General features: G+C 40.6%; 33 protein-coding genes, 3 long non-coding RNA genes, 5 other non-coding genes and 2 pseudogenes across 59 annotated transcripts; 24 read left to right on the top strand and 19 right to left on the bottom strand.

Annotated features, from left to right (window-relative positions):
• Positions 1-5742: 5742 nt before the first annotated feature.
• On the bottom strand, positions 5743-7794 carry LOC115685452 (uncharacterized). The gene is made up of 5 exons (XM_056304621.1): positions 7347-7794; positions 7034-7257; positions 6806-6942; positions 6584-6681; positions 5743-6248 (listed from the first exon to the last, which is right to left on the bottom strand). Exons 2-5 carry the CDS (start codon positions 7245-7247, stop codon positions 6035-6037), a joined length of 663 nt encoding a protein of 220 aa, XP_056160596.1. The 5' UTR covers positions 7248-7257; positions 7347-7794; the 3' UTR covers positions 5743-6034.
• Positions 7795-17330: 9536 nt separating this feature from the next.
• LOC115685413 (transcription factor MYC2-like) lies at positions 17331-19870 on the top strand. The gene has a single exon (XM_030610489.2). The coding sequence runs from the start codon at positions 17405-17407 to the stop codon at positions 19481-19483; it is 2079 nt and encodes a 692-aa protein (XP_030466349.2). The 5' UTR covers positions 17331-17404; the 3' UTR covers positions 19484-19870.
• Positions 19871-22561: 2691 nt separating this feature from the next.
• On the top strand, positions 22562-22927 carry LOC115685347 (uncharacterized). The gene has a single exon (XM_056304379.1). It carries the CDS (start codon positions 22562-22564, stop codon positions 22925-22927), a length of 366 nt encoding a protein of 121 aa, XP_056160354.1.
• Positions 22928-27433: 4506 nt separating this feature from the next.
• LOC115685398 (abscisic acid receptor PYR1-like) lies at positions 27434-28406 on the bottom strand. Its single transcript, XM_030610469.2, has one exon. It carries the CDS (start codon positions 28320-28322, stop codon positions 27684-27686), a length of 639 nt encoding a protein of 212 aa, XP_030466329.1. The 5' UTR covers positions 28323-28406; the 3' UTR covers positions 27434-27683.
• Positions 28407-30806: 2400 nt separating this feature from the next.
• LOC115685399 (uncharacterized) lies at positions 30807-32103 on the bottom strand. Its single transcript, XM_030610471.2, has 4 exons — positions 31944-32103; positions 31622-31789; positions 31168-31341; positions 30807-31069 (listed from the first exon to the last, which is right to left on the bottom strand). Exons 1-4 carry the CDS (start codon positions 32010-32012, stop codon positions 30893-30895), a joined length of 588 nt encoding a protein of 195 aa, XP_030466331.2. The 5' UTR covers positions 32013-32103; the 3' UTR covers positions 30807-30892.
• A 678-nt stretch (positions 32104-32781) lies between these two features.
• LOC115685397 (mitochondrial carnitine/acylcarnitine carrier-like protein) lies at positions 32782-36299 on the bottom strand. Of its 3 annotated transcripts, none has more exons than XM_030610466.2 (4): positions 36120-36299; positions 35647-35760; positions 33858-34249; positions 32782-33477 (listed from the first exon to the last, which is right to left on the bottom strand). In XM_030610466.2, the coding sequence occupies exons 3-4, from the start codon at positions 34247-34249 to the stop codon at positions 32973-32975; spliced, it is 897 nt and encodes a 298-aa protein (XP_030466326.1). In that variant the 5' UTR covers positions 35647-35760; positions 36120-36299; the 3' UTR covers positions 32782-32972. The 3 variants fall into 3 exon arrangements, with proteins under 3 accessions (XP_030466326.1, XP_030466325.1, XP_056160594.1); XM_030610465.2 differs by lacking the exon at positions 36120-36299 and adding an exon at positions 35868-36092; XM_056304619.1 differs by lacking the exon at positions 36120-36299 and adding an exon at positions 35881-36092.
• A 1347-nt stretch (positions 36300-37646) lies between these two features.
• On the bottom strand, positions 37647-40035 carry LOC115685435 (uncharacterized). The gene is made up of 2 exons (XM_030610513.2): positions 39028-40035; positions 37647-38511 (listed from the first exon to the last, which is right to left on the bottom strand). The coding sequence occupies exons 1-2, from the start codon at positions 39637-39639 to the stop codon at positions 37870-37872; spliced, it is 1254 nt and encodes a 417-aa protein (XP_030466373.2). The 5' UTR covers positions 39640-40035; the 3' UTR covers positions 37647-37869.
• A 2214-nt stretch (positions 40036-42249) lies between these two features.
• Positions 42250-47266, top strand: LOC115685434 (flap endonuclease GEN-like 1). Of its 2 annotated transcripts, none has more exons than XM_030610512.2 (8): positions 42250-42669; positions 43109-43285; positions 43447-43617; positions 44198-44379; positions 45023-45269; positions 45393-45528; positions 45764-46239; positions 46779-47266. In XM_030610512.2, the coding sequence occupies exons 1-8, from the start codon at positions 42469-42471 to the stop codon at positions 47037-47039; spliced, it is 1851 nt and encodes a 616-aa protein (XP_030466372.2). In that variant the 5' UTR covers positions 42250-42468; the 3' UTR covers positions 47040-47266. The 2 variants fall into 2 exon arrangements, with proteins under 2 accessions (XP_030466372.2, XP_056160613.1); XM_056304638.1 differs by having other exon boundaries at positions 45764-46243; positions 46782-46957.
• A 9319-nt stretch (positions 47267-56585) lies between these two features.
• Positions 56586-57248, bottom strand: LOC130135382 (zinc finger protein 11-like). The gene has a single exon (XM_056304378.1). The coding sequence runs from the start codon at positions 57246-57248 to the stop codon at positions 56586-56588; it is 663 nt and encodes a 220-aa protein (XP_056160353.1).
• Positions 57249-73622: 16374 nt separating this feature from the next.
• On the top strand, positions 73623-75152 carry LOC115685469 (AT-hook motif nuclear-localized protein 23-like). Its single transcript, XM_030610552.2, has one exon. It carries the CDS (start codon positions 74020-74022, stop codon positions 74866-74868), a length of 849 nt encoding a protein of 282 aa, XP_030466412.1. The 5' UTR covers positions 73623-74019; the 3' UTR covers positions 74869-75152.
• Positions 75153-90843: 15691 nt separating this feature from the next.
• Positions 90844-91661, bottom strand: LOC115685437 (auxin-responsive protein SAUR78-like). Its single transcript, XM_030610514.2, has one exon. It carries the CDS (start codon positions 91520-91522, stop codon positions 91136-91138), a length of 387 nt encoding a protein of 128 aa, XP_030466374.2. The 5' UTR covers positions 91523-91661; the 3' UTR covers positions 90844-91135.
• Positions 91662-92941: 1280 nt separating this feature from the next.
• Positions 92942-97353, bottom strand: LOC115685423 (AT-hook motif nuclear-localized protein 8). The gene is made up of 5 exons (XM_030610503.2): positions 96780-97353; positions 96563-96615; positions 95578-95709; positions 93875-94036; positions 92942-93504 (listed from the first exon to the last, which is right to left on the bottom strand). The coding sequence occupies exons 1-5, from the start codon at positions 97336-97338 to the stop codon at positions 93220-93222; spliced, it is 1191 nt and encodes a 396-aa protein (XP_030466363.1). The 5' UTR covers positions 97339-97353; the 3' UTR covers positions 92942-93219.
• Positions 97354-100622: 3269 nt separating this feature from the next.
• LOC115685357 (AP-2 complex subunit mu) lies at positions 100623-106904 on the bottom strand. Its single transcript, XM_030610426.2, has 13 exons — positions 106593-106904; positions 105643-105820; positions 105140-105230; positions 104384-104478; positions 104168-104257; positions 104044-104092; positions 103832-103970; positions 103449-103565; positions 103205-103295; positions 102981-103123; positions 102017-102131; positions 101128-101172; positions 100623-101049 (listed from the first exon to the last, which is right to left on the bottom strand). The coding sequence occupies exons 1-13, from the start codon at positions 106673-106675 to the stop codon at positions 100969-100971; spliced, it is 1317 nt and encodes a 438-aa protein (XP_030466286.1). The 5' UTR covers positions 106676-106904; the 3' UTR covers positions 100623-100968.
• Positions 106905-112540: 5636 nt separating this feature from the next.
• LOC115666547 (uncharacterized) lies at positions 112541-116033 on the top strand. Its single transcript, XM_030588257.2, has 2 exons — positions 112541-113014; positions 115566-116033. Exons 1-2 carry the CDS (start codon positions 112733-112735, stop codon positions 115791-115793), a joined length of 510 nt encoding a protein of 169 aa, XP_030444117.1. The 5' UTR covers positions 112541-112732; the 3' UTR covers positions 115794-116033.
• A 138-nt stretch (positions 116034-116171) lies between these two features.
• Positions 116172-117095, bottom strand: LOC115669446 (late embryogenesis abundant protein 6). The gene is made up of 2 exons (XM_030590651.2): positions 116755-117095; positions 116172-116633 (listed from the first exon to the last, which is right to left on the bottom strand). Exons 1-2 carry the CDS (start codon positions 116839-116841, stop codon positions 116301-116303), a joined length of 420 nt encoding a protein of 139 aa, XP_030446511.2. The 5' UTR covers positions 116842-117095; the 3' UTR covers positions 116172-116300.
• A 1123-nt stretch (positions 117096-118218) lies between these two features.
• Positions 118219-121569, top strand: LOC115685377 (ferredoxin C 2, chloroplastic). Its single transcript, XM_030610451.2, has 6 exons — positions 118219-118528; positions 118832-118895; positions 119567-119655; positions 120437-120505; positions 120986-121030; positions 121193-121569. The coding sequence occupies exons 1-6, from the start codon at positions 118265-118267 to the stop codon at positions 121235-121237; spliced, it is 576 nt and encodes a 191-aa protein (XP_030466311.2). The 5' UTR covers positions 118219-118264; the 3' UTR covers positions 121238-121569.
• A 325-nt stretch (positions 121570-121894) lies between these two features.
• LOC115685358 (eyes absent homolog) lies at positions 121895-124598 on the bottom strand. Of its 3 annotated transcripts, XM_056304500.1 has the most exons (7): positions 124408-124597; positions 124140-124176; positions 123727-124033; positions 123431-123598; positions 122763-122856; positions 122499-122687; positions 121895-122323 (listed from the first exon to the last, which is right to left on the bottom strand). In XM_056304500.1, the coding sequence occupies exons 3-7, from the start codon at positions 123970-123972 to the stop codon at positions 122058-122060; spliced, it is 963 nt and encodes a 320-aa protein (XP_056160475.1). In that variant the 5' UTR covers positions 123973-124033; positions 124140-124176; positions 124408-124597; the 3' UTR covers positions 121895-122057. The 3 variants fall into 3 exon arrangements, with proteins under 3 accessions (XP_056160475.1, XP_030466292.2, XP_030466288.2); XM_030610432.2 differs by lacking the exon at positions 124140-124176 and having other exon boundaries at positions 123727-123981; positions 124408-124598; XM_030610428.2 differs by lacking the exon at positions 124140-124176.
• Positions 124599-125224: 626 nt separating this feature from the next.
• Positions 125225-128898, top strand: LOC115685378 (MND1-interacting protein 1). The gene is made up of 2 exons (XM_030610452.2): positions 125225-127064; positions 128173-128898. Exons 1-2 carry the CDS (start codon positions 125412-125414, stop codon positions 128620-128622), a joined length of 2103 nt encoding a protein of 700 aa, XP_030466312.2. The 5' UTR covers positions 125225-125411; the 3' UTR covers positions 128623-128898.
• A 964-nt stretch (positions 128899-129862) lies between these two features.
• On the top strand, positions 129863-130614 carry LOC115685339 (putative ripening-related protein 1; annotated as a pseudogene).
• A 653-nt stretch (positions 130615-131267) lies between these two features.
• LOC115685338 (aluminum-activated malate transporter 12-like) lies at positions 131268-135630 on the top strand. Its single transcript, XM_030610392.2, has 6 exons — positions 131268-133103; positions 133190-133330; positions 133434-133706; positions 133847-133968; positions 134067-134210; positions 134848-135630. Exons 1-6 carry the CDS (start codon positions 132743-132745, stop codon positions 135466-135468), a joined length of 1662 nt encoding a protein of 553 aa, XP_030466252.1. The 5' UTR covers positions 131268-132742; the 3' UTR covers positions 135469-135630.
• Positions 135631-137182: 1552 nt separating this feature from the next.
• Positions 137183-140257, top strand: LOC115685340 (aluminum-activated malate transporter 12-like). The gene is made up of 6 exons (XM_030610393.2): positions 137183-137525; positions 137861-137998; positions 138348-138620; positions 138697-138818; positions 138900-139043; positions 139533-140257. The coding sequence occupies exons 1-6, from the start codon at positions 137261-137263 to the stop codon at positions 140097-140099; spliced, it is 1509 nt and encodes a 502-aa protein (XP_030466253.1). The 5' UTR covers positions 137183-137260; the 3' UTR covers positions 140100-140257.
• Positions 140258-142615: 2358 nt separating this feature from the next.
• On the top strand, positions 142616-145528 carry LOC115685379 (aluminum-activated malate transporter 12-like; annotated as a pseudogene).
• A 404-nt stretch (positions 145529-145932) lies between these two features.
• Positions 145933-148653, bottom strand: LOC115685467 (NAC domain-containing protein 71-like). Its single transcript, XM_030610550.2, has 4 exons — positions 147912-148653; positions 147302-147579; positions 146806-147129; positions 145933-146683 (listed from the first exon to the last, which is right to left on the bottom strand). Exons 1-4 carry the CDS (start codon positions 148066-148068, stop codon positions 146402-146404), a joined length of 1041 nt encoding a protein of 346 aa, XP_030466410.1. The 5' UTR covers positions 148069-148653; the 3' UTR covers positions 145933-146401.
• An 8217-nt stretch (positions 148654-156870) lies between these two features.
• On the top strand, positions 156871-160362 carry LOC115685466 (protein ABCI7, chloroplastic). Of its 2 annotated transcripts, none has more exons than XM_030610549.2 (3): positions 156871-157895; positions 158733-158992; positions 159829-160362. In XM_030610549.2, exons 1-3 carry the CDS (start codon positions 157002-157004, stop codon positions 160130-160132), a joined length of 1458 nt encoding a protein of 485 aa, XP_030466409.1. In that variant the 5' UTR covers positions 156871-157001; the 3' UTR covers positions 160133-160362. The 2 variants fall into 2 exon arrangements, with proteins under 2 accessions (XP_030466409.1, XP_030466408.1); XM_030610548.2 differs by having other exon boundaries at positions 158715-158992.
• A 1815-nt stretch (positions 160363-162177) lies between these two features.
• Positions 162178-162306, top strand: LOC115685480 (U6atac minor spliceosomal RNA). Its single transcript, XR_004006242.2, has one exon. It is a non-coding gene; the product is annotated as a U6atac minor spliceosomal RNA (small nuclear RNA).
• A 202-nt stretch (positions 162307-162508) lies between these two features.
• Positions 162509-164901, top strand: LOC115685464 (pentatricopeptide repeat-containing protein At5g46580, chloroplastic). Its single transcript, XM_030610547.2, has one exon. The coding sequence runs from the start codon at positions 162533-162535 to the stop codon at positions 164783-164785; it is 2253 nt and encodes a 750-aa protein (XP_030466407.2). The 5' UTR covers positions 162509-162532; the 3' UTR covers positions 164786-164901.
• A 6794-nt stretch (positions 164902-171695) lies between these two features.
• On the top strand, positions 171696-174803 carry LOC115685468 (tobamovirus multiplication protein 2B). Of its 2 annotated transcripts, XM_030610551.2 has the most exons (5): positions 171703-171972; positions 173252-173317; positions 173409-173473; positions 173790-173880; positions 174070-174727. In XM_030610551.2, exons 1-5 carry the CDS (start codon positions 171832-171834, stop codon positions 174079-174081), a joined length of 375 nt encoding a protein of 124 aa, XP_030466411.1. In that variant the 5' UTR covers positions 171703-171831; the 3' UTR covers positions 174082-174727. The 2 variants fall into 2 exon arrangements, with proteins under 2 accessions (XP_056160657.1, XP_030466411.1); XM_056304682.1 differs by lacking the exon at positions 173252-173317 and having other exon boundaries at positions 171696-171972; positions 174070-174803.
• Positions 174804-177069: 2266 nt separating this feature from the next.
• On the top strand, positions 177070-182783 carry LOC130135404 (uncharacterized). The gene is made up of 2 exons (XR_008814802.1): positions 177070-182286; positions 182318-182783. It is a non-coding gene; the product is annotated as an uncharacterized LOC130135404 (long non-coding RNA).
• On the top strand, positions 177215-177311 carry LOC115685481 (small nucleolar RNA U61). The gene has a single exon (XR_004006243.1). It is a non-coding gene; the product is annotated as a small nucleolar RNA U61 (small nucleolar RNA).
• LOC115685483 (small nucleolar RNA snoR14) lies at positions 177509-177595 on the top strand. Its single transcript, XR_004006244.1, has one exon. It is a non-coding gene; the product is annotated as a small nucleolar RNA snoR14 (small nucleolar RNA).
• On the top strand, positions 177730-177822 carry LOC115685478 (small nucleolar RNA Z101). Its single transcript, XR_004006240.1, has one exon. It is a non-coding gene; the product is annotated as a small nucleolar RNA Z101 (small nucleolar RNA).
• On the top strand, positions 178162-178256 carry LOC115685479 (small nucleolar RNA Z101). Its single transcript, XR_004006241.1, has one exon. It is a non-coding gene; the product is annotated as a small nucleolar RNA Z101 (small nucleolar RNA).
• Positions 182784-182980: 197 nt separating the features above from the next.
• Positions 182981-188745, bottom strand: LOC115685473 (type I inositol polyphosphate 5-phosphatase 2). The gene is made up of 11 exons (XM_030610557.2): positions 188394-188745; positions 188195-188300; positions 188019-188111; positions 187585-187672; positions 187396-187500; positions 186043-186874; positions 185551-185735; positions 184510-184618; positions 183921-184069; positions 183405-183623; positions 182981-183277 (listed from the first exon to the last, which is right to left on the bottom strand). The coding sequence occupies exons 1-10, from the start codon at positions 188421-188423 to the stop codon at positions 183419-183421; spliced, it is 1902 nt and encodes a 633-aa protein (XP_030466417.2). The 5' UTR covers positions 188424-188745; the 3' UTR covers positions 182981-183277; positions 183405-183418.
• A 5053-nt stretch (positions 188746-193798) lies between these two features.
• Positions 193799-199674, bottom strand: LOC115685350 (tobamovirus multiplication protein 2A). Of its 3 annotated transcripts, none has more exons than XM_030610419.2 (7): positions 199518-199674; positions 198657-198969; positions 197424-197523; positions 196954-197034; positions 196768-196872; positions 195713-195925; positions 193799-194284 (listed from the first exon to the last, which is right to left on the bottom strand). In XM_030610419.2, the coding sequence occupies exons 2-7, from the start codon at positions 198893-198895 to the stop codon at positions 194177-194179; spliced, it is 846 nt and encodes a 281-aa protein (XP_030466279.1). In that variant the 5' UTR covers positions 198896-198969; positions 199518-199674; the 3' UTR covers positions 193799-194176. The 3 variants fall into 3 exon arrangements, with proteins under 3 accessions (XP_030466279.1, XP_030466278.1, XP_056160556.1); XM_030610418.2 differs by having other exon boundaries at positions 198657-198965; positions 199514-199612; XM_056304581.1 differs by having other exon boundaries at positions 198657-198965; positions 199518-199539.
• A 3768-nt stretch (positions 199675-203442) lies between these two features.
• LOC115685349 (two-component response regulator-like APRR2) lies at positions 203443-209222 on the bottom strand. 10 transcript variants are annotated; one of them, XM_056304514.1, is made up of 13 exons: positions 208891-209222; positions 208576-208778; positions 208175-208354; positions 207371-207450; positions 207047-207110; positions 206731-206777; positions 206436-206513; positions 205792-206352; positions 205080-205220; positions 204645-204917; positions 204491-204562; positions 204335-204406; positions 203443-204056 (listed from the first exon to the last, which is right to left on the bottom strand). In XM_056304514.1, the coding sequence occupies exons 3-13, from the start codon at positions 208302-208304 to the stop codon at positions 203889-203891; spliced, it is 1686 nt and encodes a 561-aa protein (XP_056160489.1). In that variant the 5' UTR covers positions 208305-208354; positions 208576-208778; positions 208891-209222; the 3' UTR covers positions 203443-203888. The 10 variants fall into 10 exon arrangements, with proteins under 10 accessions (XP_056160489.1, XP_056160490.1, XP_056160488.1 ...); XM_056304515.1 differs by having other exon boundaries at positions 208576-208763; XM_056304513.1 differs by having other exon boundaries at positions 208175-208370; positions 208971-209222.
• Positions 209223-220344: 11122 nt separating this feature from the next.
• Positions 220345-225033, bottom strand: LOC115685454 (uncharacterized). The gene is made up of 10 exons (XM_030610537.2): positions 224730-225033; positions 224161-224288; positions 223989-224060; positions 223719-223864; positions 223519-223633; positions 223355-223435; positions 222436-222573; positions 222183-222270; positions 220968-221081; positions 220345-220433 (listed from the first exon to the last, which is right to left on the bottom strand). Exons 1-10 carry the CDS (start codon positions 224995-224997, stop codon positions 220381-220383), a joined length of 1203 nt encoding a protein of 400 aa, XP_030466397.2. The 5' UTR covers positions 224998-225033; the 3' UTR covers positions 220345-220380.
• Positions 225034-226106: 1073 nt separating this feature from the next.
• On the top strand, positions 226107-228850 carry LOC115685474 (vacuolar protein sorting-associated protein 55 homolog). The gene is made up of 5 exons (XM_030610558.2): positions 226107-226306; positions 227210-227348; positions 227453-227492; positions 228198-228282; positions 228403-228850. Exons 2-5 carry the CDS (start codon positions 227250-227252, stop codon positions 228593-228595), a joined length of 417 nt encoding a protein of 138 aa, XP_030466418.1. The 5' UTR covers positions 226107-226306; positions 227210-227249; the 3' UTR covers positions 228596-228850.
• A 1711-nt stretch (positions 228851-230561) lies between these two features.
• Positions 230562-234347, top strand: LOC115663164 (pentatricopeptide repeat-containing protein At1g32415, mitochondrial). Its single transcript, XM_056304677.1, has 3 exons — positions 230562-233543; positions 233895-234020; positions 234101-234347. The coding sequence occupies exon 1, from the start codon at positions 230890-230892 to the stop codon at positions 233053-233055; it is 2166 nt and encodes a 721-aa protein (XP_056160652.1). The 5' UTR covers positions 230562-230889; the 3' UTR covers positions 233056-233543; positions 233895-234020; positions 234101-234347.
• On the bottom strand, positions 234279-234771 carry LOC115667667 (uncharacterized). Its single transcript, XM_030589225.2, has one exon. It carries the CDS (start codon positions 234736-234738, stop codon positions 234448-234450), a length of 291 nt encoding a protein of 96 aa, XP_030445085.1. The 5' UTR covers positions 234739-234771; the 3' UTR covers positions 234279-234447.
• A 5999-nt stretch (positions 234772-240770) lies between these two features.
• On the bottom strand, positions 240771-242869 carry LOC115663166 (uncharacterized). Its single transcript, XM_056304660.1, has 7 exons — positions 242720-242869; positions 242536-242625; positions 242038-242250; positions 241766-241924; positions 241610-241666; positions 241373-241519; positions 240771-241297 (listed from the first exon to the last, which is right to left on the bottom strand). Exons 1-7 carry the CDS (start codon positions 242828-242830, stop codon positions 240914-240916), a joined length of 1161 nt encoding a protein of 386 aa, XP_056160635.1. The 5' UTR covers positions 242831-242869; the 3' UTR covers positions 240771-240913.
• Positions 242870-264707: 21838 nt separating this feature from the next.
• Positions 264708-265948, bottom strand: LOC115685381 (transcription factor MAMYB). The gene has a single exon (XM_030610454.2). It carries the CDS (start codon positions 265891-265893, stop codon positions 264898-264900), a length of 996 nt encoding a protein of 331 aa, XP_030466314.2. The 5' UTR covers positions 265894-265948; the 3' UTR covers positions 264708-264897.
• An 855-nt stretch (positions 265949-266803) lies between these two features.
• LOC130135430 (uncharacterized) lies at positions 266804-267472 on the top strand. The gene is made up of 2 exons (XR_008814827.1): positions 266804-267045; positions 267125-267472. It is a non-coding gene; the product is annotated as an uncharacterized LOC130135430 (long non-coding RNA).
• A 3477-nt stretch (positions 267473-270949) lies between these two features.
• LOC130135429 (uncharacterized) lies at positions 270950-271653 on the top strand. The gene is made up of 2 exons (XR_008814826.1): positions 270950-271044; positions 271138-271653. It is a non-coding gene; the product is annotated as an uncharacterized LOC130135429 (long non-coding RNA).
• The last annotated feature ends 6089 nt before the right edge of the window (positions 271654-277742 follow it).

Raw genomic sequence — 277742 nt, 5'->3', positions numbered from 1 at the left:
CTCATCAATATCTTCTGTCATACATCGTCTCCGTTATTGCATTGGTGTAAATTACCAATTCGAACTCCTCCGCTGGGTCCCTTAAGTGGTGAAAACAATGTGGACGATTCGCCACGAGCGATGTGCGAGGTCTCGAGTTTAATTCCTACTCAATTGAATCTCTATGTTGCGAAATGGAGCGATTCCTTTTCTCATCGGTTTTGTTGTTAGTGTTTAAGTATAATATATATATTTTTTAAAAAGGGGCTTATTTGCAAAGAGGGATAATTAGACACTAATCACTAAAAGTCTAGAGGGGGGTTTGGACCACGATTCCAACCCGGTGAAAAGTCGTGGAGAGAGACAATGTATGGACGTATTCAACCAGGGTTTTAAGTGCTCCCAAGAAAATAGCAAAGACCGACTTCAAAGAATCAATCCCACTTGCTCAATTAGCCATCCCAAAAGAAAGAAAAAAAAAAACAAAAGTTGCCATTACATTACATGGAGGCAAATCCCACATTCGTTTTTGGGAAATAAAATATAACTAAGAACACCAAAAAACAAAAAAATAATTAATGATAACAACAACAATGTCCGACTAGGATTCAATTGACAAATTCTTTGACACTTTGTCATCCAATTCGGCAGCCATCTTGGTCCCAAAACGGAAATAAAGAAAAGTAAAATCGGCAGCCATTTGTACAGGAAGGTCTTCCTTATTGACACGACAGCACGCACGCATTATTCGTGTCGATCTCGATGCTAGGCCGGGTCATTTTCTCACGCGATTCCAAACTTCCGGGTCGAGCGCTCTCGTCGCCGGGGAAATTTTCTTTCCCGACGACATAACGCCCGGCTCATCTTCGACGTCGGCATTCCGAGAAATGCAGCTCGACGGGGCGGTAACGGCCGACCAGGGGAGAAACAAGCGATCGGGGATGCTTCTTCCGGGAAATGATTTCGCGGTGTCGCTTTTGCGAATGCATGCTTAACCCACTAATAAATCATAACCCCTCCTCCCCCAACAAACACCGTCCTTTGTTATTAGTGCCTCTAATCAATCGAATCTCAATAGCCTTTTTCGCTAAATTTACACGGGGGTGGCACAGAGCTTAATCATGTGGCTCCCTGGGGACGGCACGTTCCACCCGGGAAAAAGTTAAATCATTTTCTCGGTCGGAGAATAAATTTTTAAAAAAAAATAAAAAATAGGAAATTTCAAGAAAAATAACAAAAGCTTTTTTAATTCTTAAATTTAGGGGAGAAAGTAATGTGGATGGTTGAATTTGACTGCGGAATGCGGTGGTACAATTGAGGGTCAAAGTAAGCCCTTTAGAAACCCCCACTTGCTATTTTTTTTTTCATTTATTATTTATTTATTTTTTTCCTTTTTCATTTCAATTTTTTTGTTGTTGTTGTTGTTTTTTTTGTTTTTTATAAATGCGTGTCGCGGCACGCCAAGCTTGACCAAGCGAAAAAGGAAGAGGAGGGGGGGAGCTTCGTCGCGCGCCGTGTTCCGCACTTTGCTTTGTGCTGCCGTTTTATTGACGGATGCCCCCGCGTCGCGACGTCGTTTCGGGTCCACGGCTTCAATAATTGAGAGCCCTCCGTGTTGGGCCCCGCCTTTGGGCCCCAGAGCGCAACGCTTAACTTCCTCGAACGGCCGGCCTAGTCCCCCTTGTTGTATTCAACATCAGTGACACATTTTTTTTTTATATATATATTTTTTGCGTCATTTTTTTTATTATTATTATTTATTTTTTATGATTAGGGCCAGGTGATATCCTAGGTTAGATTTCGGCCGGTGAGGGGGGAGGGGTCCGGCCGGTCAGATTGGAGCCGCCCGGGTCGGGATCGGAGATCGCGGCGATGGTTCGCCACTTGGTTTTCCCTAGGTTCTCGACATTGTATCGTCCAACCGTGTGTATCGTGTTTGTTTAAGCGATGGAGGTTATCGGGGCGGTGAGGTGGTATTCCCTATCCGAATCGTGCGCGCCAGACCACGCGCGGCTCCCCGATCCGTCAAAGCTCAAATAACCACGTCAAAAGTAGGGAATTGGAAATTATCCAGGTATAAAATTCAAGACATTCTTCACCAATCTTCGGTTGAATTAAGCACATCGTTTTAGCTCATTCGTATCGCGTGGCGCCTTTAAGCGCGGAAATCGAAGGGCTTCTATCCATATGCTTGTAATTCTCGGTTATTTATAGACCAGCACCGACTATCTACCGAACATCTCATGACTATTTAATACCACACTTAACCGAGAATGAGATCGAATAAAAGCGACAACACGACGGTATACTCGCGTTCACTCGGTAGAAACATATGCTACGTACTTAATTGTCAGCACACACATTAGCAAGAGTGATCATTGCGAAGCATCGAAAGGAAGTGTGCAATTAACCCTAATCGATCAAGGGTTATCATCTTCTTCCTTCCTTCTAGACTAGCAAGTTGCCAAGGGGCGTGCGAAGACTTCAGGAAAGCTCACGACGGTCCAGCAACTTGCGCTCGCCTTTTCGTCGCTTTCTCTCCCTCTCTTTCTCAAAAGCAAGCATTAACAATGCTTTACCAAAAAACAATTTTCAATCTTGGGAATGTGACTCCTTGACTCTTTAAATCGATAATGGGACAGATCCAAAGATATTGCTTTACACATTCATCAATCCCACTGATCTAAGTATCTGCTTATCTTTTTTTGGTTTTCTTAATTTAAGGATTTGAGCAAGAACAAGTAAAAGTGGGTAGGTATGCATTCTGTAGATGACTCCAATGTCTATTGCTTGACATTATCATACAATTATATGTTGCTGTCGTAATTGCATGTTGTTCTTGGCATCGCTCTAATTTAAAAACCTCTTGCTTAGTTTTCTTGTTTCTTTTGTAGTGGCTAGCCCTATGCATTCCACCAAAAATATCCCTTTCTCCAAAGTTAAATTTAAGGTTTGGTGGAAAGTATCTCTTAAAGATTTAGAGGATTGTTGCCCAAATGTAGTTTAATGTTTTCATTTATGTGTCTAGGGACTAAATATCTCAATTATGTAGGACTTTGGATTTGGGTCTCCAGGTATACAAGTCAAATTTTACTGAGTTTGAAAACCGCAAAGGAAGGATGTAAAACCAAAATCTTGCATGGTTCTGTAAAATAATCAAACCCTATCATCGGATGCTTTCGATATATAAATTCAACGATCGTTAGAGTTTCCAAAATTGAAGACCTTGACTCGTAGCAATAAAGTATTGTATTCCAAGATTATTATGTCAAAAATCAAAGACTAATTTGCCGAAGCAATCGGTGAGATGGCATGATCAAAATCCGTCGTCAATAGAAAATCTGATTGATAGTGTAGATTAAGGGAATGTTCTAGACGTGTTTTTCAAGGGATTTGACAGAGATTTAGATGGATATGACAACTACCAGATCCAATTGCAAAGTTCGAATTCGGACCTCTATAAATTGGAAGGAGAAAAGTCATATAGTCGGAAATGGCAAATACAGGAGAAAACGAGCGTTGTTAAGAGGTTTTTTTGTCCATCTCTTTTTAAAGGCTTGTAAAATCTATTCTAGTGTTGTTTTTAGAGAGGTAGTAAGAGCGACTGCAGATTCATGTTTAAACACATGAGAGAAGCGATTGAACTTAAAATAAAGGCATTTGTTTAGGTGATAGACAAAGTGTATAAAGGAACCTTAATTTGTAAGCACTTAGATAACGCGATTTTAGCTCTGGAGAGAGGGATCTACCATGCTGTGTGTACAAGATATGAGAATCACCGTTGCGTGGTCCAGAATTTACTTAGCCTACAGCGTGGTTGTTGTAAAAAGAAAGCCCTGATGTAACTAGTAGAATTCATCCTATTTAGGCCTCTAGAATTGGAAGAGGAAGTAAGTACACCCAAGGCGAACCTTTACAAATCTCGTTTGCAGTTGCTCTTTCCCTAACCTCGTTAATTGTTGCTCCTTATATTGCTAGTTATTTATCGGAGGTTGCTTCTACAAAATTAGTGCGTATTTTCTTGAAAAACCCCTTTAGCCCCTTTGTTTAGTTGCTTATTTGGACCTAACAAGGTAATCATGGTAAAGAGAAAGCGGGCTTTCGAAGTGCCTAGAACTCTTGTTGACGAGCACTAGCATCATTATCCTCCACTGATGCTCTTCTAATTCCCATGACTTAACCAACCTCGAGTACTTTAATCAAAGTTAGGGCTTTTTTCAAACCATCTTTAACGGATCGTATGATTATATGGGCGTTCCAAAATCTAGGCATAGATGCTCTAGCTAGGCTTTTCTCTCTGACTAACTATTCTTTAGGCATGCCACTTTATATATGTGTGTGTGTGTGTGTGTGTGTGTGTGTGTGTGTGATAATAATTAGTATGTATCTGCTTTTATGGATTAAAACGATAGTCATACCGAATTTCATATCAAAATTATACTATACACACTCTAATTAATTTTATACAATCTTTATGAAAGAGTCTATATTAGCTTGTTTGATCTATTTTTAGCAAATGGGCACGGCGGGTATGGACCAACAGTGCCACGCATTCTCATGCATTCGGTGCCTCCCTAGTCGGAATCCCGGGTGGGTTCGTTCATCCGGTGGTTGCGAACGCCATTTGACCGGGCGTGGATCCTCCATCATCGAGAAAGAAAGGGGAAGGGAAAAAAAAAAAAGAATATTTTTACCTATTTGTAGCTTCCTGTGGTGGTGGGGCTTTTTCTCTAGATGCTAATTTATGCAGCTACTATTTGTTGAGGGCAGGAACATATGCCATGGAACATAAGATAATAGCAATGCCCAAGATTCCAAAGGACCCACAAACATGGTGAAACATTCATTTGTCATGGAACAAGGAAAAGGCATGAGGAATCTAATTGATGAAGCATGTATGGAATGTGATGGGCTTTTAGGGAAAAAAGAACTGGTCTAATGCATACTAGATGGAGAGATATATTCCCATGAATGATTATTACATGCGATGACCATAAGACAATGATGCTCTCTCTCTCTTTCTCTCTCAACTTATGGAGATTTGCATTTCCTTTTGTGTCAGTTTGCTTCCCATCGCTAGGGTTGCACGGTGAACATCATATGGAGCTTTTGCTAGGTCAAGATGAGTCGGGTGAACTTAACTTACGACCAGTTCTACCTTTCGACGTGAGCTTTGAGGAAAAAAATGATTAATCATGCACGGCACGAGAGCTAGTCTCTGGTAGCTGAAAATGAATGTTTAGGTATTGTTTTCACTTGGCCACGGTTCAACCCCGGTAAGTAGTCCCCATGCAAGAACTGCTATGAATCTTGATGCCTCCATTTCTGCAGGAAGAAGATGGGAGGAAGATTGTCTTACGTCTATTTCTCTTCTTCATGGTCGGATTTCGGAACTACTTCTTTCCAACCTTGTTCGGGTTCGTTTTTATTGTTGGAAGTACAGGTTTTAGCAAAGAGATCTATATCCTTCGTCTGCAACTGTTCTTACAGAACTCGGTTGCAATCTATCTTGTAGTTGAAAGCCAACCGAAAGTTTTGTGAGGATCTAATGAGTATCATTACTCCTGTTGGTGGCACTATAGTGAGAATCTTCATTCTGCTTTAAGGCTACAACCTTTTGCTTAATGCTTTATTTCACTTTCTCACTTATTTGTGTCGTCATCACCAAGTTCCGTGGCATTTAGAAAGAATCTGTCCTTGCCTAACTCCATTCAATTTCTTCACTCAATCCTTAAAACTTAAAACAATTTGGAAAGAGAGAACTCCAGAATAAACCTAGAATCCAATTTCGACGTCTTTTATTCATACATCTGCAACAGAAGAAGATAAAAAAAAAAAAAAGGGGGCAACTTTGCTTAAAAGCATCAAGCGCAGATGGTCAGAAACAGAACCAAGGCAATACAAAAAAGGATCAGAAAGCGCGACAATTGGAGGGTGTGGCCGTGGTAGATTTGACGCTATTACAAGCCGTACATCCATAAACACAATTTTTATTTTATGATTGTGGATCAAATCCAACCAGCTCATAACATAGAATACGAAATACGGTTTGGGCTCACAGTCTCTGCCTGAGGATTTCCCTGAGCTCTTCAGAGATCAAAACCTCTGGTGTGGGCACAAAGGAGGCAGGAGACTCCCCTGGAGTGCTGCCTTCACTGTCACTCATGCAGCTTCTGCCTCTGAACATGTCTCCCTCTCCGTTCTGATTCATCATCACCATGTTGCATGGAATTCTCTCGGCATAGAACTCCCTGTTCTTTCTCTGATGCCTGCCATGACACCATCGACCAAAGTTTAAGTAGCCCTCAGACAAGGTATCCTTTAAATGCGCATCCACCGCTTAAAAAAGATCGTCTCGTAATGAACATTGATGGGTCGTGCCGTGTCGATGCAGTGGCGATCATATCACATGTATCAACAGTTCGTGAGTGGTCGATGCACTCAAGACTGGCGGTCTTCTTAGGGACTCGCTTACTCTTGGTTAGAGAGTGTTACTTGGGCTAAATCTAGAGTGATGCAACATGCACGTGCTCATGTGAAAAATGGTTCACCGTATAGAGGTGCAGCAAGTGAATCTTTTCAAACAAATTTGATGGTGTATTACCTATCAAAGACAACCCATGTGGCATGAAGGCTTGTGATTTTCTCCACAACCAGAAGCTTTGAAGGATAACCCATCACCACATCCTTTTGAGGCACCACCTGCATTACCTATAATGCCTAAGTAACATTCTCAAATCTGAACCCCTAATGATAAGTTTACAGAGACAGTTCCTTTCTGGGCAAAAAGTTTATCGAGAGAGAGTTGATCTTGGAGCTAATTTACCCCATATCTCTTGCAGAGATCAATCACTGCCTGCAACTTTAGATATTTCACATCACTTCTCCACTCATTCCTCTCTTGTAGATTCGCCAAGGTCTCCCATTCCACCGGCCACACATCAGACCAGATTTTGCCAGAAACTGCAAGCACCAAGTCCCAAGAAACATATTTGAGATCATGAAAGCAGAAGTTGTGCAAGACGTGGAATCTAAGCAGAAATTAAGGACTCACGAGGAATGTTCAACCACGGCATCACGCCTATAAGGGTGATAGTACAGCCGATGGTGATCAGATTCTCGAGCGCCCACTCCAGTGGAGCTGTCGTGAACCTCTTCATGCCATCCATCACTATGACCACATGCCTCGGGCAGTCGGCCGAGGCTGGCGACTCTCGTGGCAGAAGGGTTTCCCCCATCCTTTTTGTCTGGAACCTCACGAAACCCATTCTTACAGAACTAGAAAATTAGCCCACGAATGCTGAGTAGAAGGATAGTTCGAGCGGAGAAGGATTAAACGAGGCTGCGCACGAATTTATATAACTGACATATTCTCATCTTGAATGTAATTGTTCAAACTAAGAGGCTGAGATAGCTAGGAAATGGTTTTGTCCTGCTTTGACAAGATCAAGAGGCTTGCTCGTATGCAATGAAGGTGATGACAAATTGTCGAGGGAAGCGGCAAGCCTCGAGGTTTCGCTCTTTTGGTCTTTTTGTACATGTTCATGCTTTTAGATACCAACCATGCGTTTTCTGTGTATCCTAATCGTTGTAAACGAGTCGCGTTGCTCACAAAGCCTTCATAGATATCCTACTTCGTTGTCCTTTTGGAACCTCTTGCTTCTGTATCATCGGAGAGGCGGGCAAATCGAAGTTTTGGTATCTCCAAAGACAGCGTGGAGAGAACAAGGAAAAATCAAAAGGTAATTAGATCTTGAAAAAGTTAAATATCGTTTTTTGCTAGAAAGATGCAAAAGCATGCAAGCAGTTTAAGTCTTTGCAGGTCTGCTCATCAAGTTTGTTTGGACCATTTTATTTGGTCGAGATGTCCATGCTATTTGCAGTCAGGAAATGTATACGAGAGAAACCATCCTATGAAGCTCAAGGCCCCATTAGGAGGAGCCCTGCACCAAGTGCGTGGCTGACCAAGACCGTGGACGAGTTCTCGAGCCCCCCAAGGACTGAGAAGACGAGAGCCGAGGGCGGAGAACTGTCCAGCATTCCGCTCCCGCCACTACCGATCTAACCTCGTTATAGCACCATTAGTATGAGTCCTAGCGGCAGCTGATGTACCTAGGAGAATTGAACTAAAGTCTTTACTTCACGCCAAGCACTCATAAAGGGTCTGCAACCGATCGAACTGTTTGTCGATTCCAATAGCGACTCGACTCCATATCCGGAAAACTCGCTCACCTGAGGATCGCTCCGTCTCTGGTGTGCAGATGTTAGGAAGAGAACAAAGGGACGAATTCCCGCAGCATCGCCATGGACGGGTCTCCCAAAGTTTCCTCGAGGGATATCAGCATAACACAATGATATGGTAAACAAGAGAGGCAGAGGCAAGGTTCGTTTTCGCTCACCTAACAAAACCAGAGTCCAGTTTCGGCCCAAACAAAGAGCAGAGCCCAGCCTACTAGACCAAACCAGTCCGAACAGTCCATGCAGCTTCGATCATGACAACGTACGATCCATGATGATGATGAAGCTGTCGGACCATAACTATGCAGCTTTGCGAAAGCTTCGTTGAGAAAAATATTTGCATTATATCGTGATGCAAACTAGGTTGAACTTATGAAGGATTTCAGTATAGAAAAGATGGTCCCGCTTAAAGACCGAACCATGCGAGTAATGAAGTTCGGCTCGATTGCAAACCCGACCGGACTTTATCCGCTCCATCGAGGCATCTCTATAAGTCTCCATACTTTGTCCCTCCACAATGGGCACTGTCCTTGAAATTCATCGATGTGTCTTATGTTCAGTAACAAAATCCCGTAGATTGACCCCCTCAAGCCTATTCGGGAGCATTGCCCCGAAGATCGCCCCGGGGAAAAGATGAACTGGTCGAGGAGCGCAAAAATCGATCCGGACACCCCTAATCGATAATCACATGAATTGCGTTGATCTTCTGGTTTCTCACCTTGATTTTCTGGATTGGCTTATGAAATTTAACCTCCCAAGTAAATCTGGACCAGTCGGAATAATCAAATGCCGAGGCGTACGGACGTCGAAGGTGAAGGGTCGGTGCCAAGTGGCATGCTGTTCTGACAAGACAACCTGGAGATAGGAGAGATAGAATCACGTGGAGCTAAAATGCACGTCAAATTCAAGGTCGCCGCCATCATCCATCATCATCATCATCATCATCATCACGTGGTTGTTGATGACTCTGCGTGTCCATACACTCATCGATTATCGTTAATAAAAATAAAAATTAATATCATAAAAAACCTCAAACTTATATATTTATGATAAATTTACACAAAATTTATTTTTTTTATCATCAAAAATCTTAAATCGGTACACTTATGATAATTTTACCATCCGTTAAATTAGATTAATATTAAAAAAAAGCCACAAACTCGTATACCTACGACAAACGGATGGTAAAACCGTCAACTGTTACATCCGTCAACTATTATGTGTCATTTAACTGGGTAATTTGACAGTAAAATTTAACAGAAACTGACGGAGGGTAAATTTGTCATAGATGTACCAATTTGGGATTTTTCATGGTATTAATCCTCAAAATAAATTCCTATTTCTCTCGTTTAATTTGTACCAATTTGGATTATTGATTATGGCAATCTTCTGTTATGGATGCTCACGAGTATATTTTCGAGGGAACGAAAAGAATCGATTTTGGATTAAACCCGGTCGTTTAATCACGCGCAGCGTCATCTCGAGCGCACGGGTCACATCGAGAATTGCCACGTAATTCCTTCGCATCCACGGTTACCCTTTCGCGTGCGAACGATGTCACGCCGCCGCGCTACAGAAGACGCCGCATTGATCGCTCTCATTCACGATGCCCGCGATATTGCCGTGACAATACCCGTGAGTATCTTCAAGGCATTGGCCAGGGCAAATTTAATCCACTCGAAGAGCGTAGAAATTAAAAAAGGGAAAACATCACCAAAAACCTTAAACTATGTCATTTGTGACACATTTACCCCACAATACATTTGTCCAAGGGCATTTTTGTCTTTCTCTTTTTTCTATTTTTTTTTTCCTTTTTTTTTCTTTCTTCTCTTCCCCTATGCCGTGGCCGGCGGAGGGAAGCCGGTGTCGGGCGAGGGCCGCCCTCACCCGACGCCGGTGAGGGTCGCCCTCGCCTGGGCGGGCGAGGGTGGTGAGGGCGACTCTCGCCCGACTCAGGCGAGGGTGGCCCTCGCCATCGTCGGGCGGCCCTCGCGGGCGTCGGGCGAGGGTCGCCCTCGCCGGCTTCCATCCGCCGGCCACGGCGGAGGGGAAGAGAAGAAAGGAAAAAAAAAAGAAAAAAGAGGAAGACGAAAATGCCCTTGGATAAATGTATTGCGGGGTAAATGTGTCATAAGTGGCATAGTTTGGGATTTTTCGTGTCACAAAAAAAAGTTCTTAAGGTAAATTTGTCACAGGTGACATAATTTGATATTTTTGGTGGTGTTTTTTTATAAAAAGAAAAGATGATAACTTTTCCTTCGGGTCTCTCGATATTCTACGATCCGTAAAAACCAACGCGCTTCATCAGTCATCATCGATGTTCCGCGGACCGTACGTAAATTTCAATATTAAAGGTGCTCGTTAAGGGGAACCGTCCCAACAAAAGTCAGAGGTGCACCCAAAAGAAAAACACAACACACAAACGAATGAAAGCGGGGGTGGTGCTGGACTCATGCAGAACCCGTGGACCACATTTCCGACTCGAGTGCCTCTAAATGGGGGACGGATTCAATGCATTTCGCGTCCCGCTGACTCGATTTTTGTACCTACCGAAGCGCGCCTCGACAATCACGTGGTGCTCCGGTTGCGCCCCTGGCCCCACCCGGGGGGGCGCCGGGGCTGCCCGTCTTTCGCCCCTCCTTCGGAGAATCGAGTCCCTGCCGTCCTCCCTCACTCTGGCCACGCACGACTCGTCTTGACCCTCGTTTTGCCCCCCCCACACATACAGGATTGATATGCTTTGGAGAAATTGTCATCGGACCACGGTACAAGAAAGCGATGCCTTGCTACTTTGTTGATCTTGCCCCCCTCCAATGGTGTCGATATCGGGTTTAGATCTCGAAATCTTATTCTAATTCGTGCTCATTTAGGACCCTTCCCAATTTTGGGACTTTTGCACGTGAAAATGTTACGGGGCCGCTGATTACACCCGCTGTCGATGTCGCTGAACTCGCGGATTCGGTGGGTCATCTCATTTCATTTGAAAGAGAGAGAAAATATTGCGCTAATCATAACTCATTACTCTTGAAATGCCCTCGACAAGTGGGCCTGATATGGACAATTTTCACACGTCTCTTTGACCGGCACATTGTCTATGCATGGGGCCGGTCCACCCCGCGACATGGCCGGTTCAAAGTCGGCACCGATCGAACGACCGGTGGAAAATCAGTTTGCCCCGACCGTCGTGTCACGGGCCGATCCGCCGCGACGGGACTTGACCGGGGACGAGCCGGAGTCGAAGATGGCGGGCGATGGCACGGGAGCCGCGGAATGGAACAGCGTGGCGGCTGGCGGCGCGATTGCGCGGTTGCAACTTGCAGCCGCGGGGTGACGTCACCGCCGACGCGCCGGATTCTGGACGCTTGTCGAAGGGCATGAATCACGTGCAAGCTGCCGTCCATCAAGTGGCCAATTTTTTTTAATTAGAAAGAAAATCAAACCAAGCCAAAAAGCATGATTTCGATTTTCTATTTATTTTAATTATTTATTATTACTTTCTAAAAAATATATATTTACAAAATTAGGACCCACTTCCCACATGCGTGCACGTTTATATTTTCCGCAATCATCCCCGTCCCCACTTCTTTTTCGTCCTCACATATATATTTATTTATTTATTTATTTAGAGCGATCCTATAATACGGACAGACCCGGGAGGGCCCTCCCCAGTGGGCCGCCGCCATGCCGGAGCGCTCCGGCACGGCGGCGGTCGCCGGGATAAGATCATATGACCCGCCGGCCACGAGATGTAGGAACGAGCTCAGCTCGGGAATCTTTTATCGTCGGTCCAAGAGAGAGGAACTGGAAAAACGAGGGCAGTTCCGTATTTTCCCCACGGCGGATTCGCTCGTAGAATATTCGTCAACGCTCAAATATAAAATAAAAAAAATTCGATCAAAAAATATATATCATTATTATATAAAAGTCCAAAAAAGAGAACACATTTTGGAGTTTTTACGCAAAGTTCTTTCTCAAATTATATATAGATAGATAATCCCCCGACAAATCGTAGGAGTTAGGTGATCGATCGAGACTAGAATGGATGGATCCCTCCATTTCTGCCTCTAGAAAGGATCTGCTTAGCCAACTTAGACCAAAACAAAAAATTAATCGAGCGGGTTCGTTGCGCGACGTTGAGATTCCGCCCCGCCGTTAAAGCCGTCGGTTTTACCGTCGCCGCTCGACTAGCGGGGATCGTTCACGAAGCATCCGGGTACTTTCCGGTTCTTACGCCGGGGCCGGCGCACGCGGATTCCGGACGGAATCGATTGTCGCGGCGGGCGTACGGATGCCGAGATGCGACGTCGATGATGCGACGGGTCGCTTGTGGCGGTCTCGAGAGTCGAATTCCGAGCTGCCGATGTTGAAGTTCCGCCCGCCCTAACGCGGGGCGGGGCTTTGGTTTTTAGTGTGTTGTTCGATGTATGGAATAAAAGCGTGACATCTTGTTTTCCACATTTGAAAGGTGGGAAGAGCAAATGATGGTAGGGGGGGCGGACATTTGAACTGAAAAAACTATGCGACTCACGAGCGTACATAGTTTTCCTTTTGACTTTGCACTTGAAAAGACCCCCGCTAAAGGAAAACCACGAGCCGAGATTTAGGTCGGGGAAAACTCGACCCGAGGAAAAGAGACAGGATTGGAATAGAAGAAGCGTCCGATTCCGCCGTGCATGCTTCGCCCGGTTCGCTCGGGAGGATATAGCCCGATTGGTAGAGGTCCGCTCCCGCAACCGGGCAGTTGCCGCTGCGGGTCCGATGCCTAATCGTCCGGGCGGTAATGATAGTATCTTTGTTCTTGACCTGGTGGGGCTCGCTTTTTCTAAGCCATGGGAAAGGGGACCGAAACAATGCCGCCGAAAAGACTCTACCGAGACAAAGATGGGCCGTCGAGAACGCAGAAGAGGCAGAGCCAAGATCCGTTGACGGCGGGCTTTGTTCGCCTCATTTAGGGGCGGGAGAGCGCAGATGCATCCGGGGCACGGCGTGCGGAATTATCGTCCTTATGGCACATTCGAAAGATTGAATTTGATACATAATCGCTAATGAGATGGGATAAAAGTATACTTCCCAAAGAGGATGACAAAGCTCGTTCATGTCTACCGTCTATCCCCGCACGGTTCACATGCAAGAGAAGAAGAAGAAGAAAAATCAATGTGTTCCGGAATATCTGGGAAGCTATTTATTTACTAGAGTTCTTATAACTATCTTTAAGATCGTTACGAGGAAATTGTTGTCTCGAAGTTGTTCTTTTTTCTTATTTATTAAAGTTCGTCTTGTAAGTGATAGGATCATGGACCAACAAGGTGGTTGGCCGAGTAGTTTAAGACTTGAATTGCAAGCCGAAATTAGTCATAGGTTCGATTTCCTAGGTTATCCTCAGTCTCAGGAAACCTCGGTTAATCTGCCAAGGACGAGTCTCCGCTTAGGTGTATCGCCATATTCGGGATTCTCATCTCGAATCTGGTGGGTTGCGGTGACGGGCTTGCTCAGTAGATAGTAAGTGCTTCGATAGCGCATTAATACGAACAATTCATCCCAACCCTTTTCAAGGGAAGAAAAATTTATAGGTTTAAAACTCATGGAATTGCACTATCTCTTTTGCATCTTGTCTTTGCATAAAATTTTTTTTACACATTCATCACCGGACGAGCACCGCGTGTCGAAAATCCTTTACGTTACCAGTGGACCTAACAAAAATTTCTCGACTTTTAAAAGCTTACACGATTGATAATATGTTGTGTATTCATTACACGATGGCCCTCGACCGTCAGTTCAGGCGTGATAGAAGTGGTAATCATATAGATCTTGTCACTATGCCTCGAAACCCTGCCTTTCCATCTTCTAAGCAAAGGGAAAAGCACGATGATCATCATGATTAGGGTCCACCGAAGCAGATTCAACCCGGTCCATTTCATCTGCAATTACCACCGTTGGGAGAGGATGGATACCCGACCCTAGGTAATCAGGGATCTGCTTTGGATCATCGGTAGTGATTACCGAGAGTACCTCATAAACATCCGACTGGGATCGCCCCGCGCTATCCGATTAGGGTCCACCAAAGCAGATTCAACCCGGTCCATTTCACTTGCAATTAGCACCGTTGGGAGTGGATGGATACTCGACCCTAGGTAATCAGGGATCTGCTTTGGATCATCGGTGGTGATTACCGAGAGTACCTCACAAAGATCCGACTGGGATCGCCCCGCGCTATCCGATTGTATACACCTAGCGAGCTGACAGGTTCGCGTTCTTTATTTTAATGTACTAAGGAATGTCTCCCAATTTAATGTTTCAGAGTTCAGATGGAATAGTTTAACGATGTGGTTGGGTAAAAAAAAAGCAATAATATTCGTGAGAATTATTAATAAAGATTTGATATTTCGAAAGACTAATTATGACTTGCAAATTTTTTTATTATCGTTCACGTGGAATTGGATTGTGTTGATCTTTTGTTTTGCTTACGGTGACGGCGCCACGCAACCCTTCCTCTTGAAATTAACATAATCGTGGTTAGCAATTCCATTACGATTTCCTCTTAATAAATTCTCCACGGATAACAAGCATAACTTAATTAAGCGTTCCTCCTCTCTTAAATAATCCAACTTGGTACGCCACAAATTACATAGAGCGTGTGCTGGAAATTTTTTTGTAAAAGCTTTTTTTTTTCTAATTGATTAAACTCTTTTTATTGCCGGGTTGCGATTCGGTCGGTCATCGCTTAGCTTATCTGCATATTTTGGATGCAGTACATCCTTCGCTAAGGCTCTGCTTGTTTCGCAGAGAGATGAATGATTTGGAAAACATTACACTGATAATGGTTAATACCGTAAAAAATCCAAAATCGATACACATATGACAAATTTACTCTAAATTAGTTTTTTGACCACAAAAAATCCAAAATTTGTTTATCTGTGATAAATTTATCCTCCGTTAAATTAAATTAATACTGCGAAAAATCACAAACTGTTATACCTGTGACAAACGAATTGGTAAAACCCCAAACGGATACACCCGTCAATTGCCACGTGTCATTTAACTCAAAAAATTTAACGGAAGGTAAATTTATCACGGGTGTACAGATTTACGGTTTTTTGGTGGTCGAAAAATTAATTTGGAGTAAATTTGTCACAGGTGTGCCGATGTAGAGTTTTTCGTGATATTAACCTTACTAAAAATGATCGCCTCGAAATAATTAGCTAATCAGAAAATATTTCATTGTGGACAACACGAAATTCGGCTACTGCATAAGCTTGTGGCCGTCGTGCCGTACTCTTTTGGAAGAAAATCATCGACGGGTGCCCGAAAGTAGGAAATTAGAAAAGTCCAAGGGCACGACAGCAAACAACGTTGTCGTCCGACGTGGAAAACAGAACGGGACAAAAACCGGATAAATCGTTATGAAATATGAGGTGGTGGCACCGGTGGTTGGGGGAGTCTTTGGTCACGTGGGAAAGCGGTTTCGTCCACGTGCCCCCACAATAACAGTAACTTCAAAAGGAAAAGGACAAAAAAAAAAGGAAAGAAAAAGACAAAAAAAACGATTGTTTGCACCCACGCGCATCGAGCAAAACGTGCTCCGTTATAATTACTTATTTTATTTTCCCTAAATATAAAAAAAAAATTAGATGATAGCCCCCCCTCCCCAAGAGCCAACTTGCTTAGCGTTTAAATTAATTAATTAGTTAACTAATTATTTAATTAAACGTCGCGGGAATCGAACGAAGGTGGATGAGCGGATGACCCTGTCGGGATTTGAACGGTCCCTCTTGACGCCTACTCGTCCCCTAACCTTTTGCATTCGTCCCCACGCACTTTCTCATTTCATTATCTAATCGAGATTAATTATTAATTCGGTATATATTCTCGTGCTGTTATTGTCCTTATCCGAATTTTTTTTTTTATAGGAATCATCAAACCAGAGTTAACTGGAAAAGCGCTCAACTTGAGTCAAGCTGACTCGCGATTATTTGGACCGTGCCGCCGATTTTTTCGCATTACCGCCGGGGTATAAAAAACAACAGACGCCGTATTGATTTTTCTTTTCATTCTCGGGCCAGTGCTGATTTAGTAATTCACCGAGTTGAGGTATGGACAACCGCCTCGAAGATTGTCTCCGGTTAACATGGATTTCGTTGGGCCGAGCGTCCGTAACGATACGAGTTTGTAGTTGACCATTACTCCACGTTCAGAATTACATTATCATACTTACACATTTGCTTACATATAAATAGATTAATGCACTTCGAAATCCCGAATAACATTTTAGGCATACTGTTCAAGTTCTGAAGGCTTTTTTTTTTCTCTCATAAAAAAAATTATACACGGATGATGCGACAACGCTTATTATGTATATTGTGAAAGTATCGGATGTTTAAAATTGAAAAGACGAAGTCGGATTCCGTCTTTGCTCCGTACAAATTAACGGGGTAAAAACATGCTTAAGAGCTGCTTTAATAGCTCGAGCTGTTATGTTTCGTATACTAATGCAAGAATTAATGGTCCATGAATTTTGCTACGATTGCGAAATTTCCATTAATAGAACAAATGGTCCCATCTCTCATTAGACGAGAAACTCCCTTTATCGATATATTTACGATAATCAAGAAGAAATGTTCCCCACGAAATTATGGCCGCCACGATTCGCCGCCAGATATTTGTTGTGCCGAGTGGCCAGAGGGGGGCCGAGAGATATTTTCTTTTTTATCTTTACAAAAAAACGATACGACAAAAAGGGGAAATAAATTAAAAAAATAATTTTAAAAAAGGAGAAGAGGAGGAATACGACAAAAAAGGAAATGGATAAATAAAATAATTTTTAAAAAAAAAGAGAGGAGGAGGAGGAAAAAAATTGAGAAGAAGTTACTCCAGCCCCGCCGCTACTGTAACGAGCGAGGGCAAACACAAAACGCCGGCTTTCGTTGCTGCCCGATTTAATCGGCGACCAATCCTGCGAAACTCAACTAACCTCGTCCTCCACCTCGTGTCCACTGTCCCCTCCTCCCTCCCTCCCTCCCTCCCTCTCTCTCTTCTTTCTCTCTCCTCTCCATCTTCTTCAACCTCCATCTCCACCTCCATCTCCAGCTCAGCTCCAACTGCAACCTTACTCTCTCTCTTTATCTCTATCTCAATCTCTATTTCTGGCTGTTGCAGGGAGAGAGAGAGAGAGGGAGAGCCTGTCTATGGAATGACCGACTACCGGTTGACGGCGAGCATGAACCTGTGGACCGACGACAACGCCTCCATGATGGAGGCCTTCATGTCCTCCGACCTCTCCTCCTTCTGGCCACCCCCTCCCCCGCTCCCACCTCCCCCGTCGCTCACCCAGCAGCCCTCCTCCTCCGCCGCCTCCTCCGCCGCCGCCGCCGCCCTCCCCGCCGCCGCCCCCGCCCCGTTCAACCAGGACACCCTCCAGCACCGCCTCCAGACCCTCATCGATTCCACCTCCCGCTACCCCTGGACCTACGCCATCTTCTGGCAGTCCTCCCTCGACGGCGGCTACCCCGCCGCGTCGGCGTCGGCGTCGGCGTCGCCGCCGGCCCCCGTCCTCGGCTGGGGCGACGGGTACTACAAGGGGGAGGAGGACAAGTCCAAGGGCAAGGCCAAGATCAGCGCCTCCTCCGCCGCCGAGCAGGAGCACCGGAAGCGCGTGCTCCGGGAGCTCAACTCGCTCATCGCCGGGACCTCCGCCGCCGCCCCCGACGAGGCCGTCGACGAGGAGGTCACCGACACGGAGTGGTTCTTCCTCGTCTCCATGACGCAGTCCTTTGGCAATGACGGCAGCTTGCCCGGCCAGGCCCTGTTCAATTCGAGCCCGATTTGGGTGTCCGGCCGGGACCGCCTTTCCGACTGCGGCTGTGAGAGGGCGAAGCAGGGCCGGATTTTCGGGCTGCAGACCATGGTCTGCGTGCCCGTGATCGGCGGGGTGGTCGAATTGGGCTCCACGGAGTTGATCTACCAGAGCTCAGATCTGATGAACAAGGTCAGGAATTTGTTTAATTTCAATGGTGGGATGGAGTTAGGGTTTGGTGGAAATGGTAACGATCAGGGCGAGAGCGACCCTTCTTCCCTCTGGATCAATGATCCACCGGGCACGGTCGAGGTCAAGGACAGCGCCGCCGTCGCCGGGGCGGCTGCGGTGGCAGGTTCTTCGAATTATAATGGTAGTAATCAGGGGTCTAAATCGATTCAATTCGAGAATAATCATGTTTTGAGTAGCGTGAGCGAGAAACCGAGCGCGATCCATCGGGACAATCCCCGCCACAATTACCAGCAGAACAATCAGCCGATGCAGGGCCAGAGCTTTTTCGGCCGCGAGTTGAACTTCTCGGAGTTTGGGTACGATGGCGGCAGTGCACGGAACGGGAATTCACATCCCATGAAGCCGGAATCCGGCGAAATCTTGAGTTTTGGGGAGAGCAAGAGGGTTTCTTCCAACGGAAATGGGAATCTGTATTCTGGTCAGTCGCAGCTGACGGCCGCGGAAGAAAGTAAGAAGAGGACGTCGCCTACTTCGCGTGGAAGCAACGAAGAAGGGATGCTCTCGTTCACTTCGGGTGTGATTTTGCCGTCCTCGGGGATGGTGAAATCGAGCGGAGGCGCGGGGGATTCTGATCATTCAGATCTCGAAGCCTCCGTTGTGAAGGAAGCTGATAGTGGCAGAGTCATTGAGCCGGAGAAAAGGCCGAGAAAGCGAGGTAGGAAACCTGCCAATGGCAGAGAGGAGCCATTGAATCATGTTGAGGCCGAGAGGCAGAGGAGGGAGAAGCTCAACCAGCGGTTTTACGCGCTCCGGGCCGTGGTTCCTAACGTTTCCAAGATGGACAAAGCGTCACTTCTTGGCGACGCCATTTCGTACATCAAGGAGCTGAACTTGAAGCTCCAGACCTCGGAATCTGACAAAGAGAATCTGCAGAAGCAACTGGAAGCCTTGAAGAAGGAATTAACGAATAAAGATTCTCGGTCTGCTCCGCCCCAGAGCGATAAAGATGTCAGTATCTCGAACAATCACGGTGCCAAGTTGATAGAATTGGACGTGGACGTGAAGATAATCGGATGGGATGTGATGATACGGATTCAAAGCAGCAAGAAGAACCACCCCGCTGCGAAGCTAATGCAAGCCCTAATGGAGTTGGATCTTGACGTGCATCACGCCAGCGTCTCCGTGGTGAACGACTTGATGATCCAACAGGCGACCGTGAAGATGGGTAGTCGGTTTTACACACAGGAACAGCTAAGGGTGGCGTTGTCGTCCAAAATAGGATAAGCCCGTTAGAAGCAGAGGGAGTAATGATAGTTAAGCAGTATTAAGGAGCTTGTCGATGTTTGAATTATCGACGCAAATAATCAGGGGCCGGGATATTTTGAGGCTCCCGGCATGGCAAGTTCTGAAGCAAAAGCTGCCAATAGGTTGTTTGTTCCTCTTGTAGTTCCTAGCGTAGCCTGCTAGTGTTTCCTATTAGGTACTTTGGATTGTGGAGCACTGAGAGATATGGTAATTGTTGTTGAAGATAAAATAGCTGCTGAACGAGTTAGTAGCATTTTGTCGTCGGGTCGATTGTCTACCTCATCTTTCTATGTATATAGATGTTCGATATTCAAATCTGATAACGCAACGAGGCTTTCCCGCGGTGTGTTCTGGTTTTCCACAAAACCTTGTTCTTCTGTTGCAAATATACTGTATTCGTTTCCTTCATTTGCATCAGATTTGCTCTCTCAGCTTTGGCCGCAATGAGGGAAGAATTCCTGCCACGAGCTTTTTTATGGTAATGGCAGAGAGTGAAGCAGAACGCTCTTCTTTGCTTTGCAAGTGTCACGGTTCTGCTTAGCCTCGCCCCTCATTTTTTGTTCAGGTCTCGGTCACTCAAACATGTGTGGATTGTTTTGGGAAACAATTATGAGTCATTCGACAGTGAGAGGAGGCATGACCCAGGACACTCGTGTCTTGAAAATGAAATCTTGAATATCTTTGAATAATTCTGGACGGAGATGTTTCTTCTGTCCAGAAACATCCAGGCTTTGAGCGGTGACCCCCACACACACACATACACTCATGATGATAAAATTGAAGAAATAGAAACGTGTAAAATGCCTCCCACTCAAATGGGGCCACTCAAGAGCCAGTCGCTTCAGCTCGAGAGGGAAAAAAAAGAAAACAAAAACCCACCAAAAAGGTTCATCACTAAAAAGTCCAAAAGAAGAGTGGGTAAGTGGCAGTGCTTTCTTTATCAGTTTCTCCTTTTTGCATGATTCATGCTTGAGCTAAAATACACCTTCCACTTGCATAAAAGTGGTATCAGCTGATCCGTGCCTTTCTTTCTTTCTTTCCTTTTTCTTTTCTTTGGTTCAAAGATTATTTTGATTTTACTTTCACATGCAGTCTTATAGGCCGGGGGAGGGAGTTGAACTTATTTATGCTTGTAGGTGTCTTATCTTTCATCCTTTGACTTCTCAAGCTTGTAGGTCCTATAAAAACTTCGTCAGAAACTTGTTTGGAGGAGTGTCAGAGATATATGGTTTCAGAACATCAAAGGGAAAGAGAAGAAAATCTGGGGCCAAAAAAAAAAAAAAACTAGGACAATTGCGAAGAATCTCGAGAAAAATAGCATCCGTTGCCCGAGGGGGAGGTGAATGATCTGCAAAACTTTCCTGCAAAATCAAGTAGACTTTTTAATGGTAATTTAATATGAAAAGAAAAGGATGGAGGGGAGGGGAGGGGAGGGGAGAGCAATGGGGGATAGGTGCAATGTTCCGCGGGAATCATTTTTGCAAGAAGGTAAACGATGCTGTCACTTGATTGATCCTCAACTTTATTGGGTTACAATATATTCTTGGTAAAGTTACAGAGATTCATGCATATAAATCATGATTCTTCTAGACAAAGCTAAGCAGAACATTAGGGGCGGTAATTCTCCGATTAAACAATTCGTCGATCCGAGTTCCTGTTCTTTCTTTTGCCCTTTGTCCATCCATTTCGAATCACAGGAGAATAAAGTTTGTAACTTTGATACTGCTTTTCCGATTTCTTTCTTTCTTCTTCTGTTGCCTTATGCACTGTTATCACTAATGGCAGATCAGCCCAGTAATATGAACATGTTTGTATGACTCACGGCAACACTCAATTACTCACAGAAACTGTTTCCTTTGGAGCGTCTCCTGATGATATGCGGACTATAAGAAAGGATTGAAAAAGCTTCATAGCAAGAAGATCAGCAACTGATACGTCATAAAGGACAACAATCTTCGAAAGAACTAAAACAATCCAAGAACTACTAAACATATGCTTTGCGCAGATCATTCATCTTTGTCCTGTCATGTTTCATTCCGATTCCCTCTTGGCATGCGGGTCATGCATATGACATCTCTGACAAACGAGAAATGCTAAAAGAAAAGTAATTTTTGGTCAGAAGAAGACAGTCTACCGAATATATATTATATATGCTTAGACATTCACACATGCTCTAAGAAAGCCTTGTCTCGATGGGCCCATATGGGCACTTTATATGCAATGATTCGATCATTTTCGTTTAGATATTTCATCAAGCTTAATCAAGTTCTCGACAAACTTGCAGAAAGTGGAGTATCCAAATGTTTACTGCTAAAACTGTTCTTATGTCGTTTACTTTGTGTTACTCTTACCATCTTTAATTCCTTCATGTACAGAGAATGCATTTTCAGCCTGCCTCACCATTTCCATATGCTGAATTGTTTCCCGGATAATTTCAGTTTGATAATTACATGTCTCTCTGTTGACCAGCAATATTTAACAACTCGATCTTTCTATCTCCCTTAACCTTGTCTCGAGGGAATGCATCCAGAAAGCAAACTAAAATTCGGGTCTTCAAAAATTTCTTCACAACCAGTATTCCACTAAAACAAAAAGAAATTAGAAGTTTAAATGGTCAAACCTTCAGTAATCAGAGGATTCTATTTGTTGCATGGCCACCTCATGCAGTTCCAATCCAGAGTGGCAACTTTGACTTCCAACTCCATAATTAGACCTTGCAATTTTTTACCAAAGAACTGTTTTCAGCTGTCAAAACCTCATTTGACCTCTCTTCCCCCGTTCACGTAACAACACTTGGTCGTTACGTAAAATTTCCAGCCAAAACCGAGCTAGCTTTTGCTTCTTTTAACCATCTGCGGAATTTCCTCCATCATCACCACCATCACCGTCTCCACCACCACCATGTACTCATCTCTTCTCTGAATCCCTTTATAAACTCTCAACATCACCATGCGTTCCCAATCCTCGTTCCTCTTTCTTACACCTCCCTATCATCACTAGTCCTTGAAGGGCAATTTGCAAGCTTTTTGAAAAGGGGAAAAGGGAAATTCACTAGCCATGAGTCTCAATTGCCTTACATGCCAAGCGCAGAGAAGGGAAGATTTAGACTTGGACTATGGCTGTATTGATGAAGAAGAAGGGCCTCACAATTTGCGTTGTGTCATTGTAGATAGGAACTGGTCAGGCCCTTCGGCCGCACCATCCTATGAGCACATATCTAGAAGTGGGCCTCTTGGGCTTCACATGAAGAAGGCGAAAAAGGGCCACCGCCGGCTGTGGGGCACTGCGGCCTCCTCCTTTCGCAAGAAGCCGATGGCGGGCTCGGGGGAGGCGAGGCTGGTGCGGAGTAGCGGGATGAGGAGGGATTGGAGCTTCGAGGATTTGAGAAAGATGAGAGATGGGAAGAGCAAGAACAGGAGATAATGTCCGAAGATTTTCTCTAATGTCCATACTTGTTTTTTTCCCTAAAATTTGGTTCCGATAATCCATCTTCTTTTTATTCGTTCGTTGTACATTCGGTACTTCTCACGTACCAATTCATATCCCACTTATCTTTTATGTCATACTTCTTTCTAGCTTTGCACTTTTACACATGGAACGATATTCGAACGGCATTGCAAAAGCCCTTGGTTTGGATCGGAGTCAGCTTTCCAATTTTACACATCTTCGAAGAGACGAACGAAATCCCGGAAACAATATGTGAGAACTTAGAAGCGCCATTCAAGTTAATAGTATCATAAACCGGTTGGTGTAGCTAAAGGCACGAGTTTGCATTAGCTTTTGCACCGCTACGGTGCTACATAGCATGGTGACCATCAGTATGTCTATGAAGGCTTGTAGGACAGGCCTCAAATTGTCAACGAGTGACAATGAATGATTTTGGCAAAGCCTGGGTAGGCAAAACAGAAAATAGACTTTCTTCATCAATTGACAAAGAAAATGAGGACCCTGCATAGTATGGAAAATTGGCAATTAAATCTCCTCAACATGGGCTAGGACCATCTTATTGTTGGTGGAGACATAGATAGGATCTCCCACGCTGATGCCCAAAAAGAATCATCTTCGATTCGTCTGGCCTCCCCTCGCCCTTTTCTTGGCTAAACAAATTGGGGGATGAGTGGAATCAGCACCAACATGGTAGTCGCATCCATGTCAACTCTGGGAAATGATGCTAATCTTTAGTTTCGAATAGAAATTGTTTTTCTAATCAGGGCAATAGATTCCTCTACGCGTCTCTGAGCAATTTAGTATCCACCTTATGCTTGAATTATATCGGTTTAAGTGTGCATTTGGGAGAGCATTTGGGAAAAATATTTGCATAAATGCAATTTTCCCAAAAATAAAGGAGTTTAGACCAAAGGGTTTTCACGAAATGCAAATAGTATTTGATAAACTGTAAGTGAAAAGTGTATTCAAAAACAACTTTCGTTTAAATACGTTTCGAAAAGACACCACTTGCAAAGCACTATAGTTTAGAAAAAAAATGTCTCTGGCAACCTCGGCAGCTTGGGCAAAGCCTAAACACTTAGGCGACTCTTGTCGCCGAAGTAGCGTGATCCCAAGCAGGGCGATGTTGAGGTTGTGCAACCTTAGACAAGCCACATTTGGGAACAATGAAGAAGCAGAGGCGAGCTCAGGCGATGGGCTGCTGAGGTTGCGTGACTAGGTGAGCCTCGACCTTGGAGAGTGTCGACACGACCCTTGTCATGCAACTAGGTGAGCCTTGACAGGTGAGCTTGGGAATAGCAGTGAGGCAGATCTGGAACAGCCAAGCGTTGACCTTGGCGAGTGTCAATGTGTGATAAAGCGAGCCTCGATAGACAAGCCACGTCTGGGAACAACGACGAAGTAGATCTGGAATAGAGGCGAGCTCGAGCAGTGGATCGCTAAGGTCACGCGACCAAGCTAGCGTTGATGTGCGACCCTCGTAGCGCGACCAAGCTAGCGTTGACCTTGTCCAACCTCATGCGACAGTCGATGACCCTTGGTAAAGCTTCGAGCGACGATGGACGTTGGCGACCCTTGGCTTTGTAGAGAGACGATGAATAGTGATTTCATTTAGGAAATAAAAAGGAATACGAAAACATTAGCAAGGGCAAGATTGGAATAAAAAGATTCATTAACTCGGAGTTTCAGTAATCTGAAAATGCTAGAAAGCCAAAGCCACTCTACTTTTACTATGAGAAAAGTGCTTTTGGAAATGTATTGCATTTACCAAATGGGTTTTCAAATTACTTCATTAAACAGAATTGCATTTTGTGAAAGGGCTTCATGGATTCAAAGTGTTGCCAAACGCACCCCAAGATCCATTTCGAGCTGTTGCGATTTAGATATGTCGAGTAGCAATGAGTTTTATCGAATGTTTCTGCATCTAGCATCGTTCTTCTTCTTCTTCCGGGCAAATAATATCTCTTCAATATATAGGCTTTCCGGGTCAATGGCTCTAATATATACTCCTCCTTTATGGCACGAGACATTTATGTCCATGTGACTTGACTAATTCCATGAACGTACGCAATCCTCGAATTTACGTGCAGCGGATGAGATTTCAATCACAGGGCTACGCTCCATGTCCAAAAGCCAATCTTCCTCTCTCATTGGCTTAAGGCCTCTCTCTTCTTTCTCATGTTCATTGTTTGTAGCCTCTCTCTCTCTCTCTCTAAATTGATCTCTTTGAAATTTGAATGATTGAAAGTAGCTAGGAAAGAGAAGGGCCAACGCATTAGGATAGGGCAAAGAATCTCTCTCTCTCTCTCTCTCTCTCTCTCTTTCTCTAGGGGTGTTGAATTTGTCTGGCTTTAATGAATGAGCAAGTGGGCAACTTGCGCCTTAAAGAAGAAGACGGCCAAAAACAGGACGCCTTTTGCTTAGGGCCACGCGATTGGTGCTTTCCATTCGCGGTGGTCAACAAAAGGCTCCCTTTCGACGGCCCTGATTCTTCCCTGCGTCCATCGCCGCCGTCCAATCCCACGGACCCAAGTGCATATTCTCTCTCTAACACAGGGAGAGAGAGAGAGCCAGGGGATTGGATTATTCGTTAGTTCTAACTTGACTCCTCCCACAGCAGCAACTCTTAATTGGTATTAAAAAGAAAAAAATCTGGAACCTTCGAGTAAGTAATAAATTAAGGAATTAAAGAAAAAAGAGAAGAATCAATCGGGTCTCGATCCTCGAATACCCTCCACCCGATCCGAGGATTCGGGTCTGCCTGCCCGATTCGAGGATCCGACTTTTTTTTTTCTTGGTCGAAATAGGATCCTGCGTCACTAGCCCGCGTTCGATACTGATGCTTGCCACCCTCTCCTTTCACCATGAAGCGTGCCTAATCTCCATCTGTCCGTTCTCGTTCCATCAAATCCCATAAGAACTCGAGTTTCATAGATATTTCAACTCTAAACAGAAAAAAGAGGGCCCTCCTCCTCAAACTTCGTTTGACTTCTAAGCTTAGGCTCAATTCACCGTCTCATGCATATCGCTATCTCAAAAACGGTAATGGTGTGCAGGTCATTAATTACCCGATTCGCATTATCCACCGGGTCCTCCAGGAATCAATCGGACGCTCGAAAAGACTCGGACTCCATCGCGTAGAACTATCGAAAATAAAGATTTAAGAAAACGGAATATTGACATGGCGCTCGCGCAATCTACCAATTCCCTATCTTTTCTTGCGATCGGGTGGCACCGAACACAAAATCGCCGACCTCTCTCGACCACGCAAAGCTCGAACCCAATATATATACGTTAAATTCTCGCCGGACCTAACGTGGCGATGTTGACCCTACTTACCATGTTAGTGGCCAATAATTGTCAGCCATCTATATTAAAAAAAATCCAATTTTTATTACGACCCAATATTCTTTATGGCCCATAAAATAATTTCGTGACGAAAATGGAATGGCCCACCAAAAAAAAAATTACGAAAAAAGGAGGAGAAAAATCCACACCCATCTCAGAGCATCCAAAATCATGGCATTGACCGTACTTATTAACAAAACCAGAATGGCAAGGCATCAATCATTGTGACCAGCTGGGTGGTGCTCCATTGTTCTCCTTGGTTAGCCCTGATGTTTCCAGATAAGTTGGGAGACATCATCCCTTTCCCCCTTTCTCCCTTGGTGGTTAATGCCATGGAAAAAAGTAGGTCAACCGTGCTCGGTTTGGCTCCTTGTGATCCTGGAGGTCCCTTTGTCAAATGGGAATTGAAATTCTGCAGAAACTTTCATCAGAGCCGGCGGTGATGATGAGGTTAGTCTACCCGATCCCCTCCCCGCGGAGAGAGAGAGGTAGAGCATGAGAAATGGGAAACGGGAGGCGATAATTAGCCGAGAAAAGTGAATGATATCGAGGGTAGTCGCTAATGTCGTAAACGAGAGATGCGGGTACTCAGCAATATGCTCGAAATGGAGCCGAGAAAAGGGTTTAAGGACTAGGATCTAACTCGAAAGTTGCATGTTGTTTATGGAAAGGACAGTTCACTGGAAAGAACTATTCCGAATCCATGTTTCTCGGTCTCATGTTTCACACCTGCATTCACTCCTTCGGTATCTCTTCAGCTCATTCCCACAAACAAATTGCACAGACCCTAGTATCTACTCAGTACAACTGCAACATCCCACAGAATTACGTAGCCTTATCATAGATGGAAAAACGAACTAAAGTTACCTTCTTTTCGGGCAAATTTTAATGGAGAAAACGACAGCGCCTGCAATTTTAGTTCCCCTATTTTCCTCTTTTTCTCTTCTTTTTTTGCGTTTACCAGATTGAAATCGAGGTGGCAAAAAGGAAGAGGAAACATGGAACAGCACCAGCTATTATTGGCAAGAGAACAGGAAAGGCAAGAAGCAAGGAACAAGATCTTCAAGTGGACATACACACAACGGCAGGGCAGACATGATGCAATGATTCCACCGAGTGCAGTCACTGGTCAGAACTCAACCGCATATATTCCAGAGGCCATAACATTTCCTCAATTAGAAAATCAGCAGCAAATCAAGCATTGAATTCCCTCCGCATTTTCCCAAATTCTCATGAAAATCCCATTAACTTTTCCAAACAGTACCCCAAAAAAGAACAGTTCTTTTTCTTTCTTTCTTTCTGCAGATAATTCACAAATCAAGAACCCCTTCGGATTCGTAAAAGAGGGAATCAAAATGGAAACTTTGGAGTAGGGAGAAGACTGCTATCGGCCCTCACCCTCGCGAGCCACCAGCCCTTCAGCGACGGAGGCCAGCTTCTGCAGGTTCAGCTTCACCACGGTGTCGGCGAAGAGGCGGGTGTCCTCCTCGGTGTTCCCCTCCGGCACGTCCACGACGTACGACTCCAGGACGGCGGTCCAAATCCCGCCCTCACGCGCCACCTCGTGCAGCGTCGTCACCGACCGGTAGTTCCTCAGCCGGTGCTCCCCGCCGATGATGGTGAACCCGGTGACGAACCGGCCGTCGTCCAGCACGTCCAGCCGCTCCTCGCTGGTGGACGCCGGGAGGCCGGAGATGACGTCGACGTAGCGCGTGGCCCCCACGGCGACCTCGAACCCGGGCCCCACGGAGCAGCTCTTGATGAAGTGCTTGTACACCTGGGGCCTGTCGAAGCGGCGCACGATGGACCAGACGACGGCGCGTGGGGCCCGCACGCGCTGCGCCAGGAGGGAGGAGCACCTCCCCGGGCCGAGCTCGTAGGTGTGGTGCTCCGCGACGGAGGGGGCGAGCTCGGCGAACTCGCCGGGGGTCAGCCCCGGCGGGGCAGCCAGGTGGTGGGCGGTGACCGGCGGCGACGGGTTGTCGGGTTCTTGAGCGGACTCGGATCTTTGACTCCCCTCCATGGGAGTGAGTGATGGAAGGTGATGCAGAGAGAGAGAGACAGAGAGAGAGAGTCTTACTTGTTTTAGAAAGGAGGTGTGAGGAAATAGGAGCTGCAATTTCGGTCGATTTTATAAGGGGCATTTCTGTATTATTAAAGGGGGGGTGAATTCACTAAAAAAAAATCTCAACTTTAGGACATGTCCCAAATTTACCTCGAACTTTTTTTTTATCTCGGAAAAAACTTCAAACTTTAGGTTTAGTCCCGAATTTACTCCAAACTTATTTTTGTCTTAGAAAAAACTTCAGACTTTAAATTCAGTCTCAAATCTGCCCCGAATTTTGTTTTGTGTAAAAAAAAATCAGCAAAATTTCAATTTATTTTCAAAAATATATCCCCGTGATCCAGTCCCAACTTGACTTGGTACTTCCACGTCGATAACAAATCCACACCAGCAAAGTAATGAGACGATAGGTATAGACCGACGTCGCATTTCCATTTCAATAACGAATCCAACCTAATAAAAGTTGTTGAAATTCTCCAAAATAAAACTATTCAAGGACATGAAAGTTAGGGACGATAACAAATCCATCCCAATTTTTTTTAATTTAAAAAAAAACCTAATTTTTAGGCTCCGTCTAAATTTGCTCCAAACTTTTCTTTGTCCTAAGAAAGCCCCGTTACTTTGTTGATGTGGATTTGCTATGGACGTGGAAATGCCATGCCAAGTTGAGACTGAATCACAGGGTATATTTTTGAAAATAAATTGAATTTTGGTGATTTTTTTTGTTTAATACAAAACTCGGGGCAGATTTGGGACTGGACTTAAAGTTTGGGGTTTTTTTTTAGACAAAAAAAAGTTCGGGGAAGATTTGGGAGTTGACTTAAAGTTGGGGTTTTTTTTAGGGAATTAGGCCTATTAAAGAGGTATAGGTTCGTAAGTTTTTTGGGGGAGGGTTTATTTAATTTTTTTGGTCTTGATTGGGAAAGTTTTTGGGGACATTTTCCTAATCTTGGAGCATCTTATCATAATGTTAATCTATAAGGGGGTAATTTTGGTATCATGTAAAAGGCACTTTCGATGCTGGGTTAACATGTCGCGACTGCAAAAAAAATGTATGATGCGAGTTTGCTTTGGTATTGGCACCGAAGAAAATGTATATTCGGATGGTACGTGAAAGGGTCGGTATATACGAAGATTAGCTGTGTAAAAACATGTGCGTACCCGATATAATAAGGGAAAAGCTAATTGATAGCATGGTAGCTGGATTGAAGTCCCATCTAGGGTGGGTTGTGCCTCACAAGCTAAGCCCTAATTTTGATTGAGAGTTTTCTTGATTTTACTGGATTAATATAAATATTTGTCAAATTATTAATGCGAAAGATGGATGCTTAGAAAAATCTGACAATCAAATCATCGCAAATCAATCGGACGAAAGCACGACGCCCAGAAAGACAATGTGCCATAAGAGGGATTTAATTCTTCCACAGTTCAATTCACCACATAAAAGGATGTTAAGGGTTTCATCAGGTTCTCATCGCCCTGCTTTCAACGATTATTGGAATTTTGATTGTTCGACCGATATTGTTCGACCGAAGCGCCTAATATCCGAAGGTGCAATCCTCGACATGGCCAAAGTATATGTATAAACCATGGATGTCAAAAACATTAATAGATCATTAATGGAATTAATCCTGTGCATTCTCCCGTATATTCTGTGTCTGAATTGGATTGATATAATAATCTAAACCAGTAGTCTCTTGCAAGAAACACCTACTGCAATAAGTGTACATGCGTTTGGAGAGAGAGAGAGAGAGAGAGTGTGTGTGTGTGTAGGGTTTGTTAACAAGAAAGTCGGAAGAGTCCATATCATTCCACAGCTGCTAAACTAAGAGAACCATTTGTTTTTGTATGCTTTTTTGGTACTGAATCATGCTAAACCTCATGATTTATATTCTCTGGATAAACTAAGTATGGTGTTCCTATCCACCTTCTTTGGTTGGCCACTCCAGCAACCTCATCACAGGCATCACGCAGACACAACAAACCAATCAACACCAAACCTTTTCTTTTTCCCCATCTGAAAAAATTCAATGAAAACATCACAATAAAAGCATTTGATCATCAGCCGCCATGTCCATGACTTCTTGTCCCTATTCTATGTTTCTTTACATTATCTTCTTCGTCTCCTCTTTGGGTGTGTTCTTGATTCTGTTCCACTTCCTTTTCTTGATTAAGGCAAGAACAAAAGTAACAAGTAGGCACGTATTTTGATCTGTCATGGCATAGGTTGAGTGCGTCTTTCCCTAAGGAAAGGGCATTTGAAAATACATGAAAACAAAACAGAAGTTGAGTGTCTTTATGTGATCGATCACGTTCCATTTTCTTATTGTTCTAAGTCGAGTAGCTCATTGATCAACATAAGCTAAAATTGCAGAGCTGAGGTCATAAGTCACTGGAGGTTGAAGTAGCTTCTGATTCATAAAGTTAGCAGACTGACGCACGTTAAAATCTGCGGATCCACTTTCCTAGAGAAAAAGCTCGTTAAAATAACAGAGAATGACATGAATAAGAAACATATGATTGGTGCATCAACAGCCCAACAAGCTCAGTAGTGGCCAATTGCGAGGCTTGTCCTTTCTTCCGACGAGCTTGGATGTTCTCTTCTTGTTATCGCTAGCAATCTTGCTCTTTCCAAGCTTGAGCTTGCCAGGACCTGAGTGTTTAATCTTTTGCTGCTGTGGAACGGTATCGGATTTCCCCTCTTCCTGCAATCACATGTGAATTATTACTCACATAAAGGAGGAATAATTTTGCCTAGCAGCCCAAAATCCCTCTTTGATATTACGTGCAAGGAGATATTTACCTGGATTGCAGACAAATTTTGATGAAGTTGAGGCGGGTTCCTTGTTTTGCGGTTGGAGATGCCAAAGAATGTGGAGGATGATGGACCCGACACTAATTCTCGTTTGGATTCTTGGCTCGATGATTTTTCCCCAGAAGTGCGTGAGCTGCTGCTCGAATCCATTTCGAGGCATAGCTGAAAAATACATTTTTGTTGCACAAATATTTAGAGGCATTAAGCAAAGACTGCATTTGAGATCGTGGCATGAGCGTCTGTCCAAAAATTAGAACGAGCCCTCGATCATCACTTTTCTTGTCAGGTTCTTGGATATGTAAAGCACATTGTTAATGTAGAACTTTGTAATGAAATGATCATTTCATTTACAGTTTCAACGAATAATTTCTACCATTTCCATAACGCATTATGCATTGTCCAATAATATCCATGACTATTATAATCCTCGTATAACTAGTACCTGAAGAAGACGTTGTTCAAGGGTCGCCACCCGGTCTATCAGAGACCCTGTGGAGTTACCCTCCCTCACTGCCAAATCCAATGGCAGAATCTCCCCCGCCTCTCCTCTAACTGTACTTCTCATGCTCCCCCATTTCGCCAAATCTTGCTTGCTTTCTAAACGTTTCATCTATATATGATCCAATTCCCCAGGAGAGAGATAAATGAGAGAAAACTCTCATTTTAGAAGAGCAAAGTTTAGAGAAACAAAGTAAAAAAAACAAAGACGGGAGAATGAAAGTGAAACACAGTGTTAGGATAAGTCAGATGATGCCAGAACTTACGATAAAATCCAAATGATCCAGCCTTGAAACAAGAGGTATGCAAGAGTGAGGTGGCCTCGCAGAATCCATATCCAATAATCCGATTAAAAACTTTTTCCGCTTTGAATTCTGAGGAGCCTGATTCTAATCAGGATGTGTTGTTTATATAGGTTTTAGCTGAATTAGTTAGAGAGTCAATCGGCTGTTTGTTTATAATGTCTATCTTGACTAGTCAATCGGCTGTTTGTTTCCCCGCGTGGCACAGCATCCGATAAAGCACCTATGACTTGCTGGAGGTAGTAGTGTTGACTTTGAATGCTTCCAGAGTCAATTGATCACCATTTCCTTTCACTTTGTAACAGAATCACCTTGTATTGATTACTAGAAAACAGGGCTCAAATTCTGTCAAAATGATACTGTGAGCAGGTGGAGCTCACTTTCAAGGTGCCAAAAGGGAAGTCAGTACAGGCAATTCTCAAATTTAGCTAGTTTGTGACTTCACTGAAAAGAACCAGAAAAAAAAAAAGCCCCCATGAAAGCGGGACGTAGACGGTCGTGATAAATGGAAGCACAGCATCGCCTCTGTATTTTGCGTGTAAATTGTCGGTCGAATGTATTACTGCCTTAATAAGTTAGATGGATGTTCCTGTGTCTCTGTCCGGTCAAAATTTTTTACCTCATGGATGTGAAAGTTAGGAAGAAAAACGAGATAGATACTTCAGTTGACGTGCCAGCACAGTTAAAGGCCAGTATAATACCAACCAGAGAGCACCACATCGCCAACCTGAGTCCAAGCACCCCAAGAGATACACAAAAGACGGGCCGCGATGCCAGAAGAATCATTTGGAAAACATTAGAGTTACGAAATGAAGACCTTGCAATTGCTGCATAAAGATGCCACTACTTAGTCATCATCAATTGAGCGACAATTACAAGATTTTTGAAGAATCGAGATTCTGCAACCAAATTGCTGAAGAATATCCTGCGATGGCCCCAGTCAACGGATACAAAAGGAAATCCCACATAAGCAAACAATATGTTTGGCCCAATTCATCCCAAGCTCGATCTCGTCACTTCATAAGCCAAGAAGCACGCGGCATTTGCAGGAACACTTCTGGTCATTGCAGTTCCGAAACCCTTGTACAGTCCTTTGACACCCTCTGAGGCCAGAATCTTTCTAAAAGCATCGAAAGAACCCGAATACTTTGGATTTTTGAAGTCATCTACCTGAATCACACTCTTCACAACGTCAATTGGGTAGATCGAAGCCCAGAAGGATGCTCCTGCCAGGCCTCCAGCCACGATTAACGACCCTCGTCCCAATCCAGAAGTATCATGCCCTCCAGCCAGGTACTGCTTCATCGCCTCATAGGCGCCAAACATTGCAGCATTTCCTGGTACTTCACGGGCCAGAGTGGGAACCAAGCCCTTGAACAGACCTCGTGTACCACCTTCCGATTTCAGAACGTGCCTTGCCACATCCATTGGTCCTCCATACTTAACTGCCACGGTAGTAGTGGGGCCAGCACTTGCCAGAGCGCTTTGTGCCTGCAACCTGCTCATGCAATGTTTATAAAACTTTTACCATCCCTTCTTGTAAGCAAAAGAGACAGAAACATTGAGGCCATTTCAATCTTTTAAACAGGTGCCTCATGGCATGTCTTAACCATTGCCAGATATGATGAATCTATCATATAACGTACGATGCTCTCATGCATTCAATAATATGACATACAAAGCTGCCTCTTTTTCCATGCATACTTATTGCAGCTGAAGAAACGTCCTTCGAAACTTATTGTCGTGCTCCTTTTATATTGTAATATACATTCAGAAAATGTGTTCAGCACTGGAGCTGCAGTTTAGTCTGGAAGCTTGTTCAACGATTCAAAAAACTGGATCAAGTAGAGAGAAAAAGTGAACACCACAGACACTGACCTGCACTTAATTAATTCAGTAGGGCAAGCAAGGAAGGAAACAGCAAGTCCAGCCCCAGCCCCACAAACAACCTGCTGATTGATGGTTAAAGGGGCACCGGGTTCGGACCTCAGTAATGCCTCCATTTGCCCCCTCACGGTGAAGAGGACGGCATTGAAGGCCGCCACTGAGGCAAGTGGGGCTCCCATGCCTTTGTACAAACCGCCTGGGCCTTCGGCAGCCATTGTTTGTCTTACTGCATCCATGGCACCCGAGTACTTGAGAGGTTGGCCAGGGGCTGGAGCTGGCTGACTTTGGAGCTTGACCTTGATGGTATCAAAGGGGTGACCAACAATCAATTGTGCTGCCCCACCAACTGTTCCTGCAGTCAAATCCTTGGCCACATCCGCCATCTGCACATTAGTTCACCATCAAATTTTGGCCCAGGCATCGGTATTAAATGAAAAAGACTTGAATGAGGAGTTAAAAATACAGAGCATCCATCACGGAACACGAGTAAAAAGATATTTGTTAACATTATACAGCCACAGGACTGCATCCTTGTGAAAAGAAAATAACTCTCTCTCTGTATCTCTGCCCTCCTGGCAGACAGGATTTATTGGCAAATGCAGAAAAGCATGGGCCTTCATCAGGAAAACAACGTCATAAAATTTCCGAAAGATGTAACTGCCAACAGTAGATCAGTTTCTCTACGAAACTCATTTCATAGCATATGTTGCATCAAAAGCCATGCATTTCCAGGAACACTTAGTAAAGAATTTTCAAATAGCATGAGAAAATACTACAACAATCATGCTGATTATTCAGAAGACACCCATTATTAAAACACTCGTAGTATGATGAATGAAGACAGGGGATTGCATTTTAGGGCCTTATAAAAGATAACCCTGTTAACAAGCTCGCAGAGAATATCACCAATACACAAGATCACTGAGATAGATAAATGGTGCAATTTCGAGAATCTCTCACTTCCACCATTGTTACGGAATGGCCATTGCAAAAGCAGCAAAACATGCATTTTGCACACAACACTATGTCACATTTTGCTATCTCGTAAACAGGCTGAGAGAGTCATGACTCTAGTTTAGCAGGAGCGGCTGGAACCCCCCAATAGAGAAATTTTTTGGTCATTTAATAAGTTAAGTGACAAAATTGCAAAATAAACAGACTCTGGATTCACCCACTCCTTTATGGACCAATTCTTAAGCCCTTGAATTACAGAGAATGGAAAAATGCTGAAGAAGCTTTTTGTACAACCCATGTCTTCCTATGATGGAAAGAGACTGAAAATTTTCCAGCATTCCAGTCCCTTGATCCAAGGATGTTGTTGTCAACATATAACTTCCTGTATACTTCAGGAGCAGCAAGCTTGCTCACCAACAACTATTAAAAAGTACACCCAACAACAGTGCAAATTCAGTCTACCTGCCTACATGCTAGGATGTTAATATTTCTAATGGTCTTCTTATTCGCATACTGCACAATATAATGCACCTACAGAAATAATACAGATTGTTAACCATGGATAACCACAAGAAAGTCTGCCTTGGCCCTGCCAGCAGTCCATGGGATTATCAGCAATTTCACGAAGTTCACAAAGTCCTGTCATACCGCATTCCAAGCCAAGGACCATAAGAAAAGTTCACAGATCGATGAAACCTCATAACAAACGGTTCCTCTTGTTTTCTTTGCTTGGCATACCAAATGGCCCCGTGAACTTTCCAACTGATTGTAATCAGAACTAGACATCGAAGAGAGAAATCATTTCAATAACAGGTGAGGATTTTACCTTTGCGAATCAACTTGGACAAATAAAAGAAAGCAATCAACAGAAGCGTGGAGCTGAATCCAGGCGAAACGGACTTCTACTCAAATTGACGAATCACCAATCAGCCTGTCCAATCTGATGAACACAAACAGAAGAGCCATTTAATAATGAAACTCACCACCGCCAATGCAGAAAGGATCGCCGTTGTGAAAAGCAACAGAAAATTAACACGAGACAATTACCAATGACCAATACCATATCACCATAGTTGCATGAAACAACCTCACAAGTTAGAAAAAAAGACTGGGAATGGAACCAATCGTGCAATCGACGAGGAAAGTTCAGGTTTTGAGGGAAACCCAAGACTAACAACACGCAAAACGTGAAGTGGGCAGGCGTCAAAAAACGGGAAATTTATAAAATTTGAGGCAGAAGAATGAATCTGTGGAGATTCAGAGCCACGCAAAATAAGCAGAGACAGATGGTGTTCTCACCAATTTGGTGGGAGGGAGTAGAGTTCACACAAAGGAACAAATGGATGAGATGTGACCCGGAGAGGCTAACGCAGGTGAGGACAGTGTTGGAGCGAAAGCCAATCTCAAGTTCCTAATCTCCCTCTCCCTGTAACCACCTACTCTCCCTCCCTCCCTCTCTCTTTCTCTCTCTCTCCCTCGGCCACTAAAGTCCGAATTTTTATAGTACCAAGTAGGGTCGTGTGGCCGTCTTGAGTTTTCTGGGATATTGGTCAGCACCATAAAATTGACAGACTCACACCGTCAGGGATCCTACGGCCCATGTTTGCCTTATTTGTTTGTGCTCCTCGTGAAATTTTTCCAGATTTGGGTTCTTGTCATGGCATAATAATCTTCAAGATCATGTCGATTTTTTTTTTGGCGGATCCGTGTGTCCTTAATTTGTGCTTGACCGAGCCGAAGGATTAAGCTTGATCTCCTCCTACACAAGATTGTCTCGGAACATCACTCGGTATAAATGAGGAAACAAAAATACAATTTTGCATGCTTAGAAATTGCAAAGTTCCCTACTTTCATATCCTGTCAGCTACCGCTATATACAATGTTATCTCCTGACATTTTTGGCTTTGTGCTCTCAGATCTCATTTGCTCTTTACAGTGAAGAGGCGGCGGATTTTCATGCTTCTGGGAAATGTGTAGGTATAAAAGAAGGGTTTGTCCTCAAAAGTGGAATATGACGGTACAAGCGCTGATGCTCTTATCTGGTCCATCTCATTTGTTGGTAGAAAGAGAATGCGGAATGTGGCACTATGCGACCGTAGTTGGTAGTGCGTACACACGTTACAAATGTTTGATTTTGAATTTGCTAGGATGCGAATGGGTTTACGCTTGATCCTGCATTCGACTATCAGCATGCCTCACTGGACCGTCCGGGATATGGAAGGGTTTGGATAATGATTTTATACAGTCGCCTAAGATTTATTTATGTCATTAGATTGACGGACATAAACAAACGATTCTCTTCTTGAGCTCGGCCCATCTAACCCACTCAACTTTATAATTGAATTTTTTTTTTTTGTCCTACTCTAACTCTCGACTCACTCTCAAACTTTTGTCCTACCTCTTGCAAGAGGTAAGAGTCGAAAAATACGTCTGAAACTACAGTGGCCACTAGGGCAAACCCCAATGGTTAACTTTATAATTGAATATGAAAGACCAATTTATATTAGGCCCAGCAAGCGCAGGCTTGATTGCCAGGCCGCTTTGGCAAACCAGCCTGAGCTTGCCCCTAGAAGAGGTTCATGGGCCAACAGTAAGTCCCAACTTTGCCCGAATAGCCCTCAAGTGCTCAGCATTATCTTGAAATATCTTCATGCATTATAAAAGGAAGAGAATAATGGTGGAGATGTAATAATAGCTTTCCCTAAAATTTGTTTGTTAGCGATTTACAAGATTGTTTGTTGCAAACCAATCATCCAATCTATAAATCTGTCACATGATTTAGTGAACGAAATATGAGCGAAGAGCTTCAATTCTTGTAGAGTGGTCTTTTAAGACAAAAGATGGTCATTTCTTCTAATCATGATACCAATAAAAAGAATGCCTACAGGTTTGATTTTTACATAATTCTCTAGATTGCTACAGAAGTTATGTTCCTCTTCTAGACATACAGAATAGCAGGGACAACTTTTTTAGCATGAGCTATGCATTACATCTTTCTGCTACATCCTTACATTGCTTTCCCTTTATCTAACAAGATTTTTCTCTCTGGTCAGTTCAATATGAAATCAGATAGAAGCTCATCCATCAAAATACCCATAATCTTAGCCTCAAAGTCCATAGCTATCTCCTCTTTTTCCTCTTCAAACTTTCTCCACTTCTCTCCTCTGTCCATTTCTTTCATATAAGCATCTTTCTTGCTATTGATTCCCCATTGGCACTTTGCACCGGGCTCGTTATTCATCCAACTTTTTGCGGTGCTCACCATCACAAGCTCAGAGTCATCGCTTATAGTGTTGCATCCTAGTGTGGCTAGTTCACTTTTGAAGTAGTCCAACAATAACTTATCCACATTGGTCTTCATGCTAAGACCAGAACTTGAAGCTTTGACTTGGTTTAGCATCATCGTTGCTGTTTGTTCAGCAGGTTCATTTGAGTCTCCCTGTTCTTCTCTGAACTCATCATTCTCTTCATCATCAGATCTTTCATCCATATCCTCCATTGACGTGGAACTTTGCGAATAGGCAACACTTTTGAACTGCCAAGGTTGTCGCAGAAGGAATTGGGCATCCCCTGTCGAAATATTGCCTTGGCTTTGATCTCGAGACCAACAAAAGCCTTCATCTTCTCCAAATTCAGCATCAATTACAGAAACAGGACCGTGTTGTTCTTTCTCCTCATAGAATGAGACTCCCTGTGTCAATGCAAGAAACACATACGTTAATAACAGAAACCAGTTTACTTAGGCAAATGTCCAAGTTAAATACAATACCTGGTCAGAAAAAAGATAAGGGCAATAATTCATCCAAAAAAGCAAATAATAAGGCCAATGTTTTTATTAAGTTGTAACTTCTGTGTAAAAGGCTTATATTAAGGCAACATTGAATCTCCTATTTTTTGTTCCCGTAGTTGTACTACTGTAGAGAGAACACGAATGACCTCTATTTTGTCTCATCTGTATTTTGAGACAAAGTTAATACAAATATGCTACACATGAGACAAGAGTTTCACTGTCTTATGGAATAAACTATGCATTTTAGATTAATTAAACCAAGTACTATTCCAGTACATGCCAAGTCACATCTGTATTTTATTAAGGGGGAACATAGACCCTGAACAGTGAACGCTGAACAGCAGACAACAACCAATCGAAACATTATAATATGTAGATCTAGCACTAATATATAAGTTTTTAAATTCAGCAACTCACCTTGGGTTCAATATCGCAGAAGCTTCTTGTTGGTGGTCCTGGTAAAGCCTCCACTGTGTATTTACCAACACAAGGTTCACTGTATTCCTGAAAATTGCCATTCCAGGGCGGTGAAAACTCCAGCGTGAAATCACTTTCACACCAACTTGAGCCATTACTGTTGCACTCAGTACTACTGCTTGACCCTGTGGTTGTAATTGTTGCCGCAGAAGAGCATTGATGTGGCGGCGAGGAATGGAAATCCGACCGCCAAGATTGCTCTTCGGCCAAGTCCCGGAAGGATCTCCACCGTATGATGTCCTTGATCCTGACGGTCATTTTGGCCTGCTCACCACCACCTGCATGACCATGATCAGGACCATCGCCTTTTCTGCTTTTCTTGGGTAATCTTTGCGTTGACAGCTTTCTTGAGAGGCTTCTTAGGAAGATCATTGAGTAGGGCTTATTCATCGAACTACTGAAAGGGATGTTCTTGAATGCATTGACCATGGTCTCTAAGGCTGCGATTCTTCTTGATCTGCTTTTGACAAGTGTTGTTGCTTCAATATTTGAAGAATAAGACCATGAATCTTCTCTAAGGAAGTCCTTGAGCAACATCTTCTGCTTCTGCATTCTTGTCAGTAATGACCAGGCAGGAACTAGTGCTTGGACGCGCAATGCCAACAAAATTATCAAGAAAAAGCAAAGAATTACTGCGAGTGAGTGGTGCAGACACGAGAACAAAGACAAGGGTTCCCAGCAATGCCTCAAGAGAAATAATGGGTAGTGATCCCTTTTTTAAACAGAGTTGGTCTTGGTTTTGGTTTTGGTTTTGGTTTGGTTTTGGTGTGTGAGTGGGTGAGTGGGGAGAGAGTGAAGTGAAGGAGAAGAACTTATAAAGGGGTGGAAGGAGAGAAGGGGTGGAAGGAGAGAGGATGCTTCCAGGTGGAGATCTCCAGATGAGTACAGCAAGCAAAGTGCAATAAACGCAAGAAATGGACAAAACCGGTGCAGAAGCCAGGATGCTTCTCCCGTCTCTTCTTAAATCACCAAAAACACAAAAAAGAAGAAGAAAAAGGAAAATCAAGTATGGGACTTCAAATTTTATGGGATAACATATGAGATTTGGTGGATTTGGACTTGGGAAGCATGTCGTCCAAGTGTGGGACAGCAGATCATATTTTAAGTGTCAAATCAATCGGATTTTTCTGTGAGGTGCTAATGCAGGTAGGGCATATGGCATGGTCGCATTATGGCTGTATTCGTGAGTTATGTTGTCACATGGAGCCATTTGGAGCGTACCAAACAAGGGAAGGATCTTATGATCTTCTTCATATGACTGGCATGTATCAGTCTCCATCTCCACATTCAATAATGTGTTGGCATAGAAAGATCACAAGTCTTCATGGACCACCGGTATGGTAGCAAGATTTTCAAAAAGAGGCAGATGCATTAAGTGTCGAGAATGGCGTGCATGCATCCGAAGTGATTCGAGATCTTTGTTGGGTAGCTCTGGGAATATTGAAATTCTATATAAAGTTTCATATATCTATAGTATGGCAAGATTGAGATAGCAAGCTCGCTCTATCTTTTAATGTTCGTGGGGACTTACGTTTTCATGTACTTCGAGATCCTTGCGATTGAGAAAATAGTTTAGTGGCCCCGAAATTTTCGTCTTTTGATATTTTTCAATATTTGTTCAATTGCTAAATAATGTCATTTCAAGCATTTGTAGTATTTACTCCTGTTTCGGAAAACACTTCGGGGCCGAAATCAAATGAGAGGTGAACAATACTGGGATAAATGATACTTGAAAAGCTCTTTAGAGGTTCGAATATTCAAACTCTCCTTTCATGATAATCACTTCCGATGTACATTTGTTGTACCGTTGATTTTTAAAATTATGTAGAGCAGTTTTTGGCTTACTCGCTTTCTTTTTATTTTGCTTATAAACGATCCTAAGGTTTTTGTATGAGCTCCTTAGCATCGGCGATTGCAAGCTTGAATCGGTTGGTGTGTACTACTTATCGTCGATGATAGTACACACGACACCGTCCTAAAACTAGAGCCACCGGCCCCAACAGTGACGACTAGATATGTCGTCGCCCAGTAATTGAGAAAGTCAACATGAATCTATAGATTATCGTCCAAGTGACTAGTACACTTGATTAATTAGCTCACCTAAGTTTTGAACAGGCCAGAAAAAAACTCTAAAACGGATCCAATATATCGCGAACAAGATGATCTCAACGTCACAAATCATATGAGACTTACATCATCATCAACAATTGAGATTCAATCGGGTCACGATGGGCCTAATCCATGTAAGAATTCCACCCTCGGGACAAGTCGCCGAGGATGTCCACGTGGACACGTACTATTAGCTAATTACACGTGCAATTAACAAATGTGTGCGCGCCGAGCGAGTCAAAATGAAGGATCCGATGTTGCGTATGGATCGCAAAGTGCTGCACAATTGTCGGCTGGCTCGCGCATGTGGTTCTTTATGGTTCTTGTTGTTTATTGCATTGCAGTGCTGGCAAATGCATCATGTACTAGGGATTGATACGGCCCATGACTTTCGGTGGATGGATTATGGACGGATATATATATACATACATATATATTCTCTATTTGGTCCGCCTCACTATAAAAGGAAAATAAATTTGCCCATAAAATAACAAAATTTTTTTTTATCACGAGATGGATTTATTCATTGAAACTTGAAAAGGTTATTTAGTGAATAGTTCCACAGAATTATTCAAATGCCTTGTACTTGCGTTTGCTATGTTGTCCACGACATCTGAGCTAATATTACTCAGATGGTTGGTGTATTGTCGTTAATATTACTCATGCCAAATTAGCCGTGCATATCGAATCAATCAATGTACAAAAAGCAATCGCACATAGAAATAAAAAGACGTGATTATCTTAAACGACTGATCCGAGTGGTTAAGCGCTTGATTCGGATGCGGCGGATTCCATGTTCGAAACGCCGTGTCTCCCGATCAGGAGTGACCGAGGGGATGGCATATCATCACGTGGACGGACGGGCGAGACTCGCGTGAATTCCTAGAGATTAACCGAGTTGAAATTTTAACATATTTGAATATTTGTACTTTAAATTTATCAAACGAAAACTTCATATTCATCTAAATTATTTTCTAATATTCCGGAAAAGGAAAGGGAACGAGGAAGACGGAGCAGTTTTTGGGCCTCCCAAAGGCCCAGGCCTTATTGCTCAACCCTTTACTTCCATTTGGGCGACGATTCTCTCACCGGCGACGGCACGAAAAACGTCCGACCACCGGCCGTCTCTGCCACCCTCGCGCTCGCTCGGTCTCTCTCCGCCTCCGCTTCTCGCTTCCTTCGACCTGCTGCGATGCGAGTTCACCACCGCAGGAGGCCTCTCGTCTCGCCGCCCACCTCGTCAAGATCGAAACTTTAGCCCGACCCGGAGCGATGGGCGTGGGGGGTCACTTCTGGGACTTGCTCAAACCTTATGCCCGACACGAAGGTTTCGGTTATCTGAGGGACAAGCGCGTCGCGGTGGACCTGTCGTTCTGGATCGTCCAGCACGAGACGGCCATCAAGAAGAGGTCTTTCGCTCGCAACCCGCATCTTAGGCTCACCTTCTTCCGCACGATCAATCTCTTTTCCAAGGTGTGTGTTGTTGTTGCGGCATTTTGGGCAACTCTGTTCTTGAGGGCAAAAGTGTGTCTGCCCGCGTGTACTTTTTGTGGAAAAAAAAAAAGACCTTTTGAGTTCGACTAGAATGACGAATTTTGTCGGGTCGAGCTTCATCTGCCGTCTTTTGTTTGCTGTGGTCTGTTTGGTTGCTCGGAAGACGAGGAAATGAAATTAGAATGGAAGTTGTGGTTCATGCGGAAATTAGGGGTTCATTGTGATTTAAGTGCAACTTTTTATGGCTTATTTGCTTCGAGGATACGATTGTTTCTTGCATTTTACGGTTACGAGCACTGATCACAATTGCTGACATGTGCATTTGCTTCAGACTGAGTTCTTTTTTTCCCTAAAAAATAAGTTGAGTTCGCATTAGCTTCGTTATGGCATTAGTTTGACAAGCTTTAGATTTGTGTAGTTTGGAGCTTTTCCTGTTTTTGTGGTCGATGGCACTCCTTCTCCGCTGAAATCTCAGGCGAGGATCAGGAGGTTCTTCCAAGCTTCTGGGCTTGATTTGTCGAGTTTGCCGGTGCCTGAGGATGGTGTTTTGGTTGAGAGAAACCAGGCGTTTAGGAAATGTGTAAAAGAGTGTGTGGTGAGTTTCACTCTTGAGTACTTGACCTATTACCTCACTGAATTAGTTGCCAAACAGCATTCCTACTGAGTTTGGTGCACTACAAGCCTAAGATTACGCATGATACTGGATATTATTTGACGAGCCTTGGAATTGTTTATCTGTCTGTGTCGTGTCTATAGGAACTTCTGGAACTGCTTGGTATGCCTGTGCTAGAAGCAAAAGGTGAGGCTGAGGCACTGTGTGCTCAGTTAAACTATGAGGGCCACGTAGATGCTTGTATTACGGCTGATAGCGATGCATTTCTGTTTGGGGCAAATTGTGTGATTAAATGCATCCATCCTAATTCCAGAGTAAGTTCTGCACATTCTCTGTCATTAAGCTTACTTATCCCTTCACACAATGTTCTTACTGGAGAAATTTGTGCCTTGTCATGTTTACCCGCCTAGTTGCGGATTCTTCTATAGGTTTGTCTATGATCTCTCTTATCCATCAAAAACCCGAAACATGGTTTGTATACTCTATCTTTAGGCTGGTTTTTTTATATATTGGATTGAAGATACATTTAGCTTCGGCAGATAGTTCAAGCTTCCCATGTTGATCAGTTAATGCAGAAGCCTGGAGGGTACATCGTAATTTTCGTCAGACAATAAGAATAGCTTTACATTGAGATGCAAGTTAGATATGTGAACTTCTAGGACGTTGATGTAGAGAACATGGGTTAAAGTTTGGGGTGATGTCAGGAAACTTGAATGAGATTTGAAAGTTTATTAATGTCTCCAAACAGGGAGAAGTCAGAAAGAGAAGGCCTAATGTGCAAGAATAAATATTTTAAGTTGCTTATTACTCTTGGTTAACAGTCATTGCCATCTTTAAGGTGCTGATGTTGGCTTAGTTGTTTTGAGGCAAATATAAATGTCTTCTTGCATGCAGGAACCCTTTGAATGCTATCATATCTCAGATATTGAAGATGGTCTGGGGTTAAAGAGGAATCGTTTAATAGCCATCGCTCTACTTGTTGGCAATGATCATGATTTACAGGGGGTACAGGGAATTGGAGTCGATAAAGCTCTTCGCTTTGTCAAAACTTTTAGTGAAGAAGAGATACTAAACAGGTTTATCCTAGAGGCTTGTTCATCTTCATACTATTGTTCTTGAATGTTGTTTGGATGATAATTCACCTTGAAATAATATGTTCGTAAGATGTAGTATTATGATGACCCCGCCCCTCTGCACCCTATGGACCTATCTTCGTGATCAAACAAACCTATTGTAACAGAAACGAAAATTTGTCAAAGTGGCTGTTGTGCCTGGCATATTTTGTGTGACTTCATGTCCACGTCAATGATGTCAGACCAACCATGAATGGATTAGAAGAAATATAAAAAGACTGAGATACCCGCATAGGAAAAGGATGGAAAAGTTTACCTGAAAAAGTTGATAGATAAAATAGTGAGAAATAGAGCAGCCTCCTTATCAAGCATGAGTTTCTTCTTCCTTGATTGCATTGTCTAGGGTTGTTTGGTGGTTCTCTCTCTAATTTGAGAAATGAGGGAGCGGGGGATTTGAAGTAGATTGTTTTTCTTGGCCATATATCCACTAAATTGTTGAAAACTGGCATATTATTAAGGTGTGGAAAATGTGATTAACTGTATCTTCGTAGATTGACTTAAGATGATCTTATAATGCAATCAAAGGCAAACAGAGGTGTGGAATAGATTCAATAGATTCACTGACTGAAGGTGATTGTCCTTGCAGTTTAAAGGAAATTGGAAATGGTGAAAAGCTGCTATGTGAACGGGACGTTGGGTCTTCTGATGATCCTCTACATGGTTCAAATAGCATCTCACCAAAGCTGAGACAATCTCACTGCTCTTTCTGTGGGCATCCAGGGAGCAAAAGAGATCACTTCCAGTTCTCTTGTTCTAATTGTATCACCGGTGATGGGGCAGGTTGCCTGAAAAAGCCTGATAGATTTAAATGCGACTGCTCCTCTTGTGATATGGTAATATACATACTATATCCTCCCTGAGTTCAATAGTTTTGAGTTGTATCCTAAATGAAGTTCACTGTGCACTTCATGGAATGCTTTGCTGCTCTTCTGACAGGAAGCAAATGCATTTTGTAGGACAGGAAAAGGAAGGAACAGGAGAAGCACGAAAGTTGGCAAATGAAAGTTTGTGAAAGGATTGCGTTGGAGCCAAATTTCCCAAACAACGAGATAATCAAAATGTATTTGTCCAACAATAATGGATACTTTGATGGTAGGTTTGCCAGTGCTATCTTTTGGACTTAATTGTGTTTTGGATCAAGCTTATATTTTGGACTGAATTGTGTTTAGATAAGTAATCAGCTTTGATAACCTATTTTTCGTGGGATAGATGAGTTCAGATATTGATGTTACCTGTTTAAGGTGTTATGGCTTTTACATTTTTATTTTTAGATACAATTCGGATTGTACTTCTCTTCTATCCTCGAGTTTTTTGAGCTTTTTGACAGGGAGCGGTGGACCACGCACATCATGGGAAAGGCCACAATCTGAAATGCTGGTTGATTTCTTAGCTTTCCATCAACGCTGGGAACCATCCTACATACGCCAGAAATTGCTTCCAATGATGTCCACTATATATCTAAGAGACATGGCCACAAATACAGCAGATGAGTTGCTCTGCAATCAGTATGAGTTTGACTGTGTCCATCGCGTGAAGACGCGATATGGATATCGGTTTCTTGTGGTCAAGTGGAAGAAAGCTACTCATGCATCTGGAGGCACCGTGCATGAAATCTCTGATGACCCGGCTAGTTCTCAGCAACATGAGGTCATTGATGTTGATGAACGGGATGATATTTTGGAGGAGTCTGAGGTCCCCCAAATTCAGGTTGTTGATGGAACTTGGTTTTTGTTGACGGACGAGGACATAGAACTTGTTAGAGCTGCTTTTCCTGAAGAAGTTGATAGATTTTTTAAAGAAAAGGTAAGTTATCGATTCGTTAAGTCTGTCTATTCTTCATCTTAGCCAGAGTTAGGTATTTTGCGTTATGGAATTTTTACTGTTGAGGATAAGCGATGAGGGATTGAAAAAATGGCTCGTACGGTCTACAATTTCGAATAAAGGATTAGCGGACATATGAGAGTTTGACCACCAATTATCTGAACTGATCGATGCAGAGTAAGACATACTTAATTCATAATAGAAGCGTTTACAGGATGCCCTCTAATACAGAAGCATTACCAGATCGATGATTCCATTTATTGGTCTATGACGCAAATATGCTCATTTAGTCTCGTACAAATTTGTATTTCCGCCTGTTGCATAGGTCATTTAGATTGTTCAGTGGCTCATGACCCAGTGAGTTAGCACTTGGTTTGTTAATTTTCTTGGTCTGAGCCTCATCAATGTTTGTTTTTCTGATAATGGATTATCGACATACTGTCGCGTACTTTATATGTGTGAATGATGATTGGCCATTGAATGGTGGAGTTTCTCATTTGTCTTTTCCATGTGCCAAGCAGGAGCTAAAAGGATCGAAAAGAGGAAACAGTGTAAGCTCGACACCTGAAGGGGAAGAATCAGAACTAACAAAGTCAAAAGGCGTCCAGCTAAGTATAACCGAGTTCTATCGGTCCGCCAAGGTACCGTACCAGGCGAAACCTGCTGATGACATAGTCGACGACTCCAAGAGTTTTAGGGATGGCTCATCAAAGAAAAAGAGTAAGGGCTCGAGCTCTAACTTTTCCAAATCTGCAAGACGTCGCCTTCTGTTTGATTCATGAGTTTGTACAGTCTTGCCAGCGTTTTTGACTCGCAAGAATGCGGATCCTAGTTCGATACCATCTTGTAAATAAGTTAGAGGTTTTTCTTTTTTCCTGGTCGGAGTAAATAATTGGAGGTTTACTCGTTGCTTCTTCAAATTTTGAAGATGAATGTCTGTATATGTCATCTTCCCCTCTTTCTCGCTTTCATTTTCCTTTCAATGTTTAACTAAAGCTCCTTTGCATCAGAGCCAGTTTCTGGTCTCAGGAATTTAGCATTCATCGAAAGAGGAGAGTTTATTTCCCATCTAGTACGGCCTTTTCTGAATTTAAGGAAACTTAGGGCGCGCATGGAATCCATTCTGGAGCAAAATTTCTGCTCCAGAATGCATTCCGGAACATAAATGCGTTTGTTAAAAAATTTCCGGAATGCATTCCGGAGGAATTTTTGCATTCTGGAGCAAAAACGCGTTTGGTAAAAATACATTCTTTTTTTGGTTCCAGAATGAGTTTTTGCTTCCAGAATGTGTTTTGGGCCAAAAAAAAGAAGTTAGTTTTTGTAGCTTCTTGATTCCGGAATGCATTCTCCCTATTTTCTCACAAATTTTTTTTTTCAGAAAATGCATAAAAATTGAACAATTCTAGAAAAATTCTAGAAAAATTCATAAAAATTTCCAGAAAATAAAAAAAAGTCAGATTTCGGGAAAATATGAAATTTGGTGAATTTTTTTTAAAAAAATAAAAAAAATCAAAAATTTCAAAACTTCACAGAATAGCTTAAAACACATGTGGCCACCCACTTTGAGTGAAATTTAAATTTTTTGAGGTGTCCAAAGAAAATCAAAAATTTCAAAATTTCACAAAATGGCTTAAAATACCTGTGGCGACCTACTTTGAGTGAAATTTTAATTTTTTTAGGTGCCCAAAAAAAGAAAAATAATAATAAAATAAAAATTTTCAAAACTTCACAAAATGGCTTAAAATACCTGTGGCCACCCACTTTGAGTGAAATTTAATTTTTTTGAGGTGCCCAAAAAGTTAAAAAATAAATAAAAAATTTCAAAACTTCACAGAATGGCTTAGAATATCTGTAGCCACCCACTTTGAGTAAAATTTAAATTTTTTGAGGTGCCCAAAAAAATAAAAAAATTCAAAACTTCACAAAATGGCTTAGAATACCTGTGGCCACCCACTTTGAGTGAAATTTAAATTTTTTTAGGTGCCAAAAAAAATTAAAAAAAAATCAAAAATTTCAAAACTTTACAGAATGGCTTATAATACATGTGGCCACCCACTTTGAGTAAAATTTAAATTTTTTTAGGTGCAAAAAAAATCAACAAATCAAAATAGATTGAAACAGATTTCTCCTCGAAATCAATTTCTGAGAATTTCAAATCAATTTCCGCAAGAATTTGATTTACTGAGACAGAATTCTACTATTCGCACTCCTACCGAATGGATTTTGGTATTCTGGATCTTCTTAAGGGGTTTGACCCGGCCCAACAAGGCCCATGCTAGTAAGGGTGAGCAACCGGACTGATTTAACTTGAGAATTGGACCAAATCGGCCTTCGAACCAATTAAGGAGGTCCGATCCTAGATCGAACTAGTCTTATGCGTCTTATTAGAAAAGATTAGTCAAATGAAATTGAGAAGAATGGAACCCACACAACCTCCAGCTTGAAGTAGGCACACAAGATCACTCATCTAACATGACTTTACTAGGAATGGGCCAAAAAAATAATATATGTGTATGTGACTTTACAAAATAAACCTGGTTCTTGGGTAGAATTGAACCGGGAACTAGCTGGTTTGTTTTTGGTTTCAAGTTTTAAAATCGAGATTTACTGTCACACCCTGAAACCAATAAGAAATTGTGAAATGACATGTTCGTCTTTTCACTTGAAGGACGCAATCTCAAACAAAGATTAACAATATACTAATTGTTGGTTGTTTGTTTGTAAAACAAACAAAATAGTGCATTTTCCTTTGTCCCACATAGGAAAGTTTTGAGAAAGTGGGCCACTTTATAACTGTGAATATCTTCTTATTCTTTAGAGTGAAGACAATGGGGTGTGTGCTAGTCCACACAATACCCGCGTGCGGGTGCGCGATTTTGGCGCGATTATTAGGGTTTAATTAGCACTAATCCCTTTATATTTTTTTATCTTATTTCGTAAGGTTATCTTATTAATTTTTTATTATTTGAAAGGTTGTTTTTTGTTTATTAAGTAATTTTCGAAATTATGAAAATTCGGAATTATATATTTATTTATTTATTTATTTTATTCCGAATTTTACATGTGTCTTTCCAAGACAACTTTTGAAGATTATACTTGTTTGGTTTTCAATCTTTTCCGAAGGGTTGCATCTATTCAGTTTGCAACTTCTTCCGAAGGAATATCTTTGTTAGCTTTGCAACCTTTCGTGAAGAGTTGCCAATGTTCTTTAAGACCGATTTCTATATATGTCAATTTTTTGGCAAGAAAAAAAAGAGAGATCAATTTCTTCAAGTCTTCTTTCGAAAACTACAGCCATCATTTTCTTTTGTTTCCTAGAGAGACCCTGGAGAAATACTAGAATTGCTATCTAGTATTCTCATTTTGAGACTTTGTTGTATCCTGGAGGATTTTTGCCGGTGACCATTAGCAACAATTGTGGGGCAAATAAATCCTTAAGGAAAGTGATATCACGCCTCAAAGTCCGACTTGATTGCTCTTTGATTCGAAGCCATTCAAATTTACAACAATCTTAAGGATTTATTTCTGTTCAACAATGGAGTCGGAGACAATCAAAATCATGAACCAAGACATGGTCAAACTGGATCGGTTCGATGGGAACAACTATGCTCGCTGGAGGGACAAGATGATGTTCCTACTCACTGCCCTGAAGATATCCTATATTCTGGATCCAAAATTGGCGCCTATTGAAGATCCGAGCCTACTGTTGAGGGAGAACAACCAAGTGCGGAAGCCGTTGAAAGGGTTAACAAGGATAAGAGGAAACGTGAGGAGGACAATTGCCGTGTCGTGGACACATTCCGAATACACTCGTCCGATAGATTGTATGACTTATTCACTGAGATGAAGTCGGCCAGAGAAATTTGGAACGCACTGGAATTCAAGTACAAAGCGGAGGAGCAAGGTACCAACAAGTATTTAATCGCAAAGTATTTTGATTTCAAGTTTATTGATACTAAGCCCTTGTTGGAACAAGTCCACGAATTACAAGTGCTCGTCAACAAAATTCGTGCCCTCAAAATTGAAATTCCAGAAACCTTTCAAGTTGGAGCAATTATTGCAAAATTGCCTTCAACTTGGAAAGACTACGGAAAAAGGCTGATGCATAAGTCGGAGGACTTCACCTTGGAGCAAATACAGAAACATCTTCGTATTGAGGAAGAGTCACGTACACGTGATAATTCTGTTTTGTATAATTCCAAGGTAAATGCTGTGGAAAGAAAAAGAAAATTCGGTCAGAACTTTAAAGTAAAGAACGGGCATACATTTAAGAAGACACACAAGAAGAAGAAGGGTTGTTGTTTTGTTTGTGGCAAACAGGGACACTATGCCAAGGACTGCATTCATCGCAAGAGCATATCAAAGGACAAGAACATTCCAACGGTGAAGGCAGATGCAAATTTGGTTGAAGAAAACTATGTGGCCATGATTTCAACCAAGTTTTCAAATATGAACATTGCTGAAATCAATGGTTCGATGGCTATGATTTCTGAGATCAATTCTGCCACTGTCCAATCCGGTTGGTGGTTAGATTCTGGAGCGACAGGTTCATGTGTGCAAGGACAAATATTTGTTCAAGCAATTTGAAGAGACTGTCGACACAAATGCTCAAGAGGTCCTGATGGCGAATAATGCTCTTGCAAAGGTTGCTGGCAAAGGCACCGTGGAACTTGACCTTACTTCTGGAAAGAAGATTACTCTTCTTAATGTTTTTTATGTACCCGAAATTAGGAAGAACCTAGTTTCAATTGATTTACTTTGTAAGAGGGGTTTTCGAATTTTGTTTGAATCCGACAAGGTTATCCTGTCGAAGAATGGGATGTTTGTGGGGAAGGGCTATGCCAATGACGGCATGTATCAACTAAGTATCAATAATATTTTCCTATCTTCTGCTTATACTATTGAGTCTGCTTCTTTATGGCATAGTAGATTAGCACATATAAATTTTCGCTATTTAACAAATATGAAAAAGTTAGACTTGATTAATTTTAATGGCGAATTAGACAAATGTGAAATATGTGCTAAGTCTAAACTCATAAAGAAACCATTCCCTGGTGTTAATAGAAATTCAAATTTGTTGGATTTGGTGCATAGTGATATATGCGAATTCAATGGCATGTTAACTCGTGGTGGTAAAAGGTATTTCATTACCTTTGTGGATGATTGCAGTAGATATCTTTATGTTTATCTCATGAGGTCGAAGGATGAAGCATTCACCATGTTCAAGAAATATAAAGCTGAAGTAGAAAATCAATTGGAAAGGAAAATCAAAGTTCTACGTTCAGACAGAGGTGGAGAATATTTCTTAAATGAATTTTCTTCATTTTGTGAAGAACATGGTATTATTCATCAAGTTTCCGCACCATACACTCCACAACAAAATGGTATGGCTGAAAGGAAAAATTGATCTATCGGAGAAATGGTTAATTGTATGCTTTCGAATTTAAAGCTACCAATTAATATTTGGGGAGAAGCATTGCTTACTGCATGTTATATTCATAATAGAATACCATCTAAGAGAAATAACGTGAGCCCTTATGAATTATGGAAAGGTAGAAAACCAAACATGTCATATCTTAAAGTGTGGGGGTGTTTGGCATACTACCGAGTACCGGACCCTAAAAGAACTAAACTTGGTCCTAGAGCTATCAAAAGCGTCTTTATTGGATATGCTGAAAACAGTAAAGCTTATAGGCTTCTTGACTTAGAATCCAATGTCATTGTAGAATCAAGAGATGTTGAATTCTTTGAGAACAAATGTTCTACAGATTCTGAAATTATTGAAAATAATTCAAGACCTATAGAAACTCATGTAGATTCTCAAGAGAAAGGAACAAATGATTCTAGAGACATGACTGAATTGAGGAGAAGCTCTAGAGCAAGAAAATCTAAGGATTTAGGTCCAGATTATATTACTCACGTTTTCCTTGTTGAAGGAGATAGAGAAAATAACGTGGTAAATAAATACCCCATAGTATTAAATTTAGAAGACGATCCTAAATGTTTTAGTGATGCTATGTCTTCTAGAGATGCTTCTTTTTGGAAAGAAGCTGTAAATGATGAAATGGACTCAATTATGTCCAACAATACTTGGGTGTTAGTTGATTTACCGAAAGGATCCAAGCCTATTGGATGTAAATGGGTCTTTAGGAGGAAATACAATTCTGATGGCTCTATCCAAGCTTTTAAGGCTAGATTGGTGGCTAAGGGGTATAGACAAAAGGAAGGAATAGATTATTTTGATACGTATGCTCCTGTTGCACGTATAACTTCTATTCGAATTCTTTTTGCTATAGCTTCCATTTATGATCTTTGTGTTCATCAAATGGATGTCAAGACTGCTTTCTTGAATGGAGACTTAAATGAGGAAATTTACATGGAACAACCAGAGGGTTTCGTTCTTCCTGGAAATGAAAGGAAAGTATGTAAATTGACTAAGTCTCTTTACGGACTTAAGCAAGCTCCTAAGCAGTGGCATGAAAAATTTGATTCAGTCATATTATCTAATGGTTTCATTCACAATAGTGCTGATAAGTGTATATACTCTAAATTCACTAAAGACTATGGTGTCTTAGTGTGCTTATATGTTGATGATATGCTTATCTTTGGAACAAATATGACTGGAATTATTGAGACTAAGAAGTATCTAACTTCCATGTTTAAAATGAAAGACTTGGGTGAAGTAGATACTATCTTAGGTATTAAAGTTAAAAAACATAGTGGGGGTTATTCTTTGAGCCAATGCGATTACATTGAAAAAATGTTAAATAAATTTCAACATCTTGGTTTCAAGGACATAAGTACTCCATTTGATTCTAGTATTAAATTAAATTATAATACTGGTAGGGCTGTAGCACAACTTGAATATGCGAGTGCTATAGGGTCTTTAATGTATGCGATGCATTGTACTAGACCTGATGTTGCTTATTCTGTGTGCAAGTTGAGTAGGTACACTAGTAATCCAAATATGGAACATTGGAAAGCTATTACTAGAATTTTTGGTTATCTTAAGAGAACTAAAAATTTAGGCTTGTTCTATAATAATTATCCAGCTGTATTAGAAGGATACACCGATGCTAGTTGGATTACAAGTGTGGGTGATAAATATTCCACTTCAGGATGGGTTTTCACTCTAGGTGGAGGTGCTGTTTCTTGGGCGAGCAAGAAACAGACATGTATAACTCACTCAACTATGGAGTCAGAATTTGTTGCTTTAGCGGCAATTGGGAAAGAGGCTGAGTGGATTAGGAATTTGTTGTTGGATATCAAATTATGGCCTAGTCCTATGCCTCCTATTTCTATCCATTGTGATAGTCATGCTACTTTGGCAAGAGCTTATAGTAGTACCTATAATGGGAAGTCTAGACATATTAGCCTAAGGCATTATTTTGTGAGACAATTGATTAAAGATGGTACCATAACAATTGTCTACGTGAGGTCAAGTAATAATTTGGCTGATCCTTTGACAAAGGCATTACCAAGAGATATGGTAAAAATGACCTCACAAGAAATGGGGCTGAAACCCTTTAATTAAAATCACCAGTAATGGTAACCCAACCTTTTTCTAGAACATCACTAGTTAGAAGGTTTAATGGGTAAGAACAAGTTACTGAATGTGATTGTTTGATACTGACGCTAGCCCTAATATGAGAAGTTAGTATCGTCTGTTACGTTTTAGAGGATGAATTGAATTCTTAATGAAGTATAGTACAAACTTGTAATGTGTTAATAGTAACAGAAACACATGGTAGATACTTCACCTATATGAGCTTAGGAGTGGTGCCGCTTCTTACGAAAGTTAGGGTTGCTTTCTAGAGAGCTCATGAAACAAGATCAAGCACAAGGCCATAATAGTGCTGAGTAATATAGAACTTCTCGCTAAAATAAGAGGTTAGTATATGTGCGGTATGTCCGATTCTATTATTTAAAAGTACAAGTTTAAAGCCGAGCTACTTGTCACTTTGATAGAGTCTTGAGGTACTTGTACTAAGTAAAGGTTTAACTCGAAAGAGACCTTTATGTATGTATATTAATCTCATGGAAATTATGGCTGTATTTTTTTTTAATCTTAGTTGGTATTTTGTTTTACAAACAAAGTGGGGGATCGTTGGTTGTTTGTTTGTAAAACAAACAAAATAGTGCATTTTCCTTTGTCCCACATAGGAAAGTTTTGAGAAAGTGGGCCACTTTATAACTGTGAATATCTTCTTATTCTTTAGAGTGAAGACAATGGGGTGTGTGCTAGTCCACACAATACCCGCGTGCGGGTGCGCGATTTTGGCGCGATTTTGGCGCGATTATTAGGCGCACTTAGCACTTTGCACGCTTGCGCGGCCGCGGTTTAATTAGCACTAATCCCTTTATATTTTTTTATCTTATTTCGTAAGGTTATCTTATTAATTTTTTATTATTTGAAAGGTTGTTTTTTGTTTATTAAGTAATTTTCGAAATTATGAAAATTCGGAATTATATATTTATTTATTTATTTATTTTATTCCGAATTTTACATGTGTCTTTCCAAGACAACTTTTGAAGATTATACTTGTTTGGTTTTCAATCTTTTCCGAAGGGTTGCATCTATTCAGTTTGCAACTTCTTCCGAAGGAATATCTTTGTTAGCTTTGCAACCTTTCGTGAAGAGTTGCCAATGTTCTTTAAGACCGATTTCTATATATGTCAATTTTTTGGCAAGAAAAAAAAGAGAGATCAATTTCTTCAAGTCTTCTTTCGAAAACTACAGCCATCATTTTCTTTTGTTTCCTAGAGAGACCCTAGAGAAATACTAGAATTGCTATCTAAGATTCTCATTTTGAGACTTTGTTGTATCCCTGAGGATTTTTGCCGGTGACCATTAGCAACAATTGTGGGGCAAATAAATCCTTAAGGAAAGTGATATCACGCCTCAAAGTCCGACTTGATCGCTTTTTGATTCGAAGCCATTCAAATTTACAACACTAATAACATCGTAGTTTATGTAATTCATCAAAAAGAATATGTACATTTCTAAATAACATTAGAGTTCCTTTTTCACCCCCGTTTTGGGATAAAGCATGTGGATAATATGAGGATTGCTCTCTTCTATTTTATCTGTAAAAGATAGGAGGATGGATTTTGGAAAGCAAACCCTAAGTTTGCCATACTCATAAAATCTTCTCAAGACAGAAAGCAGGATATGCCTATGAAGTACGGACATTAGCTATGGCTTTTGAATTATCTTATGTTTCTATTTGCGTATGTTATTGAAGACGGAGAACACAACAGTTTCAAAATTATGTTTTGTTTCTATTTGGAGAAAAGTGTAAAAAAAGTCCTAAACCTTTTGCATTGGTGTTAATTTAGTCCTAAACCTTTTTTTGGTGCCAATTCAGTCCTAAACCTTTTGTATTTGTGCCAATTTAGTCCTAAACCTTTTTTTGGTGCCAATTCAGTCTTAAACATTTTGCATGGATACTAAATTCAGTCCTAAACCTTTTGCATTGGTGCCAATTCAGTCCTAAACCTTTTGCATTGATGCTAATTCAGTCCTAAACCTTTTGTATTTGTGCCAATTCAGTCCTTCCGGCTAATAGCTATTCACGTGTCGAAGAACTGAATTGGCACAAAAAAAAAAGTTTAGGACTAAATTGGCATCAATACAAAAGGTTTATGACTGAATTGGCACAAATGAAAAAGGTTTAGGACTAAATTGACACAAATGTAAAAGGTTTAGGACTGAATTGGCACCAAAAAAAGGTTTAGGACTAAATTGGCATAAATGCATAAGGTTTATGACTTTTTTGACACTTTTCCCTTTCTATTTGAGTATGTTATTGAAGACGGAGAACACTACAGTTTCAAATTTGTCTAGCTTAGCCTTATTAGAGATTCAGAAATCCAAAGTTGATTATTTCTTTATATAAGCACTCGAAGCTTTCTATGAATAACTTGCTCTCTCTTTTATTACTTGCGGTCTGCACAGATATATCCGCTACGTGCAAAATGAGATGATGGATTGAATCTGTCAAAGAGCATATGACACACTGTACTCCAAACTTTGAGACAGTATAGCATTCAACCTTTGTCGATATTTTGATTCAAACTTTGTATTTCATTGATGTACACTTATAGTTATATGACACACCTCGTCACGCTCTACTAAAACCGAATTATCATCACACTCATCACATGAAAAATGTAATAATACGTGTAAAACCATAACAGAGCAAAGCCAAACGTTGCCACATAAATCTTTGTAAAAGAGACTTTTTATCTCTCACGCTTCTCCAATCTTCTATATTCATCAAACAGCAATGAATAAGGAAGTCGAACTCCATCCGTGTGGATTCTTTCTATCGTTGAGATACCGCTGGTCCATGTCCTAGTCGAAGCTCCAAATCAAGCCCGTCCATGGCGGAGTCCTCGGAGTTGTTGCTAGTGTCATCGACCTTAGGTGACTTAGAACCTCCAGTTTCATCTTTTCTGGTGTAACTTTGGGAAGGAGATGGGAGATTGTTGGTGTTAGGTGGATAAGGTGAGATTGAGAGGAGAGTGGAAGGTGACGATGAAGCGTTGAAGATGCCATTAGCGCTAGGTAATTGGTAAAGAAAGCACAGCCCTCCATTGGCGACGAATTCGCTGGCTGGGATCACGATCGGTGGAGTGGCAGAAGACGGGCATGACTGAGACTGGTGGAGCTTGGCACGGTCCCTGCGGTGCACGTTCATGTGTCCTCCGAGCGCCTGCGCGGAACGGAACTCTCTCCTGCAGAAAGTGCAAGTGTAAGACCTCGGCGGCCAAGTCGCGCCCATCATGTTCCCAGTGTCCTCCGCAAAAGCCTTAACCTCCCACGAGTCATCCTCTTCTTGGGTTTGATTAGCGTTCCACATCCACGAGGGGTTCTTTGAGTTTGAGCAAGGGTTAGTTGCTTGATTTTGGTGTTGGGTCTCTTGAGATTGAGCCAATTTGTGAGACTGGGACGTCAAGGAGAGAAGGTCATCAAGACCTTTTGCCATAGTCGCAGGTTCTTGAATTTATGAGGAAGTGAAGTGAAGGAGAAGAGGGTTAAATACTAAATGGTGGACGGACAAAAGAACGAGATTTAGCGGAGACAAAGTGAAACCCTAACCCTTGATGTACACAAGGTTTTTGTCGGAACATTTGATTTTTAGCATGGGCTGGCAATTAAAATAACATGTCCAACTCAACTAGTCGTCTCTTACTTTGGCCTCAACGCCCTTCCAATCACTTGTTCAATGATCTCATTTGTGTCATAGCTAATTAAAAATTATTGGAAAATTACTAGATGTGAAAGGGATTTAGTGACTTAGCAAGTAGTCAATTAATATAATTAATCGTATAGGAAAGAGCTAAGTTGTTGTTCAAGAACTAAACCTCGTTTCTTCTATGTTGCATGTTAGGCTCAATCTTTGTCTCTAGTTTATTTACCCGATAATATAATTTCATGAAGTTTGTGCCCGAGCAAGAATCCGATTCCACGTCGATTTGGAGCCCCGACTCAACCAATCTAGAGTCTTGACAAACCAGGAACAAGATCTTACTTAATCTTTTCATTAACTTGTGCAGGAAGATCACATCACTTCCTTTGATATAATTTCATGATTCATCGAGTTCACCTCATGCACGCGGGGTCTTGCTCGAAATTCGATTGCAAAGGTTTTGGCTTGGCAATTTGGTTTTGTTCCTAGCAAGAAACCCAACTTTGGTAATTGCACAATCGAAAAGATATCGCTTTGTATCTTTCCTTAGACAAAGAGAGCGATGATTTCACCGCATGCGTGCTGTAAATCGCAGGTCAATTCTAATTCTAGTAATCGGGCCAATCACTGTCCTCGTTACTCACCATCCACTGGCTAAGTACATCGATCTTTACTTGCCTAGGATCCTCTGCATACTTTTTTATTACTTGATCAGCATCCTGCCCACCACAACCTTCTTACCGTATCGTTCATTCTAAAGGCAATTTCTTGGAATTTACTTTGACTAGAGAATATTACGGCAATCATTTGGCTCGTCCCACATTATTAATAATTCTGCCAGCCCAAACTCAATCCCATTCTACTTTGATAGGGACAAAAACACTGCAAGGTGATTGATGGTAATCTTCTTATGACTTGTCTTCTTGCTCCTCTATTATAACAGGGATATTTAATCATGACACTTGCTAACCTATCCTTGAAAATATTTATAAAAAAAAAACTAAACTCGACAGTATTTACAATTAGTGTGTTATATTATTCTACTTTACATAGTCATGCTCAGAAACTTGAGAACTTATGATTTCCTACATTTAATAATCACTAACAAGTGTAATTATTAGTCTATCTCACGTTACAATACTTTATCACTTGGCTCTTGCTTTTCTTGTCACATTAATTACTAGGAAAAACTACACAAGTTGCGGTTTCTTGGACGAAAGTCTCTACGGCTGTAAAAAGGCAAGAGCATCGCTCGATCATGCAAAGCAAGATATTCCAGGGTTCATTAGTTTATGGATTAGTACGCACGTGAAAAAGAGTTCAATCAAGAAAAGTTCAAGAAGCCATCTGTTGTGGAGACATAGCATTTTTCGCCTACGAAATCACCGAAAAAACCCTAAGTTCTGTTCTTCTTTTTCTTCTTTGTTTGCCCTTCATTTCACTTCCTGACAATGTTTACAGTTAACACCGTCTTTTGGGGCCCCCTACCACCTGGATTTATGACAACGTAGATGAGCTCCCAAGTCAAACTGTCCAATAGACAAAGTGAATGATACAAAGAAACAAATGTTTTATTTTTCTTCAAGTCATTGACTTGAACTATCTGGCTAGCGGGAGTCAAATTAAGACAGAAGATGTTCGATTTATTACTTAGTGACTAACGACGTATTTAGCTAAGATTAATATTGCAATGTGACATTCAACGCCAGTTTATTGATCTTATCACTGGAAGGATATTCTTGATTCGTAGGTTGGCGTCAAAAGACCAGCTTTCACGAGGGATTATATTAAAATGCTGGGCCAAGACAAAAGACCATGAAGAAAAAGTTAAAACAAGGGTAATTAATGAGGAGATTTTGAATTTTAATAGTATTTGGGAAGCTCCATCGAAACTCTCCTTGATGTTAATACTAAGAAAGAGCTAGGGATTGTGTTTATCTACATCAAGCAAGTGGCGTATACCACACAAGTAAACAAAGGATAAGAAAAACCAATCGTTCTCGACGAGTTCTTAACTTAGCAAAAATGGCACATCAAGGAACTGAAAGTTTGCGTGTTGAAAAGGTAGCTCTAAGCACTTGTCGATTAAGATGCAATAAATTAAGTTTTAGGAATGAACAAAAGATGATCTTTTCATGTACTTGTTTTGCTTACTTATGATGCATCAAATTTGTCATTCTTTCCATCTTTTAGTAAACTTGAAAAAGAATATGTACCATGTATATGGTAGCTCTTGCCGGGCGCTTGCTCCAATGGCAACCGTCGTTAATTCAACCGGCCCTATTCGATTGAAACATTGATCTATTGCAACCATCAAAACCGGCATTTAGTTAACCCTAGTTTGTTGCGACGCGATTTAAACATATAGCTTAACTCAGCTTGTTCGTTTCGGTTGTATAGAAAACCCTAAGTGTCCATTGCTTGTGACACGGTCTTCTTCAACAGTTCAGAAGGTTTCCAGCACGTGATTCCAAGGCCATCCACGCCTCTCATTCTGCTTCTCGATATTTAATTGGCTTACCACGTCTGTCCGCAAGCAAAACATTGATTAAGAAAGCTGGCGCAAGTGGTGGCCTCTGCACGTGATTTGGTGACATAATTCATGGCGGTTCCTCCGCTTTAAGCATGATTATCGTGGGACCGAAGTTGATTTCTTAAATGGAACTAAAGAGAAATCACTGTGTTGGAAATGCTGAAGGACGAAGAGTTTGATGTTTAGATTGTTTTATGTGGCTGTTTAGTCATTTTTAAGTCACCCTCTTGAACAGACAACAATCTCAATCCCTAATCCTTAAGTTCACATTTTCATATATAGGAAAGGTGAGGAGGAGTTTCGGCTGCCTTAAACTTTAGTCACGGTGTTTTTTTTTTTTAATTTTATGATCTATCATAGAGGCGATTCTACTATCATGTTTCCAAAAAATAGATTTTTCTTTTCATATCGGTAGAATTCTAAAAGAGTTAAAAAAAGTAAGTATCAAAAGAATGTTAGTGAAAGTTGGTAACTCGTACTAGTTTTGCGTTACCAACTCAAAAAAAGAAGTTGATATACTAAGAAAGAAATTAAATGCCAGTTAGAAAATGAAACGAGAGTGGTAACCCAACACCAGTTGGTAGTTTAATTTGAGAAAAGTTAGCAAATTACTTTAGTTTATATGGTAACTTCATATAAAAGTTAGTAAATTCGAAAACTTAGTGAGTTTGTACAAAAATTGATAGCTTGTAAACTATAAAGAGTTGATTATTTCTTTGAAATTTGGTAAATTACCACCAATTTATCTTGAACAAAAAGTTGCCAATCATTTTTTTTCACCAAGACCCTTTTGACATTACCGATACCTATTGAAACTTACGGGCACGAAAAGACAAATTATACTCTTTTGCACTTAACAATAGAATTCTACCTATTAGATAGCTTGAATTGTATTAGTCTCGATAGTTTCATGACTTCCATGTCTGCTTCCTGAAAAGTTTTGAGTAGACACGGAGATGACCCATAAATGACTTTTAAGGGGTCGAAGAACTAATTGCAGAAGCTGTATTATGAGGGAACTATGGCATGATAATGGAAAAGGATACATTTCCGATGGTAAAATCAGATCTCTCGCGCGTAATCTCGAAAGTTATCGGTTCCGATACATAGACTAAATGAACCATTTCTGTTTGAATTGCATCAAGTAATTGAAGCAAAGTTTTGAGTAGACACGGAGATGACCCATAAATGACTTTTAAGGGGTCGAAGAACTAATTGCAGAAGCTGTATTATGAGGGAACTATGGCATGATAATGGAAAAGGATACATTTCCGATGGTAAAATCAGATCTCTCGCGCGTAATCTCGAAAGTTATCGGTTCCGATACATAGACTAAATGAACCATTTCTGTTTGAATTGCATCAAGTAATTGAAGCAAAGTTTTGAGTAGACACGGAGATGACCCATAAGTGACTTTTAAGGGGTCGAAGAACTAATTGCAGAAGCTGTATTATGAGGGAACTATGGCATGATAATGGAAAAGGATACATTTCCAATGGTAAAATCAGATCTCTCGCGCGTAATCTCGAAAGTTATCGGTTCCGATACATAGACCAAATGAACCATTTCTGTTTGAATTGCATCAAGTAATTAAAGCAAAGTCACACCTGTGGCTTGCAGAGCTTCGAGCTTAGTAATCATCCTTCATGTCAACTGCTTCTTGCTGGAAATATTGGAATGTTTCCAGCTCTAGTTCATTTGTATATATATCATTCTATTCGATTGCTCGAGCTGTGCTGGGCTGTTGATGCATGAATTCGTCCACCACGTTTTCGAGATTGCTTCTTGAACCAATTTCCGAAGATCGATTTTACTATAGCAGATTGAAACCCAGATCTGTTTGAAGCATATTCATGTTGAAATGCAGGGATCGAAAGTGCATAAAAAAGGGATTATCATCAATAATCTAATAGAAATCTAGGAAAAGAAAACAAATGGACCCTCCATTGCAAAGATTAAAAGGGGTCCAGCAGTTTAACCCAAGATCAAAGGTCCATTAATCATGTGCATCATATCTGAACCCAAAAGCCTAGACCACACCCAGATTGATTAGGCTTATTAATTAAGTAGCGGCTAGCTAGTTCTCTCTCTTTTTTTAATATTTATATTCAAATTATTATTATTTACTTTATGATTTTTAGCTCTTTGTCCGATGCTTCTCATGTGAAGTATTCTAATTATAATTAATTTAGGGTTTTGGACCCATTTGATGATAAAACAAAGTGGATGCTATGTTGCACATGGGAAGGTGGACGGAATAAACCCTAGCAATTAAAGCCCAGGCACATGCAAACGCATTGATAATTGGGACTCGTGATCACCACGTGGTGGACTTTTTTAGCTGAGTTCTATGTAGCATATGCCAATCTTCAAGGGTGTCTTGTACAATGTTTTGTCGATGAGATTGATGCATAGGCGCTACCTCTCTTTTGTTCACATCCGGTTATGAATTACAATCTCACGTGTATCTTTTCAATCTGGAGTATATGTAATTCTTTGGTTCTAACAACGGAAATTAAGTAACGAAGGATAATTGCGAAAAACATCTTGAAGTTTACACTTATATATCAAGAACCATCCTCACTTTTGAAAACCTTCGACTTGCATCTCCTCCAAATTGAAAAAATACATTTACCTTCCAAACCTTAGACGCATAAGTTCCCCCTTCCTCTCTCTTCCTCCACCATGGTCGCCATGGGAGACGATGCCCCGACCTTGATTTGGACCAGATTTGAGGCGGCGACTGTCGCCAGCCTTGAGTCCGAGGTCGGCAACAATTGGGGACAGCATGGGGCTGGTCAGAAAGGCGGCGGTTGGCCAATTACGAGTAGGAGAGAGAGAAGTGTGTTAGAGTTTGTGGGTTTCTTTAGGGAAGGACAATTAAGAAAGGAAAATAACAATGTGTAAATAAGTGAGGTTGTGAGGATACAAGGCAATACGAAAGTGGAAAATTCATAATTTAAACCGTAGATTTCGAAAGTGAGGATGATAATTGATATGAGACTGAAAACTTCATAATGCGTTTTGTTTTTATTTAAAAAAAAAAAAAAACAGGTCAAGGTCATCACCTTCTCTGTAAGCATGTCACTAAAAACTGACAGCACTGAACACATGTAATACACACATATATATTTTGTTTCCCCCTAGATTTCTGTATTGGTGGAGTGGCAGTTTCAGAGAAGTGAATTTAATCTGCTTTCTTTGCACTGAAATAGAGGCGTATTGATTTCCGAAGAGATGATTTGAAACCCTGAGAAAGATCATCCATTTTCATTCCCACTTAAGTGCAGAACGTTTTTAGCTGATCAGTTGAAAGCTTATATGACTCCGAAAGCTGCTTACTAGTTGAACCAAAAAGCTGCATTCACTTTATTTTGATGCTCCAATGAAATTAACCTGTGAAAACATCACTTTGAGACCAAATTAAGAATGATATTTTAGATCATGTCACGCTTTCAGGGATTCTAATGAACCCCAACTGCAGCTGCACATTCCCACTAGTCCTCCTCCTTTGTACTTTCTAGGGTTTTCTACTGTGTCCCCTAATTAACACGGTCGAGATCAATTTCCATTCTCTTCTTCTGAACATAGACACAAGAATTGTGTTGCTTCTTTAATTCAATAAAGTACTAGCTTGGTATTCACAATGGCCAGTCCTTCTCGAAGTTCATGAGCAACACCCTTCATTGAATGTGGATACATGTTACACATGAAGAGACATTCATTTATTACTCTTCTCTAAGCATTTTCTACAAGGCATGCTATGCTTGTCAATTGAATATCTCATATATAACAATAAATTAAGAACTTGCTGAAAGAGAGGGGAACAAAAACTTGAGTTAATTAAGGATAAAAAGATGGAGTATTCTAAAGAGAAAACTAAGCTTTAGAATATGTAGCATGATCCAAGTAGGTCACTAGTTTTTTTTATTTCTGATATGTACAGAATGCTAATTATCCAATGATTAGACGTATGGATTAGCAATTTTTTTAGCAATTCAACTATAATAAGTCAAAGAAAAAAAACTATAATACGTCTTTTCATACTCGATATATAAAGGACAGTTATTATCTCAAAACAAAGCGAATATATTATTAATGTCTCTAAATAAAATAATAGCTAGTTTAGTAAATTAAACAGCCTTCTTGACACTCGACACTCCCCATGCGTACTTCTCTAAAAGTAAAAAGGTAGGTTAAAATAATCAAGTGTTTTGTTTAATTAAGTAATTAGTGAAGTTAATTTCATTCTCCTCATGAACTAATTAATTAATTAGTGAAGTTAGAGATCTTACAACAACGTCAAAGCAGAGGAATGCAACTACTCTCTCTCTCTCTCTCTCTCTCTCTCTCTCTCTCTCTCTCTCTCTCTCTCTCGTTGGTGGTGAGATATACTAGGTGAAGAAACAATGTCGATCTATTAATCAAAGCTTAATAAGGACAATCTCTGATTAGTTCGCTAATATCTTTTTGATTGGATTTAAGTGAAGATTCAAGGGAAATTAATACTTTAGAAGCCTCCGTTCCAAAGACGTGTTACAATCACGGGACAACGTCGACTTTGAATCCTATGGTCGAGAACATTGAAAAAGGGCAAGAACAATTTCATTTCGTCGAAGATAGACAAAGGGCATGTGGTTAGACTACCTTGGAAGCAATCCATAATTTGAAACTTCACAAGCAGTCCACATCAAGGGTCAAGGGTCCAAAACAAGAGGGTCATACATTGGATCAAAATCAAGCACTTGGTAGACGAGAGAAAGGAGACAAAAAGTAAATGTAAGAGCAGCCCATTTCATATCGAGCAAAATGATCCTTCGCATGAGTCCGGAGCTAATTAAATGGACTACATCACCATTGTAGATAGCTTCAATTTCTGGCGAATTTTATCGTTCCTAACAGCCATCCATCAGCGTATAATCGTAGATATCGGATATAGTTTTACGTACATAAAATGAAACTTAAAAATCTGGACCAAACCCAATTTACATAAACCAAATTATCGATGTGCGTTAGAAGAACATGTTTTGATAAATATTTTTCTTTTCGTCATTGTTTTGTAACTAAAACAGGTTATTATCAGTAAATTTTTCTTATTTTTCACAAAACAAGAAAACTATTCATTCTGATGAGGATCCAAAGAATTATCAACTGAAAAGGCACAATCATATGTATTCAACACGATCCATGCAAGACAGAATCATTTAAAGGGAAGGTCTCCAAGAACATAATAAATTCTCTCTCTCTCTACATGATATGTAGAGAGAGAGAGAGAGAGAGGGGTCAGCTTTTTGGGAAACCCTAATCTATGATTCGATATACCGTGTGGGAGTGTTGGAGAATGTGACTGGTTATTCAGAGAGACGCACGCACGCAACGATCAGAAAAAGCAGCTTCGCATTCAGGTCTCTCTCTTATTACACTTGTGGGGCATTGGTTTGACGTATTGACAGGGACGTTGTTTGTGGGTTGGTAATTGGGTGGATCTTTGCAAGGACAGATCTGGTCAACACCCCCATCCATCCTCCCTCCCCGAAGTCAAGGCCACACCCACATTTCATCACTCTTTTCTCTGTAAACCTTTCACCCTCTCTGACTCTGCACCTGCAGGTGTTAACTCTCATGGATTTTCTTCAGGTAATGATCTCTCTCGCTCTCTCAGTCTCAGCCTCATGACCAGAGAGAGCGAGAGAGAGAGAGAGAGAGAGAGAGAGAGAGAGTCTGAACTTGTTTTTGGTATTTGGAATGCTTTTGGAAGGACAAGGTTTTGTACTTCTTTGGCTCCACCCTCTGCAAGAGTTACCGTAGCTAAAGCAGTAATATACATGCATGTGGCATCTTTAGCGAGCATTAATATCCATGTCTGAATATGCTTTTGCTATGGAAACAATCGGAGAGAGAATTAACATGGGCTACGCTTGATTTCAAAGAGTATTTTCACCTCTCTTTTCTTGAAAAGAAAACCAAGAGTAGTTTTTAATTCTCTCCTTTGCTAAATTGTGGGTTGAATTGTTTCATTGGCCAACTTGATTTGTTACCCAAATCGATAAATTTTGTGACAACCTAATTCAGCTTTTCGTTTTCTTACAAATGAGGTCTATGATGAAAGTAGCGAAAGGCTCGAGTTGAAATCCTGGCACCATAGCCCAATATTGACGTTGGCGAAGGGTTACGGAGGGCTCTACCCCCGGCGATACAGATCTTGGGTTTTCTTACACATATTCTCTTCGTAATATTTCAAAGGGAGCATGAGAGATATATAGCGTGATTGGAGCGGCTATGATTTTCAAAAGTTCTTTAACTTTTTGTTGTACTTTGAATTATGAGTGCTTGTTCTTTCGCTAGTGGACATAGGCCTTTGGTGGAACCATATATAATTTCCGCATCAATTTTCACTTTGGCGCACCATACTTTCTTGTTAAAAGCATCTTTGACAAGCAAAGAAAAAGAAAAGTATCTTCATTGATTACATACGTCACGAGTGTGCTCGATACGCAACAGTTCAACTTTTAAAGTATAGATTACCCATAACATAAGTAAACTTAATATACCAGAGATTTTACAATCTCTTCGATGGATTGTTCATCAAGTGTCTTTAGGATAAGATGTGAATGCTTTTGAAAAAGCTTAGAAGAAAAACTTTCATTTTTTGGTCATCTAACTAAAATCATTTTTTGTAGAGAGAGAGAGAGGCCCCCGGGATTTAAGGGGAGGAGAGAGAGAGGAACAATTCCCAAAGAGAAAATGTGCCTCGTGGCCGACAGCTATACGCCTGCCTCTTCAAACCTCTGTGTTTTGACTTTGTTAGACCGCACGTGATCCCCTCTCTTGTTGCCCCCCTCTGCCTTTTGTCCTCTCCCTCCCATGTTTATAATCGTGTGTCTTTGTTTGTAATTATTAACATGCTTTTGTCACAAAAGAATTTTACCATCTTTTTTCAGTTTCGACATAATTGATTATTAGCTCGCTAATTAAGATATCATTTTAAGTGATTTGAAATAGTCCCATAATTCATTTTTCACAAATCAAAGTATGATTTTTCAAATTAACCAGAACATCATCGAAGTACAAGATCATTGTGCATTAAATCGACATTGTACGATTCGCAACATCTGTTGATGTTGATATAGTACGAGACCATCAAACTTTTGTGTCCCTCCAATAGATGGACAAAGCTCCAACATCCATATTTGTCTAGGCTATATATTTTTCCTTTTATAATATATGGACCCGATCTCGAGAGATTGAGAAAGAGAAAGAGAGATGCGTGATTTCTCTCCATACATGCATTCTTGTTGTTGTCTACAAGGTAACGGGAATTCCAAAGGAAATTATTATAGTAACAATCAAACCTCAACCTTTGGGACCATGCTATGTATCACTTGGTACCCGGTTTTTTTGCCTTTGACGAGTTCGAGAGCACACCTTAAAGTGCTTAGCTAGGCGGTGCATAGGTTTTCTATGCCAAAATACAAAAGATGTGCACTTTCTCTGCACTTTCTCTAACCGCACCAAGAATATTACAATACAGCACTCGCACACTCAATATATCTCCATATTCATTTATAGTAGTGCCAAATACCAGTATATAAATAAATAGATGTTTTGCTTGTCTCAACATGGAAAAGCTCCCTTTTCAAGTGAACTAGGAAGCTAGCTACCTAAGCTCAAATTATGGGTTTTCAAGTTAGGTGGAGCCGAAAGAGTTCAATCGGAAACAGGAGCGTTGTTTCCGTTGCACCTTTGATACGGTTCATGCTACTCCGAGATAGGATTGATTAAAGTCGAGACGATGTAAGTTCTATCGATTACATACATTGAACCGACATCGGAAAAAAGACTGAAAATTTCAATGAAGTTGCAGAAGTTTTCTAAACCAAGCAGAAATCTCAGCTTTCCATTGTTTTTGACTCAATCTGACTTGAAAAATATGGGAATGACATCGGTAGCTTATTCTATGAGAAAACGTTTCACGGACCTATGAAATTCGAGAACGCTCAACAAATATAGGCTGACTGAGAAGCGACGATCGCGCCATACTAACTAACTGTCACGAAAACGTAACATGATTCATTCAAATTCATGTCCCTTTCAAGTTCAGTACGGTTGAAATTAGGAAGAAAAGGGCAAATTAAGTTGCGAGTTTTCAAGACATCCGTTTTGGTCGCTCCACATGCGTATTATTAGTGCATTTGACGTTGTAGCAAACGTTGTTAGTGACCGAGGACCAATCACGGTGGGATTAGGTGCCATCCTTTCTCAGTCAAGTCTCAGACGAAACAAAACTAAAGTTCAGTAGGACGTGGCCCTACCCACGATAATACGAAAACCAACCTTGTCTTTCTCCAACTTGTTGATTAGACGTGCAAAACAGTAATCTAATTGCGCATTCCGTCGTCACCCAAAGCACGAGGATTAAAATATAAACTCCTTTCGGGTCCACTTTTATCGATATTGAGTACCCCACTTGATTAGATTTTTCCTTGCGAATAACTCCGTCGGATAAAGATAGCTAGGGGAAGATGTCTTTGTGGCTAAGCCCGCGATGTCGACGATGAAAGCTTATTCGATACGCGTAGATGAACGATTCGATATGGTACATATATCGATTGGTTCTAAGGTTAAAAAAAAAATTAAGAAGATGGCGACATGCAGATGCTAGATGTTGCATACTTATCTGGGTTCCACTGACGTTGTTTTGCCAAGTTTACGTGGATCCAAGAACTTGATTTGACGTTTGTGATTCGTGCTCTTCTCCAAGTCTTTATTGATGGCAGGAGAAAGAGAGAGTCGCTACGTAGTCAACACCTTCCCCCCGCTTTGGATCAGAGCAACACACGTCTTCTCATGGAGGATTAGATGTACATGCAGGATTCACTTCTTAATCAAAATCAATCAAAACTTTAGCTTGAGGTAAGCATAGTTATTTTTCTATTTAAATTTGTGATTTGACGTGGGGTTGTTTTATGTATTAATTGCTAACAATTGGCGAAGGAAGAGATTTCTATTTAAACATACTTATCCACCAATCAGATTGTCACGAAGTAATATTTGAGCTTATAATTTGGTTTGTGAAAGGATGTGCAGGGATTGTTCCAAAATTTCATATCACCAAAGTAAAGGGTGGTTGAAGCACATTATTATTGCACATACATTGGATACACCACAATCACTAGTCCATCTAAGTTGATTAAGAGCTCAAATATCGTGCACGTGATTTGTTGTTTGAATGTAACTTGCGATCCCTTTGTGGAAATTTAATTCTTCTACTTCGTCACATGCGTTGCGTAAGATGCTTTCTTTTTTAGTGTCCTCTCGTAAATGTAGAGGATTAATCTAAGCTCTAACCCTCTAACCAGAAGGGATAAAAAAGTTTGAACCCTCCAGAATATCACAGGTTGACCTCGATGTCCATGACCCAAATTTTCATCTTAATAGTTGCGCAACGGCTACGAATTTGTCGGGTCAACAAGTGGAACATGAAGAATTTTCCTTCTCTGCTTTTCACTGTGGATGCTGTGTACTTTGCTAAAAGCAAAGAAATGATGGACTTTGAAACGGTAGATTCGAGGTTGAACGACCCCAGATCGGTCAAATTTTCATCCTGGTTTTGATTGAGGTCAATCATCGCCTCGTCCAAGAAATTCACTACGTCGGACCTATTAAAAACTGTCTCTTCTAGGAACACAAAGGTCGCTACCCTATTGGCCGTTTTTCAATTATCTTCAGATCTATCTCTCTTTCTCTCTCTTTCTTGTATGAGCATTTTGTTTATTGATGATTAGGTAGGTCCATAGTCAACTCTATTTTATCACCTAAGCAAGAAAAAGATATGCATCTTTGTCTTATCCAACTTGGTGAGGCAAGGCTCCGAGTATTCATCTTAATGGCAGATGAGTACATTGAATCCATTTTTGTACAATTACGACTTTGATGGAGCTATGCAATTCTGTAACATGTCGTCATGTATGTGCTACAACACCACAAAGGATCGGCCGGGTAGCTTCCTAGACAAGTATTAAGATGTTGTAGCTACGCATGGTTGTAGATGTAAGATTTTTTTTAGATTTCTTAAAAAAGTGGGGAAAATTGTCAAAAAAGTAAAAAAAAAAACCCATTGTACAGCGGCCAATTCAGTCATAAACCTTTCAATTGAGTAATTTAATACTAAACCTTTTAACGATTTGCTAATTTAGTCATTCCGGTCATTTTTTACCGAAAATCCTTGACATGGTGATTCAATCATCATCGGCCGTTCTATGTATCACAAATGACACTGATGTGGAAAATTTTTGTAATTTTTTTTAATTTTCTGAACTTTTTTTCCTTTTCTTTTATTCTCTTTTTCATTTTCTCTTTCTTTTTTCTTTTTACCCTTTTTGCCTTGGCCGGCCATCATCAGGCTTCATCGATGGCCAGCGGAGGTCGTCGGCCTCCCCTCGCCTAGCCCTTGTCAGCCTCGAGTGAGGGACGCTTGTGCCTGGGCTAGCGAGGGCCGCCCTTGTTGGCCTTGGGCAAGGGATACCCTCGTTAGATTTGGCAAGGAGGACCCTCGCCCAGCCAAGGGCGTCAAGGCCTTCGCCGAAGGCTGGCATAGGGAATTACAAAAATTGTCCATGTCATACAACCAGCGTGGACTAGAGCGTTACGTTAGCGATTTCTCGCCAAAATTAGCCAGAAAGACTAAATTAGTAAATCGTCAAAAAGTTTATGACTAAAGTGACACAATCGAAAAGTTTATGACTGAATTGACCGCTGTATAATTAGTTTAGGATTAAATTGGCACAAATGAAAGGTTTAAATTGAAAAGTTTAGGATTGAATTAGCCGTTGTACAATAGTTTTATGACTTTTTGGATAATTTTCCCTACAAAACTGTAACTATTGTTGAGAAATTGTAATACAATCTACACACTAAGGCAAAACCAGGCCAGTTTCTTAGCATATACTATCATCAATGCCCTCTATATACTGTAAAGTAAACTATTGTCTATGTCATTTCACTAGATTAAACCAATCACAAATGTAAAAAAAAAAGAAGCAATTCTTGCATTGCTATTGATTATTATGTTTGCACAATGTGTCTTGTGGTATTGGGACATGATGTATGTACCAAAAGATTGACCTATAATGTTAATATTAGAGTTATCAACTATAGACACGTTTTAACATGATATTAAAACATCAACTCAATCATACTTCACAGTCCTGCTATTTTGTTCCACATCCCTAATAATCTTGTCTCACCGTTCTTCTGTCTGTCTAGTTCATAAAACTTAGGGTTTAGAGTCTTCCATTGCTTCAATGGACTTCATATGCGCGTCCCTCCTCTAGCCACACCGACTTAAGCTTTTGGAATAATTGGCTACACATTCAATTCTTTCCAACGTAATTGTGTCCCGACCTAACATATCTCCTAACTATTTAAATTTATGTTGCCAATACCTGACCAAAAAGGAAAAGAAAAAACTTATGTTACCAATAGAAGCTAGATGTGAGATCTTTACAGGAAAGAAAGCAAACGGAGAGATTTTGATCCACTCTCTTGGAGGGTATTGTCAAAAGGAAACAAAAACCAGCTTCCTTATAAGACCATTGACCTGATTAGTGGGTAACCATAATTAATCTAAAGTAGACCATGTATAAGTAAGTGGACATTAGAATGGGATCTTGGCATCCATTATTTAAAAATTGCCCTTTCTTCCCCACATAGAAAATGCAATGGCATCACCCTAACTAGGAACCCATTTCGCATCTCCAACTGCTGGAAGAAAATGGATGGCCATCGAAGTAAGTCATAGATTCTCGAGACCAATATAAAAAACTTCACCACTAATTATTATATAGATCGACCATTGTTTATTTCTGGGTATCATGTAGCGACTTTATCTTATCACAAAGTCGAAAATCATACAGTAATTCTATTTTTATTAAGTTACATCGATATCGTACTATGGTTCCCTTTGACAACGTGGTTAGTTCCCTTAGGAGGTCTAGGTTTTAGAAAAGCAAAAAAAATTACCGACACTAGATGGGTATCAAAATAACAAAGGTTGAACTCATTTTTTATATTTGCGAGCAACGAACTAAAGATGGGTGCAACCACCGCCCGCAGCGGCTGCGTTGGCTTGCGCTCTCATCCCCCCCACGAAGGGATCAGAGTTCGAACCCCAGCGTAGTCGTTAGGGATTCTTAAGTGTGGCGCCGTGGTGGTGGGTCCTGCGCTAGCGTCACCCCAGGTTTACCCCTCCGGCTGTCGGCCGTGCGAGGGGTTCCTGGGTCATCAAAAAAAAAAAAACTAAAGATGGGTGCAATCAAATATAAATCAAGCAAGTCCTAGATTGGAATAGATTAGTTTACATTGACGTAACTAATTAGTCATTAAAAAAAAAGTATAGCGCCTCTGTTTCATCAAGTTCGTGCACTTGTGGGAGCACTTATATCTTCTTCTTTCATTTCTTGTCATTATTTTTTTTGCATAGTTTTATAATTTAAAACCCTAACGACATTTGTACAACAACATGCATGATTACGAATCAAAAGAGGCCTTGGAGTTAAAGAAGGATTAGTTTAAAAAATTTGAAGGACCAATTGAATTTTGCACTTTTTGAGAGGGGCATTAATTGGTCAGTGAGCTCGCTTCCGAGCCACGGTGGTGGTGGTGGTGGTGCTGGCGTAATGGTGGGTGGTGGCACTGACGGCCAAAAGGTGGAGGAAGAAAGAAGAGCGCCGTCCAGGGTGGGGGAAGAGGACAAGGGAGGAGGACCCACGCGCCGCAGCACCATCTCCCCCCACTTGCCCTAATCTTTTTGCCCTTGTTTGTTTATAATTTCAAGCGAAGCACGTCTCCCTCCTCCGAGCGCTCCTAGTTTCGACTCGTTCTATTGGATCAAGCCAATCGAAATTTTTAAAAGAACGACGAAATTTTGGTGTAATTCATTTGAAATCGGGGGCGCATTCTTTACATTTTGATTGGCTCCGTTCCTTATCATATCGACCGTCGATATTCCGTTTTCTAGGATTCTGTCATAATCCAACCGATTAGTCAACTTTGCTTAAACCATGGTTAAGTTCCGCATCGGAAAAAGTCTAATCCCTCCAAAACCGCATCAATCATGTATACCCCGTCCACACACATTCATCTAGGTTTTTTATAGTTTAATTAACTATGATGTCTATATCTTTATTAGTACTACATCATATGGAAAAATTTAATAAGCTTGTGAGTCCATTAAATTAGTAATGCCTTTTGTGTTACATGCCTAGGATAAACCCAACCTCTAGGGAACCCTTTTTTCCAAGAAAGAAATGTGAGCTCATGGTGGTAAGTGCATATTTAGTTCACATCAACCGAATAACCAAAAATATAAAGTCCCATCTCATATGGCTTCAATAATTAACCTCCAAAACCTTTTTTTCTCATTCCATTTGCGTCTCATGTCTACAGATTTACTTTGAAATGAGAGTATAGACTAATATATTATAATACACATATATATGTGTGTGCGCGCAAATGAGCTGCACGAATTTTATATCTTTCATATATTAAAATTTGGTGGTGGGGGAGTATATGACTACCCTTTTTGAGTCTTTGTTTATCCCTCTCTCTCTCTCTCTCTCTCTCTCTCTCTCTCCATCTTCTTCATTTGCCGTCCTCTCTCCACCACCATCCTTGTGGTTCCCGTCTTCTTCTTGCAGCTGTTTTATACCAGCTTCTTCCTCTCCTCTTCCCTTTTGTTTTGCTTTTTAAGCTTTCTATAATCTCTGTGCCTGTGTATTCAAATCAAAGATTTCAAGTTCCCGAGCCACTCCTCATCTCTCTCTCTCTCTCTTTCCCTTTCTCCTCCTTGTTCTTTATGATTACTGTCCCCGAAAACCTCCACTTTCTTTAAGAACAAACGCACAGTGTGTGTTAGTTTTTAATTTCCCTCACTCACTTCGCATTAAAAAAGAAGCAAAGAATTCTAAATAACAATTATATTTTTTTTTGGCCACCTTGTTTTCTGTTTCATCTTCCCCTTTTTGATGCGTGCTCATGATGGCTGGTCTGGATTTAGGCACTGCTTCTCGCTTCCTTCCTAATTTCCAGCTCCAGCGTTCCAGGGATTCCGGAGACGACGGCAATAACCCTAACCACAACCAGTATTCTGGCGACCACCACGACGACGGATCCCACCACCACGGCCTCGATCTCGGGGGCGCCGGGAACCCTGGGCCTGGCGACATCGTGGCCCGCCGACCCCGGGGCCGGCCCCCGGGTTCCAAGAACAAGCCTAAGCCGCCGGTCATCATCACCAGGGAGAGCGCCAACACGCTCCGGGCGCACATCCTCGAGGTCGGCAGCGGGTGCGACGTCTTCGAGTGCGTCGCGATGTACGCGCGGCGGCGGCAGCGGGGGGTCTGCATCCTCAGCGGGAGCGGTACGGTGACCAACGTCAGCCTCCGGCAGCCGACTGCGGCCGGGGCCGTGGTGACGCTGCACGGCCGGTTCGAGATCCTGTCGCTCTCAGGGTCCTTCCTCCCGCCGCCGGCGCCCCCTGGGGCCACGAGCCTCACGGTGTTCCTGGCGGGCGGGCAAGGGCAGGTGGTCGGCGGCAGCGTGGTTGGGGAGCTGACAGCGGCCGGGCCGGTCATCGTCATCGCCGCCTCCTTCACCAATGTCGCCTACGAGAGGTTGCCGCTGGACGAGGAGGAGCAGCAGCTACATATGCAGCCGCCAGCCTCGCAGCCGCAGTCGGCGGGTGGGGCCGCCGCGGGTAACTCGTACCCGGATCCGTCGTCGGGGCTTCCCTTCTTCAATTTGCCGCTCAATAACATGGGGTCTGTTCAGTTGCCGGTGGAGAACTGGCCAGGAAATAATTCAGCACCTCGTCCTCCATTTTGAGAAGCTAAAAGAAAACGAAAGAGGATGGCGATGACGACGAAGAAGACGACGATTAATCCCCTCTCTAAGGTCAGCAATTTCATAGAATCTATTTCGCGCGGTTCGTGATGGTGATGATGGTCGTGTTTAACTCGGATTAATCCTGTGTTGATGTCTCTTTAGCTCTTTCTTCTTCCTTTCTTTTCTGGGTTAATTTTCTCTTGTACGTTCTTCGTTTTCATCTTCTCTTTGCGGTTTGGAAGTAGTGTTTCCGAATCTCTCTTCTTGGGCATTGTGGGACTCATCCTTTTTTCTTCCTTCTGTGTATGATTGACTGGGTTTGAATATGAACCAATTGAAGCTTTAGAGAACAATTAATTTCATGGTGTATATGGTCTGTGTATATGGTCTGTGCTTGAATCCTCATATTTAATTATCATCATGTAGTAGTGAATGAGCCCCCATTAAAAGAAGAGCTTATCCCACCCGGTTTTTGCTTCTGACCTCCCCTCCATCAAGCTGACATATTTTTATGATCTCTTCATGGTTCTATCTTTATGTATAGATTGTCTCTGTATATTTTAAAACACATAGATATATGTTCTCACATTTATGAATGTGCAGGTGAAAATAATATAGAATTTCTCAGCATGGTTATAACTGTTTTTTGCGCATCGTTTTTACACAAAGTACATTGAAGATTCTTCTTGTTAAGTGGGCTTCTGTGTTGAGTCGATGCCTCACCAGCACGGGTTTCAGTGTGGAGTTCTTCTACAACCTATTTGTTTTCATGATCTCTGCGAAAAACATGGGATTCACGATGATTGTCACTCTGTTTGCACATTAAATTAAGCACGATACCTAGTTTCATCAAAAATGAAGTTACGCACATTAATAATCCGCAACGCGTCCTAGACAAATAATATATTTAATCTACAGTACATAAAATTACTGCTACACTATTTAGGGTGGCTAATTTTCTCAGAGCAGCTAGCCACACTTCTAGGGTTATCTTTCACTTCGATCTCATCCGTGGCCCAAGATTAGAACTATCTAAGATGGTCAAATGATTTTGATAACCCGTCATGTGCAAAACGTTACCTAAAGAAAAATGTTCAAACGAAGCAAATATAATATTTCTGTTTTTCCAGAAGCATGTTGCCTTGTAGAAAGCGTAAGTTCTTTCTTTAAATGTAAGCTGAAGATACATAAACTAACCTATAGATGTCTATACTCCTTGGGATTTTTTTATGATGAAAAGCTTGTCGTATTTATTTAGTTACTACCTAAGTCTAGATCTGTAGAAGGCATACCAATTTTCCATGGTGACATTTTGAGCATACATTAAGGAGATAGGTTTAGAAGATCTTTGTTAGATGTCTCTCGAGGTTTTCCTGTAATGTTTCTTTTCTATAAAAGGAAACTATATTGAGCTTTTCCATGCACATGCTTCCGTCTGAAAAATAGAAGTGATGTCCAGTTCAGTTATGGTCATGCTCTTTAGTTATAATTAAGGATGTTTATTATCGTGATAGAATCGGTCGTATCTTAGAATGCCTTCTAAGAATGTAAGTATGGTATGAAACTTATTACTTCTTACTTATGCGTATAGTTATTAGCGCTCGACTGTATATCACTACAATTTGCGTACGTACCTTCATGAGAATCAGTTGAGCCGAACATTCAAATATCCTATGTTACAATACACACACATATATATGATGTATATTATTTGATACAAGTGGTTGGAGCATAGTTTGTGTATGTCCCTTCATATGGATCAATCGAGCCAAGCGTTCAAATACTTATATATATATATAAGTCAAATAAAAAAATTATCATGCAGTGATATCATATTAAACACCGATTGTTCCCTAAAGTTTAGATTACTCGATAGTTGATGCAATTTGGTATGCATTGTTGTGCTTACTATGGGTACTGAAAACTAAGTGAAGATCAGTGAGCCAACACTGTAAGCTGACCTATATAGATTATTATTAACCTAATCGTCCTGATGCAAGATAACTGTGCCATTCGATGCCCATCTCTTTACTTAGTTAATAGTTCTTTTTAGGGGTCTAAATCAATTAACCCAACAAAATGTCCTACTACATATTTCACCATTTATTGTCCTTTAAGATGTCCACTGTTCGTATCGATATAGGATCATACAAGCAGGTTCCCTGGTTTGAAATCATCGTTTCATGTTTGGGCTTTTTTTAACCACCGCTTTGTTGGCAGATAACCCTATGAAAAGCCAGCAGCTCTAGTCTTCGTTGCGTATGTATGAATGTATGATGAGGAAGCCCAACTTCAGTCCTCGTTATAAACAGTATCGTGTATGCTTCGATTCACTTCCTAAAAGTAAGAATTTTCCCTGGGCATTCTTTTGTTTTGCTGAACTTCTGCTCAGCAACGAAGAGGAACGTAAGTAAATAATCAAGGAAATTGCCCTTTTTCCAAATTTCCAACTTTAGTTATTTTTCTTTTCGTGTCGTCCAAACTGGAATAAATTTGAGATGACGAAGTATGAAAACTACAACAATTGCGCGATGTGGTCGTGGGTATATAGTTCAAGGTTCCGTTCTTACCTAACATGAGACGAAACCTTCGTTGCGGGATCTTGGTTAATTAAAGAAAATAAAACCTAGCTGTGGTCTGAAAGAGATAAGGTCTTCACTTTTGCTGAGGCAAATATAATAGCGCAAGTGTGTGGCGGAATCGTCACTAAGAAAACTTGGATTAAGATGCTAACTGCGCAGGGTCGCATGCGGGGCTACAAATATAAAACTAGTGCCCAAATGCAAACCTAATTTGGTTCTGATAATCGTCGCTTTAGGTACACATAAGCAAGAGCAGTTAAGTCATGCGCATATGTATATTATATATACAAGTTAATCACAACGAAGCTGACATTAGATTTCATATTATCTGGTAGTGATCAACCACATTTCCATGCATTTGCACAAAGAAACCATGCCGAAGAAATTGTCCATGCTTATAAAAAGTCATATGTAGTGTCATTCTCTTATTTACTTGTAAAACTTTTCTCGCCAGTGAGTCATATCGCATTTTAAATTGTAATTGGATTTGACCATCAAGTTAGAAGAACGATAATATATCTATGGGCATCATCCACATTGTTCCAGTTTGAATTGTTATGTTTCATTCGCGATGGAGCATGACGACAACAACATTAATGTGCCGTCATTTTTTTTTTTTGGTTGATGGCTATCAATTTTGTGGGTCTAGCTTGTTTAGTGAAATTATGAAAGTGAAGATGATTTCCCAATATCACTCTAGGAGTATTATCGTGAGTTTGTACAGAGATTGGGGGGACAACATGGGCCAGAGATCCATCAGAATCGTACTTTCAATGTCCCAAAAACATATAATGGATTAACATGAAGTCGGGAACCAAAAGGCGTGCAGCAATTATAGGAACTACGTACATTCAATCATACCTACTTGAGAGGAAAGACGAAAGAAAAAAATACCCATTGCTGAGAATTTGCTGCTAGAAAAACATGGGGGGTTCAGCTACTCGGTTCATTCTTGGGAGGCCATATCGGGAGAAAGTATTTCCTGATGAGTTCTTTCGACCTTTAGACGTGAAATCACTTACTTGGTCAAGCTATGTCATGTTATGAAAACTAATTATCACGTCATTTTATGAAATAGAAAAGAAGATAAAGCCAATAAGAAATTGCATTCATGCACTTATTTACCCAAAAAAACAATACATGATGGCACTAACCGGTACGTGAAGAATTTGGCTTGAGCTTGACAATCAATGTGTGAACATTGCGAAGATGCGAGGAAAGAGAGCTTCTTGTTCCTACTAGGTTTAGGTCCATTTACAGAACTTCTTGCTGTATGCATGTCATATATATATCAGCACCACCTCTAATACCTTAACGATGAGTTCGTTCTTGGATTATCAAGGCTTTTGCAATACAGAGTATATATGATAAATTTGAAACTTTTTGCCACTTCATTGATCAATTTATCAGTTCCCTATATGAAGTTCTTCAGGATAATTAAGTAGACAACGAGACATCCTTCATTTTGCAGGGAATCAAGCCAAAACACAGGGCTTGGATCGTCACTTGGGCTCAATGTTCAGCCCAATTCTAAGATAGCTAAACAGCTATTGCATTTCCACCCCAACCGGGGGGTAGAAGAGTTTCCAACTTTTATTTGAAAGTAGAGTTCGAGTAGCACAAATATTGTATCAGGTCGATCTATTTCTGTCTTCAAAAACTTTGTTTGAGCAGCTGGCAAGCCGAACCCAGTAATAGACCAAAACAAAATAAGTTTCTTCAGCTGGTCGATCTTTTCGGTTCATGTCCCAAAGAGCTGGTGGGTATCGCTCTTCGTTCTTGGTACTTTGTTCAGTTGAAATTCATACAATCTATAGCACTTTCTTTATCGCCAATTTATCTCTCTTACATGGGTGAAGTTTGTAAAGTGCAATCGATCAAGGCTCGATTTTTGTTCTTGATGCGGGAATCTGTGGCTTCAAAGTACATCTCCTTCCATCACTATTGTCGTTCGCCGCAGCTACCTTATCGCTTACTCTAGACCTGTGGCCACAGCATCACCTTGACCACCACAACGACTTCTCTCTCTCTCTCTCTCTCTCTCTCTCTCTCTCTCTCTCTCTCTCTCTCCAACATCACAATGTTTCGGCCTCTCTCTAAGGTGCGCCGCCGTAAACTCAAGGCCATAGCGACCTCTAAAAGGTTGAGATGGCCTTAGATCCCAGACCTCGCGCCTCTTATAAGGGAGAGATTGCTGATGAGAATGGGCCATTATGTAAATTTGACAGCAAGTTAGTCGCGCTAGCATCCACATAACCTAATCCCATAGCTTATTTTATGGAAGTACTTCGAAAGTTTTGGGATTAAATTGAATAGAAAAAATTTAAAACATGATATTCAACCAAAAAGAAAAGTCAAAAGATACTATCCATGTCGCATATTATACTATGGATAATCACAATGATATGATGATATTTTTTTCTGAAATTTTCTGTCAATAGTTTCACTAATGGATATTCATGTTCTTACTCAATATGAGCTTGAGGCTAGCTTTATTTAGTATCAGATTGTCACTAGTGGTTTCAAATTGAACAAAATTGAGAACAAATCCAAACTGTAAGAAAAAATGGGCTGTGATCGTTTTGCTTTAATTTTGATTGGTTGACATTTCTTCAAATAGGCAAAATCATGATGCGGCATTAGGCAGTCTCTTTAGAATGAGAGTATCTTTGTTTGCTTATTTTGTTGGGCAGGATAAATTTCTCAAGTCGTTATAATCTCTTTAGAATTAGTAGAAAGATAAATACAGTACTAGTAAAGTAGAAAGAATTATTTTATAAAACCAATATTATGACTAAAAAATTGTGCTAATTTATCAAATTGGAGGTTATGGTCGTCAATCACTGGCCAAGCAAGGAATTTGGTTACTGATCCTCTAGCTTTGGTTATTCGCTATTCAAAAATTCTTGTTTAGATAGTTCATACCATCCATGCATAGTATTTTTTGACATTTGACGTTGAGCTTTCTTGTTGGAATTCAAAATAATAAAAATCGATGCCGATAGATCAAGGTTACGGCAATTTTCAAGCCTATTATATGTCAAATTTGGAATGGAGCGAGTTTCTTGGCACTTGCATCCCTCCCGACTAATAAAATGTGAACCTAACATCTAACGGAATCGACCGTTACTTGAATATATTTACTAACTTAGAAAGCATTTACTCGGAAGGATCGACATGAATTAAAACCCAACCAAATATTTACATTGCATTACTAGCAACTAATCCAACCCTTTATAAGTCATATTAGGCTCCAACCTGATAAAATGTAAGCACATAGGTCGGCGACACTATTTTGAATTAGGTAACTAGTGATTCTCAAGCTATTAATATGGCACATATTCACTAACTTAGAAAGCATTTACTCAGAAGGATCGACATGAATTAAAACCCAGCCAAATATTGACTTTGCATGATTAGCAAGTAATCTAACCATTTTTTAGTCATAATTAGGCTGCCATATGGTGCAACGTGATGAAATGTAAGCGCATAGGGCAGCCACACTATTCTGATTCAAGTAACCACTGATTCTCTAGCTATAAATACGATTGATGCCCATCAAACTGATCATTCACAAAAGTTCAAAAAAAAAAAAAAAAAGGCTCCATTCAAGCAAAGTGATTAGAGATATACCTCTGTTCAGGCAGTGATCTACCAAAAAATTTCTTTGACAACAAATATTGGTTTGCTAATTTTTTGGTAAATTACTGATTCGATCAGAGTTCATTCCTTTTATCAACATCAACATGGCAATGGTGAAAAGATGACGTACCATGTACCTCGGAATGCAATTCAGATAAGGCTAATTGAGTATTTATTGATTTTCTTGCTAATTCCTCAAGTTCTTATTTCTTATCCAATTCTCGTTCATTGTAAGGACGTCATTTTTCCTTTTTGTTCCTTCCTTCGTTGCAGGTAGAAGTGTCCTTCATGTACGTGGCATGAGGATCAGTGAATTCACAAGATATGCCATATGTTGTTGTAATAAATAAGATTTGTGTATCAATTCTTATAGTAGAAGTTAAGGTCATTTAGGTTTTCTTTTGTGAACATTTGGTGAAGATAAAGAGAGATTGTAATCCGGGCAGGAGTAACTTTTTGTTACTGTCATTGTGAATATGTATTTCGGGATGTTTTTCTGCTTCTTCAATGTTTGTAGCCCATTGTTAATTATGTGACATTTCACTACACGACATGTGTCAGGAATGAGAAATGTGAAAGGTAAAAAATCAGAGAAGAACGCACACAAGCTTTTTAAGTGAAAAACCCTTCAAAATCAAAAAGGAAAAATTACGGTGCCACAATAGGCAATCTCTTTAGAGTGATAGTATCTTTGTCTGGTTATTTTGTTGGGTAGGATAAACTTCTCAAGTCGTAATAATCTCTTTAGAATGAGCATGAAGATAAATACAATATTAGTATAGTAGAAAGAATAAATTTACGAAATCAGTTAATTATCATTGAAAAATTGTGCTAATTTATCAAATTTGAGGTGACGGTCGTCAGTCACTAGCCGAGTAAGAAATTTGGGTGGTCCACTAATCCTCTAGCTTTGGTTATTCAATGTCAAGAAATTCTTGTTTAGGCAGTTCATACCATCCATACATAGTGGTTATTGACATTTGATGCTAAGCTTTCTTGTTGGTCTTACTAGTATTTCGGAATTCAAAATCAAAAAAATCGACGCTGACAGATCAAGGCTATGGCGCTTTTCATGCCTATTATATGTCAAATTTGGAATGGAGAGAGTTTCTTAGCACTTGCATCACTCATGGCTAATAAAATGTGAACCTAACATCTAACCAAATCCATCGTTACTTGCACATATTTACTAACTTAGAAAGCATTTATTTAGAAGGATCAACATGAATTAAAAGCTAACCAAATATTGACATCGCATGACTAGCAACTAATCCAACCCTTTGTAAGTCACGATTAGGCTAACAAATTGGCCAATGTGATAAATTAAGCACATAGGTCGGCGACAACATTTTGATTTGAGTAACTTGTGATTTTCATGCTATAAATACGGCACGTATTCACTAACTTAGAAAGCACTTACTCAAAAGGATCGACATGAATTAAAACCCAACCAAATATTCATGATTGGCAAGTAATCTAACCCTTTTTGAGTCATGATTATGCTAGCATATGGTCCAACGTGATGAAATGTAGTCGCATAGGGCAGTGACACTATTTCGATTCAAGTAACCATTGATTCTAAAGCTATAATTAGGATTGATGCCCACCAAATTCATCATTCACAAAAGCTAAAAAAAAAAAAGGCTCCATTCAAGCAAAGTAATTAGAGATGTACTTCCGTTCGGGCAGTGATCTACCAAAAAATTTCTTTGACAACAAATTTTGCTTTGCTAATTTTCTAGTAAATCACTGATCGAATCAGAGTTCATTCTTTTGTCAATATCAACATGGCAATGGTGAAGAGATGTTGTGTGATGTACCTCGGCAATATGCAAATTAGATAAGGCTAATTGACTGTTTATTGATATTCTTGTTAATTCCTCAAGTTCTTATTTCTTATCCAATTTACTTTCATTGTAATGACTGAATTTTCCTTTTTGTTCCTTCCTTCGTCGCAGGTGGAAGTGTCTTCATGTACGTGGCATGAGGATTGATGAATTCACAAGATATGCCAAGTGTTGTTGTAATGAATAAGTTTTTTGTATCAATTCTTATAGTAGAAGTTAAGGTCATTTGGGTCTTCTTTTGAGAACATTTGGTGAAGATTAAGAGAGATTGTAATCCGGGCAAGAGTTACTTTCTATTGCTGTCATTGTGATTATGTATTTCGGGATGTTTTTCTGCTTCTTCGATGTTTGTATGCCCACTGTTAATTATATGACCTTTCACTACACGACATGTGTTAGGAATGACAAACATACAAAAGAAAAAAATCAAAGAAGAAGATACACAAACTTTTTAAGTGAAAAACCCTTCAAAATCAAAAAGGGAAAAATTACGGTGCCGCATTAGGTAATCTCTTTAGAATAACAGTATCTTTGTCTATTTAATTTATAGGGTAAGATAAACTTCTCGAGTCTTAATAATCTCTTTAGAACGAGTATGAATATAAATACAATATTAGTAGAGTAGAAAGAATAAATTTATGAAATCAATTGATTATCATTGAAAAATTGTGCTAATTTATCAAATTTGAGGTGATGGTCGTCAGTCACTGGCCGAGTAAGGAATTTGGGTGGTCCACTAATCCTCTAGCTTTGGTTATTCGATGTTAAAAAATTCTTGTTTATGTAGTTCATACCATCCATACATAGTGGTTTTTCAGATTCGACGCTAAGCTTTCTTGTTGGTCTTACTTGTTTTGGAATTCAAAATAAAAAAAATCGACGCCGATAGATCAAGGCTACAGCGCTTTTCGTGCCTATTATATGTCAAATTTGGAATGGAGCGAGTTTCTTGACACTTGCATCACTCACGACTAATAAAATGTGAACCTAACATTTAACGGAATCAACCATTACTTGCATATATTTACTAACTTATAAAGCATTTACTCATAAGGATCGACATGAATTAAAACCCAACCAAATATTTAAGTTGCATTACTAGCAACTAATCCATCCCTTTATAAGTCATATTAGGCTGGCGTGTGGTCTAACCTGATAAAATGTAATACTATTTTGAATCGGGTAACTGGTGATTCTTAAGCTATAATTATGGCATGTATTCACTAACTTGGAAAGCATTTACTCAAAAGGATCGACATGAATTAAAACCCAGCCAAATATTGACATTGCATGATTGGCAAGTAATCTAACCATTTTTCAGTCATAATTAGGCTGCCATATGGTGCAACATGATGAAATGTAATCGCATAGGGTAGCCACACTATTCCGATTCAAGTAACCACTGATTCTCTAGCTATAAATACGATTGATGCCCATCAAACTGATCATTCACAAAAGTTCAAAAAAAAAGGCTCCACTCAAGCAAAGTGATTAGAGATGTACCTCTGTTCGGGTAGTGATCTACCAAAAAATTTCTTTGACAACAAATTTTGGTTTGCTAATTTTTTGGTAAATCACTGATCCGATCAGAGTTCATTCCTTTTATCAACATCAACATGGCAATGGTGAAAAGATGACGTACCATGTACCTCGGAATGCAATTCAGATAAGGCTAATTGAGTATTTATTGATTTTCTTGCTAATTCCTCAAGTTCTTATTTCTTATCCAATTCTCGTTCATTGTAATGACGTCATTTTTCCTTTTTGTTCCTTCCTTCGTTGCAGGTAGAAGTGTCCTTCATGTACGTGGCATGAGGATCAATGAATTCACAAGATATGCCATATGTTGTTGTAATAAATAAGATTTTTGTATCAATTCTTATAGTAGAAGTTAAGGTCATTTAGGTTTTCTTTTGTGAACATTTGGTGAAGATAAAGAGAGATTGTAATCCGGGCAGGAGTAACTTTTTGTTACCGTCATTATGATTATGTATTTCGGGATGTTTTTCTGCTTCTTCAATGTTTGTGGCCCATTGTTAATTATGTGACCTTTCACTACACGACATGTGTCATGAATGAGAAACGTGAAAGATAAAAAATCAGAGAAGAACGCACACAAGCTTTTTAAGTGAAAAACCCTTCAAAATCAAAAAGGAAAAATTACGGTGCCACAATAGGCAATCTCTTTAGAGTGATAGTATCTTTGTCTGGTTATTTTGTTGGGTAGGATAAACTTCTCAAGTCGTAATAATCTCTTTAGAATGAGCATGAAGATAAATACAATATTAGTATAGTAGAAAGAATAAATTTACGAAATCAGTTAATTATCATCGAAAGATTGTGCTAATTTATCAAATTTGAGGTGACGGTCGTCAGTCACTAGCCGAGTAAGAAATTTGGGTGGTCCACTAATCCTCTAGTTTTGGTTATTCGATGTTAAGAAATTCTTGTCTAGGAGGTTCATACCATCCATACATAGTGGTTTTTCACATTTGACGCTAGGCTTTCTTGTTGGTCTTTACTTGTTTTGTAATTCAAAATAACAAAATTTGACGCCGATAGATCAAGGCTAGAGCGCTTTCATGCCTATTATATGTCAAATTTGGAATGGAGAGAGTTTCTTGGCACTTGCATCACTCATGACTAATATGAACCTAACATTTAACGGAATCAACCGTTACTTGCATCTATTTACTAACTTAGAAAGCATTTACTCATTAGGATCAACATGAATTAAACCTAACCAAATATTTACGTTGCATTACTAGCAATTAATCCAACCCTTTATAAGTCAGATTAGGCTGGCATGTGGTTCAACCTGATAAAATGTAAGTGCATAGGTCGGCGACACTATTTTGAATTGAATAACTAGTGATTCTGAAGCTATAAATATGGCACGAATTCACTAACTTAGAAAGCATTTACTCAAAAGGGATCGACGTGAATTAAAACCAAGCCAAATATTGACACTACATGATTGGCAAGTAATCTAACCCTTTTTGAGTCATGATTAGGCTGCCATATGGTCCAACATGATGAAATGTAAGCGCATAGGGCAGCCACACTATTCCAATTCAAGTAACCACTGATTCTCTAGCAATAAATAGAATTGATGCCCATCAAATTGATCATTCACATAAGAAAAAAAAAAGCCTCCTTTCAAGCGAAGTGATTAGAGATGTACCTCTGTTCGAGCAGTGATCTATCAGAAAATTTATTTGACAACTAATTTTGCTTTGCTAAGATTTTGGTAAATCACTGATCTCATCAGATTTCATTCCTTTTGTCAATATCAACATAGCAATTGTGAAAAGATGTCGTGTGATGTACCTCGGTAATACGCAGTTCACAGAAGGCTAATTAAGTATTTATTGATTTTCTTGCTAATTCCTCAAGTTCTTATTCTTATCCAATTCCCTTTCATGTGATTTTTCCTTTCTGTTCTTTCCTTCGTCGCAGGTAGAAGTGTCATTCATGTACGTGGCATGAGGATCGATGAATTCACAAGATATGCCATATGTTGTTGTAATAAATAAGATTTTTGTATTAATTCTTATAGTAGAAGTTAAATTCATTTGGGTCTTCTTTTGCAAACATTTGGTGGAGATTAAGAGAGATTGTAATCCGGGCAAGAGTAACTTTTTGTTACCGTCATTGTGATTATGTATTTCGGGATGTTTTTATGCTTCTTCGATGTTTGTAGCCCACTGTTAATTATGTAACCTTTCACTATACGACAATTGTTAGGATGAAAGAGAAAAAAATCAGAGAATAAGACACACAAACTTTTTACGTGAAAAACCCTTCAAAATCAAAAAGGGAAAAATTATGGTGCCACAATAGGCAATTTGTTTAGAATGATAGTATCTTTGTCTGGTTATTTTGTTGGGTAGGATAAACTTGTCAAGTCGTAATAAAATCTTTGGAATGAGTTTGAAGAAAAATACAATATTAGTAGAGTAGAAAGAATAAATTTATGAAATTAGTGAATTATCATTGAAAAATTATGCTAATTTATCATATTTGAAGTGACGGTGGTCAGTCACTGGCCAAGCAAGGAATTTGGGTGTTGCACTGATCCTCTAACTTTGGTTATTCGATGTAAAGAAATTCTAGTTTATGCAGTTTATACCATCCATACATGGTGGTTTTTGACATTCAACAGTAAGCTCTCTTGTTGATCTGACTAGCTTTGGAATTCAAAATAATAAAAATTGAGCTGATAGATCAAGGATATGACGCTTTTCATGCCTATTATATGTCAAATTTGGAATGGAGCGAGTCTCTTGACACTTGCATCACTCACTACTAATAAAATATGAACCTAACATCTAACGGAATCAACCGTTAATTGCACATATTTACAAACTTAGAAAGCATTTACTCAGAAGGATCGACATGAATTAAAACCTAACCAAATATTTACATTGCATTACAAGCAACTAATCCAACCCTTTATAAGTCACAATTAGGCTGGCATATGGTCCAACGTGATAAAATGTAAGCTCATAGGTCGGCGACACTATTATCATTCGAGTAACTAATGATTCCCAAGCTATAAATATGGCACTTCTTCACTAACTTAGAAAGCATTTACTCAAAAGGATCGACATGAATTAAAACCCAGCTAAATATTGACATTGCATGATTGGCAAGTAATCTAACCCTTTTTGAGTCATGATTAGGCTGCCATTCCAATGTGATGAAATGTAAGCGCATAGGGCAGCCACACTATTCCAATTCAAATAACCACTTATTATCTAGCTATAAATATGATTGATGCCCATCAAATTGATCATTCACATAAGCAAAAAAAAAGGGCTCCATTCAAGCAAGTGACTAGAGATGTACCTCTATTCGGGCAGTGATCTACCAGAAAATTTCTTTGACAACAAATTTTGCTTTGCTAATTTTCTGGTAAATCACTGATCCAATCAGAGTTCATTCCTTTTGTAAATATCAACAGGGCAATGGCGAAAAAATGACGTGTGATGTACCTCAGTAATATGCAATTCAGAGAAGGCTAATTGAGTATTTATTGATTTTCTTGCTAATTCCTCAAGTTCTTATTTCTTATCCAATTCCCTTTCATTGTAATGACTGATTTTTCCTTTTTGTTCCTTCCTTCTTCGCAGGTAGAAGTGTCATTCATGTACGTGGCATGAAGATCGATGAATTCACAGGACATGCCAAATGTTGTTGTAATAAATAAGATTTTTGTATCAATTCTTATAGTTGTAGGTCATTTGGGTCTTTTTTTGCAAACATTTGTTGAAGATTAAGAGAGATTGTAATCTAGGCAAGAGTAACTTTTTGTGACCGTCATTGTGATTATGTATTTCGGGATGTTTTTCTGCTTCTTTAATGTTTGTAGCCCACTATTAATTTTGTGACCTTTCACTACATGACGTGTATCAGGAATGAGAGACGTAAAAGAGAAAAAATCAGAGAAGAAGACACAAAAACTTTTTACATGGAAAACACTTCAAAATCAAAAACGGAAAAATTACGGTGCCACGTTAGGCAAGCTCTTTAGAATGATAGCATCTTTGTCTACTTATTTTGTTGGGTAGGAGAAACTTCTCAAGTCATAATAATCTACTTAGAATGAGCATGAAGATAAATACAATATTAGTAGATTAGAAAGAAAAAATTTATGAAATCAATTAATTATCATTGAAAATATTGTGCTAATTTATCAAATTGGAGGTGACAGCCGTCAATCACTAGCCGAGTAAGGAATTTGGGTGGTCCACTAATCCTCTAGGTTTGGTTATTCGATGTCAAGAAATTCTTGCCTAGGCAGTTCATGCCATCCCTAATTTATAAGATTTGACGCTAAGCTTTTTTGTTGGTCTTAATTGCATTTGAATTCAAATAATAAAAACCCACGGTGATAGATCATGGCTATGGCGCTTTTCATGCCCATTATATGTCAAATTTGGAATGGATAGAGTTTCTTTAGCACTTGCATTACTCGTGACTAATAAAATGTGAACCTAACGTCTAACGGAATCAATCGTTACTTGCACATATTTACTAACTTAGAAAGCATCTACTCAGAAGGATCGACATGAATTAAAACATAACCAAATATTGACATTGCATGACTAGCAACAAATCCAACCCTTTATAAGTCACGATTAGGCTGGCATATTTGCCAACTGATAAATTAAGCACATAGGTCAGCGACACTATTTTGATTCGGGTTAATGGTGATTCTCAAGCTATGAATATGGCACATATTCACTAACTTAGAAAGCATTCTCTCATAAGGATCTACATGAATTAAAACCCAACCAAATATTGACATTGCATGATTGGCAAGTAATCTAACCCGTTTTGAGTCATTATTATGCTGGCATATGGTCCAACGTGATGAAATGTAAGTGCATAGGGTAGCGACAATATTCCGATTCAAGTAACCACTGATCCCAAGCTATGATTATGATTGATGCCCATCAAATTGATCATTCACAAAAGCAAAAACAAAAAAGACTCCATTGAAGCAAACTGATTAAAGACAGACCTCTGTTTGGGCAGTAATCTACTAAAAAGTTTCTTTGACAACAAATTTTGCTTTGCTAATTTTATGGTAAATCATTGATCCGATCAGAGTTCATTCCTTTTGTCAATATCAACATGGCAATGGTGAAAAGATGTCGTGTGCTGTCCTTTGGTAATATGCAAATCTGAGAAGACTAATTGAGTATTTATCGATGTTCTTGCTAATTCCTCAAGTTATTATTTCTTATCCAATTCCCTTTCATTGTAATGACTGGTTTTTCTTCTTCGTTTCTTCCTGCGTCGCAGGTAGAAGTGTCCTTCATGTACGTGACATGAGGATTGATGAATTCACAAGATATGCCAAATGTTGTTGTAATAAATAAGATTTTTGTATCAATTCTTATGGTAGAAATTAAGGTCATTTGGGTCTTTTTTGCGAACATTTGATAAAGATTAAGAGAGATTGTAATCCGGGAAATATATTTGCTATTTCTTTTGCTTTTTTCTCTAATGGGCTACTATCTCAGAGTTGCACATCTCTCTACTAAACAAGTTCTCAAAAAATCTCGACTACTTCATGGTCCGCAAAAAATAAAAAATCAAAAAAAGAATACCCAATCAAATTGAGATTGCAAATAAACTTTATATGTTGCTTCGTAGGACAGAGAGAGAGAGAGAGAGAGACTAGTCGCCATTATCATATTCTAAAGAAGACAGAGATAGGAGAAGCAAACGAGATCGCGGCGGTGACAACAACGTCCTCGTTTTGTACATTTTACAAGCTATCTACATTGCACCTACCATAAGATCTATCATCTTCCTTCTATCGACAAAATCGCCTATTTACACATTTAATATGACATAACTAAATGTCCAAAATAATAATAATAACAACAACACATTCTATGAAATATCTTCTTGTTTTATAATTAGTTAGTCTTCCTTAAATAGATAAATCACGTGTCGGTGAAGAAAGATCATGTGCTTTAAACTCCTTGTTCGAGCGAATAACGCTTCAATTACGAATTTCTTTAGCAGATAAAGTCACATAGCCAATCTAACGATGAAATGCGGATGTACGTGTACACATATGGTCGGATGAACGAGTCACGAAGTGGATCGCAATGTATGTTGTCGACATTTTCAATATGTATGAGTCCATATTTTCTTAAAATCATTTATAACTTATAATAAGTGAATGTAAAGTCTACGTCATATGAAAGGAAACATCACGGCAAACCAGCACGCTCCATGACAAGAACACGAACCTTCGCGTCATCGTACATAGGATAGGACGCGTTCTATACATCCAAACCGCCCGATCGACAACTGGAAATCAAATGTAACCTCGATTTGTATTATTGTTTATCATATAAATAACATTGTTAATCATATAATACAAAAAATGTCTAGGGCTTTAATCCCATCAGTCTTTATTCTTTTTCCAAAACAAACAAACGCAAGCAGCAGCATATTCTGAAGAGAGTAGGTGAATACATTGATGCGTCATTGCATGTATATACATCCAAACCAAGAACTTAGGGTTATTGACTAAGGACGGACCATTAGAAATGGATTGCTCACGCCATGGAAGAAAACGACTATAGTTATAGAAAAGAATTATTAAATTATTTCATGAAGTTTCTACCTTTGGACCTTTTCCAAATGGGTGCTTGTACGCTTTCGTCTCTAATTTTCTTGAGCGTAGAAGTCGATGATCTCCTCCACGTTCAGCTGGAACAGCGACGGACAGTCGTTGTGCATCAGCCACAGCATGTGCTCGAACAAGATCGCGTCGACGTCGACGAAGATCACCCTCTCCCTCCGCTTGCTCCGCTTCCTAGCGATGGGACCTCCTCCATCCCCTTTGCTCGTGACGGCGTTGATCAATACCCTGAACGGGTTCTCCTCGAGCACGTACGCGTCGACCAAGAACTCCCTCTTCTCCTTCCCCACCACCACAGTCACCAGGCCGTCGGGCTCACCCAGCCCGTCCTTGACGAGTTGCCGGTAGCCCAGCCGGGATCCAGAGCACCGCCGGCTCAATAGCGCCACCGGCAGCACCAAGCAATCCATTAACAATATCGCGCGAGTATAATTTGTGTGTAAGGGCAAGGAGCTTTGGAAGTTGAGATGAAGGAAGATATGTGCATGCAAAATCAACTTATATATATGGTACAGTTAGATAGATAGAGAGAGAGAGAGAGAGAGAGAGAGAGAGAGAGAGAGAGAGAGAGAGAGAGAGAGAGAGAGTTGAATGAGTAATGGTTAAAATGGGGTATCGTAGATTTGCAGGAAAATGCGTGTGGAGAGATGATTGTTGAATCGGGAGTGAAAGGGAAGGTCTCTTTCTTATGAGGAAGGAGATTATTTTAAAGAGTTTGACAAGGTCTCCTGTTGAATTGGCCAGCCAACGGCTAGTGATAGAGAGAGAGGGAGAGAGAGAGAGACTACGTAGGGCTGTGTCGCTTTTATGTAAATGTCTTTATGCAGATCGTTGGCCGAAGACGGGACGTTGGAGTAAAAACTAAGAATCTGCTGGAGAGGGAGGTAGGAATTGGAATAAGACTGCCGACTGGAGAGAGCCAGAGAGAGGACAAGTAGAGTACTTGATACATGAAATCATCAGTGTTGAAAATAACTCGTGGAATTACTAGTCCAAGACTCTTTAAGTGGACACCGCGAATCGCGTTCAATTCTGTTGAGATTATTGGTCTGGGACTCTAGGTCGACACAGCGAATCGCGTTCGGTTCCTCACTTTCGATGTGAATAGTCGATCTACCTTTGTAAGACCGATGACTAATGAGGTGGATTCAATCCTACCGGAGAAAAGATGACCTGAACTGCGAACCTTAGAAAACTAGCGATGCCCGAGGCAAAACTAGAGGCCCACATGAGTAGGTAGGTAGTAGTTGAAAGATCATATCGAAGTACTGTATAATCTACCCATCTCTTCACATGGCCCCTGCTTCGCTTACTTTGGAGTCACTAAACAAAGAAGCATCCTTCTGTGTTGGTGAGACATTAAACTCTTTGATTACTTCAGAGGACCCCAACGATGGCTTCCTCGCTTACAGTTCCTCACATTTTCGCATACATACTCATAAAGCGCGGAGGAGTAGAATGTCGCATGCGAGTCTATCAGTCACACTAGACAACCGAAACAAGCGTATATCCACAGATTCGAACTCGGAACTCCCACTAATCAGCTGACCGGCAATCCCTCGTTCTTTCAATCTCACACACTAATAACAGCATGTGCGCTGTGAGTCTTCAGTGCATCGTTATGTCTTCAGGACTGCACTAATCCAGGGACGAAATGTATATAACTGTTGATTCTCAGCTCGCCAAGGTTCTAGTGCTAAAGCTATGCACGAGGACAAATTACCAGAAGCCATCTCTGAAAGTACCTAGAGCAAGAAATTTAAAACTCTAACACAAATCCACCCATTGAATCAAGAAACCATAGATGGGAAGTAATTGCCAAAACAAGCAAAGAATCCTCAAGAAAATGCTTCCCATGCTATCAACTATCAACAACAGCACCATATTCCGATAAGATTCAAGTTAACAAACCCCAGTAACCAAGTTCAGAAAGAGAATAAAGACTAAACAAGAAATAAAATGGAGTCGACGAGAGGATGCCTCATTAAAATGTCATTTGGGTGACGCCTGCCAAGTCGGCCTAATGTATATATATCTGCGGCTACGATGAACAATGATCTCAAGTTGAGTAGTACCCAGAAAGCCGGTTATATCTCAGTTAACTTCTTCAGTGAGGAGTTTGGCCAGCCCACAGATGGTGGTACATCTGCATATTGTGGATCGGCTGGCTAGAGTTGTTGTAGAGTCCGGAAGGTCGGTGATTAATTGGGCTATTACCATTTTCATCAGATGATTCGCCCGATGCTCCATCAGAAGGGGGGCTCACTGCCGTCCCAGGTGCACCAAAGTTCAACATATGGGATTGTGGACCCTGTGGCGTCGGAGAAGCATCAGACTTGAGAGCGTTCGAAGATGCTTTCTTCGAACTTGCAAGGAAGCTTCCAACAATAACCTGTCACACAATTTGGAAAGAAATAATGAGAGAAATCTGTATCGACGACATGGTTTCACCATTGCAAGGCATTTTCTAAGTTTCGCCCCACCGAATTTTCAACAGGGTAGAAACTTCTCTCCTCCTCCTGATTCCTATCTAATGATCCAGGACATGGGAGAACAAATTTCCGACTTTTGTGGCCACAAAGAGGCAGTGATTAGTTCTTCAGGAACTGGTTAACTTTAAATTGTTCTTGTGAGACCTTTCCCCAAGAAACGCCCCTAATCTGGGATCAACAGATTACATAACAATAAAACACGGATGGGACTTTGGCTTTCCACTCTGAAACAATGCAATCTTTTCTTAAGATGTATGTATATTAACTTACCTGTACAGGTGTAGCGGCGATTAGCAATCCTGCAACCCCTCCACCCAGCACTCGACCATCTGGACCTGCTAATGACACACTTAATGCACCAGCTCTGCTACGACCAGTTTCATTTTCAGGACACAGGAAGGACCCAGATAGACAGATTATCTCAAATCGGCCCTGTAAGGTGAAAAGAGAGAAGGGAAAGTCATATGTGATGCTAAAAGAAATTTAAAGTCTGAGACGCATTCAGAATAGTTCAGAAAACATTCTACACTGGCCTAAGGGTTACTCGATCATTTAAGAGTGAACGGCACCAGTGACAATGAAGAAATTCTTACATCATAAATTGACATTGAAGTTGCTCTTTTGCAGCTTTAAAAGAAAATCCTTAAATCAGTATGAGATCATCAGTTATGATGCTTCAAAAGGCGCAAGGAATAAATTTTAGGCATCGACATGAAGAGTTGATAATATTGGCGAAAACAATGCTTGAAATACAAAGAATATTCACTTGAATTATCTAGTCAGGCAAATAGTGACTGGAACATCTATGGGTCTTAAAGCCAATGTACAGTCAGGAGACAAAACAACACGTTAACATTAGTCAGCAAGGGCTGCCCAATGAACTATAGAAACAACCAACAAAGTAACAAGTAGACTTGTCTAGCAAATCTGATTCAGAAAGACAACTATCAGTCATATGGAAGACCTCCCCCATGAAGACAGAGCAAGTACTCTTCCGATGAACTGAACAGAAACAGATGAAGATACTAGATAGCAAAGGCTCAGTCAAAACATCTAAAATTCTCAACACCGCTGCTTTAGACATCAAAGCCTGTCAGAAAAGTAAAGTGCATGTTGTGAACAAGCACCTCAAGAATTCCATAAGATGCGAGATCAGATGAAAATACATTATTGAAATGTTTGGAGCAGATAGTATTGACCTGCATCAACTGACTACGCAACGATGAACCACCAATCATTGCATCAACTGCTCTAAAGAGTCAGGTCAGCGATAGCACATATAACAGAAAGCAAACTTTAGAGAGAAAACATCGCTAAAAACCGGGTTCACTATATCGATCTCTCATCCTCACCTATTTTACTATTCAATGACTTTCACCAAAAACCCTACCTATTCACCATGGTCTCCCCCACTAGAGAATCATCAAATAGTGGTGAAGACATCACCAATCGTGAAACATTTCAACGTGCTGTACATCCTTGACTTTTCCAAATTTTTTACCTATTGATCTTATCAGCCACTGTCACATTTTTTCACCTATTTGCAAAAGAATTCCTATCCTTCCTCAAAAGTCCATCTACAGCATGCAAAAGTATGTTGCTCAATAGAGTGTTAACCATATCTAGAAATAAATCCATCAAATTGTCGTTCCCAACTGAACTAATATTAAATTCATAGGCACCCCGAAGTTATTTCCTAATTCAGATTCATTAGTATAATTTCAGACTTCTACTATTCTCCCATTATTTAGCGCATCACTACTCAAGGAACTTCTGTCTGAGGATTTTGGGTTCTCTCACCAACCCACTATTTACGCTCTTTCTCATCATTATCGAAGTAGCAACATCTCTAGTGTTTAAAGAGCTTTCATTAACCCATGTAAGCATTTAGCAACTAAAACAAATGTACTTTAAGTTTGTGTCTATATCATGCTACTTATGAAAGACTGGCTAGGCAAGAACACGAAGATCACCTCATATGTCACAGTCCCACCATTCATTGCTGGCTGCCTGAGGGTTACATTGCAGATAGCTCCACTTGCCGAGAGAATACAAATTGTACGAGGTCCTTGCAATGAAAAGGCCATAATTTTGGAGGCCACGTCCTGCAAATCCAGAAAAATATATCTGAGGAACAGAGTATCTCTAATAGACAGAGAACATCATTTTTGCCATCTAATAGCACCTATATGAAGGTACAAGAAGAAGGGTTCACTAGCGCATTCCCCCCACACATGAGAGAGAGAGAGAGAGAGAGAGAGAGAGACTACAACATGAGAACCTTATTTATGCCATCCGATAGAGCATCTAAATGAAGGTATCCATCACTCACAAGCGTGTCGGCACGTGCACGAGAGACGCATTTACTATGAAAAGAGGACCTCATTTATTCTAGTACCGTTGGAAACGATATATACCAATTTTAAGTTCATTGAAGATGATCTATAATGACCTCGCGTTCATATGATTAATCTTCCTTATTGGTACACGATCCATCAAATATAAGGTGTTGCATCTCATCCATGTGACTGGAAAAAGATACAATTGATCAATTATAAAGCAAGTATGCCTATCAGCATCCCTATGTAGACAAAAAAAAAAAAAAACAACTGGCTACTTCCATCTACAAAGTATATCGGAACTTCAGGCTTCTCAATCAAGCTAATCACCTTCATTCATCTAAGACTTCGAATCGAAAAACCAGGATAAACGTTGAACTAAAGAAACACTCTTCGCCCAAGACACAGTTGTCAAGAAACTCCAGAACAATCAGTATTGCATCAGCACAAAAAAGAAAAACACGAGACAAAAATCACTGTTTGTCGAGCTTAGAACTGCACACAAACAAGAACACCCAAAAACTACACACATTAGAACCCTAATGCAGCTGAAATTCAGTGACCACATTCTTCTCCATTCAGAACCATCCAAACCAAAAACGAAAAAAAATCCACATACCTCACCAGCGTCGACATGGATCACATGCGGAGTAAAACCAACTCCACCAGCTCCTGCCACCATGAAAACAAAACTCAGCTCAACGTTGGTCAAAATCACACCTTTACATTTGCAAACCCCAGAACATAAAGGAAATGCTCAACCCAAGCGACTCACACAATCCACCCAAAACTGCAAAAGAAGAAAAGCTTCGTCTCTATGAAAAAAAAAAAATCACCTAAAGCATCCATTTGCTTCTTCCCCAGCCCAGGCGGCCTCCCCCTGTGCTTCTTGGCCTGCTGCTCAGACGAGCCCGTGAGGTTCCCATCACCTCCGCCGCCACTGGTTCCACCGCCATGGTGGTGGTGGTGGTGGTGATCCCCGCCAGAGGAGGAGTGCACTGAAGTGGGTCCGAGCCCTAGGGCAATGTTGCCCTCGGGAGTGTACTTCCTGGGCCTCCCACGCTTCTTCTTGGCCGGCTCGATGGAGAAACCGCCCGCCCTCAGCCCCACCTGCGACGATCCGTCGTAAATGCCGCCGGCATTATTGAGCGAATCCATCCCCTCCGTCTGCTGCTGCGGCTGCTGCGGCGGGGGCGGCGGCGGCGGCCCCCCGGAGCCCACCATGGAGTTGAAGGGGAACCGGTGCTGCATCATGACCGCCGACGAATTGGGGTTGATCAGGTGCTGCGGCGGCTGCTGCTGCTGCTGCTGCTGCGACCCCTGCTGTGGGCCGCCGGCGGAGTAGGAGCCGGCGGAGACCATCCCCGGTGGCGGTGGCGCGTCCCTCGAGTCCATCCCGCTCGCGGGTTGAATTCCTTGATCTGCGAAAGCTCACCCCTTTTTGGCTTCTTTGCCCCTGTTGGGCGGGGGGGGGGGGGTCGGTTCCTCGGGTGGCTTAAAGGTGAGATTTTTATTGTTGGGAAGCGAAGAGAGGGAAATGAGAAGCGTGAATGCAGGTGAGGTTTTGGTTTTGGTTTTGTTTTTGTTTTCTGTAACTCTGAAACTCTCTCTTTTTCCCCTCTTTTTTTTTTATATATAATCGAAGTTTCAAAGTGTAGAGACAGAGAGAGAGACCCTACTTTGGATGTGGAGAGAGAGAGAGAGGGGGACAGAGATGGGGCTGCTTATATAGTGAGGGGGAGGCCATGGTGAATAGGTAGGGTTTTAAATATTTTGCCAATCTGGGGGGTTTTGGTGTGGATTTTCTTGTGGGGATTTGGCCCTTCAATCCAATGGCAAATCAGATCCCATTTGCTGTTCAATACCCAACATTGCCGTTGTTTAGGGCCATGGGGAGAGGGGGCAATGCTCAAAATCCATATCTTGGGGCATTGCTTGTATGAACACAAAAAAAGTATCGTATGCATCAAGCTCGTATCGGGCTTGGTCGTGAACCGTCGTCGTTGGCTTTTTCAGTTTCGTCCTCGCCCAACGTGACCTGTTCGGGAGAAAATTTGCGTGGGTCGAACCCTCAAGGGCCGTTGAATTCATATTTGGGAACATCTGCGTGCGTCGGACTCGATCGTGGATGATCGTTCGTTAGTTTCGGTTTTTTTGCCCGTTTGGAAAGATTTGCATGCATCGAATTCGTATCGGGGTCAATGATTAAGGACCGTTAATTTCGGTTTTTCTTCGTTCGAAATGGTTTATTTGGAAAGATTCTGCATGCGCCGAACTCGTACGTGCTCAATAATTACAGGCCGTTAATTTCAGTTTTTGCCTCTTTGGAAAAATTTTGCGTGCGTCGAACTCGTGCGTGCTCAATCATTAACGATCCATAATTTCGATTTTTCCTCGTTTGACGGCACTTATTTGCATTATAATTTTGCATGCTACAAACTTGTACGTGCTCAATTGTCGAAAAAATTTGCAATTTTAATTTTTTCCAATTTGATATCGCTTATACGGAGAAATTTTGTATGCGTCGAACTTGTAAGTGCTCGATAGATAAGGATAATTAATTCCTCATTTGGCATCGCTTATGGAAAAACTTCATATGCATCGAATTCTAGCGTGCTCAAGAGGTAAAGACGGTTTTTCCTCGTTCGACATGGCTTATTTAGAAAAATTTGTATGCATCCAACTCATGTGTGCTCAATCATTGGCGATTTCTAATTTCAGTTTTTCCTTGTTCGACGTAACTAATTTGGAAAATACTTTTGCATGCTACGAACCTGTTACATGCTCGATTGTTAATGAATCATCAATTTCAATTTTTCCGCATTTGATATAGCTTATATGGAAAAATTTTCGTATGTGTAGAATTGGTGATAAGTGCTCAATGAATAAAGAGGATAATTCAATTTTCCCTTCTTCAACGTCGCTTATATGGAAAATTTTTTTTTGACAAATTCTAGAATACACGCTTTATGAGTAGGAATTCTTAAACTTTTCGTTGTATTCCATGTTAGACATGGTCCATCCAATGATTCACACGCTGTAGACATACCAATTACGTGAAATTTGGTCTCATCGACTCGGATACCATTTATGAAAAATCGAAATAGTTAACTTTTTTTTTTGTGGGAAAGAAAAATCGAAATAGTTACTGGAAAAATCTAAAAGGTTACTTGTTTTTTAGTTGGATACTATACTTGGGTGGGATATGTCCCTTTTTGGCCTAATTGCTAGTTTGGATTATCCCAAAGTTCACAATGTAATAATTGCTGTCAAACTGCTCATTATAGAAAGAGTATCTAGAATGAACATTAATGAGCAAGATCTGATCTCTTCGGGTATAACTAGGAAGAACATTAATAGATAGCCATATTTTCCCATATGCAAGATATAATGGTATTATTTTGAAAAATCGAAATGGTTGGTTGTTTTGCAGTTGGATACTATACTTGGGAGGCAGTGCCCCTTTTTGGTCTAATTGCTAGTTTGGGTTTTTTTTTTTATAAGGATGACGATGTAATAATTGCTGTCAAATTGCTCACTATGGAAAGATTATATAGAAAGAGCATTAACTGGAAAGTTGTTTATCTCTTGGATGAAGTAAAGCCTAAAGAGAGAGCATGAGAGGAGAAATGAGCAATTCTAGAGAACTCGAATGCCAGCTCTCGAATGCCAGGTCGGATATTGCTTAGTGAGTGTTGTTTATAGTCACAAGCCGTAACTTTTTGCCACATCCCAATATGAATCAGATACTTAGGTCTTTTTCACGTACCTATAGGTATCTGTTAGTGATAGACCACGTCAATATTATAAGTACTAAATTATTAAGAAAATACGAAATTTGTAGACTCTTGTGAAAGACGATGTCATCTCTCCACACAACCAATCGCAAAGTATAAGGATACTGTGGGTGGCTAACAATTTTGGGAGTGAAAGACTATAAAATGCACGGCTCTTACTCTATTTCAAAAATATTTTCTTAAAAATAATTCGCTTGCATCGCTTATAAAAATAAATGAACAAAAAGAATTTTCATCATCCACGAAAATATTTAGATATAAATTATTATCGATAATATTTTTTATCGATTAATTATTTCAAACAATCATTTTTGAGAAAATAGTTATTTTATTCGATTTTTCGGTAATTTTTTCTTTTATTGTTTTGGAGATTCCTAGCTGCATCTCAAGTCCCATCCACATCTGTGTATATACTATTTAATCAGGGCAGGGAACTGGAGGAGGGAGGAGGCAGGTAAAAAAAAGTTGAATCCAAAGCACCGATCCTGCCCCTAATGACTGCATAAAGGCACCATAAGTCAAACTTGTCATGCCAAATTCAAACATAAAGGTAACACCTTTTGGCCTTCCCCCCAATCACCCCTTTTTCAAGATTCTGGTTTGCATCCAGACGAGGGGGACCCAACACGCCCCACTTTTCCCCTCCTGTTTCGCAAGAACGAAATGTGGACCAACTGAGGCCCAAGAACCAAAGCTTTGGTACTAAATACCGTGTCAGCTCTCTTCACAGAGAGAGAAAGAGAGAGAGAGAGAGATTCCATCATGTGAAAAGATCAGCATGTAGGAGAAAGGAGATGGAAAGAACTACTACAGGAACTTCAGGAAACAACGTGACCACACTAAAGCCATATGCAAGTGAGCGGAAGATGAGACGTCGACAAATGACACAACCGATTCTCGTCGCTTACATGAATAAATCAAATGTACAATTCCAAGCTCCCAGAAGTTGATAGGACCTGACCTAAACGTGCAATTCGAAACGTCCCTGTGAATGAAAGATAAAGCCTTTACAACCACGAATTAAGAATAGTAACCATATTTGACAGGCTCATATTTGAAAAATGATAAATTCCTCCGCAAGACAATGGAGCAGAATGCGAGCGACACCGCGTTCATCTGCTCGAGGATAACCAAGGTTTCCACTCCTAATGGCACTGAACTTGACAATTTCTCATAATTTCAGCTGCTACTCCGATGCTTATGAGCTCCAAGGCGGCAATACAAATGCTTAGCACCTAATCTCATAAGACCCTGCTTTTGTTATGTAGCGGACCCATTCGACCGTGTTGTATCCGCTCTTTTCCCACACCTGCGGCGAAGATGATGTTAGCAACCAACCCTGGTCACACTGAAAAAGGTATGTACATCATACACAAGGCAACAATACCTTCAGGAAGCGGACACGTAATCCAGATGCCGTGAACATTGGAACCTGCAAGCAATATTGATGAGATCACTAGAGAACAGGGGGGATGATGGAAGACACGGCAGTGCATGTCAAAATACACATATCTGAGCCATGAGATTGCAAGCTTCAAAACAAACTATATTTAGTTGAAGACTTCATTTTCAACTATTGTTTAGGCCAAGCCAGACTGCCATAATTACAGCGGGCAAACTCAAGTTGACAGACGAATGGACAGTGACAAACAAGCCAAAGAACAAAACAAAGACTTTAATATCTCGAGTTCTTTTTTAAGATTTTGGCCCCATTACAAAACAAAAGGCTAAATAAGAGATATATATATCTGGAACCAGCAGGTGGGCAATTGTAATTCTCTAAAGGATTTATTGGAGGAAAAACCGCCTAAGCACACGGATTGCAACATGGAAGGATACTCAACAAAAGCACTGCTAGTGGATAAGGGAAGGAGCAATCAAGCTCAACGAAGGACAGGCAAAATCAGTGGTGCAGGATATTAGCACCCCTGAAATGAGATACGAAATTTGTCAAATAAGCAACAAACCTTTCATCCCTTATGGCCAAAAAAGTATTGAGAACTTCTTCGCTCACCAGTAAATTTGGTGAAGAAATGGCACCACAAAGAGTGAATTTTACACTATAGAGACTTTAGAAAAGTTTATCCACTCATATTATCAATCCTCCAGACAGAAAATTACTAATCATGCATTAATCTTAAATATTCAGCTAAGGAAGAGAAAAAAAAAAAACGAAGAGCAGGAAGTTCAACTTTGGAGAAGCGTAATTTTATGAAAAAAGGAACCATATCCTATAGATTTGATTTAATGGCACTAAATATCAGTAGTTTTTTCACCTGAAACTCCATCTGAATTGGTGGCCTTGTCCAAGATTTCTTTTCTCCCATTGTTGATATTAACTCAACTTCTGCACTCATAGTCGGTTCCGTTTGTCCAGGGAACTTTCTTATCCTGAGGAGCCACAAGACATAATGAGTATGAGTTTCTCAACCAAGCATAATCTAAAGAGAGAACCTTTTTGTCTGAGCATAAGAAACACATGAGTTAATGAACGGTACGTTAATAACTTAGAATAAATTCTATTTTAGGGTTGTATCTACTATTTAGTATGGCAACAGAGTAAGAAACACGTGAGTTAAGAGTGTACATTAATAAATTCTATTTTCAAGAAGATGTCTTTTAACCTCACCAATCACCAAATAGGAAGAAAGAATACCACGTGTTAATAATTTATTTGTACATTAACTTTAATTAAAAAACTAAAATTATCTTGGTTTTTGGTAACCAGCGCATGCCCATTTGGGTTTTGTATTTTAGTTTTTTAGTTTATAGTTAATGTACAAATAAATTATTAACATGTGGCATTCTTTCTTCCTCTTTGGTGATTAATGAGGTTAAAAGGCATCTTCTAGAAAATAGAATTTATTAATGTACACTCTTTACTCATATGTTTCTTACTTTGTCGCCATACTAAATATAAGATACAACCTTTACCAAAAAAAAAAAAATATAAGATACAACCCCAAAATAGCATTTATTCTAAGTTATTCTAAGTCCAACCATTCTACAAACAAGACCTTTTTTGTACTCCAGTTACTTATGACACAACCAAACAATCAAAATAAGAGCCTATCAATCTTATATCATGTGCTTTCATGAAGCGGTAAGGGACTTGGGAGAACAACAATGTCCCATCATGGACTCAAAATGGAAGTAGGTAATTACAGCTAGACCATATGCTGGAAAGGAGAAACCAGAACAAATTCCAAATTATATAATCCTCTGAGTTAACATACTCACTTCCAAACCAAGCAATCAATAGCAGCATTATACTTCGCTCGTCCTGATGTCACCTGGAAACTGGTCTTCGCAGTTTGCTTTGGTACAGGAACTTTAATGACAACCCCAAGAGCAAACATTTTTGGGCCGAAAACACTCTTTACCTGGAGATTAGCACAGGTGAGAAAACCAAATGACCGTAGACAAGGCATAATCACTTTGCTTCACTAATAATCATTACTAACCTTGACATTTACTTCCATTCTTGTTCGCCCGAGTTCCTTTATCGTCGGCAACACTCGAAATGGAAGATTAACACCCTCCGTTATTCGATACCTACAGAATATAAGATGAATCAATCAAAAGAACGCATGATTACTAGCATTAAAGTACTTATACATAGAATGAATGGTAACAACCAAAAAAGGCAATTATTTGTATTGTTCAAACAATAAATAGATGATGCAAAAGAGGAAATCACAAGCTTACTTCATCAGTTCAAATTCACCATCAGGAGGCACAAAGCTAACAGTTTTTTCTGAGTTAAACCTCGTCAAATTTACACATTGGTGGAATGTGACATCATCGAGCTCGATAGTTTTACCACTGCAAAAACATTCGAGTGTCATAGACGAGAACACCAAAACAAACATATAATAGCACAAATAATTAGTGAAAACTTAAAGGCCAAAATCTAACGAGCATAAAAACACAATGCCGGAAGGAAAATGATTGCTTAAATGAGCTGGGAATGAACTGGTATTAGCAAGGTCACACGCAATGTGCATTTCAATGCAAAAGCAACTTAAACATCATCAAGCACAAAAAGCAAGAGTCTTTTGATTTGAATAAACTTATGGGTGACAGACTACCTTTTAATAGGACGAGATTTAATCTGCGACTCTTTCTCAAGGCCAATTTTATCATTTAAACCCAACTTCAGATCAGGCATTCCAGAGAGAAAGCACTTCATAAGAATCTTCCCCGTCACATCACAACGCAGGACACTTCCTGTATTTACCAATTTGTGGTGAGCAACAAAAGAAATCAATATGGTACTTTTGATCCAAAATATTGGACCTACCTTTTGAAGACATAAGAAGATTTACACTTTCCACGATATCAAGAAAAACCTGTAGAAATGAAGTTCGTGATCACATAACATGGTGATATCATGGATAAGAGCCAAAGGACAATCTCAAAGTCACCTCATTCTTCTTGTAAACCAGCCCTTCCCTCCGCCAACCAACAGCACCAGTGACTTGTAAGGTAGCATTTGGCACAGGTTTATCTGAAGGCTGTTAAACTCGTAGGAGATAGCACAATTAGAAATTACCAAAGAAGAAGAAGAAGAAGAAGAAGAATCATTCAGAGAACACTTTGGAAAACCATGTCAGGATTAATTTAAGCAATAAGATACCAACCTTGGAAGAAAATGGCGAGCGGACTCCTTCTTGAGTAATGTACAGCTTCAGGATTTCAGGGGAAAGATTTTGAGGATAACCGAAGTCCATGATCTCTGAAATGAATGTTATGATGAGGAATGTCAATAATCCATTCCTGTACTGCAGATTCTAAATAATATTCTAAAGAGAACTATCTCGCCGATTTCGCAGCTCTACAGAAAACATCTAGCTAGCAGGCACCCCAAGCACATGCATGTGAGCTCCAAACGATCTTCACACTTTGAGAAACAACTAAAACTAAACTACATAGAATACACATGCTTAAATATATACTCCTAAGAATTCTCTATTCATGCTTTCTCGCTTTGCTTTAAAGCAGTATAGTCAGCCATCCTACATCCAACCATCCCCACCCTGAATAACCGATCAATATAGGCTCATGTCCTGCTTTAAGTTAGCTACTGCATTTCGCGTCCTCTTAAAACTCATCAAAACTTCTGTTTTAGAAAGGGGAAAACTCATGTGGTTGTCGTATTAGCAAGACATGAGAGTCTACTATCATACATACTGCATCATGACAATTGATCCACATGAACAGTAGTGGTATGAGGTAAAGTAGGCATATCTCTAGAAACTTTTATTCTCGCTTGCTCCTCCAGGACAAAAACTAGAATCTTGTCAACCACAAAGGACCTTTTGCCCAGGATTATTTACAATATTCTACCTTATCGCAACCGGAAACAAACAATTAATTAATTCAAGCCTCTAACTTACCATCCAAAAGCTCATAAATGAGAACAAAATTATTACGAATAGCATCTTCATCAAAGGATCCTCCAAAATAAGATTTGAAAAGGGAAACGGCCTGCAAGAAAGAGAAATTGTATCAGGCATTCATAGCTATCCATTCCCTTGAAGTATGATTGCACCACAATTACATCATTCATCCTAACCCTCCTATACTTCCACAATCATGTATATTTTCTGATGCATGCAGCAGTTATGGTTCTGCTTCTGCGAAAAAAATTATAATGCTTGAAGAAAGTCCTGAGCAGTCTATCCACATCTCCATTGAGACCACAGATAATAAAAGTCAACAGCTAATGAGAGCACAAACTTCAACTATCAAAACAGAAGCGGGTGCAACTTGTCCTAACAATGACTTAGCAGCAATGGTGAAATTTCACAATGAGACCAAACAAGTAATCTATGAACTAAACAGGAATTCAGGATTTGCTAACTTCAAAAGAGGATGACATACTGTGGAAGAAGCTTACCTCCACAACGAATTTAAAAGCACAAGCTACATTAGCATTGCTGCTGACAACTATCACAATGTAGACATTGCTAATTCTCATGTAAAAGAATGAGCAACCACCAATCTGGCGCACGGGGCAGGTACCGAGCTCTTTTGTCTGCATGATGTGCATGCGGAAAGCATCCACCATATTTCCCCTAAAAGAAATTACTCATCAGAATAATAGGAGAGATCAAGATAGATAAGACAGAAACAGTGGTAAGGAGTTTTGCGGCGAACAACTAGAGGGTCTATTATTGGAAAGTGTTATCTTGAGTTAACTAAAGGAATGCAAGGGTTTACATGACGACAACCGATAAAATGAATAATACATTGGCCCGATTGATATGCACGGGTAACCTCCATCCAAATTACATTCGTAAAAAAGCTACGATCAAAGGCCATAAAGCTGTCAAGTTGCATATACACTATATACATAGATCACAACAAAACCATTGGCAGCAGCACCTCCTACAATTTCATGCCGGTCGCAATCCTCTAAGCAGTTTAAATACGGATCAAATAGCTGCAAAAGTACATCCTATCAAAGAAACACTACACCGATGCACCGCACACAGCACCATCCAATTCTCACGTCTTTGCTACCTTCCGAACACCTAACCCCGATTAAAGACAGGCCCCTGTGGATCGCCCGGTAACCAGAACCATCCCTAATTCTCAAGCTCTAGCAAACAAAACTCACGGTAGGCAGCTCAACTAACAGCAAACAACAACAACAGCACAAACCGTAACGATCTCCATCCAGAAACTACGACTCCACTAAGCTCCCCAAAAAGGGGATCCGCACTTCGCTCATCGGAAGAGACGAGGGGAACAATCGACCTAGCTAACCAGGAATCAGCGGGATCGGAGTCAAAATTCAGCTACCGCGTAACGTCAACGAAGCAGGCAGCGGAGGGGGACTGTTACCCGACATCGTCGCGGTAGAGGCGGTTGATGAGGACGTCGCCGCGGAGGTTCAGGAAGTAGATGGCCGAAGCAGCCACCGGCATCGTCGCCGATCCTCCCCACCCGCCCCACAACCACACCCCCGACGATCAGATCAATCGAAGGACCCCCCAACCCTTCTTCCCCGCCGCCGCCGGATTCGGAGATCTGCGGGAACTTTCGCCGGAGGCTCGCGAGCGATTTACTGCATTTGAAATTTCTCAACGGCGATGGAGGATGCGGGATTGAATGAATTCGGGGTGAGAGAGAGAGTGATGGAATGAATTTGGGGGAAATGGCGAGGAGCTGCGGTCAGCGAAATCGGGTCGCTTTGGCTTTGTTGAATCTGCTTCTCACGTGACGCGAGGCTGCCGGCACGTGCTCTTCTTCTTTGCTTTCCTTTTCCCCTCTCGATTCTATCTAAAAATGATCGTTTATATCGCGTAAAATACTTAGTTAATAGAAAATATTTCCATTATTGACATTTGTTCATTCATTTCGCAAGCAATACAAGCTATTTTTTTTTAGGAAAATATTTTCTAAATCATTCATTTTCCATGCAACAAATACACTTAGGTTACATTTGGTTGTATGGATTTTTAACCCAGATAAAACGAGAAATTGAGTGGGTTTGCTATATTCTATCAACTATTTTGGGATACTTTCATATTCTATTTTGTCCATTGTTTGGTATGAAGGGCATATCGATATAAATGTATATAAAAATGCACGAATTGAGATCGTAAGAATCTCTTATGATTCACTGTTAAACAAACCACAAATGCACAAACTTAGATAACTTCCATCAATCAATTCATAATTATTTTACGATCGACATCAATTTGACAATGACAAGAAATGTAAGTGACCTATAGATAGATCAACCAACGAACACCAAATCTTGCAAAAGAGAGAAAACATGATTATTCGTTTTTGTGATTCCGAAAAGTACAGTACTTTGAGTCTCTCGCTACTTTTGTAAAACTTCAATATGAAACACAAAATTACGGAAAAGATGAGTTACAACTCCTTTGCTGCTTTCGTGGACTTATGGTATAATTTAGAGAGTTACGGAGGAAAAGGGATTTCGACTCTTTCTTCATTTTTCATGTAGTTTTGATGTGAACAAAGAACGACGGAGGAGCTATGAAGCTTCAATATATGAAGAAGACAGAGACGGAGTGAATTAAGAAGATCCGTTTCAAGTTTGCATTTGTTTATTTAAAACGGAAGTTCTTCTACTTCATTTTCATTTACTTATTTTTTAAATTATTTTTCCTCCTTTTATTTCTTCTTCATTCCTTCCATCATTCCTTAATAAAATTCGATTAAATATTAAATCATATTTTCGACCAAAAAAATAGTAAATCATACTAATATGCCTGAAATTTGTAATAAACATAGAAATTTGTAATAAACATAGATACTGGATAGATATATATATGTTCCGACCAAAAAAAAAAAGAATTGATATATATATAGAATAGAACAAAATTCAAATATATAAATAAATAAATAAATAAATAACAAAAAATTCTATATCTTTTTTTTTGTTATTTTGAATTTTCTTTTCATATTAGACACAAAATATTATTTTATATTTAATTATTATTTTAATTTAGAAGTTTGTTATTCGAGAAAAATAGCTTTTTTGCCATGGATATAAGAAATTCTTTCCACCTTTATCTCACTTCTCCCATGGGATATTTTTATTCGAGTAGGAATCATATACGGGATATGATAACTTTTATCGAATCCCGACTTTTATCCTAGCTACTAAATGTAGCCTTAAATGAAAATTAAATAGGTTATGGGATGCATGATCTTCTTTGGAAAAAAAAATCCAGCCTGAAGAAGAGAAATGTACTTGCTATAAATCAATCAAATGTTATTAGATGAAATCAACAACAAAATATAAAATACTCGACAAATCCCACCATTTTTTTTCGTCCAAAGTATAAATCATATTGATTCTAGGGTAAAAGCCATAAAAAAAAACTCCAAATTTTGCACATTGTGACATATTTACCCAAATTTTTTTTATGGCATCAAAAATTTCAAACTTGTAACCATGTGACTTATTTACTCAGAATTTTACTCATGTGACACATTTTTCCTAAACTTTTTTGTGACACAAAAAAGCTTTGACTTGTATCAATGTGACATATTTATCTCAAATTTATTTTTTATGACACCAAAAGTCCTAAACTTAGACCCACGCCACACATTTATCCTCCTTCAAGATTTTTTTTTTCTTTTTTACTTTTTTCCTTCCTCCTTTGTGTTCGTTACTGCCTTGGCCACCGCTCTCACCGTCGCCAAACCAAAGAAGAAAACGAAGGAGGAAGCTAAAAAAAAGGGAAAAAAATGAGAAAAGAAAACATACAATGAGTTGACATTTTTGCCACGTGAGTGCTGCATCTGCATTGTTTTCTTTTTGTTGTCCATGTAAGCGGACACATAAGGTTTTTAGCGGCGTTCATTAACGGTTTTGACGAAGGGTAAATATGTTATACGAATACAGGCTTGGGGTAAATGCGTCACACGGATACAAATTTGAAATTTTTGGTATCACATAAATAAGTTTAGCGTAAATGTGTCTTAGGAATACAAGTTTTGGGTTTATAGTGTTACAAAAAAATTTAAGTTAAATGTGTTGCAATGAACATAATTTGGCGCTTTTTTAGCTTTTTCCTTTGATTTTATATAATGAAATCAATCTACCGTTCCTTGCTCTGCCCAAGAAACCCTATGGGCAATATTCTACACATCTTTTGCCTCGACGAAACACCAACCATGTCAATAACTAGGTTTTGTTTGTTTCGCGAAAAATGAATAATTTAAAATGATGGTTCATATCACTATAAATATTTAGTTAATGAAAAATATTTTAATTATCAATAACAATTTATGTCTAAATATTTTTATGGACGATCAAAATATTTTTCATTCATTTATTTTTATAAAGTGATGCAAGTGATTATTTTTAAGAAAATATTTTTTAAATCATTCATTTTTCGCGATACAATGAAGCCTAAATAAGAAAATTCATGTGAATACAAATGGAGCCTATCATCCTCATGCGGAGAAAAAGGGATTTAAGTTGTTGTCATAAGTATGCAAAATGTAGTCATATTTCCTATTCAAAAAGATTTTTAAATAGAAGTGGATACTCGATAGAAATGGATGGATATGTATGATCTCTTCTCACCAACACCACATAACCAATCCAATAGCATAAGAGAATTAATGCAACTGATGGTATTTAGTGATAAAATTTTTTGGTAATTATGAAAAAATTTAGCATGAGAGAAGGGTTAGTATCTCGAAAAACCTCAAACTGGTACACCTGTGACAAATTTACCCCAAACAAAATTTTGACCACCCAAAATCCCAAACTGGTACACTTATGACAAATTTACCCCATGTTAATTTCCGTTAAACTGACTTAATATCACGGAAAAATACAAACCGGTACATCTATGACTAATGAAGGGTGAAATCCCAAACCGGTGCACCTATCAACTTGCAACATGTCATCCAACTCAGTAATTTGATAGTAAAATTTTAACGGAAACTAATGGAAAGTAAAATTGTCACAGGTGTATCAGTTTGGAGTAAATTTGTCACAAGCGTACCAATATGGATTTTTTGTGATGTTAACCCAAAAAAAGAACGAGGAATGAAAATGAATGGATAGAGAAAAGAGAATTCTCTCGTTATCATTTCAGCCTCGCTGTTTCGCTAATTAATATCATATACAACAGAACGGAACAAGAAAATTCACGATACCGATCTTCCATAGTGAAAAAAGGTTAAAAAGTTGTGTGTCAAGTAAAGATGTGCAAAGGAACCAGGAACCGCCCAGATCGCTCGAAATCGAATTAGATTGGCCGAAATTGGAGGTTTTCATGGGGACCAATCAGGTTCCCAGTTCCCGTTCACCCGGATCGAACCAACATATGAATATATATTTTTAAAAAATTTCACCCTCAATTATAACTTCCTAGAAGATTTAGCAGCAATTTGTGTCAATTGAAATACGTTGGCCTTCTCTGGCATATCCTTCAAAATTTAAGGACTGATAAAACCAGAAGAGCATTAAATGTCAATTGCAATACATAAGTGCTCATCATTTGAACATCGAGTAGAGTTTCATTTCTTAGTCCGTCTAGACTTTGTTTCAAGGACGAAGGAAATCATATGTTGTTTAGGCTCGTGTGAGATTAGCGATTAATTTGATTTTCATATACCAATTAAAAGGCATTTGTCATTAAGATTTTCAAGGTACAACCATCAATAGGTAAGGTTATGTTTCCTTGATCAATCAAATACCGAACAAACCGGTTTACACCAATCTTAGCTATAAATCAGTGTGTGTATATCCTTTTCCCTTGCAAATAAGTACCAATATAGAAACTAAGTTCACTATGATATTGATTGAAAGGATTGGGGATTGGTTCCATGGACCCACCCGGTACCGATACCAACTTTTCGGAACTGATCCTTCGGGAACTGCCCATCCGGACCACGCTCATCCCTAGTGTCAAGCACGCAAAATTTATTAAATTTTGGTAAAAAAAGGAAAACGTGGGATTAAATTGGATGGACAGATTAAAAAAGAAAAAAAAATTTCATCTGATTATTTTCTCCAATGAGAAAAGCGAGAAAAGAAAGAAAAAGCAAAAAAAAAAGAGGGAAATTATCAAATAAGGACCCAAAGTGGGTGCCTTTTTTAAAAAAAAGACCTCAAGTGGACAAGGTATCAATTAAGGACCAAAAGTGTCAAACTAGTATCAAATAAGGACCTGAGCTTGCCGGCCGGCCAAATATTCTCCGGCTGGCGACCGGCCGACATTTCCAGCACAGGAATAGGGCCAGAGCTGAGGCCGGCGAGAGCTCGAGCTCGCCGGCCATCTGGGCGAGCTCTACCCAGATCTGGGCGAGCTCGAGCTCGCCGGCCATGGCGAGCTCCGCCCAGATCTAGGCGAGCTCGAGGAGGCCGGCCTCGCCCGGATCGCGTAGTCGAGGGCCTTGGCGGGGCCGTCGCCGGAGGCAATGGTGTCGCGCGCGAGCTTGAGGAGGAAGGGCCCGAGATCCGGGTTGTCGAGGGCCGTATCGGGCGGGGCGGGGCTGGCGGCGGAGCCCGGGGACTCCGGCGGGGGCTTCCGTGGGGAGAACTTGGAGCGGGAAGGGGAGGGGGAGGGTGCCATGGCCGGCGAGCTCGAGCTCGCTGAGACCGGAGGGAGCTCGAGCTCGCTGGCCATCTGGGCGAGCTCGGCCGGCGAGCTCTGCCCAGATCTGGGCGAGCTCCGCTCTCGCCGGCCCGCGGCCCATGGCGGTAGGCATGAGCTCGAGCTCGCCCGGATGCGGGCGGAGCTCGCCATGGCCCGACGAGCTCGAGCTCGCCCGGATCCGGGCGAGCTCGCCGGCGCCCGAGATGGCCGGCCCGGCTCGAGCTCGCCCGGATACGGACGGAGCTCGCCGGTGAGCTCGCCTAGATGGCCGCGAGCTCGAGCCCTCGCCCTCCGCCGGCGAGGGTCGCCCTCGCCCGCCCAGCCCAGTCGAGGGTGACCCTCGCCGGCGTCGGGCGAGGGCAGCCTCCGCCTGAGGCCGGCGACCTCCACCGGCCCCGGCTATGGCCGGCGGAGGAAGAGAAAAAAAAAAGAAAAAGAAAAAAAACAGAGATGAAATGTCTTGTTCCGTAGGAATAATAAGCATGCTCTTCGCCGGGCGAGATTTGACCGGCCGGCGAACTCAGACCCTTACCTGAGATAAATTGAGTACTTCGGGCTCTTATTTGAGACTGATTGAGCACTTCAGATCCTTATTTGACACTATATTTATTTTGGGTCCTCTTTTGAGAAAAGGACCCACTTGGGTCCTTAATTGGAATTTCCCCAAAAAAAGAAGGAGGAGAAAATAACAAGAATCCCTCACCATCTTCTCCTTCTCCTTCTTCTTCTTCCCAGGATGAACAGAATTCTACGAAATCCTCCGTATATTCCGCCAGAACTCCCAAGCTCAACCTCCATCCACCCGCTCTGCCGCTCGCCCCCACCGACCGTATCGCCCTCTTCCTCATGATCTGACGCCGGATTCACCGCAGGCGCAGAAAGCAAATGGGGTTGTTCCGGCGGATAGCGGGGTTCCTAGGTTTCGGCCGCGACGAAGTCAACAACAAGGACGACGAGGATCATCAACGGCAGCACCGGGGCGACGGGGAAGGGCGCGACGACGAGGAAGGAGCGGACGATCCCCCGAATGCGGCCGGCCGGAGTAGGAACTATCAGGAGACCGGCCTCCCCCGCCGGGGCTTCAGCGTCCCGGTCAAGGTCCCCGTCGACCGGCCCGGCCTCGGCCCCGTCCTTGTCCCCTGCGATTCCGGCGACGGCGGAGTTCAGGTCATCTCTCGTTTTTCTCGATCTGGGTCGGCTTCTTTCCTCGTTTGTCGGAGCTTCGGAGGCTTAGGCTCGACTTTATAGTACCCGCGTGTGGTCTGTGCTGCTTATAAGATCTCTTTCAGCTAAATTGTGGTGTTTCGAGCTAGGGCGGGGCGACATTATCTTGTGCTCGTTCCCTGGCACCAACCGGGGCTCATTGGACTTGGATTTGTCTTGAAGCAAATGCAGATTTGCTATTGAAATTGACATGCGGAGTAACTGGGTCAAGATGTTAGTCTTCGAAAGATGGAAGTAACATACGTCTTCATAAGATGTAGGAACTCCATTTTACTGGGAGCTGATTAGCTTGTAGGAGCTTGCCAGGAGAATTTCTGGATACCCGCAAAGACAGAACTGACCTTCTTTTGATTATGTAGAGTTGTGATGTGAGTATTTTCTCGGTAGGCGTTCATAGAAAGTAGAGTGAAAGAGAGAAGGAGCATTGCCATGGCAAAATGGCAGTAGATTGACAATGCTTAAATATGATTAAACATGGACTTCAAGATTCTTTTTCAGAACCTAGTTCATTAAAGTCATCATGGGGATGTTGACGGAGTCTGCCGACCATTTCAGTGACAATTTTTTCTGTCATTTTGCAATTCACAATGGATTTTCCATTAGTTAGATCAGTTGTGGGCGCTACTATTATATTGGTGTTGATGATATGAGCTTATGCTTCATCTGGCATATTTGTAGGTTTATTTTATTATGTCGTGAAATACAATCTAGCCGAAGATTGAGTCCCTTCATCCACTTTTTGTCAAGGAGGCATTCATATTTTATTCATTGATTAGGAGCTGTTCAGTGATGTTGAAGTAATTTTGTGTCTCGTTTTCGTATTGCATTGCCATGTCAAGGTCTTTTAGGTTGCAGCATCTTGTCTAGGATGCTTATGTTTAACTCTTTATCGATTAGGTGACACTGAAATCCCCATCACCTGATGCTGAAAGATGAGAGTCTTTACTTGAGTTCCTATGGGGTCATTTGTCCATGAAAAGAGCCCATGTCTAATTGTTTGATTAGGACATCTACTGAATGGCTAATTAGACCAGCCACTACATGTATAACGGTCATCTTGTGAGGGGTTGACTATAACGTTGGAAAATGAGATGTGATTTGGGATTAGTCCGAGATGGTAATTCTTCATTACTGGTGCTATTGCAGGCTCGCTGTCTAAGCTTAGAGTATCTAGTGATTACATCAGCATCCCACTTAGGAAAAACCAGTGTCCATACGAAGATGCAACATTAATGACAATAGCATTAAGCCCCTTAAGCTATAGAAGTTGTCGTATGTGAAAGCTAATTCCAGGAACTTGATTGTTGTGAATTATTTGCATCTGGTGCCTTGGCAAAGATGATCATATTTTGGGGACTAAACTAAATTTTACAGGGTTCTATACTTTTGTTAGGATAACTTAATGTCCGGAACTTGGCATTAAGATCCTGCCCTTTTTAGGTTCCTTATAATGTTTTATGGTTGGCTAATATTATATGTTTATGCTGCTAACTCCCGCACAAGAATCAACTAGTTGTTTTGGCAAGAAGCTGCAGCTTAGTTTAGATAACTTTACCTATGGGATAGAGCTAAAACCATATTGTAAACAAAAGATATTCCTGCTGCTATGAATTGTGGGCATCTGTTGCATTCTGGAACTTTGACATTTCTTGTTGAAAGTTACATTAGAGGATTTAGATTTTTTTCGCTAGAAAAAGAAGGATGAGAGGGGGCTACCGGTGTAGCTGGTTCCTTTAGAGCATTGCCATAGGAACTCTACATCCAAGCCCTCGGATTAGAGAAATTTAGATGCTGGGAGAGATATCAGGAAGGAAGAGTTTGTGATGGACAAACATATGTTCTTTAACTAATATCATGCAACTCATGGATCCAAGATTTCTGTAAATTTTCTGGAGATCATTTGTCCATTGAGATTGTGATGCTAGTTTTAACAAGTCATTTTCAATTATTTCCTATCTGTGTGCTCCTGTATTAAAAAAGCCTTGATTGCATCAAATGATTTACTTCGTGAACTTGCTATCAGCACAAGCCTTTTGTACTATGACCTTGCTTCTTATTCCTCGGAAGGTAGATGAAAGCCTTTTGTTTTGTTTATGTTTTTTTCAATTACGACAGTCAACATATAATGTTTCACCCCTTCAGTGTTCCTTTTCTTGAATTGTTGAAAGAGCCAGCGAATTTTGTAGCGAACCTGATGAGTTGCAGTTTGAAAGGTCCGAGGAGAATTGCTAGTTCTGAACCCAACAGCCAATATTGGCGGACGGCTATCTTTCAGGATCTTAGGCTTTTTAAGCTTCACTTTCTCACATGTGATGTCAATTTGTGCTCATGAACTAGCAGCTAAAGTTCTCTATAATGGCAAGCCAAATAGCTCAGGCTTCGTTTAATTTGTTCACGTTCATCTTTTGTGCAGTTGTTGTAGCAGCACCTTTTTCTCCCTCAGTCCTGGGAGTTTTTACAGTCTACTAACCTGTTGAATTTGTTTTGTATTCAGGGTCTCCGATGGTGCGCAAAACGACTGAGAATAGACGAAGATGGTGATGTGGCTCACGAGTTTCTTGATGAGGTGTTGCCGGACGCTACTGAGCCAGAGGAGAAGCCGCTGCCAAAGTTTGCTGCGCGGTACAGCACTAGACCAGCTATGGTCAAGAATCAGGTAATTTCCCACGATGGCAAGGTTCAACACTGTGTGGAACACCATGGTAGACTAGAGTGGGTATAATACTAACAAGGACCCGTGGAGGAATGTTCTCTTCTCTCCACTTCTAGGAACTTCATCCTCTCCTCTGGGAATACTGCATGATTTTTTGCGATTCATTGCGAATGATTCTTGTAACTGTACTGATAGATGATACTTCCATATTGCAGACATTCCTGTATCCGTATTAAAAGGGATAGTGTATATTAACTTTTTAAACTTTCCCATATAAGAATGTCATCCTACTTTGAGTTTGCTGCTGAATTTTTATGCAAGCGTATGCCCTGTCATTTTTGAGAGCTGATTCTGACCGGGATAAAGGATTCTCAGATTCTTTAGCAGTTAAAAGAGTTGTTGGGTTGCTTGCTTGTATGCATCACCAAGATTGCAATTCGCAGTAAACCATAAGAGCAAAGCGACTCTGTGCCGCTCATTGTGCTCTAAATAAGTTCACTTGTAGTAAAAAGAGGCCCAGAACAAACCCCAACGAACTTAAAAAAAGGGCTAATGTCTAGGCAAACCATGTCTTAATTAAAACACGAAGCACTGCATATACTTGTGTGTGTGTCCTGAGTGGGGCGGGTGCCCTCCTAAAGGGTAGGTCGGAACTGTGGTTCCAGTCATTGGATCTGCAACCCCGATGGGCTGGTGTCCGGTTTGGTGGCCCGGGGCTGCAACCACACGAGTCGCTGGCTCTTGGACATTGCCTGCCAAGGTGGAATGCTTGGCAGTAAATTTATTAGCTGCGTGCTTCGCCTTGGCTTGGTGCAGCTCCATCTTGGCCTCGGCCTCGGCCTCCTTAGCCTTCCTGTGCTGGTGCGCCATCTCTTTCTCCTCCGGTGTCCTCGCCACCGCTTTCTCCTCCTGCAAAATCTCAATCTTGATTACTCATTCCCTCGGAGCGAGACTCATATGTCCTGCTGCAATGCAAAGCTAGAGCGCAAGTTTTTGTGCAATTATGAGTATGGGGGTTGTCTATGAGGACCTTTTCTTCAAGTTTGGCTTTGGCTATGTTGATGTGCTCATTGGCAGAACTGGCCACGTTCTTGAGCTTCTCTTCTGCGGATTGCATCTTCTTGCATTGGGTCTGACCTTCCTTGCTCTGTTCTGGGTTTGCAAATGCTGTGTGATAATTGAATGTGAAAGGGAACCTCGTTTAAAGTACAATATAGACCGAGGGAATGCCTGTCTAGTGATGGATCGTCCATCCGCCGCTGCGTAAGCTGCCACGTGCCGAACATGCAATGTTAAACGTAGGATGCGCCGCCACGTCGGACCTCAGATGAGGCTAACTCCCCTCATATAACCCCGAAGCTTAATAAGGAGAAAAACATTCGGCAAACTGATTTTAGATTTAACGTGATAGATAGAGTTAATTATATAATTCACACGAGTTTCGGGTGTATTTGTTTCGGAGGAAACTTTATGATAAAAGACTGCGAAATCATATTACATTTTCTCCTTTTTAGATTTAAAATTTCATTTTTATAAATTGTAAACATGCATATTTTCTTTGATCGTTTATATTTTTCAATGACCGATCATTTTTAGCAAATTAAACGCGTGAATATCCAAATTTCTTCCCTCACAAACTTTGTTTTATTATTTCCCTTTGATTCTTTTACCAGTTTTGAAGATATTGGCAAGAGAGGATGCGGCTATCTATAGCCACAGGTTAGCTCTGTCTTTTTTTGTTTCTTTTGCTCTGACTGAGGTAAAAATGCCATGGAATCAGCGGGCACGTTCGGGCTTTGCAATAAAAGATTATTTGATTGTACCAATACGACCAGTTTTGCGATACGGTCGCAATTTTTTTTTTGTAAGGTCTTTAGATTCAATATACTTTTGCTATAGATTTTAAAGACTTGGCGTAGACATGGCCACGGTTAAGGAACCGCTGGTTCATGGCCATATGTCGGCGGTTGTGGCCATGGGCGAGGGCGACAGCGGCGACGGGGGTCAGATTTGGGAAGATGGGGGGCGGGCGGAGGAGAAAAGGGAAGGACAGGAGGAGGCACAGGGGAGAGGGGGGAAGGAGGGATTTGGAGGAGGACTGGAGGAGGTGGGCGTGGGTGGGGGTGGGAACGTGGGGGCGGGAACGTCAGCAGCAGTTTTTTTTTTTTTTTTGGAACCGGTTCCGGTTCCGAACCGCGGGCCCGGTCAACGGGCCGGTTCCGGGCCAAAACCGGCCCGTGGCCAAGTCTGCTTGGAGATATCTCAACACATATAATACAGCAACTTCAAAACAAATTATCAAACTAGTCAGACTCTATATTTTGGCCGTCCGTATAGATGGAGACACGGGAGTCAACAGAAGTTACAGAACGCACGGTGATCAGCTCGCTCACACCACAGGACACACGGTCCGAGCGAAGAGCACTGGATTCTCTCAGAGCCCCCAACGCTATCTCTTTTCTTCCTCTCCACAGTCCCAGCAGGGGGAGCACTGTGCAACGCAGAAGCTCAAGCTCGCTCTCTCTCTCTCTCTCTCTCCGATGGACGTTTCCTTAACCTTCGCTCCCTCCGCCTCGCCCCACCGCCATCGCCGCCTCCTTCCTCCCGCCGGGAGCGGCGGCGGCGGCGGCTGCTCCCGCAGCTTGGCGGCCGCGAGATGCCGCCGCGAGACGACGTCCGGCGAGCTCCGGGCGGCGGCCGGGCCAAACGGCCGGAGCGGGAGCCACGCGGCCTCCGTGCCGGTCCACAAGGTCACCGTCCACGATCGGCAGCGAGGCGTCGTTCACGAGTTTTCGGTCCCTGAGGTGAGAATTCTACGCTGAGGTAGATGTAGGCGGATCGTTGCTTCCTTCCCACGTTTTCCGGCAATTCTGTCATTAGGATCCTACACGGAGATAATGTAGAGCGCGCACATATGGATCATAGGAAGTTTTTCGATGGCACTCTCGTCGATCAGACTGAGTTTGTCTGCGCATTTCTTCATGACATTGTAGTCCCAGCTGCTTATTGCTCACCGCAATGCCATTAAGGCGCATTAGCTAGGGGCTTGTTTTCATGGGTATCGGTTTTTCTTCGTCTAATGTCAGTGCATTTGAATCTGGATGCAGGATCAGTATATACTGCACACGGCTGAGTCTCAGAACGTCTCCCTTCCTTTCGCTTGCAGGCACGGTATTGGTTTCGTGCTGTAATTTGAGAATGTGTTGGTCCACTGTGCATGGATTGTGCATGGTGCAGATTCTTGCTTTTAGCGTTCAAGGACAAGTGTGGGAACAACAAGAATTTTTTACTGTAGTAACCGTGCATGTTTTGTTTTCCCACAATTCGCTCATCGTGGTCTTCAGCTTGTATGCTCAATAGTTTCGCAGAATCTACTGAGCCAATGGACCAAACATGAGAAACTCGCTGACCAAAGAGTATGAAATGTCTACAACAATTGCTCCCTTGATGAGGCAAAGAACGCAATGTTTATACACCTACTATGTGATATGCACCTTCAAGTTGCAACCTTTGCAAGAGCTGTTGGTTTGCTGTCATGCGAAAACCCGTTCTTGCAAAACACTGACCGCTAAAATGTCCCATAAAGTCGGTGACTCTGAGATCAAATTGGTTGGCTCAATTGCTATGGACCACACTTCTCATGCACTGATCCTGTCTTTGCATCTCACCATCGTGTCACTACTTTTTTGTAACCTGAAAGGTGAAAAATAAAGAGGCCTATTGCTTGCTTGAGGAACTTTTGGATTCGTTATCACCTCATGCATTACTTTAACCATCTGCGTTACTACTGCTAGTGCTATCTTTATGTCAAAACACAGATGTGCTGAGAGCTACTGTGACAGGTTGTTGTACTAGCTGTGCTGTTCGAATAAAATCAGGAGAAATCAGGCAGCCTGAAGCACTGGGGATTTCTGCTGAATTAAAGTCTAAGGTACTATACATTCCTATTCCACTTGGAACAATGGCTGGATTTAGACAATCCTCCATTTATGTAATGCTAAGTTTCTCTAAGACATGTGAAACCACATACCACGGGACGTCTATCTTGGTATTGGGAAGAGACACTTCTTCCTTGACCATTCCTATTTCAATTACTGCTTCCCTTGCTAGTTCATAGTAAGGAGAATAACAATAGGATCTTTTGATCCTGTGTAGTTCGATAGTAAAGAAATTCAGTTTATGAAGGGCCGTGTTGTATTGACATCTGTAATTATACTGTTTTAGTGCCATGGGTGAGACTGGTTGAATTGACTATGCAGGTCCTCCGGCTAATCTGCAGTTGTTACCAAACAATTCAGTTCCAATTCCCGAATTTGGTTTATCTAACTGACCGGGAGGGCCCTTTGGCAAAATGAATTTTAGGGAATTCACAGTTGTTTTCATTATATGTAAATTCATTGACTGGGAAGAAATTTTACCTGTCTGATGTGATCATCATAAAGATCAATATCCTGAAGATATTGTCGGATCTTGGAACCAAATTTGGCCTGATGAACCAGTGGTTCATGATATGCAAACTTAATTCCCCAACAGTTGGAAGTTTTGGTTGAAATCAGATAGGTTTTACATTCTTAGTTCTCTGAATATCTACTTATCAGAAGCTCAAATTCAGCTAACAAACCTTGTATATATGAGAGATGTCATTTATTTGCTTTTACTGTAGTATTGCAGTTGTAACTTCTTAGATAGTTTGTTCTTTCTTGGCAATCCAGGGGTACGCACTACTCTGTGTTGGCTTTCCTTCCTCAGATCTTGAAGTAGAAACACAAGATGAAGATGAGGTAATGTGCTTAATGATGTCTATCCATATATGATCTATGAAAGGAGTCTCCAGTTATGAGCTTAGGATGTTCTGTAGAATTACACTCGCCACTTTGAGTTGAGTGTAACTTGTGCCCATGATTCGTGAGGGAAGCTGTACCTACTCATGAACTATTTTGGAACCAATTTACTTCATTTGACACGGATTAGATCTTTTTGGTTTATTTTTTCCTCCCTTTGATAGTAAAAAGCGTGCCATCACTTTTCCTCAAAGACTTGGTGCTTGGCTGGGGCATCATATCGCTTACACGTTTTTTTTGAGCTCAAGTAAATGTTTTGCTCTTGGTATAACTTTTTAGTCTGGAAAACATGTCTAATCTGTGAATGTGATGAGTTGGGGAGAGCATAGATTTTGCATTCTGCATGAAGTAAATCCGTTTGAGAAGTTTGCTGTAGATGTTTCGTTCCTATTTTTCAAACATCATTCATGTGACTTGCAGGTCTATTGGCTTCAATTTGGAAGATATTTTGCGCGAGGACCTATTGTGAGTTCGAGATACCTTGTCATCAATATAAAACTTTACAATTAGATTGAACGAGAACTGTAAAGATATGGAGTAGCGGTTAATTTCCTAGGGAGGAATTGGGATGTTTAACGTCCTGTTCCTGAAACAGTGCTTGTTTTTTCTCTTTTGTTGATGCTGCAGGAAAGGGACGACTATGCTCTAGAGTTAGCAATGGGTGATGAATAAGCCGACCAGATGTGCAATCAGAGACGATAGTCTGAGATGATTTCTCCTCTCCCGAGTCGGACTTTTTGCTATGAAACATCGTTCTACGAATAACAGTCGATTCTCTCGATAGTAGCCTACTCTACCACTCTTCTTGTTGGCAATTGAGATGGTCTTCCCTTGAAATATAGATGCAAAATGTACACTGTCAATTCAACGATCTGCGGATGCATTCCAGGATGAAGCCGTCGTGTGTAGTCTATGAATCTGTTTGTATCATCCTGGAGGTTGTTTAGTTTCTTGTCGTAGCCTGAATTGAACTATCAAATAACAAAGGGCGATCATAATGGAAACAGACAAGTGCGCGCGCGAAAGCGCACAGCCTTGTCCAAGCACAACCACCCTCACCGCTTATGCGCTTATGCACTTATGCATGAGTACCCAAGCACTCACATACTACGCTAATCAAAGAATTGGGATTTACCATGAAGGAAAATCACTAAAAGTTGTCCCATTCATGTGATTGTATCCTTTAGCAATCTAATCAGTTCTCATAACCAGACCACTTAAAGTTTGGCTCTTCAAAGATATGACATTTGCAAGAAATGTTGTAAAGATCGGTCTTCTCTAAAGAAGAAACTGTACAAGTAATACCAGGAGAGTGACAAGATGTAGCCCTTCACACAGCAAACTCTAATATACTCGAGAAAAATACACATGAAGAGATATGAAATTGCCAGTCAAGGTGAATCAAATAAACTAATTTAACCAGGAATTTCCACCAGAGACATTGAACATGTTATTTCGTCTACATGCTTTCTTAGCAAAGTAAGTCACTAACTCACTCTTCGACCTCATCAGTTGCAGCACCACGATTCCCGTACACAATGGAGAAATAAAATCCCAAGGTTCTCAGTGTAAGGCCAGGAAACCTGTGAGAACTGTTTGGTCGCAAATCGATCTGGACAAATGGCCATCTCATTGCTTCTGCCGCTTCGCACTCCTCCCATCCGTCCCCAATCACACAGAACTGGACATTGGGACTGCCAAAACGCTCCTTAATCCACTCGAAACATTGGAGTTTCCCCACATCCCATGAGCTGTACACTGAAAAAAACACGGTGCATTTCAACGTGCAATCCTGACCACAGCTATCTTAAAATCAACAAGACAATTCATAAGTTTATTATAATAATGTTCGGAATCATCACTAGTATATAAGCCAATACAAGACCAATAAGTTGATAGGTTGACATCAAGAGGACCAAGACCCTCCACTTACCATCTCTGTGCTTTATCAAACCGTTAAAGTGAAAGAGCAAGCATTTTGCGATGCTGGGTATCAACGATCCTGAGGTCACTAGAACGTTTATGGACTGAGAATTCTTCTTCTCGGCCATCCCTTTGGCCGAGTCAGGACAAGGAATTGGGTCCTCCTCCCCACTGGAACACTTATCTAGGAAGGACCTGGCTGCAGTTAAAATAAGGATGTTACCTTCAAAATAAGCATTTAAGTCGACAAAGTAACAGTCGCCAGAAACCATACCCGAGGAAAGCCAACCGCCCGTGTACTCATCGCTCATTTGGTACAACTGATCCCACTTTTCTGTTAAGTCTTGGTTAAAGATATTGTGCAGACCCTGAAATAATTAAGTTTGGATCCAAAAGAACTCTGTGAGCAGTACGACAACTGAGTAGAATCTGTATACTTCTACCATTTGACCGCATTGGTAGTTAACAAGCTAAATATCTGTAGAGACTTCATGAGGTTATATTCTCCCACACAATGGCACAACTAAATTATCATGTATAGGATGCCTAACCAACAACTTGATAAAACAATCACTCTAAAGTGCGGCATGACTAAAATCTGTCAATCATCCAAAGCAATTTGAGAGTCTACATCTAAGTAAAATCCTCATGACATCCCAGTAGAGAAAGTATTACACTAACGCATCTAGTGAACATGCGTACATCTATTCATGCATTGCATATGGCCAAGCTCATTAAAATTCTCTCAAATCTTGCGATGTGACTCAGAGATAGGAGATTACATGCCAGCCTGCCTATATATAAAGAGCTAAAAGGATCATACTTAGAATGAGGCTTGCTTAAACTGCATCGCGCTCAAAGAAGCTCGACTTAATATCAGAATAAGCATAAAAAACAACCCAATGAGGATGGCTAAGGAACTGAGGAAATTATAGAGAATACCTTTTCATACATATCGGCTGCGGCTCTGAGTCTGTATGCTAGTTTTCTTTTATTGGCATCATCTTTTGGAGGACCAAATCCATCTTGATCAAAGTCATAATCAGAAAGATCTCGCCCATCGTCGAATTTGCTCAAGGAATCAAGAAAGGGCTCATTAAAGTTCTCGATCTACACGATCGAGATCTGATGTAAGTTGAAAGGAGCAACCGTGCCCAAGAAATGATGCCGATATTCGTTAGGATTCAGCATTAGACATTTTTCCTAACAGAAAATGCGAAAAGAGAGGGGAAGCTCACTTGCTCATAATGGAAATGATCATCGCATAGATCAAGTATGAGCTTCTCCCACATCTTGCCAATCTCTTTACCCTTCTGTACATCCTTGGAACCGCCGTGTGCCTCCGCATACGTCCCATTTAGCAAAGACTTGAGCAGTATAAGAGTCTCATCCATGTCCCAAACATATACATTCACTTTGTGATCCTCGATCTCCGCATCCGTACTCTTGGCCCTTTTGCTAGGAAATCCAGACGTGCCATCCATATGTTCTGTCTGTTTCACCAATAAATTCGACAAACTTGAAATTTTCGGAGCCGAAGAGACCCTGACAAATCAAAGGGCCAAACACCAACTCATAAAGACAATATCCGACATAAACAGAGCAACTTCATAGTTAATAGGCAAGCCTGAACAGCAGATTTTTTGCTGACCTACCGCGGATGAAAATTTGTACAACCCCAGAAAAATCTGAAAAAAAAAAAAAAAAATCTTTGCCTACATCAATACAGAGTTCTCCATCATCAAAGAGTAAAATTAAAAGGAAAAATAACCCATTAAAGAACTGATCAATTTGAGTGCCAAAGTTTGAAACTTTTCGAGAAACAGCAGAGAATAAGAGGCAACCCGCGTGATATTGCATCCACCCACCAAAATTTGAAAAGCTCAAGATTACATCGAAAAGAAGGCGTCGATCTCTACCTGTTTTGGTCACTCGTTAGCCAGTCCGATGGCTGAAATGCGGTGCCCAGCTCGAATTACCTCCTTCGAGAGCTCCGACTCGCGAAATTTGGAGAGACTTGTATTAGGGTCTGAAGCTGAACTCGAAGTGAATCAAAGCCATCTGTATGGACAGTTTGATGTTGGCGACAGATGGTCCGCACCCGTAACTTTGGCACCTGGGTTATCGGGTTCGGGTTAATAAGCAATTCATAAAGGAAAAATAACACAAATGATACCAATAAAACGTTTTATACGGATTTTTAAGTTTTGGCCAAATGTATAACGTGATCTTAATAATCAAACGTACAATGTGATCCCTAAATTTTTAATTTGTTCAATATGGTCTATAAATTTTTTATATATATTCAATAGTCCATAAACTTAAATTAATGAAAGAATAACATTAGATATTTTCTTATAATCTAGGGACTCGATTAAAGATTGATCAAGAGTTTTGGGTGTGAATAAATTAAATATTCAGGCACTTCATTGCACATCAGGATAAAGTTCATGAATCAAATTGAACAAATCAAAAGCTCAGGGGCCGTATTACACATTTAGCCAAAGTTCAGGGATCATTCATGTAATTATCCCATTTATAAACGAAAATCAACGAAATGAGGAAAAAAAAAGACAGGGAAAATACGTGGAATTATCAAATCCGGCCCGAACAACCCGGCCCGACGGGCCTATAGTTTTTACCCAGAGCCCGCCCATTCAGGCCCGTTCTTCCTTCCTTAGAAACCTATATAAGTCTCCCCCACCCACACCGACTCATCTCCCTCTCCCTCTCCCTCTACCTCTCCCCCGCCATTCTTTTCCCGCTCTGCGCTCTGTTCAAGCCAACCGTCATCCCAAAGATCGAACCAGTCTCCATCATCATTCACTCAATCTCTCCAAAACTCTTTTCCCCATTTCACCTCTCTCTCTCCATCGTGTGAACAAGCCTCTGTCTTGGCAGCGACACCGACCGAGCACCCTCGATGGGTAAGAGCGCAAGAAACAAGCAGAGATCCAAGAACCGACCACCGCGGCCGCAGAACCCGCAGCCCAACCCCCGTGACCAGCCGGGTCAAGCGCCGCGCTCCAGGTCGGGGACCGGACCCGGTTCAACCCCTCCGAGCGGCCCTGAGGATCGTGCCGGCCGTGACCCGAGTTCCAGTGCTAGTCGGCTCCCGACCCCATCCCCGGCGATTGGCCCTATGCTCCGGCGTGTCGCGCAAGAAGATGTCAATAAGTTGACGGTGGAGCAAAGGTTAGAGAATATACTGCTGAGAGTTTTGAAGGATATGTACCTGGAGGCGTTGCGTGGGCTTGTGGATATAGGGTATGACGAGGATACTGCGCTGAAGGCGATCCTGAGGAACGGGCATTGTTACGGGGACGAGGATGTGCTGTTGAATGTATTCAATAACGCGCTCGCTTACTTGGCTGGCGATTGCCGTAGTAGGAACCCGATCTTCGAGGCGAATGGGATTGTGTTCACTAGCTTGGCGCGTCTGGTGGAGCACTCGCTGGGTTGCATGGTTCACGTGCTGCAACAGATTCACCACAGTAGAAGGATGGCGATGTGGGCTCTCATTTTTGGCAAACTCAATATGAGTTCGGCAATTGCATTGCCTCCATCGGATGGGGATAGCATATCTGATGGTAGTGACAAGAATGCAGGCGATGTTTATCTGCCGCCGTGCTGTAGGTTCAACCGCTGTGTGGGGATTCGTTGGTTACGAGATTCAGAGGTTTCCTCGAATAGGTCGGCTGTTGGCAATGAACGGAACAACCATCGGCCGAATGATGAAGAGCATTTGCAAAGAGATATCGAGGTCCCAGAGAGGTTTGGTTTGTCACCGGAACTGAAGTCAATGCTGAAAAAGAATGTAGCTAAGGTTGCTGCGGCCATTCGGGAAAACTCTATGCATCTGTTGGCCCAGGCCTCTATGCCCTCAAATGCTTCTGTGAAGGGGGATGCCCCGGCGGTTTCGCAGCCTGAAGTTGGTGACAAGTCTAGTGGTTTGGGGTGCAAAGAGTGGGTGAACTCTGTGGTGGACACACTTAGCGGTAAACTTAGCAATTTAAATCTTGACGGGAATTTGGTTGGTTTGCCAGAAGATAGAAAGGATGCCATTATTCTGCACTTGCAGAATCAAATCGAGGATCTCGAGAAACAAGTGAAGGAGAGAGAGGCGTGGGCTCGCCAGAAGGCGATCCAGGCAGAGAAAAGTGTTGACAGTGCTTTATTGGAACTCGAGACGTTGAGGAAGGAGATGGCGGAGAGTCATGCATTGAAGAAAGGTAAACCGACTCTTGATGTCAGTACCATGATGAAACTCTCTGAGAAGCAAAGTGCTTTGAGGAAGGTGAGTGCCCAAGCGGAGGCTGCTCACGCAGATATGGTACGAGTTGAGAATGAGAAGGCTAAAATCAGCGCGGAATTGGAGGCTTTTAACCTAAGTGCATCGGAATCCGCAAACACCTATCTGGAGATTGCAAAGAGGGAGAAGAAGAACCTGAAGAAACTCTTGGGTGCTGAGAAACAGAAAGTCAAGCTTCAAGAGGCGATTGCAGAGGAGCGGCGGAAGATCACTGACTTACAGCAGCAGTTGGTTGAGATAAAGAAAGCCCAGAGGGAAGCTGAGGTCTGTTAAATTCGTAGTCCAAGCGCACACAACTTTTTGTGCCCTAAGTACGTTTGTTTGTCGTCTGGGCAGATTTGATGTCTCTTATCATGCTTGTTGAAGTTTAGCTTTCTATATCTTTGAGTTCGTACAACAGGGAATTTCACGTCTATCTGGCAATTCATCGGCGGCTTGACATATAATGAATTCAGTGCTGTGATAAGAGGACCTACTTCTATATTTTAATGGGTCTGAGACAAGATGACTAGAGGAAGACATAAGAAATCTGTACATATCTGATGTTAGCAAGTTAAAAGTGGGAACACCACCAGATACTGAATGTGCAAGATTGCGTTTTCGTTCTTTGTCAACTACCTATGAAGCAGTCCTGTTGTTTTCTGATGTCGTAGAAGGAAAAAGAGGGAACTGTTGGTGTACTGATCATGAGATTGTGGTTAATATATGTACCTTGTCATTTAAGCTCACTTAGTCACCTACAGACTTACGTTTATCAGACTGGCATAGGGGTCTTGATGTGACATCACAGGTTAAATTCCAGAACGCACAAAACTCTAGCACAGAATACTAAGAAGAGACACTTTGAAGTTACCTATGAGGTGGCTAGCTTAGCTTAAGTATTTCTTCTTTGAATATCAAACAAATTCTCCTGCGATTTACTTGGTGTATTTTCTTTTCTCTGGTTTCCATGAAGTGGGAAGAACTTTCTTCACTTCCCATCTTCAACCGTTTCTTTAGTCATCATATAGTTCATTGTACTCTAGCATTCCAAATCTATTTAGACACTGTCAAGAATTTCTTAGCTGATTCTGTTTCTTTATCACATTAAGTTGTCATGATCCTTGTCTGGGGAACCTGCGCTCAAGAAGTCTAGCCTTTCTAGCTTAATGTGAAGCATCTTCAAGGGAACAAAAAGAATATTTGATAGAGCTTAACCAACAATTTCTTTTGATTACTTTTATGGCAATCGGAGAACAACTGGTGTTTTGCCCACCCAATATTCTTTTGCATCTGGATTCGTTAGAGATGCTATAACATTGTTCATGTCATTTTTTTCTTTTAGAATTTCCTTGTTTGTGATCAACTTCCTATCCATCATATTAAACTGCAGATGAAGTGGAGGCAGGCAGCAGATGAAAAAGAGCTTTTGAATGCACAGATTAAGGAAGAAAAGCGAGCATTGGAAGCAGCGAAGGCTGATAGTAAGAAAAGGCTAGAAGATGTACGCTTAAGAACAGAGATAGAGTTGAAGTCATACAGGGACAAAGTCCTGAGACTAGAGCGAGAGCTTTCATTTCTAAAAATAGCGACTGGGAACAGCGAAGCAACGGCAGAGCTCGAAACATTGCTTCCGCTGATGCATGGATTGGACGAACAGGATGGTAGAAAATGCATAATCTGCAGGAAAAATGAAGTCTGTGTTGTCTTCTTGCCATGTGCCCATGAGGTTTTGTGTGCTGACTGCTGTGACAAATACGGGTATAAGGATAAAGTCTTATGTCCTATGTGTCAAGTTCCGATTGAAGAGGCGATCCGGGTCTTTGGAGGTAGCTTGAAATAATTGATGCTTCTGTCTGCATTTGACCCATTTGGTTCCTTGTTACTGGCTGAAGCAGGTCTCAAATAATCTTGCGGGAACTGGATCAACAATGTCAAGGTGTACATAGCTGTAAAGTGATATTAGGGTTACACGGTCTTGCTTACAAAGTGATGTTACAGATTTTAATCGGGTGATTGAACCAGTGGGACATCCCCTTTGAACAATTTTTTGTACGTCAGCCTGCTCTAGGCCTGCTCCTTGAGATTGAAATATGGGAGTTACACTGCAATTTGTCAGCAAAAATGTGAAGTTTTTCAAACGACCTTATCTCATCATGGTTTGTATCCTGAATGTTTACTTACTCAAATGAAGTTTGAAGAGAGAGAGAGAGAGAGAGAGAGCTAGCGAGTCAATTTGTTTGAGCAAAGATCTGGATGAGGCAGTAGCAGTTTGCAATAGTTTTGGGAGAAGAAAAAACTTGGATAAGCGCACCATAGAACACCTACAGAGGACTTAGTTGATTATCGAGAAGTATTCGGAGTTCGTGGCTTTCTTTAGGGTCTCCATTGAGCCTTAAGTGCTTCCAAAGCAGTGACTAGCTAAATCAGTTAGATCTAGTTTTTACAGCAGATTTCTCCAGTACACCTCTTTCACGTGTCTACTTAATATAAGATGCAATAGTTGCCTCCCTTCGTATTCTTGAATTCCCTTTCACTTTTACTATTTCGTGTTGTGAATCGCCAACACAATTACGACGAAGGACGGCGCCTGATTAAAGGCACTCAGATGACGATTATCATTACGCCATGGCGGTTATGCAAATTAGTCTAGCATGTCAATGTACATTATATTCTTTTGACCGTAGCTGAAGGAACGTCCTTTTTCCGTCTCTCGCCTTTGCAAGCATCTGTACTGTTTATCAATTTAGTAAACACCAATATCCAACCTAAGCAATTCTTTTCGTGGTTCCTTCGAAGCTTTGTGATCAAAATATCAATAGGTTCAGACGATCTAACGGTTTATGAGACACCCACTTCAAATTCCATAATCGAGACAGTGGTCAATTCAATATTGCCAGAAAATGAAAGTTACTCCTTCCCGCCATCTTGGTTTGCTCTTTTGTATTATACAGACCCACCATCTTGGTTTCCTCTTATGTCTTATACAGAGTCAGAGTGCCAGCAATTTCTATATATACCTTCATCTGATTCATTTTCTTGCATCCGGCACTTGAATCAAGCCTAAGCCAGAATGTCACAGAATGAAGAATCTTAGCTTCAAACCATTCACTTTCATGCTTCTTGTTCATGTGGTGACCTATGTGCAATTCACGGAGGTTGAAGCGCAGAGTTGCCGTGCAAGCCGTTGAATCAGAGGGAGGAAACCACCGCCCGGACAATGCTACACGGTTGACGAATTGGACTGTTGCGTCGAAGGCAAAATGTACCCCGTTTATCAGTGTTCGCCGCCGGTGTCTGGCCACACTACAGCCCACCTCACTCTTAATAGCTTCGAGAAGGGAAAAGACGGCGGCGGTCCATCGGAATGCGACAACCAGTACTATTCCGACAATTTACCGATCGTGGCACTATTCACTGGCTGGTTCGACAACATGAGCGGGTGTCACCACAATATAACCATTAACGACAACAGCAGGAGCGTGGTGGCCATGGTGGTCAACGAATGTGACTCGACCATGGGATGCGACGCAGACCATGATTATCAGCCTCCGTGCGATAATGACATTGTCGATGCGTCTAGAGCCGTGTGGGAAGCCTTGGGCGTGCCTAAAGACAAGTGGGGATGGATGGACATAACATGGTCCGATGCTTAAGGCTAAATTTTCATCTAAAGGAATTATTATGTCGATCTAGTTGTTGTCTTCTCGTTATTCTTGGTTTTTTCGCTGTTCTGTTGTGTATGTGGGCTTATGGCAGTGTAATTATGTTATGTACCTTATGCAATGTAACTTAGAAAAATCAAGTCAGTCTGCTCTGGGCATATGACTTCAAAGGTTGGTCTCTTGTATTAATTTGTTTCATATTAGATCTTAATTTTATTTTTGGTCCGTGGATTGCCAAAAATTTTTTTTTCAAAGAATTCGAACCTCCTGTGACACTTTCAGATCAGAACATACGCATATACCTTTCTTTTTTAGAGAGAATATGCTTTTGTATTCTTTGAATAAGAGGGCTTGATAAATTAAAGATTGGACAATCCCGAACGAGGTGCACTGGGCGCTCGAGAATCACCTGATCTAGTGGTCTCCGTGGCCTAGATGTGTCAACTTGTGTCGTGTCAATTTGTGTCGACTTCGAGTTGATTGTTACCGGTCCGTATCCTATTCGAATTTCCCTAGGGGAAATCTTCGTCACAGCTTCCTATCGAATCCTATTCTCGTTCAGGTCAGAAATTACAACTCCTGCCCTGATCCGATCGTTCCTAGATGCCTATTACGCCAAATGTTTTACCTGTTGCTCAATAAATCCAGTGGTTGGGCCAGAGCTGTGTGGCCATTGCAAGTGCCACATGGTGTAACCTGAGCTTCATGTTCGTAGGCTGCCAGTGCACGGGTGTGTCTGATTCTTGCATACGAAAACATTGCATTTAAAGATGAAGCAACTAGCTGTCTTGAGAAGTCACAGACAGCGTTGATGTGTCCGAGTGTGTTTGATGTTAGGTTAACGATCCAAGATCTCTCCCTTTTTGTGTCTTTCCTTTTCTACCAGGTTACAAAACTTTTTCTGATCTTTTCCATGAGCTTTTTTGCTCGTGACTCTCCCAAGTGTGTGCATCATTGCAGCTGGGCAGTTCCAGTTGTCTCTGTCCTCCACACCATCTCCAGTCTTCAAAATTGCTGCACTTTTTATTGTTGGTCAAAGCTCAAAACCATGGCCGGTTGCTTTCTTTTGCAGATGTCAACAACAGTAGAGGAGATTTTTACCAACCATTGATTCACAGTTTCTTCTACTTTTTCTTTGAGAGGAAATTACGATGAAAGGATGACATTGATTTCTCGACACCAACCCATATAGAGCAGAATTATCTTAGCTAAGGAAACAAGATTAGAAGCAAGAAAGAAAATACCCCACCAAGAAAATTCAGCAAAAACGGGCTGGCAATATAATATTGAAGAGTATTACATTACATGCATACTGATAAATGGAATCTCCAATAACAAAGTTTAAGCTGAGGTCATGTGCTTCTTCAGGAGGTATATGGAAGTATTTGGCTTGTATATTATGAATGATTGAACTAATTCAGTTGTTTGCACAAGCTGCATATTCTTCTGTGGCACAACCTTGTTTTTGCTCATTCCTGTGCATGACCGTGATGGAGCATAATAAGAGGCCTAATCTCGTTTCTCTTTTCTTAAACGCCTTTTCCTGACTTAATAAGGCTCCTGACCTTTATACTCTAATTAAATCCTACACAGAAAAAGAACAAAGTATGAAAGCAAGAGGAAGACGGAAAAAGAAGTTCTCTGCTCCATAAATTGGATTCTGTTAAAGATTGCCGCAACGACATTTGTTAAGAAAGGTTGCAATTTTCAATATACTAACATTTCTGATGATGTGAATAGTTAATGCTTTCGAAGTCACATTTTTTTTATGAAGCATGCTTAACGAGTTCCCGTGCCTCAGGTTTACCCGTCACTGGGCACTCGTTTTTGCGTTGAGGAATGGCGAGTGAATCTGCCCATATTTTGGGTAGTGTTTAATTCCCATCAAGATATACAGATTTTGGAACACTTCATTTTTCATGAAACAGTTTTTTCTTCTCTTCAACAAACAACAAATACTTTCTTCTTGCATTTTGACTTCTAGCTGAAATGAAAGCTATCATCTTTAATAGTCTGAAGAACTTTATTGGGGAGAGACATGTGAATTCCAGGTAGAGCATCAACCTCTCTGAGTCTCTTTCTCTCTCCCTCCCTCAACCTCTCAATAAATAACTCTAACCTTGCAGAGAGGACAAGGAGGAGTTTGCCACTAGAAGCTGAACCTCCTCAATATCAAACCAAAAGTGCGATGTGATGACTGACATTGATATAATGCCTGCATGTTCCCACTGCCTATTACTAATCACACATAAACTTCACTGAGAGAGAATCAGAACCATTCTCACATTTTTCGCTATTATGTCTATCTTTCTCAGAATAACTCTAGCTTCAATTGATCATACACTCCAGAAAATGTTCTCTAAAGTTCATGCAGGCAAGGATGTGGCAGTAGCAGCAGACCTGGGGGCTTCAGGGAAAGTTGTAGAGAACACTAATGAGGAGAGGATTGAGAAAATCAAGAGGCTTCCAGGGAAAATCTGCGGGATGATGTGGAAAGTGGGTAAGGAAGATCCCAGGAGGGTCATCCATTCTTTGAAAGTCGGGTTATCTCTGACATTGGTCTCGCTGTTGTACTTGATGGAGCCGTTGTTTAATGGGATCGGCCAAAGCGCCATTTGGGCCGTGATGACCGTGGTCGTGGTGCTAGAGTTCACTGCAGGTTGATATCTAGAATTTTCCAGTTACTTCGGATTTGTAATGAGATTGTATTAGCCTAACAGATCATTTTATTTTCCTCATTGACAGGTGCAACTTTGTGCAAGGGACTTAATAGAGGATTGGGCACTCTTTTGGCAGGGTCCTTGGCATTTCTAATTGAGTATGTTACAACGAATTCTGGTCAGGTTCTACGAGCCGTTTTCATTGGAGCTGCAGTTTTTCTGATCGGTAATTTTGGTCTCTTGTAAATTGCTCTCCAAACATTCATGGTCAAATTTTCTCATCATGGGTCTGCTTACAACTTTTCTGCCTTCTATTGCAATATTTACAGGAGCTACAGCTACCTACATGAGGTTCTTTCCGTACATAAAGAAGAACTACGACTACGGAGTTGTGATATTCCTCTTGACGTTTAATTTGATCACAGTGTCGAGCTATCGTGTTCAAAATGTGTTGAAGATAGCCCACGAGCGCCTCTACACCATTGCCATCGGCTGCGGCATCTGCCTTTTCATGACTCTGTTGGTATTTCCTAACTGGTCGGGGGAAGATCTCCATAATTCTACAGTATCCAAGCTAGAAGGCCTGGCAAGATCCATTGAAGGTAAGTGGAACACCTCTTTTTTTTTTTTTGTTGATGCGATAACAAACAGTACTCTTCAGCATAAATAACTGCAATTAAACTTTAGTCAAAACTATAAGAAGTGTGGTTGACCTTTCTGATTGAGAAAATGTTGCTTGCAGCATGTGTTAACGAATATTTTAGTGAGATGAAGTCAGCAGAAGAGGGGAATGAACCATCGGAGGATCGCATATACAAGGGTTATAAGGCCGTCTTGGACTCAAAGACTAGTGATGAGACTCTGGTAACGTTTTTCATTGCTCTTTCAAGAAAACTATATTGATCTTGGATTGACACGAATAAGATGAGACCTTACACGTCTTTGTGCCGTGAACTTTTCAGGCACTACATGCCAGTTGGGAACCGAGGCGTAAAAGACGCTGTTATATCTCCCCGTGGCAGCAATACGTTAAATTGGGAGCCATTCTGCGCCACTTTGGTTACACAGTCGTCGCGCTACATGGATGTTTGAGAACAGAAATACAGGTATCCTTTTAATATGATCCCTATTGTCCACCAACGTAGATATCTTCCTGGGCCTTAGGACGCACAATTTGCAGGTGTTACTTCAATAACCTTATCAGAAACAAGGTCACTCTTAACTTTTTTTGCCCCAACACCTTATATGATAGTTGACCTGCAAAGGTTAATGCTTTCTTCTGTGCAGTTTCCTTCCCTTAATCAATAAAAACTTTTACCACTTTTTCGGGAAAATGAAACGTATGAGCAACCCTCGATATCTTCATCACACTTTAAGAAGTGTTGAGGAGGAAATTCTCACTATTGAGATAAAGCATGCCTTTCTAAGTATAACTTTTCCTGCTCTTACAAACAGATGGAAATTTTCACTTTATAATTATTCCCAGTTCCGTTTACTTGAAATAGTACCTGAGGAACACAGCAGACCTTCAATTTGTCACATTCATGAGAAAAGAGACGAAGATCTATGTTCCTTGTTATTCTCTAAAATGGAACCAGCTTCGAGTTCTTCGTTGCTCTCTAAAACTATGGTCCTGTTAGTGCAAATTGTACGTTGCGATTCTTGTAGTGCACGCATTTTCATGATTCTAAGGATATCTGGTGGAGGACTAATCTAAGTAGTTTTTTGTCTGTTGATTTCTAGACCCCGCTTGCAGTTCGTGCACTCTTCAAGGACCCGTGCATTAGACTCGCCAAGGAGGTACAAAAGGTCCTGATGGAACTCGCCGACAGTGTGAGGCACCGCCGCCACTGCTCACCCGAGATACTGTCCGATCATCTCCACGAGGCCTTGCAAGACCTAAACACCGCAATCAAATCCCAACCTAGGCTCTTCCTAGGTTCAAATGATAACCAATCATCGAACATGCTCGCCCTGGCAGCTGCACAGGCCAGCGAAAAGAACCAGAAGGCCTTCAAAGTCTCATTGCCCAGTGTAAAGACGGACAGTTCTGCCTTACGGGACTGGAGGACCAAAAGGACTTCCGAGCAATTGAGGGAGAATGAGAGGAAGGTCTTGAGGCCGCAGCTGAGCAAGATTGCCATCACAAGCCTGGAGTTTTCAGAGGCGCTCCCCTTTGCAGCTTTCGCCGCCCTGCTGGTCGAGACGGTCGCAAGGCTCGACCTAGTGATCGCGGAAGTCGAGGAATTGGGGCAGGTTGCATGCTTTAAAGAGTTCAGACCCGAAGATCAGATCTCTATCACTTGCGAGCGTCCACCCCTGGATGACTGTCATAATGATTTGCCTTCCCAAGCAGCAGAATAGATAGTTGGTCATTAATCAGGGGTGGCATAGAAAATTACGTATTAGAGAGCTGGCCATGGTTGATTTGGCTTGGTATCATATCTTTTCCTAGAGTGAGATTCATTTATTGGGATCATGTTCTTCATGGATTAGTGATATTGAAAACCATTTCATTAGCACAAAGCGCCTAGAGGAACCAAATAATGCTACACTCGACAATCCTTTGGGGCAAAAGAAAACTGTGGAGCTGACCCCAATGGAGATTGAAGCTTCATCATGCCTAACAGAAGTATCTGCTCAACCTCAGTTATCTTGACATGTCTTGAACATAAATAAGGCATAATGACACAAATGGTCATTGAACTTTGGCCTAATGTGCAATGTAGTCCTTGAATTTTAGCCCAATGTGAAATGTCGTCCCTGAACTTTTAATTTATCAATGCGGTTCTTGAACTTTTGTTACATGTTTAATTTAGTCTCTGGACAATATGAAAATATTTAATGTTGTCATTCCATTAATGCAAGTTTATGGATAACACTAAATATTGTCATATAGTTCAGGACTAAATTAAACATGTATCAAAAGTCCATGAATCACGTTAAACAAATTAAAAGTTCATTGACGACATTGCATATTAGGCTAAAGTTAAGGGACCACAATGAGCAAATTAACCTCTTTTTATGGAACCGGTATGCTTTTTTTTTTTGTCGGTTGCAACCCCAATGTGCTTTCGCCAGGCAAAACGTTCAACAATCCTAAATCTACCTTATTTCTTAGATGTACCGATCACTCACAACCTGCTATATAACAAAGTTTGCGGATCCTATTACAGGATCGCACAAGGGTTCACCCAATCAGGTCCTCGGCAAACATCGTCCTAGACTAATCTAATCATCCCGTGTCGATACTAACAATTTAATATAATCCGTCGCAATTGGTGAGAGACGGGCGCGCCCCATGGGAATGCTTGGTTGGACCCATCCAAGAGCCGGTCCATCCGTGAGTCACCAACATTACACCCCCTTTCTCAATTAAACATTTGGGATATTTTTGATTTAGTATGATTCCGCCATGACTTTTTCAGGCTCATGTATGGCTTAATATCGCTCCAAACCAAACCAAACGCGTGCTCGATTCGAAGAAATAGGTCAGTCCAAAATAAAACCATGAGAAATCGTGAAACTCAAGAAGCACCCACCCCAGATGGACTTCTGCTGCTACTTTTCTGGTCTCACAACCTCGGTCCAGTTTGACCTCCCTCAGAAACACCATTTCTGTAATGAAGATTCAAGAACATGAAGACTTGTCTAAACGTAGCCATCTATCCCTCGCTGGTTGAGGGACAAGCAGTACCCTGGGAACCTGTCCCAGGTAAGATTGCTTCATATGTATTTTAATATGCTCCCCGGTTGTTGTGCGCCTGACCCATGTCTTCCCCATTAATAAACACCTAAAAAAGGACTGGTTTGAAACTCAAGTCCGAATTACAAACTAGGAAGACCGGTTTACGGGGATAATATTGACAGTGTTCTCGCAATGCTACGTACAATCAGTACGACCTGTAGCTATTAAAGAAAACAAGAAAGAAAGCTGTTTTGCATATCAAATTGACCGATGATGTGTGAATATGATGAACCTTTTCCATTTCAGTGTCCAAGGGAAATATGGGTCCCTGGCTCCTTTATAAACGAGTGCAACAAGCAATGTAGAAAGAGAAATCAAATTAGTCTTCTCACCGGCTGGGAAGATTTCACAGAAAAAAAAAAGTAGAAAAGAACGTTCGGGGATTGATCGGGGAGTTTGAGATTGCGAATGGCGGGGAGTTTCGGTGAGGGTCATGAACAATCAAATGTCAGAGTTTTTGCTGAGAAAGTGCTGAGATTTCCAGGGGAGGTGGGTGTCATGATGTGGGAGATGGGCAAAGAAGATCCAAGAAGAGTGATCCACTCGATCAAAGTTGGTTTGGCTTTGTCACTGGCTTCATTGCTGTGCCTGTTGGAGTCCCTGTCTCAAGGGATTGGCCAAAATGCCATCTGGGCTGTCATGACTGTTGTTGTTGTCCTTGAGTTCACTGCAGGTAACTTCTATCTTAGCAAAAATTAAAAGAGATACAAAGACAATAAGAAGGAAATGATCATTGCAATATGGGCATTCGCAATTTTTGTGAACATGTGTAGGGCTTTTGCAGTTTAATTTTCTTCCTTTTTATCGTGTTCTTTTACCTTCGGTTGAGGAGAATGTGCTATATGAAGCTCAAACACCAAGATCAAAAAGATTTTTTTACCTGTAATACATCTAAGACAGATTGCGGAAATTAAATTCGTAACTAGTTATATACGTCATTAAATCTGGGAATATTGTTGTCACTCTTCCCATCGAATCACTTGACTTATTGTTCGTTTCATATGACAGGGGCAACACTATGTAAAGGGCTGAACAGGGGCGTTGGGACGCTGTTAGCGGGACTGTTCGCGCTCTTTGTAGAGTATCTTACGGCAGATCGGCCTACACCCAGAGCAGTGGTCATGGGATGGACAGTTTTTGTCATTGGTGAGCGCTAAATATCAGGCATATCACGAGTCATTGTTTAGTGGCCTCAAACTGAATTATGCAGTTTAGTAGACCCCAAGCTCCGTCGCCACTTACTAACATTTCAAATTAGACATTTGGCCAAAGGAATTGATACCGACTGTAGATCATCTTCTGTTACTTAAGTATTTCATCAAGTCAATGTTCAACATGCTAGCAAAACTGCCCATGTAATTTCCGAGGGGGCTATAGAGCTCAGTGCAATCTTTTTCCATTCTTTAATTTTCTGTTTCGAGCCGAAGTACATCATACTATGCAATGCCACCATCTCTTTTCTCACTCACCTGGGGTGCTACATTGTGATTCACAGGAGCTACAGTTACCTACGTGAGGTTCATTCCCACTGTAAAGAAGAACTATGACTACGGTGTCATGATATTCATTTTGACCTTCAGTTTGATACTAGTGTCCAACTACCGGGTCGACAATACACCGAAGATGGCACGAGACCGCTTCTACACTATCGCAATTGGTTGTGGAATATGTCTTTTCTTGAGTCTGCTTGTCTTTCCAACCTGGTCAGGTGATGACCTCCATAAATCCACGATAGCCAAGCTTGAAGGACTAGCACAATCTGTAGAAGGTATGATACACATCTTTTGGTTTCGGTTCGCATTCTTGTGAAATGGTTCAATTCAACTGAAGTGGTTTCCTCACAGCCTGTGTTGGGGAGTACTTCGACGATGCTCAGACAAAAGAAATCCAAGACGAATTATCAAAGGATTCCATCGACCAAAACTGCATCAAAGTATTGGATTCCAAGTATACTGATGAAACTATGGTATTGCTCACTTGGTTTTGTGACCCTCAATTTGAAATACGAAAAACCAAATATTTGACTATTCTTGTTGCAATTTTGCAGGCATTATATGCAAGTTGGGAGCCGAGATACCGAGGGAGCTGTTACAAATCTCCGTGGCGGCAATATGTGAAGTTGGGAGTTGCTCTACGCCGTTTTGGTTACACGGTTATGGCTTTACATGGTTGTTTGCACACCGAAATCAAGGTATTGAAAATCGATTCCTATTGGAGCTATCATCAATAGGACAAATGTTTTCTGAAGTAGCTGTAGCTATGACATCCCCAAGCGCAAGTCTGTATCCTGTAGAGGCAACGGTTAATAGCCCAACAATTTAGATTTTTTTTCAAAGAGTCAGGTAAATCATTGCTATGGATATTCATTTATACTGCATGCAATACTGGCATATCAGATCAGAGTAAAGAATTTCCACTTTCATATTAGATTCTCAAATGTAGATTACCTACCATGGATGCATCATTTTTGCCTCCAATAAAATCGGAGACTAAACTCAAATTGTGTTTGTCTATCTCTTCTCTGGGAATCTGTTGTATATCTTTGTTTCTCTAACTGGAGCGCACTTCTAGACACCTGTTGATCATTTTCGTCACGTTAAAGAAACATTCCCTAATTATTGGATTTGATTATGTTTCTTCCTTGAATATAAATTCATGAATGCAAATGTAATGTTGCTAGACTCCACCATCTGTACGTGCTCTCTTCAAGGATCAGTGCACCCGTTTAGCTGGAGGGCTATCAGAAGTGTTGGTGGAACTTGCTAATAGCATGAGGAATCGCCGTCATTTTTCTCCCGAAATTCTCTCCTGTCATCTCCGTAAAGCTTTGCAGGACCTTAACACCGCACTACAGTCCCAACCACATATTCTCTCAGACTCATTGAACAGAAAGGACTCCGGATCCTCTCTTACAACAAGCTTTGAAGCCAATTCTTCTCCATTGCACGAATCAAAAACTGCAAGACCTCCTGAACAAGTGCAATGCATTCAGAAGGTGTTAAGGCCACAGAGGAGTAAACTTGTTATAGCTAGCCTCGAGTTCTCCGAGGCACTTCCTTTCGCTGCATTTGCTTCTTTGCTAGTAGAGGCCGTGGCTAGGCTTGATCATGTTATTGAGGAAGCTGAAGAACTGGGGAGGATAGCTCGGTTCAAGGAGTATAAAGCGGGTGATGATGTTGTTGTGACACTTGAAAGAACAAAATCGGACTTCGTTGAGAATCATTTCCCTCCCTCGGGAACAGAATAGTGGAGATTTTAATTTTTAGGATGAGTGCCCTCTGAGGTTCTGATACTATTTTCTTCTTCTCATAACACCTTTTAGGCATATTGTCTTCTCAACAGGGCTCTTATAGACCAACTTATATACAGATTCACCACATCCTGAAATATTTTGAAAGATCAGAACCTTATTCTTTTATTGATTATAATAGTATTCTTATCTATCAACAAAAGTAAACGGAATGAGGACACTACAAGTGTCATGACTTTCGTATAGAGCTCACTTTAGGATCATAATTTTTTTTTTTACCACTTTAGGTGCCATAACAATCACTTACGTGGAAATCTTTTTAAAAAATGTTAGCCCAAGTGCCGGAAATCCAAAGCCACATAGCACTTGTGGTGAACTTTTTAAATGGCGCTTAAGTGATTGATTGAAAAGTTAACAACATCAAATGATTGGTGATAATCAGCACGTGCTAATTTTGGCCAATGGTCGGGCAAATCTTGACCAATGGTTGTGCAAATATCAAGTGTGGTCTTGTTGTAACGTTCGTCTGAAGATGATCGTTAGAAATAAAGAATATAGCCATTGACAGTTGAAAAGCTGAGCAGCAGAACCTAGGGTCTTCCTAGGTTCACATGATAACCAAACATAGAACATGCTTGCCCTGGCAGCTGCACAGACCAGCGAAAAGAACCAAAAGGCCTCCAAAGTCTCATTGCCCACTGTAAAGACGGACACTTTTCCCTTACTGGAGTCGAGGACCAAAAGGGCTTCAAAGCGAGAATGAGAGGAAAAGGTCCCAAGGCTGCAGCTGAGCAAAGATCCCCACAAGCCAGGAGTTCTCCTTTCACGGCGTTCGCCACCCGTTGAAACGGTTGCCAGGCTCAAACTAGTGATCGAGGAAGTCAAGGAATTGGGACAGGTTGCATGCTTAAAGAGTTTAGACGCGATGATCAGATCTCTATCACTTGCGAGCGCCTGCCGGTGGATGACGTCAGTCACGATGAATTGGCTTCCCAAGAAGCAGAATAGATAGATGGTGATTTAAAAGTGCTATCTCAATCAAGATATGCATAATTAAGGGGAGATATACGTGCAATGTAGATGCAGTCTTGAGAGATAAGGCTAATCAACAGAATTATCAAAATACTTCTAACAAATAAAATTATCCTAGAGAAATTCCTAATTATCTCTTACATCGAAACTCGAGTCCAAATGTAAAACTAGGAAGATGAGTATGCAGGAGAATATTAACAGTTTTCCCGTAATGCTTGTTAACTTATCTATCAGGGATTGTTTTGAAATCATGTTTCACAACACCATTGCCTAATCTGAATGACACATAAACTTCCTAAGAGAATCAGAACCATTCTCACATTTTGCCTCATTATGTCCATTTTTCTAAGAATAACTCTAGCTTCAATTGATCATTTACTCCAGAAAATGTTCTCTAAAGTTCATACAGGCAAGGATATGGAAGTGGCAGCAGACTGGGGCTTCAGAGAAAGCTCTAATGAGGAGAGACTTCCTGGAAAATCTGCTGAGAAGATCAAGAGGCTTCCAGGAAAATTTAGGAGATGATGTGGAAAGTGGGTAAGAAAAATCCCATGAGGGTAATCCATTCTTTGAAAGTCAGGTCATCTTTGACATTGGTCTCGCTGGTGTGTTTGATGGAGCCAAAACGCCATTTGGGCCATGATGACTGTGGTCGTGGTGCTAGAGTTCACTGCAGGTTGATATTCACAATTTTCCAGTTACTTTGAATTCGTAATGAGATTGTTTTAGCCTAACAGATCATTTTATTTTCCTCATTGATAGGTGCAACTTTGTGCAAGGGACTTAATAGAGGATTGGGCACTCTTTTGGTGGGGTACTTGGCATTTCTAATTGAGTATGTCACAACGTCTTCTGGTCAGGTTCTTCGAGCCGTTTTCATTGGAGCTGCAGTTTTTCTGATCGGTAATTTTCGTCTCTCTCTAGTGATGAAACAAATTGTGTTATCTACTTGTAATTTCCTCTCCAAGGTCAAATTTTCTCATCACGAGTCTGCTTACAACTTTTCTGCCTTTTGTTGCAATATTTACAGGAGCTACAGCTAGGTTCTTTCCGTACGTAAAAAAGAACTACGACTACGGAGTCGTGATATTACTCATGGTCTCTATTTGTCTCTTGCCTCACTCATCTCACGGCCACGACTTCCCCTCTCTCTCGCTCTCGGTGGCCTCCGGCCTCGTCGATCCCTCTCTCACTTTCGCTCTCGATCACCTCCGGCCTACTCACAGCCACACTGGTTAGTTTCGCAGCAAGAGCAACGACACCTGGACAGTGAAGACCACTGAGTTTGACCAAGAAATAGATAGCAAAGATCAGGGGCAGCGAGTTGTGGTAAGTGAGCTCCAGAAACTGTGAAGGAAAAACTGAACAAGGACCAACAGGAGCTTCTAGCAGCAGAATATCGCGGCTGAATCGGCGTCATATGGAGGTGGTGGTGAGGGCGACGAGAGAGCAAGTGCAGCGAAGAACTAGTGACCTCGCCGATGGAGATCTCGGCAGAGTTTGGCATGGGGTTGCTGCTTCGTGGCTCGGCAAAGCTCGCGGCTGGCTTGAAGTTGTCATGGCAAAAGGCTGGCGTTGTCGATGAGGCGACGGCGACGGCGGTGGTGCTCGGCCGCGTGAGGTCTCGGCAAAGCTGTAGCTCGTCGGGGGCAGGAGGGCGTGCTGGTGCAGGTATGATGGAGAACACTGGATGAATTTGTTGGCGACATTTCTACTGGTTTCATGGACCCACCCTGGAACCGGTACTTAGCAAGTGGTTCCCAATTCTAGGATGGAAACCGCCCACCCTGGAACCGATCACCTCTACCTAAACCTACCTTACCAATCACTAACATTTTGCAAAATAACAAAGTTTGTGGATCCTATTACAGGTTCGCACTTGGGTGCACCCTGTTAGGTCCTCGGTGAACATGGTCCTAGATTAATCTAATCATGTCATGTTGATACTGATGATTAATCTAATCGTCGCAATTAGTGAGAGATGGGCGCGCCTCAGGTGAATGTTTGATTGGACGATTCAACGTTTGGAAAATTTTATTCGGTATGACTTCGTCATGACTTTTTGCAGATTTGTGTCTGCAATATGGCTTAAAATCTCTCCAAACCAGATAGTTCCCATCCATTGCAACACTATTGTAATTTGACATCTCCATAAATTCATTTATATATAATTAATAAGATAATAGTCTTTTTCTCTATGCAAAATGGTTTGTTGCTGCTCTTCGGCTCCAGTTTGACCTCCTTCAGAAACACCATCTCGGTTATCAGATATTATGAATATTATTTTCTAAAGTAGCTGATTTCCTTTCTTATGCATATTATTTGAGCATAAATAACATTCTCTAATAAAGTGTAAGGATGAAGTCGATTGAGTAAAGATATAGTTTTTATTGATTCTCCCTCCTTCTATCCCGAAGATCCTAATATATTTTACAAAAAAGAAGAAGGCAATTTTGCATTTTAAATTGGCCAATGATGGTTGAATATGTTCATTTCAGTGTCAGGAAAATATGGGACTCTAACCCTACACCCATCAATGAGTGCAACAAATGTTCAAAGAGGAACCAAATCTTTTAGTCTTCTCACCAGCTGGGGAGGTTTCACAGAAAAAATGTTTTCTGAAGTAGCTGCAGCTATGATATCCACAAGCTCGAGTCTGTCTACTGCACGCAATACTGGCATATCAGATCAGAGCAAAACATTTCCAATTTCATATTAGATTCTCAAGTGTAGATTATTTGACAAAAGTTCTACCAAATTGATACCTATATGGAGCCTTCAATAAAATCGGAGACTAAACTCAAATTGTTAGTCTATCTCTTCTCTGGGAATCTGTTGTATATCTTCTTTTCTCTAACTAAAGCGCACTTCTAGACACCTATGATCATTTGCGTCGCGTCAAAGAAACATCCCCTAATTATTGGATCTGATTATGTTTCTTCCCTGATAACAAATTCATGAATGGAAATGTAATGTTGCTATACTCCACCATCTGTACGTGCTCTCTTCAAGGTCCAGTGTACGCGTTTAGCTGGAGAGGTATCAAAAGTGTTGGTGGAACTTGCTTATAGCATGAGGAATCGCAGCCATTTTTCTCTGGAAATTCTCTCCGGTCATCTCCATATAGCTTTGCAGGACCTCAACACCGCACTACAATCCCAACTACAGATTCTCTCAGACTCGATGAACAGAAAGGACTCCAGTATCTCTCTTTCGACAAGCTTCGAAGCCAATTCATCTCCATTGCATGAATCAAAAACCAAAAGACATCCTGAACAAGCGCCTGGCATTCAGAAGGTGTTAAGGCCACAGAGGAGTCAACTTGTAATAGCTAGCCTCGAGTTCTCCGAGGCACTTCCTTTCGCCGCATTTGCTTCTTTGTGGCTAGGCTTGATCATGTTAATGAGGAAGCCGAAGAACTGGGGAGAATAGCTCGGTTCAAGGAGTAGAAAGCGGGCGGTGACATTGTTGTGACACTTGAAAGAAAAAAATCAGACTTGCTGAGAATCATTTCCCTCCATCTGGAACAGAGTAGTAAAGATTTTACTTTATAGGATGAGTGCCCTCTGAGGTTCTGATGCTATATTGTTCTTCTTGTAATACCTTTGAGGCATATTGTCTTCTCAGTGGGCTCTAATAGACCAACTTATATACAGATTCATCACATCCTGAAATATAATAAAAGGTTAGAACCTTATTCTTTTATCAATTAGCTAGGTTTGTCCCACTTAAAGTCATAGTATCGGAAACACTGTTCTTATCTATCGACAAAAGTAAACTGCTTTTTATCTGATTAGTCAGGTCTAGTGTCTCTCCTGTTTCTGACATGATGTTATGAATCCCAAAGTCCATCTGCAACATACCGGATGAAGTATCATGCAGAAACATCAAGAGTCAAAAGAATTGCAGGCACCAACCCTAATCCTTCCACTCTCTCTACTGATTGTTCATTGCATTTTCTATCCAAGTAGTGGAGCATTTTGTCAAAGTTGATTCTCAATAACCACCAATCGATTAGTTTAGCCTCTGAAAAGAAAAGGGGCCGCACGCTTGGTAGGGGAAGGGGAATCTATGCATGAGACCTAAAGTTAGGAAAGAACTTGTAAAAGGAGCAATACTGAAATGTTGGCCAAAAGACGGACGGCAATATTTTTTATTTTGTACTCACCGGGCACTCTTTCAATTCTTCAAGGCGCAACTTCACATTACTCACTTTTGATACTGCAGATATATAGCTCATTCTTCTAGTTGATAGTTTACGACAATGACATGTAGTTCTGCAAAAAGTCGAAAACTGTTCCTATTAAAGCACCCCTGAAAAGAATGAATTGATTTGGACACCTTACAGATAAATAAGACCAAAATCTGTTCATTTCTCTCTTTTACTGGGGGCAGGGGATATCATTCACTCAGGCACATCTTCCTGAATGGTAAAATTTCATGTCCCTTTAGGTAGAGACTCGAATTCAGATAATTTTACTAATATACTGTATCAAGATAGTTCAATTGTCCAAAGAACAAGAAAAGGAAATGGATAGACTTCAAATACGGACAGAATGTTCCCGTGAAGACTATAACTGGCTTCACATCAACCTTTTAGGTAAAAGTCTTCCATTTATTATGTGAATGTACAGAAAACAATCACAAGAAGCTTACAAGGGCAAAGAGGCTTAAAGAAATGGATGTGTTTGAACTGAACAACCAGACGATGTATAATTATCGGCTCCATCGTTCAATTTGACATTTCTTTGTTATGTAAACATACACTAGCATTTAATATCGTATCACTCCTTTACGATTCAGGGAAATGAAAAATGAACTTCAAGCACAATAGTTTACTACATTACGTTGTCTCAGACAGAAAACTTCAAGTGCAAAGTAAACCACAATCTCTGGTTCGATCTATAAAAGTGATTTCCACCAGGAGGCGTACTACTATCTAAGCATAACCCCATAAAGTGGAAAATGAAACGACATTACAACGGAAAGTTAAAAAAGAACACCAGATGATAAAAATCTTCCCTTGGAACCTTTTTTGGAGTAATTAGGAAGGGCTTTAGCTGCTCTAGCTTATCTCCCACTCCAAGAACCAACATAAAAAGGCGTTGTCCCGGATCAGATTCTTTTTTTTTTAACAGGGTAGGCAAAGCAATGTGAACAGCTTTCAATTGACAGTCACGCTCGGGGCAGGATACCATCTAATCACCCTGTTGCTGCAATCTATGGTTGGGTTCCCCTGTCCATTTCTTCTCACTACCCTTCTCTTCTCAGAAAGGTTTCGGATAATTTTGCAGGCCGGTGTTGTCATAACCTCCATATGGTATATCCCCATAATACTCCATGTAGCTCCCATCTCCTGAGTATGGTGACATGCAGCCGAAGCGATTGAGATCATCGGGAAGTTCGACTTCCCCTGCCAAATTTGAGTACGATGAGCTGGGGGAAATTTCTTTGTGATCGTATGGTTGCCATGAAGTCATGGGATTCGGAATATCATACTGTTGGTGTTGGAAGTAATGAGGAACCGTGTGTTGTCCTTGTGAGTAGTCCTGCAAGAAGTAAAATGAGAAGGTAAAATGCAAAATATCAGTAATGTGGAAGTGGTCGACATGTATGCGGTAACAGTTCAATGAATAAATATCATTTTCTTTGATATATTGTAGTTTAGTACCTTTGAAGAGTCAAGAATCATATCAGGTGAGACCCAACAGCTTGCAGGATTGGTCTCTGTCAAGTAGGGATTCAAATCTGCCATTGGTGCTACTTCATGTTGAGACGGCATTTGGCTTGGATAATGACTTTCGTTATATAGGTAATTTCCTTGAGAACAAGTGTTGTTAGACATGCTTGAAGGCTCACTACAAACTTCCATTGTCTCGCAATCTCCATAACTCGAACTGTTACCAGCCATTTTGCCTTTTGGTTCTCCATGGCAATCACTCATCTTCTGAGAAAGCTCGTTCCTTTTTACGATACGGCACAGTGCAAATGGCCCCTGAAATGAATATTAATCATGTGGAATACCTCAGGCTCCATTCTGTAAGAAACTAAATAGACCTATTACTCTTCTTGCTTCTTGGATACGCATGTATATTTATCAGTTTATAGATTGTCAAAAAACAGCGGTGTCAACGACATCTATAGTGTTTGGTCCTGAGAAATATTACCTGAAAGTTTTGCGATCCTTGGGAAGAATTGTCACAGAGGCGATATTCGTGCATTACCCAGTCGGTACGATCTCCTAATGGGGCCCGTCCACGGTAGAAGACGAGTGTCTTTCTATAACCAGTGACAGAGGACTGACAGACAACCTTCCGGTCTTTCCCTGTAGCCTTCCAATAGCCAGCTTTGGTGGCTCGATTTGTTCGTGAACCATTCGGGTATTTTCTGTCCCGCGGACAGAAGAAGAACCATTCCATGTCTCGTTGGGGAAGAAATGATTTATCTGCAGGGTGAAAACTCATTCCCATTAAATAGACTTCTTGATTTGGTAAAAAGAAACATAGAAAGATGTATTGTCCAGGGCATTATGTCGTATGACATTGCACGGTCTATTAGATGAAAAAGGGTTGTAATCTTGGTGGAATTATTGTTTGGTTTGGTCCAAAAAGAGGCGCAAAGGAAGGGGTGATTACAAAATGAATCACATGGCACTTTTTAAAGCTAAAAAGTTTCTATTCACATTCAGTATACTTAAAAGGAAGCTTCAATCTCAGAACTTATCACAAAGATTTGAGCTAATTATAGAGCCCACCGTGCTTGCATACAAACATGTACCTGGAAGCTCCCAAGGATCGAATTTGTACAAATCGACAACGGGAATCACTTCGAGTTCAAACTCGTGTCCGTCAATTTTTCTTTTCAAATAATATCCAACCAATTCTTCGTCCGTGGGGTGGAAGCGGAATCCCGGCGGCAGCGATGCACTAGCCATTATATCTCACTCCACAATCCTCCTAATTTTTTTACAAAGCGAAATACCAAGGAACACTAGAGAGGAAGAAAATGCGCGAGGTCAAGAGCCGAAAAGCTGTTTCAAAGACGTGACTCAGAAATATTCCGCCTAAGTGCCTAAACTGTATCTATTGAAGATCTGGAAAATCCAAAAGTAGAAGCTTTTCTCGACGACAGATTTCTTGGCAAGAACCGAGTGCGACTTCCCCAGAATGCACCCGTTGGAGGTCAGAATCATTGTCTTGAAAAGAAAAAGTTCTGGTATTTCTTATGATTAGGCTGTCACAACCCAACCAACCCCCCAAATCTTCCTAATTTCCAAATCAAGACTTCAATATGATCGATACCCAGAAGGCTCAAAGCAGTTCCTCGCTTCAGTACTACAAATGTTCCTGAAACCCAATACCCAGAACTAGCTAAAACTTCCAGAACTGGAACCTGTTAGTGCCTGCAAAGGCAACCATCCAAGAATTCTTGTAAGTGAAGAGAGATGAAGATTTGGTGACCCAGAAGATCAAATTATTGAAAGAAGAGATCTTTTTTGTGTGTGCAAAAGAAGCAGAGAGAGAAGTGGTGAGAGTAAAAGCAGAGGAGTGTGTGACGGGGTTATATATAGGACTAAGATGTGTGGGAAGCCAACAGCGCCAAGACATACACCGAAAGGTTGAGATTGCTTGTCTGAAGCATCCCAAAAAATTCCAAAACGTGTGGACCCACAACCCTGAACCAGTTCACACACATAACAGTTATTCCCGCCAATTCAGACATTTTGACCGTTGCTTGAAACGGTTTTTTAGATTGTCATGGCACTGCACCGTCATGAAAAATGGAAAAAAAGAAAGAAGAAGAAATTTTTTAACAAGTCCCCATGTTGTTGGGATTACAATATCACATTAGAGCCAAGGCCTCATGCAATAAAGTTGCCAATGTTACCAAATAGAAAAGGAAAATGTCATATAACAAGCAATATGCCCGTGCATTGCCACGAGTTTAAGACTATATCTGTTTTATTTCATGAAATATGCATGATCTTGTAATATGACCCTTTAACATATACGATAAAGTTTCTCTAATTGAAGGGCTCTTTTACTTTGTAGATAAAGATTGATCTTTTCATACTATTATCTGCCAAAGAAGAGTCAAATATGAGATGGGGATCCATAAATTGTTAAACTCTTTTGTAACCTCATCATAAACGATTCTTTTAAAACATTCATATAGGTACTTCAAAATGGAATCTATATGTACATAAACAATGTCATCAAACTATTATTACCAAAACAAGTATGATTTATTCTTGTATATTGACTAGAGATTTATTACCAAAGATATATACTAGAGATTTATTAGAGATTGATTAGGTTATGCATTAGAATTAGAGACGAAAATTACGAGGTTCATTAGAATTAGAGATTTGTTGAAAATGATAAAAACAATAAATTACTGAGTAAAATTTGCCCGTGAACATGACATGTGACCCACCTAACGCGAATTTTATTAATTTATATTGCCAATTCTTGTGAAAGCTGCTGGTTCCATTTTCATAAGAGAATATCAATACATGGCTAAAGGAATGCCCCATGCTTGTCATGGACTTCAGCCACCAACTTGTGAAACAAGTACAGAAATCTGACACTTCAGATGAACTAAGAATTATTTCTCGTAACCGACCATTTTTTTTCACCAAAAGATAAATTTAATACACTTTGGACTACTGAATTTGATAGTATTCCACAAAAATGGTAAGAAAGAAAGAAATGGAGAAAGACTGCACAGTTCCAATTGGACTCACCAGTGCAACGGAAAGTGCATGCAGTCTCAGCATTGATTGAGGGTTTCTTTGATCTTGTCCTTGGAGTCCAAGCTCCTTCCACATCATCCTGAGTCAGACAAAACACTTTTATCTCTCTCTCTCTCTCTCTCTCTCTCTCTCTCTCTCTCTCGTTAAAGTAATGGTGTCATCCCCAATCCAGTGATTCAAAGGAGAAAAAAAAAGGAGAGTCCTAAAAGTGCAAACTGCAGTATTTTGTACCTTTTGGAACGACTAAAGACACCTTATTAGTGGTGGAAGCTCGAAACACTTTTGTGGATTCACATGTAGAAGAAGTTGGTAGACTTCTTAAATTCCACATTTTATTAGCGGGTCCCTGAGAAAGCAATTAATTCTTATCAAATAACCTCACATATGCATAATGGGCCATGACAGATCACAAAAAAATTTCTAACACACACCAGAAAAGGGTGGTAAGAAAGATTATTCTCCCACTTATCTATCCTTAGGATAGACTTACAATATTGCAAGATGCGCAAAGAGTGGTCATGGTGGCACTAAATGCGTGTTGTTTTTGTCCTTTGGATAGAGACTAGCCTTGATTTGAATTATTAACGATATAATTGATTGATTGAAGAAACTATAGATAAGTGGTGGGACTTTAATCTTTTCACACTACTATAATGCACCCAAAGCCTTCCCTTAGGCCTTTATTATATAGGTTGATGGTTGGAACTCCTCTCTCTCTCTCTCTCTCTCTCTCTCTCTCTCTCTCTCTCTCTCTCTCTCTCTCTCTAAGTGGGTATATTAGCTTGTTCAATATTCTAATGAAGAAAATATTGGACCAAGCAAATAAAGTTGAGCCATAAATCTAGACCTATCTTTTTTCATTATAGGACAGCAGAAAGGGCTAAAGAATTATCAGAAAACTTGCTTTAGACTTTGAGTGTCGGGTTAGACTTGTCTGTCTATTCTCTCTACAATTAGCAGAGAAGTGATCACAGCAGATTAAATACTATTCCTATTGCTTTTTCTCGTTCATACCAGAACAAAAGAATAGTAAGACATCCACCCATGGGTAGCTCAGTTGGTTAGGGCGTACTTGGGATTGTGTGGTTAGGCGCACTGGTCCCAGGTTCGATTCCCCAGTTGAGCACTTGTGATTTAAGTGGGGGGCCATGGCGGTGGGTTGCTGTGCTAGTTTCCCCCGAGGAATAGTCGAGGTGCGCGCAAGCTAGCCCGGACACCTCGGTTACCAAAAAAAAAAAAAAGAATAGTAAGACAAGTGATCATGTGTAAGACTCAAATGCTATATGTAGAAGTAGTGTTTTGTCTCTTGCTGGTCTAGTGGATAGAATCTAACGTTAATAGTGTTTACTATCAGCTACGTGCAATCCAATGACTCTGATCAATAACAGCAAGTAAATCTCTCCACTTAAGATTTTGTCTCCAAATCATGTCCATCTCCTGGAGTTTTTTTTTGGTCTAACATCTCCTGGAGAATATATTACCTGTTTTGAGGCATTAGAAGGAAAATTTCTCATCCTCTGCTGACTAAAATGGCACTGGAATATTTCACAGCTTTTCTTGATTATGGCAATTATTGCTCTTCTTTTTCTGTTTTTCCTCATCTGATTTGGAGTTTATTTTCTCTTAAAGTTAGCTAAGTACAAAGAACAGTTCATGCATTTAACGTTTGAAAATTGTGTTTTCTTTTTAACGAGATTTACTGCAGGATTACAATCAAAAGGCCTTTTGAAAAAGTGCGGAAGGGAAGGATGTCAACAAGACAAATGTCATTAAGAATCGGAGTCATAATCCCAATTGATGAGGCAGCTTACAAAATGACTTAAAAAGCTTAAAGGCCGGATTCGAGTGTGAAACGGGTTAGTAAATGAGCCTAGACTTCTTTAAAAACAAATCAGGCCGATCACATTTTAAGATCTGATGAGATCTATTTTCGTTAGACTCTACTTAAAATGTACGCGGACTTTCCAGAATGTTTTAAATCGTGATGGTGACTTGTTATGTCTGTCGTGTCGGCAATTATACTAGCTTATGCTACACATTACTTTCTTGGTATTACAAAAGAGGTGGAGATAGTCTAAGTTTGAATGAGTGAATAATAACGTAGAAGAAACAAGGTTGTAATGGTGGGGTTTTTTTTGGAAAATAGGAAGACCAAAGAAGCTTGTAGTTGTCGCTGTTTGTGCTCTGCTTTCGGTCACTTTTATTCTTTGGTAAAAATTGCTGCTGTGGCGCATAAAATGCTCATTGGGTCTCACTTCAAACAAGGGGCACAAGTCAAAACACATATGGTGGGCTGATTCTACCTTGGTTGAAGACAAGAACAATGACTGGTTCTTGAGTTGACTTACTGTTTAGTTTATGCACTGTTTCTTGTCTTTGACAAAGAAATTTCTGGACAATATGATTGCATGTAAAACAAGAACTGATCCAGCTCCCATTGCTATCTGACATAGAGCCTACCTGAAAAAAAAAAACAACAGACACTAATGTGTCTAATGCTGTATCTCACGATTTCCTGTATCGTCCTGTTTTGACCCTCTCTTCGGCAGCGCCAACTCAATTAGCTCCTCACGTAGTCACAGCATATACAATATATTCACTAAAAGAAGGTCGTGTATGATTGTGCTTAGGCTACGCATGGCAACCATTTTGTACTAGAAAACAGATTCTGCTCAGAAATGATTCTTTTTTATTATGTGCCCGGAAATAATTTCTAAGTATTTGAAGGCAGTTGCCCAAAATTTCTATTCTTAGAATAGAAAAAGAACAGAAATGCGTTTGGTAACTACACAAAATTTCATTTTATTAATAATATTTTAATAATATTTTGAATTTTTTAATATTTCTTTCCCTTTTTTCTTTCTTTCCCTTCTCTTCCTTGGCCAAGGCCGGTGAGGGCGTCGCGGCCCTCGTCGTCGGCTTTGCCAGTCGCGACGGCGAGGTCAGCCTCGCCTTGGCTAGGCGAGGCTTGACCTCACCCAGATCTAGCGAGGCCAACCTCACCGTCACCACCCAGGCGACGGACCTAGGTGGGGACGGTGAGGCCGGCCTCGCCTTGGCTGGGCGAGGCCTCGTTGTCGCGACCTCGCCATCGCGGCCGCAAGCCGCCCTCGCCGGCTCTGGCCCGCGGCTGGTCGCCAGCGGCCTGTGGCCGGCGAGCGGTAGGCCGAAAAACAACAACAAACCAAAAAAAAAGAAGAAAATGAAGAAGAATCAGAAATGGAAAAATTGTTCCAGAATCAAGAAGCTACTTTTTTTTGCTTCTTGATTCCGTTCCAAAACTGATTCTGGGAATAATTTTTTACAAAATTGTGCTCGGGCACAAAAAATTTAACAAACGGATTTCTGCTCCCAAACTGATTCTGGAAAAAAAAATAGAAATTTTTACTATTTAGCAAGTTGTCAAACAAGCCCCTGGTATACCATTTGTTTAGTTGCTTTCAACTCGATATCTCTGAACCAATTGACAATTACTCATAAAAATATCGAAAAACCCAGAAATAGTACTGCAAATTCAAGATAGCGGAGTCATCAAAGTCCATAGAATGGTCACATCGGTAATACATACAGTACCGCATATTTGACGAACCTTGAACAATGATTAACCCGTACCAAATTACGATGCGAATAACGAAAAGGGCTCAAATGACGTAAAAGAGACTCCGCGAAAGTCTATTTACCGGAAGGGTTGGAGGAAAAAAAGTAAAAGGTGAAGAAGCTGCTTTTCCCGCGTCCGAGGGTTAAATGTTGGCTTTGCAAAAGAAGATCTTGGTCATTTGGGGCTACAATATGCCAAATTATGGTCTTGTGGACTGACCCCCTGAAAAAAGAAAGTGCAAGCAGCTCATCTTTTGCTTATTTTGCATATTCTTAGCTTTGAGATGTAATCATGGTGACTTGGAAAAACGTTGTAAAGGCAGCCTCCAGCCACTGTTGACACTAAGGGACAAGAAACACAAAAGTGGATCGCCTTGCGTTGCAGTCATCTCCACACTTCCCATCAATTTTAAATTTTTCTCAATTCACATCATCTCTTCCATCTAATAATGATCACTTCTTTGCCCCATGAATTGACCATCACCTTAACCCATTTCATCTAATCAATCAATGGCGGACAGCCGCTAGATAATGGGGGTACGACTTGTATGAAACACATGTCATAGTCCATCAAGAAAAAAAATCAAACGAAATCATTATAATTTGCCCCCCTTGAAGTTTGATACTGCCATTTCGTTTTCTTAGTCTTGTTTTCCTAGGTTGGTTTCCTGTGTGCACCGCTATATAATCACGGGACACCTCGAACGAGCTAAATAAACATGTACGAGACGACATCTTTCTTCCTCCACCACTGGATGATTTTTCGACAGAGACATCTGGTGGACCATGGGATAATCGAACTGCATGGAGAAAGTTATGTGAGGTGGGAAATTGGGTTATCTAAATATCTAATGATGATGAGTTCCCGTTTGACGTGGACGAGCAAAGTGACACGAGAATCATGCAGAGAAATGGGGGGGTCACGGCGATATGGATATGCGTAGAGCTACAAGAAGAAGGAGAAGGAGCCAGCAGCAGCAGATTGACGGGTGCCTAAAAGTGGCCATGAACAATCTGTTGCTGCTTTGCTTTTTAGAGTTGTAGTCTGTAATCATTTTCCTTAGCAGTTGCGAGGTCTAATCGCGGGAAAGAAAGGTGTCTCATCCAACATTGTTCCCATCTCCTTCGTATTTATTGAGATTTATAAAACTTGGACTGTGGTGATCAAATGGACAGTAGATTTGGCAACGCTCGAAGATCAATGGGGTTGAATGTATGGCGAGTGAGACAAGGATGCTAAGAGAAGGGTCGAAGGAGCAAATATAAGCTTAGGGAAAGAGATGAAAACCTATGTATGAGATTTGCTTGGAAAAAAAGGTGCCACGAAAAAATTCACGAGGTAAACTATAGTGTCGATTTAGGGGTTCTAGGATGGCGATCACCACTAGCCCTCTTGGCTTGTGATCACCATAAGAGAGACGAGATAATATAATGATATAAATAAGTCTAGGCTAGTTCGATCTCACATGAAAACTTAAATTGGCGACTCCGATTGAATTTTTTGTTATACGAACTAAATTGCTCCAAATGAAATCATCATTCACTTACTCTGAATCAATGAATCTTTTATGCAATACGATCCTCATTTTTTGCATATATTTAGGAAACCTGTAATTTCTTTGGTGGCCTAGAACTAAAATTTTTTGCACGCAATCGCAACTGTCTGATTTATTTATTTATTATTTTTTCGTGCGGCTCAAATTGATTTTCTCCTTACAATTTTAGTAGACCGATCTTCCTATTAATTAGAGTTTTTTTTTTGAATGACTAATTAATTAAGGGCAAATGAATAAAAAACCCGAGGTTCAACGGGGTAAATGCATTAAAAAAGGATAAAATTTAGCGGATTGTGCCGCTACAGCCACTACAGTTGGTGGCAAACTTGCTTTCAGTAAAAATGCATTAGTAGCTTATCTGTCATGGGAACGTAAAATTTTGAAAATGTAGTACTATTAGCGAGCATATGATATATGAGGGTATTTATACTTCTTTTCACACGGAAATCTCATGCCAAGTCGTTTTACACCATCCCTTAGACAAGTCCCTATGCTGATTGGAGAAGGCTCTAGCCGATTAAATTTGGTCAACCTTTTTGTCCTCTAAAACTCAAAAAGCTAAATCTCAGAGGATCCTCCTTTTGTTTTCTCCTTCTTCTGATTGAAAATTTTGTCCAGCAAATCACAGGCAAGGGGGGGAATTTCATGATTAAATTACTATTTCTTTGACCTGCGATTGTCTTCTGATTGACGTGTGTTGTTTTGGGTTGCTTTCTGATGTCAAAGATGGTGCTGCACACTCAAATGCTGCGACTAAGTTTCTGTAAAATTTTCCTTCCCTAAGTTAAGGGAATTGATCTGATCAAAATTTCAAATTCCCAGATTTGTGAAGATTGATCTGCCTTTGGTTTTAGAACATCTTTTGAACTCATATGGAAAACCCTTTCAAAACCGCTTTGAAAATTTTCCATTCAAACATAATAAAGGCGTATTCTCGTTCATCGCGTAATATTTGTGTGTACATCATATAACAATTTTTCATTTTTATACTTCTCTCTACATTAAATAAATTTCTAATATTCAAAAAATAAAGAGAAATTGGAGTTTTCAAACTATGGAGCAGAAGTAAGCTCAAGAGTGCACTAAATTATTAAATAAATTTCTAATATTCAAAAAATAAAGAGAAATTGGAGTTTTCAAACTATGGAGCAGAAGTAAGCTCAAGAGTGCACTAGTTGCTAAACAATATCTCCAGTATGCATTTGCATTTACTTATTGAAAAAACCCATTTTCAATTTGTTCTTTCGAAATTGCTTTGGTAATTAATATGTTAAGATTTTTTTTTTCTCCATCTTTTAAATTCTACTTATGGTTTAAACTCGTGTAACCATAACCGTTTTCTATCCCCGAGGAACGGTGCCAAACATGTTTTCAGATAAGCTTTTCCTTTACCAAGAAAGCCAAAATAAATAAAATAAAATAAGAAAAGATCCTAGAACTTTGAGTAATCAATAAGGCCCCCCCAATACACCAGCTTTCCACAACCTCCTGTTACTCTCAATTAGAATGAAAATATGAAGAAAGAAAATTTAGAAAAATACCTTGCACAATCAAGAAGGAAATTAGGAATATAGCATGTAGGATTCCAATAGCCAAGAACCATTTCTTCCAAGAAGAGAGAAAAGCAAATGCAAAGAGGAACACCAGGCCACAGCTGAGCCCAATCAAGAATGGACCAGGATCTCTCTATCAACAAGCAACCCACACCCCAGCTTCCCTCAAACCAGCCCAGACCCATCAACCATTTGCCACAGCATGCCTCGGTGGCTCTCACCCTGTTGACTCTGGGATGGCTATAGCGATTGGCGACCGATTCTCCTCACCCTCGTAGCCATTCCCCTTTTCTTCTTCTCTTTCCATGGTTGTTGTTGTTGGTGGTGGTAAGTAAGGAAGGAATTCAGAAGAGCCGTCCGTCAACTGGCGTAGACCAAGGCACCCACACCAGCACCGGCTCAAAAAATGGCCGCTTTGGCCTTCCCTCGCCACGTTCACACCGCGCCGAGGCCTTGTTTCTTCAGCAACACACCGAAAGCCAAGCTCAGAACAAGAGTCTCCGTCCAATCTTCGCTTACCCCTCCTCAACTGGGTTTCTCCGACCCCTTCGTTCTTGAACTCGCGGAAGCTCTCGAAGACTCCCTTTCCTCTCCTTCTTCTCCGAAGCTCTCGCCTCTAGAGAAAATCAGGGACGTGTCCTCAGAAACCCTATTGTCCACACCGTGGCCCTCTCGCAAAGACGAGCCCTTTCGCTTCACTGACACTTCCTTCATCAAGAACTCCAAAATCTACCCTGTTTCACGCCCTCCTCCACAAAGTTTGGATGCTCCACTGGGCTCTTCCGAAGACACCCAATTGCCCCATCTCGCCGTCGTTGATGGGCACATTGTGGATTTCGGCTCCAATTTGAGTGGTCTGCCTGATGGGGTGTATGTGGGCAGCTTGTCGAATGCGACCTCAGAGAGTCTTGTCAAGCGGGTTGGTGAGTTTGTGAGTAATTTCGATTGGGGAGACTTGTTTTGGTCCATAAATGGTGTCGGTGCGCCGGATTTGGCAGTTGTTTACGTGCCCGCCGGTTGCCGGGTGGAAAACCCGGTTCATTTGACGTATTATTCTGTTGAGGCTAGTGATGAAGGGTCGAATAAATTGCCGGTTTCAAATCCGAGGGTGTTTGTGTTGGTAGAGAAAGGAGGGGAAGTTGATATAGTTGAGGAGTTTATGGGTGGTGATGGGAATAGATGTTATTGGGCTAATCCTGTTCTAGAGGTAGTGATTGGAGAAGGTGGCAAAGTTAGACATTCTTATGTGCAAAATCAATCTCCATGTGCTGCTCATATTAAGTGGACTTCGGTTCGGCAGGTAACTCTTCCAAGCATTTTGTTATGAGTCACTTTTTTTTCTTTTTCGTAGGATTGTCGTTTTGATAGCTGAGCTCCTTGAAGCTTAACATTTATGTTGGAAATGTTACAAAATTGAACATGTAGGTATGCTTGTAAAGTTGATGCCTTTTCGTCCCTCAGTTGTAAGATAGAGGAATATCTGTTCTAGGTGCAGACAGTCTATGATCTCCGGCTCTGATTGATGGCGCACCATTTGTCCATGAGAACTTGCTTGCGGTTGCATTTCTGAAAATATGTTCTGACAGGAATAGCGTGCCCTCTTTTCTGTGTGCATTTATTCATGTCTCTGCTAAGTCAAACCACAATTTTGCTGGGCCCCCTTGGTGTGTGTCCGAGTTCTGTTAATTGAGATATCGTTTTTCATGTGTTTAATTTGATGAACTCCTTCATTCGTTGGTCTTAGTAATCTTCCTTAATGTCATTTGTTACTTGGTGTTTTTTCTCCTCTTTTCTTGGCAAAATGACTTCCTATTGGGCTATTTAACAGAGTAAAATTGCGATAACAATGAAACCTTTCCCAGATATGCCATTCATCCGGAAGGATATCTTACTTCACCATATTATCTTGAATATCATTTCCTCTCTAAGCTCCAAATACTAAGGTGCAGTGTAATTCCATCCATTAAGAAGAAAGGGGAAAAAGGCCACGTGTGTCTACTTAATGCCAGCATTGGCAGAGGAAACCTTGAATGTCTCTTTGATGCTTCCACTCTTCTTTTTAGAATATATTCAGCCGTAGATGGGATTTTTGTTTCCTTCTGATGGAACAATACAAAAGTTTAACCCCATTTTCCAGGAAGCGGAAAGTAGTTATCAACTCGTGGAGGTTAGTAGTGGCGGGAAGTTGAGCAGGCATAATCTCCATGTGCAGCAACTAGGGCCTGACACAATGACAGAGCTATCCACTTTACACTTGGCCTTCTATGAACAGACTCAAGATTTACATAGTAGACTAGTCTTGGATTATCCACGTGGTAGCTCCCGTCAGCTTCATAAGTGCATTGTGGCAAACTCACAAGGACAGGCAGTATTTGATGGAAACGTTAAGGTTAACAGGTAACTTTTACTATTTAGATTGCTTTTGTGTGTATATGTTTTGGTATCCATTTTCGCGGTGTATGTACATGCTTATCTCGCTGGTAGGCCGTGTAATTATCTCATATGAGGGCTCTAGTAGTTTTCATTGTGGTTCCCATCCTCAGAGTATGTCTGCTATATTGTTCAGTCAGTTGTAAAATATTAGCTTGCACATGTATTTCTGTTATGCATTGGGGTAACATGACACACAGAGAAGATGGCAATTTCATTTTGTTATTATATGACAGCAAGTTTGAAATGTATGAGTGTCGTTTTCTGTGAAATTGTTCCATGGGATGACTTTTAATTTTCAAGTAGGAATGGTTAGTACGTTAATTAGTTTTGTCTTGTTGATCTTTTGGGGATTTGCTGAATATCACAGACATTCTAATAATTTCATCGTGGAGTTCCCTCCGTCCCTCGATCCCATCTTAATTGGTTTTATCGCACCCCCATCTCTTTTTTTCTGTTTTCTCCACTTTTCATTTTTCCTTGTCTCTTCCTTTAGTTGTCTTAGTACGTGCGCAATTAGGATGACTCCTTTTTTTGTCGTCTATACTTATTTGAGGACTTTGGAGAACTAGAAGCTTATCTTGGCTCTGAGATACATGCAACTGTTGGTCTTTTCCCATTTCTGCTCATCTCGATGTTATAGAATATTGTTTGTCTCGGAATTCATGCTACTTATTAACATCTTTAGCAGATAGTTATTTTAAGTTGCTGTTGTAGCCAAAAATTGTTTCAGCTAATTGTTTTTTAGTATATTTGCTCGCAGTGATCACATATAGAGTGATCTTGATCTCGTCATTTTGCAGATATGCACAGCAAACAGATGCCGGACAACTGACAAGAAGCCTGCTACTCGAACCCCGTGCGACTGTAAATGTCAAACCCAACCTCCAAATCATAGCCGACGATGTCAAGTGCTCCCATGGAGCTGCAATAAGCGACTTAGAAGAAAGCCAGCTGTTCTACTTCCAAGCACGCGGCATTGACCCCAAGACAGCAAGAAAGGCGCTAGTTTTCTCTTTCGGAGCCGAGGTGGTATCGCAGCTGCCCAATTCTTTCGTCCAGAAGAAAGTCAAGAATCAAATCAGAGAGTTGCTGGATCCACAGTGAAGAGACTGTCACTAAGAGAAGTTTTCAGGAATCTTGTGCCTTTTTTCTCATTTTCAATTATTTTGGTACTCCTTGGCACTTCCTTTCCACCATTGCTCCAAATTGTATTGCAAATATTTCAGCAGATTGGTAGAAATGAAAGTGTAGATTTTGTGTTCTCGTAATCTCACCTCACGTACTGATTGATAGAAGCAGTTAATAAAGCTCCCTTATCTCGTTCCGTGCCTAAAGTACGGATTTTTTCTATACTGGGAAATTTCGGTAAGTGTTGGTAAGTGCAAGAAAGCTATTGATAAAAAAAATGGTTGGTAATTTTTTTTTACTGGTAATTTATTGGTATTTCACCAATATTTTTATGAAATTGTCATCTTTTTTTCATTTTACAATTTGCAAATTAGCCATTTTTGCACTGATTTATCAACTTTTATTTGCAAAATATACCAAAATTTCGAATTTAGTAACTCTTATAGGAAATTCATTTATCAAACTTATTTTTCATTCAAATATCAACTTTTCTAATCGATGATCAAAATTCATTTACCTTTCTAATGAAGCCTTAAAGTCACCGACTTTTACATGAAATTACCAACTTCAATTTAAGTGGTTTGTCAATTTTCCACTAGTTCGAGCCTACTGATTTTCATTTGAGTCGGTTACCAACTCTTCTTTGACTCTTTTTTTTTATTATAGTTTTACCAACTTTGTTGTTGGGTTAATTTAATTAGGAATAAAGTTGGTAAATCACCACATTAACGTAAAAAAATTCGTAAGTCAATCAAATAAAAATGGGTAAATTCATATATGAGTTGACAAATCTGAGGCATAAGATAAAAAGACAAATAAAAGTTATTACAAAATAAATAAATTTGATAATTTGTAAACCGTAAAAGACAGTTAGTAATTTCAAAAAAAGCGACCGTAAATTATGTACAAGTTACAAAAAAAATTGGGTGACCGGTAACTCTTTTTACAAACAGTTTTGTTGACACCTGGTAACTCTTCATGAAAAAAAATAGTCATATATTTTAATGGAAAAGTAGAATCGTCCCCCCAATCTTAGCTGCTTATTCTGATTTTTACACTGTTCACGGTAAAATTTTTGCAGATCTGTCTTGATATAGCTAGCACTGTACCATGATCCAGTTGCAAAATGTGTGTGATAAGTGATATAAATGAACACTCTCATCAGTCATTGAAAATGCCTTGTTCCTTCAAACGTCCACTTGCAATTTTATCACACCATTTAACACATCAATATAGTCAATTAGCCTAATATAATAACATTACGCTACAGCCAAATGGACAAATCTCAATCCCGGTTTCTAGTTAATTATTCAAAGAGAAATTATACACAGAAGAATTTGATGTGTCAAGGTTCTGAGGTTCCTCATGACCGAAGGACTGTGAATCGACCAAGACGAACATGCCACGCTTCATCAAGTGTTACATCGAATATGTTCCCGAGGGACATGGGCAATATTGAAATCGAGCACGAAGTTCTAAAGTATTCTTGTAATAAATGCGGGTAGATCGAGAGAGATCTACGAGTGCGATTGATCTCGTACTTATATATAAATAAGTTTTCTCCCTCATTTGTAATATCCCATTTTCACAAGTGAAATACAAATACAATCCATATAACTTTTCTACGGTGAATAAGTTTTCTCCCTCATTTGTAATATCCCATTTTCACAAGTGAAATACAATCCAGAACTTTTCTACGGTATTTCTCCCTCTATAATACTTATGAGCGAGCGAGCGTGGAAAAAAACCGGCTTAGGAAAAAAAAATTTCTAAGATTGCTCTGGTGTGGCTTGGATCTCCGTCCTATTTCAGTGCTGCAATATATTGAAATCAATGAATGGAAAAGGAACTGACTTAGGAAAAAATTTCTAAGGCTGCACTGACATGACGTGATTTACGTTGTATATGGGCGACGCAATCTTTTAGAATCAATGAATCGGAAGCTAGTCCCAAGAGTCCCAAATAGAATAAGCACAACACTAGATGTCACTTGATAATAAACGCTACTGCACGGTTAATCTGTGTTCGTGGAAAAGAGAGATGGTTGGCATCTCCCCTGACAGGGATGAGACCGAGCCCTCGGGCTCTACCTGTTACCACACATCCGGTTAAGCCTTTCCACCTCGGTGGACTTCTAACTCAATTTTTGTTCTTTCTAACCACAAGTGCTTAGGGGAATCGAACCTGGGACCAATGCGCCTAACCACACAATCTCAAGTACGTCCTAACTAATTGAGCCACTCATCACAAGTGCTTAGCTGGGGAATCGAACCTGGGATCAATACGCCTAACTACACAATTCCAAATACGCCCTAACCAATTAAACTACCCATGCTTACCTTTTCCCTCTTTTATCTTCTCTAATCATTCTATTGCATGGGATTTCAAAGTCCGATAAGGTCCTCCCAAAAGTATCTTCCGATATTTTTCTTTGCCCATTTCGAGATTCCGAACCCCTTCTCTCTAATGGCTGCCGCTACTCTCCCCACAGCTCTAGACCTCCGTTACTCCATCTCCCACCAGCCGGACCTGAAAAGATCGAATCTTTTCCCGTCATCGTTCAGGCAACGTCCGACCTGGAGATTCACCGTCTCCTGCAGCGCTTCCTCCCCCAGGTCCCCGCCGAAACCTCCCCAGGACCTCTCGGAACGAGAGCTCGACCGGAAGAACCCGCCCTTGTCCGACCAGCTCAGGCCGCTGTCCACGACCACCCTCCCCACGGCCAGGACGGCGGCCCAGGCCCACGTCTTGAAATCGAAGCCGAAGTCCACCTGGGTCAACCCGGCGCGACCCAGGCGGTCCGTGCTGAACCCGCAGAGGCAGAAGCGGTCTCACTACGCGCGCAATCCACAGATTAGGGAGCTGAGGGCGTTCGCCGAGAAGCTGAATGACTGTGAGTCCTCCGAAACCGCTTTCTTGGCTGCTCTGCAGGAAGTGCCTAATCCTCCCACCAGGGACGACGCGCTCTTGATTTTGAACAGTTTGAGACCGTGGCAAAAAGCCCATCTTTTCTTGAATTGGCTCAAAACCCAGAATTTGTTTCCCATGGAGACGATATTCTACAATGTCACAATGAAGTCTTTGAGGTTCGGAAAGCAGTTTGAGCTCATTGAGGACCTAGCAAATGAGATGATAAGGGATGAAATTGAGCTTGACAACATTACTTACTCGACCATTATCACTAGTGCCAAGAGGTGCTTTAAGTTTGATAAAGCAGTGGAATGGTTCGAGCGGATGTATAAGACCGGGTTGATGCCGGACGAGGTCACTTACTCGGCTGTTTTAGATGTTTACGCCAAGTTGGGCAAAGTTGAGGAGGTGCTGAGTTTGTATGAGAGAGGGAGGGCCACCGGGTGGATACCCGACCCCATTACTTTCTCTGTGTTGGGTAAGATGTTTGGTGAAGCCGGCGACTATGATGGTATTAGGTATGTGCTGCAAGAAATGAGGTCTCTTGGAGTGCAACCTAATTTGGTTGTGTACAATACATTGTTGGAGGCAATGGGCAAGGCCGGGAAACCCGGATTGGCTCGGAACCTGTTCGAAGAAATGGTCGAATCAGGTTTAACGCCAAATGAGAAGACCTTGACGGCACTCGTAAAGATTTATGGAAAGGCAAGATGGGGGAGAGATGCACTAGAGTTATGGGAGCGAATGAGGTTGAACGGGTGGCCCACTGACTTCATTTTATACAACACATTGTTGAATATGTGTGCCGACCTTGGCCTTGTAGAAGAAGCAGAGAGATTATTTGATGATATGAAGCAATCGGGCAACTGTCGGCCGGATAGCTGGAGCTACACTGCAATGCTTAACATATATGGTAGCGATGGAAATGTAGAGAAGGCAATGGAGTTGTTAGAGGAATTATCCACCTTAGGGATTCAACTAAATGTGATGGGTTGCACTTGTCTGATTCAGTGCCTAGGCAAGGCTGGGAGAATTGATGATTTGGTTAGAGTATTCAGTTTGGCGGTCGAAAGAGGGGTTGAACCGGACGATAGGCTTTGCGGATGTTTGCTGTCTGTTGTATCACTGTGCAAAGACAATGAGGACATGGAAAAAGTCCTCTGTTGTTTGCAGAAAGCCAATCCCAAGTTGGTGGCCCTTGTCAAGATCCTTGGAGGAGAAAGCACTGATTTTGATACAATAAAAGAAGAGTTTAGGGGTGTGATCAGCAAAACAGCAGTCGAGGCCAGAAGACCCTTCTGTAATTGCTTGATTGATATTTGCAGAAACAGAAATCTGTACGAGAAAGCCCATGAGCTTCTCTATTTAGGAACTCTATACGGCTTGTACCCGAGTCTACATAACAAAACTGCTGATGAATGGAGTTTAGATGTTAGGTCACTCTCTGTTGGTGCTGCTCAAACTGCACTTGAGGAGTGGATGAAAACTTTGTCGAGAATTGTGAAACGTGACGAAGCATTGCCGGAGTTATTTTTCGCTCAAACAGGTAGCGGAACGCATAAGTTCTCTCAGGGATTAGCCAATGCTTTTGCGTCTCATGTGGACGAACTCGCTGCACCTTTTAGGCAGTGCGAAGAGAAAGCCGGTTGCTTTGTAGCAACTCGGGAGGATTTGGTGGCGTGGTTGGAATCCCGGAACCCATCAGCTGTTGCGGCATAAAGTAGTGTGGGTCTTAGACTCACAACCATGAAATGCTTGTAAATGTTAATACTTAGCTCTTGCAACAGGATGCTTAACTATTTCATATATGAGCAATTCCTCTGCTTTTTGTCCAATTTAGACTTGCAATCCTTCCTACATCTTATCAGAAAGTTATAAAGATCGACTTGTCAACAAATAATTTCTCTGCCTTGCTGAATGCTATTATTTGATTCTCTCATGGATCGGAAGGAGTAGACAAAAATTCTTCAAGAGAAAGCCGCGCATCAGGGTTCGAACAATGATAAAGGGATTTATTGATAACTAGCAGTAGTTTAGGCTTTTGGAATTCATTTTAACTGGCCTGGTTTGCCGCTTTATCGCTCTCTTTATCATCACTATCTTTATCTGTCTCATTTCTGCATCTGAAATTACCAATCCAAGTCCTTTTCAGTTCCTTCTCTTTTAGTCGTCTTTTCATTTGCCTGTCATATTCTTCTCTTCTTCTGCTTCTTTTTAGACTGCCTGAATGAATCCATCTGGTGTCTAGGCTTTCTCTGCTGCGCATTGGTGTTTCTTGAGTCACTGCTTAATGCTTCTCATAATTTATCAGTACTGAAGCAAAGATTGGTACTATTAGCAGCAGGAATTTTCGGCTGAACAACTGATTAGTAATTGCGAAGCCCGCGTTACCCTGTACTGTAGTTCTTCACAAGGCGAAAAACCAATGCTGCCTATCAAGAGATAGACTAATGCAAGTACACGAAAGAAGTTTCTTAAGAAAAAGGACTGTGTAAAACACAGAACTTGTAATGAATTCGTGCGGAGCACACTTGAATTTCGGAGACAATCGAGAAGAGCGGTTGTTCGCACGGTGTTTGATTCATATCAACCGGGTCTGGACGAGGATATCGTTCCGAAATTGCCCCATACACCCGACCCGGAGTATCAACTCGACTCCATTAATACTTAGAAAACTCGATCAGTGATGTCATCGCCCCAGATAGAGAATGGTTGGTGAGAATCAATGGAAGCCTCTAGTTGCTATCAGTCTGACTCATATCGATGATGCCCATTTGCTGAGTTTATCTCACGATTAACATCATTCACCTACTTAACAACCACACAAGACGAAAGCACGTTCCATCCCACGCATGAACAACAAATTCCATCGTCAGATCGCATCAAAGATGACAAAGTAGAACCTGCTAGCATTCTAATTGAAAGATTTTGTAGGATCACAGCCAACTGTTCTAAAAGTTTAAGCTATTAGATAAATGCGTGGTTTAATATTTAATTATTCTAACAGTCCCCCTCAAGCTTAGTCTGTTCGTTTTGCCTAGTACTAAGCGTGGATATATTTAATTGGAGAGGCAAACGGGGCCTGAAAAAATTCGAATTCATGACCTTCATCTCTGATACCATGAAAGATTTTGTGAAACCACAGCCAACTGTTCTAAAAGTTTAAACTGTTAGATGAAGACGTTGTTTAATATTTAGTTATTCTAACATTAATATATCTAATTCAGAACAAATGCTGACAATCTAGTCTTTTGCCCGATTAATTTAGTCCTCAATACATTTTGGAAGTACGAAAGGGCGATTGGAGATATTTTTTTTTATCTAAGGATGAATTTGTAAGCGAGTTAAGTATTTATCAGAGTCAAGCTCAAGCTTGAAAAACGCTTAAACTCGAGGAGCTCGGCGTCGAGATAATCACATCGCACTTATTTATCATATAGACACATCTATGATTACGGATAAGTAGTGTCGAAATTTACGACTTTAGCCTAATCTTCGAACCAGAGCTCGAGTTTGACTGGAGCTTTGGCTAAAGTCTGCCAACTGATTGAAATGAATCGAACTTACGAAAAGGCTTAACCCAAACGAGCTTGAGCTTGAGCTTGAGTACGAGAAGCCAAGCCGGAACAAGCCAGGGCCCGAGCACTAATGCTCGCATCAAGTCCGGTCGAGCTCAAGCGGTAAATCCAGTTCGACTCGACTCGACTCGACATGAATCGCGATCCTAGGTCAAGACGGTAGGTGCCAAATTTGCAAATACCGTTTCTTCCTGGGCAAGCGAGTGCAATTTCGAAGAAGTCCCGGGGAAGACTTGGAAAATCCGAAAATAGGAAGGTCAAAACTGCAGTTTCCCTATAAATTCTGGCCTCGCTGGCCCCGAAGTAACCGAAAAATCGCCATCGGACGCTCCAAAAGCTCAAAGGTACGATTATTTCTCTCTCTCTGTCTCAAATGATTTCATGTCTTGTTGTAATTCCAATTCAAAGTTCGCGTTTTTGTTTCCTGGTCATCTATTTCTTTGGCTATGTGTTCGGCGATCCGCTTCGATCGCATTTATTGCTATTTTTGTCCGGGAAAATAGCAGGAAAATAAGGTGGAAGTGGATGAGACAAGTTTTCTGGTGCCTTATCTTCATCGTTGTTCGTTCATCGGATGATCCGAAGTCATGGTTTTTAGCCGCTTGATGTTGGATTAGCTCAATTTGGATTTTTTCTGCCTTCCTCCCAATTTTGGGATATAGGGTTTTTCTCCTTTGGGGTTTTTCTGCATGGATGCAAGTTCTTTTTTCTTGATTTTTCTCGATTGCAAGCGTTCTAAGCTTGGGAATCTGTCTAGGGTTCAGTTGAGGTTTTTCTACATGAAGTCGGATGTGGGGGGTGATGGGTTATCTGGAAACTTGCATTTGTTTCTATCTTCTATTTGCTTGTGATCGGATGCTCGAACTTGAGTCGAGGGTGTTAAGAGTTTGATTTTCCATTGAAAGGGAATGCTGAACATCCGCCTGCTCCTTTTGATGATGTGTTGATGGAGTTCAAGAGCTCGAATTGCTTTGGAGTAACGTATATACAGTTTTAGTTGGAGGGTGTTGTGGATCGTGAGTTTGATGGAGTTCAAGCTCGAGTTACATTCTCGAGACAAAGCGGCTCTTCTTTTATCTTATACTGCCGAGTATGACAGTCTCGAGTTATTGAGAACGAAGTGCTTCTGTAGTATTGTTTTTGTTCTTCGACTGGATTCAATGAGATGCCGGAAAGAACCTTAGTAGTGTAGTGGATCTATTTAATGCCTCACTGTAGTGCTAGTCTCGAGCTGTAGCATTGGCGGTTACAACCTACAGACCTTTACAACTGCCGCGAAAAGGAAACAAGAAAAATTTGAGAAATTGTAATATGATTTATGCTCGTGAAAATGTGGAGGACAAGTTTGTGCTGGATTGTAGCTAGCTTATGCATTTAACGTCATGAAAGGCTTCAGAATTTTTATTTTGCTTTGTGCTGTTAAGTTACCCATGTAGCCGGTTTTGAAGAGACAGGATTGTTTTCTTATGTTGCAGGAAAAAGTTTATAGTATATGGATAACAAATCATCACCGTGCAAGGAGGTTGCTGACGAATTGACTCGCGAGTTGCTTATTGCGATCTCTAATTTAGAACCGGATACTGCTGTCAATATGAATGTTCAACCTGAAACCTTTAACGATGCAAATGGTGCTGCAGTGACTAATGGTGACAACACTGAGGAGTGCAGGTCCGAGCTCATGTCCATCTCCAATTTACCGGCACCTAAAACTTCACCTGTTGCTATGGATCCGTGAGGTTATGGGGGCTGCGATTTCTTTGGAAGACTATTTTGACTGCATGACAGGCTTGCTGTGATGTAGAACAACTAGAATGTCTTTTAATGCTGCTTTCTTGTGGTCGAATTCCATTGAAAATATCTGTACTCTTGAACTCCATGTACAAATGTGATGTATGAGCAGTTTGAGAAACTACACAGAAGGAAATTGGTTTGAGCTTTAAAATATCCTTGCCTCTTATTTCTCTGATTTTCGTTTCAGGAGGGTGACAAAGGTATTTTAGATCTGATTTGGACATCTCATTGTTCAATTTGTTTTACGTCCTGAAAACCTCGAGACCTATACTTAATATTGAACCCGAAATGCTCCTTTGATGAGTTAGGCATGGTTATGTTTGCCTGCTCAATGGGTTCACGAAACTCCAGATTGTGCATCTGCCTTTGTGTGGTGGTAGCCTTTGCTATGACCGTTTATTTACAGGTCTCACGCAGAGACTGAGGTTATCTATGCCTCAAGACAGCAAACTGCTTTTAGAGCCCAAGCATGAGCGTCGTTCATTCATGCAAGTGTTTTGCTTTTGCCTCTGTGGGTGCTGAGAACTCTTCTTCATCTCTGTAGATAAGTCGTGCTGGATCTGCACTTTGCATGAGATCTCTAGCGGATTGCTAATGTTAGTTTGCAAAGGATGCGTCAACTAGAATGCCGGGGGTGATAACAAGTTTGAAGGGTCTTCGAGTCAGTTTCCCTGAAAAATCTTTCTTGATTTCTTTATAGCCTAAGTACTGATCCAGATTCAAATTCTCAACATATCATGTTTATATAGGCTCAACCATGTTTTTAAAATTTCCATGGCTCTAGGATCCTTGAGTTCCCATTTGCTGATGGATCCGTGACCTTGTAATGTGAGACAGCTCTGTGTCATCCATATCGATCAGCTTTCTTCATGCTGTCAGGTCTGTTCTCTTGCTCTATTGCATACAAATAGTGGCCGCTCGAATTTCATTACCCGGCAATAACAGAGCGCTGCTCTTGCGAGTGTAACGTCGGGGAAAGCATGCACATTACCAAAAAAAATGCACGGAAGAAGCATGTAATGTTGAAAACGCGAGCAACAGATCTTTATATCATGGAAAAACCCCTACATCAATGACATAACGCGACAGGAACCTGTCATCTCTTATGCTAAAATCAAGAAAAACCTTTCTATTTATTTATACCACTAATGGCCAGAACCAACACTACTTGAAAAGCAGAAGCGATGCCACTAGATAAAAAAACCACAAAAGTCCTAGATCAAATTCTACTGCCAAAATCTAGGAAGCAGGAGGAGACAGTCCTCCAATTGAAATGTTGCAGAACTTGGTGACCTGGTCGCCGAATGAGACGCCGAAGATGGGTAAGGGGAAAATCCATTCGAAGCAGTTCAAGGGGAGGCCGATGATGGCCTTGCAGCATTTGGGGAAGAACTTGAAGTTCAGCTGTAACAGCGACTCCAGGAACTGCTGGGCACACCCCTCTACGCCTTGGATGACCTGCCAACATTTCGCCGGACCCCCAAAGTCCAGAAACTTTTCGTTAGGAATGTCCACGCCCGCGATTGGAGACGGGGCAGGCGTGACGGCCATCGCGGCCACAGCAAAGGTCAGAAGCAACAAAGCCCGTAGCGCCGATACCATGTTAGCCAAGTTATACTTCTCGCTTTCGCCGAAGCTTGTGCCTGACCTGTTTTTGCTGCTCTTGCCTGGAGATCTGTTCGTGGGTGCTTCACGAGCTGGAGTTTTCGGGTGTTTATATAGGCTTTCATCGTCTCGAAGGTCAATTCATCCTCTGAGAGAGAGAGAGAGAGAGAGAGAGAGAGAGGGAGTTACGTGGATCAAAAGAAACTCATGTTTTGCACAATTTAAGGAAGAAGAGTTACAAGAGACTTGCATTAACTTGCTTTAAAATGTACCACTGAAATACCAAATGAACGATAACGCTACCAAGTGCTGATCGGCAGAAACTCAACGTTGTGTTCGAGATTCCGTCGATGTAAATTTCTTCAACTGCCTCTACATTGAAGTTACTATTTTTACGGCGTCCGTTTGCGGTGTTTGGTTTGCTTAGGAAAATGAGCTAACGAAAAATGTTTTCCTTCCAAAACTTAAATTCGGGAAAATGTTTTCCCCTTTCAAAGAACCACAAACATTTTTCAAAATATGATTAGTTATCGATATTTGGACGTGAAACTCTACGCTTGGGCACAGAAACCCAATATTGGTTCCCAGTCCCCGGCCACGGCAATGGCAACGGCTGAGCTCACGCCTTGCTAGATCGGGCGAGGATTGAGCTCCCCTGTGGCCGATTGCTAGCCCCATCGCCGTGATTGGCGACCGGACAAGGAAGAAGCAAAAAGAAAAGAAAATATATATATAAAAAAATAATTAATTATAATTAAAAACTGCAAATTTTTTAGTAATTTTGCCCATCATATTTTCTTTACCAAACGACTTTCAAAGTTTTTTTTGGGTTTTAGTCGGACACCAGAGAATGACTTTTCTTGGAAAATATATTCCATAAATGATACATTTTCCGCGAGGGTCCTTTGTTTCGCGGAAATTTTTTTTGTAATTTTTCGACGTTTGGATTACATAAGAAAATGACTTAACGGAAAAAGTTTTCCTACCAATATATAACTTGGTATTGGCATTTGGACCGGAAATTCTACACTAGGGTACAGGAAAACCAATGCTCGTTCTCAATCCCTTGGCAGTGAGGCCGGTCCACCGCCGCTTGAGCCCTGGTTCATTGAGGTCGAGCTTGGGTCCATCTGGGCACTGGGGTTTGAGACTCGGCCTCGATATTCCTAGGCCAGGGTGTTGCAGACCTAGACCCAGCCTCTCTAGACCTGGCTGAGGCGCCAGGGAGCTGGGCACGAGCATCGAGTTCTCGGGCTTGTGCCCGACTCTAGACAGTCGGCAATCCAGGCTTGAGACCTGGTGCTCATATCGGGTTCCTTGGCTACCCATGGCAAGTCACTAATGCTTTAATAGTGTATATTCATTTAAAAAAATCAATTTTCCTAACTAAACGACGAAAAATATTTTCTAGTTCATTTTCAAGACTCAGCCAAACACTAGAAAATATTATCATTCTCCAAAAAAATGAACTCCCGAATAATATTTTCCAGAAACATCGCAATTTCCGCGGAACAAACGGAACCTAAATGGTAATTTGCTTGGAATTTAGAAGAACAATAAAACATGCTTATGCGGCCACAACCAATGTCATTTCCTAAATCGTAATTTGCTTGGATCCTTCTACATCTCTCTAAAAATGTAGGAGCCTGCTCGACCGGTCCACTCATCGGTCGGAGAGGAGGTTCGTACAACGCTTCCGAGCCAGCCCGGTTGGACCGGTCTCTCTCTCTCTCTCCCTGCGCTGAAGAAGAAGAAGAAGAAGAAGAAGAAGGTCGGGGTGCGAGCTGAGCAATGGCGACCTCATCGGCGAGCGGAAGAGGAAGCGGCAACAGAGAAGGGGGTGCAAAAGCCATCGTCGCCGATCAGATATCGCAGGCCGTTCAGTCCACTTCCAACCTCCTCCACCTCATGCAACAGACCTCCCCTTCCCAGGTTCACTCTCTCTCTCGCTCGATCGATCGATCGATCGTGTTTGGTTCTAGCAAGCTGTGAATTCGATTCGCTTAAGTAGAGGCATCTCGAGTATGTAGAGGCAGGATCGGTCCGACTGTGATTTCATGGAGATGGAGCAAGTTCTGGTAGAGGAAGATGCTAAAACTGTTTGCTTTTTGTTGACCTTGATGCAATTTTTGCGGCTGGAGCATCGCGTATCAATCGGTGTTGTTCTTTCAGTCAATTCAAGGGTGCGGGCTTATGAAGGAGTGGGATTAGATCATTTTTAGGGGGTTTGCTCTGTGTAGTTCTTTAAGAGGAAGAGGATTCTAAAGGTTTTAGCTTGAATCTGGCTAACAGGTGAATGATCCTCCAGTAGATTGTCGATACATAAAAAACGACGAGGTTGCTTTGTCCTGTGAAATGTAATGAGAAACGAGTCAGTTGTGGTAGCTGAAGATGCAAGAACTGTTTGCTTTTTTGACCTTAATACCATTTTGCGGCTGGAGCATCGCGTATCAATTGTTGTTGTTCTTTTATTCAATTCAAGGGTGTGGGCTTATGAAGGGGTGGGATTAGATCATTTTAGGGATTTGCTCTGTGTAGTTCTTGGGAAGAAGAGGATTCTCAAGGTTTTAGCTTGAATCTGGCAACAGAGGAATGATTCTCCAGTTTATTGTCGATACATAAAACCGAGTTAGTTGTCTCGTTTCATCTGCCGTTCAGATTCGCAGTGGTCGAGTGATTGCAATGCGGCTATTTTCTGCTGGTTGGTCGATGCTACCGATATTGTTGTCTCGGGTAAAGTTTCTTTGACAGAAAGCAGATGCAAACAAAGGAAGATTAAAGAGAAATGTAGGACCTAATTCTTTTTAATGTACCTGAAAATGTAGCTGGACGGTGCTCGGAATCATTTTTATGTAGCATTTAAGCTTTGCTTATCTGCTTATAACCCAGATTAGGAAACTGTTGTGTCCCTATCACGAGGATGACTTATAACATTTGCCTATATCTAAGTTGTTATGCAAAAGCCTATTGTTCTAGTCGACACAAAGGCATGAGTCGACTGAAGTGTTGGCGAAAGAAGTTCAACTGAATTGATTGTAGTCCAGGCGTTTAGTGAGATCAGTTGTTCTTCAAATTAAGTGTATAGTTGTCTCAGAGAATCTTTTGGATCCTAAATGTGTTTTAAATGGCTGGTCAGCTTCAAGATTCTGATTTCAATGTGTAGTTATTCTTGTGCTACTTATTGTAAATTCTTTCTCGGCATGTTCCTCAGGCCCAGCTAATGATGCTTCCAAAGAGGCTTCTGGCAAAAACAGCAACAATAGGGAATACTGGGCGAGTATGCATATAGATCTGGCTCGGTTGATCAAGAGTGGTGTTCATCCACTTAGAGTGCTGATGCCATTATTACCTTCCATTTTCTGGTGTAGGTCTTGGAAGAAATGCCTAGGGTAATTTCATCTCTGGATGCACACATGGAGACTAGTTTGCAAAGGTTAACACCTTTGACATTTGGTATCATTTTCTGTATTATGTAATAGATGTAATATAACGATAACTTTTTTTCTGCGTAACGGAGAAAAAACTGATTAAAATCTTGTGAGAGACGTGCTTAAGAACTGCTATATATACAGTGATTATGCCCGATCAGTTGTATGGTTCTTTTTATTTTTTTGGCAATCTGAAATCTTAGGCTACAAAACAATTGTGGCCATCTCTGTTCTTCATAAATTTCGTGTGCTGATAAAGGCCATGTGAGTATTATTGTATGAGCCATGTCAACTTGATGTTTTCTGTAATAACTTTTGCAGTGTTCCTCATCTGCAAACGGTGGTCCAGTTACTAGCGAACATGGAAAGCAACCAGCTTAATTCTCTCTCGAAAGCTCATTTTGCTCGAGAGGTATTAGGACCTTTTCTCTCCTCACTCCTCTCCTCAACGGGCAAGAGATGCGGTTGCATGTGTCGCACACTTTGCCTCATGGAAACTACACTGATATCCTAGTGTCGGAAGTGTCCTTCAGATTCTGTCTCACTCTCATAATCTTCTCTTTCTAATGTGTCTTGACAACTGCTCTGAACTTTTCAACAGGCTTCTGATTGATGCATCCCTCTGCCAAAGAAATCAACTGGCAAATCAACCTCCTGCAGTGCCATAATTGGCTGTATTTCACTGCTTTACAGCTGAAGTTTGAAAGCGGAGGTAGCAGAAGTGTGCAGACAGGGTTTTTGACCGTGGAAGCTAAGGCTGTTAGGCTTTGTTGCACGTGGAGGTGTGCAGTTATCTCTTGCAACTGGTTATAGCGTCCACCTTTTTTCTTTTTCTTTTTCCTAATATCATGCTGTTCCACCTCGCAACCTAATTGTATGTCTGGATCTCAGTAAGTCCTTTGGTAAATTTCAAGAATATTGTGTCGTTAGCATATGCAGTCTCGGTGGGGAGTGATATGTTTTCTCCAGAAGAAACATCCTACCCACCTGCAGAAGACAGTGCAATATTGAAGATGCCATACTCGTTTGGTCTGTTATGGGCCAAATAAGCAGCGCTCGTTTCATTTGATGCCCCTAAGAGCTTGACGAAGGATGCAACCTAGGAGGATACCACAGTCTGGTGAAAGTAAACTTTGGCTTAATTTACTGGAGACTCTTGAGCAAATTGCGAAGTTTAACAGCCTTATTCAGTTGTCTTTTATGTGACAGGAGGGACTGATACTCCTGAAATACTTATTCACGGGTTTCACATTGTTGTATATGTACTGTGATGTGTGAAGTAATTTGTGTATTTGGCAAACTGTTGCTAAAGCTATAGTACCTTGAAACTTGGAAGTGGTCGGGTACTACAGTCAAGGGAATGTTGCAATAAGGGTGTTGCACCTGCTAGATATATACTAATCATGATCTTTCAAAAAGTTGTTTTACCTTTTGAAACTTAGAAATGGTCTGAGAACTTTTTTGTCTCTGTAGATAAGTTTTGCTGGATCTGCACTTTGCATGAGATCTCTACCGGATTGCTTATGATATTTTGCAGAGGATGCATCAACTAGAATGCTGGGTCGATGACAGGTTCGATGGGTCACGGCTTAAACTTTGAGTCAGTTTCCCTGAAAAATCTTTCTTGATTTCTTTACAGCCTATGCACTGATCCAGATTCAAGTTGTCAACATTTCATGTTTATATAGACTCAACCATGATTTGAAAGTTAATCATGGCTCTAGGATACTTGAGCTTCCTTTTGCTGAATGAGGATTATGTGAGGCAGGTCTAAATCATACATATAAAACTGCTTGCTTCATGCCATCAAGTCTGTTCTTGTGCTCTATTGCATACAAATAGTGGTCGTTTGAATTTTACTCCTTGGCAATGACAGAGCACTGCTCTTGCAAGTGCATGCGCATTACCGAAGTTGTACTTTTTTTTTTGATCGCTCACCAAAGTGGTACTTAGAAGTATGTAATGTCGAAAAAGCGAGCAACAGATCTTTATATCACGAAAAACCCATAAATCGATGACATAGTACAACAGGATCCGTCACCTAAGCTAAAATCATGAAAAGCATTTCTGTCTATTTATTCAATTAGTGGCCCGAAACCCTCGCTACTAGAAAGGTTAGAAGCAATGCACAAGACAAAACACCACACAAGAGTCCTTCCATCAAATTCTGCTGCCAAGATCTAGGAAGCAGGATGAGGCACTCCTCCAATTAAATTGTTGCAGAACTTGTTGACCTCGCCGCCGAACGAGAAGCCGAAGATGTGGAAGGGGAAGATCCATTCGAAGCAGTTCAACGGGAGGCCGAGGAAGGCCTTGCAGCAGTTGGGCAAGAACTTGACGTTCAACGCCACCAGCGACTTCAGGAACTGGTCGGCGCACCCCTCCACGCCTTCAATGACGTTCCAGCATTTCATTGGACCCCCGAAATTCAGAAATTTTTCGCGGGGAATGTCCACGCCCGTGAGCGTTGATGGAGCGGGCGCGATGGCAATGGTGGCCGCTGCGAAGGTCAGGAGCAACAATGCCCGCAGCACCGATACCATGTTAGCTAATTTTTTTTTTTAATATTTTGCTTCAGCTGAAGCTTCAGCCTGATTTGTGCTGCTCTTGCTGGGAGATCAGCTTGTGGGTGCTGCATGAGGCTGGGTTTTGGCTGTTTATATAGCCTTCGTCGTCTTGAAGGTTGTTCAATGGAACAAAAGAAACTCATGTTTTGCACAATTTAAGGAAGAAGAGTTACAAGAAACTTGCATTAACTTGCTCTAAATGTAATGTGCCAATGATTTGCAAATGAACAATGATGCTTCGAAGGTGCAAAATTGCTGATTTCCTATCTTATTAGGGCATTTTGGTCCAAAAACCATCTTAATCTTAAAATCCTAAATTGAAATTCAAGAAAAATCCTCAATTGATTTTATCTCATGCTACTTGCACACAAGAGAGTGCCTAGTCGGGTTTGCTTCAATCCACGACACGACCTCAGTACAGTTAACCTCTCACATTTCTAGTGTTTCTCCATTTCCAAATTTCAAAGTATGCTCGAGAAACCCTAGTTTTTTTTTTTTCTTTCTGATTTGTAAGGGGCAAATTTTGAATTTTTTATGCACAAGTTAGTGGCATGGAAGAAATGCGTTTTCTTCGAATTAAAATGCCTCCGGAAAAGGTGCGCAATGTGCACACGACGAGCACGTGTTGATCACCTGACTATTCTTTTCAATGGTGATGAGCTTAGGAGATTATTGGGTCCAAACGATCAAGTTCAAGAGGTAATTAAGAATCAATTCGAGATTAAAGAAGGCTTTGAAAAATGGAGGGTCACTTCAATGGTTAATTGTGTTAAAGTGATCAAGTTTATAAGGTAATTTTGAATAAAGTTAAATTTTGGGAAATTTACACCTCCTCATTGGATTCTTGTTTCCGAATTAAAATCTAAAATTGGCTCATAAATAAATCTCACGTATGATTTGGAGTCCTAATACATGCAAACTTAAAAATGCAAAAAAATAAAAATGCAAAAATCTTGTCTAGGGTTTTTGCCGCCTCCTTCCACCTCAATCCCCATCTATAAAGAGCCCATCTTTCTCCTTCCAATGTCACTCTGCCTCCACTTCTCACCCTCCAGATCTCTTCCCCGGCGTTACTACAGGCATCCTCGGCGGTTTTCTTCTTCAAATTTCGGATCTTGTCGTCTTTTTGGTCTATGATCAAACGTTTCTCTTTGCTAAAGGTTGAAACTTTACGAGGTATCGCAGTGATGAACTGATTATCTCGTGTACTTGAGGCGGTCTCATTTTCGGGATTTGTCGGTGACGGTCGCACAACCCTCTAAGAAGTTCTGAGCTCATGCCCTCTTTTTCGTTCTCTTCAAATTCTCGTGGTTTTGCTCCTCTTGCTTCTGTCTGCGGACATATCGATTTCGAATATGGTTGTATGTTTGTCTTTCTGTCTGTCTGGTCGTCCCCGTTTGTTTGTTTGTTTGTTTTTTTGTGTGTGGCTGCATCGATTTTGTGTGGTTGTTTCGAATTGGGAGCTGAGCTGAAGCGAGGTGACGATAGAAATTCATGTCTGTCAATCCACTGACTTCAAACAGCGTGATGTTATCGCGAATCCCGACAGGTTCTGATCGCTACTAGCTCCTCTTTCGCTTCCACTAATTTGTTCAGAACTTTTTTTTGTGTTTGCATTGATGCTTAAAGAACCAAGCTTTTCAAACACCTGCGAAAGCAGGTGGGTTTTACTGTGATTGCTCGATCATTCTGTAGTTGGGCAGGTGATGAATCTCATATCAACTAATGGGTAATTTGCGTCTGAACTTATTTTGATGCTATATCACCTTGGAGAACTGATGCCCGATCTAGTGTTTTACTCCTTTTTGGACTAGTTAAGTTGTTTTGGATGTGAAGAAAGAACATTTGTTGTCTTTAAACCACTGATTCTTGATTGCTTTTGTGGGACTTTGTCCTTTACTAGCCTTTCCCTTCTGTGTTTTTGGTATGGTTTTATCAGAATTTGATGGTCTGGCCATGTTATTGAAGTTCTTAATGTAACTATTATTCATGGCATGTATTGAAAAAAAAAACTATTGCTTGTGTAATGACTTAATGGTATATGCAGATTTAGATTTCTCCAATATGCCTCTTCGGTGAAATTATTTCATGCACTAGTATCATGCACTAGAAATGACGATTCTGTAGTTGGGCAGGTGATGAATCTCATATCAACTAATGGGTAATTTGCGTCTGAACTTATTTTGATGCTATATATCACCTTGGAGAACTGATGCCCTAACTAGTGTTTTACTCCTTTTTGGACTAGTAAGTTGTTTTGGACATGAAGTGAGAACATTTGTTGCTCTATTGTTATTACTGAGTTGCTAGATTTTGGAACTCATGTGAATGATTCAATTCATGGTAAGTCTAGGGAAGATTTTGATGCACTTTGGCTTGTTACTCTGCTGGCACAACATGTTGACACACTTTCTCTAGCCATAAAGGTTTCGATAGGGTAAAAAGTTAGGTGGTCTTGGGATTACCTATTTCTAAAAGAACTTGCTATTATGGCTTTGTCATGTCATTATGGATGACACTCAGCCATAAACTAATTGCAAGTGTATTGAGTGTTAGGTAGTCTTGGGATTACCTATCTTTTCTCCCTTTTGTAAACCTTCATTAATCTTGAACACATGCAATTGCAAAAATCTGAAATGAATATGTTCTTTGTGGATCGGACCAGTCATTGCCTATGGTGGACTTTATCTAAACTCATCATAAATTAATGACTGATGTGTTCGGATCACAAATATTAAATTTATACAAGATTTTCATAAAATTGGGATTGTTGGTTTCTAGTGCGGTGTGGGCAATACTATTTGAAGGATGTTTTTAGAAAGTTCAACCTAAATAGTAGTATAGTGGTATTAATAATCGAATCGTATAAGGTGTGGCTTTATTGTCGATAGCATGGCATCATGTCAATAAGATATTGATCCTGCATTTACCTAATACATTCTCAAACTTGTATTTGGGAAAGGAGTGGATCAAGTCTGGAAAATGGAAGTCGTGGAAATTTCAAAAGAATTTATATTGTCTGAGAAAATGTGGGGTGAAAATTTGAGAAATATTTGAGCTTTTCCTCCTCTTTGCAAAAATATATGAATCTTTCCCAATTTTCTACACTCATTTTCCCTCCTTCCTTTTTCCAAATTCAAGCCTAAAGCTTGAAGCTGAATTTCTTTTTGGAAAAGGGCAATTAAAATGAGACTGTCCATATAGCTCTAAGGTGGGGGGAAAGCTTATTTGACACATTATACTAAATAATGGTTGGATTTGAAGAGAACATTTGTATTCCAAACGTTTATTATTGTCAGAAAATAGTGATAATCATAGCTGTGTTAATAGTTGCATTGACGAGATGAACACTCAACAACAATTGTAACTATTGTACTCATGCCGTTCATTGGCGTGGCTTACACGTGCAATCACGTGTGTTCCATGTCCATGGACGGTGTGGATGCGGCAGTTGCGGTTTACATCAATAATGTAGGCTGGCTAAATATCCTACTTTTCTGGTAATGCAAGTTACGAGTTTTGATGAGAGGGGTTTGATGAGAGGGTTTTAAGTGTGATAGTGGGACAGATGTATGGTGCTGCGGATTGTTGCTCTATTCATGCAATGTATTCACTAATTTGTCTATATTTTGTATGGCCATTTTTGAATGAGGTTGATGGTATTCTCAGTTTACACAACGAGAGTTTTGAGGTTGTGCTACTGAATAAAAAGATATTATGAGCTGCTGCAAATATGATTGGATCTGCTGCATGGCCCTTCCCGTTGGATCTTGTTATTTACACTATCTTATGCTCCCGATTTTCGAAAAACAACTTTATTTGTGCTCATGCCACTTCCTATTTTCAAAGTATTTACTTTACGAAACAATAGAGTGGTTTTCCATCTATTTGATTATCATGAACTCATCAAGTAGCTGTACAGGTGATGAATCTTTTTTTAGCTAGTGGGTAATGTCTGTCCACCTTGGAGACTTGATGCCCTTCTGAACATTCCATTTTTCTTTACTTAGTTCATTGGTGGTTGATGTGTAGCAAGTGGTTTTTGTCTATAAGCAATTGAATCTCGTGTGCATCATCTCATTTACTTCTATGCTTTCATGTTTTGAATCTGCTAGCATTTTACCTGTTATGCTTTCCAAAGTCTTTCATGTAGTAGCATTATTTGTATAATAATGCCAAGAAATGTTGTATTAGGTGTTGATCAAGATTGTAATTTCCCCCTTGGGCTTAGTCCATTGTATGTACTCGCTCCCTTTATTGCCTTTACAGCTCCGGTGAGGAATTTTAGCAGTAACTAAGAATGTTTTATTATCTTGACCCTTGGTTTTGAAGTAGTCTTTGGGCAGAACTTGCTTCTCAAACGTTGAATAAAAATTTGGGTGGACAATGCAGAAATTTTTTTAAATTTTCCCACCTCTGTCTAATAATAAAATTCTAAAATTGTTGGACAGGAAGAGGAGGGAAACTTAAAATTGATAGTCATTTTGAAACCAAACTTTCGTTATCTCTTTTTATTTACCAAGCACAACAATAGTTGCATAAAGGTTTGATTGTGGAAAAAAAGTTGGTTCTGGGATTATCAATCTTTACTAGCACTTGCCAATGAAATTATGTCATGTTTTTTGAAAAACCATAATTGCCATGTGAATATTTGGTGATGATGGTCAGATAATCTTGCATGACTTTTGGCTTTTAGCTGGTGGAGATAAAGATAAATAGTTCAAGGATTGTCTATCCTCTTCTCCTTCATGTAAACCTTTAAGAATTTTGTTAAAAATAAAAAATTGCAAAGATTTGGGTCAACCTAGTTTGACCGGAACCGACTTGGCTTGATAGGTTCAGTCGGACAAAGCTCGGCCCAATTCGATCATGAATCGTGCTTTTCTCTCTATAGTTGAAAATTCCCATGCCACATGGCGACTCCTTGTTGGCCCAAATCCTCACCATTGTGAGCTTGCCACACGTTTTCCCCACGCAAAAACCCTAGATGAAACCTAGGTTATTCTACTCTTGGAGAGCCCTCCTTTCTTGAAGAAAGTAAAGAGTCCCCTTTCGTGCCACCTCTTTTATTACCAAAAAGTAGAATAACTGAAGTTTTTATCTGGGTTTTTGTATGATGGTGAGAAGTGGAGAGCTCACAATAGTAAGGATTTAACATTTAAGCCAATGATGAGGCAGGGTCGGATTGGGCCGAGCTTTATCCTGTCGGGCCTATTGGGCTGGGTCGGTTTTGGTCAAATTGGGTTGACCCGAGCTTTTGCAATTTTTCTTATTTAACAACATTCTTCACGATGCCAAACAGGATAAATTCAGGTATCAACAATAAGGGAGTTGGAAAAGTCATATGAATTCAGTTTTTGTGGATGGGATCCATCATGATCATTAAATACAGTGGGTTCTAGTTGATGCTATCATGAACCAATGCTTGTGATGTGTTCCATGACATTGTTAAGATTTCCGTTTTGTCAGAGTTTCGAACTCCGATCTTGGCACGCAATTCCTTGTCTTCCTCTCCCCACCAATTGGAGCTTTTATTGCATGGTGTTGGACCATCTGTCTCTAGAGCATATGAGCTGTTAGATTCATTGGTCTTGTAGATCTAACGGTTGATATGTTGTAGGGAGAATGGTATGATCTTATGAAATAATTTTCCCACCAAGCTGGAGGATACCATATAGCTGGGGTTGGTGACAATGGTGATATTTGGATTATAGACATGAGCTTGTGTGATTTTTCTCACAATGTTAATATATGTGAGTTTGAGATTGGAGATAGGGTAAAGTTATTCTCTCTAGTCAGTGTTTCTTTTGGCAGCGGTGGAAGACACATTACTTTCTTTTTGGTAACAAGTCATCTTTATGAGAAAAAAAGTAAATGCATGGTCTCTGCCCTCTGGTTTTTTCCTTTGAGTAAGTGATAGGTGATAGAGGCACATAAGTTCGATGATCTGCTGTTTGCTCTATCCTATTCAACAGTATTTTGATTGATTTATTTATCCGTCATTGAAAGATGATAAATTCACCAAGTAATTCAGTCCTTTCCATAAGGTATGCGTTGCTCTCTTCCTTTTACCTGATTTTTAAGGATTTCGAATTTTTTCAGTTCACAAGTAGGTGTAATTGTACTGGTCGCTCTGGGGTCTTGCAGTTACTCTATTTCACTGGTTCTGAGTTTTGGTTTGCTATTCATTGCTTATTCTTATATTTTGTGCCTTCCCAGTTTCATTTCAACGACTCTTGTAGTTAGGAAAAGTTTCTCAGGTTTATTGACAGGTTTATTAAGCGCAATCCAACATATCTACGATGACTTCTCTCTCTGAAGATTGCCGTTGACAGTTTGCAAGAAAATAGTCGATGGAGTGTCTATATGACAGCTTTGATCCCTGAAGATTACCGACAACGGTGCAGAAGAAAAACATGGAAGAAGTGCCGTTTGTTTTCCAGGATGGCAATTGTTCAAGAACTGGCGGTTATCACAATGGTGCCATGTATTTCAAACAAAGAATTTAGGGAACGATTTGCCTGAGTTTGTGCATTTGAAAAGAGTTCAAGTCTTTCTTTTAGTTCATTTCTGTATATCTTTGAAGATTGTCATCTGCAGTACCTTTTCTCTTCCTCTCCATGTTGAGTCCTGAATTTCCTTGGATTGATGGCAAGTTTCTTGTAATCTGTTGTCTGATGTATCAGTCTCTTCTCTAGTGTGCATTGGCTGGTTTTCAAACGCAACATTTATCCATTATATTGTTCCCTATCTTTCTGTGCCATTTCAAGTCCTTGACTTTAGTATGCCTGAAGTTTTAGTCAGATGCTCTTCGGTTGATTAGAATGAGACGTCACACTGATGAGGCACACTTTCAACTACAGTTTTAAGTATGGTGCCTAAATATTGTAGATCTTCAAGGTTCTTGGCAGATGAAATTCTCTCTCATTACGGTGGACGAACAAGTAAAACACAAAGATTGTTCTCTTAATTTACAAGAGTTCTCCAGTAAAATCAATTGGGAAAATGGTACACATGCAGATTCCTGCTGGTCAAAAAACTTGTCAGCAAGTTCTACAATTCTTTTGCCCCTTCAAGTTAGCTTTATAGATCAACAAATCAAGTATTGTGTACCGACAAACCTCAAGCCATGTATAACAGCACTTTAAAATGGAAAATTTGGTGTGTTCTGACCCATCATAATGATGTCGATGTCGCTCTCCAGAACAAAGAATTGTCCTGGCAACTGCAAAATCTTCAATCCTGCCAAAGAAAGGGATTGTCATGATATATTTCAGTACATGGTGATGGGGGGATAAAATCGACAATTTGGAGAGTGAAATCTGAGCAACAAGGGAACAAAGTGTCTTCTTATATGGATCTTAGTTACCTGCGATATCCAGATTATTGTTCATCTTCATCCAGCAGGGGTTCGGGGTGTATAACAGCACTCGTGAAATTGATAGCCCTCTGGAGCTTCCGATGATCTAGAACTTCGACTTCCACCGAGAAGATTGAACTAACTGGACGATGATCCGAGAGCCTGATCTCTGCTGGTTTGTAAGAAAGTTGCTTTATACCTTTTCCCAGCCATAGTATCCTGTCGCACCTGCAGACATGGCCAGAAGTAATTTAAGATAGTCTTCCAGTCATTCATGTTATAGCCGTCATCAACTCTATTCAAGAAGCGATTGAGATCCGACTTCGAGGAAAACAATGTTTGATGAAAAATGCAGAATCGGGTCAAGTCTACCGAACCAAAAGGAAGAGAGAATGCATGTTGAGCATGATCAGGTCATATCAGCAAAACTAAGTACTTTTGAATAGACAAGTTCTAAGGAATCAGTTGCAAACCACAGAAATTCACATCAAGTTCAGTCGTCCTTGTTGGGGAAGCATAACTTACCACGCTGGTGATCTTCTTTTTTCCCCATCTCTTGGGTTTTGGCCAACATATCTGTCAGAGTTGATTTCATATTTGTAAGTGGGCGGAAAGTTTGTCGCGCCTTCTTTCCATTCCTCAAAAACATGTCCCCCACGGAGTTCTTTGCTTAACTGCCATTTATCACAAACCTAAGCATGCTTTGAAGTGAAAAAATGTTGACAGAAGAATAGGAGTTTATTTTGTCTGTCCTCGAGAGCCATTTTCATTCTCAGTGATCATACATAAAGAACTATAAGATGTATCCACCTATTTACTAGATCAAGATGTGTCTCTTAACTGCGCGGAGATACTACAACATGGAACACTTTCACATCATGTACTCGGGTTCTTTTGATCTGTACTTCTTTTATTCTCAGATACATTCTGAAATCAAATTCAGTTTCTCTAAATCATTGGCACTGCCTAATGCTTGTATAATTGAGATAGCCAGTCAGAAAACAAATTCTTCTTCAAAATTATAAAGCTACATTTTCTATGAAATCGGAAAGGAAACAAGAAACAACGAAAAAAAGCATGCTGGTTTTTTCGAAATACAGTTTTCTTTACTCACCTGATCATAGTTGATGAGTTCATCCCACTGTTTATTGGCAACAAGCTTTCTTACTTCCGCATCCAACATATTGAGACGGTAATTTAAATCTCCAAACCAGAATATCTGACTGGTTACAGAACAATCCAAATGGATCAATTTTTGACTGACATGATTTGAACTCATTAACTAAGGCTCAGGCAGATTAACAGTTTCACAATTCTAATGAGGCAACCAGCAGGCATTTCAACTCAGTATCGTAGAAGTCTGCACTGAAGCACTAACAGTGTTCCACGTTAAACTAGCCTTAGGATCTTTATCTCCATTAATCACTCTCTTGGGGACTATTATAGCGCTCTTCTGTTTTAATCCAAGGACACAGCTTTGGTAGGCATGAATCATTTTCTGCGGAGATGCTTCTCTAAAGTGGAGATGCTTCTCTAATCTTGCCACAGCTCACATTCACTAACGCTCAGGACTTCTAGAAGTCAGAAATCTCTCCATTAGATTTGTACTGCATAATCAACAAGCCTTAACGAATTTTTTCTGCATTAGTCATATGGGATCATAAAAGCTCTCTGCTTTGGTTGAGTGATGTGAGTCTCAGTTGTCGAGTATGATCTTCCGCAGAGGAAATTTTTTTCCCCTGCCGAATCCCAGGGGAAAGTTAGGTTGCTTATGCTAATGTCTTCACCTAGATTTTAACCCTATTCTATTTTTCTCCTCTGCACCTATATATATTTTTTGAAGAAAAGGCTCAGCTTAAGGAACGCATAAAGTGTTATCAGAGAAAAAGTAGCGACGGCAACAAGATTAACGACATTGTGCTATGGTTAAGATTGACAAGCACTAAATCCTTAGAATCATGAAAAAGGTCACACTTTGCTAAACCATGCCTGGTGAACAGATCTCATGACTTCTAGTTGATGCCACAGTATGCAAAATTGTTTCTTAGTATGATTGCAGCAAGATTAACACTAAATATCAAATCATCCAAGCAGAACAGGGCAAGAAGATGAATTGATGCTTCCATGGCAGTGATTATTGCAAAAAGATACTTACTCGTGACATGGAATTGTCTGTGGTTGATCTAGATTGAAGATAGATGAGAATTGAGTACGGCGTAGGATCTCATACACATCGGAATTGCGCCTTTGTTCAGCTCCATCCTTCTGACCGGAGGTCAGGTGAGAACAGACAAAGCATATCGATGACTGGAAAAATGACATGCTCACAGACACAGATCCCTGTATCAGAAAAGCAAAATATATTGCGGTGAATACGATACTATCTCAAATGTGTCAAGCATTATAAATGCACAAACGAGAAACTCGAGAGTAGCCGTAGCCTTAGGTTTTTTCTCCACAGGCAATGCAAGTTTTTACAAACATTTTAGCATGAAAAGATATTCAAAAGTGACTATTATTCAGATTTAGGTATCATCCCTAAAATAAGGCTTTTAACTCAAAGGGACTAAAAGAAGATGCCTTTTTCGTGATACCATCTTTGCCATAATGTTTCCGTTAGCCTTAGCGTAAAAGAGGAAAGAGCTACCTTATTTCCCATGTAGCCCATAAGACCGACTCCGACGGGAGAGACTCTGAGATTGTTTATGTGCCTCCTCAACCTTCTGCGCACCCAGATCGAAATGTATATTCCCACCATCTGCTTGCTGACTATTCGAACATATCTAGGGCGTTGCTTCACCTTATCTTTCATTACTCCATTCTTATGCTGCGGTGGAGTTGTTTCTACAAAACTATCATCTTCTTCCTCTGAATAACTATCTACAGTATCAAGAGGGGAATCGAGAAAATCGGGCATCTGTTGCGCCTCCATCAGAGCCAATCCTAGATTTCCAGAGCTCTTGTATGATCTTCTTAGTGGGTTGCCGTTAACAACAAAGTTTTGAGAACTGAAAAGTAAAGAAGTGTCTGTCCATGTAGAGCCAATCCTTGCAGAACTACTCAGTACTTTTCGCAATTTCGTGCCGGCGGAGAGTTGAGGAGTTGCATCCAGTGGACGTTCGGGCCAGTCAAATTGACTGAGGGTGTCTTTGCTAAAAATCCTCTTAATATGTAAATTCCTCCCCAAACCCATCATTTCTTGAAAGTTCTGCGGTTCATGGTCAAAGTCACAGCTTGTTCCAGCATACTGCTCGCTCATCATCTCAAATGCTTGAGTCTCTGCCTCATCTGCTAGCGAATCAGAGGCGGAGGAAGTTCTTAGTACTGGAGAGGGTGGAGCGCTGTAGCTCTTTTGCCTAGTTTCAGGTTCCGTAGGTTTGTTCAAGGTTCTACGGATGATAGCCTCCCATTTCGGTATCGGCCTGCTATCCTCTGCTCCAAACACATTGCCAGCATTCAACGGAACCACTTCCTGGAACCTGTAATCAAATGGTTTTAATTGGAAAAATCAGATCAAAGCCATTGAACACTTCTTGTCATCAAAAAGTAGTCTGCATATGTAATAGGCCGAGATTTTTGCGGGCACCAAACACGATTCTCAGACAAAAGCATGGAGGAAAGAAATCTTAATCCACGAGGCATGCAAATCTGAGTGTGTGTCAGCCATAACTTGCTTGTAACTCAAAATTTGGCCCAACGGTCAGTAAGAACCTTTTCTCTATGTCATGCAGTTCAAGCTAAACTAGTCATAGACAGCCTGAAATGTTCTTGCTGGTTTAACAGATTGACTAAGAATTATCCATAGATGCAGTATTTACTGTCTAACATAGCCTCATCTAGTATCAAGTGAAACTATTGAAATCATGGAGAACCCCCGACAACAGAAGCCAACTACTATGTCAATGACAGGCTTAGAAAACAGACTAACAGAGTGTATGAACACTTTCAGATAGATTTCATGCAAACAGAAAGCTGAGAGTAGGGGAAAGAGAGCACTAACCCAATGATGTACATATCCGCCGGTTCTTTTGTGCAAAGCCAATCATCGATCTCAAGATCCTCATTTGGAGGTCTCCCAGCAACATTCCAGGTGCCTATAGTCACCCTTCATAAGCAAAAATACGTTAAGAGAGAGAGGGTCGTATAGGTGGAAGTCCAATGCTTGATACTATTTTATTATTTTGCATACCTCACATCCTTTGTATTAATGTACTGAACACGCAAAGTCTCCGATTTCCCTCTTTTGCGTCTGAACTGAGAGCACTTCACATGTGATTCTACAACACAGTCATCACAAAAGCATACAAGAGACTTGATGAGATGAGAAGGGACAGAAGCTCAAGAAGTTGATGCACATAATGCAAAATTACTGGGATTAAACAGTCTGTGACCACAAGATGCCTCAACAATAATACAACAACCAGAGTCCTGTCCATGTTAGCAACAAGATAAACTTGAAACGGCAGAACAATCTTATCATGCCAGTCCTAGTCCTAAACAAAAGAGCGGCGGAGAAACGATTATGGCAACATCCATGTGTATTCAAGACCTCATGCTACGCCATTCTCCACAAAATGGGAAGCATCTCGAGGAAAATCAAGTGAAAGAGAGAAGGTATAGTGCCTGAAGTTGGATTCGGGCATTCGGGGTGGTTCCTCTGCACCTTGTGAGAATAATTGCCGCTTTGATGAATTCTTTCATCTTTAACGGAGGAAGCTGGATGATTATTGCAGAAGGTATGGATCAAACACGAAACATTATTAACATTCATATAGACAAACAGTCGTATTGAAAAATACCATCATCTTCGCTCTCGGTTTCAGTGTCGACCTCGTCTTCACTGAAATCAGACACCTTCGGCTGGATGTTGAGCCATTTCTTCATCACAATGGAAGGCCAGAATGCCTGCAATCAGTGCAACGGCATTAACATACTAAAACCGGCATCACTAAATATCGAGTAAAGAAAAGTAGTGCCTAGGAACACAGAAATAATTACCTCGGACCGCTTTCCTCTCCGGGTTTTCATAGTCTAATGATCACACTTTGGAATGGCAACCTCGGCAACAACAGTACAGTGGACTTTGAAAGCAGAAGTGTCTGAATGTGTAAGCAGGCACAGGCAAATCAAGGACGCTGTTTTGAGGAGATTTATAGTTATTCAAGAGTCTTTTTTCTTCTTTTTCTTTTCCTCTCAAGCCACTAGAGAACAAGTATTAAAGAGAAGCTTGTTTGATGCCAAATACACGGAAGATTCGTACTAGGACCAAATAGAAAGGACAGGAAGCATGGCCATACTCCATAGACACCCACAAATTCAACTTGCAATTTTATTTTATTTTTGGTCGAATTCAACTTGCAATTGAAAGGTAAAAAAAAAATTGAAAGAGGAATTCAAAATGGTCCTTAACTCACTGGCATGATATTGTTAAAAATTCAGAGAAATCCAAGATGCCGTTTCCATGACAACAAAACTGTTGCCTAAAAAAAGTCACTTTATGCCGTAGCTTTTGCTTTCAGCATCACAGCGAGTCAAATGATATATCGTACGCAGAACAGTCTAGGACAGGAAAATAGCATTAGAAAATATAAAAGAATTATATAATAAGGTGAATGATTGGAGAATAGTGACCACACATTAAATTCTAAAAAAAATGTCAACCCACAAGTCTAAAACAGCAGATGATTATGATAATCCAGGAGGGCATTTCTTTTTTTTTTTCTTTTTTCCTTAGACATTGTTGCGATTTCATGAAGACAATCCAGGTCGGTGTTTCATAATTATGTCAGCGGTGACTTCTGATGACACGCCAAATTGACCCAATTCTCAGAATACTCTCCCACCACAATTCTTGATTAGGGCAGATACACTAAACAAGCAGTCTAAGCCAAGGCCTAACCCTTGATTAAGACTAGAAGCTAATAGTATAATGATATTTTCTAAGCAAGTGGGTGGGATAACAACTTTCAAGAGCATCATGGCCAGGATTTTGCAATAACTCCACTATTATAATATCGCCAGAAACATGGCAGAAAATCCAATTTAAGCAATAACAAAGGGTTGAAACTTAAAGAGAGAGGGAGAGAGAGAAAAAAAGGGAAACCCAAGTCAAACAAGCAACTGAAGAGCTTAAGCAAAACAAAACAGACCAATTTCAATTTCATATCCACCTGTACGTTCATTGGTAGGACGGTTGAGCTTCAACTCTTCCTCTACAAGTAGTGTTCTTAAGATTTTGTTTTCTCCGCTGACATAATCAAAGCAAAAGAAAAAAATGGGTTGAAAAAGCCACACTAGATGATGTTGACCGCTGTCTACCCATGCAAAAATAAATATTTTTCCATCTGATGGGTACGTGTGAGAACAGCCTCCAGAAGAAAAACTCTTGCCTTGATCATCTATCTTGACGTGTTCTCTATGCCAAGGGATGAGGGAAACACTAGTCATAGCTTTATACAGCTAGAAGATAAATGTAGAGAAGAGCCTAAAGAGGGAACCTAGCATGAGATGGATCAGAATAACCTTTTCTGTCTTCATGAGGAAAAAAAAAAAAAGGAAAGGGAAATTGACCCATGCAGCAAGTGGGATTTGATAATAAAATGTGGACCCTGAGCACTATATGTGGGTGAGAGTAGCCCCTGCATTGTTTAACAGCAACGGAGAACAGAGCACATACGGTTGGCATTTGCTTTCTACTTGAGTTAAAAAGGGGGAAAAACAAACTTATCTCAAGGAGTACATACCCGAACCTTCAAATACACCTAATATAAAATGATTCAACTTTTCATAGCGTGAGAAAAGTCGGTACTTGAAAGGCAATAAATATTTTTCAATTCGTTGTTTTTCAAGTATCCCGAGATACTCGCTAACAGAACTTCAAAAGTGAAAATGGATTTGGTACGTGCGAGGCGGGATGAGATATGACGGCATTCCTGCAAGTAGGTGGAGAGGAAAGATCATGGGAGAATAGGCGAGGTTATGTGGGATTTTTTCTCTTGATGAAAAGGACTGGTTTTTTCTTTTTTTTGTTGTTCTTTTATGGGATAATGATACAAATAGTCCATGAACTTTGACTCAATGTACAATTTATTAAAAGTTCAGGGACCAAATTGCATATTGAGTCAAAGTTCAGGGACTATTTGTCTCATTTTTCCTTTATGGAAAGGAGGGTTTCTTTACTTTTTTGTTTTGGGGGGCAATTCCTACTCGAGTACGGAAAATGTCCCCGCGTCTGAAGTTGAAGTTGGGGACAGTTCATGAAGTGGGTGTCAAACAGTTAGGCGATGAAAACAATGCGCGGTCCATATGGAAGTGGGCAAAAGGTGCAGAGTCGTGTGTCTCTTTTGATTGTTCACAGCCTGCAAAGTACTTGTATCGATTGGGGTGTAGTTCTCGTTTCTTGTGGTGGTATTGCCGACTTTGATCCACACAAATTTGTGTTCCTCGAAGAATTCTTAAAAGCTTTATGAGAAGGTCTGGCAAAGAAAAGGGAGAAAATTGCACAAAAAGCCCAGAATCTATAGTACGGAGCTCTAAACGTTTTAATTTTGTCAATTTAATTCTTGACCTTTTAACAATTTGCCAGTATAGTCATTCCAACCAATTATGGCCGGTACTCGCTGACGTGAATGCCAGCATTCCTACGTGATACGACCGGCTAGTGCTGACATGGACCGCCACATCAGCGATTTTTCAATTAAAATTGGCCAGAATGATTATATTGGCAAATCGTTAAAAGATTTAATACTAAATTGGCAAAATTGAAAATTTTAGGGAAAATGACACAAGTGGCCCTGAACTTTGACTCAATATACATTGTGGTCCATGAACTATTAATTTGTTCAATATGGTCCCTAAACTATAGTCCATATTAACCCATTAAGAATTCTTATTTGGAATCGGATCGCGTATATATTGTCATTTTCATTTCGTAACATCGTGACGACACGCTACCTTAGATGATCTCCGGATTTCGAATTTCATCAAGTAACCCGAAACTATGGAGTCAAATGCATCATTTTCCCTCATAATATGCTCATAAACAGTTTTATCTCCCTAAAATATTGCATAAAGTACCTCAATGCGATGAATGTATAACCTAAAGGCTAAAGTACAAAACCAAGAAAGTGATCAATGCATGAATGGTCCTGAGATGCAAGGAAGAATCTTCGCTCGTGGAGATTTCCAAATCTTCCAACTGGTTCGTTGAAATAAAGTGCACGATACGTTGAGGAAATCAAATCCATCAAACTTCAGAGTAGCCTGTCTTCTCGTTCTGAATTTTTGGGTCATTTCTTTCGCGGTACCCACGTTTAGAGAAGTCGGTAACATTGAGGGATACGCGTGAAATGACATAGAAGCGAAGTTGATCAGGGACACATGCAACATCCAAGTGTGGTTGAAAAGCGTTAACTCTAAAGATTAGCTCTTTCTGGTCACTGTGGCCCCTCCTATAGAGACACTAAATACATGCTTAGCAGCTCACAACATCATGTGGTCTAATTCAATATATAAAAAGCAAAAGCTCACTAGTAATTAATGAGACAAAGATGAAGAAATGACAAGAAAAATTCGAAATTTTCAGTCTGCCTACTGTTTTGAGAAAAAAACTGATACGAGCAAGTGGGACACCGCACCACCCTTTTGAACTCAAAGTATGAATTAAGTTCGTTGGCTGTCAAAAGAGATGACTCAAGTCATTCGACCTTGCTTAATCAACAAAACTCCAAACACAACTTGCATAAATTCACAAGTCTTATCTTGAAAAGTGACAATTGACTAGTTTGGATGCCGAAGAAAGTCGTCCTCGCCCACAACTGTCGACAATCCAATAAGAAACAATGAACGTGTAGGACGAAAAAGTTCCTATAGAAACCAAATTACAAGCTTGTTTGAAAACAACATTGAGAATGAGAAAAAGGTGAGAAAGAAAAGGTGGAAACGATTGGTGGGAATGAGCCGCAACTGCCCAAGTGCGACTTTGGTTTCTCGAACTTGACTCGGATCGATTGTCTAGTTGCTATACAAAGCAAAACATCGACGCATGGCCTCAACCTATTGTATTGCCAAACGCACTTTGAATATGGAATGACACACGGTTATCGACACATAAAACATCATACACGATCCCTCTCAATAACAAGGTTGTCGTGTATGATTGAGGGAAGAAGAATGGGAGAGGGCCAATGAAGAATGATGGGGTGACATAGGGGAGGTTGTCTTGTCATGGCGGTTCGTTCGTCAGGAGTCATTGGTCACAATAGTTATTAAAGGAGGTCGGTCTACGGCGCTCAGCAATGTGCATATACATACAAAATGGCGAAATCCGTGCGGCATTCGTCACGTTATCAATTTGATAAAGGCCAAAAGCGCACGCACGGTGACCGACTTGCAGTCAGTTTCTGGACAACAGATGACAAGCCCACCGCACTAGTGCGCATCAGTCCTTAGCAGTCACTGTTGGTGATGGTAGAGAGGCTTGAGTGGGTTTTGTTCTTGAGGGAAGGACGTGGGATTTATATAACGAAACGAGAAGGTGGTGGGATGGCATGGCATGGCTTCGAATTGCAAGCGCAGATCCGTCCAGAGAATGTATGGACAATCTCCGATGGGAACTTGTCATATAAAAATATTGGCATTCGGGTCAATCGAAGACGGTATTATCAGAGGTTGGGTTGGGGTCTTTCTGGAGTCCAACAGCTTTTGGAGTGGACTACCTTCTTTGCATCAGAGATCGGCATTAACAGAATCTTGGATCTACGACGAGTGAGAAAACAAAAAAAATTCGGATTTTTTATATTCACGACAGAAAGTCTGACGTTCTCGAGCACTCGAGATTGGTGATAATTGTCAAGGCGCACCGGCACGTCCTTGTGAGGGAGGACAACATGCATGACTATGTCGACCCGAACGTATTCAAGTACCTTAAGTAGGTGATTGAGCTGCAGATTTGCTCTATCTGGTACTGACTTGGAATTTCCTCCTCTTGCTCTACTAGGTTTCTGTTCTCTCCTTATCGATCCATCACTGCATTTTATATACTTCCTAAGCATTCTGTTTCACTACACCTTTTCATGTGTGTAGATTTCTCGCGAGGAGGATGAATTGGATTTGATTGATTTGCCAAATTACACCGGTACTTCGTCCGGTTATTAATTTTCTTTTCCCCACCAAGTTGCAGATCAGTCGTTCGTGGGATAAAAAGTTCAATCAACAAAAGATTAAAGGTTCAATCAAACGGTGCAATGTTTATCGTCACGTCGTTATGTAAATAGACATTCAGAGTTACTACAAGCATTATTTGCTCAAACTAGAAGAAAGATTTCGAGGGACTTAAAAGAAATGTCGATACCAATTGGACTGCAGTATATGTTTTATACTGAAAGTACGGTCACAGGCACAAATTTATAGAGAAAAAGAATGCGTATCCATCAATAAAAAGCCCACCTTAGCAAAATTGGTTAGCGAACTTTCAGTCCACAGTTCTATGAAAAACTACCTCAAAAGACACTCACGCAACTGGGAAAACACAATTCTCGACAGACTCTGATGTCACCCGCAACTCGGCACTGAAGAGAGCAGAAGCGATATGATTTTACACACGAAACTCGGTAATGTACTCAACATCATGAGTAAAACCTTGTGAGCTCCCAAAAACATTTGTAAGATACACAGACTCAATTGGAAAAGGCACACGGGTCTCCTCAAATTCAACATTATCAGATCGCACCTTGGTCCTTGAGCTCAGCCTTCATCAGTTTGAACCAATGGATATACGTCAGCTACATGATGGTGCAGCGACTCCTTTCTTCAGCAGTCTGCGGAGGCACTTGCTGATACCTGCTTGACTCGGATGGGTTGTATGTAAACTCGGAGGTGTCTAGCCCATACTGGTCCAACGAGAAAAGCATCACAAATTAGTGACATGTCAGGGTAGGAACTACACATATGCATTTAAGCAGGAGGAAACCACCAAAACCCCGAACTTTTTCATTTGTGACATATTTACTCGAACTTTTTATGACACAAAAACCCCAAACTTTGTTATTTGTGACACATTTACCCCAATATACATTGTCCATGGGCATTTTCGTCTTTTTAGCTTTTCTTTTACTTTTTTTCTTTTGCGAGGGCCCTCGCGGATCCGCGGCCGCCCTCGCCGGCGTCGGGCGAGGCTCGCCCTCCTCGCCCGGGAGGGCGAGGCTCGCCCGACGCCGGCGAGCCTTGCCCTCGCTCGCCCGTGCGAGGGCGAGCCTCGCCGGCGCCGGGCGAGCCTCGCCCTCCCTCACCTAGGCGAGGGCGAGGCTCGCCCGACGCCGGCGAGGCTCGCCTCGCCCGGGCGAGCTCGGCGAGGCTCGCCGGCGCCGGGCGAGGCTCGCCCTCGCTCGCCCGCGAGGGCGAGGCTCGCCCAACGCCGGTGAGGGCGGCCTCGCCGGATCCGGCGAGGCCCTCGCCGGAAAGAAAAAAAGTAAAAAGAAAAAGAAAAAGCTAAAAGACGAAAATGCCCATGGACAATGTATATTGGGTAAATGTGTCACAAATAATAAAGTTTGGGGTTTTGGTGTCACAAAAAGTTCGGGGTAAATGTGTCACAAGTGAAAAGTTTGGGGTTTTTGGTGGTTTCCTCTAAGCAGGACTAGTCTTCCAGAACACGGTCATACATATGATTTTTGCACCCAAAAGTCAAATGATAAGGTTCCACAGCTAAAACCACTATGACATGGCAGGCAAATGAGATTTTAACTTGGAATACTTCGCTGTTAAGGCCAGAGAGAGAGAGGGAGAGAGATTTTAAAACCTAGTTAGAGTCTCTGTGTTTGGAGTGAGATATCAGGGGAGGCCAATTTTTTTTTAGGCAAAACTCAGTAAAATTGGTCTGTTGAGGTGCAATTTGCATGGTTGTTGTCTTCACATGTGCAATAACAAAAGGACCAGTTTTGGCATGATATATTGAAGGGAACTTCAAAAGGATGAGAATGCAAAGGCTCGTGAAATGCTGGAAAGAAAGCAACATGTAAACTTCATCCTGGAACTATCTCCCAGTAAATGGAATCTAATCGTACAATACAGGAAGATGCAAAATGGTGAAAAGGAAGCTACATATTCTGGAATGTGCTGTAATTGATGCTGTGATTGATAAAAACAAATTGTGTGATTTTAACAGTGAAATAATGCAAAAGACACTTGTGACATAGGGAGACAAAATTTAGTTGAGATTGTTACTCTACTCAGGTCTTCAGACTTCAGGAATCAAATCTTGGTTATCAACCCAAGGTAAAAAAATAACTGAAGACTTATAATGCAAGAAGAGATTGGACCTTTTCCCTCATACGAGCCGTCCACGCATCATTTCTGATTGGTCGCTGATCAAGGGTGCCAGCAACAGGTACACCAGTTGCTGGTGGTGGTGGTGGCCTGTTGAGAAATGGCTGACGGATCTGTTGTCTTGGAGCAATATACTCATCGTCACTGTCATACTCCACCGGCCTGTTTGCAGCCCTAACCATAAGAGCTAACAAGAAGACCAATGCCTGCAATTACAACGAGAATCTAATTGAGGTTACTTCCCACACTAAAGTAACAACAGTGCCATACAGAGCTAACAAATGAGGCTATTATAGTCAGCAAAAGGCGTCATTTTTCATATTTCTTGGTAAGGTAAGTGGAGGGAGTTAGTGTTAATTGACACGTTTAAATCTAGTGCCCGAAAAAGAAAGGCCTCTACCATCTTCAGTGCAGTTCATACATAGCAAAGTCATAATTCTTAAGCAACCCCCACTCTCTGTTAGCATTACTCAAAGAAGTATTTTAAAACCAGATTTCATTTTATCTGAAGTCTAGATTTGCTCACAAATTATTGATGTTAGTGTTGAATTGTTAACCGCCTATGAGATTACACCACGTGGTTCTACCAATCAGTACATGATCGTTCACAATGCAGTTTTCCCAACTTCCACCCCCACCAAGGAGCTCCTGCACTGTAATAAAAATTCGTTGGGAATGCACCGCTCATGCAATGTAGCAGACAGTGCCCAGCAGATTAAGAAAACTGAAAGGCATTAGAATCTCAGCATTCAAACAACCCAGGAATTTTTTCCTCGCTGGCATCCATGTGAAAATAGAAAATTTATCCATGCTGTTGAGTGCTGACCTGGTAATGATTATAGCTTTTTTTATCAAATACAGTTGGCACACCAAATTTGGATTACTTTTGCTCATAAAGTAGCACATCTAGGACAACGCCAGAACATTTTCCCAAAGGCCTAGATGAGAACTAGTTTACAACAGCAATCTGCATTATTACATTCACTGTATCAATCAATGAGAGAGCGAGAGAGAGAGAGAGAGAGAGAGAAGAAAATTAGGAGCTTGCCTCCAATATAACTATCCCAAGAGCGACCCATTTGACAATACTCCAGTGCTCTTTCAGAAAATCATATATCATGTCAAAGTCCCCAGTATTATCCGTAGGCAGTTCCTACAAGTCAAAGAAGAGTTTGTAATATTATCTGATATTTCAGAAACTCTTGGAAAAAAGAACAAGCAGTATAATACTCACATCTTCCCAGCTACTGTCAAAGTATATGAAAGCTGCACATCCCAGCTCTACCAAGATCAATAAGATCACCAGTACTGAGTACTGTGTCTACTTAAGAAAAGCATTGACTACCAATTCAAAACTTAAACATGAAAAATGCACTATAAAAGGAAATGATGAGGCAATTACTTCATAAGAATAACACAAAACCATACTATAAGCTAATAACAGCTACTAACATGTGAGGCAAAATGAACTTAATGCCATGCAATGACCAATACGGTCAAACCAACAGTAAAAGAGTAAAGATTGAAGTTCTTAGGCATGTACTCAGCCTTGAGCTACTCCGACAGAAATGCTGACGGCATGCCATAATATGTGAAAACAAGAAATAAAAAAAAAGGGTAAAATATTTCGGAGTACTTTCCATTAGCAAAAGGGCAATCGATATGTTTTGACCGGATTATTTATGGTAGTGGAAACAAGGATACACAAGACAGGCAGCATCCATTCCGTGTAGCAGCTCCAATACAACCAAAACAAGATATGACGAAGAGGATCACTCCGACACCAATAAATAGGTATATGAACCTGCATCAACGTAAAATACGGAGATGGAGTCAGACACTTCCAACATAAGCCAACAGACAAAAACAGTATCAGACAACAAATGTAGGCGTCAATGAACTTCAGCTCAGAACTTGGAGATGTGGTTGTCACGATCAACACTCTTCCGAATGCAAGAGTGTGAAATAGAAAACCAAAAGAGGCAAAAAGTTTAAATATCAGCTGATAGGAATAATACTGGAGATAGAGTAGATGCACGTTTTAAGTGTAATCCAGTGAGAGCTCAAGCATGTCATACCCAATTCAATCTAGATATATAGCCATGAAGGCAACTTTTAAGCTCAGACCCCGCAAATAAAATAGTTTCCTGCAGCCCACTGGATTTGATTATGCATATGGTAGACTGGAAGCATTCGCCATAGATTTAGAAAGTGTAATTCTGGAGGATACAGCGCACACTTTGGTATCATGATACTAAGAAATACTGGTATTTCTACGGTGAGCCTCCCTGCAAGTGCTAGGAAGGCACACTTCGTTACAAATGACCCAACTAATCTCCATAAGGTCCACTAGATAGACTGTCTAGGAGAACATTTTCAAAAGTTCAATTTCGACATCTGGGCAAGCTCAAGGACTGAAATTTTTCTCTCCCTTCATCGTGAAATGAAAGATTTAGGCACTAGTAATTATGCATGCTGGCATAATCAGATGATAGCAGGATCAATCCAAAATCCTACTTCCCACAACAGCGATAAAATATTCCTTTCAATAATCGTGACCCAGTTACTCAAGATATTCTAATTTCGGAAACATTCATACATATCAAAGTGCCATTCTCTAATTATACTCAATCCTCTATCACTGGACCAGAGATCTTGAGGAACCTGTCCATCTAATCACGAAAACAACACTTTCTTTCTAATTTTTTTCTTCTAAGGAGAATGGCTCTTCATAAATTTTTATTTTTTTCATGCCTATGTAACTAATCAACACTTGCCGAAATATCCTTATATTTTGAGGTCCAGCAAACTGATCAGTCTAGCCCTTACATAAACCTACAATATCCAGCTTCAGCACGGCCACAATGAGCAACGATTGACAAACTCAAGAGCATAATGCAAATTTAGGTCAGGAAAAAAACCAAAAAAAGAGCATACCAAGCTTTGGGCAAATCATCAAAAATGCTGCTTGACAGAGAGACTGCTGTGAGCATCGGCCTGCCGAGCTCTACCAAATTCCCACCAGTGCCCACGGGCAAAACTGAGACAGTGCTGCTGGATGAATTTTCGTACTCGACGAACAAGTAGATCCCATATCCCACCATTGCCAAACCCGCAAGCGTTAGCAAGAAGTTCAGGAGCTTCAAAATGCACTCCAAGCACCCTCTGCACGCCATCCTCTATATCACCCTCTCCTTCCTTTTCGTAGATATCAAGTCGGTTTCGTCCAAATCATCAACCGACCCGCTACCTAATCGCAAGCACGAAACAACAACAGATCAAACATAAGACAGCTCCGTCGGAACTCAAAACCAGCTACGCGGGCCGATAGTCAGCATCGTTCCATTACAAAGAAAATGGGTGAATACCCACATGCCTGTCCAAACACATTACAACAGATCAGCTCGACTTCCGTCCCGGACAAACTCAATCCGCAAATGCACGAGACATCAAACCTAAAAAGCAACCCCCCCCAGCCATCAACAAACTAACTGCCTCAGCAACGACAGAGCTCGAACCCCATATTCCCCAGCATTTCTGAAGCCGTACCCACATCATCAAATCCAAACTCGAACGCATGCCAAACCTCCCAGCAAAATCGAACGAAGGACACGAAATCCCACGCCAATCAAAACCGAAAAAAAAAAAGAAAAGAAAAAAAGAGGCCGATCGCATCTCCGGCTGAAAACAAGCGGCGCGAACAAACACCGGCGACCGGAAATGGAACCGACGAACGATCATAGTACCGATCGAGCTCCGACAACTACGCGAGCACGCGAGATCGAATCGAGAACTTACGAGGTTGGAGTCGGATTGATTCTTCGGATTCCGAAATCGCAGAGCGAGAGAGAGAAGGAGAGGGAGAGGAGAGAGAAAGTCCTGAAGTTGGCAAGGAAAGTTAGAAGGTCCCTTTGTTTTGTTTTTGTTTTTCTTTTTTTTTACTTCCTTCTTTCCAGAATTTGCTGGTTTCGATTTTGCCAGGTTAGCAGTTTTCATTTCTCTTCGGTCCCTCCTCCACCTGGAAAAAGAAAAAGAAAAAGAAAAAGAAAAGTGAGAATATTCCCCTTTTACCGGAATTTAATATATTGAAAAACAATCATTTCTCAAAAAATAATCAGGCAAAGCTCCGTTTATTTTCTGGAAAATTAGAGCGCACGTGATAACCATTTTGTTTCTTTACTTTTTCTATTTTTCTGATCTCGAGAACGGATTTGAAACAGAAATCCGTTTGGTAATGCAATTTCATTTTTCTTTTAATTTCTGGAACAAATTTTTTAGTCCAGAAATTTCGTGTTTCCGGAACGAAAAGAGAAATAGAAACTCTTCTCATCGCTTGCCCTCGCCTCTCGCCGCACTCCCCCGCGGCCTCGTGGCAACCGTCGTCACCCCCCATCGACCGCCGCCTCCCGCCGCCGGCCGCCACCCGTCGAAGAATGGAAAAGAGCGTAAGAGGTAGAATTTTTGTGTCGTTATCAAGAGAATTTATGTTCTGAAAAAAAAAAAATTTGTGTCGCTATTAAAAACTCGTCCGGGAAACAGAAATAGAAATCTTGCTAGAAATCTATATCCGGAATAGAATAGTTATCGTTCGTGCCCTTGGTAGTTTGGAAAAAAAAAATTCCTAAAAATGATCGCTTACAAAAACGAATCAATGAAAATTATTTTCATCATTTGCGAAACTATTTAGACACAAATTATTATCGATAATGAAAATATTTTCCATCGGCTGATTATTTCAAGCGATATGGAGCTATCATTTTCAGGAAAAATGTTTTTCAAGCTATTCATTTCTCGTGAAACAAACGGAATCGTAGACTTCCACAGTTTTATTCTTGGGGGTCTTTTTATGCATATTAACTTGGTCGTAAAATTTAGGTGTATAGAAATTTATCAATCAAAAATGATATTTGTATTAATTATATGAGCGTGTGTTTACGGAAAATAAAAGTTCATCATGTAATTACGTGAATAGGAAATTTGATATAATCGTTGCGCGACAATTTATAATTACGTGGAGGTTAATTTTCGGGAGAATCTGATTAATTAAAAAGCATCGAGTTATTTCGTCTGGGCTTTGGAGCTCAAAGTTCAAACTAAAGCAGCTCCCAAATTTCAAACGTGCGTCCACGATCTTATCCAAAGAAAATATTTTAAAACCTAAGGATGGGGCATCGCGCTATGAACAAGTCTTCAAAATTGACATCATCGGTTGGCTCGACATTGTCAAAGATGAAAGTGACCATTCGATAGGAAAAACCTAATCGACCAGTGCACGGTTCTAACGTTAGTCGTTGGTATATTGGGTCGAGTGGTGTTTGGGCCGGCCTCGCGTGTTTTGACCGGTCCCACCCGCATGGGGCGATGCTAAGGTTGCAATCCCCCCGTATCGACCGATTGTGTTCGGGATTTTGGTCCCGAAGCGCTCCCGACAGGGTTTGAACTCGCGAGACGAACAAGCTCCCTTGCCGTCTAAGTCGATCCCTTATCCCGATGTCGATATAAGTTTTCGAAATCACGACGCATCACATTAAAAGATGAACGACCTATCAGGATGCATTTTGAATAAGATTTTGAACTCAAGAGATGAACAAACACTCTTATTATCTAAGTCAATCCCTTATCGATATCGATATAAGTTTCCGAAATCGCGACGCATCACACTAAACGATGAGCGACCTGCTGGGATGCATTTTCGAAATAGTACGATCGAGAGGACTCCTAACCATTATAGAGACACTTATTACTCGTGTTTTTGGGACCACTTTGCAGGTCCATATTGAAGCAGCAAAGAGATAGAAGGTTTTCATTCATACGTTTTTGCCGAGTTTTCTTTTGCGGAAAATGAACGATGTACAAAGCACTATTTAAAAGACGATCGCCTGTATCTTTTATAAATACGAATGAAGGAAAACGATTTTCATCGTTCCCGAAAAATATTGAGACGGGAACTGCTGCCGTCAACGAACACTTTTTCAATCGACCGGCGATCATCTTTAGGAAAACGTTTTCCTAACCGTACATTCCCGGCGAAATAACCGGAGCCCCGGTCCCAATTTGAAAAGAGGAAGAAGAAGAAAAAAAAAACTATCATCAAAATGGGTTGGGAATTTCATGAAATTGGGAGCTCAATCAAAGTCAAGAGAATAGTATGTGGACATGAGCTGGTCAGCACAAACATGAGCTCAATCAATGCACGTGTATGCACGTTTCTTTTTCACACCAAAAATTATTGCATTTCCAATTTTAACCGAAACCATCCGGTTGCAACTCTTTATTCATCATACTTGATCATGAACGGATTTTTTTGGTTCTCGCTGTTTTAGAAAAAAAAAAAATCGCCTCGAAAGATCAAGTTCACGGACTACTCGAAATATCGAAGAATTTTTCCCTCGACGACGGTTCTATCTCGGCATTGGAGGACCGGACATTGGACTAGGGGGGGGGGGGGGGGGTTCATGGTCTATTTTCGACCGATGGTTGTGATTGACCCGATTCGAGGTGAAAAATGTTTTCCGTAAAAATTATTTTTAGGGAAAATAAGTAACTTTCGATAGTTCGGAGGTGTCCTTAAAAGCGAGACGAAAAAAAAAAAAAATCTTCCCGTATCTATATTTTACGTTGGAAATTTATTTTCTCCGGAATGACCGTATTTTGTTCTTAAATGTAATTAATTAAACTGCAATTGCCTTCCTCGATCGTAAAATATTTCTCCCTCGATTATTCACTTTCAAAAAAAAAATTTTGGGAAAATTAATTTACGGAAATCACTTTCGCGAAAAAAAAAAAACAAACGCGTCCCAAGAATTGCCGCACGGCACGCGCTCGGATTTGGCGGGAGAACGTACGCACGTGCCGTGGGCGCCACACCTCTTTTGGACGAGCGGAGCTGTCAAGGCGGGAATCGTCGTAACGGTCGTTCAAGACACCAACTAACGGTCAAGGTGAAGGCGGACCACGCTCTCAATAATTGAAAAAGGTCCCACGGACAAACGTGGACGAGTGATTTTACTAATCAGCAAACATTACATTTTTAATTATTTCGTTCCATTGAATCGATCAAGAAGTGCTCACATGCTTAAGACCGTAAAGGAGGGCAAAAAAGAACCTCATCGGAAATAACTGGAGGGTAAAATTGCGACAGGATAAATGGTTTGTAATTCCTTACGATGGTAATAACTTGTTAGCATATATATTATTGGATTTTGAACCTTACAACGTGCAAATCATTGATCGGGGTACGCTGTTTATGCAGTATATAGGGATCGGAGGTAAATTATGCGAGCGAAATCCTAAAATAAATTGTCAGATCAATTCTAAAAACTTTTCGATATTGTCAAGTTAGTCACGAACCTTTGCATGGAATTCTAATATATTCTGATTAATTTTTGCTAAAAGTTGCCGAAGTGGCGATGTACTATGTTGGATGGCCGGCCATGATTGAATCACCACGTCAAATATGATAACTATAGTCATGCTGGCTAAACGATTACGAACCAAAAGCATCACTAATCGCCATCCACCGAATCAAAATAACTCATAGCTGCACATTTTCTTCTTCTATCTATTCAAAATTATTGTGACAACCCTAGCATAATGTCCCCCTCCCTCTCTCTCTCAGACACTCACGAGATTTTACTAATGTTCCTCCCCGAAGTTTCGAAAATTCAGACAGATTACTACATCAGAAAATGCCAAAGATGACCCATTATTTTGAGACTAGACATCAGACAAGGCAGGGCCATCCCCATTCTCAAGAGGACCAACATGCAACATCAACATGACCCAAAATCTAACAAAGGCTCAACAACGTGACTCCAAATGAAGTCCTGTCCCCTTTTGTTGCTAGGCGACTGACTTATGTCATTTTACAATTACAACCAGAAAGTCCACCAAAATGTGGCGAGGCATCGACCTACGTGGCGATTTCCCAGCCGCCCACATCGCCTGCCTCCTTAAAGCTTCTGGTGCCCCACCTTTATTCTCTGCCGTTGGATAAGATCGAGCCTCTTGTTATTGAACATCGGCCAAATTTGGGTGGACCGGAAATACGAACCGTCGGATTGGGTGGGTCGGTCCTCGCCCCGCCCGTCGATCTAGGGATCCGGACTGGGGAGGCCAGGGGACCGATAAGTTTTGCTTGGGGACGGAGCCGGGCGGCACCCCGCCGCGTCAGCACGGACTGGGGTGGTGGTTGGCGTGGGCAGGGATGCTGGGGATGCCTTGCCTGGAGAGCTCGGCTAGGATGCAGTCCATGGAAGGAGGCTTGAGCCCCAGGGGCAAGGGCAACCACGGCTTGCTTATTGCCTCCTTCACGATGTTGTCAATAACTTCCTCGTCCTGCAACACAAAAACGTCACAATCATTTGCATCGCCTAAGGGGAAATTCAATTGTCCTTTTTGTCCTGAGATGTCTGATAATTTCTATATGACAAGTGACGGGTCGAGACTTTTGAAGGAAAAAAAGTACGAAGAACCAAGCACAGGATCCTAGGACTAGGTATTGTCACTCCTTGTGAAACATCAGGGATTTTAGCCGCTGCATTTTTTGGGGGGCCTAGGACTAAATTCTGCCACATGAAATTATTGTAGAATGTTGATGAGAATTTCCCGTTTACCGGATGATAATCGAACGAACTTCTGGCGAAGCTGTTTTCCAATGGGTCGGGACAATGGCAACCGGGTGCACTCTGCAATTTCCCACGAAAGACCGAATCAAATTCAGCATAACCAGGCCAAAGGACAACCTTCTATCGATTGTTTAGGACACTCACTTGAGGAAAGGCAAAGCCAGGACTGTGATGAGAAGGCGGCATCACTGGGCAACCCCACACGTCGGCTTGCATCTGAAACCGCAGATACATGGAAACGGTCACTCGTTGAAAACCTTTGTGTATGTCACTGTTAAGAGTGACAGTAGTTACTTACTACAGGATAGGCAGGCTTCCAATGCCAGTTTTCAGGAGCATGCCATGGCGGATAGCCAGGTGGCCCCCACATCTGCACGCCAGCCGGATGATTGCTGGGCGGCGCCCACACAGGATAGGCTGCTCCTGGTGGAAGGGGGAGACCAGTGTGGTGAGGCGGATAGGCCATGATGGGTCGATGCGGATAGTAACTCCTGGTGACCCCATCGCGAGAGTGCGGCCATCTTTGTTCATCTTCCTTGGGCAAGATGTGTCTCCTATGCATTCGGTATTTCTGCAAAATGCGAATTCACGTCACTTTTCATATGGCCTTTAAGGCCAATCGCGACACAAAAAAGAGAGTGTAAACTTGCACGAGTATAAGTAACACTTTGATCCTACTACAGTGAATTGCCGATAACATTGCATGAATCTTAGACAAAAGCAGTTCACTAACCTGGAGATGACTCGCCACATTATGCCTCGTTAGGCCTTCGACTTTCATAAGGTCGAGTATGCGAGAAGGTATGGCTTGGTCCACGCCTAGCTGCTCCACCACCTGCACAAATTTCTTGTGCAGATCCGGCGTCCAGTCGACCTGAAATGGCAAACAAAATAGACCAAACGAACTAAGTCACTGAATCACAAGGCTCTCCTACCAGATTGTCAACTGAAAGTTTAACTAGCACTCATATAGCACTAATAATTCTACATTGGAAATCACAAAAAAACTTGTATTTACAAAACTTATCGAGGCTCTGCAGGAAAATTTAATTTTTTTGGAACCACGAGGATGGCAAGGAGAAACAGCTAAACCAATGTATGGGTTCACCGATCAGCAAGTGAAGTGAGTAAAGAAACATCAGAAACAAGGGAAGATGGACAGGGATGGATTTCAGTTGGTTATCTGCAATTTCCATGAACAAAACAAAGTGGACGCACATATTTGGGATCAACTCAGCAAGCAAACTAAATCTTTTGCAACTATTATTGGTCCTACATCAAGGCAGGGGAGGTTGACGAAACAAAGATTCTTTCCATGCATACTAGGAATAGATGTTTTTCATAGAAAAGATGATGTTAAATTTTAAGCTTATCATATCAATTATCTGAAGATGGATCAGATCAAACCCTTTTAGCTAAAAGGAAAGCAACCCTCACAAGCATACCTTCATCTTCTTCCTGTTACCCCGTGTTCCGACAGAATTACGAAGATTGGATGCTTTGCTTAGATTATCATTGCAACCATGTAAATCGCGAGACCTATCTTTGTTTTCGGGGAGCGGAGATATCATTCTCTCACACTTAGAGTTGTCGGTGGAATCGTCCTCCTCTTTTACCAGATCCTCCCTAACTCTCTGGCCTTTAGCTTCCTGGAGATTCTCAGACATTGAATCATCGCAAGTTGTTTCGACGAATTTTGACTCTCCATCTTGCTCCCCGCTCTCCTTCTCCACCGTGCAGTTCGTTTGATCTTGGCAATCCCCATCATCCAGGAGCCGCGTGCCTCGCTTCAACTGTGGAGTTGATGGCGCTGGATACTTATCACTCGCAGCGGACATCTCTTGATCGGTTTCATGAACAGACACTTTTCTCGTTTCCGCTGACTCATCATTGTTCTGTTCCTCATTTTTCACTGGAAGCTGCAACATGGAGACCAAAGTTTCTTTGACAGGTTTCAAAGACTCCGAGACCTCTCCGACCCCTGCATTAAATGCCTGCTCGAATTTCTTCAGAATGATTATTTGCTTCGCGCTCTTGCACAAAAAAACAACAAACTTGGCAAAGAAGAATGAAAAGAACACAGTCAAACCTTGTGGGCGACATGCTGCCAAATATTCCTGAGTTTATCCTCACAGAGCGGTTTGTGGAGGAACTCGACCGCACCAAGCTGAAATAAATGTGAACTTTATGCATTAGTACCAAGGGCATCTGACCAATTTATCATAGAGACTGTTAATATCTGATTTAAATCTTGCAAACAATGGACTGTTGCAGCAGTAAAAATACGATTACCCAGGTTACAAGATAAAGAATCCAATTGTAGGTGAATACTATGAGAGAAATCAATTTCAAGTATTAAACAAGTGAAAAAGAAAAAAACTTACAGCTATGCACTTCATCATGGTGCTGAGACAATGATCATTTGACGTCACTGCAATAGAAGATGTCACTCATTGCGTGAGAAACTGCACAAGGACTAATACTTCAATACAATGCATTTTAGCTCTATGATGATAACAAGGTGAGTTGTTATGAGAATTTGCTATGGAGCCCACAAAAGCAAATTGAAAGTTAAATCTACTTAAAATTAAGGTCAATTAAGGGGGCAACAAAAGAAACTCCACAAAAAGGTTCATCATTGGCACGCTGATCATACATGATTGTCAATATGAAAATTCAGGCGCATAAATTCAAACATACTGATGGTAGGCAAGTCTCTAGCGGTTTCGAGGAACTTGAAACTCCCGTTACTTCTTGTATTCACCTGCACCCATCAACGCATATCAGATAAGGAATAAAGGAATTAAACGATATGAGATCAAAGTCAGTTTTTCTTCATTGTAGGTCGTAAACGAATCGACTGAGTGGTTAGCTTGATCCAGCTAGAATGATTACATTGTTGCAACAATGTGATACAAAGATGCATTCTGAAGAAAGTAGCATCCTTTGTCACAGAATTCCACTCTCACAAAAGGTGTTCATTAATTTTCAGATCTCAGACTGAGAAATTGACGGTACTTATACCTCTACCATAGCTATGTGGAAGCTATCGGGTTTGCTTGCAACTGCCGATAGAGCCTCGTCCTCATTGCAGAACGTAAAAACTGTCAAAACGAAAGGAGAATTAAAAGAACATCAAAGACATGGAAGTAGGCTGGAATACGCAGGGAAGGTACTAAAAGCTTTCAAGACATCCTCGCTTTAAAGAATGAATTTAGTAGCATCACTGAGGAGATAAGCGATATTACAACTCAAGGAAATTCTCAGTTAAGAAACCATAGGATCACCCGAAAGTTTTAGTGAATGCAGTCACAGGAAACACCTTTTACATAGTACAAAACAAGCTGTTCGGAGACTAAAGAACAATGAAAAAAAATCAAATTAGCATTTGGAACGTGCTTAAAATAGGATTTTGGCAACTCCCTCAACTGCAGTGCACCAAATAAGGATAAGAAAAATTGCAACGTGGAACTGGGTATGTGTTTGGATCTTCGACTGTTGCATCCCTATAAAGTTGGATTTTCAGCCTTGCAAAAAGGTAAATCGTGATCCACAAATGACGTCATTCACGATCATTGTAAAGTGTTGTGCGTAAGTTAAATTCCAAGACCACTTGGCATCAAGAACCAAACTCCACATTAACTAAAGCAATGAAGCTCCAATAAAGATGCCTTGACGGAAAATCTGGGACCAGTTCAGTATTGTCTTAAAAAGATTAGTTGAGGCAGGGAAGGTGAAAAGGGTGAAAAGGTGCAAATTTTTCTGATTCGGGAATCAGAATCTGTACATTTATGGTAACTAAAGAGAAAGGAAAGAGAATAATCTAACCAATATAGTCCATCAACTCCAGCTTTGATCTTATCTCTGAAGCAGAATCAGAGTCTTGGTCAAGAAGAAGGACCTTGAGTCCCTTTGGAAAGTCCTTCCATTCTTGTAGATCACTGGCAGTGCAAACCATAGCTGGTTTGGCATTGTTTCTCAGGCTACCAACATGTCTCTCAAGTCACACTGCACCAAAAGGATTCTGCATAAACCCAAATGAAAATCAAATGCAATTCCGAGACACCTTGAGTTTTATGTTACTACTTGTGACAAAATCGATCCCAGAGAGAGGAGAGCAGGGCCATAAGTAAAGAAACTTTTTATGCCAGAAGGGAAAAATGTACGAGTCCTCCGGGATCTGATGAATCTACACAGAAATGAGTCGAGGAAAGAATTTTATGACTCACCCACCAGATCACTCTGATCTTATTGCTAATGCAACTTTCCAAGATAAATATTCCTCTAGCAGGATGAACTCATACGAGCATGGTGATAATTCAGCTGAGACTGACCAAATCGTGAGTGATCGCCATATAAGCATGTACAATAACTTCAGCAGAAGAGAAAGATCTTCGTTCAAAAGCAAAGATTTTTCCTGCTTGATGGTTTTCTGCAGAACAGCAAATAAACAGAATCACATGTAAGATCACGAGAATGGAAAAGATGAAGAAACAAAAACTTAGCCGGAACGCTAAAGAAGTTAGAAAGCCCAGACCACCAACATAGATGGTTTTAAAAATCTTCAAGGTGACTAGGAAGGAAGATCAACAACTATGAATTCCCAAAACTTGAAGCAACATACAAATGATAGAACCACCAGAGAATCAACAAAGGCTGAAAGCAGTCAAGTCAGCACTGGAGTGGTCTAAGAAAATAAAAGAGGAGGAGGAGGGTCTATTCTTTTTTCCTTTTGTTGTTGAGTTTTCACCACCATTGGTGAACAGCAAGCAACCCTCTTCCTAGTTTCACCACACACGCTGCTTTTTCACTTTGTTACTTCACTGGTTTAGGCGTATACAGAGAAGAGTGAAAGAGAAAGGGAGAGAGAGAGTCTCCAGACGATGCCGTTCTGTAGCAGCAAGACGGGAGAGGGGGGGCGGTGTTTGATGTAAGTGCACCATCTGAAATAGGGTCTGTGACTTTCTGAGTAGTTGCTGTCAGTTGCTACAGGCCACAGGATACGGGCAAAGAAAAAATGAAATTTTATTCATTTTTTCATTTTGGAAAAGGAGGGTCATTCCAAAGGGAAATGAACTTTTGTGTTTGTGTTGAAGGCCTCCTTTTTAGGTGAATATCTAAAGAATCCCCAAAAAAAAGGTTGACAAAAAAGTCAACAGTGGCAAGATGAACGCCTAAGAGCTTTTTGCGGAATGCTTGTCTATCATGTTGTGCTCATGCTTCTAATCATTACATGACGCAACATTGGGGGCTGTTATATGATAAAGTTTATCGTAATAATACGCGGGTTTATGTTATTATAGTGAAAAAAATATTGAATTCGATGTGTTTGTGTAATGACCCGTTCCAACGAGGGCGGAGAATGGTTGTCGGAGCCAGAAAGGTCTGGACAAGGAGTGGCTCCTATAAAGTTTCTAAGATGGCGAAAGAGACATAAATGAACTTAGTTTTGCACTAAACAGAGGAAAGAGATTTTGAGATATATATGTAAAAATTAGAATTAACTAGGGGAATAACGACAAGATTTACTTTGAAACTCCAAAGTTAAACGTGCTCGTGCTAGAACACTTCTAGGATGAATGACATTTATGGGACAATGTCCGACTACACGCCAAAGGACAAAATCTTGAAGCTTGGTATAGGACGGACCAAAATAGATAATATCTCGAATGAGTTAATCTAGATATGTCATGATATGGTACTAGAGTGGGATCCTCTCCAGTACGCGGAAGCTAAGTGGGCCAGTAATGACCCAGTCCAACGAGGCGGGGAGTGGTCGTCGGGGCTGAAAGGCCTAGACAAGGATCGGCTCCTGATAGGCTTCTAGAATGACGAATGGGACATGAATAAATCGAACTGTGCACCAAATAAAGAAAGAGCGATTCCGAGATAACATATGAGCCTTTTGATGTAATGGAAAGCACACTATCAAGATGGTTGATCTCTTGGGATATCATAGTTGATTTGAATTCGCGCCCATTTTCTATTTGCAATCTTCTAGTTTTTCAATTATATGATCTTCGTATCCGTATCGACGAGATTGATTCCTTAAATTCTAAATTATTATTGTCTTTTCGTGGATGAATTCTACAACTTGGGACATTATCATATCATTGTTCTCGATCTAATCTCTTAATGTTTGTACTTATTAGCTTTTGATTGAGCATGCACTGATCTCCCAACTTTTTTGTCCCTCCCCTCGTTTCAGTTTGGAAGAGGCAACGCACGTGGTGATTAGTGATTAAAATATAATTTGCTCGTGGACAAGAGACAAACCCGCAGCAGCTTATCCAACTAAATCCGTGCTAAAACATTCTTGCTTGGGATTAAGTTGGTAGTTAGTTAGTTGATTGATTATATTTTAAGTTGAATTTATCAGGTGCGCTTGAGCGTATTTTTCTTTATCGTGCATCGCCAATCAAGTAGATGTCACCGTTCACTTTTTACTATTATTAATTATGAGATTTTACCGAGTTTTTCTCCTGAAAATGGAAAATAGGTTATCCTCTACTTATGAAATGCTAATGATGCTCAAATTGAGAAGTGATTTTTCATCATTAATTAGCATTGGTAGTGAAAAAAAAAACACAAATCTTCACAAAGCACCGCTAAAGAACCATAACGAGAAGGAGCCAATGTGGGTTTGCTTGGGTTATGAAAAAAAAAGGCCAAAACCGATTTTTTTTTTTTAATTTTCCATCAAATTTATATATAATTTATATTTCGAAAACTTATGAAATATTATACGTAATCCTAAATGCCGCTAAAAGAATATTTTGACAGGTTTCGAACATAACGCATAGAAAAGCGAAAATACACGCACCCCAAAGTTTGAAAAAAGAATAAAAAATATTTTCTTTGTAAAGGTCGATATATGGATCTTGAAATCTGGTACTAAATTGTTCAGATTTAATCGTAGTTGAATAAAACGTCTCTAATGTTACCACTTAATTATTCTCGTTATCTCTAAATTGCGAAATGCAAAGTGTCTATAAAAACATTTACTAAATATGATCTACTAAGTGAATATATCAAAATATAAACAAAAAATTTATTTATTTTTACAAAAAATAGGGTTAATGCTACGAAAAACCTAAACTGGTATACCTATGACAAATTTAACCCAAACTAATTTTTTGACCACCAAAAAAATTCAAAAATGATTTATTTGTGACAAATTTATCCAAAACTAATTTTTTGACTATCAAAAACCCCAAATTGGCACATTTGTGACAAATTTACCCTAAGTTAAATTGGATTAATACCACGAAAAATTACTGACCGGTATACTTGTGACAAACGGAGGGTAAAAACCCAAACTGGTACATTTATCAACTGTCACGTATCATCTAACTCAGAAATTTAACAGTAAAATTTAACGAAAATTAACAAAATGTAAAATTATCACAAATGTACCAGTTTGGGATTTTTGGTGATCAAAAAATTAATTTTGGATAAATTTATCACAGGTATATCAATTTGAGGGCTCATGGGGTATTAACCAACAAAATTATCCATCGGGTTCAATCTGCACAAGATAGATGCGCCACACAATAACGATTTCTCGAAAAAAAACGTAATCCAATGTAATAACGAAAGCAGACGAATGACATGTCATCCTGAGCAGGATAGGAGTCAGAAACGGGGAACTTGACATCATCACGAACCCCTTGTGACTCAATTACAAAGCATCCTAGTAAGAAAATTTCCGTGACATATTTATTAATTTACTAAAAATAATTCGAAATATTTTGACCATTGTCTGTTGTATTAAATAAGTCGCGGAGCTATTTTAAAAATAAGATGACCAAGCAAAGTTAATTATTCGTACAAATGCGATATAGATGAACGAATTGATACCTCAATCACGATTATTTGTTAGTGGAACAAATTATCTTGTATGATCACGATATTTTGATGAGGAAAAAAAAAGTTTGGGAGAATGACACGAATATCTCTAAACTTTGATCCAATATATAATATCATTCTTGAATTTTCAATTTGTTCAATGCGGTCTTTAAACTATTAGTATATATTCAATATAGTCTCTAAACTATGAAAATGTCCAATGTCGCCATTCCATTAATTCAAGTTAACAGAATCTGCTGACATGACTTCCAATCTGTTAAGTTTGGACGGTGGACAAAAAAAAGCTACATGTGAATTATTGAAGTGCGATATTCATTTTAAATCAGGATACATAATCGACAATGTAATATAATGATGGACATGTTAATGCCCTAATTTTTTTTCCTTTTCTTAAGCATATAAAATTAAAAAAAGTGAACATGTTGACTCATCATTATTAAAAATCTGACTTAGCATATAATAACCCATGTCATCAAATAACGTTCAATTTGTCATTTGAGCAAACGGAAGAACTGCATTGAATATTTACCAAAAGTTCATAGATCACATTGATCAAATTAAAGGTCTAGAGACAACATTGCATATCGGATCAAAATTCATGAACCGTTTGTGTCATTCATCGAAAAAGTTTTACACTTTTAAACGTATAGACTACATTTGGTAAGCGAAGCAAATGAGTTTAATACATCGTGTCGACGTCGTTGTAGGTCGGTCATGGTCTATTACAAAGTAATCACGTTTTGGACTCGTAGAGATTGAGATGGAGAAAAGATTAGCAATGCCCCAACTCGAAAGCGAAATATAAAACTTTCACATGAAATCATAATAAATTATAATTGTATAATTACTAATCCAGCGGGGAATTTGTAAAATTACTAAAAATTACATGACGGCAAATTCAAATCTCTATTTTATTTTTTTGGCTAGAAAATTCAAGTCTATTGTCAAGCCATAGCACTGTCATAATCTAAGCCATTGGCGACTGCAAATTAAGGTTACGTGAGAAGGCGGAAGATCATCTACCCGTGGCGTCTCAAATTTGAAAATTCCAAGACGGATTTTTACAAGATAAGGATCCAATTTTCCCACCTTCATGCGACCCTCGTGGGAAAAAGTACAAGCTTGCTGCTGTCTCAATGCTTCCCACGTTTCCAATCGAACTATCTTTTTCAAGAGTCAGAAGAGATCTGCTGCAAGAGTCCCATGAATCATCATCAGGGTCCAGGTCCTATGTATCTCCATGTACAGAGCAGAAACGATTCCATGCATCAGGAACTGTAAAAACCTGTGGACTTTGTTAGGAAAATTTGAAGGTGAAGATTGTCGATTCACCCAGAGAGTTATCGATCCTGAGAAAGAGTTGTCGATTCAGGATGTTTGAAGGTGAAAACTCTCATCATCCGACCAGACCACCTTATGCAGTTCCACGTACTGCAGCTTGAATAGAGAGACCATTGCGTCGGAGACCTTGCAACATGCCCCAGTTCCAAGAGTCATTTCTTTAGGGTTTGCGATCTCAGGTAGTTTAGAGCGTTCAATGACATCTGCTCCCTTGCCCAGCGAACGAAGCCCACATGATTCTATCAGAGAAAGTCTCTAGCAGAATATTCAATGCATGCCCATGATTCAACAAGAACATGTTACTCCTTTTGCATCTCCTGTGCTATGTAATGATATACATGCGTTTAATAGCAAAAAACGAAAGAAAGTACATAAGAATCCGCAGCAGCGACCCTTTTCAAGGCATCATTTGCACGATCTAGTTCTTTTCTTTGGCTGGGGGTCTCTGTATCCTCTCTTGCTTGGCCATGCATGACGGAAAGTAAATTCATAATTGCATGGATCGCAAAAGCATGACGAAAAGACCTACCTGAGCTCTGTCATTATTATGCAATTATAGCTTTCTCTGGCACTCGCTTAGTCTTTATTAAATGCGTTTTCCAAATTTGTATACTATTTGAAGTAGGTCACTCTGTTAAGAAATGCGATTCGTTTAATTTTGAGTATCTTGGAAACCCACCCGGTATTGACAGTGATGGCAAAGAGCATTCTCATGCTTTCGGCACACAGGAATGGGTAATGGTTTTTGCCCGAGACAACTGAGTAGGGAGGGACCCCGATGTGAAATATCGTGCTACTTATCCTCCTAGTAACCGGTTATACACGATCGTATAGGGCATGTTGGAAATTGTTATTTCCGTTTTTTTTAGATGGTTTACACTAACAGCTAATTTGATGTCAAATGAATACGGAAATTCGACAGAAGCGGGCGGTCCCTAATCTCCCATCGTAAGTCAAGTAAACATAGACATTGGACCGGCCTATACCGTTTTAATTTATTGTCATGATACTTTTGTGTGCAATAATTGCCACGCTAGGACTGAATTGTTCCTGTCTCCAATATTGTATAACGTGTGGCTAAGAAGACAAGCTCAACCCCAGATTTACACCCCCGATTTGAAATTAGGTTGGCCTTCTTTGTCAATTCGAATTGCCACGACATGTACTCGATTATTACGACCATTTTCTAGATTCGTCCCTAAAACTTGTCCTCTAGTTTCAAAAGGCCAGCATACGTGGCAAAACGATAGGTCAATGCAAAAATTTGGAAGTTAGAAGAAGTTTATTCCAAGAGATAATGAAATTGACCTTCGACCTAAGCATGTCGTTAAAAGGTTTTATCATATACCTCATCCGGACCTTGGGGATCCTAAGATGTAAAGCTTTAAAAAGGTATTCCTTTCTCCCATGAAAGAAAAAGATTTGGGGGGAATTGAGGATATAAGGTATGCGGGCATCGATAGGTTAAAATAAGGAACGCATTCATGGAACCTATCGTCTCAATATATCAAACGGACAGGCCACGAAGGCTCATATGAGAGTTTCGACTCCTCTTATGTGGTGAGGTTACCTTTAACCAAATACCAATGATAGGTCAATGTGAAGATTTGGAAATTAGAAGAAGTTTATTCCCAGAGATTACGAAATTGACCTCCTATCCTATCCTATCTAAGGTCCCATAGTGTGCAATTGAATTGTAGATGGAAGGACCATTTGGTTTCTTCAATTGGGTGATCTTTTTTTGTTTTCTTTTGTTTTAACATAAATGTTTATTTTTTCCTCTTCCAACAACCAACCTCCCCCACATTTAAATCTTGTAAATCGCACAACACGGGCACTTTGTCTATGATCAAAGCCAACACAGGATGAGGCAACGGGCCCTTGGAAGTTCACATCATGATCTGTTTCACATCTTTGCCACGTAATTTGAGTTAAGAGGCAAAGTGATAGCCACCGGGCCAAAATTCCCCGTGCCAAAATTCCCCGTGCAACAAATTTTTCTAAAAAAAAGAAATTACAGCGAGAGGGCAACTATTTTTGGAAGGCTCGATCTTTTTCCGCGCCCCGAATATGGATGGAGATATCCCTACCATTTTAAATTGAGGACGTTATCTTTTTCGAGTCCCACTTTACTTTACTGTTGGAATTATAAAAATTTCATATTGAGAAAGCTAAGTTAAAATGTGGGGCCCACTCTTAATTCAAGATTATATCTTGCATTTTTTTCTTCTTTATTTTTGCTTTTTTTTTCTTAATTGGAATGAAACTGGTGATCCTCTTTTCCAGAAAAAAAAAGATAGGTTTTTTTAGGAAACTAATTATTGTGTTGAAGAGTTGTATATATATTTTTGTACTAAGAAGCCTTTATTCTAAACATAACCTAAGCATAAGAGTGAAGAGAATCATCTACGAATTTTAATGAATGCATTTGGTTTAATTAAAACTTTAATATATGTTGCTGTCATATATGTATTTTAACTATTCAACTTTCATTTTATTTGGTGAATCTAATAGTCCAATTATTATTGATTTATTTTTATATCATTTCTAAAATGAAACTTGAGCAGTTTAATAATGAAGTATTATCGTTCGAATAGATTCTAGTGTGATCTAGTGGTGGTGGTCTAGTCACGTTACGTCGGTTGTCGGTGTCGCGTTCCGGGTCATAAAAAAAATAATGAAGTATTATCATAGTGACAGAAGACTCAAACTCAACATGCAGATGAGAAAAGTAAAGCTTATTCTCTATTTTTTTTTATAGAATTTTTTGAATTTTTTTTTGCTGAAGACTTAGTGGGGAAGCGCCACATTATTGTTCTGTACATCTGTCTCCTCAATCAATTGTTCAAAGAAATATGGGGGAACCAATCATTTTCAATCTTGAACGAGCTCGTCTTAAACCCAAAAGTAACAAAAAAATGAAGAAGAATTATTTAAGTTCATGTCTCATTACAGATAAATAATGAGATTATAATGGGGCACACGCCTTTTGATCTGCCTTAATCATCTTTTTGCCTTATGATTAAGAGCCACAAATTGCTTAATGACACATCTTGCACTTATTTTGCATTTCAAACATGATAGGCATGTCCTCTCTCTCTCTCTCTCTCTCTCTCTAGTGACAAGTCACTACATGAGCACACAGGATCATTTTGATAACAATTCCAGCAAACTGATTGCTACAAAAGTCCAATCCTACTCACTAACGTCTATACCCAGATGGAAAATTTGAAACTTCATCAAGATTCTCGACGTGTAATGTCCAGACACGTATTATCTCCCTACGCTTTTGGCTTCGACTTTTGCAGATTAGTTGAACATAGACTAGTGAAGAAGGTTGAACTCTGAAAACTGCAATGCAAGTGCGTTTTTCCTCCCATATCCTGCTTAACTGTTGAGCTCACAGACATTGAAAAATCATCATATAAGACTAACATGACCTGAGTGAGTGATTAGTCTGCTACAGAAAACAGATGCAGAAAATGGTAGATTACGTAGGGAGATATGCTTCCCCAGTTTTGGTTCTGAATTTGCCGAACTTGTCAAGCGGCCATTCTTTACTCTTAGGCGCATAAAGGATGACAGACTATTTGTGGAATGACCCCTAGAGTTTCTGGACTTTAGTCTTTTTGCAAACCCTAAGCCCAAACACGCTTTCTCTGAATTTGCATTTAGTTTAGTGCAAACAAGGGCACAACAAAGCCGACAGGCCATGTTACAGTGTACCCATGCAACGCATGGCTCACTTCATTCTTAAAGAAGGATGAAAAATAATAATAATACAATTTATACTTTTATGTAAAAATATTTTTTAATATTAAAATATTATTAATAAAAATATTTATAAAAAAATACCTATTTTAAAATCGTTATAGCCATCTGCAAATTGTGCCTGTAAAAAAAAAAGAAAAAAATATTTTCAATAAAAATATTTTTTTCTTTTGTAATAAAACACACCCATATTTTTAAAAAAATTATTAATAAAAAATTATTTATAAAAAATTTTTTACGCCATGGCCATAAAAAATAAAAAAAATTATTTTTAATAAAAATATTATTAATTAAAAATATTAATATTTTAAAAAATTCCGGCCATGGCCAAGAAGGAAAAGAAGAAGAAAAATATTTTTAAAATAAGAAAAATATTAAAATATTTAAAATGTTATTAAAATATTATTAATAAAATAAAAAAGGAAAAAAAAGAAAAAGAAATTAAATTTATTAATAAAAGAAATTTTATCGTTACCAAACGCATTTCTATTCTTTTACTATTTCAGGAATAGAAATTTTGGGCCATTACTAAACGCCTTCAAATGCTCAGAATCAGTTCTCGGGCACAGAATAAAAAAAAAATCATTTCTGAGCAGAATCTATTCCCGGGCACAGAATGGTTTCCATGCGCAGCCTTAGTCCCTCAGCATCCATGACGCAGGTTTTTAAAGCAGCTGCAATGTCTTAACTGATGCTATTCAATACAAAGGTTTTTTTTTTTTTTTTCCTGTAGTATTCATCTTTTCATCGTGGACTTTTGCTTCCTACTTAGTAACAATCCGAGATTGGCTTTGAAGTAGACCAGTAGACCTAATAATGGTGCCACTCATGAACTTGCATATTGGGCTTTTCATCAAATAGAAACCACATCTTTGTTTTAATAATTTTCCATCTAGAGTTAAAAATACGGTATTAGTAAAATCTTCTTTGATTTATCATTTTAATGTAGGCAACGGTTCCTCTTTGTAATATTTCGATCGCTTTTGATGGAACGGACTGTTAGGTTTATAAAAAAAAAAGTCACGAGGTTGATGAAGATTCAAGGCTGTGATATCTTTAAGGGAAAAGAATGTGTTGTCTCAGACATCCAGGATTAAATCAAATGCCAGGTGGCCGCAACAGATGGCCCGAACACATGACCCCAACTTAGCTTAGGCAGATACCCATGTAATAAGAATTTCATTGTCTCTTGACAAGATCCTGAACAAAATCATGTACTCAGCCCACAGATTTGGGTGTGTCAGTGGATGGATGATTTTGAAATCAATGTTCAGACAATGATGGCTTCGATTTAGTCAAGTACTGTTCTTGATGTTTAAGTTGACGCAAAAGTGTCAGGTTCAACAGTGTCAATGTTTGGTATGCTTTCACTTGATTCAAATGGCACGAGCATCTAGATGAAATTGCCTTTTGCATGCACAAGCTGTGCCATTCATGAAGGGGTACCGAGGGGTTGATTAATTTCTGACTTTGGGATTAAATCTTTAATGCGAATAAGTGTATTACAGGCTTTCACATTTCACTGATCTTGATAGTAGAATCTAGGCTTTAGCAGGTTTCTGTGTTTCCTTCGAATGGTAAGTGGAGAACTCGACATCTTTTCTCTCCTTTGGTAGGAAGGAATCGGATCATAGTGGAATCACTACTCTTATGTGGGATTCATTTCTTGGTGTCTCTAAGAAAACAACCGCAGCAAAAAAGTGTGTTATTTACTGTTTTGGCCTGTGTTTTTCTCATAAATGATGACTCTCTGGGGGTGTTGCCTGGTGCACAAGCCAAACCTCCGCCACAAAGGAACCAAATTTTCCGAAGATCAAAGAGTGACGGGGTAATTTTGAACTTACGACCAAAGACGCTGCAAACCATGTGAGAGCAAGCATTATCCAACTCGATCAACTACCTTGACAGTGCTAGTCTAGTCAAATTGGAAAATTTATTACTTTAACCCCAAAAAAGACGGTGAATAAACTTCATGTGACCAGAATCTAAGTTTAGATGTCAATATATTTACCTCTTTTAAAGATTTAGATTGGTCAATATTATGTATATCAAGTGCTAAGATACAAAAAATTAAAAGTACAAATCATTTCAACAGACCCCCCAAGTCCAAACCACAAAGAGGAGTATTCCATTCTTAAAACACTGCATTTCATTCCACTCACAAGCATTTAGTTCACTTGCAATTATTCCGAGTGCAATGTATCATATATGGTTCTATCTCTCGTAATTTATTTCAAGGAGAAATATTTTCTGATTGGAATTCTCTTGCCACACCAACAACAGTCCAAAGTCTTAATCAAAGACAAGGAAATCAATGCTCTGTCTCTTGCTTTCTTGGTAGCCAATTTTGTACAAGTAGGAATCCAAATTTTGTTTTATTCTCGATTCCATTTCATTACACGATCCACTGCATTCTGACATTATTCCATTTTATCATACCAAACATACAAAAAAGTGAGCCACAGATAGTTGAGACTAACTGCTGTATCTTGATAATGTTTGGTGGCCTCTGCCTCTGTCGGCCATTGCAGGAAAACAGAAGGGCCATTGGACCAACAGCAGATGCGCAAGAAACTTTAGGTCAATATGTTATGATGCCTTCATTTCCTTTGTGCTGGTACATGAGAGGGTCCAAAAGCAACAGTGAAAAATAAAACAGCAACATTTTTCTCTACAATTATACAAACCACCATCGATTCACTAGCCGGAATACTTTTACACTCAAAAGACAGTGAAGAATAAAGGCCTGTCAAGGAGTTGCATTTGTATTTTCTAGTTCTTAAGAAAACTTCAAGGGAAATAGTTAAATAGCATCGCTCTATCAAGAAGAAGAAAACTCGTGTTCCCAAAGCACAAACAGCCGCCAGCTCTTTCCTTACCAAAAAAAAAACACAGCCGCCAGCTCTTTGGTCTTGGAAACACTATGTACCGTGTGTTGAGTTTGATCCAAGCTGAGAACTTCAAAAAGATCATACACAATTCCATGGAAGTTAATTCACCTTATCATCTTGAGAATATTTGGCCAGATCCACATGATTAAGGGCGGTTTTTCATTATGAATGGATTGCCTTGTGTTCATCGATAAAATGCGGGCTGGCTTGAAGATCTGTTCAAAGAGTTATTATATCCATCATACCATTTACAAATATAGCATAACAGAGTTAGACGTTCGCCAATTTAAGCATCATAAGACATAATCGGCGTTCCTATAGTAAACTAGTTACACGCTATAATGACCCATCTAAAACTTTAAATAATCTAGCCATCTCTGTGTGACGCATAGCAGCCTGATCTTAGCTGTTAGGTTCAGAGAAGGCGTAACAGTCCAGGCCATCTTAACTAGATCTTTCTTTGGTTCTATTTGCACAACAGAAAAGAGACCTATACTAAGTGAGATGTCCTCAAGTGGGCTTTATGTCAAGTCATCATCCTTGACTTCCAATATGCTTACATGACACTGCAGAATGCCTTGACCTCTCCAATACCATTCTTTATGAGTACATACTGATCTATCAATGTATAAGTAGGTTCTAATTGTAAAGCAGATGCATGTCCATGCGATAAATGATTCTGAAGCAGAAGTGCAATCATCAGATTTAAAGAGAAGTGGAAAGCATATATCCACAGTCTAACAGCTCACCTCTCCTTGATTCATGGGACGGTTGATCAAAATTTGAATGCCTTCCGTGACTAAACCTAAGTTTTCCTTGTTCTCCCTTCTTTTTTGATCTTGAGGAGCTCAGAGAGCCTTCAACTAATGAAAACAAGAGAATTGAGTTAGGAATAAATCAGAGGAAGGGGGACTTCTTTAGATTAGCACTATCCAGTACGAAAAATCTTGTCCATACCAACTCAACATGTCAAATTAAAATGAGATCCTTTAACATTTTGCATATACTACAGACTACAATGGTTATGTGTGGCGTGCATAGTACAGATAGTTCATCAAGCCCTATGATATACCTCACATGAACTCCTCTTCCTATTCTTATCAGTAGAGCAAATGAACTCTTGTTCTGCCGCAAATGAGATATGCATTTGTAATTGTCCATTCAGCGGTCATACATGTCCAAGTAAATTTGATGCTTCATTGTCCTTGTACATAATGATTACCCTCAACATATTTTGCTGATATATTCACAAGCATTAAGAAAGGCAATTCTGCTTCAAAAACATCAAGTTCTACATTTAATTGATGAAAGATTGCCTTGTAGCTATCTCACAATAGAGTTATATGTTCATCTCCTCCTTTCAACCCCTTTCCTTCTCCTTCTTTGCTTTCTTGTAAATGAGACCATAATCTAATACCCAGAAAAAGCTGAAACATATTTTACATCTCACTGCTGTTATCACATGATTGCATAGTTATTGACTTTCTTGTCTTTGTTTTATCTGTCACATTAACATTGAAATAAAGGATCAGATGAGTTTTTCTATCTAGGAAAAGTTCATTTTGTCTAAACACGCAATTCAAGTTAGTAGGCAGAAATTTCCATAATATTCAATGGACACTTCAACTACACATAAACCGTGGAACAAATGACAAACAACGCTGGTTGATATCATGTTGACTTTTCTTGTGAGGCACAGAAATGCAGAAACTACAGAACCTAGAAAAGTACAGAACCAGAGAAAAAAACTGTCAAAGCATTTGCAAATACAATGGCGTGGAACTTTCTCTGCACTGCGTTTCTGGTAGAGAAATGAGCTAAAGCATTTATGACAGTGCTTTCAATATTTCAATAGTATATCTAACCACGACAAACGACCATTCTGCTGTGACCCTCTTCAGGAGATCCAACTTGTGGAATTATGTTACGAGTTACATGAATTAAGCTTGTGCAAATTCCAATACCTTGCCACTCCCAGACCACTTTTGATTCACCCTTAACCAGCTTTGGGTATCTATCTATGCGAGAATCTTCCTGGACCAACTCCTCAACCTGCCACTCAAATGGATATTAATACAGACAGCAACTCTTTCTCATTTTTTTATTGGAAAATGAACAAGAAGAATAGAAAAAACACGCTATCGTAAAATGCCAGAGCACACAGGAAAATTTGTCATTAAAATGTTTATCTGTATCCAGAACTGTGGGTGTACGAACCTTCTTCCACAGAACACGATCTTTCCTTTCTTTTGGTAAGAGAAGGTGATCTCGTAGCCTAGCAGCAACTACCCATTGTTCAGTTTCGCTGTTACCCTTCTTTGATGTCAAGGCATTCTCCTCGAGTATGTCACAAACCTATCGGTAAGATTGCAATCAATGGTCTGACATGAAGTTGCAAGTAAAATGAAAGAACAGTATGAGATCATTAAATAGCAAAAATAGCCCATGAAGCTTGGCCACCAGACCAATGTTATAGGGTTCCATGTACAGTTATTCCGTTGACAGCATAGACAATTCTTGTCACACTATGTGATCAGATATCATGCCCCATCTAAAAAATTTTCTTTGCAGGAATATCAGCACTTGAATTATGGGCGATAATAAGTCAAAATTCTTTGACTTTGATTCCACATTAACCATATTACTTTTAATTACCCTTCCAAGCAGAATAATCATGCCACAGCCAGAAGAACAGGGAGATCTAAATCTCTCGAGGTGTCTTATTGTTGGCTAGCTAATGTCTCGATTGTTTAGGAGGTTGGAAATCATTCTACAGAATCATCTCTCTTAATGTTCATTATGGAAGAAAAAATATAAGCTCAAGGCCCTAATCATTTCAAAAACAGGCAATTGAAGTCCTCATTTAAGTGAAGTGCCTGAAAAATACATCTTATGGGGCAACAAATTGCAGATTAAAAGATGGGACACGATAACTAGTGAATTTTTCCAGATTTAAGCATGTTCTCCATAAGGACAACTGGACAGGAGTACTAATATAGCAGAGACAACTGTAATGAGTACAAAGCATGCGTTGACTCCAATGAACCAAATCACACTTATGTCTCATCTTTAATTTTAGTTATCTCCAATGAACCAAGTACTTTTTTATAATCAGCCAGATATATCCCTTGACTACCTGATGGTAAAGCTCTTCCACTCTAGTTGACAAATGCCATCTGCGACGGACTTTCCAGATTAGCATTGCAGAAGCCACGAGCTGTATACCTTAATACAGTCAACAAGCTTTGGTAGTATAGATGGTAAAACATAAACAGTGAGAACTGCCCAAGAATAGAATACCAGCAAAGAAACTGGCACAACCAATAACACATGCTTGAAGATCCATAGACGGATTCGGCAGGTGTATGGCTTGAAAAGTTCCGCTACGGAGTCTGGACACTTCAGCTCTTTCATTCTGCGCATAAGTACCGAAACACATAAGTGCAGGATCCTCATTATACATACTTCATCTGACTTTTCAATAAATGTAAACAACATACCCAGAGAAATCTGTCCTGCTCTCCATTATTTTTCCAGCAGCTTCTACCGCCTTCTGTTTTGTATAAATGAAAATAGCAGTGTCCCAGCCAAAGTTCTTCATCAGTTGGTGTCCGTCCAAATCCTTCCATATCTCTTCAGCTGGAACCTGACAATACTTAGTTGTTTAAGCAGAAAAGTAGTGTGGAGCATTATTTAAAAGCAAAGAGACTTAAAATGAGGATGACATTGTCCCAAAGAGACAGAGGAAGAGATGAGCAGCAAGAACATACCCAAGCTGTCCCAGTCCCATAGCATAGAAGCTGAGCATTCGCTTCACAAAGATGATTTTCAACCCATTCTGACTGAAATCAAGAAGATAAGTTACACGATTCACATCAAGATATTATATCCAACCAAAATGACACTATAAGTACAGCAGAATCAATGACTCTGATAACGTACAAGTTTCCTGGCTGTTTCATTTATATCTCCATCTTCCACACATGACCTCCCAAGCTTTCTGTATCCATGAGCACAATCAAGTTCGCCCTGATGGCATTCTCCGTGACTCGGACAAGGATCACAATCATCTGCAGTCATGAGAGTTAATATGACAATACTGCCGAAGTAAGCATTACATGATAATTTCTAGCCCCGCACTGGAAGATCCGCCAGAAAGAGCCTCGATAAAAATCATTTGGTCTTTGTAAAATGAAACACCGAAACACCTTCAAGAAAAGAACACATCAAAATGCCGATGCACAGCATGTCGGTACGATGTACCAAAGAAAAACCCCTTCAGTTTTCCGGTATGGAATGGAACACAGACACCAAGTGGGCCAACAGTTAGATGATCAACAGTTACCCATGTAATTGCAGCTACCTGATCTAGCTAAAGATTCTACCTTGAGCTTGCTACAAAGAAATTACATTACATAAAAGCGAACTCGAACGCAAGCGCAAAAAACAAACGGAACCCACGAACCAGGCACCGAAGAGAAACCCATCAACGTTGAAAAGAAGGGAGGAACCTGCGAATGCATCGAGGGGGTCGACATCGCTGCCGCAGAAGGGCCTCGCTTGGGGGCGGAGGAGGAAGCTGGCGAGGAGGTGGCAGGCGACGGCGACGGAAGAAGCGATGACGAGCACAGCCACGACCCTCAGCAATTCCTGCTTCGACGGGAACAGGAATTGCGGCGGCTCCAGCGCGATCGGCGATCTCCGGGACGAAGAGGAAGAAGGAGAAGGAGAAGGAGAAGAGATTTTGGGTTTTAGGCGCCTCTTTGGCGTGGACGACATTTTTTCTTTTCTGCGTCCAAACGTTTGAAGCTCGGAAATGCATTTTGTTCTTATTTCGGCTGTTTGGTGGGTCAAGAAATTATTAAATTAAATAAATAAATGAATAAATAAATATACTAGATGTTCATTTTCAAAGCAAGAAATCAAAATTAAATACTAGAAATGATTTAAGGCTAGTGGTTTCTTTTCGAATGAGCTGTTTTATTTTCAAGGAGAACATTAGGTGAAGTACTTTTTTTTCTTCATTTTTGTCTCTCAAATGATGAGCTTAGGGACCTAGTCAATACTCAAACTAAAGGAGTAAAAATTATGAAATCTTCAATTCTTTTTTTTTTTGGGGCTTGTTTGGATAAATTTGTTACAATAGTAATTACAAGCTTCAACAGCATTATAGAATTTGAATTAAGCATGCCGAAAAAATAAATGAAGTATTATGATTCGTGTTAGGTACAAATGAGTATAAGGGTTTGGGCAATACTAAATGAGTATATGGGATGAAAAGGATTGGAACAATAATTTCAACTCGTTTGTTTAGTAATTAGAAAAATATATAATAAGAACCCAATAAATTTTAATTGAGATTTTACCTTTTAGTTGCATTTACTTAATGCTACAAAGTTGGTGGCATTCATGTTTTAGATAATAATATATATAGTAAAATTTCTTTCAATTATTAAAATAGAAATTATTATATATATTAACTCACTTTTTTTAAGCGACCACCGTTTTATATCACATGAAAATATCATTGTAAAATTGAATGAACAAGTTCTCAGTTTTAAGAGATAGAGTTATACGAGAAGCCATAAAAAAGATAGAGTTATGTTACGGATAATTTTGAAATTTACATTAAAAGATGATTTAGTTTTCATTTATATAATAATCAATTTTGTTCGGATCGATGTAAACACTATATCTCAAATTAAAGTAATTCAGCTTTTAAACACACATAAGCTATTTATCTATTTATAATAAGAAAGGACTAAATACCACCTAAATTTATTGTATATAGTCTCTGCAAACTATTTTTGAAATGAGGATTCATTTTTTATTTTTAAAACTCAAAATGTGCTGAGCAATATGCATTAGATAAACATTCAATTCAATCAGATACGCCAAAAATACAACGAAAACTACGGGTGGCAATTTCCTCGGCTGTCGGCTAACTGTCCGTTTCTCTCCCGCAGCTGGTTCCTTAAAGAACCCGCAAATTGCACAGTAGATTCCAGATGGGCAAGGCGTAATCCAAGCTTCTTCACCTTTTCTTGAATCTTCTTTGCAGTTCCGACCCTTTCCACCCTTTTGCCAGGTGGGTTTCCGCATCCTTTTTCGCAGCTTGATCCGACCGATTTGGGTTTGGAATTATGTCGGGGTTCGCTCGTTGTGAGCAAACCTTATTTAACTATGTTGTTTTGCGGCCCTTTTTGGGAGATGCCATGTCGTTGTATGGATGCACCTGGAAAAAAGAATGTCGGAGAGGGTCGACGTTTGCCGTGAGGAGTCGGATTCGATCGGAATCTTGGAATTCGAGTGGTTTCGTTGCTTTCGGAATGAGACCCAGTTGGGGATTCGATCTTTTTGATGGTTTAGAGTTACTGATTGCATGATCTAATTGTAGATAGTTGGCTCATGGTTAGTGAGATTGATAAGTATGAAGCAGAAGGTAACCAGTATTTATATGATTCATTGATTCATGAAACCAGGCTTAAAGTTGTGATTCTTTCTTCTTTTTTTTTGGTAACTGACTTACAGTTGGGAACTTCATAAGCCAAATTTTAAGACTTGAACTTAAAAATTTCTCCAGTGCTTACATTGTGCCTCTACCTGATGGTCCGAGTTCTTGAATGACAGATGAATTGATTGCTATCACGATGCAGTTATTTTGAGTCATTGGATTGAATGTTTTTCCCATGCTAAAATGGTCGTGCCTACATTTTCTCGTGATTCGTACATCATAACTAGACACTGTTTAGTTCGGCTACTATTCAGTAATTGCTTTCTTGTGATACTTCATTGAAGATTGAGGTTGCTGAATCACTTGGTGAGAGGTGTTGTTATATTCTGGAGGATGAAAATGTTGGGTTTCTAAAAGTATAGGCAGGCATGCATACTTTGCATTCTTGTTTTTGCCTTTTTCTGCTGCATTTTGATATTCCTCCTGTATATGGAATGGCTCTCTAACATGTTCCTCTTGAAATTGTCTTCATTTCAGTCTTGATCCCTTATGAGGTGACCGGAACTGGATTTGCTTAATGGCAGACTTACCAGGGTATATGCGTGCCTGCTTGCATTCAGGGAAACTTGCTTTCTTGGCAATTTTGGTCTCTGGTGGAATTGTGTTGCAAATTTTGGTTAGTATCAGTGATTGTACCAGAACTTTGTTTGTGTAAATAATCAAAAAGATTCCCTGGCGAAGTACCGTGTGTCCTCTGACATTCTATATGATGTGCTGCAGGCATGTGCTTTGTACGATAACTGGTGGCCGATGCTAAGCTGTAAGTAACTGTATCTTGGAGTAGTGGATGTCATAACCTTTATGTGCATCCGCCCATAAGGAATTTGGATTCTCCGTTCTTCTTTTATTGTACAGCATCTTAGCTTTTTAAAAAATTAAGAATGGTCATAGTCGTATGAGATCAAATCAATTATCAGTAAGATTGTGTCCTAACTACTTATCTTAATCCGGAATGCTTCATCTTATGATCCATTGTCATGCTAACATTTCCAGAGACAGACAGAACTGCAAGAAGTTACCCTAACTGACACCACTTCTTTTGTACCGTAGGGGATCAACCTGATCCAGACTTTCTAGTCGATAGCACCTGTGATAAACCTTATATTTCGATTCCTGGATTAATTTGTTTCAGAAATCGAGAATTTTCAAATTGAATTACCATTCTGTCAGTGAGATACTGTTTAGAGTGTATGTCTCTATGTTGAACTTCTCATCGACTAGCGTATCTAGTGACAATATGCCCTGCATGGTTATGTAGCTTTGCTAATTTATTGGTCATTTTGTTTGCTTATCAAATTGTACTTTTAGATCCTATAAAGATTTTTTGACTCAGAGAGAGGAATGTTGTATGACTTCCTATTCCTTTTGCAATTAGAACTTCAGTCATATGAAAACTCATTTTACATATGCTGCAGTTCAAGTTGCTTGAGTACGTGCATGACTTACAAAATCCTCATCCTTGCAGTAATCATGTATGTGCTCCTGCCTATGCCACTGCTCTTCTTCGCTGGCTCTGATAGCTCTGCTCTATTTTCTGAATCTGATAGCGGGTTAGTCCAATTTCCTTGAACGAGGAGTCCTTATCCTTTTTTTTTATTCGTTTCCACTTGTTTTGGCAAATGCATGAGAATGACAATTCCTTTTTTGTTCTTTGGTGACCGATAAATTAGATGGGTGAATGCAACCAAGTTCCTAACTGGAGCTTCAGCAGTCGGAAGCATTGCCATACCTGCGATCTTGAAGCATGCTGGCGTCATTGGCTGGGGAGCTCTGGCTATGGAGCTGTCGTCATTCTTCGTGATTGTGCTATCTATCATGTGCTACATCCGGACGAGCAATGATGATGAATATAGGATACTGTGAGATACGACGCCACGGTAGCAGCTACAAAGAGCCCCCTTAAACCATTTGCATCTCGCATGACGGTGCATCTCGGTACCTCGGATAAATTATTTGTCTGTGTTGACACAGAAATCGTTATTGTTTTGAGTGAGTGATTATTTTGCTTTGTCCGATGAGTGCTTTGTTGCACGATGACTTATTAACCTCTTGTTGTACAGACACTGATGATGTTCATGAATTTGGAAAGAAAAACAAGAAATACTCTGTGTTTCTCCATTTGCAGGAGTGTAACTGCAGAGAAGAACTTGGTGCGCTCCATATAAGTTGACAGTTGACACAGGTGCAGCTAAGAAAAATTCAACTTGAAGGGTCACTGCTAATAGAAAAGTGAACTGAAAGATAACTCTTTATAATCCGTTTTTAACTATCGTAGGAGTCTCTTTTAAAATTTTATCATGGGTCAATATCGACCAGATAGATTGAGTCATGGATTGTTTCTTTGAGAAATATGTTCTCACCATACACAATGAACATATAAATAGATCTAGCTACCGGGCAATCGATAGGGAGGCGGGGTGGCGTCGGTCCGCAACAAAACGATAACAATTGCAATTGCCCAAGAAAAATGCCAACAACGAATGGGAAAATGACACAAACAGTTTCTGAAGTTTAGCCCAATGTACAATATGGTTCATGAATTTTTAATTTGTTCAATGTCGTCTTTGAACTTTAACTCAATGTGCAATGTGGTCTCTGAACTTTTAATTTGTTTAATATGGTCATCGAATTTTTGACACATGTTCAATTTATCCCTTGAATTATATGAAAATGATCAATGTTGTCGTTCCATTAATTCAAGTTCAGGAACTAGATTGAACATTTTCATATAGTTCATGAACTACATTGAACATGCACCAAAAGTTCATGGACCATATTGAATAAATTAAAAGTTTAAGGATCACATTATACATTAAGCTAAAATTCAGGGACTGTATTGAATAAATTAAAAGTTTAAGGACTATATTATATATTAAATCAAAATTTATGAACTGTTTGTTTCATTATCCCATAATAAAACCACACTCATGGACGGTGGAAGAGAAGCACCAAGGAAACAACAATATCCACCGCAAACACCCATTGCAGTAGTTTGAGTCGATAGCGATTTGATGCCATCAAAAGTTGACAAAATCGGGTTAATTTTAAAAAAAAAGCACAAATTTTAAGTCGAGAGACAATTCTGGCCCGAACTTTTTTTTGTTCCATAAAAAAACATCAACTTTAGGTCGAGGGACAATTCTGGCCTGAACTTTTTTTGTCCCATAAAAAGCACCAACTTTAGGTCGAGGGACAATTCGCCCGAACTTTTTTGTCTCGTAAAAAAGCACAAACTTTCATTTAAATCTCAAATTTGGCCCCCATTGATTTTACGTCACGAAGTTACCCTTGTTTGAGAAAAAAAGTTATGGTGGTGAGCCCAGGCGAATCTCTTTCATGGCGTCTGTCGACGGGCGGTGGTCTGGTTGAGATTATGACAAAAGCGACGAAGTTTGGCCGAGAAAGATTCAATCGGAAATATTTTTGACTTGCGGGTGAAGTGAAGGAGACGAACAGTTTCACCGTTATTCTTCAAGCTCTGGTTTAGAGAATAAGACAATGAATAATGCTTTAAATCCAGTCAACAAGTCATGTGGATTTATTGTTAAGGTGGAATAGTCAAGTTGGAAAATCAATGGTTTTAAGTTAATAAGGGCTAGATTTGGGATTTAAGTGAAAGTTGGTACTTTTTACGACAAAAAAAAGTTCGGGCCAAATGTCCTCTGACTTAAAGTTGGTGCTTTTTACGAACAAAAAAAAGTTCGGGTCATAATTATCCGTCGACCTAAAATTGATCTTTTTATAGAATAAAAAAAAATTTGAGGTAAAATTGTCCTCACTTAAAATTGACGCTTTTTTTTTGGAATTAACCCTGACAAAATCAAGATATATGCGCCTACTTTAGATCGCTTGACGAAATCCCAAGTAAATGAAGCACCTTTTCTGACAAAAAATCTTCCTTTGACCATCCTGCTGCTTTGGTAGTATCTAGTTTAGTTTAGGTTTCTCTTCTTCTTCTTCTTTCCTTAAAATGAGAATGTGTTAAGAAACCAACTTGAAATACAGTTGATGCCCGCCTCGCGGTCATATAACCTCAACAGTCGTTTTGCCTGTAAAATCGATGGAAGATTCAAAGGCCTGCATCGTCTTCTCATTCTTTCCCTTTTCAACACCCAGTTGACAAAGCTCCGCACTCTGTCACACCAAGCACTCTTCCAATGATTCCGAGATACTGTTCTCGCTCTTTTCTGGAAAACGTGATGGGTTCGACCTTTCGATGGACACTGTATTATCTCCGCAAGGGTCAGCTTCCAGATGCACGGAACATGCTCGAGAGAATGCCCGACAGAGGACCTCATGGCCGAGTCGGGCACTGGACTTCGCTGCTATCGAGATTTTCTAGATTTGGTTTCATTGATGAAGCTAAATCTCTCTTTGATATCATGCCGCAGAAAAACCAAGTCACCTATAATGCGATGTTGTCTGGGCTCGTTCAAAGTGGGAGAATTAGTGAGGCTTGTTGCTTTTTTGAGCGAATGCCAGAGAGGAATGTCGTGTCATGGACTTCAATGCTTTGTGGGTATGCAAATGCGGGGAGGATTGACGAGGCGAAGAGGTTGTTCAGTGATATGCCGGAGAGGAATGTTGTCTCTTGGAACGCCATGGTTGTTGGTTTGATTAGGAATGGCGATTTGGACGAAGCGAAGTGGCTTTTTGACACAATGCCTGTAAGGGATGTAATTTCTTGGAATGCTATGATTTCGGGGTACACTGAGAATTTCAGGATGGAAGAAGCTAGGGTCTTGTTTGAACAAATGGAGGAAAGGAATGTTGTTACTTGGACCATTATGGTAACTGGTTATTGTAGAATTGGAAATGTAGAAGAAGGTTATGCTTTGTTCGAGAAAATTCCCGAGCAGAATGTTGTTTCTTGGACTGCCATGATTGGAGGGTATGCCTGGAATGGCTTCTACAGAGAGGCTCTGTCTATTTTTCTTGAAACAAAGAAGAATTTCAATCTCGAACCGAACAAGGAAACTTTCATCTCACTCGCATATGCCTGTGCTGGAGTTGGATTTAGTTGCCTTGGCAAGCAGCTGCATGCAAACTTGATAATCAGAGGAATGGAGTCTGATGATGATGATGATGGGAGGCTGAGCCAAAGTTTGATACACATGTACACTCTGTTCGGAGTAATGGACTTTGCTCATCACATTTTTGTCAGAAACATAAAGAGCTGCTCTGCCCAGTTGTGTAATTTGATGATTAGTGGTTATATTCGGAGTGGACAGTTGGAAAAAGCTAAAAATTTCTTTGTCACGGCACCCATGTGTGATAGGATCTCGTGGACATCCATGATCGATGGTTATTTGAGTGTTGGACAAGTTTCCAAAGCACGTGAACTCTTCGACGTCATGCCTGATAGGGATGCTGTGGCATGGACAGCAATAATATCAGGTTATGTCCATAACGAGTTGATCGCCGAGGCTATTGACTTGTTCTCTCAAATGCGGACTCAGGGGTTTCATCCTCTTAATCTTACATACGCAACTCTTATTGGAGCAGCTGGTGCAGTGGCAAATCTTGACCAGGGAAAGCAGTATCATTCCCTCTTGCTGAAATCTAATTTTGAGCTTGACTTGACCGTTCAAAACTCACTGATCTCTATGTATGCGAAGTGCGGGGAGATAGATGAGGCACATGGTATTTTCATGAGCATGATAGATCGGGATATTATTTCATGGAATTCCATGATCATGGGTTACTCAAACCATGGGTTGGTGAATGAGGCTCTGCAGGTTTTTGAGTCCATGCTAAAATGTGGAAGCCACCCAAATTCTACAACCTTCTTGGGAATTTTGTCGGCATGTAGTCATGGAGGGCTAGTTGACCGAGGATGGGAGGAGTTCAATTCCATGAGGGATGTCTATGCAATTCCTCCAGGCCTGGAGCACTATATCTGCATGATTGATCTCTTGGGCCGTGCAGGGAAACTAGACGAAGCTGAAGACTTTGTGCTGCGGCTACCTTTCGAACCAAATTCTGCTGTTTGGGGAGCTCTGCTTGGTGTATGTGGATTAAAGAAAAATTCCAAGATTGCTGCCCGTGCTGCCAAGAAGCTCCTTGAACTGGATCCTTTAAATGCACCAGCCCATGTGGTGTTGTGTAACGTATGTGCAGCGAATGGACGGTACCTCCATGAGAAAATTCTGAGGAAGGAGATGGGTCAGAAGGGCGTACGGAAAACTCCTGGATGCAGTTGGATACCACTGAAAGGGAGAGTTCATTTGTTCCTATCAGGGAGTAAAATATCTTTGGAAGCCGATGAAATACTATCTCTCCTGCTTGGAAATCTTGATGAGCGAGACTGTTTTATAGATTAATAACTCACTATCTGTCTATTCTGAACCGCATCAGTTAACGGAGTTCTTGTTGGTACACGCCCAAATGGCATTGGGTGTGCAAAATCAGTCTTATTAACATGCTGCCAGTTGCACAGTTTGCATATAGGATATTAATCAATGGAGAGAAGATATAGCTGGTTTGTGAAAGCATAACGAGAAACCAGCTGAATAACAAGGTGTAAACGTAGCAAAGTGGCGAAGATCAGAAACTATTGCAGCGAAAAAAAGTTTGCAACATTAACTAATTTGGCGAACGAAGGCAACTGTGGTTCCTCAGTTTTGGAGTGAGATTCTCGTTAACAAAACAGAAATGCAATTGTCCATTTATGTTATGCAAAAGGCGTGAACCAGCAAAGGGACTGAGCTTACCACACCCAATCCTCAAAATGAGAGTAAGTTGTAGGCTTCTTGCATTACTGTTGAAATTGAGGAATGTGCAATATCCATCTGGTAGATTCTAATGACAGGTACAAATCTTTCCCTGATCCGTCGTCATCGCAATCTTTTCCTGTTGTTTCTCGGGGGGGTGTCAGATGTCATACTTGATCATTCACAATTTTGCTGCTTCCATTCACATGTTTGACATTAGGATTAATCTGTTGGAACTAGGGATTATCTGTTACATCGCAGAGGACTTAGTGTTTGGACCGACAGACTCCTCAACATCATGCTTATTATATAAGAAGAAAACTTATCAAGTTGAATGCCACTGAGCTTTTATGATGGGAGCCTCTCTTCTGTGAGTCTTGAGCATTGATAATGCAGACATCTTGCTTGGAGCTTCTTCTCATTATGAATCGTAATGAATTACCATGCAGGCGTCTCAGCTAATGCCGATTTTGCTAGCACTCACCTTGTTCATCTCTACATCATTTTCTGGTTTACCGATGAACCGTGAAGATCAAAACTTCACCAACATTACACTGCATCTACAATGTGGAAAGGTAACTGCAAACTTCATATATCAGACAAGTTCATTTACAATTTGTCTTTAAGCTGTATAATTTTAGTGTGTCGATCTCAGGTTGTTATCTGATAATTTGTGCGCGCGCAAGAAGCATCAAATCAACGCCATTTCGTTTGATCAAATCATGCTCATCGACATCAACGTCCCTCAACAGCACTCAAACTTATTTCACGAAAATTGCTCTCGTCCTGAGACTCAGAGTATCATCATGCGATCAAATATCTTACCCAATCCAGACACAGAACAGGAAGCTCATATGATTCAATCATCATCCTCAACAGTCATCGTCTATATATAAGCAAAATCACATCTTTTTCCCCCCTCAATCCCAGATACCGAACGAGAATCTCCACAAATTCACACTCTCATTATGCAAAGCAGGTCGCTTTCTCCTCCTTTCCCTCTCAGAAGACCACGCGGAACTGCGGCGCGTCGGAGCCGGCCGCGGGGAGGACCTCCCAGCGGCAGGGCTCGAGGTCGTCGGAGACGGGGCAGTACCCGGCGAGGGTGACCTTGTCGGCGGTGGCGGCCACGGACCCGAACTCGAAGACGGTGACGTTGGCCGGCCGGGGGACCTCGACGGCGCCGTTCATGCCGGGAGCTCCGGGGGACGAGTTCGGAGCGGCCGGCGCGCTGGAGGGCTTGGGCTCGGGTTGAGGCTTGGGAGAGCCTCTGAACCAGGAGAGAAGACCCATTGCGTGTCAGCGAGATGCTGTGGATATTGCTAAATTCTCTGGATTAGGGTTTTGCAAGATTTTGGGATTGTTTTTGAGGGGGGTGAAGGTTCGGAAAAGACCTAAATGCCCTTCGCGCTTTTCTTTCCTTTTTTCGGTCGAAACCTTTCGAGGTTAAATGTGAGCTTTACGTCGATCAATCACCCCTAAAAAAAAAAAATTAGGGCACAGTGATAATCATTTTGTTTTCGAATATATTTCTGGCACAGTGATAATCATTTTTTATATTTCTTAGACGAATTTCTAAATCTCAAAATTAATTTTTTTGATCACTAAAAACCTCAAACTAGTACATTTGTAACAAATTTACCTTTCGTTAAATTAGATTAATATCACGAAAAATCACAAATTGAAAAATATGTAACAAACAAAGGGGTTAAATCCTAAACTGGTATATCCTTCAACTGTCACGTGTTATCTAACTTAGCAATTTAACGGTAAAATTTAATAGAAACTAACGAAGGGTAGTTTTGTCATACGTGTACCAATTTAGAATTTTTTGTGGATAAAAAATTAATTTGTGATTTTTTTTCTTACCAAGAAAAAAAAAATTAATTTGTGATAAATTTGTCAAATGTATATTAGTTTGGGGTTTTTTGTGGTATTAATCCAAAAAAAAAAAGTTGAGGGTCACATTTTTACAAGTCATTTGAAGCAGACTTATACTTTTTCGTATTTATGCTTATAAAATCGAATTATTCTAAACTAAGCATGCTTACCCAAAAAAAAAAAACCAATTAAATGCACACTCTCGAGTTAAAATTATTATAATGAGAAAGACATTTAAGTTTGAACTTGTCTACGGTTCCACCAATTCCTAGTAGCAGACCCTAAAATCTAAATCATACATATGATGCCAAAACCAATAAGAGCAAAACATGGGTGTTGTATTGTTGTCGAAATTTCATATTGTGGTGAGTTCATCTCGTAATCTCAAGACAACAATTGGTATATCTGTCATCGCTGATTTTTATATGGGGCTGACTCGTTACTGACTATTAGGTTTGAATAAAAGCTGTTTTAAATCATCCATGACTCGAAAGGCCAAGATTGCCGAGCCTGTCACTGAAACCACCACAAAAATGCTAGCAGCCGGAAGATCTCTCCGAACAAGGTATGTTGCAGCTGGGTACCACAGCACGAAATTTCCGGAATTTTCCACGTGATGTGAGTGGAGCTCTTGATCTCGTGGATGACAGGTAATCTCTACATCACTAGGCCAACCATCTTGGCGGTATTGATACAAAACTTCAGTCACACTTCAAATCTTCCTATCGGTTGCTAAACGGGAAGCCTTGGATCATTGTTTAACTCGAGCGGAGCAGGCATTGAACACTTCCTGATGTGGGTAAACTGATCGAAATGGTTGCCCATCGAACTAATTTGGTCAATTGGGGGACATTGTCGAAGCCGAAGCTTCTTCTCGGCATTTCTCTGTCATAGAAACATGTTCGGGTGTTGAACATTGCGACTTCGCCCCCTGAGAACATTCGAAGCATTTAGCGTAAATCCATCCTACGATTCGAAGTCCGATAACTGAGCGAGTTTGTTAAAGCATTGTCCCACATCGTCCGCAAACGAGTCTTAACTGTTTTTTATATTCACGTGGTCTCCATTCATCTATCAGGTTAAGTTTTTGGATTGAACTTTCTAACATGATATCAGAGTAAAGTTATACCTTTTGTAAATTTTAAATATTATTCGTATTTCAGAATATAATGAATTTAGTGTGGATTTACGTGTCGATATCTGTATTGAAAGAAAAATTCATCTTAGATATAGGCCAGAACTCGACAGGTAATTCTTATTAGCCCTAAGAACCATTTTGGCTACGGCCGCGGCAAAAGCTTGGACGCTAATATTTGCCGTCTTGTATGAAATGTGGGGAGAGAGCAAATGGATATCCGTCGTCTTGTGGGTTATTGTTTTGTCGTGTGGTATTATGGAGCGCCAATGTGGTCTTCTCGACCATCCTTCGTGTTAATGAAGTTAAGACTAAGGCACATGACAACTCCCAAACAAATGTTTGATTCTGTTCTTTTCGTTCTTAATCGCTTTGGAAACAAAATGCGTTTGTTTAATTTTTTGATTCTGGGCACAATTTTGTCAAAAATTGTTCCTGAATCGATTTTCAAGAATAAAAAAGTAGCTTCTTGATTCTTAACAATTTTGAGAATCAATTTTTTTTCTTCTTCATTTTCTTGATTTTTAATGTAGCTTCTAATGTCCGGCCCGAGGACCACCCTCGCCGGATCTGACGAGAATAAAATATTTTAATAAAAAATATTATTAAAATAAAAAAAATATTTTACCGGCCATGGCCGGCGACCAGGCCATGGCCAAAAAAAAGAAAAAAATATTTTTTTAATAAAAAAATATTAATAAAAAAATATTTACATAAGCCTGGCCAGGTGACTGTGCCATGGCAAAAAAAAAAAAAATATTTTTAATAAAAATATTTTAATAAAAATATTGTTAATAAAAAATATTTTACGGCCATGGCCAGACTGTGCCATGGCCAAAAAAAAAAAAAATGTATATTTTTAATAAAAATATTTTAATAAAAAAATATTTTATAGGCCATGGTCGGCGATCGAGCCATGGCCAAAAAAAAAAAAAATATATTTTTAATAAAAATATTTTAATAAAAAAATATTTTACCAAATATGGCCACTGACCAGTGCCATGGCCAAAAAAAAAAAATAAAAATATATATTTTTAATAAAAATATTTTAATAAAAATATTATTAATAAAAAATATTTTACCTTATAGTTGCGAATGTGCCATGGCCCAAAAATAAAAATGTATATTTTTAATAAAAATATTTTAATAAAAATATTATTAATAAAAATAATATTTTACCGGCCATGGCCGACAACCAGGCCATGGCCAAAAAAAAGAAAAAATACTTTTAATAAAAATATTATTAATAAAAAAATATTTTACCGGTCATGGCCGGCGAGCAGTCCATGGCCAAGGAGGAAAAGAAAAAAGAAAAAAAAAAGAAAGAAATATTAAAATATTTAAAAATATTATTAATAAAAAGAAATTTTGTGGCGTTACTAAACGCATTTATGTTATTTTTCTATTCTAGGGATGGAATTTTGGGCCGTTAACAAACGCCTTAAAATGCTCAGAATTAATTCCGGGCACAGAATAAAAAAGAATCATTTCTCAGTAGAATCATTTCCCGGGCACAGAATCGTTGTCATGCGCAGCCTAAGAGTAAGAGCTTTGGGTATATACTTACAATGGAATGGTGAGGAAAATGCGATCAACTTCGAACTTGAGTTTTATAAAAAATCAACCAACTCTAAGCCATCTTCAACCTATTTCCAACAATAACAGAGCATTTTCAAGTCATATTAGATCTCATTCATGATCATCCAACAACATTAAAATGTTCAAACTCGAAGTGAACAAAGAACCACACCTCAGCATATTCTCAACAGCCACCACTGAATCCAGCGATATTCTCTGATTTTCTAACATGTTAAACAACCTCATAGCAAGCCAACGGCATTTCCAGCATACAAGCAACTGATTCTAGTGAATTCTATTTTGTGACAACCAATCCTAGCATACTAGATACAAATCTAGCAAACATCAACTGAAGCCGAATAGGTTTAATGAAATTTACGTTGATTGAACTTACCACCAAACCGTCCATCTCTTGTATGCTTCATTTGCATTTTGCTACTGAACTAAGCTGTTATTGAATGAAAGAATACACTGAAATTAGTGCAAAGCTTGTGCTAATTCGGAATCAACACCAAAAGAAAGAAAAGGAACACTTAGCTTTAGTCTTGTAGCTGTGATCGCTGCTCACGGATCAGCAGGGTACGCAGTTGCTAGACTCGCTGAAGAGAAGATACTTCTCACCGACGAAGAAAGGACTCGCCACGGAATCGCTGAGCAGAAGAGCATATCACGGTGATTTAAGGCGATTGGAAGTTTGGTTAAACCAATTCTTTGATTTTTGCCACTGGAACTGCGGAAAACTCAATCAGATTTTCTTCTAGCTTGGTTCGGCCAGGATTCCTCTCTCTTGGAGGAAGTTGAAGAGAGTAAGACCAAAGAATTAGTGGACGACTCAGCTAGATGGAGGAAACCAACTAGAGAGAGAATTAGTGGAGAAAATTCGCCAGAGAGAGAATTTGCAGAAAGAGATAAATGGAGTAACCATGTGTTCATCCAAGAAGAGAACACGAAAGAGAAGCGTGAGAATGAATGGGAGTTGCAGAGAGAATGAGTTAGTGAGCTCCTCCTCAGAATGGTCGAATGAGCTCTCCGTTATCCCCTCCAATGTGCGCCCAAGAGGAAGAGAGGCAAGAGAATTGGAGGGAAATTCAAATTAACTTCCAATCCTAGCCGTCCATTTGATCCCTTGGCTCTAATTGATTCCTTCAAGGTTAAGCATCATGGCTAAGCAAACCTCTAATTGGTTGAAATTCTATCACATGGATTGATGACATGTCACCATAGATGACCAAGATTAATTGATCAATGAATGGCTAAGATTCAGCGCTTAGCTATTAAGAAATTCCCCTATCGGTTGGATTTTGATGACATTGATCAAGGGCAATTTTGTAATTCCCACAAATGGCAATTTGGTAATTTCTTGAGTGAGAGAGAGCTGGTTGTGGCTGGTGATCCGGTGTGGTGGGCCAGTCGGACCATTCGGGTTTGGCCAATCTCACTTAGGTCGGTCCGGTTCGACCGGGGTGGCTCAAGGTTCTCCAATTGTTTAACTTGGCCCCAATTTTACTAATTAACCTTGACATCTTGATCAATTGGGCTGAATTAAGGATCGATTCAATGATTTAGACCAAATTAGATTCAATCGGATCGGCCCGATTTGAGTTGAGTTAGAATGGTTCAACCGGATTGACTCTCAGCACTTCAATTTCTCTGATTTTGCTTGAATTGCATTATGAGTGAGACTAATGTGTACAATTGAGGTTCAATTGGCTAAATTGAAATTCAATTAATCAAATTAGATGCTAGTTTAGTACGAGTCAAGTTGAATCGAGTCAATAAAGACAACCCATCTTTGATTTTTCAAATGCATGTTGACTAATTTGGTCAAATTAAGACAAATGGAAGTGATTTTGTTAAAATTGATATTGGAATTGAGTTGCATATAAGAAATTAGACTCATTCGCGGTTTAATTGCACAAATTATGAAGAATTGACCCGAAACCCTAATTATGGCTAAAATTGGGGGTTATTACCTTTGGCTTGGAATTCTGATATTGACTTGAAAATTGAATATAAAACAACTTTTAGATCAAATGTCATAAAGGAAACTTTCCTAGAAAATGACTAGAAACAAAATAATTTCATTTTTGTGGCTGATTTGAACCAAAATCCACGAATTGGGGAAAAGTTGATTCTAAATCAATTTTTGTAAAATTGATGATGCCAAAGTGAAATTAAGATAAAAAAAGGAGTTGATTTAGGGGTTTTTGAAATTTTTTGAACCGGTCAACATTTTAGTAATTAATTACTAAAACTCAATTAATGGGCCAAACTTTGAATTTTTTGAAAATTGATGATGCACAGGTGAAATTGACACTATTTTGGGATTTTCTATTCAAAAACCAAAAGTCAACTCAAAAGTCAACATTTTGACTTTTTGAGATCAAAGTGCAAAAATCTAGAAAATGAGAGGCTAATTCTAATTCAAATGCTAAATGACTCTTTTTGGTTGAGAAATAGGTTATGTCGGGATCAGAAACCCTAATCTCAAATTTTTTAACTTACCAATACTTTGGTTAAAAATTAGATATCAACACCAACATGTGCATGTATTTCTTTTTAATAGATATGTTCTACAAGTAGAAGAAAATGGAGACACATTTAGGGATAGACTATGCATTTCAGCCTGAGGTTGTTTTATGTCATCTGAAAGATGGCTCTCAACTTCGAATTACGTTGATTATGGATAGATATATGTCATGTTGCTCTCAACACCGGTCTCAACTAGATCATCAATATATGTCATAAGTGACTCTAATAACATTAAGTATATCAAACCATCTAGCAATACTTCCTTCAAAAGCACCGGTGTACTTATTGCTAAACACTTGACTGAGCCATTTTTATTAGGGTATGAAGCATGTTATAATATGTTCACCAATTTGCACACTGAGTTGAAAATCCGGGGCCCCCATAATAGAAATTGACTCCAAAATCGGGCGAGTCCGCATTGTGCAGTAAGTCATAACATTCAGGTCTTGTCACACCCTTCCCGAGATTCTCCGGGTCTCTCTCAATGAATCTGTCGTCGACGACTTTAAGATTGCGGAAATAGGACGCCTTTCCAAAGCCTTCATAAGGGAAATGGCCGCTCCCCATTTGTGTTGCCGTATGACTACCACCTGGTTTATTGCTAGCTATCTCTCCGCCCCAAATAACTCGATCGGCAGGGCCTTTCAAATAAGTGAAGATTTCCCTGGGCCAGTATCCTACTTCTATGTCCAGAATGCGCAGCCACCACCACCCGGTAAAATCATTCTGAAATACTTTTGTTAAAAGACAGAAGGCTCGAAAATATCCCGTGTATATTTACTTCAAAGATTGTTCCATTACCTTCGTAATGTCTATAGTTAGGTCATATGGCTGTCCACCATAGGTGGAAACTGGTCGAATCAAACCACCTAGAGCAATCTTCTTATTTGTTTGTACGAATCCGTCGCATTCGAGATTGTAGCAACCGGTTTTCTTATAGCCATCACTCTATAATCCACCCAAGAAAAACATGTCAATGTTTGATATGTTTGCGAAAGTTTGATGAATTGCAAGCGGTTAGAACAGTTAAGAACTCACTGTCCAATATATGAAAATCTCTGCCTCCGTGCTATCACTCCTCCGTTTTCTATTAACCTATAACAAAAACACAAACCACTTAAAGTTTTAAATCTACGCACATTTAGAACGTCAATCATGCTAAAATCTGCAGATTCGATCATTCTAAGTTCTTACCATCCATCCAGCCTCCACAGTGTTCACATTCTCATCGGGGCCTGATCCGAGCCAAATTTGAGAGAAACTGATTTCTGAATCCATTACTGTAGGATTCCACACACTAAATCGTGCATGACCTCCCATCAAGTTACCACCTTGCATAAATGCAACAGCATACTGACCAATATACATTAAACTCATAAGGAAGTGAAACTTAAGGATCAATGCATAAACAAAAATGCAACTCAAAATCAACGCGGTAAGTTATATTGTGATGTATTTGCACTTACTTCATGTCTATATGGTGCACTGAAGTCATTCCCGCTCAAATTGAGTCGCTTCACGTGTGGAATCATTGGTGTAACATGATGATTGGTATGATTTTGTGGTCTTTTGATGGGAATTGTTCCTTCTGGGCATTCACCATATTTCCACCAAGCTTGACTAAACGCACCTTCCACATATCCGGCTCCATTCGCTTTTCGATTTGAGCTTGGTTTCATCTGTTCGTAAACGTGCCAGCTTTAGCATTTGTTAAATAAGGTGGGCGAATATATCTAAGGTTGCATAATAGTACTTCTGACATAGAACAGCCCAAAGTTCTTATACATCCTGCAATATTGAAACAGCTTCCTCCTAGAACTGCTCTATGATGGCCCTATAAGGCACTTATACCGACATCGCCGCACTTATTCATTAATTTCTACTGCTAACTGCAAATTTTTTATGGGAGGCACGGGAGAGAATACCTGCGCAAGTTACAAGTCAAAAAATGAGCGGACACAAACCTGCATGGTATGATTCTTGAGAAGCGGATGATCAAAAGCGGGTTGCTTGAAGATGTCAACACAATCGATCACTTCACCAGTTTCATAACTCTGCAACAGGTTCTCATACATTATCTTAGCAAAGAGAACATATTTAAAAGATAAAAATAAGGTGAAATAGCAACATGCAGAGTTTAGGAATGACCTCAATGGTTTTTACCGCTCCTTTAGGCTTATCGAAGCCTGTAACTTTGTTTGATGCAAGGATTCTCGCTTGAGCGCGCCCATCGATTATCGTACTGATAATACTTATCATCAAAACCAACCATTTGGAAAAATGAATACGTAGACTTACCATTGCCATTGTAGAACAGACCGGAGCATTTTTGAAAATGAGGCAAAACAATGTTCTTCCTTAAATACACATAAATCGTATCCCTATGGGAGATCTGAAACCTGATTCAGGTATTAATCATTATTAGCCTGCCATGGATCACCATTTCCACAAGCAAGAAAATGATTCTTCTTTTGGCAAGTATGGATATTTTTGCACATGAAAGGAAATGTTCAAGATTTGGTTATCTAAAGGAGATATGCATCGACGATTTATCCTTGTCTTTCTACATATGGAAACATAAATAGAAGAATAAGGGGTTGAAATGTCATCATTTCCTCAAATTGTAACATCCCCAAATTTGGACTCCAAATAGAACCGAGATAACTGAAGGAAAAAGGCATTGGAAATGGTGTGTGGACCAATCCGAGGGTCGGTCATGGATTGGTCAGTATGGACGGAACGATATCTAAAGGATCGATCATGGTTCGATCGAAGGATCGTCCATGGATCTGCTAAGGGATCACCAATGAAATGACTTCCTGATCATGCAAATCGATTGGAGTGATTCGACCATGGATCAACCATTCGACCATAAGGGTTGGTAGTGGAACGATCCCGTGCGATTGTGGATCGACATCGTGTGGGCATGTGTCGATCGCAGGTGATTCCATTCGGCCATGCACCGGTTACAAGCGTCCATGGACCGACTCCGTGGTACTCGGTTCCACGTGGCTACATAACAACCGAGGATCGACCATGGATCGTTGATACTTGAACATATGCCGATTGCGAATCGGCCATGGATTGTTGCGTTGAATTGGGCTGTGACATCCGAAATTTTCTTCGTAGTTTATAATATTTAAGATATATAGTAGTGAGAGTTATTAAGGTAATAAAATTAGTTTAGTAATTGTCAACGGGGACCGATACGCTCCAAATTACGTATCGAATGAATTTCAAGCATTAAAAATTTTATTGAGTTAAGGTGTTACTTCTATACTATACTTTTTATTTATGATTGTAGCGGTTTCAAAATAATTTTCTGATTTACAGGCATTTCAAATGAATACCGATTTCTCTATTTATTTATCGCAATGTATAGTATATACCCAAAATAATTTAATATCTTCCTCTATTCAATTAAATTATGCTATTTGTCATTATCTTAGCATGAATAAATGTCTTAATTTTCACCCTATTTTGTCACATGCCCAATTGAAATGCTTGGAAACCTAAATTTATGACATCATGCGTGACCTATTACATTTTAACCGTAGTAAGTTTTTATCTAAATATAACTATAGTTACTTGTCATTATAGTCTTTAACCCAAGTAAATTAATGTGACAAAATGCTTTTAATTATGGTAAAATTTTGGGAGATAAGAGGCCTCATAACACTTCTTCTTCACGTGCACCACTCCCTTCTTCTTCTTCTTCTTGTCCTTCTACTTCCCGAGCAAATTTTCTTTTCGGCTTTCTTTCAATATATATATATATATATATATATATATATATATATATATATATATACATATATCAAAGTTCAAGCTCACTTTCAAACTAGCTTCTTGACAAGGTATTTTGTTGAATTTTCCTTTCCTTTTTCTTTATCAAATATGCTTTGTTGATTTCACAAGAATAAGATTTGTCAATTTTTAGTATCTAATTTGTTTTCAAGGTGGTTAGAGGTTTGCTTTGTTGAAGATTTCACTTTGGGTAAGTGAAAACTCTAAGGCTAAGCTAGAATGATTTATTTAGTGCTCTTGATCTTGGTTGGTTGATTGTTTGTTATTTAGTTTGGATTTTATGTTATGTGTGAGCAAGTTTCAATAGTGTATGTTATACTATTGTGATTGTTGAGCTTGAATTACAAAGTTCTCTGCATGCCGAGATGTCTTTGAGAGATTATTAGTATGTTTTGTTGCATCTTGAATGAGAAAGGTGGGAAAATGATAAAATTAGGCATAAAATGGTATTTCGGTAAATTTTGTTGTCATGGTAAGGAAGAATTTCGAATTTTACAGAAATAAAGAGAGGCTGTGAACAGTGTTAATTTATGATTTTTAATGTTAATTAGTGGGTTATTAAGTTTTATTAATTAAAGGAAATCAAACCGGTTGAAAAAACGAGTTTATAAGCTTTAGGGGCAAATTTGTAATTCCGCCAAAGTTGAGGGGCGAATCTGTAAAAAATGAAAGTTCTGGGGACTGATTACAGTATGTGGAATCTCACTTTGATAAGTGGTTAAGTTAGTTTTTAGAAATAATTGTTTAATTAGGTCATATGTTTAACTATGCAAAATTGGAGCAGTTTTGTAATAATTAATTAAAAGTGGGCAGTTTTGAAAATTCTGTAAAATATGTGGTGTCTATAGTGTAATTAAAATGTTCGTGTGTTTTAAAGCACAAAAATATTATCATTTAGTTTTTATTTTAATTATTATGACTTGGTTGGTTAAAAATCGAAAATTAGGGGTAAAATTATAAAATGAGAAATTTTACCAGGATAATTTTCTAATTTCAAAAATTAGGAATAATAGAAATGATCGCTTTTATATGTGGTAAAAGTGAGCTCGATCAAGGGGGATTAAGATAATAAATAAATAAATAAAAATTAGATGAGATACTAAATTATGGAGTAGTAGTATTTAAATGTTATAGAACTTGCAAAAGTGCTCTTCTAAATTGATATTGGCTTGGTGAAAAGAAAAGGAAAGTTCTTATGTTGAAAGGTGCATAATTAATTTGTCTTATATATTATGTTGAATGACAATAGATTGACACGTTGTTTGCTTTTGTAATTATGAAAATACGTGACATGTTTTGCGTTATAATTAATTATGTATGTCTTTGATGTTAATTGATTAAGACCTTTGCCGCAGTCTATTTGCCACCGAGCGAATTCCCTTGTATGAGTTATAGATAAGACTCTGGATTCAGCAAGATGTTCTACCGTATAAAACGGTTTTCTACAAGGTTGAGATGATATGAAATTCTATGATGATATGGCTCTTGTGGTCATGGTATGACATGGCTTTGCCATGGTATGATATTAAGAAACGACCATAATCACGTGGATGTACAGTGGTGCATTTATCCTTACTAATGAAGAGGATACCCGTAATGAATGGGCTGAGGTGTGGCAAAGGGTATAAATGATTCCGTCCCCCATGAATTGGTGGTGATGATACCTCGTTAGTCGAGATGCCTTGTGAATCGATATGGTTCTGGCAATTGACGAATATGAATTGATGAGATGGGGAAAAGTGCTAAAAAAGTCATAAACCTTTTGCATTGGTGCCAATTTAGTCTTAAATCTTTTTTTGGTGCCAATTCAGTCCTAAACCTTTTGCATTGGTGCCAATTTAGCCCTAAACTTTTTTTTTGGTGTCAATTCAGTCCTAAACCTTTTGTATTAGTGCCAATTCAGTCATTTCGACCAATTTTGGCCGGATTTTGTTGACGTGGACAGCTTTAATAATATTTTAATATTTTTTGAATTTTTATTTATTTATTTCTTTCTTTCTTTTCCCCTCCCTTCCTCCTTCCTCTAGCCGGTTACTGGTTTGGCGCCGGCGAGGCTCGCCCTCGCTAGTGACTGGGCGAGGCCGGCGAGGGCGACCCTTGCCTCGTGGCTAATGAGGTCGACCTCGTCGGCCTGTGGCCTCTGGCCGGTCGCCGGTCCGGCGATCGGCTGGAGGAAGGAGGGAGGGGAGGGGGAAAAAAAAGAAAAAATAAATAAATAAATAAAATTTCAAAAAATATTAAAATATTATTAAAGTTGTCCACGTCAGCAAAATCCGGCCAAAATTGGCCGGAATGACTAAATTGGCACAAAAACAAATGGTTTAGGACTGAATTGGCACTATTAAAAGGTTTATGACTGAATTAGCACAAATACAAAAGGTTTAGGACTGAATTGACACCAAAAAAGGTTTATGACTTCTTTGGCACTTTTCCCCAATGAGATGTTATGCGATATATATGATATATAATATGCCATCCATTTTCACCTGAATGATTGATTTTATGCAAAATTATTGTTGTTTCATTGACATGTCATGATTAGAAGGGTAGTATCATTATTCATGTATTTTGTACTGCCTTGGACTTATAATTATTGTTGATACCAGGTTGAGTGGTGAGTGAATCTTCTATCTTAGACTTAGAGATTTCAATTATTGGGCCTCGGTTCACTCCTTATTTTTCAAATATGTAGGATGGATCCCTCACCGCCGCCACGTTTTGGAGCCCCTATGTTTTTTGATTATAATTATGAAAACATTGTTGTACCTGGATCACCAGTGATTTATATTAGGTGTACTACCGTTTTATGGGTCGACATGGGGTTACCAGAATATATAATCCATAGTTATGTAGCTTAGTATGTGAATATCGATGGCGAGTTAGTTGGAATGCTTAGAGGCTTCGATGGTCCTCCAGGGTTTGGCAACGATGGCATGTCGTCGGGTGAAGTCATTGATCCTTAGTTGATGGTCCGTCAGTGTACAGGCAAGCTTTTGGGTGTAGTAGTTAAGTGCTGAAGTTAGGCAACTCTGACCTTTCCCAGTAAATGTATTTTGTTTTTTTTTGCCAAATGTTGTATTGTAAAATTTGATGTTAATATTTATAAAAAGATGCATATGTATTTTATTATACATGTTTGGGAATGGTGTGAATGCTTTATTATGCTTCCGCATGTTTTAATAATTATAAGAAAAAAATTGGTAAAGACACGTATCACACGTGACGTTCTGAGGCGTCACATGGGTAAGCCATGGACAGGCCATGTGCCAGGCCTTGCGCCCGACCATGGACTAGCCGTGTGCCCATCAGTCAGGCCACGGGCTGGCCCTGTACTTGTCCGTGTGCTTGCCATTGTGCCGGGCTTTGTGCCCATGGGTTCTGGTCCAAACCTAGTTTTGTGCATGCCAAACTTGGCCACGGGCCATGCATTGTGCCGCCCTTGGGCCAATGAACCGATCCCTCGTTCGTGTGTCCCGTTCGTGCACTCGGCTCCTTGGTCGTGCAGCTCAGCTGTGCGCTCGGCACACCGTCCGTGTAGCTCGGTACCGTGCTTGTGCATTCGGCCTTGTGCCCGTGCAGCTGGCCCGGCGCTCATGTGGCCCAAGATTATGCCCGGTGCTGCGCCCGTGTGGCTGGGCAGTGTGCCAGGCCCTGCTCCCGGTCAGGCCCGATCGAATAGGCCATGTGCTAGGACAACCCAGTTGGGTCGGCCTTGCGCCGTTCAGCCTGGTCTTTGGCTCGATTGTGTCCAATCATACTCGGACATATTTTTACATCGAACCTCGGTTCCAAATAGGAGGGTCGATCGTTTATGGCACTTGAGAACCCCTAATTACCTTAATTTCTTATTAAGTCAAGTTTAGTAAAAATTGGATGTTCAAAGGAAGATGTGTCAATAGAACTAGCAAAGACCCCAATTATTGAATGTTTCTTGATAGCGCCACATGATTCACGCCTATAATACTTCTTGGGACAAGAAGACAAGTTGATTTAGTCAAGTTAATGGCTTTATTAGAAACTTGTCTTGCAAGTTGGATAACTTACCTTGTAAGTTGGCTAACTTATCTTGCAAGTTGACTTGGCTAACTTATCTTGCAAGTTGACTTGGTTAACTTACCTTGCAAGTTGGCTAACTTCTCTGGTAAGTTGGCAAGAGGCCTATAAATAGAGGAGCCCTCTCTTGCATTTTCACCTCTTTGGCTCACCATTTCACCATCACTACTCACTCTCTCTTGGCAGCCCTCTCTTTCTTAGCCGCGCCCTTGCCCGCACCCGTGCCCGTGTTGCGCTGTGTTCTTGCCGTGACCTTATCGCTCGACTCACCCCTAGGTCACACTCGGCCATGATCTTGGAGGGTAGTAAGTAGACTTACTAAACCTTGGCTAGGATGATGTGTTACGTTGTTGGGCGAGTCATGTGCTTGTGATGCTTGCATGTATTCCGTTGTTTGTGAACGGTTGATATAGCTTGCCATGCTTGCATATACATTTGTAAGGTTTGCTAATGTGTTTGGCATCATGCTTGAGAGCACGCCCTGGGCCATGAATGAATCTCGCTTAGTTCGGATTAGCGTCGAGGCGTGTCGGAACGAGTCTTGCTTGGAGGGTCGGTATTGAGGCGTATCAATCCAAGCCTTGCTTGGCGTAGGTCAGCGCCATGACCGGTCGGTTCGGATCACGAACTTGGTTCTGTGCCTAACATGACTTAAAATTTTTGAGGATTTATGGCATGACGCTCACTTCGCGTGAGGTACTCAAGTTGATATGATGCTTGTTGGCATGGTCACACGAGGGAAAAGAATAGCCGTCGCCCTTGATTGGGGACGTTGCTTGATTAAGTTCGGATGAATAGCCGTCACCCTTGATTAGGGGCCGTTACCTCATTAAGTTCGAATGAAAAGCCGCCACCCTTGGATTAGGAGACATTGCCCGGAGAATTTTCGGAAGAACCGTACCAACGATTAAGATAATGAATTCCTCATGTGCATGCTTTTGGTTGAGATATTGTTGCTTGAATAGAAAGGCATGTTAACATAATCTCATGCACAAGAACAAGTGTGGTTGAAGCATCTTTGCTATTGATATGCTATCAATTGATGTGGCTATGACATGTGCTTTGTTCGATGGCGATGCGTTCTCCTATCCGGAGTTTAGTGAGTTTTACTTACTGAGTCCTCGACTCACTTTGTTGTTTTTCAGATTTTTAGGCATGAAAGTGTCACACCAATTTTGGGAGTTGTAGATATGCTAGAGGAGATAGGAATTTCCCACAACCTACGCGGATACGTGTAGTGTATTGAAAAGGGAAAACAAAGCCCGCAAAAAGAAAAGGGGCATGTAAAAGTTTGGCTTGTAAAATATATATGCTATAATGTAAATACAAGGTTTACTTATAATACTTGTCGTAACCCCGTTGTTTGTTATGATTGTGATTGTCCCGAATTCATGCTTCCGCTTGTTCGTAAAGAAAAATAATAACGAACGGGACGTTGCAAGGTGAGCCACGAGTCATGGTCTTGGCCAGGATGTGACAGTGTGGTGTACGTCGCATCAATAACCCCAAAGTGGGGGCATTACATAAATAAAGGCCCGAAGTGGATCTTATCTCAAATAAAGGCATGAAGTGGCTATATTAGTCTTAAAGAAGAGCCTGATCTTGCTAGCTGAAGGGCATTTTCGTCCGTTATTTTTTTCCTTTTTTTCTTTCTTTTTTCCTTAATCTATTTTTTTCTTTTGCTTTTCTTTTTCTTTTCTTTTTCTTTTCCCTCTTTTCTCCATCGGACTCAGGTGAGGGCCACCCTCGCTCGCCCAGCCTAGGCGAATCGACCCTCGCCCTCGCCTGGGCTGGCGAGGCCAAGGGTCGCCCTTGCCAGCCCAAGCGAGCGCGGCTCTCACCCGCCTAGGCGAGGGCGGCTCTCGCTCGACACCGGCGAGGGAAACCCTCGCCTAAGGTCGACAAAGGTCACCGGTGATGGCCGGGGGAGGGAAGAGAGAAAAAGAAAAAAAGAAAGGAAAATAAAAGGAAAGGAAAAAGAAAGCAAAAAATATACTTAATTTTTTTTGACTAAAATACCTCTTCTCTGATGGCCAGAATAGTCATTGGCCGGCCAAAAGTCCTTCTTTGAGACGATTTGGCTACTTCATGCCTTTATTTTGAGACAAAGTCCATTTTAGGCTCTTATTTGAGAAAATGAAAGTACTCCATGTTCTTATTTGAAATTTTCCTAGGAAAAATAGGTCAATTTTCATAGGTGTAACAAATTCTCATTTTGGAGTGACCATCAAAATGTCACGTTGATGGCAAGTATACATACATATATACATACATATAATATATATGGTAATGGTAATGAGGGGAAATTGCTTCGGTGGCAAAGGGCAGAGAACTCTCAATTCCTTCTTTCTTTAGAAATGATAACGAAACTCCCGTATCCCAAAAATTATGTTAACAATACATAAAATTACCAAAACCTCCTTACCAAAAAAAAAAAAATTACCAAAACCAATACACAAAGATGTAGCAAAAAATAAGGCAAACTTGCAAAGCCTCTGCCAAGAATTTACCCTACTCATATACTGAAACATGGAAGAAAAATAAAATTTTCAAGCTTAACGTTCTAGACATAATATGCCATCTCTTAAGGGAGATGTGCTAAGACATGAACTTCCCAAGGCTCTTGTGGGAACCCGCAACTGATTTTCAAATTATTGCTAGCTCATCCGTTGAAATCCCAACCCGACAATGCATCTGAAACCAATGTGATTGCACTTTCAAAAACAATAATGAATAGTAACTTCCGGACACCATTTCGAAACCATTTGGACATAATGTATTCGCCAGGGAGGTTTGTTCTATGGCTTGGCCGCTATTTACTACTTCACTCACCTGAAAACCCAGGACCACCGTAAAAGAAATTGACCCCGTATTGAGTAGTCTTACCCATGATTGCAAATCATAGCACTCAGGGTTTGTCGCCATCATTACAAAATTATCTGCATCCCTGTTCATCAAATTGGCATCAACATATTGAAGGTTGTAGAAATGGACGATTTCCCGAATCCTTCAGAAGGAAAGTGGTCGCTGCCTATTTGCGTTGTCGTATGATGCCCAAGGTTCAATGTTGACTATCTCTCTGCCCCAAGTTACCCCATCAGCACTTGTGCTTAAAGAACTAAATATTTCTCTAGGCAATATCCTTTGTCGACATTCGCCAATTGAAGCCACCCATGTCTAGTAACAAGATCATGAGACATCTCGTAAGAAAACAAATATCCACACCCAAATATAGTTAAATTGCACCTTTTGATTTCCTTATAAGTGATGGCATCATACGATCTATAATGACAAGAAAACTAGACGGGGAATACGAAAGAGCCTATCATTTCCATAAATGGACAATTTTAGTTACCTGAGTTACAGATATATAAACATCATATTGATTCCTGTTAAGTTGTATCGGAGATCCAAGAGTAATTTTATGGTCCACTTGCACGAATCCTGGTTGGTCGAGATTGAAATGACTAGTCTTTCTGGTAGTTATCACTCTGAAAATCATCCGGAACAAGCATGTCAATTGTCAACCATTTGATCATGACTCTCATGAGAATCTCAGATATCTGTTAGAGTAATTTAATATTAAATCACGCCTTCATCTAACAGCTTAAACTTTTAGAACAATCGAAAATGGTCTCACAAAATCTCACATGGTATTAGAGCTGGAGGTCCTTGGTTCGAATCTTTCCAAGCCCTGTTTACCTCATTAATTAAATATGTCAACGCTTAGTACCAAGCAAAAAGACCAGACTAAGCGTGAGGGGGAGTATTAGAGTAATTAAATATTAAATCACACATTCATCTAACAGTTTAAGTTTTTAGAATAGTTGTCAGTGTCCCACAAAATCTCACAATTTCATAAAAGACAAAGGAGAACTCATAGTCGAATATATGAATGACCAAGGCTGTTTGCCGAAATTAGCAGGGTTACTTACCTGAAACCAAAAAGAGAGAACCGTTTTTCCCCGGGCACTTCGAGAATGGAAATAATGCCGATACAGCTTTTATTCTGTACTCACCGTCCATCCCTCCTCCATAGTATTCAAATTCTCGTTTTTCCTCCCCACAACCCACATTTGAGAAAAAATAGCTCCGTTGACCAATACTATGGGATAGGGATTCCGCACAATTACATACGCATGTGCTCCGCGGTAAGTCCCACCGGGCAAAGACACTTAGGCGTACTGTTCCATATAATCTTACATCATATTCATTAAGAATTCTACTTGGATCCAGTCAAGTTGGCTTGGATTGACTCTCTTCATTTGTTGAACGAACGGATTGGCTCGTTCTTTTATCTTACTTTTGCTGGCTTTAATGGGGACCGTTCCTTCAGGGAACTCTCCATATTTCCACCATACCTGACTGAGCATGCCTTCGGATGATTCTGCCTCATTTAACTTCTAGTTTACGTTCAGTTTCACCTGTAAAGTATCGAAAATGGAAGTTTCAGCTTTCGTTATATCATCGGAGAAAAGAAATTTACATGTTGCTTCTTTCCTAGATAAAGCCATCAAACCGGCTCATCGTCTTAAGAAACTCAAACTACTGTTGCTTAGAATGTCTACATGATGGCCAGAGCCTCCTAAAACATCTTATGCAGTTGCCCACATTTGTATGTTCATATTGAGTTAATTTTGTGCCTTTCGTCTTGGTTTTGAGCTATGATAGAGCCACGATGGTGGTGATGGATTCGGCTTATGTTAACCCAACTAAGTGCTAAAAACAAAATCGTAAATAGGAAAATCACCGAAAACCATCAGGATTGGTTTGTATCCCTGAAAATTGACTTCTCTTGCAAGGGCTACATTCTGGCCTTCAATAAGATGTTGTCTCAAGCGGTATGGTTTAACCGCATTTAGGTTTGCTTACCTGGTTCGGTCTCCATAACATTTCAATAGCATTGGTCCCAAATTAAACTACATTTAGCAATATCGGGGGAAGAACACTAGAAGTACTTACTTAAGTGTTAAAAATTTCCGCCGGATAATTTAAGTGCCAAATTTTTTAAAAAACGATCACTGAAGTGCCAACTCCGATAAGTTTGGCCGGAAATCCGACGTGGCATTTTTTTATTAATTTCTGAAGCTGATGTGGCTCGTCGGAGGTTTAGTAAGCATGCACACTTCAAAACGACGTAGTTTAGCATGTGTACTTCGATTTTTTATGATTTTTTCCTTCTTTTCTTTTCTTTCATCTTCTTCTACCTTTGGCCGGCCCTCACCCAGGCCACGGTGGCCTCGCCGGATCTGGCGAGGGGAGCCCTCGTCTCGTCCGCCCTAGCCCAGGCAAGGGTCGGCCTTGCCTTGCCTCGCTAGATCTGGGGTGGGCAAGGCTCAGGCCACGGTGGCGTCGCCAGATCTGGGTGAGGCGACTCTCGCCTTGGGCGAGGCCACCCTCGAAAGCCACAGGCGAAGGCCGGAGGTCGAACCTCGCCTGGGCAAGGGCTCCCCTTGCCAGATCCGGCGAGGCCGGCCCTCAACTAGGCCACGGCGGCCTCGCCGGGAGTCACCCTCTCCCCCGAGTGACGCCTGGCGAGGACGCTGTGGCCTGGGCGAGGGCCGGCCTTGCCGGATCTGGTGAGGGTTGCTTGGGCCTCGATTGTGGCAGGTGACGGTAGCCTCGTCCAGGCAAGGCCAGGCGGCCGGCCATGGCCAGTGGCCGATGTCCGGTCACCGGCCAAAGGTAGAAGAAGAAGAAAAAAAAGAAGGAAAAAAAGAAAAAAAATCAGAAAAAATATTTAAAAAATCAAAATATACACGTGAAAATGCCACATAGACTGATTAAAAAAAAAACCCAACTCAGATTAAAATTTTAATTATAAAAGTCACGTATTAATTTGGCCTGAATTTCTCGCTGTTGGCACTTAAGTGATCATTTTTTCTCCGATTTAACACTTAAGTGATTCGGCGAAAACTTTTGGCACTAAAGTAAGCGTCGCACACAAGTTTTGGCACTTCTAGTGTTCTTCCCCCAGCAATACCTGTAAGATGTGATTCTTTAGAAGTAGATGATCAAAGGCAAGTTGCTTGAAGATGTCGACGCAATTCATCGTTTCACTTGTATCGTGACACTGTAGTATAATTAACATTGCAATTCAATTTCAACATTTCACATAGGGTAGACTATTATGCAGACTAAGGTGGTAGAATCTCAAAGAAATAACCGAAACGGCAATAGATCTATGCTTTTCACTGTGCCTTTAGGCTTAGCTAATCTTCTCTTCCTGCGTAAGGATTCTTACTTAAGCAAACCTGTTTCTTGGCATATTAATCGTGACACTCAACAAGGGTAGCAAAGCATAAGAAGTTTTAGTAGGATTTGTATTTGCCATTGCAAAACAGTACTAATGAAAGTAAGATAAATGAAATTCTCTGACCTATATATTTATAGTGCTCCATACAATAATCATACCCAGATTAAATCATCAACAATCTTCGCTGGATCAGGCAAATACTGTGGAGGCCACCAGCGGAAGTTTCGGATTTACATTCCAATTAGGAATGGAAATCTTCCGCATTGAAATAGATCGGATCATTTCCACGAAAAGAATGATATGGAAGGAAAAAAGCAGGTGCTGCAGCTTTACAGTCTACGGGAACTCTGCTAACTAATTAGACAATTCAAAGATGAAGTGCAAAGAATAATTAAAGGGCAGATATTATTCCCAAATTTAAGGAAAATTAAGATGGATTCTCGAGAAAGAAACAAAGGAAACAATCAAGGACAACCCTCGTATCCAATAATTTTCCTCGTATATGTCATTTCCTTTCTCTTGTATGCCTTGACTCAAATCATCCAACTGATCATCGGTAAAAGCTTGCACTGCATTACCCTTTATCCATGAGAAAATTGTCCAAAAAGTCCTAAACCTATTGCACTTTTGTCAATTCAGTCCTAAACCTTTTAAGTTTACCAATTGAATCCTAAACCTTTTCATTTCTTACCAATTGAGTCCATCCGGCCAATTTTGTCCAGAAATCACTGACGTGGACATTTTTATATAACATTTTAATAATTTTTGAATTTTTTTTCTTTTCTCTGTTTTTATTTCTGGATTCTGAAGCTAGGGCTGGCGAGGGTGGCCAGCCAACCCTCGCCGGCTCTGGGCAAGGGCATCATGACCCTCGCCGACCAAGTGAGGGCGCACGAGCCCTCGCCCAGATCTGGCGAGGGCTGCGATGCCTCGCCCAAATCTGGCTAGGCGAGGGCTTGGCGGCCCTTGCCGACCCCAGGCAAGGCGTTTGGTGGCCTCGCCGGCCCCAGGCGAGGCCCAGATCTGGCTAGGTGACGGCTTGACGGCCCTCGCCAGCCCTAGGCAAGGCGCTTGGCGGCCTCACTGACCCCACGCCCTTGCTTAGGGCCGGCGAGGGCCTCGCCTAGCCAGATCTGGGTGAGGGCTCAGGTGCCCTCGCTTGGCCGGCGAGGGTTGTCAGCCCTCGCCCATGGCCGATGAGGGTCGGTCGGCCACCCTTGCCGACCCTAGCTTCAAAATCTAGAAAAAAAGATAGACAAAAGGAAAAAAAAATGAAAAAAACATAAATTTTTTTTCAGAAATTATTAAAATGGTTTCAAAAATTATTAACGTGGCCGCCCGGCGTCCACGTTAGCGATTTCCGGCCAAAATTGGCCAGATAGACTCAATTGGCAAAAAATGAAAAGGTTTAGGACTCAATTGGCAAAGTTAAAAGGTTTAGGACTGAATTGACAAACGTGCAATAGATTTATGACTTTTTGGACAATTGTGCCCTTTATCCATTATAAAAGATGGAGTTAGATTTTAGTTAAAATAATGGAGAATATTTCTTGTCTGGGCATGATTTGCTATTAAACTGGAAATAGTAGTCATTAATGCTTTTCCGCACATGCAAACAAAGCTTGAGATTGGCATATGAAATTATTCCTATGATCTCAATTCCCAGAGAAGGCTTTGGGATTCCAATGGTTTGATTTGATTTCCTTCGACGGATGAAGTTAACTTCCATACAAGAGTATTGCCATAACTTGTCAGATTGTTAGCCTTTTCATCAACTTCATATCTAAAAGTTAATTACCGGTAGTAAATGTAATATTTAAGTGGAGACAAAGCTTGAAAATGCAGCCACTTTCACAGGAACACACGACCACAAAGATGTAACGCTGGAATTTAATCGATGGCACAAATCGGAAAGCTACAGCTAAGGAAAAATAAAGTGCAGTGCGAGAAAGTAAAGATAATTGAAAGATAAGATTTTGGTTAATTTGTCGAGTGTTCTCTATAGTAGTTGTGTGGCAGCTGCTCCTTAGCGGTTTCCAATGGTTGTGTCTATGTTCTTCTATTCCAAAAATCTTGTCTTCACGTCCATGTGATGCCATGATCTTGCTTTCAAGTGATAACCATCCCATGATCTTATACATGCCAATCACTTCATAACCTAATTACTCAAAATCCTACGGCTTTAGGCCTATAAATGTGCTGTGACGTCGCCTCGATATCTTTCCCTTGCTTTTTTGTGGGTTTTGTCGATCATATCTACCTTAATTCTTCCTGATCATTTTAGAACCTACATGGTCAGTCTTCGATAACCGGATTGTTATCGATGTGTTAACATTACCATCGATTGCTATCTATCGACCACGCACTTCCATATCAACTTGATGATGTTGGGTCATATACATGACACATGCCTCTAACATATGTCCTTTATGTTGGCAACTTGATAATATTTGCTTCCACGTTGCCTATGCCTGTCATTTGTCCCTTAATGATCCTTGCTTCCACGTAGCCTCAAGCCTCTGTCATGCGTTTCTTATGTTGGCAACTTGATGATCTTTGTTACAAATACTTGTCGACCATCTTTGATCCTACGTCATTATTACCAAACCATCATTGATGCACTAAAATGGATATTCTACAATTTGTCGACGATGGAACATGTAATTCATGCCTCCGTCATGTGTTTCCCATGTCAACAAATTGATCATTTTTTGGTGTAAACAAGATTCTATAGATTCATTGGAAGATTTTATTGCGGGATTCTATAATCCCGAGAAACCGTTTTAGGGAATTGGTGACCATTGGATCACAAAATCCCTCGATGGATCTACTCCACGGTCATAACTCATCGTAATCACATTATTTTTGCTCCTGTACACAGAAGTCGCCTTGTTTGCATTGAGAGAAATTTTCATATGGCACACGCACTCGACTTTAGAGAGGTTCCAATCAATCGTCATCATAACTCACAAGCTCTCAGTCCTCATTCATAAAGCCCATGTGACTAGAATTCTCAAGTAGGTGAGACGCACACACTGTAGGAATTACATCACTATCATTCCCGATAGCGTGGATACATAACACTCAAGTTGATCCACAGATTTTCGGTATATTGGCCACTCAAGAAAAGTCATTGGACTGTTAACAACAGATACTCCGAAAGGCGGCAAGTTTGTAGGACCAGGGCCCCTGGATTTTTGCCTTGTGGAGGGAAAGATGAAAGCAGACAGCCCACACAATTAGGAGGAGAATGACACGGAGAGAGCAGTATCAAATATCAGCAGTGTGATATAACTACAAAGACGGGAAAAGTGCCGAAAACAGTCCTAAACCTTTTGCATTAGTGCTAATTTAGTCCTAAACCTTTTTTTGGTGCCAATTCAGTCCTAAACCTTTTGCATTGGTGTCAATTTAGTCTTAAACCTTTTTTTGGTGTCAATTAAGTCCTAAACCTTTCAAATTGGTGTCAATTCAGTCCTAAACCTTTTGTTTTTGTGCCAATTTAGTCCTTCCGGCTAATTTTGACCGAAATTTGCCGACGTGGACGCCTGCCAGCCGGCGGCTGGTCACTGGCGCCGACGTGGAAAACTTTAGTAATATTTTAATATTTTTTTGAATTTTTATTTTTTTTCCACTTTTTTTTTTGGTCTTCCCTCCTTCCTCTGGCCGGTCGCCGGTCCGGCGACCGGCCAGAGGCCGGCGAGCTCGACCTCGCCAGATCCGGCGAGGTCGGGCCTCGCCCGACCATGGCGAGGCTCGAGCCCTCGCCGGAGGCCGCGGCGAGGGCGAGCCTCGCCATGGTCGGGCGAGGCCCGACATCGCCGGATCTGGCGAGGTCGCTGGGCGAGGCTCGACCTTGCTCGACCATGGCGAGGCTCGAGCCCTCGCCGTGGCCTCCGGCGAGGGCTCGAGCCTTGCCATGGTCGGGCGAGGCCGCCCTCGCCAATGGCCAACGAGGTCGAGCTCGCCGGCCTACGGTTCGGCGACCGGCCAGAGGAAAGAGGGAAGACAAAAAAAAAAAGGAAAAAAAAGAAAAAAAAGGAAAAAAAATAAAAATTCAAAAAAAATATTAAAATGTTACTAAAGTTTTCCACGTCGGCGCCACGTTAGCGCCGGTGACCGGCCGCGGGCCGGCAGGCGTCCACGTCGGCAAATTCCGGTCAAAATTGGCCGGAAGGACTAAATTGGCACAAAAACAAAAGGTTTAGGACTGAATTGGCACCAATTTAAAAGGTTTAGGACTTAATTGGCACCAAAAAAAGGTTTAGGACTAAATTGGCATAAATGCAAAAGGTTTAGGACTGAATTGGCATAAATGCAAAAGGTTTAGGACTGAATTGGCACTAATGCAAAAGGTTTAGGACTTTTTTGGCACTTTTCCCCTACAAAGACTATTCTTCAGCTCCGAGGATTTCTGAAGATGGTCCGACTAGATAAGAATGTGCCCGGATTCGAGCGCAGCCTAACCATTGTCCCTCTTTGTCTCTCTCTCTATCTAGACCCGTCGGATTGACGTGGTCAGACACTCTAGACCTTGGATCTGAGGCTTGCAACCTTGGATTGAAGGTTGCCGGCCTCAGAACCCTAGAGCTGGGGTCGCCTGAGGGTGGGGATCGTGCTCGGCGTCGGCCGCAGCCAAAGGAAGAGGTCACAACCACGAGCCCACACTCATCGAAACTAGAGTCCCTGGCCAACGCTTGGAGGTCACCTGAGGTTGGGTCTCATCCTCGCATTAGTCATGTGTCACGGTCGGTGGCCTCTACGATGTTTGCCATCCTGAGAAAGGCTGGGAAACGTTGCTCCGGTTAGCATAGAGAAAAGTTAAGTAAAATGACAAGGTCTGAGAGTAATAATTTTGGGAAGAATGCGAGAAAGGAGAAGATTGCGATTGAGACTTGAAAAGATTGAGATTTGATTCAAGCGCGTTTATATCCGTGTTATATCCAATAACCATCAAAATTTGTATAAAATATAACAAATCCTATCCCTATCTGACAAAAAAATCCAGATAGTATTCTACTTAAAATACATGCGCAAAGCAATTGCATATGTGTTCTGATAGAAAAAAGTCTGGATATAGTGTCGATCTGAACTACTGCAACTAAATATTGTCGAACCAGTAATACTAGCAGGATTGGAAGGTGAATCCGTAGCTTTAGCAACGTAATAACTACACCTTCCATTTTTGAATCTTGCATTTCCTCAAAATCCAGAAAATACCAAAACTCTGAGGCATCTATATAGAACCCATGTTCAAGGCTGGACACGGCACGTATCACTGTCAACCTGTTTCGCCGGAAATGCTCCCGCAACGAAATATAATTCACCGAACGTAGTTCTTCAATTCTTAATGAGAGGAGACCGGGTTCCGTGGCGACTCCGGAGAGGAAATATCCAGGAAGACAAGAAAAAACTACGAACTTTTACTTCGAACTTCGAACCGGACTGTACGTACAAACCGTGCCGGAATTTAATCAACGACAAAGCTTGAAAATACAGCCACACACGTACACAAAGATGTATCGCCGGAATTTAATCGACGACTAGACCTGTTAAATGGGTGGGTCGGGTCGGGTTTGGGTCGGGTCATAAATGGTCCGACCCAAATTGACCCATTAACCCGTTTATGACCCATTTATTCATAGTGTAAATATCTCGACCCATACCCGACCCGACCCATATTGCTAAAACACTTTTATATTTAACCTAATCTAGGAATACTTGTTTTTTATGGTTTTTTTTTAAAATTATACTGCTAAAACATTTTATGCAATACAAAGCTAGTGAAAAAAATTTATAAATTTTTTTAAATTTGAGGTTCTGTTTGTTTTACGAAAAATGCGACATTTCTAAAAAATATTTTCCATAAAGTCATTATCCAAGAAAATAAAAAAAAATTAATATTTTTTTATTTTTTAAATCGAATTTTTAATTTTTTCTTTTTCCTTTATTTTTGGCCGATCGCCGGCCGCCGTGGCCGGCGACCGACCACAAGCGAGGACGAGCTCGCCGGAGGCCGGCGAAGCTCGTTCTCGCCGATCTGGCGAGACCGAGGCCTCGCCCGAGGCCGGTGAAGCTCGAGCTCGCCAGCCTCGAGCGAGGCTCCACCTCGCCAGATCCGGCGAGGTCGAACTCGCCTGAGGCCGGCGAGCTCGAGTCTCGCCAGATTGGCGAGGCTGGAGCCTCGCCACAGGTAGGCGAGGCTGAAGCCTCGCCGGGATCGGGCGAGCTCGAGGCTCGCCAAATCGGCGAGGCTCGAGCCTCGTCCGAGGCCGGCGAGCTCGAGCTTCGCCAGCCTCCGGCGAGGTCGTCCCGCCCCTGTGGCCGGTCGCCGTGGCCGACCACCGGCCGGAATAAAAAAAAAAAGAAAAAGAAAGAAGAGAAAAGAAAAAAGAAAAAATAAAAGAAAAAGAGAAAAAAAATAATTAAATTTCAATTTTTTTAAAACATTTTTGTAAAGAGGGAGAGAGTGTGTGGATGGGTCTAGTAGGTGGGTTGGACATGGGTTCCAAACTCAACCCATTTAGACCCATTTATCTTTAAGTTTTAAAATTTAAAACCTATTTAAGTTTGACTCTTTAAAATTAAAGTGACCCATATATGACCCATTTATTTTTAAATGGGTCATATATGGGTTTAAGACCCATTTTGACACCTCTATCGACGACGCAACACCCGGGATAGAGATACACACCAGAATTTAATCGACGACGCGAATCAAAAAACTATAGCTAAGGAAAGATAAAGTGCGGTACATGAAAGTAAAAATAATTGAAAGATAACATGTTATTTGATTTTGGTGGTGAGCTCTCCAGTAGATGGCCAGTGATATTTATAATGGTTGTGTTGTAACTGCTCTTTAGCGGTTTTCAACGATTGTGCCCATGTTCTTCCATTCCGAAAATCTTGCCTTCATGTCCATGTGATGCCATGATCCTGCTTTCAAGATAACCGTCCCACGATCTTGTCTACAAGTGATAACTGCCTCATGATGATGCTTCCAAGTAACTGTTTCCTCAAAATATACATGTATGCTCCTTAGTGGTTTCCAACAGTTACGTTGAGTCGACTACCTTGACGGTTTATTCGACTCCACTACGTTGGCGGTTTCTTCAACCCACTATGTTGACGGTTACTTCTTCGATAGTTGTATCCGAGGTTATCGACTCCACTTTTTGTTGATTCCTTCAAGTTGGCACTTCTTCACTGAAGTGTATTAATTTCCGCATTCTGACCAGTCACGACCGTCGATTCCTTCAAGTTGGCACTTCTTCACTGAAGTGTATTAATTTCCGCAATCTGACCAGTCACGACTGTCAACTTCCTTTTAATTTTGACAGCTCTACAATGATTTTATGAGAAAATTCAAAACATAAAAGTTGTAGATCCAGTAGTCTTCGTTCTTTTGGCTTTGGAATCAGGTCAATCCGATCTGTCTCGAAGAAGTTATGACCATTTTCCCGAACTAGCGCAGAACTGAAATTACATCGACGCGCTCGACGAGACGAAGTCACGACCGTCGACTTCCTTTAACCTCGATAGCTTCTACAGTGATTTTCTGAGAAAACTCGAAACATAAAAGTTGTAGATCCAGGAGTCTTCGTTATTTTGGCATTGGAATCAAGTCAATCCGATCTGTCTAGACGAAATTATGACCATTTTCCCGAGCTAGCGCAGAACTGAAATTTCCTTGATGAAGTCGTGACCAGTTTTGTCAATAATACCCAAAAATTGGTCATTTTTGGGTGTAAACATATACACATGACACATGTCTCTGACATGTGTCCCTTATGTTGGCAACTTGATGATATTTGCTTCCACGTTATCTCAAGTCTCCGCCATGTGTCCCTTGATGATCTTTGGCACAAACGAACCATGTCGACAAGTTGGCCATTTTTTGGTGTAAACACAACCATATCGGTCTCCAAGAATCATCATAACCCAATCCTCTACCTGCAAACAAACCCTAGGAAAAATGGAACAGTGTGCAACGAAGCTCAGTGCATTGGCGATTCTGCTGGTGATTGCATCATGTAGGTGGCCCCTTTCATTCATTTTTCTCTGATCCCTCGCTAGTTATTACAATACCAATGATTCCTCCTTCTTTTAAGGTTTCGTGGTCTCGCATGCTGAGGATGTGCGTTGCCAGATTGACACGGATTGCGGTCCTAAGCAGTGCGATGCTGGGTTTGTTCCCATCTGCAGAGGAGGCATATGTGTGTGCAAGTTATCCGTGGATGGCTCGAGTTGCGACAAGCCTGAGGATTGTCGCTATATCTGTGGTCATCCAAATGACCCACAGTGCTTCACCTGTGCGCAGAGAAAATGTGTCTGCTTGTGTTTTTAAGCGTTTGATGGATATTGTCGAATGAATCGATCTCGTTCTCAATAAGACGTGTCGTCCGACACGAGGTATTGACTTATTTTTCAGCACTTGCTTCATTCGTGGGTATGTAATGGCTATGCCCCATGACATTGAGCTCCTCCATCGTGAGAAATGATGCTGACCCAAGTTGAGACACTTTGAGGTGCGTTTGCTTCGCTCAAAATTTCATGATAAAAGAAACGATTTTTCTTTCATCTGTTTGGTAATTTCTTTTTAGTAAATTAAAAAGTCGTTTTCCCTCGATATAAGCTTGTTTTCAATCCATGGAAAGGTTTTCCGGTCATGACGTTTTAAAACTTTTGATGTTGCAAGACACTTTGTACAGGAACAAAAATAATGTGGCTATAATAAGTTATGACCGCGGAATAAGTTTATGGAGGGATCATAGAAGTCCCCTTGTTACCATTGAAGAGAATTTTTTTGACACGCGTACTCGAGTTTAGAGAGGTTCCAATCAATCGTCATCGGAACTCCCAAGCTCTCGGTCTCATCCATAAGCCTGTATGGCCAGAATTCTCAAGCAATGAGACGTACATACTGTAGGAATTACATCATTGTCATTCCCAAGAGCGTGAATACATAAAAAATCAAGTTCATCTCCCGATTTTCAGCATATCGGCGACTCAAGAGAAGTCATTGCCACTGTCAACAGCAGCCATTCCTTAAAGGAGGACTCGAGAGAAGTCATTGCACTGTCAAAAGCAGGAATTCCTAAAAGGGGGCAAGTCTTTGGGGCCAAACCCCCTAAATGTTATCCTTGTGAGGGAAAGATAAAAGCAGACAGCATACAAAATTAGGAGGAGAATGACACAAAAAAGAGAGCAGTATCAACATCAGCAGTGTCATATAGCTACAAAGACTACTCTTCAGCTCAAGGGTTTCTGAAGATGGTCCAACCAGATACAGCTGTGCCCTGATTCGAGCACTCGACCCTCATGCAGAGGGAATATAAATGGACGAAGAATAGTGAATATGACCGAATTGGAGGAGTTCACTGTCCAACAATAAAAAGAAGAGACCAAATTGGAGGAGAGAAACATAGCGAAGTGAAAGCCGAAAGGTAGCTCCTTTATGCTGGAGCTACAAGCTAGAGACTAATTCGGTCAATCTGGTGGCGTCATGGGAAAGAAACAGGCTAAACTCTGGAGTCTGACAGCCTAAAACGGCATCATGTTAATGTTCATGTCATGCCACGAAAATCTGTAAAGTGACAATCTCAATCTACCTGATATCCAGATAAGTCACCCTTTGGAGATTTGTACTGATTCATGAAAGAACACATCGCTGTGGCTTGTGAAGAGCTCGAGGGATGCATGGAAGAGAAAAAGATTTACTTCTCTCCATCTAAAGCTTGCCAGTGCAGCTATACATTCGAACGTGAAACTAGGTATTGCACTGAAGGTCTAACAAACTACACGAACACAGCATTTGACAAAAAAATTTGTCCCTTCACACAGTGCCCAGTGGGAGATATTAAGGTGTTAAGTATAGCCATTCATTCCTCAAAAGTCGGTGTCCAACTTAGTCGAGCGGATCCACCGTAATTGTCGTATACAATACAAGTTTCTATGTCTTGTAACAGCAAATGCAAGAATACCTCATAGAGCTAAACAAGGTCAATAACAAGAGGATAATTTAGCGGCAAAACAACATGCCCATCTTATTGGGAGTGTATGGTGTATAGAAATTCCAACAGGACTGTATGCTCATGATCACTATCTTATTCGATCCTCTAATCTGGCTACAACAAACCAGTCAAGAACTCAATCTGCTGAATCAAACAATGGTAAATCGAAGTCAAAATTGATCGAAACCTACCGATCCTCATTCTTCCATCTGTCCCTCTTTGGCGGCTTTCGAACTCCGAAAATCCCTCTTCAGCTCCGACACCCTCTTGACACAATCCACCTTCGTCTTCCCCGGAACAGCAGCCGCGATTTTCTCCCACCTCATCGGCGTATCCTTTGGAAATGCCTTCAACGCATTGAGCAGCGCAACATCTTCCGCGCTGCTCCATTCGCTCTCTCTCCTGACCTCGCCGCTGCCACTACCATCCTCCCCCTCATTCAGCCTCTCGTCCAGAGGCTTCCTGTTCTTCAAGAACTGCGCGTACGAGTCCTTGTCGCTCGACTTCTTATCGGCCAATCCCTTCGCTTTCTTGATCACACTCTCCACTCTGTGACCCCCGTTGAACGACTCCGCGATTATCTCCCACCGCCTCGGCTTCCCCGCCGGATGCTTCACCAGCTGCTTCCTCAAGAGCTCGATCTCATCCTCACTCCAATCCTTCTCCTTCCCCTTCTCCTCCTCCCGAAACCCTAGATCACTCTTCCCCTGAACCGCTACACCATTTCCCTCGATCTTCTTCCCCAATTGACTATCAATTTCAGCAATTGGCGGCGAAACCGCAACGTTATTACCTGGAGGCGGCTGCCCTTTCGGCCGCTTCTGAGACGGCTTCTTCTTCGCTTCCTCCACGACCTGGGGCTGCAGATCCGGGGGGAACTCGACGACCGGGCCGTGGCCGACGCGGACGGAGCCGCCGGTGAGGGAGGACGGGGCGAAGGGGCCGACAAGGAGCGAGAGGGAGAGCCAGAGGAGGAGAGATCGGGAGGGCTCGGAGTGGGCGTAGAGGAGCGCGAGAGAGACGAGGACGGCCGAGAGCGCGGTGGTGGCGACGAGGAAGGGCTTGGGCAGCTGCCGCCGTTGGCCGGAGGCCGAAGAAGAAGAAGACGACGACGGCGGCGGCGGCGGAGGAGGGGGAGGATTCGCGCGCGCTTGGAAGAGGAAGCGGCGACGGTCGTCGTCGACGTACTCCATGGGATCTCCGACTCCTCCGAGACTCTGTACGGTCACGCCATTTCTGCAGCACGCGAGTTTTGGTAGTCAAAATGGCTGGTGATTTGGGCGGGCCGGGCGGGTTTCGAGCGGGCTTGACCGGGCCTCCATGGATAGAATTTTCGATTTCTTTTGTATTAAATATTTCTGCCCCATTTTTCTTGGGGTCTTTATCATGTTATTATCAAAACATTTTTAATGTAATTTTGATCGGCATATTATGTTGTTCGCCACCAAAACATTGTCAAAATGTAATCGTGGATTAAACAACATTAACTAAAAAAAATCATATTAACGATCAACGAAGTTACGGTGCAGTCATTTCACTTAACTGACAGATGATTATAGCCGAGGAAGGAATGGGGAATTGGATTACGAGTTTATTACACAGTGGGACCATAGTCGAAATATCTAGTAAAAGCAAATATGCAAGTAATTATTGTCTTACTAGTAAAAGCAAATATGCATTTCGATGAAGATCCATGAAATGATAACCCAAAAGAAAAACCCAATAATAATACTACCAGGATTAGAAGATGAATCCGTAGAAGTAGCAACTTAATTACTATACCTTCCAATTCCATATTATATACTGCAAGTAATTATTGTCTTACTAGTAAAAGCAAATATGCATTTCGATGAAGATCCATGAAATGATAACCCAAAAGAAAAACCCAATAATAATACTACCAGGATTAGAAGATGAATCCGTAGAAGTAGAAACTTAATTACTATACCTTCCAATTCCATATTATATACTGCAAGTAATTATTGTCTTACTAGTAAAAGCAAATATGCATTTCGATGAAGATCCATGAAATGATAACCCAAAAGAAAAACCCAATAATAATACTACCAGGATTAGAAGATGAATCCGTAGAAGTAGCAACTTAATTACTATACCTTCCAATTCCATATTATAAATCTTGGATTTATTTACACGAACTCCAAGAATACCAAACTCGAAATATCTATATAAAGCCCATTGCCAAGGATGGAGATGACCAGTATCAACCACATCCCTCTCCAATAATCACAACCCAATCCTCCATATCTGTAAGCAAAGCCTAGGAAAGATGGAGAAGGGTCAAACCAAGCTCAGTGCATTGGCAATTCTGCTGGTGATTGCATCATGTAGGTGACCCCTTTCATTCATATTTTCTCTGATCCCTCGCTTGTTATCCTAATACCAACGATTGCTCCTTCTTTTAAGGTTTTGTGGTCTCGCATGCCGGGGAACTGTATTGCCAGACCGACCTGGATTGCAAACCCAAGCAGTGTGAAGTTGGGTATGCTCCCATCTGCGTGCAAGGCCTATGCATATGCATCAGAACCAAGAGCCTGGACGGCCCGATCGCACCTTGCGGCAAGCCTGAAGATGGTCTCCCTATCTGCGGTCATCCGACAGAGCCATGATGCTCACCTGTACCGAGGGATATTGTGTCTGCATGTGTTGATGTTGTGTGCGTGCTTGTGATTGTGCTGGAGATTGTTTGAATGCATCGATTTTGTTCTCAATAAGACGTGTTGACCGACGTAAGTATTGCCTTGTCCTCCAGCACTCGCTTCATTCTTGCGTGTACGTGATGGTTGTGCCTCGTGAGATTGAGCTTCCTTTATCGTGAAAAATGGTGCGGGCCCAAGTTGAGAGAATTTAGGGTACGTTTTGTTTCACTAAAAACTTCATGATAATTGAAAAATAATTTCCAAGGAAAATAATTAGTTTTTATTTGTTTAATGGTTTAGGGAAAGTGATTTTCTTTTCATAGATGGGGAAGCCGTTTTTCCCCAATTTAAATTCGTTGTTTTCATTCCATGGAAACGTTTTCCATCGATCAATTAGTTTTCCGTCATCCAAATACCCGAAAGTCAAAAAATAATTTTTCGAAAACAATTTTTCTTTCAAATTGTTTGAGTAAAAGTGTTTTCTAGAAATTAGTTTTTTGAATTTTCACCTGTTTGGTTCGCCGAAAATGACTAGTCAATTGAAAACACTTTCCGGTCAACAAAAATATTCATACATAAATTAAAGGAAAGTGAATTCCTAAATCTAAAAGGTAAAAACATTTTTCTGAATTGCTCTTCTCTCTCTCAACTCGAAATCAAGTCATCTCTCTCTCCTCTCTCAGTCCGTGCTTGTCTCTGCTGTTGTCAACCACCTTTGCTCTTCACGCTGCTCATCTCCGTCGGCTCACCATTCTCGACTCCATCCGAGGATCGCAGATCTCTCTCTCTTCTCTCTGTGCTCACGCCATGGTGGTTGCGCCTTCTTTGAGTGCGGCGAGCATCAAATCTATGGACGCCGTGCCTTCGATATCATCCGCCGAAGCGGCTTCCGATCCCTCGCCGCCATCGCCTCCTGCCTCAGGCTTGAACGAGTTGCACACGAGGAAGTGTGCCGTAGTAGTAGTGTATATACAACGCAAGAGAAGACAAAAATGTTATTTATGAGATCATTTTGCAAATGAGATCCCGATACTAGAATACATTTCCGATCACATATAATCAAGAAATCATTTTCTTTTAGGGATATGTGCACTAGAAGTCCTGAAACTTATTACCAAAGTGGAATTGAGTCCTAAAACTTGTAAAAAGTGCAATCAAGTCCTATAACTTATCAACTTGGTTTAATTGAGTCATAAAGTTAACATCGTCAATTTTTCTAACAGAAAATGCTGATGTGCCATATTTAAATCAATTTCTCTCTCCTACATGGCATTTATTATTATTATTATTATTATTATTTCATTCAAATCTTATTTAAATCAAATAAAAAAACTAAAAAAAGCTAAAATTTTATTTAAAAAACAACAAAGAAAAAAAAGAAAGAAAGAGGAAGCCTCGTCGGTAGTGCACTGCCATTGCCGCTGCCGATCGTTGGCCTTGGGCGATGGCGGCCGGCACTCGCCAGCCCCGGGTGAAGCCTCGTCGGCCCTAGGTGAGGGCCAGCGACCCTCGCTAGGCCTGAGCGAAGCTCACCCAGATTTGGGCGAATCCGGCCGTCACTCGGGCCGGTGAGGCCTAGCAAGCTTCACCGGCCCTCGCCTAGGGTCGGCTAGGCCTCGCCCAGGGCTGGCAAGGGTGGGCGGCGCCTAGATCTAGGCGAGCAACGCTGGCCCCATGCGAGGGCCGGCGAAGGCTAGTGAGACCTCGCCTGAGGCGGGCAATGGTCATCGACTGCGAAGGCCAACGTCGCCTAGATATGGGCACCTCAACCCAAATTTGGGCGAGCCTCGCCAGCCCTTGCCTAGGCAGGTGAGGCCTCGCTTGGGGTCGGCGAAGGCCGGTCACCCTCGCCCAGGGTCTGCGATGGGCGGGGCTGGCAACCTCCAGCAATGGGCAGCAGCGGCAGCACCCTACCGGCGAGGGCTCCTTTCTTTTTTTCCATTATTGTTTTTTTAAATAAAATTTTAGTTTTCTTTACTTTTTTAATCCAATAATAATAATAATAATAATAATAATAATAAATGCCATGTAAGATAGAGAAATTGATTTAAATATGGCACGTCAGCATTTTCCGTTAGAAAAATTGACGGTGTTAACTTTAGGACTCAATTAAACCAAGTTGACAAGTTTTAGGACTTGATTGCACTTTTTACAAGTTTTAAGAGTTAATTACACTTTGGTGACAAGTTTTAGGACTTTTTGTGCACATACCCTTTCTTTTATCATGAAGTTTTTTCTGAAACAAATGCACTGTTAATATTTGAACTGAACTCACCTCTAACGGTGGAGCTCCATATCGACTCCATTTTAATCATCAAGGTTGAACTTGGCTTGATAAAATGTTTTGTTCTCTTTAGCTCTACTGAAAATAAAGCTCAAACTCGGACTTGAACTAGAGTTCTTGACAATGATTAATACTTACTTTTAGCACGAAACTAGTAGCATAAATAGTTGTCGCCCTTGGACAAAGGAAAAGATAAAAGCGGTTTAAGGAATTGCAACCAAAAGAAATAATGATTAAATAGGACAAAGTCTAAAGTCTAGTCTATTTTGCGCTTCGTGTGGAAATCATCCAAAGATAATAAGCCATCACCACGTACATAGCCATAACGCATATACAAAACTGCTGCACGAGAGAACTGAAGAGAGTCGTCCATTAACGTGTTCATTACATCGTCCATTAAAGCGTCCACAAAACTGGTGTAGAGAGTTAAAGAGACGCGTCCGTTAAGACGTTCATTAATTCGTCCATTAATGTGTTCATTAATGCGTGAACTAATGTAGAGCCATTAATAACTTATAATTACAACAATCCCCCACATTAATGGTTCAATAGAATATTTTTTACCCGAAGAATTTTATATATGCCTGTGGAGATAAATTGCATCAATATAGTTAGCTTTCGCTTTGAATCTTCCTTAGCGAAAGCTATCGGACTTACTTAATCAGTCGATGGATTAAGCCTTGAATCACCAGTTTTTGTAAATATGAATTAGATGCGGACTTCAAAAGTTTGCTTTATACTAATTATAGAGTCCAAAAAATCCGAATTAAGTTCCTTAGCGAGGCATGCAAACTAAGCAGCCAGTGAAGAGAAAAAGCTTAAAACCCAATGAGTTGGATTTCTAATGTTCACACTTTGCACTTTGTGCGGTATTATTGAATTTTTGCATATTTTAATCGGGTCAAACAATGATATTTTAGAGAAAAAACAGAGTATTTATCTAACCAGGAAATATATACATGTTAGATATCTTTCCTTATATTATGGTAGAAGAATCTCGAATTATCCAATTGCATACCGCAAGTACACCTAGTAAAGCAAGTGCGCATTTCAATTGAGATTCGTGAAATAAATGGAACAAAAAAAAACCCAATACTTAAGTGCAATTGAATATCAATATATAGCAAGTAAATTACTATTCATCCAATTTCGAATCTTGTAATTACCCTAACTCCAAAAATATCATACTTTAAACATCTATATAAAACCACTTCAAGGGGCTCATGACACATATCTTCCACAGTTATCCCTAACAATCAAGCCCAAATTTCCTCTCTATAATCCTAAAAAAGTTAAAAATCTCTGCACAATCATACCTCAGATAATCAAGCCATCATACCTGGATATGGAGACGGGGCAAGCCAAGCTCAGTGCATTGCTCATCCTATTGGTGATTGCATCTAGTAGGTTTCTCTCATCTCTCTTTTATTATTATTATTATTATTTCTAAATGTAGAGCCTGCACTAATGAATTCTCCAAGCTCCCTTCTTTCAAGGTCTTATTGTATCACAAGCTCAAGAAGGAGGCGCTTGTCTTCCAGAGACGTGCCCCCAAGGGTCTCGTGCCGTCTATGTACACGGGAAATGTAAATGCGCCCCGCCTTGTACATCAGCGCAGTGTCCTATTGGGTCTCAAAAGGTCTACACGCACGGCAAATGTTTCTGCGTTCCATCAAAGAGCCAGTATGTCTCGGCAAATGGTGGTGTAGGAGGTTATTGTATTCCAGAGATGTGTCCCGAGGGGTTTCATCACATCTATGCACATGGCAAATGTATATGTGGTCGATTGGAGCCCAAACATTGATTGGGGGTGTGTTGTGAGTGTGTCCGCGAGATGGAGAGGAAGCTAGAATAAAAGGGAATAAGAGAGAGGTGGGTTGCATGTGTAGGAGGTTTTTATGAATCAAATTTTGCTCTTCTTAAAATGGGTTGATGCTATTGAGTATTCGACTTATATTTTTGGTGATCTCGAAAACTTTCCAAACGGTCGAAATCGATGATGGATTTTGGGCGTTGCCATTGATTGCACTATAGTAGTTGATAACTCGGTGATCAAAAGCAATGATCATATTCCTTACGTATAGATTAGACGAACAATTGAAGATCAATAAGAGAGAAACAATTTCAATATTTGGTCTTAAAAGACGAAATCCCGGAAGAGTGGCACGCTCAATATCCTCGCATCTTCATATTTGATGGCAAAGAAATTCGAACGTAGTTTGAATATTGCACTTTGTGCCATATTATTGAAATTTTGCATATTTTAATCGGGTCAAACAATGATAATTTAGAGAAAAAAGAGAGCATTTTTCTGACGAGAAAATATATACATGTTAGGTATCTTTTTTTTGTATTATGGTAGAAGAATCTCGAATTATGGTAAGAGAACCTCGAATTATTTAATTGCATACCGCTACTACTTATTATCTTACCTAGTAAAGCAAGTGCGCATTTCGATCGAGAATATGTAACAAATTATATAAGCACTGAATATGAATATGTAGCAAGTTAATTATTATTCATTCAATTTTAGATCTTACATTTACTCACACCCCAAAAATACCATGCTTTAGACATCTGTATAAACCCAGTTCAAGGGTACTCGTCTCACATACCTTCCACAATTGTCTCTAATAATCAAGCCCAAATTTCCTCTATATTATCCTAAAAAATTCTCTGCCCAATCACAGCTCACACAATCAAGCCGACAAACTTAGAAATGGAGAACGGTCAAGCCAAGCTTAGTGCATTGGTCATGCTATTGGTGATTGCATCTAATAGGTTTCTCTCATCTCTCTTCTATTATTATTATTATTATTTTTATTTTTATTTTTAAATGTAGAACTGCACTATTGAATTTTCCGAACTTTCCTTCTTTTAAGATCTTGCTGTCTCACAAGCTGCAGAAGAAAGAGTTGCGTGTCTTCTAGACAGTAAGGGCGAAGCTAATGTGTGTCCTGTCGGGTAATTTCCGTCGTTAAAAATAACGATTGTTTCTGCGTTTCATCAAGGCACCAGGTCTACGCAGACGGCGCATGTATTCCAGAGTCGTGTGATATCGGATCTCATCCCATCTTTAAAGACAACAAATGTATATGTGTTCCAAATGCAAGGTGAGGCAGCGGAGACTGTCGAGTGAATCGATCTTGTTCTCAATAAGACGTGTTGAACCGTCACAAGCTATTGACTTATTTTTCAGCACTTGCTTTGTTCGTGTGTGCATAATGGCTATGCCCCATGAAATTGAACTCTTTCATCGTGAAAAATTGAAAGAAGTTGAAGAAGAAGTTTTTTTGTACTGTTTTTCTTCTCATCGTATTGTCTTCATGTACAATGTCAAGTATATATAGTACAAAATGTGAGAAATGAAAGGAAACAATATATCTATTCTAATCCTAGATTGATTCTTATCAATCAATTGCAATCATTGATTGATTATGCATATCAATTGTAATCGGGATAGATGACACAAATCTTCAACATATCTTCCAACACTCCCCCTCAAGTTGACGGTTTGTATATGTCCAAGACGCCCAGCTTGCTCAATAGATATGGGTGTTGTCTTTGACACAAAGGCTCGGTGAAGATATCCGTAGGCTGTTCTGTGGTCCCGATTCCTCTTGTCTCGATTATCCCTTCTTGGATCTTATCTCGAGTGAAATGGCAATCAACTTCTATGTGCTTCGTTCTTTCATGTACTATAGGATTCGCTGCAAGTTTGAGTGTCGCATCGTTGTCACAAAATAGTAGGGTTGGTCCTTTAACTTGTACCCCAAGGTCTAGAAGAAGGCCTCATAACCATACTATCTCACAAACAGTTTTAGCCATAGTTCGGTACTTAGCTTCAGCAGATGATAAGGATACAATGGATTGCTTCTTTGTTTTCCATGAAAGTAACGATTCTCCAAGTTTAATACATAAACCAGTGATAGACCTTCGGCTCATAGGACAAGTTGCATAATCCATGTCACAGTAAGCTGCCATCTCCATGTTACATTTTTGAGAAAGAAGTATCTCGAGTCAAGGGCATTTCTTCAAGTACTTTACAACCTTTAATGCAGCATTCATATGGGATTGTTTTGGACTATGCATGAATTGATTGAGTGTCTGTACTGCATAGCATATGTCCGGTCTGGTCATAGTGAGATAGATAAGCTTTCCGACAAGTCTTTGATAGCTTGTCGAGTCTTTGAGTAATGGATCATTATCTGGAGATGATAAACCCGCATCATAATTAGCCGAGGTCAATTTGGCATTTTGGTCGATGGGAATAATAGCTGGTTTGAGTCCTGATAAATCTACTTCTGATATAATTTCCAGTACAAATTTTCGTTGGCTAAGGGAGATTCCTTGTTCTGATCGGGCAATCTCAATTCCAAGAAAATATTTTGGTGATCCCAGGTCTCTAATATGAAAAGCGGAATGCGGGTATTCTTTAAGATGCTTGATAGCATATTCATCGCTTCCCATAATGAGTATGTCATCAACATATATCATTAAATAGATGGATGACATACCTTTCGCCCATGTGAATAAAGCATAATCATATCTGGACTGTTTGAATCCTGCAGCTGTAAGTGCATTGGTAAATTTGGCATACCACTGTTAGGAAGCTTGTTTGAGACCATAAAGGGATTTATGGAGACGACACACTCTAGACTCCCCCTTGTCTCCGTAAACTCTGCGGGAGATCCATATAAATTTCTTCATCCAAATCACCATGAAGGAATGCATTATGAACATCCATTTGATGTAATGATCAATCATGAATAGCAGCAATTGATAAGAAAGAATGAACTATAACGTCCTTCGCCGCATGGGAGAATGTCTCATGGTAATCAAAACCTTCTCGCTACGTGAAACCTCTAGCCACTAATCGAGCCTTGTATCGTTCAACGGAGCCATCTGCTTTACATTTAATCTTGTACACCCATTTGCAACCAATCGGCTTGCAATGAGAGGGAAGTGGTACGATATCCCATGTCTGGTTTTCTATCGGGGCATGTAACTCTGCTTCCATAGCCTTTTGCCACCGTAGATTAGTAATTGCCTCACTATAACGAGATGGTTCTTGTTCCTCAGATATGCGGCTAATACAACACATATGTTTTGACGATAGCCGATGAAATGAAATATAGGAGGAAATAGGATAATGAGTACCTGATGAATTCAAGGCTGTACAAACATAATCTTTAGTCCAGGTGGGTGGATGAGTAATACGGCTGGAGCGTCATGGTGGATTATCTCGAGGCTCAGAAGATGACTCATCAGCATTAATGGGTGCTGAAGGAGACTCCATTGAAGGAGAGTTTGAATTATCTTCGGTTGGCATGGCAGAATGTTCAATCGAATGCTCCAATGTCGATGTGGATGCAGAAATCTCATCAATCATTGGAGGTGATACTGTGACTGGAACTTCTGGAGATGCAACAATAATATTTTGTTGATCACAAGATAAATCCTCTTTAGATAGAAATCTTGGAGAAGTTGTCGTCGTGCCAAAATGTTCAGATGAAGATGCCTCATCTTGAAAACGAAATATTTTCTCATGGAAAATAACATCCCTGCTCACAATGAAATCACCTGTGGATGGTTCAAAAACACGATATCCTTTTTGGAAACTTGGATATCCCATGAATATGCATCGACGGGCATGAGGGCCCATTTTGTCACGAGGGCCCACTGTGGTGACATAGCATAAGCAACCGAATACACTCAAGTGATGAAGATCTGGTTTTTTCCCGTAGAGCAATTCAAATGGAGTCCGTCCGTCAAGAACACAAGTTGGCATGCGATTGATCAGGTAAGCTGCTGTGACCACACAATCTCCCCAAAAAGTTTCGGGAATGGAAGCTTGAAATTTAAGAGCACGTGCAACTTCTAAGAGATGACGGTGTTTTCGCTCAACAATTCCATTTTGCTGTGGAGTGTAAGTGCATGAGTTCTCATGTAGGGTTCCATGAGAAAAGAATAAAGATGTACACTCACTATTGAAGAATTCTCTTCCATTATCAGTATGAATGCGCTGAATAGATTTCCCAAATTGATTCTTTGATAGGGAAAAGAATGATTTCAGATGAAAAGGCACTTGACCTTTAGATTGTATGAGAAAAACCCATGTGGCTCGAGAGTAATCGTCCACAATTGTAAGAAAAAAACGAGAGCCATTATGATATGGAGTGTGATATGGTCCCCAAACATTAGCATGAATCAATGAGAAAACACTCTTGGCACGAGTATTGCTGTTTGGAAAAGGTGCACGTGATTGTTTTGCTAGAGGACAAATATGGCACTGAGGATAAGGAAAGGATGCATTGTGGCCCAATCTTTGATGAGAAAGAAAAATTTATCATTGGTAGCAGTGTTACACAATGATTGGTTATTTAATTGAATACAAGATAAATTGAAATTGCTCGGAAAATTGATCCAGAAAAATAGCCTTTGAGAGATACTACCCAAGCCCATTAGTTTGCTAGTCGAAAGGGCCTGAAAGAAGCAATTATTAGAATTGAAGAGAACTCGACAAGAATTTTCTTCACAAACTCTTAAGACAGAAATGAGATTGAAATGGAAATCCGGAACATAAAGGACGTTCTGAAGTATAATGTGGGGGCTAAGATTTACTGTGCCAGTCATCGTGACATACGTCGCATTTCCATTTGGAAGTTGTACTGAGACGGGAATAGCTAATTCTTTATTGATATCAGAAAAAAAAAACTTTTTTCGCAGATAATGTGGTCACTAGCACCTGAATCAATTATCAATGCATCATTGGAAGTGGAATTCATCAAGCAATAAGAAGTACCTGAAAAACTTCCCATTTTGTCAGAAAAGTCTAATTTCCTCAAGGTCTTCATAAGTTGCTGGTATTGATCATGGGTAATTGGCTAATTAATTTTTAATGTGCTTTGACCAGTAACTTTTTTTTTTGCTAAATACTTTGACCAGTAACTTGATAAGCTGTTGAAAATTCCCTTTTTCCTTTTTTCTATAGGTTTGCCATGTAATTTCCAGCAAGTATCAATCGTGTGATGCGGACATTTACAATAATCGCAATATAGTTTTCCTTTGCCTTTATATTTATTCTTTGATGACGTGGTAGAATATGAGCCATTGGATGGCTTGAAGATGGGGTTTGTCGTGGCTTCTTGAAGACCGTCCGATCCAGATGATGGTGGAGCATTTCGTGAGCCATCTGATCGTGTTATGCCATCTGAGCCATCCATTCCATCCCCTTTAAAGCCTTTTGTTTCCTCTTCCAGAAAACCTAACGTCCCCTTTTGCCTCTCTCCTTGTCCTCTGCTCATGGTGCCTTTCTGTGGGGCGTTTGCATGAGCCATGAGCACGACTCCATCTCCGAACTTGACATATTCCGACGAGGCGAGGCGCTGGCTTTCCTCTTGGATGGCGAGCTAGATCTGTTCTCCGCGGGCCTCCATTGGGCTGGATCTGTTCTCCGTGGCCTTGATTTGCTGGCCATGGAACAGGTTGTGTTGGCCCATAAAACCATGGGCTGGATGGTATCTGGATAGGTAGCCACTTGATGGATTGGCCGATATTGGGCTGGCCTTGAGTGGGTTGGCCCGAGATGGGTTATCCCTGGTTTGGCTGGACCTGAACATGTTGCTGATTCACGACTTCAGCAGGTGGGGTCCGAGGTAGATATATGGACCGATGCATTTCCTTGCGGAGTGGACTCTTCTGGAGTTCATTCCTTAGAACTTGATGAGTGATCTTTTGTCATGGTATCAGTAAGAAAAAAACGATTTTCTTTCCCTTTTTTTGAGAAAGTTCAAAAATTGATTCCTACATCGGAGTGCTAACCTTGTTTTGCAGGTCAGTGTTCCCACAATAACGAAGGTGCAAAAAATCCGGACGGCAATCAAGGAGTGCGGAAGCTAGGCCAGGAAGAACGGCTCTGATACCATGAAAGAAGTTGAAAAAGAAGTTTTTTGTACCGTTTTTCTTCTCATTGTGTTGTCTTCATGTACAATGTCAAGTATATATAGTACAAAATGTGAGAAATGAAAGGAAACAATATATCTATTCTAATCCTAGATTGATTCTTATCAATCAATTACAATCATTGATTGATTATGCA

Source organism: Syzygium oleosum, unplaced genomic scaffold (genome assembly GCF_021117445.2).
Source record: "Syzygium oleosum isolate NSW1041296 unplaced genomic scaffold, Sole_v2.1 Sole_v2.32, whole genome shotgun sequence".
Lineage (NCBI taxonomy): Eukaryota > Viridiplantae > Streptophyta > Magnoliopsida > Myrtales > Myrtaceae > Syzygium > Syzygium oleosum.
The sequence above is the reverse complement of the archived record's forward strand: the minus strand, read 5'-3'. Positions and strand labels throughout refer to the sequence as shown.

Coding starts and splice junctions, on each gene's coding strand:
- LOC115685347 (XM_056304379.1), top strand. CDS start 22,562: ATGAGTCTCAATTGCCTTACATGCCAAGCGCAGAGAAGGGAAGATTTA.
- LOC115685423 (XM_030610503.2), bottom strand. CDS start 97,338: ATGGACTCGAGGGACGCGCCACCGCCACCGGGGATGGTCTCCGCCGGC. Junction 96,616..96,779: donor GAAGCAAATGGATGCTTTAG/GTGATTTTTTTT, acceptor TCATGGTGGCAG/GAGCTGGTGGAGTTGGTTTT. Junction 94,037..95,577: donor GTGGGACTGTGACATATGAG/GTGATCTTCGTG, acceptor TTCACCTTACAG/GGCCGATTTGAGATAATCTG.
- LOC115685349 (XM_056304514.1), bottom strand. CDS start 208,304: ATGGTTTGCACTGCCAGTGATCTACAAGAATGGAAGGACTTTCCAAAG. Junction 206,778..207,046: donor TAGAGACTTGCCTACCATCA/GTATGTTTGAAT, acceptor CTTCTATTGCAG/TGACGTCAAATGATCATTGT. Junction 206,353..206,435: donor GGCAGCATGTCGCCCACAAG/GTTTGACTGTGT, acceptor ATCATTCTGAAG/AAATTCGAGCAGGCATTTAA.
- LOC115685338 (XM_030610392.2), top strand. CDS start 132,743: ATGTCTATCTTTCTCAGAATAACTCTAGCTTCAATTGATCATACACTC. Junction 133,969..134,066: donor AGACTAGTGATGAGACTCTG/GTAACGTTTTTC, acceptor TGAACTTTTCAG/GCACTACATGCCAGTTGGGA. Junction 134,211..134,847: donor GTTTGAGAACAGAAATACAG/GTATCCTTTTAA, acceptor GTTGATTTCTAG/ACCCCGCTTGCAGTTCGTGC.
- LOC115685357 (XM_030610426.2), bottom strand. CDS start 106,675: ATGCCGGTGGCTGCTTCGGCCATCTACTTCCTGAACCTCCGCGGCGAC. Junction 102,132..102,980: donor ATTGATTGCTTGGTTTGGAA/GTGAGTATGTTA, acceptor GTGGCTCCTCAG/GATAAGAAAGTTCCCTGGAC. Junction 101,050..101,127: donor TACGTGTCCGCTTCCTGAAG/GTATTGTTGCCT, acceptor TCTTCGCCGCAG/GTGTGGGAAAAGAGCGGATA.
- LOC115685397 (XM_030610466.2), bottom strand. CDS start 34,249: ATGGCGGATGTGGCCAAGGATTTGACTGCAGGAACAGTTGGTGGGGCA. Junction 33,478..33,857: donor ACTGAATTAATTAAGTGCAG/GTCAGTGTCTGT, acceptor TTGCATGAGCAG/GTTGCAGGCACAAAGCGCTC.
- LOC115685435 (XM_030610513.2), bottom strand. CDS start 39,639: ATGCAGAAGCAGAAGATGTTGCTCAAGGACTTCCTTAGAGAAGATTCA. Junction 38,512..39,027: donor TCTGCGATATTGAACCCAAG/GTGAGTTGCTGA, acceptor GCATTGACACAG/GGAGTCTCATTCTATGAGGA.
- LOC130135382 (XM_056304378.1), bottom strand. CDS start 57,248: ATGGCAAAAGGTCTTGATGACCTTCTCTCCTTGACGTCCCAGTCTCAC.
- LOC115685454 (XM_030610537.2), bottom strand. CDS start 224,997: ATGTCGTCCACGCCAAAGAGGCGCCTAAAACCCAAAATCTCTTCTCCT. Junction 223,634..223,718: donor AGCAGGACAGATTTCTCTGG/GTATGTTGTTTA, acceptor ACTTATGCGCAG/AATGAAAGAGCTGAAGTGTC. Junction 223,436..223,518: donor TTGTGCCAGTTTCTTTGCTG/GTATTCTATTCT, acceptor TAAGGTATACAG/CTCGTGGCTTCTGCAATGCT.
- LOC115685358 (XM_030610432.2), bottom strand. CDS start 123,972: ATGGATGGCACGTCTGGATTTCCTAGCAAAAGGGCCAAGAGTACGGAT. Junction 123,599..123,726: donor ATCATTTCCATTATGAGCAA/GTGAGCTTCCCC, acceptor TCGATCGTGTAG/ATCGAGAACTTTAATGAGCC. Junction 122,688..122,762: donor GGGCGGTTGGCTTTCCTCGG/GTATGGTTTCTG, acceptor TTTTAACTGCAG/CCAGGTCCTTCCTAGATAAG.
- LOC115663166 (XM_056304660.1), bottom strand. CDS start 242,830: ATGATAAGTATTATCAGTACGATAATCGATGGGCGCGCTCAAGCGAGA. Junction 242,626..242,719: donor GAGCGGTAAAAACCATTGAG/GTCATTCCTAAA, acceptor AACCTGTTGCAG/AGTTATGAAACTGGTGAAGT. Junction 241,925..242,037: donor GTGCACCATATAGACATGAA/GTAAGTGCAAAT, acceptor TATATTGGTCAG/TATGCTGTTGCATTTATGCA.
- LOC115667667 (XM_030589225.2), bottom strand. CDS start 234,738: ATGGGTCTTCTCTCCTGGTTCAGAGGCTCTCCCAAGCCTCAACCCGAG.
- LOC115685413 (XM_030610489.2), top strand. CDS start 17,405: ATGACCGACTACCGGTTGACGGCGAGCATGAACCTGTGGACCGACGAC.
- LOC115685452 (XM_056304621.1), bottom strand. CDS start 7,247: ATGGGTTTCGTGAGGTTCCAGACAAAAAGGATGGGGGAAACCCTTCTG. Junction 6,943..7,033: donor GCCGTGGTTGAACATTCCTC/GTGAGTCCTTAA, acceptor TGGTGCTTGCAG/TTTCTGGCAAAATCTGGTCT. Junction 6,249..6,583: donor ACATGGGTTGTCTTTGATAG/GTAATACACCAT, acceptor GTGTCATGGCAG/GCATCAGAGAAAGAACAGGG.
- LOC115669446 (XM_030590651.2), bottom strand. CDS start 116,841: ATGCAATCCGCAGAAGAGAAGCTCAAGAACGTGGCCAGTTCTGCCAAT. Junction 116,634..116,754: donor AAGCCAAACTTGAAGAAAAG/GTCCTCATAGAC, acceptor GAGATTTTGCAG/GAGGAGAAAGCGGTGGCGAG.
- LOC115685469 (XM_030610552.2), top strand. CDS start 74,020: ATGATGGCTGGTCTGGATTTAGGCACTGCTTCTCGCTTCCTTCCTAAT.
- LOC115685377 (XM_030610451.2), top strand. CDS start 118,265: ATGGACGTTTCCTTAACCTTCGCTCCCTCCGCCTCGCCCCACCGCCAT. Junction 120,506..120,985: donor AAACACAAGATGAAGATGAG/GTAATGTGCTTA, acceptor TGTGACTTGCAG/GTCTATTGGCTTCAATTTGG. Junction 121,031..121,192: donor ATTTTGCGCGAGGACCTATT/GTGAGTTCGAGA, acceptor TTGATGCTGCAG/GAAAGGGACGACTATGCTCT.
- LOC115685350 (XM_030610419.2), bottom strand. CDS start 198,895: ATGGCGTGCAGAGGGTGCTTGGAGTGCATTTTGAAGCTCCTGAACTTC. Junction 197,524..198,656: donor GATGATTTGCCCAAAGCTTG/GTATGCTCTTTT, acceptor ACGTTGATGCAG/GTTCATATACCTATTTATTG. Junction 197,035..197,423: donor ATGGATGCTGCCTGTCTTGT/GTATCCTTGTTT, acceptor AAGTAGACACAG/TACTCAGTACTGGTGATCTT.
- LOC115685434 (XM_030610512.2), top strand. CDS start 42,469: ATGGGCGTGGGGGGTCACTTCTGGGACTTGCTCAAACCTTATGCCCGA. Junction 43,286..43,446: donor AATGTGTAAAAGAGTGTGTG/GTGAGTTTCACT, acceptor TCGTGTCTATAG/GAACTTCTGGAACTGCTTGG. Junction 46,240..46,778: donor ATAGATTTTTTAAAGAAAAG/GTAAGTTATCGA, acceptor TGTGCCAAGCAG/GAGCTAAAAGGATCGAAAAG.
- LOC115685340 (XM_030610393.2), top strand. CDS start 137,261: ATGGCGGGGAGTTTCGGTGAGGGTCATGAACAATCAAATGTCAGAGTT. Junction 137,526..137,860: donor TGTCCTTGAGTTCACTGCAG/GTAACTTCTATC, acceptor TTCATATGACAG/GGGCAACACTATGTAAAGGG. Junction 138,621..138,696: donor ACTAGCACAATCTGTAGAAG/GTATGATACACA, acceptor GTTTCCTCACAG/CCTGTGTTGGGGAGTACTTC.
- LOC115685474 (XM_030610558.2), top strand. CDS start 227,250: ATGGCAGACTTACCAGGGTATATGCGTGCCTGCTTGCATTCAGGGAAA. Junction 227,493..228,197: donor CTGGTGGCCGATGCTAAGCT/GTAAGTAACTGT, acceptor TCATCCTTGCAG/TAATCATGTATGTGCTCCTG. Junction 228,283..228,402: donor TTTTCTGAATCTGATAGCGG/GTTAGTCCAATT, acceptor CCGATAAATTAG/ATGGGTGAATGCAACCAAGT.
- LOC115685381 (XM_030610454.2), bottom strand. CDS start 265,893: ATGGAGTACGTCGACGACGACCGTCGCCGCTTCCTCTTCCAAGCGCGC.
- LOC115685464 (XM_030610547.2), top strand. CDS start 162,533: ATGGGATTTCAAAGTCCGATAAGGTCCTCCCAAAAGTATCTTCCGATA.
- LOC115685399 (XM_030610471.2), bottom strand. CDS start 32,012: ATGGATTCTGCGAGGCCACCTCACTCTTGCATACCTCTTGTTTCAAGG. Junction 31,790..31,943: donor TGGATCATTTGGATTTTATC/GTAAGTTCTGGC, acceptor GATCATATATAG/ATGAAACGTTTAGAAAGCAA. Junction 31,070..31,167: donor AAAATTTGTCTGCAATCCAG/GTAAATATCTCC, acceptor ATGTGATTGCAG/GAAGAGGGGAAATCCGATAC.
- LOC115663164 (XM_056304677.1), top strand. CDS start 230,890: ATGATTCCGAGATACTGTTCTCGCTCTTTTCTGGAAAACGTGATGGGT.
- LOC115685378 (XM_030610452.2), top strand. CDS start 125,412: ATGGGTAAGAGCGCAAGAAACAAGCAGAGATCCAAGAACCGACCACCG. Junction 127,065..128,172: donor AAGCCCAGAGGGAAGCTGAG/GTCTGTTAAATT, acceptor ATTAAACTGCAG/ATGAAGTGGAGGCAGGCAGC.
- LOC115685398 (XM_030610469.2), bottom strand. CDS start 28,322: ATGGAGGGGAGTCAAAGATCCGAGTCCGCTCAAGAACCCGACAACCCG.
- LOC115685468 (XM_030610551.2), top strand. CDS start 171,832: ATGGCGACCTCATCGGCGAGCGGAAGAGGAAGCGGCAACAGAGAAGGG. Junction 171,973..173,251: donor AACAGACCTCCCCTTCCCAG/GTTCACTCTCTC, acceptor CATGTTCCTCAG/GCCCAGCTAATGATGCTTCC. Junction 173,474..173,789: donor ATGGAGACTAGTTTGCAAAG/GTTAACACCTTT, acceptor TAACTTTTGCAG/TGTTCCTCATCTGCAAACGG.
- LOC115685466 (XM_030610548.2), top strand. CDS start 157,002: ATGGCCGCTTTGGCCTTCCCTCGCCACGTTCACACCGCGCCGAGGCCT. Junction 157,896..158,714: donor AGTGGACTTCGGTTCGGCAG/GTAACTCTTCCA, acceptor ACAATACAAAAG/TTTAACCCCATTTTCCAGGA. Junction 158,993..159,828: donor GGAAACGTTAAGGTTAACAG/GTAACTTTTACT, acceptor GTCATTTTGCAG/ATATGCACAGCAAACAGATG.
- LOC115685437 (XM_030610514.2), bottom strand. CDS start 91,522: ATGGATTGCTTGGTGCTGCCGGTGGCGCTATTGAGCCGGCGGTGCTCT.
- LOC115685473 (XM_030610557.2), bottom strand. CDS start 188,423: ATGAAAACCCGGAGAGGAAAGCGGTCCGAG. Junction 185,736..186,042: donor TGGGCTACATGGGAAATAAG/GTAGCTCTTTCC, acceptor TTTCTGATACAG/GGATCTGTGTCTGTGAGCAT. Junction 184,070..184,509: donor AACTCATCAACTATGATCAG/GTGAGTAAAGAA, acceptor GATAAATGGCAG/TTAAGCAAAGAACTCCGTGG.
- LOC115685467 (XM_030610550.2), bottom strand. CDS start 148,068: ATGGCTAGTGCATCGCTGCCGCCGGGATTCCGCTTCCACCCCACGGAC. Junction 147,580..147,911: donor CGATCCTTGGGAGCTTCCAG/GTACATGTTTGT, acceptor TTCACCCTGCAG/ATAAATCATTTCTTCCCCAA. Junction 147,130..147,301: donor AAGGATCGCAAAACTTTCAG/GTAATATTTCTC, acceptor TATTCATTTCAG/GGGCCATTTGCACTGTGCCG.
- LOC115666547 (XM_030588257.2), top strand. CDS start 112,733: ATGGGGTTGTTCCGGCGGATAGCGGGGTTCCTAGGTTTCGGCCGCGAC. Junction 113,015..115,565: donor CCGGCGACGGCGGAGTTCAG/GTCATCTCTCGT, acceptor TTTTGTATTCAG/GGTCTCCGATGGTGCGCAAA.